The 266938-nt window shown below is 44.8% G+C and overlaps 15 protein-coding genes and 1 pseudogene across 20 annotated transcripts in view; 12 read left to right on the forward strand and 4 right to left on the reverse strand.

Moving 5' to 3' along the window:
- The first annotated feature begins 26649 nt into the window (after positions 1–26649).
- On the forward strand, positions 26650–33932 carry OLFM2 (olfactomedin 2). The gene is made up of 5 exons (XM_036769603.1): positions 26650–26794; positions 28774–28926; positions 29172–29391; positions 29660–29766; positions 32816–33932. The coding sequence occupies exons 1-5, from the start codon at positions 26786–26788 to the stop codon at positions 33491–33493; spliced, it is 1167 nt and encodes a 388-aa protein (XP_036625498.1). The 5' UTR covers positions 26650–26785; the 3' UTR covers positions 33494–33932.
- Positions 33933–52279: 18347 nt separating this feature from the next.
- On the forward strand, positions 52280–73194 carry PIN1 (peptidylprolyl cis/trans isomerase, NIMA-interacting 1). Its single transcript, XM_036742124.1, has 4 exons — positions 52280–52368; positions 54093–54293; positions 70542–70652; positions 72362–73194. The coding sequence occupies exons 1-4, from the start codon at positions 52311–52313 to the stop codon at positions 72469–72471; spliced, it is 480 nt and encodes a 159-aa protein (XP_036598019.1). The 5' UTR covers positions 52280–52310; the 3' UTR covers positions 72472–73194.
- Positions 73195–73270: 76 nt separating this feature from the next.
- LOC118834682 (ubiquitin-like protein 5) lies at positions 73271–74435 on the reverse strand. Its single transcript, XM_036742125.1, has 5 exons — positions 74346–74435; positions 74031–74090; positions 73853–73936; positions 73628–73665; positions 73271–73392 (listed from the first exon to the last, which is right to left on the reverse strand). Exons 2-5 carry the CDS (start codon positions 74084–74086, stop codon positions 73349–73351), a joined length of 222 nt encoding a protein of 73 aa, XP_036598020.1. The 5' UTR covers positions 74087–74090; positions 74346–74435; the 3' UTR covers positions 73271–73348.
- Positions 74085–75011, forward strand: LOC118833461 (annotated as a pseudogene).
- Positions 75012–82765: 7754 nt separating this feature from the next.
- On the reverse strand, positions 82766–83979 carry LOC118838944 (ubiquitin-like protein 5). Of its 2 annotated transcripts, none has more exons than XM_036746359.1 (5): positions 83910–83979; positions 83550–83609; positions 83336–83419; positions 83135–83172; positions 82766–82884 (listed from the first exon to the last, which is right to left on the reverse strand). In XM_036746359.1, the coding sequence occupies exons 2-5, from the start codon at positions 83603–83605 to the stop codon at positions 82841–82843; spliced, it is 222 nt and encodes a 73-aa protein (XP_036602254.1). In that variant the 5' UTR covers positions 83606–83609; positions 83910–83979; the 3' UTR covers positions 82766–82840. The 2 variants fall into 2 exon arrangements, with proteins under 2 accessions (XP_036602254.1, XP_036602331.1); XM_036746436.1 differs by lacking the exon at positions 83910–83979 and adding an exon at positions 83757–83840.
- Positions 83970–88118, forward strand: LOC118838758 (F-box/LRR-repeat protein 12-like). The gene is made up of 3 exons (XM_036746152.1): positions 83970–84097; positions 84259–84331; positions 84447–88118. Exons 1-3 carry the CDS (start codon positions 84012–84014, stop codon positions 85269–85271), a joined length of 984 nt encoding a protein of 327 aa, XP_036602047.1. The 5' UTR covers positions 83970–84011; the 3' UTR covers positions 85272–88118.
- Positions 88119–89217: 1099 nt separating this feature from the next.
- Positions 89218–90757, reverse strand: CHCHD5 (coiled-coil-helix-coiled-coil-helix domain containing 5). Its single transcript, XM_036746253.1, has 4 exons — positions 90288–90757; positions 89883–90023; positions 89615–89765; positions 89218–89493 (listed from the first exon to the last, which is right to left on the reverse strand). Coding segments are annotated over exons 1-4 (318 nt in total). The 5' UTR covers positions 90290–90757; the 3' UTR covers positions 89218–89469.
- Positions 90362–108269, forward strand: ATP13A1 (ATPase 13A1). The gene is made up of 26 exons (XM_036746051.1): positions 90362–90808; positions 91807–91896; positions 92042–92232; positions 93387–93459; positions 93889–94044; positions 94226–94295; positions 94671–94777; positions 94865–94994; positions 95437–95492; positions 95789–95915; positions 96025–96162; positions 96252–96372; positions 96792–96949; positions 97202–97377; positions 97561–97671; positions 97792–97917; positions 98224–98332; positions 105100–105299; positions 105384–105480; positions 105752–105918; positions 106023–106137; positions 106466–106662; positions 106982–107124; positions 107240–107351; positions 107565–107708; positions 107924–108269. Exons 1-26 carry the CDS (start codon positions 90362–90364, stop codon positions 108032–108034), a joined length of 3672 nt encoding a protein of 1223 aa, XP_036601946.1. The 3' UTR covers positions 108035–108269.
- A 1622-nt stretch (positions 108270–109891) lies between these two features.
- On the forward strand, positions 109892–117869 carry LOC118828174 (GEM interacting protein). Its single transcript, XM_036734614.1, has 20 exons — positions 109892–109972; positions 110460–110550; positions 110731–110791; positions 110913–110970; positions 111052–111177; positions 111400–111464; positions 111737–111847; positions 111996–112076; positions 112157–112303; positions 112420–112557; positions 112698–112894; positions 113034–113134; positions 113250–113339; positions 113535–113680; positions 113783–113971; positions 114452–114589; positions 114788–115023; positions 115105–115414; positions 116374–116437; positions 117295–117869. Exons 1-20 carry the CDS (start codon positions 109954–109956, stop codon positions 117747–117749), a joined length of 2823 nt encoding a protein of 940 aa, XP_036590509.1. The 5' UTR covers positions 109892–109953; the 3' UTR covers positions 117750–117869.
- A 3533-nt stretch (positions 117870–121402) lies between these two features.
- Positions 121403–122983, forward strand: LPAR2 (lysophosphatidic acid receptor 2). Its single transcript, XM_036759408.1, has 2 exons — positions 121403–122132; positions 122622–122983. The coding sequence occupies exons 1-2, from the start codon at positions 121403–121405 to the stop codon at positions 122918–122920; spliced, it is 1029 nt and encodes a 342-aa protein (XP_036615303.1). The 3' UTR covers positions 122921–122983.
- A 1613-nt stretch (positions 122984–124596) lies between these two features.
- On the forward strand, positions 124597–191111 carry PBX4 (PBX homeobox 4). Its single transcript, XM_036761166.1, has 9 exons — positions 124597–124853; positions 133109–133182; positions 178052–178293; positions 178686–178876; positions 179807–179942; positions 180812–180968; positions 181523–181626; positions 189201–189287; positions 190308–191111. The coding sequence occupies exons 1-9, from the start codon at positions 124597–124599 to the stop codon at positions 190398–190400; spliced, it is 1341 nt and encodes a 446-aa protein (XP_036617061.1). The 3' UTR covers positions 190401–191111.
- Positions 191112–197073: 5962 nt separating this feature from the next.
- MVB12A (multivesicular body subunit 12A) lies at positions 197074–202554 on the forward strand. Of its 2 annotated transcripts, none has more exons than XM_036761176.1 (9): positions 197074–197356; positions 198823–198942; positions 199755–199851; positions 200049–200175; positions 200438–200554; positions 200699–200796; positions 201147–201208; positions 201879–201935; positions 202092–202554. In XM_036761176.1, exons 1-9 carry the CDS (start codon positions 197267–197269, stop codon positions 202152–202154), a joined length of 831 nt encoding a protein of 276 aa, XP_036617071.1. In that variant the 5' UTR covers positions 197074–197266; the 3' UTR covers positions 202155–202554. The 2 variants fall into 2 exon arrangements, with proteins under 2 accessions (XP_036617071.1, XP_036617076.1); XM_036761181.1 differs by having other exon boundaries at positions 197122–197356; positions 201833–201935.
- Positions 202555–203470: 916 nt separating this feature from the next.
- Positions 203471–204831, reverse strand: NXNL1 (nucleoredoxin like 1). Its single transcript, XM_036740828.1, has 2 exons — positions 204467–204831; positions 203471–203786 (listed from the first exon to the last, which is right to left on the reverse strand). The coding sequence occupies exons 1-2, from the start codon at positions 204790–204792 to the stop codon at positions 203471–203473; spliced, it is 642 nt and encodes a 213-aa protein (XP_036596723.1). The 5' UTR covers positions 204793–204831.
- Positions 204832–211037: 6206 nt separating this feature from the next.
- SLC27A1 (solute carrier family 27 member 1) lies at positions 211038–228581 on the forward strand. Of its 4 annotated transcripts, none has more exons than XM_036765446.1 (13): positions 211038–211761; positions 214757–214924; positions 218253–218647; positions 219209–219370; positions 219533–219602; positions 219948–220039; positions 220151–220260; positions 225632–225841; positions 226103–226229; positions 226354–226491; positions 226747–226911; positions 227041–227187; positions 227320–228581. In XM_036765446.1, exons 2-13 carry the CDS (start codon positions 214758–214760, stop codon positions 227475–227477), a joined length of 1941 nt encoding a protein of 646 aa, XP_036621341.1. In that variant the 5' UTR covers positions 211038–211761; position 214757; the 3' UTR covers positions 227478–228581. The 4 variants fall into 4 exon arrangements, with proteins under 4 accessions (XP_036621341.1, XP_036621337.1, XP_036621350.1 ...); XM_036765442.1 differs by lacking the exon at positions 211038–211761 and adding an exon at positions 212953–213009; XM_036765455.1 differs by lacking the exon at positions 211038–211761 and adding an exon at positions 213409–214282.
- Positions 228582–229100: 519 nt separating this feature from the next.
- Positions 229101–242504, forward strand: PGLS (6-phosphogluconolactonase). The gene is made up of 5 exons (XM_036768611.1): positions 229101–229482; positions 238610–238717; positions 241374–241475; positions 241733–241873; positions 242157–242504. The coding sequence occupies exons 1-5, from the start codon at positions 229180–229182 to the stop codon at positions 242292–242294; spliced, it is 792 nt and encodes a 263-aa protein (XP_036624506.1). The 5' UTR covers positions 229101–229179; the 3' UTR covers positions 242295–242504.
- A 6196-nt stretch (positions 242505–248700) lies between these two features.
- Positions 248701–266938, forward strand: part of NIBAN3 (niban apoptosis regulator 3) — a 35032-nt gene continuing 16794 nt past the window's right edge. Inside the window, exons 1-12 of the mRNA XM_036740840.1 lie at positions 248701–248755; positions 251081–251211; positions 253178–253303; positions 256686–256782; positions 257149–257316; positions 258667–258782; positions 258920–259024; positions 260397–260559; positions 260858–261048; positions 261290–261334; positions 266212–266370; positions 266568–266684. Of these exons, the coding sequence (XP_036596735.1) occupies positions 248701–248755; positions 251081–251211; positions 253178–253303; positions 256686–256782; positions 257149–257316; positions 258667–258782; positions 258920–259024; positions 260397–260559; positions 260858–261048; positions 261290–261334; positions 266212–266370; positions 266568–266684 (1473 nt within the window). The remainder of the gene's footprint in view (positions 248756–251080; positions 251212–253177; positions 253304–256685; positions 256783–257148; positions 257317–258666; positions 258783–258919; positions 259025–260396; positions 260560–260857; positions 261049–261289; positions 261335–266211; positions 266371–266567; positions 266685–266938) is intronic.

Consider the following 266938-nt stretch of genomic DNA (forward strand, 5'->3'; position numbering starts at 1 on the left):
CTCTCCTCTGCCTCTCTTTAACTACCTTCTCCTTCCTGTTTCTGTTCTCTCTCTGCCTCTACATTCTCCCTATTTCCATATCTCCCCTCCACCTTTCTCCCTCTTTGACCCTCTGCTTGTCTCTGTTCTCACTCTAATTCTCTCCCTGCCTCTTTACTTCTCTCTCTCTCTCTCCTCCTACGTCCCTCCTTGTTTTTCCTTTTGTCTTTTTCTCTGCCTGTCTCTAGCTATCCTCATCAGACTCTCATTTGCTTCTCTCTTCTTTCAACTTCTCTATCTTTCTGTGTTTTCTCTGTATATACCTCTCTATTTCTTTTTCTTTCTGTCTCTCCCTTTCTTTTTTTACCCTCTCCCTCTCTGACTCTCTTCTGTGCCTCAGCTTCTATCTTCCTCTCTAAGTCTCTATCTACCTCTCTGGCTCTTCTCCTTCCCTCTCTCTGCCTTTCCCTGTCCTTTCCATTCTCTGCCTCTTCCTCTATCTCTTTCTCTTTCTTTGTCCCCTGCCTCTCTGCTTCTTTCTCACTCCATATATTTCTGCTTTTCTCTCCCTCTCATTCTTTCTCTCTTTGCCTTCCTTTCTGTATCTCTGTCGCTCTATATTTCTCTGTATCTGTGGGTGTTTCACTATTTCTAGGCATTTTTTCTGTGTGTGGTATATGTGCACACATGTGTGTACTTCTGTACGAATCTGCATATTTGTATTGTGTAGTTCTATTTGTGTTGGTATGTATGTCTCGAGGTGTGCATATATCTCTATTTGTGTTATTTATCTTATTCATAAAATATTTATTAAGTGCCTCTTGTGTGCAGAGCACTGTACTAGATATTGGAGAAAATATGAAATTTAGCTAAGACATGGTCACTGCCCTCATGGAGTTTCTACCCCCATGACTAGAATGTTCTTCCTCCTCACCTCCACCTCTGAGATCCCCTGGCTTTCTTCAGGACTGAGCTCAAATGCTACCTTCTGCAGGAAATCTTTCCCAGGTTCTCCCCTCACCCATTGCTAGTGCTTTTCCTCTGAGATTACCTTCTATCTATTCATATATATCCTATACGTACATAGTTATTTACATGTTGCCTCCCTCGTCAGAATATAAGTTCCTTGAGGGCAGGGGCTCTTTCAGAAATTTCTTTGTATCCCTAGCACTAAACCTAGTGCCTGGCACATAATAGATACTTAACCAATTCTTGTTGACTTACTCTGATGCACAGCATTATATGATACTGAATGCTAAGCACATCAGAGATGGTCAAACCAAGTGCCATGTGAGATGTAAGAGGCACATCTTTAGTGACTGGAAAGATCAGAAAAAAGTTTGGAGTAGCTAACATTCAAATTGTATTTTAAAGGATGAATAGGAATTCAATAGGTGAAGAGGGAGAGGGAAAGGAAACTGCCAATATAGGGGACACTCACTCAGTCAATCAATAGGCCTTTATTAAATGCCTGCTATATGCCAGCCACTGTGCTAAGCTCTGGGGATACAGAGAGGCAAAGGCACAGGCAGGAGGGGACATCACATTTTCAGGCAGCAGAAAGTTGGCCAGTTTTTCTGGAGCATAGAGTATGTAGAAAAGAATAATATGAGATAGGACTAGAAAATTAATATGGAACCCTATTGTAGGGGAATGGGAATACCACACAAAAGAGTTTGATCTATGCATAAGAAAGACTATTATGAGAATGTTGTGAAGGACAGATTAGAGGTGCCAGAGTAGAGGCAGGAAGACCTTTTATGAAGCTCTTTTAATAATCTAAGCATGTGGTATACGAGGGCCCGTACTAACATGGTGGCAGTGGGAACTGAGAGGAGGAGAGGGACTCAAGAGATGTGATAGAGATAGGGTCTGGCAATTGATTGGATGAGAGATAAGAGGGAGAAAAGAGTCAAAGATGGTCCAAAGTTTAGTTGTTTGTTTGTTTTTTACAGGGTAGGAGGAATTCAGGATTGGTTTTTAGCATGGGAAATTAGGTGATAGTGATTTCACCATCAAAAATACTAACACCAAAAAGAGCACCAAATTTGGAGGTAAAACCTGTTGAGTTTGAAGTGCCAGTGGGACATTCTGATGGAGTGTACTGAGATGAAGCTCAGAAGGGAGCGAGGAGCCAGAAATATGAGATTGTCCCTCACCATGCTGCCTATACTTCAGCCGTTATCTTCATCTCTTCTCTACCTCTCCTCTTCCCGGCACACCCTATTACTACAGCCATGGGTCTCCTGGTTCTCATAGGCAAGCTTTCACATTATGTTCCTTGGAACTAGGCCTTGATACCGCTTCCCAACCGTTTGCACACCATGCTACTTCACAAGTAACTACTGGCTTTCCAGATTCACTTGATGTGTTTACCTCCATTAGAATATAAGTTCCTTGAGGGCAAGAACTATCTTGCTTACTTGTATTTGTATCCCCAACACTCAACACAGTGCCTGGCACATAGAACTGCTTAAAAATGTTTTATCTCTTTATTAAGGGAAATTATACAGAAGGCCAAGGACCGAACCTTGAGAAATTTGCATTTGTCTATCTCTCTTTCTTTCTCTGAATTTGTCTGTCTTGAACCTTTCTGTTTTTCTTTCTGTCTTTCTGATTCTACCTCTTCTTGCATCTGTAAGTTTTGTGACCCTTTCTTTCTGTGCCTACGTCTAGCTGAGTCTGAGTCCTTGTCTCCATGATTTGATTTTGTCTCTGGGTCTGTCTATCTATCTGTTTCTGTTCCTCTTTGTCATTTGCTTTCCCCCTCTGTCTCTTTATCTCTTTTTCTCCATACCCTCTCTCTCTCTTTTTTCCTAATGCATTTATCAATGGCTTGGATGGAAGTGTAAATGACATGCTAATAACACTTGCAGGCGATCCAAATCCCAGAGAGATTTCTAGCATGTTGAACTATGTAATTGGAATCCAAAAGAACATGGTGGGCTGGATTGAAGAAGACGAAATGCGATAGACATAAATGCAAAATCTCATACTTGGCTTCAGAAAGCCAACTGCACAAGTACAGGGGTGGAGAGACATGGCAAGACACCATTTGGTGTGAAAAAGACCTGGGAATTTTAATAGACTACAAGTTCAGTATGAGCCAACATTGTGGTATGGCAGCAAAAAAGCTATTTCAATCTTAGGCTGTATTCAGTTCTCTGCATTTCTAGATGCCTAGTGTCCTGAATGATGACAGTAAGAGCCTCATTGTCCTCTGCCCTGCTCAGAATGCATCAGGAATGTTGTATTCTGTTCTGGGTACCACATTTTAGTAAGAATATCAATGATTTAGAGAGCATCAAGAGGTGGGCAGCCAAGACGCTAAGGGGACTGGAGCCCGTGCCATAAGAGGTTGAAGGAACTAGAGATGTTTAGCTTAGAAAAGAGAAGACTCAGGGGAGGGCACTATACTTGTCTTCACATGTGGCATTAGTCTTGTTCTGCTTGATCCCCAAGGGCAAAACTAGGAACAATGGATTGAAGTTTCAAGGAGTTAAATTCCTCTTCCACATAGAAAGACACTTCCCATTAGAGCTATTCAGTAATGAAACCAGCCCATGAAGGGAACACCCTGAAGTTGAAGGAAGCATCTAGTCAGAGTCTGGATTATCTCCAGGGACAGGCTGGTTATAGAGGAGATTCCATACTCCTGCCTTGGATGGACCAGCTAACTTCTTTGGTCCCTTCCGTCTTAGAGAATCTAAGTCTTTGGCTCTTTCTCCATGCAGATTGTATTGGGTCAACTTAGTATCCTAGATAGTGTCCTAGATTCTATACTCCTGCTTTAGATGGACCAGCTAACTTCTTGAGTCCCTTCCATCTTAGAGAATCTAGGTCTCTGTCTCTTTCTCCATGAAGGTTGTATTGAGTCAACTTAGTGTCCTAGATAGAGCAGTGGACTTGGAGTTATGAAGAGCTGGGTTCAAATCCCACCTCAGCATTTACTGCTGTATAACCCTAGGCAAGTCACTTGAATTCTCTCAGCCTCAGTTTCCTCAAAAATAAATCATCTACCTTACACAGTTGTTGTAAGGATTAAATGGGATACTGTCTGTAAAACACTTTTTGAACTTTAAAGCACTATATAAATATAGGTTGTTGTTTTAACCCAGGACATGGTCCTGGATTACACAGAGGATAGGAGGGATGTCAGGAGAAAGACTTCGGCCTGTTATAGGTGGTGGGGGTGGAGCTGCAAATGCCTGTAGCTTGGGCAGGATGAGGAGAGGTGGGATGTGCTGCTTCCAGTTCCCACAATCCTGCTTTTTCTTTTCCTGCCCTTTCAGGTGTCCCTCTAGGACCCAGCAGGCCAAGCTCTAGCTCCAAGATGGGAACATCTGGTGAGGCTGCAGCTGGGCAAGCTCATCCTGAATAAGGGAGCTGATTGCAGGGGGAGGGGAGTGCAGCAAGAAAAGAATAGGCTGAGGGAGGCTCAGTCAGGCCACGTGCTGATGCTGCTGACCCTCAGAGTCTAGTTTGGCCTGAGAAAGTAACAGGGAGGGAAATGGCAGAGAGATCTGTATGTCTGCCTGCTCATCCTGCTCCTCTGGGGCCCTAGAGCCCAGTCCATGACTCAGCTTGTATATTCCAATGCATCCCTTTGGGGTCTTTGTCTCTTATCTGTCTGTGACCCTTTCTTGCTATACCTCTCCATACTATGTATCTCCCTGTGGTCCTCTCTCTCTCTCTCTCTATCTCTGTAGCTTTATCACAGTCACAGAATCTGAGTTGGAAGGAACCTCAGAGGCCATCATTAACCTAGCAAAGTACCTCTTCTAATGCAGTTTACTTCTTGGCCAATCTATGTGACTTTAGGGACATGCGATAAATTGATGCTGTGAATTGCCACCAAGCAGATCTTGTTCTCCAATAAAAAGGTACTTATAAAGATATTACAATTAGAATGAATCAATTAAATGGGCTACCCTCCTTCCCCCCTCCCCACCTTGCACTCTGTGATGCCGTTGTTTCCTGCTTGGGACTGGGTTTCCAACTCTTCCAGACCCTGTCTAGATGCTTAACGCCATTGGAGGGCAAGCAGGTGAACAGGTGTGTGAGTATCAAAGTTGGCAAAGAGGGAAGCTGATTGGTGATCCATAGGTATTTGGAACCTAGGGCAAAGGCAAACTGTCTGCCACCTACAGACTGAGGAATTGAGTTCAAGTCCCAAATTACTACTTACTTACTACTATACTAGCACTTCCCTTGTCAGTTTCTTCATTCGTAAAATGTGTCAGGGGTGGGGAACCTGCAGCCTGGAGACCACATGTGGCCCTCTAGATCCTCAAGTATGGCCCTTTGACTAAATCCAAACATCACAGAACAGTTAATCCCCTTAATAAAAGGATTTGTTCTGTGAAGTTTGGATTTACCTAGACTCTACATGACCTCAGACATTCCTAAATTGAGGCCATTCTGACCAACTTGTGTATGATCTTCCACCTTTTGGGTATGAAACCATGGCACATCCTGTACCACTAACAAATGCAGGTGTCATTGCTCAAACCCTGTGTTGAAGTCAAACAATGGGAGCAGGTCCAGAAGGGGCTTTGTGGGATGGATGGCTTAAGGTACACTGAGTTTGGAGTCAGAAGGCCTAAGTCCTGATTTTGACACTTAATAGCAGGGGTACCTTAGGTAAGTAATTTCCTCTCATTCAGTTTTCTTATCTGTGGGGAATATATAAATATATACACATACACATAAATTATCTATAGCTATAAAATACATATTCCTGTATTATATGATTTATATATCTCATGTATAATTTATGTCATATATAATATATTTATATGTGATACATCATTTGTATATAACTCATATGATATAAAGTACATGCTATATATTATGTACATACATTTATACAGAGATATATAATATAGGGGTGTGTATTATATATATGTAGAGACATAATATAGGGATATGTATTATATATGAATTATATGTATGTTATAGACAAATATATAAATTATGTATGAGTTACAGGTAAATCATATAATACAGGGATATGTATTTCATAGATATAGATAATTACATAAATTGATATATATGTGTTTTATATATATAACACAGGGATATGTATTTTATAGATATGCAGTACATAATTTTTAAAAATCGTCTGATTTTTAAATGATCCTATCAGTATGGGAAGCTCCTCATGAGGAAACTTCTCTACCAATGCAGGTCAGTACTTTCTCTGCGACTTTTAGCCTTAAAGAATTGCCTGGAGCCCACAGAGGTGAAGTGACTCACCCACGGTCACACGATCAGTATGTGTCAGAGGAGGGCCTTGAACCAGTCTCCTTGGCCAGATCTCTGTCCAATTTGCCATGAAGGCACTCTAATAATAATTACATGAAATAGTAAGAACAAACAAACAAAAAACCCCTGTAGTGAAGTATTTTTGTAAGTACCTTTGGTAACCTTGGAGAGCTGTGTACATATAAGCTATTATTATTGACCATGATTCTCCCTGTCCTAGGTCCTGAAGCTTCCTGATGGATGAGTAGGGTCCCTAGTAGCTCCTGAGTCTGAGACGAGTCTTCAGCATTGAGCCACACGGTCCCCAAGAGAAAGAGAAATTACTGGTGGAGTCGAGGTCACAATCTGGGAGTGGGATTGGGTGTCAGTCGGGGTGGGGGGTGCGGATCAAGGTTCAGTCTATGACTAGAGTGAGGCTCAGTCTGTGGATGGGGGTTAGGGATTAGAGGGGTGGGGTTAAAGGTTTTACCAGAGTCTGGGAAGCCTTCTGCACTTGTTGCCTCTATTTTTTCATCAACCATTCACCTCTCATCCCCTTGCAACCTGGCTGCAACCCATCACACCACTGAAAATAGTCACCAATAAGCTTTTAACTGCTCAATCCAATTGCCTTCTCTTTTTGACCTTTTGTTGATATTGACCAACACCTCCTCCTGCATACTCTCTTCCCTGGGCTTCTGTGACACATTTTTCTTTTGGTTTTCCTGCTATAAAGCCCCATCAGAGAAGAGTCCCTTCCCTCTCTAGCCACCCACCACCATCAGGAGGGAGATGCATGATATACCTGCCAAATAACTATACTCCCAGGTCTCCTTTTACCTTGCTCTGCTACCTATCCCCACAGACTGTCCAGGTACGTGTTCCTCCCCTTTATTCTAAAGCTAGATAGATTCTTCCCAATCCCTTTGCTTCTTCCCCATAGACCCAGATAGCTCTTCTAGGTCTTTCTCAGGATTTACTCTTACCTAAAGGGAGGAGATTGAGAAAAGATATCTAGTACTGTATCTAATGCAGTGATTAGATGTATCACTATAGGTCTTCTTTGGTCATGTGGAAACTTAGAGCTGTTCTAGGTCTATAATCTGATCATCTCCAAAATTAGTAGTAGGTCCCAGGCCCCAGGTCTGGGTCATGTCCTAAGGTGCTTCTGAGCAGATTGTGGTTTGTCCTTCATTCTCAAAGAGAACCATGATATCAGGAAGATAAGGCACTGACTTGCAAGTAAATTCGATTTATGTGAGGGAGAACTGTGTAAAGTCACCAGCCTCACTTGCTCCTCCAGAGCCATCTGGGTCCAGTGGCCAGATATAGATCAGGACAACTAGAGCTGGCCCAGTTCTCGGCAGAAGCCTCCCTCTGAAGAAATATATACAGGGTGTCAGGAAAGTGCCTAATAAACCACAGTAGCTACTCATGATTAAAAGCAGGAGAAAGTGCCTATTTCAATGTCTCCAGTACCAGCACAGAGCTTTACATGAATAGGCAAATGTTGGAATGGAATTTCAAATGTTCGTTATTTATAAGATCATCTTTTGGTGTGGGCTCAGAGAGTCCTGGGTCCAGTGTAAGGATGTTAGGAGCTTCCATCCCTATCACTGACTGACTATTGACATATCCCCACCATAGTTCAACCAAAGGTTTTCAAAAGGTAAGTCATCTGTGAAATAGGAGAACCTGATATAGTTAAGCCTGTTGGGACCTATGCCTTGGGCTTGGCAAGGCAGGAAGCCTCACCAGTTCTTACACCTTAGAGGGGCAGCTGCAGCAGCCAATGACTATCATCACTCTCTAACTTGGGAGCATCAGGGAGGGATATAGTTAAGTGTAGATGAGTAGGACTGACGTTGCCCTTTCTCAACTAAATGTCCTTGCTGGAATTGGTCATGGTTTCCCCATGTATCCACCCTCCCTGATTCTTATCCTCTCAACTTGTCCTCTGCACTTAGAGCCGCTCATCTCATAAGAAAGGAAAATCTAGAGCTCTGCCGTGTGCCTGGGGTAGGGGTCCTGAGGTTGCCATAGCATTTTAGGGAGATTCATCATGTCTGTTTTCTTCCCCTACTAAAATCTGGGAAGAATAAGCCTGCCAGAGTGGAGAGAAGGGCATGAGGCTGGCAGGGGAGAGTTGGTTCATAAAACCTGTGAAAAATCATGAGGGTCCCCTCAGGCTGAAGCCACCCACATTCACTTCTATGTTTCTGCACTGCCACCACCCCAAGTTAATGAAAAGAAAAGAGGTAAGGCATTGCAAAGATCAGCTAAAAGAACTGGGCCTGATGGGCGAGGAGAAAAGAAGACTTAAGGGGCCATAGCTGTCATTCTGTATTTGAAGGGTTGTCATGTGGAAGAGAGATTTCATTTGTGCTTGCTCAAAGAGGGTAGAACTAAAATTAATGAATAGTTATCAAGAAGAAGAATAATTGAGGAAAGCCAGTCAGACAATAAACATTTATTAAGCACCTATAATTTGCTGGGCACTGTGCTAAGTGCTGGGGATACAAAGTAAGGCAAAGGATAGTGCTTGTCCCCAAGAAGCTCACAATCTAATGGGGGAGACTACATGCCAATAACTATATGTGGACCAGCTATATACAGGACAAATAGGAATAGGATAAATAATCAACCAAGGAAGGGACATTCAGAGTTGGTCTAAGGGAAGACTTCCTAATAATTAGAGGAATCCAAATATGAAATGGGCTACCTTGGACAGGGAGTTTCTGGTCATCCCTAACCACATACATACTGGCAATGTTGTAGAGGACATTCTGGTTGAGGAACTGCCTAAATGGTTCTTAAAGGTCCCTTCCAATTCTGAGATCCTGTGATTTTAGAAAAGGTGCCTGTGGAAGGCTCTCCTTTTTCAGCTGCTGCCTTGGAAGTACAGTCTGGCCCCTCACTTCTCTACCCTCCCTCTCATCAGATGTTTAGGCACAAATACACAAAGTACAGAGAACAAAAAGGCCGATTGGATGTCATAGATATCCCTGAGATTTGGTAGCTTATACTCATGATGGGAACATGACTGTAGAAGGATATGCTTTATTTGAAAGTAATAGAATAAGTCAAAGGCAAGATTGGGGTAGTGGCAGCATGGAATAACTGTAAATGACAAGGATTTACTCATGTGAAGATTGCATCACACAGGGCTTTGGGGTGAAGATCAATGGCAGGAGGAGCAGTGTTGTCATTAGTGTACCTTCCAACTGCCTAGACAGAAATGGGAAACAGAAAAGGAGTTTTGGAAACATATGACAAGCCTGGAATACTGGCGTGGTTTAGCAGTGAGGGGGGATACCTCAATTATCTCAACTTCTGCAGGAACATTCTTTCAGCTCAAGGCAGAAAGTTAATTACTTCTTGACTTGCATCCTTGCATTCCATCCTTGGAAAAAATATGGAGGAGCCAACGAGGGAAACTTGCATTTTGAGTCTAATTCTCACCAATCAAGAGAAACTGGGTAGTGAGCTAGAAATGCTAGAAAACTTGAAAGAAGAGGGCACTCCATCTTGGAATCGATGGTAGAGGAAGTGAAAGCAGGGCACAGTCTGATACTCTAGATTTAGAGAGAATTGATTTCAAAGTCTTCAGGACAAATATAAGTGGAATCCCATTAACTAAAAGTCTGCTGGAGAAGTCAATCCAGGAGGAATGAGTCACTCCCAAGAAAGAAATTCAAAGACACAAAAGGAACAAGCTCTGATAAAAGAAAAGCTATCTAGAACAACTAATAGGGATGCACAGGGAATTCATTGACCAACTTAGATTTTTAAAAGACACATACAGATAATGGAAGAAAGGTAGATAACCGGATAAATTTTAAAAAATGTGGCCTAATATAAAGAGTGTCAAATTCAGAATGAGAAATTGGCAAGAGAATTTAAGGACAACAGCAAGATTTGTTGAGGATTTTTTTTTTTAGTTATATTAGGGGAAAGAGGAGGATCAAATTAAAAATGGGATTGCTTCTCAGGGTGGTTGAGATGATGATAATAGCCTATAAAGAGAAAACAGAACAATTCAACTCTTATTTTGTTTCTGTTTCCTCTGACAAGGAGAATGAGCTCTGATTGCAAAAGGCAGAAAAAAAAAAAAGGACTAAAAGAGGGTTGAAATCCAATATGAGCTGTGAGCTTCTATCTCCCGGGCTTGGAGTCCCACTATCCGCAGAGAAATAGTAAGCATACAGCTATCCTTGATGAGTTCAAGTCACCTGTCTCGAGTGAACGACATTCTAGGGTACTGAAAGAAAAAGCAGGTGTGATTGCTGAACTACTCTGGGATGGCTGAAAGATTCTGGAGAATGTGAGAAGTAAGTATTTCTATCTCTCTGGGGGAGGTGGGGCTTGGTTTTTTTTGTTTTGTTTTTAAGAAGAGAATGAAAACTGCAAACCATCATCTAGTGAGCTTAATATCAATTCCTGGAAAAACTCTAAAATGCCTTGTTAAAGAGCTGTTTAGTGACCATCTGTAAAAGGAAGTGGCAATCATAGAGAACCAGCGTGGTATCATCAAGAGCAAATCATGCCAGACTAACATTGATTCCTTTTTCCTTTTTGGACAAGGTTACTAGACCAGAATATCAAGGGAATGCTATAGATATAATTACCTAACTTTTAGCAGAACATTTTGATGCAGTCTCACATATTCTTCTGTAAACAACATAGAAGGATGTAGACTAGACAATGTTAGGGAAGAGGAAGGAAATAAGCATTTATAAAGCACCTACTGTGTGCCAGCTAGGTAGTTCAGTTGATAGAGTGCCAGGCTTGGAGTCAGTAAGAGTCATCTTCCTGAGTTCAAATCTGGCCTTAGATATTTGGTAGCTATGTGACCCTAGGCAAGTCACTTAACCCTGTTTGCCTCAGTTTCCTCATCTGTAAAATGAGCTGGAGAGGGAAATGGCAAACTACTCCAATGTCTTTGCCAAGAAAACTCCAAATGGGATCATGAAGAATTGGACAAAACTGAATGTGACTAAACACCAACAACTATTGTCAGGCATTGTGTGCTAAGTACTTTACAAACATGATCTCATTAGATCCTTACAACAAGAGTGGGAGGTAAGTGCTGTCAGTATACCCATTTTATAGTTGAGGAAACTGAGGGAGACAGAGGTTAAATAACTTGCCCAGTGTCACACGGCTAGGAAGTATCTGAGGCTGGATTCGAACTCAGGCCTCCCTGACTCTAGGCCCCAGAACTCTATCCACTTCACCACCTAACTGCCTACTTTACTTCACTGGCAATAAGTTTGTGAAATATTATTTATGTCCATTTTACAGATGAGGAAGCTGAGGCTTAGGGAAGTTAGTCCATTATCACACAGCTAATCAGGTGTCAGAGGCAAGATTCACAATTAGGTCTTGAGTCCAAGTATAACATTTTTTCTTCTATTGGATATTACCTAGTGATATGGTTAAGGGCATTCAGAACTGGTTGAATGACTGGAACACAGGACAAGCAGTCATTCATCAGTGATTCAGTGTCATCTTGGAAGGAGGTCTTTGGAATAGCTCAGGAAGATGTTTTTGGACCTGTGCTGTTTAACATTTTTAATCAATGACTTGGCTAGAGTATGATGAGCATGCTTGTCATAATTTCATATGATGCAAATCTGGGAGGGATGCCTCCAAAAAGCCTTTGCCAGGCTAGACTATTGCATTGGATCTATATGAAATCCAAGAGGGATAAATGTGAAACCTTACACTTGGTTTCATCAAATCAACTTCACCAGTATAAAATGAAGAAAATATAGCTGGACAGCAGTTCATCTGAAACGGAACTAGAAGTTTCAATAGACCACAAGCTCAACATAAGTTAAGTGTGGTGTGGTGACCAAGAAAGCTATTGCAATCTTGAGCTGTATTGAGACAAAAACATAGTATCCATGAGGAGGAGATGAAGGTCTCATCATATTCTGCTCTAGTCAGAGCATATCTGGGTTAGTTTACAGCTCTGTGTACCATATTTTAGGAAGGACATTGATAAACTGGAGAATATCCTGAAGAAGATAGTCCAGGGCAAGGGTGGGGAACCTGCGGCCTCAAGGCCACATGTGGCCCTCTGGCCCTTTGCCTGAATCCAAACTTTAGTTCCCCCCGTTCCTCACCCTCCCCATCCCAGTCCAGGATTATGAAGGGCTCTGAATGCCAGCACACATTCTGGAGCCATTATCCTAATTTCCATATGCACTGATGACTCAGGTCCCAAATATGGCAGCTGTATCCCCTCAGAACTCAGTGGACTCTCTTTCTAGTGCTATAATACATAAGCCCCCTTCAGAGTGCTTCTTCCATGAGTCTAGGCAGATACAAATTAGCCAGATTTAATTTAGCTTTTAAAAAGGGGTAAATATTTACTAAGGTAGTATAGTAAAAATAGTTGGTACAAAGCTCCTCCCTAAGAGTCTGTAACACACTCTTTCACCAGTACATGCAGAATCCAGGACAAATTGGGTTCAAGCTTAGAGCACTTGTGGCAAAGGGGAGTAACTCTCAGCTCCTTAGAAGCATCCCTATGCATCTGCCATCACATCAATTCTCCAAAAAGCCTGGCATGTGGGCAGTAAAAGAATGTGGTCCTTAGAAAAGTGGTTTTTCACAAGTAACATACGGTGGCCTCCATTCCTTGGATTCATGCTTAGGGGAGGAGGTGGGGTGGGGAGAAATCTTGAATATGGCAAAAATCTCAGACTTTGATCTCTTTATTGTAAAAAGCTGTAATGAATTGTTCCTATAAAGTCTGTAACTCCTGAAGATTAATGCTGTCTGAAATGGTCCATCAATAGACTCTCCTAATAATCTGTGAGAAAGCCATAAAATCCACTTTCACGAATTTGAGATAATGGCCTTGGAAAAAATCAAACCCCTTCCCCCTTCTCAATTCTGGACTACAAATGGCATTTGCATCAGTTCTGAACCTTGGACACCAGTCAGAGAGAGTTTGGTACAGTTTGGGTGAGAAAGCTATGTAAAGAATTGAGTGCTCAGGAAAGTTGGGAAAGGTGCCCAGGGGACATGGGAGAAGGGGCTGTCTTCTGGGTCATGGCAAGATCTAGGACTTGAGAAGACCTATCTCTTAAATTGGAGGTGAAGGTCTATTCCTGGGATCATTCAAGAGTTGAGGTTTTTGTCCTCTGGAACTTGAAGATTTCAAGGCTGTGACAGGTTTGAGACCAGGTATTCTTAATCCTTTTTATGTCATGGACCCCTTCGGCAGTCTGGTGAAGTCTAGGGACCCCTTTTAGATGCTGAACTAGAATACTTATTATTGGAAACCAATTGTATTTACATAATTATATATGTATGTGAATTTAAAAAAAAGTTTACAGACCCTAGGTTAAGAATTCTTTTTCTTAACCTAGAAGAAGATAAAGAGTTGATCTTTAAGGCCATGAGAGGCTTCTGGGTATGAGGATGGGGCTTTGACAAAAGCTAAGAAATGAGGGAAAAAATGTCATCTGCACCATGCTAGATTCTGGGAGTTGAGAAGGCCAACCCCATATGTCCACTACAGGACAGCCTAGGGAGTGGGGAGGCCATCTTTGAAGCTGTGAAATGTCTTGAAGGTAAAAAGGACATTTTAGAGACTGACAGGGTCAGGGAGGTGAGGAAGCCACCTCTGGAGCCTTCTAAAGAGGAGGATGTCCCTGGGGCTTTGACAGGAACCCTTATAAGGAAGCTGCCTCTGAAGCATGACAGGTTCAAGGAGAAGAGGAGGCAGACCCAAAGCCACTGTGAATAGTCTGACTGGTGAGGACAGGAACCATCCTTGGGATGTTGATGGGTTCCAACAATAATAATTTACATTTATATAGGCCTTAAAGTATGTAAAGTGCTTTTCGTTCATTAGTTTATTGGATCCTCACAATTTCCCTGAGAGGTAGGTGATATGTGATGAGATAACTGAGACTTAGGCCTTGAAAATGAGGTCAAGTGATTTGCCTGGGGTCACATATAGTGAGTAGCTGAGCTGAGATCCAAACCCAGGTCTTCCTGACCCCAAATCCAGAGTTCTATCCATCAAGCTGCATCTCCTAGATGAAGAGTGTGGACTGGGTCCAGGAGGTGAGCAGGTTGTTACTGGGACCATGAGAGGGTCTGAAAGATGGGAGGCAGACACTGGCTATGACAGTGGTCAGGAAACAAAAAAGAAAGCCTTTGTGACCCCCTGTGTTACCCAGAAAGGTTCTAGAATTTAAGGAAGCCCATCTCCTTGAGGCTATGAAAGAGCCTAGGATAGAAGCAGTTCCTGCAGCCTTGAGAGGTCTCTGGGGCTATGCAGTTTCCAGGAAATAAGGGCACAAATAGGATCTGGAAGTTTAACTTGGAAAAGTTAGGTGGACACTGTGCGTTAAACTTGAGAAAGTGAATGGAGAATATATTCCTTGGGGCCAGAATGTGCCGGTAACTTGCCCTGGGAAGCTGGCCAGCATGAACACAAAAGGTGGTACAACCCTGAGCGTGGAGACCGTGACTAAGCTGAGATTAGAGTCATCTGCTGAGCTATAGACACGCTGGCACAGAGATTCACAGACTCCTGGAAACAAACTATCTCTGTCTCTTTGTCTCTTTCTCCCTATCTCTCTCTGTCTCTCCCTCCCTCCCTTTCCTTCCCTTCCTCCCTCCTCTCTCTCTCTCTCTCTCTCTCTCCTTTCCTCTCCATCCCTCTCTGCCTCCCTCCTTCCCTCTCTGTCTCTGTCTCTCTCCTCCTTCCCTCCTCTCTCCCTCACTCCCTCCCTCTCTCTCCTGCCCTTCCCTCTTCTCTCTCTCTCTCACTCACACACACGCACACACGCACACACACACAGAGACCAGACTGAATGTATGTATACTCACACACATCCTTTCTTCCCCTCCAGGCTGACTGAGGCCTGTGACATAGACTCTGCCTCCAGATTCTGGCACTGAGACTGGCTCATCTGGCACTTTGGCTGGGTTTGAGGGGGCCCCCTCCTCCCCCAGGAGCCTAAGGTGTTCTGGAGATGCTGAGTGGGAGCTGGAGCTGAGGTGGGGGGGACCAAGCACTCGCCCTCTCTCTCTCTCTCAGAGTTGAGTATTTTTCCACAGATGACTGGGGGAGAATACTAATGGACGGCCATGTCTCTATTTATTGACTGATTAGCCTCCCTCTCCCAGGAGGAGAACAGCTCTGCTAGGGGCTGGGCAACTGAGATGGTAGCCCTTTCCTCTCCTCTCCCCAAAGCCAACATCCTCAACCTTCCAGGCCAGGCCAGGGGAGTCAGGGCTGGCTTCCCTCCGCTGAGCCTTCTTTCTTGTCTCTCAGCAGCCCTCCCCAGTGCTCCCTCCAACTCCCTAAATATTCCAAGGCAGAAAAATCATGAATATTTATAGGGGTCTTGCAGTGAGGGAGACAAAAAAAAAACCAATTTGGAATTTATGAACCAGGATCTGTCTATAAATAACAGGGATCTGTGGCTGACGTGGTTTCTTCCTTCACACCCGCATCTTCTCAGCCCCAGCCACCCCTGGCTGGGCTGGGACTCCAGCCCAGGCCAGTTATACCAATGATGCTTTTAGTCATTGTCTTGGCTGGTGTCATCCCCTTCCCCCAATCCCCCCACCCCATTTCTGCCTTCTTCAGCCTCCAAAGGAGGTTGTTCGAATTCCACCAGACTGGTAAGCATCTGTATTTCCTTCCATGCTGGGGTGAGGATGAAGGGGCTTCCTTTTACTCACCCAGGAGTGAGTCAGTGCTGGAAACAGGTGGGGGTGCGCACGAATCTGCTGCATTGTTAAGGAAAAACCAGCCAAGGTTCTGACCCACCATGTTTGCTCCAAACTGGTTTTGTGACTATGAGACCAGGCTCAGCAGGGAGAAATAGTGTCAGAAGTATATTTTTTTTTCTGCTGGACTTTCTGTTTTCCCACCTGCCCACTGACCCTTGCCAGAAATGCTCAGGAAAGGCCAGGCTAACAGACATGGCTCTAGCACTGTGGAAATGTCTGACACAAGGAAGCAAGCAGACAAGCAGGCTTTTCCTCCAGTGCCCTGACTGGGGGCAGGGCCAGCCGGCCTGTGTCCTCTGACAGCTGAGATCCCTTTTATCTTAATTGAGGAAGGAATAAAGCCCACAGAGGAGCTCACAGCTCCCTCCCTGCATGCTCAGCTCCTGGACAGACCTTTCCTGGGGATTTACAGATGTGATTGAGTCTTGAGCTACCAGCTAGGCCTGAGGGCCCATGACTTCAGTAGAATTTCAGCTGGGGACTTCAGGCCTCCCTTCACTCCTCCCCAAAGGGAGAGTCAAGAGAGAGAAATGGAGACTAACCAAGCCAAAGATTGTTCTGGGGATCAGGAGGAGAAGAAAAAAGAAATGAAGAATGGCCTGAGGACCAGAATATGCAGGGCCCCAGAAACCAGCCTTAGAGCTAAATTGTTTCTGTCTGACCACACCAGCCTGGCTCCCAGGAGGGAGAGGCGCAGGTGCTGGAGGAGGGTGGGTTCTGGGCCGCACACTCCACTTCCTGTCCTTTTCAGCAACGCAGGTGCCAGCCCGCCCCTGAGGCTCAGCCACAATGCCCGCTGATTGAAGGGCTCTCCAGGCTGCACCTGGACGGTCAATTCCGTTAGGGCCCTCCTGGCTCAATGCCCAGCACTGGTGCGGATGGCGGGAACAAACCACTGTCTCTTTCACTTTGATGAATGCACCAACTAATAGCCTTGGAATGTCCAGCAGGAGCCCAGCTGAGAGTGCATACCAGTGATCAGCTTTTATCGAATCGATTTTCCTTCAATTGGCCAGTACTAATTGACAAATCACTAGTCCTGCTAATGCAACAACACCCCCACTGATCATCCCCGGCCCTGCTAGTTAGAATCCCAGCCCTAGTGCCCTTATCAAATCTGGGAGGGGACAAGAAAGGGCCTTTATGGGATAACACATATTTCTCTGTTCCTTCTTTGTGTCTTTGGAAACTATAGGGAAGAATGAAAGATTTGGGGGCTCTAAAGAGTGTTCTGGTCTGCTGTACATAAGCCAGACGGGTCTATTTACTTCCCCATCTACTGGGCATTGTAGGACCGAATAGAGCCTAGCTGGAGCTGGTGAGAGCAGATGGTGAGGGCTAGGGCTAAGTCCCCCAGGGGACAAGGAGGTGAGATGTGTTATTCATATTAGCTAACAGGTTAGCTCTTGCTGCTTCTTTCCCAGGCATCTGTGGGCAGTGCCCCCATTTGGACCCATTCACCTCCACAGACACATACCTACTCATCTCCAGACCTTTCTCAATGGTGTGGGCAAAGTGCAGAAGGGAAGAATTATGTTGCTTCCCTTCTTCATTACAATTCAACCTCACAGTTCTAGGCATTGCAGAATGCCACCATTTTGTGTACCCTGGACAGAAATGAGTACTTTGGTATAAAATGTCTCAGCCATAGAAGATGAATTCCCCGCATTGTGCCCATTCCACACATCAGATTGATTTCAGGAATCCATCCCCAGCCAATATTCTCTGCCCAGCTATGGCTCTTACTGTTGCAAATTTATGCTCTCTCCAGAAATTGAATTCCTGTGAGTCGGGAGGAAGTGTCTGCAAACCTTGGAACAGCTCATTTTTTCTTCTGACAACTTCAGCAAAGAGATTAAGTGGGCACCCATTCCTGCAGCAGAGATGTGGTCTTTGTGAAACTCCCTTTGGGCTGCCATCGTGCCAGCTTCCCTTCCTTACAGAGGCAAGGCCCTGATCCCCTGGCTCCAGCTTGGGGCTTGGCTCCTGGTGCCAGCACCCAGCCAAGCAAAGAAAAGAAAAACCAAAACTCTGTCCGGGAAGGCACCATTATGACCTGTCTCATTAAGGAGAAACAGGATTCCTATCCATAAAACGTGAGGTGCAGGAGGTAGATGAGTGTGCTCTGTGGGGCTGGGGAAAAAGGAGAATGTAACTCCAGGGCTGCCTACTGGTGAAAGGCTGCTCACATTCCATTCTCTGAAGAAAGGGAGAAATCAAGCTTTTAGTTTTCTCTGTATCAACATGGCTGTTTCCCACTGCTGGCCTGGTTCATCAGGGCAGGCAGGCAGTTAGGCAGACAAGGGGGTGGGGTGTCTTGCTGCAGAATTCCCTGTTGCTAAAGCTTCTTCCTCTTCAGTTTCTGATTCTCTAATTAAGGTGCCTTTCACTGAAGTGAGAAAAAACATTGAAGTGCTGGGGGAAGACCCAGGAAAGCTGACCCACTGGGGCCCAAAGCTCTGGCCAGAAGGAAGCCACTGGGCTTGAGATGAACTGTAAACCCTCTCCCAGAAGGCAGGTCTTTACATTTGTTTAACTTTTAGGCAAAGGGAATGTCTCCCTGCCAGGCTATGGAGGGAAGGGCCAGATGAGCAGCTTACCTGGACAGAACCTTTCTGAGCACAATGATGATATAGGTTTAAAATGCCAGACTTTTCCAAATGCCTTCACATCCATTTTCTTACTTGTTCTTCACAACAACCCTGAGGTGTAAGCCCATTTTACAGATGAGTAAACGGAGGCTCAGGAAAGTGAAGTGATTTTCCTAGGATCACATGAAAGTTAAGGATAGAACCAGGAATGGCACCTAGGTTCCATGACTCTAGACCTGGAATCTTTTTTCTGCTCTTCCTTGAATGAGGATCCAGACTAGAAAGGGTCTTGTGTTATCATTAAAGGGGTGAACAGGAGCAAACCATTCTGTGTGGTTTGGGATGAGGCCTGCCCCCACCCCCCAGGCCTGTCCAATGACCACCCACTTAGGGCCCAGAGTCAGCCCAAAGCTAAATCTGTCCTTTCAGGGTGAAGGACAAGGACGGAAGAGAGAACAGAATGGAAAACAGATGTGGGCAGAGTTTTATAGCCAAGCTGTGTTCTCAGTGCCCTGCTCTTAGGGCCCCCCCCCTCCTGCTTCTCCTCCTGCTGCCCTGCCCCCACTCCAAGGACTCCTGTTTCATGCCAGCCCTGCCTGATGAAGACTGCCTAGCTCCACAACCCCTGCTGCAGTTGGAATGGTCCATGCTCAGAGGCCACATTGGGGGTGCTCCCCAATACTCTTTTCCTGCCCTCCCATGAAGGGCCCCCTCCCAGCTACTCATCCCTTCTTCAGTGTTGTTCTCTGAAAACAGGTCCATTTCCAACCCATTGGGATGCGTGGAGAGGCTAGTCAGTCAGTCAGCAGGCACACATCCTGCCCTGCCTACCCCTCCAAAGTCATCACTGCCAAGGACTCAAAAAGATCTGAAGCTAACAGGAGTCTTAGGGGCTAGATTTCATATTTCCCTCCTGGATAGATGAGAATGACTCTTTTTTTTTAAAGGCTCTTTCAGCTCACCTATCAGGCTGCATTTTCCCTGTAATGGGCAGGGTGGAGCCATTATTCCCCCAGCCTGTGGCAGTTTGGTCTCTTCAGGCAAGCACATCAATTCAACACACACCTGCCAAGACCATCTGTGTGCCCTGTTCTGTGCTGATTGACACACAGTCTGTGGCACCAGGGACCTCATGGTCTAGCGGGAGCCATAGGACAGACATAACTGGTGCAAGACATAATGAGAAGTCATGAAAAGGCAAAGACCCCCCTGAGGCAGGAGGCAGCTTTGGGGGAGGGAGCATAGTGGACAAGGTGAGGATTCGGAATTAGATTTGCGTTTAAAACCCACCCTGGCACTCCCTAACCCTGTGATTTAGGTCACTTTCTCCCTTTTGGCATGAATTTCCACGTTTTTAAAGAGGGGGAGGGGGTTGAACAAGGTGATCTCTGAAGAATTAAAGCCATAAGGGGTAATCCCTTGAGGAGAATTGGGAAAAGGCTTCATTGAAGGAAGTGGCATTGGGATATGTAAGATTTCAGCAGGCAGAGATGAGAATGTGACTGTCCCCATAGGTCGTGCCCAGAGGGTTGGAGGTGAGTGAGGTAGGGCAAAGAAGGGAGCATCAGTGGCCATTGCCTTAGCATGACTCCCAGGAACCCGAAACAGATTGGGGAGGCAGAGAGGAAAATTATCTGTGGCTGCGGGGAGACAGACATGGGTGATATGAGCAGGAAATCATTTCTCCTGAGCTGCCAAGGGGAACCTGTGAGACTCTGAGGGAGGCCAGCTCCTTTGGGGGAGAGACTGGCCTGTGCTCACCATGGAATGCCCAGCCACATTGATTCTGAACACCCTTGGCTAATTAAAAGAAATAAAAGAAAGGTGCTCATTTTCCTGTGAGTTGTCTTAGAGGATGGACCTGTCTGGTACTTTCATGGGCTTGGCTGAACCCCAGGAGTGCTAGGAACAGACAGAGGGATTCCTCTCAGATCCCCTAAAATGTGTAGGTGTATATATGTTTATATATACACAATCATATAATACATGTATGTATATTTATATTCACATATATATGACATATATTGTATTTACTTACTAGGACTTAGATGACTAAGACATCATTAGTATAGTATGGTAAGAAAATAGCTGGACTTGGGGTCAGAGAATGTGGTTTTGAATCCTGGCTGCCACTTACTACCAGGGTGACCTTAGGCAAATCCCTTCCCGTCTCTGGGCCTCAGTTTCTCATCTGTAAAATGATTGGACCTGATGACCTCTGAGGCCCCTTTCAACCCTAATGCTGTATGTCTACATGGTTTTCCTATATTGGAATATAAGCCGCACAACCAGAGGGACTGTTTGTATTTTTGGTTTTGTTTTGTCTCGTTCTAGTCCAGTGCCTGGCTTTTAGGAGGTACTTGGTAAAGGCTTATTGAAATGAAATAGGTTGAATAGAGATAAGCTGTTTTAACCAAAATGGGAGCTGGAAAGAGGCATTACAGAGAGCAGGTTCATCTTTTCTAAGAGAATTAGATGATCCAGAAATTATGAGGGGGATTGGTTAAGCTGGTTAAGTGCTGCTGTCTCTGTAAAAGTCCTTGGAAAATCCTGATGGGAGAAGCATAGCCACTTCAGCAGTTATCTGGGCTCCATGGACCACTTTTGCACCCACCAGAACTAACTACAGAGTTAAGAGCAAGAAGGGACCTCCGACTCATTCAACTCTCATTTTATAGTGGAAAGTGAGGCCAAAAGAAGGAAGTAATTTCTCCCAAGTCACACAGCTAGTAAGTAAGGAGCTAGGATTCAAAATCAGGTCCTCAAGCTTCCTCCCCCCACCCCCCAACACTGGTGGGTTAGCTCTGACCTGAACTGGCCAGCCCTGAGGCTTCCTCAACTTCTCTGATTTCTTCAAACTGCGTTGTTCTCTAGCTGGCTTTGCTTTAGAGAGGAGCCCCAGGCACATACAGGCAGCTAAGAGGGCTCCTCACTTTATTGCTTAGCATGAATGTTTAATAAATCATATTTGCCAATGAGGAAACTGATGGAGGGTCCCTGAGAGATGCAGGGTACAGGGGATGCATGGATCTGTTTAAAGACAAAAGAAAAAGCTTTTCATCTTTGCCATTTAAATTCTGCCTCTATTTTTGCCATTGACTATTTTAGATGTTAATTGGAAAAAGCAATTGTTTGCTTCAAAGGGAACTAAAAAAGTTCAGGCAGGAAAAAAAGTTAATTGTAATTTTTGAGTCCTGAACTTTCCAAAAAGGAAAAAAAGGAGAGAAGGAGAAAGGGTAGAGATTTCCTCTGAAGAGGCTTGCTTGGTGTTTTCCTTAAACAAATGTAAGGCCTCACCTTCTGTACAGTCATTCAGCAAACATTGGTGCCCCTCAGGGTTTAGTGCTGGGCTGTGTGGGAGAGACAAAGATGAGAGAGAGTCCTATTTCCTATTATTACAGAACTCAGTGTCTTTAGGAGATGAGATACAAATTAAAAATTATGAGGAAAGGTTCCTTTTTTTTCCCCAGAGGCTATCTGGGTTAAGTGACTTGCCCAGGGTCACACAGCCAGTGTCTGGGGCTGGATTTGAACTAAGATCCTCCTGACTCCAGGGCACTTTCTACTTCACCGTCTAGCTGCCACAAGAGGTTCTGAAGAGACATGTGAACCAAGTTTCTATGGACATTTGAAGGAAGTAGTGAACTTTGCTGTCTAAAGAAAGACTTCATGGAGGGGGTATCATTTGATTGATGTGGACAAGTTCCTTTCTCTCTCTGGGCTTCAGCTTTTCCATGTGTAAACTGAGGAGGATGGACTAAGATGGCCTTTGGGAGCTGTTGCCCCTCTGCCTTTCTATGGTTCTAAGATTCTAATAAGGAGCTACAGCTTAGACCCAGGCTGGGAGTCAGAGGGGGTTCCTTTTCTGTTCTCCCTTAATTGCCTTTACCTCTCCTACCTCCTCCTCCATCTTTCACTTCTCTCTTCATTTCTCCATCCCTTTCTTACCTTTCTCCTTTCTCTCTTTCCCTTGTCTCCCTCTTCTCTTTCCCTTCTCCCCTCTTCTCTTCTTCCTCCCCTCCCTCACCTTTCTCCCTGCCACCCCCCCTCCCTCACCCTTCTCCCTGCCGCCACCCCCCTTCCCTGGGCAGAGGGAAGCTCAGTGTTAATAGCTCTAGCTCCCCTGGCCCTCTCTGGACTCTAAGGGTGGAGAGAGCGTGGGAGAGAGGCAGCGTGGGAGGGAGTTAGAGGGATCTGCACTGATAGTCGTGAGCAGAATAAATCCTTTGAAAAGGACTTGATTTCCCTGTTCCCCACCCACCCACCCCCACCCCGCCCCCATTGGAGCTTCTGTTTGTACTAGGTCTGAGCCCGGTATAGAACAGCCTTTAAGGGAGTCTCATCCAATGTCTATCACTGGAAGCATTGAGTAGCCCCTGGGGTCTTCCCTGACAAGGGAGCCTGATTTCCTCACCAGACTCGTACCTGCTGCAGATTTGCTGGAAGAAAACTTAGTCTGTGAAAATCCAGCCCCCAGAAAGGATGAGTATTCTCCCTGGAGCCTAAGGAGATGAGAACCCTGCAGTATTTTGCCTGTGTCAGGCCAGATCTGTAGTATTAGTCTAAGCCCCTCATTTTAGGAAAGACACTGATGATAATAAGATAAGCTTCAAGAGCAGGGCACCCAGGATGGTAAGGGGCCTTGAGTTGCTGTCATACTTGGACCAGTTGAAGAAACCAGGAGGGTTTAGCTTGGAGACGAAGGTGTGGAGGGGAAATCTGATAGCTCTCTTCAAGTGTTTGAAGGGCTGTCACGTGTAAGAGGAATTATTCTTTTTCTACTCAGCCCCAGAGGGTAGAACTAGGAACAGTAGATAAAAGATGAAAAAGACACAAATTTAGACTTTCTGTTAAGGGTATTAGAGCCATCCAAAAGCAGAATGAGCTTAGTCCAGAGGTAATGAGCTCCCCACCTCTGGAGGTCTCCAAACAAAGGCTGAGTGATCCCTTGTCAGGTGTCTCTTGGAGAGTATGCTTTTTCAGGTATGAAGTGAATTGGATGGCCTTGGAGGGCCATTTTCAAAAGAGGCTGTGACTTGGAGACCCTTTGCATTGGAGGCACATTTGCCATAGAACCTCTAACACAGTATTTATAGCAAGACCCGGAAATTAGGCTGAGTAAAGTGGGGTCCAACAGACCTCACTAGGCCCACATCTGCACTGGCTGAGAATTGAGAGGCTTAGTCTCTTTGCCTGCCCCATCTGCGATTCTGGGTCTGCCCCTCTGTGGGCCTTGTATGTCCCGGCCTGTCTCTTGCTATATGTTGTCTCCTTCTGTCTTTAACTCTGTCTTCCTCTCTTTCTCCCTCTGTGTCTGTGTGTCTGTTTCCATCTCCCTTTGTGTCTTTCCTTCTTGGGTCTCCACGTCTGTGTCTCTGTGTACTTCCATGTCTGTATCTGTGTCTGCCCCTCTCTGTATGTATGTGCGCCCCTTTCTCTGGATCTGGATGTCTGTTTCTTTCTCTGCCTTTTTCTCTTCCTTCCTCGGTCTACCCTTCTCAAACTCTGATCCACTCTGCCTTGTGGTAGTTTTCTCTCTCCTACTAGAGAGGCCCCCTCCAGGCAGGTCCATGTCCGATCCATCTACCTCCCTACCCACCACCTAATATGGAGCCCACACACATCAGGCATCCATAAATATCTGTTGGATTATTAAGTGAACATAAGGCTGGGCATGATAAGGGGTTCAAAGGATGGAGGGTCAGTGTGAGCTGCAATGACTGGTCAGGGAGGCTTCCAGAAGAAAATGGTCATTGGACAAGGCCTTAAAGGACAGGTAGAATTTGGATCTATAGAGATCAGAGAAAATTTAGGCCTCTTAGGCAATCTGGTAATGCCTAGGAACTCTTTCTCAGAATAAAGTTTTTAAATGCATAAAATAAAATGCAGAAGGTTACAAAGGAAACCAAATTTATTGAAATATAGCTATCACATTAAAAAAAGTTCATAGGACTGAGGTGAAGATCCTGTAGTTAGACCAGTGCATCAAACCTGATGAACTGAAATTGAATAGGGTTACTCACCACTGAAATTAATAATAGTACTTAGTGTTTGCAAAAATGCTTCATACATTCTGTTTTTTGATCCTCCCACCAACCTGTGAAGTGCTACAGACATCATTATTATCATTTTACAAATGAGGAAACTGAGGCAGACAGAAAAGTGACTGACCCAGGGTTATATGGCCAGTAAGTTTTAGAAGTAGCCAGAGGCAGGTAAGTGGCAGGATAGGTAATACTAATGGCTAGCATTTACATAGCACCTACTATGTGTCAGGCACCATGCTAAGTACTTTACAGATTTCTCATTTAATCCTCACAACAACCCTGGGAGGAGGGTCTTATTATTATCCCTTTTTTATGAATGAAGAAACTGAGGCAGAGAGAGGTTATGTGACTTGCCCAGGATCTCACAGCTAGGAAGTATCTGAGGCCACATTTGAATTTGGGTGTTCCTGACTTCAGGCCCAGCACTCTAACCCCTGAACCACCTAGCTGCTTCCTGGTGTCAGGAAGACTTGCATTCAAATCCAGCCTCAGACTCCAGTTGTGTGACCCTGAGCAAGTCATTTAACCTCTGTCAGCCTCAGTTTCCTCATCTGTAAAATAGGGATAGTAATAGCCCCTACCTCCCTGGCTTGTTTTGAGGATCAAATGAGATAATATTTGTGAGGTGTTTTACAAACCCTTAAGCAGTCCCAAGTCCAATGCTCTTTTCAGTTCTGTGCTAGGCTACCAAAGTCACCTGGTCAAGTATGGGGTGAAGGAGGCATCGGGAGACAATAATCTTTTCCAAAAAGGCGGGCAGGGGACTTTGGGAGACTAAAAGGTCAATATTAGAGAACAGTGTGACCTGGCAGTCAAATGCTCTGTCTACCCTGAGGAGGGACAGTATCCCTGCTGGCTTCCTGATCACAGCCGCATGAGTGCTGTGTCCCATTCTAGCCGCCACCTTTTAGGGAAGAAGCTGACAGACTGGAGAAGGAGGTGAACAAGATGGTGATGGGCCTGGGTCCCATGACAGATGAGGATTGGTCAAAAGGCCTACAGATGTTTAGCCTGGTGTAGACCGAGGGGGAACATGACCACTAGTCCAAGGATTTGAAACTGGATTAAACTTGGTTTACTTTGCCCCAGAGGGCAGATTATGAGCAAGGGTCACAAGATGCAGAGAAAGCAGATGGAGGTGCAGTGAAATACTGAACGGCTGAAGAGGTAAGGACAGATTTCCTCACAGTGAGAGCATCTAAAAGGAAAATGGATTGCCTCAGGTGGTGATGGATTCCTCTTCCTGGGAGACTGGGGGTGTTCCCATAAACACTCCCGTGCCACCTGTGAGCAGTGCTATAGAGAGGATTCTTGTTTAAGCAGGAGTTGGACCAGATACTTATGGGACTCTGGAGAACATTCCAGACAGGACCATGTAGTAGCCAGAGAGCCAATGGATTGGGGGCCATGAGTGGCAAGTAGACCTGTATTATAGAGGCTTTGAATGCCAAATTAAGTCTCATCCTTTTACTCTCTGGATGAAGGCTCTGGCCAGGGATGCCGCTTCTCTCTGCTTCTCTCTGCGTCTCTTGCCCCTCTCTCTCTCTCTCTCTCTCTCTCTCTCTCTCTCTCTCTCTCTCTCTCTCTCTATCTCTGTCTCTCTCTCTCTCTCTCTCATACACACACACACACACACCACATCTCTTTCTGAACTTGAGGGCCAGATCTGGGGGATGGGTAACCCTACCTTCTCAGCCCCTAGGGTTGATTCTTCCCTGCTTAAAGCAGGAAAGGCCCAGGACTCAGAAAATGCAGAAAAGCCAAGGGTGGAGTGCTTAATAGCAGAAGCTAATCTGATTGCAGGTCTGACTGAACAAAGGGGATCCCTTAAGTTGGATTCATGCAGAAATGGGGACTAAGAATCAGTTGGCAAGACAGGCATCATGGGGGCCAGTCCCTGAATTTCAGAGCTCTGGATGGCCCCGCTAGAAGATTCTGCCTCCCTCTCTTCTCTCTGTGGTAAAGAGGGGGGTGCTTCTTTATCCTTCAAGTGTCCCTCTTCCTCTGCAGACGCTGTTCCAAAGTCCCGAGGATGGCTGGCAACTCTACACCTCGGCCCAGGCTCCGGACGGGAAGTGTGTGTGCACAGCCGTCATCCCCGTGCAGAACAGCTGTTCCCGTGATGGCCGGAGTAGGGAGCTGAGGCAGCTCATGGAGAAGGTGCATGGAAGGGGGGAGAGGGCAGAAGAAAGGAGACTCCAACTTGACTAATCTGTTTTCTTAGAATCTTCTTTGCTTCTCCCCTATACAGACACATGCACACACGCACGCACGCACGCACGCACGCACACCCAGCCCCAAGGACTCCTCAATAAGCCCTCATGGCATCTTTACTCCTCAGGCTGAGGAACCCAGTTTTATTCAGACTGTATTTAGTCTCTTGAATCCTAAGGAAGTCTCATTACCCGCCCCGCCCCCCGACCCTGGCTCCAAGAATCATAGGCTTAACAAACTTAAGGGGCAGAAAGGAAGATCAGCTAATCCAACCTTCTGATATTACAGATAGAGAAACTGAGGCTCAGTCTCCTAAGGCTGAGGATGAAGACTCCCAGAGAGAGTGTTCAGAGCCCTCAAGACAGAATCACACCCACCCAGACTCTGGAGCCTGAGTTCTCTGGCTCTACTCTGTCAATCTGTCATTGTTGGCTCAGTGGAAAAGGCACTGCTCTACAGTCAGAGGTCCTGGTTCAAATCCCACCTTTGATATTTATTTCTTATATGACCTCAGGCAAGTCACTTAAGTCCAAGCCTCAGTTTCTTCATCTGTAAAATGAAGGGGCTGAACTACATGTCCTTTGGCTATCAATCCAATTCTGGGTCGATGATCATGCCGACCATGATCAGGGGAGACCCTGGTGCTGAGAGGCCCTTAGGGAAACCCTAAAAGGACCATCTTCATTCCCGCTCACTGTAGAGGGGTCATGGAGACAGCAGAGCTGGCCAAGAGGGACTCCCCACCTTCCCAAAGGAGCCATTGTGCTACCCAAACCCTCTCCATCCTGCTGAAGCCAGCTGGAGCCCCCTTCTTCTCCAGGAAGCCTCCCCCACTGCTCTAGCCCCCACCCCTTCCCCTCCTCTCAGCTCTTATGACACAGGATTAAACACTCTTTTAGTTGAACCTCATTACTTTTCTAAATAAGGAAATGGAAACTGGAGAGACATGAGAGAACTTGCCCCAAATCATGTGGCTATTCAGAGCCAGAGCCTAGCCTTGAAGTTAGGTCTTCTGCTTCCCATGACTCCAGACTGATCTGCCTCTAGGCGGATCTACTCTTGGCTCCCAAGGGTCTCACTGGGACCACCTCCTATGGTTTTCTTAATGTTCAGTGATCCCAATGCCTCTCACCTAGGACATCTTTGCCCCAGGAAGGGGTCAGTAGCTAAGAAGCCATGCTTGAGGGTTTCCCTAGCTCCGGGGAAAAGAGACAAATGGAGACTCCAACTGCCTTGAGTGTGTTGAGGTCCTGCGGAGAAGAATCAGCAGGTTCAGTGGTCAGATAAATAATACTTGATCTCTGTATGACCCTTTAAAATTGTCAAAGCATTTTACATACAGTTTTCCATTTGAGACTCCCAATACTGCAAGGTACTCTAAATAATAAAAGTATTCCTTGGAGTCTATCAAATGATAGATGGGGAAGCTGAGGTTTAGAGAGGGGGGTGAATTGCCCATGATTACAAAGTTAATAAGGATCAGGGACTAAACTTGAACCCAGGGCTTCCTGACTTCAAACCCAGCCATCCATGACATCCTGCTGCCTCCCTCAGAAGGGAGGAGCTGGGTGTGTCTGAAGCATCCTGGAGCTCCAAAAAGAGGCCAGAGGAAGGCACTGGGAACCTCAGGGGTGTCCTGATTCTAGGGAGGGTGGGGAGTCATCAGGAAGCCCTGGCCGTCTCAGGGATGGACTGGCCCCAGGGAGAGGAGTCAGCAAGGTCATTGTTAAGGGGAGACATTTACTATCTTGGAGGTGTCCTAGCCCTGGGGAGAGGGGTCAGGAGTTAAAGAGAAATGCCATCCATTTGGGACACATCTGGTCTGTCTAGGTGGCTGGAAAAATTGTTTGGTGGCTAAACAGACCAAGCAAGGGGCGATGATTTTACCTTGGAGTGTCTTTCCATCTACTTGCTCCTGCCTCCAGGTCCAAAATGTCTCCCAGTCCATGGAAGTCCTTGAGCTACGGACATTTCGTGACCTACAGTACGTGAGGAATACAGAGTCCCTCATGCGAAGCTTGGACTCAAGGCTCCGGGCAGCTGATGGGGCTCGCAGCTTGTCAGCGAAGAGTTTCCAGGTGGGAGCCCTAGGGTCAAAGGCAGGGACTTGGGGTTGGGGCTGGCAGCATGGCATGGTTCAGTTTGAGGTCAGAGGTTTGTAAGAGGTCATATCTGGGTAAATCAGTCAATCAGTATTAAGTGCCTACTGTGTGTCAACTTGCTGAGTCAGCTGAGTACTGGGGATACAAAAAGAGGCAAAGGGACTGGGTTCGGGGGAGAGGTTGGATTGGCATGGGGTCAGGTGACAGGGCCCACTCAACAGGAGCTGAAGGACAGGATGACTGAGCTACTACCCCTGAGCTCAGTACTGGAGCAGTACAAGGCAGACACAAGGACAATTGTGCGCTTGCGAGAGGAGGTGAGGAACCTATCGGCAAGCCTAGCAGCCATCCAGGAGGAGATGGGTGCCTTTGACTATGAGGAACTGCAGCAACGCGTGCTGGTGCTTGAGGCCCGGCTCCATGCCTGTGCACAGAAGTTGGGTATGTCTGGACCCCAAACCTTGACCCCTGCTTGACCCACTAGCTCCATGCTGCAAAAGCTGGGTATACTATAGTGACCCCCCCTTCCCCACCTCCAGTTCCATACTACAGAAGTTGGTGTGCCCAGACCTGGTCCAATCCCTTACCTGTGACCCCCCCAACTGTAGCTCCATCCTGATCTCCAGAACATCACCCTTCCCTCCCAAATATGCCCCACATAGAATCTCCCAATCCCTCCATTCTTTATGCCTCCTTCTTCTTCCTCCAGGCTGTGGCAAGCTCACTGGCGTCAGTAACCCCATCACCATCCGTGCCATGGGCTCCCGTTTTGGATCTTGGATGACAGACACCATGGCTCCCAGTGCAGACAGTCGTGTAAGTCCTATTTCCTGCCCTAATCTGCCTTGGAAAGCCCCCAGTGTTATATGGATATATGGCCCAGTATTGGGGAACCGCAGATCTGAGGGGCAGATGTGATCCATCAATTCTCTGGTCTAGGGGAGAGGGTGGAATAAATGACCTCCCTCCTCAGGGAGGCCCTGATTTGATTTGAAGGGGAAGATATAATCCTGTCCTTGGAAATTTCTGTTACCTCTCCCCACCTCCACCTATCATCTCCCACCCCTCTTCCCTAGTTCTCTCTTCTAATTGACTCAGGTGCCCCTGAGGCCATCCTCAGAACCTCTTGGTCTCTCTTCAGTCTCCTGCAAGCTGGCTTCCACTGTCTCCACTCTCCTGCATAGCATTTCTCTCCAACAGTATCAATCACCTCTTAATCACCAAATCTCATGGGCTTTTCTTAGCGTCCTTCTTCTTGACCTCCTTGTAGTGTTTGACACTGCTGGCCGCCCTCTTCTGCCTGATAATCTCTCCTCTGGTTTCCCTGATTCTGCTTTCTGTGTCTCTTCCTTTTCTCTGCTTCCCTCTCTGTCTCTTCATCCTCCTTACATCTCTTAAATATAGGTGTCCCCCAAAGCTGTGCTTGGCCTTTTTCTCTCCTCCCTCTCCATCCTTTCCCTTAGTGATCTCACCCACTCCAGTTCTGCCACTTACTGACTGTGATCTTCAGCAAGTCAGTCATTCAACCTAGCCAGTCCTCAGTTTTCTTAACTGAAAAACAAGGAGATTGAATTTTATTTCTTAACCTGGGGCCCACAAAGTTCTTTTTTTTAATGAGTATTTCCATGTGGTTGGTTTTATATATAATCTTGTGTATTTTATTTTATGTATTTAAAAACACTATTCTTGGAAGGGGTTCATGGGCTCCACCAGACTGATTACCAAAGGGCTCCATCACACACACAGACACACACAGACACACACACACACACACACACACACACTCTCACAAATGTTAAGAACTCCTGGATTCAATGGACTTTGAGGTCTGTGCCAGCTCTAAATTGATATCACTGTGGTATCCATGGCCATGGCTTCAATGATCACCTCCATTTTGATCACTTCCAAAGCTATATCTCTAGGCCGCTAACCTCTCCTGAGGCCTAGTCCAGTTTTTCCAGCTTTCTGCTGGATATCTCCATCTTGATGTTCCTCTGACCTTTCAAATTCAGTATGTCTAAAACCAAACTCATCCTGCTCCTTTCTCCTTAACTTCTCATTCTCTGTTAAAGACATGACCATGCTTAGTCACCTGGGCTTGAAACCATGGAGTCACTTAATGAGTCTTCCATCTTCCTCACCTTTCAGGGCTCCCACTTCGCCTCCCCCCGTTCAATCTGTCACCAAATTCTACTGATTGTTCGGGGGAAGTAGTCCCACGGCGCTCTAGGGTCAAAAGATGTGTGTTCAAATTCTACCTCTGATGTGTAGTACTTGTGAGGCTTTGGGCAAGTCACTTAACCTCCCTAGGCCTAAATTTCTTCATCTATAAAACTGGACCATGTGACTTCTGATGCCCTTTCTAGCTCTAATGCTTTTACCCACTGCTGCGGTCTCATTTATCTGCCTCTTGCCACTCCTGCTGCCACAGCTCTAGTTTAAGGCTGTATCCCTTCTTGCTGACACTATTGTAGTCATCTCTTCATTGTCCTTCCTGTGTCCAGTCCCTTTTCCCTTTTCACCCACCATATGCTTCCTGAGTAATCTTCCTAACACACAGTTATGAATGTCATTTCTCTACTCAAAAATCTTCAGTACCTCCAAGTTACTTACCAAATAAAGTAGAACTCCTGATCCTAGCATTCAAAGTCCTCCAGAGTCTGACTCCAGGCTATCCTTCCATCTTCATTTCACACTGCTCCCCCATACTCTGTGATGCATCAAAACTGGACTACCCTCTGTCCCCCATTCTTGTCCTGCCTTCTCCCCTCTCTCTGCATTTGCTAACAGCATCCTGTTAGGGCCTGGAATGGACGCTTCCACCCACACCTACATTCATACCATTTACCTCTGTTGAAAGAAGTCCAGGCATATATGCCATGGCCTCCAAGAAGTCTTCCTGGTTGTTCCCTCCTTCCAGCTGCAAGTGATCTCACTGTCCTCATCATCTTCCCCTACTTTTAACTTATCTATCTCTGTTGATGGCACCATCATCCTAAGTCACATTGGCCTGCAAACCTCTGAGTCATCTTTGATTCTTTCCTTTTCTTCATCTCTCACATTCTACTTAATACCAAGTGCTCACTCAGATTCCCATCTCCTCTCTCTTGGCCTGGATCTCTCCTTTTCCCCAGGTTTTCACAGTTGTATCAAAGTTATTTATGTACTTGTCTGCCCCCTCCACCATTAGAATTTAAGCTCCTTAAGAGGACACTCTGGGTCAAATCTATCCTAACATCCCCAGGGCTGAACATAGAACCTTATCCACACTAAAACCTTAGAATTGTTTGTTGAATTGAACCCTTTACATAGTTCTAAAATTTCCAAGGACTGGGACAGAGATAAAAGATAGCATTTCCCCACTGACCAGAAGGGCCACACTTGCCTTCACCTGTAGAAACAAACAAATGGGAAGACAGCCAAAGGAGTCAGATGGTTGTAATAAGGAAAAACTTCCTTAGAAATATGAGGTATGCCCTACAATGGGGATGGGCCCGGGCAAAGCCATGGCTAGTTACAACAGGGGTAATGAGAATGTTAAGAGGAAGAGAAATTGAAATTCTTGGAAGATTTACCCAGTGACCATATAGTGACCCTTTTAGTAACTAATTCCTGGCTTCTCTAAGGCCTGATAGATTCCAGGTAACCACTGGACCTCTGGGTGAGTAGTGCTTGATGGTTACCAGTGGTCATTCTAGTAGTGACCGGTGGTCCCACCCAAATGACTATTCTGGTTCATCAGTAGTCATCCCCAACGATTAGTGCCCTGGTGACAGGGCTTGCTGGTTTACCTGAGGTCTTCCCTATGATTTGGGGGAAAGAGGGAGCAGTGGACACCTCAGCTGACTAGTGGCTGCCCCTCCAGGTATGGTACATGGATGGCTACTACAAGGGACGGCGGGTGCTTGAATTCCGCACTTTAGGTGATTTTGTGAAGGGACAGAACTTCATCCAGCATCTGCTGCCACAACCGTGGGCAGGCACAGGCCACGTGGTCTACAATGGCTCTCTCTTCTATAACAAATACCAGAGCAATGTGGTGGTGAAATATCATTTCCGGTCACGCTCAGTGCTGGTCCAGCGCAGCCTGCCTGGGGCTGGCTACAACAACACCTTCCCCTATTCCTGGGGTGGCTTCTCTGACATGGACCTCATGGTGGATGAGAGTGGCCTGTGGGCTGTCTACACCACCAACCAGAATGCAGGCAACATCGTGGTGAGCCGGCTGGACCCCCACACCCTCGAGGTCATGCGGTCGTGGGACACAGGTTACCCCAAGCGCAGCGCAGGTGAGGCCTTCATGATCTGTGGCGTTCTCTATGTGACCAACTCACATCTAGCCGGGGCCAAGGTCTACTTTGCTTACTTCACCAACACATCAAGCTATGAGTACACGGACGTACCCTTCCACAACCAGTACTCCCACATCTCCATGCTGGACTATAACCCTCGTGAACGTGCCCTCTACACCTGGAACAATGGCCACCAAGTGCTCTATAATGTCACTCTCTTCCATGTTATCAGCACAGCTGGAGGCCCCTAGGACCCAGCCTGGGGGGGGGTGCTTGTAGGGGGAGGGGAGCCTCTCTCTGTCGCTGTCTTCCTATTTTGATCTGTCTCTATCTTTTTTCTCTCGATCTGTTTATCTCTGTGTCTCTATTTCAATCTCTCTTTTGGTCTGCCTGTTTCTATTTCAATCTCTTTCTATATGTCTGTGTCTGTCCTTGTCTCTCTATAGCTCTGTCTCTGTTTCTTTCTTGGTAATTCTGGGTGCCTCTCTGCTCTCTCTATATCTATGCAAGGATCTATGGATTTAGATATAGATTAGGGCCTCTGTCTCTCTCTGTCTCTGTCTCCATCTCCCCACCATCCCCTGTTTCCTCCTGCCTAGGGGATCTGCCTAGGGATTGACTGCATGAATCTCCTTCTTTTTTTATTTATTGCTTTTCTTTCTGGCTCAATAAACAGGAACTTTGACATTTTCTGTGTTTGGAGATTTTCGTGTCCATGTGAGGGGTCTGTCTTAATTTTCTCATAGAAGAATGGAGTTCAGGGCCTGCTCTTGAGAGATCACTTTGCCCTCCATTCCCTCCCATGATTGGGGGTGGAGGGAGAAATGACACAAGGCTAGGCTAGGATTGAGGGGACAGATGGATGGGTAGGATCTGTGCGCAGAGCTAGGTGAGACCCACCCTGGAGCTCAGGGCTGTTGGGCTTATTCTTTATCATGCATTTAACAGAAGGAAGGGAGGAAACCTTCTCATACCTCCCACTGAACACAGCCAAATGCATGGAAACTTGTGTCCCTTGTGTGATACTCCCTGCAATGGAAGGAAAGTGTCTGGAAACTATGTCCACAGGTCAGTATAAGCTAAAGGGAAAATGAGGTCAACTGAAACATTCCTGAAGCCCCATCATGGCAACACTGACCCCACTAGCCCTCTGACCGCAGGGCTGCTCATGTTCTCACTGCCCCCTAGAAGTCTGTGCTCTAAAAGTTCAATAGTATAAACTTTCTGGGGAAAAGGCTTTATCATGAGACAGAGGTGACTATGTATTTGGAGAGAAATAGATGTTACCCTCCCCATTACAAAGACAAATGAAAAGTCGGGGGCAGGGGTACAAAAACAAGGGTCTCTCCATAGAAGAGTCAGGGTCTTTGAGACACCCACATTCATATACCCCTTACCATGCCCTGTTGTGACGTTTCTCAGATAGAGTGGAAGAGGAATAGGGGGAAATGAGACTGGCAAAGGAAACTGGGGACAAACATGAAGGGCTTTGAATACCTGGCTGAGAAGTCTGGACTTTATCCTGTGTGCAGTGAGGAGTCAGGGAAAATTCTGGAACATTTAAAGGTAGTTTAAATGTGTGAGGAGGGATAGGCAGGAGTCAGGATTCTGGTGCCACTAGCAAAGAAAGGCCAGGTCATCATGAGTATGAGAACACTGAATGAAAAGAAGTTGTCCAAGAGTTTCTTCCATTGGGGATCTTCAGATAAAAACATGACAACCATTTGTCAAAAAGGAAGTAAGAGAAGGAGGCAGGCAGGAAGGAAGGAAGGAAGGAAGGAAGGAAGGAAGGAAGGAAGGAAGGAAGGAAGGAAGGAGGAATTTATTAAGTGCTGTCAGGCAGATGCAAAAGACAATCCCTGCCCTCAAGGAGTTTACCTTAGTTTACCTTCTGTTAGGAGGAGAGAACATTTACACGGGAGTGGTACATGGGAAGAGAGTATCTGAAGATTCAGGGATTGTAAGGTGTATTGACCCAGAGGGTTGTCAATTGGCATTGCTTTCCAGAAACAATGTTAATTTCATAATATTAATTTGATTATTGAGCTCTGAGGAAGAGGTAGAAAGAAGGGAAGTGTTGTGTGTCATTGGTTTTCTAAGAGGACCAATAACATCACGGGTGAATTGGATTTCAATGAGGCAGAGCTGCCCAAAGTCATCAGCTTCACTTCTCTCTTCCTGAGTCATTGAAGTCCAGTGGCAAGACAAAAGTCAAGATGATTGGTGATGGCCTGAGATGCAGGAGATGACCTTGGTGGTTTCAATATCTGACCAAGCTCTAAGCACTCCACAGCACTGGTTTCAGCTGCCTTCATGGCCATTGGAACACATTGTTATCATCTACCCATTTTGGGGCAGCTAGGTGGTGCAGTGAGTAGAGCACCAGCCCTGAAGTCAGGAGGACCTGAGTTCAAATCTAGCCTCAGACACTTGATGCACTTACTAGCTGTGTGACCTTGGGCAAATCACTTAGCACCAATTGCCCTGCCTTCCCCCCTCCAAAAAAGAAAAAAAAAGAAAATATCATCTACCCATTTTGCCAGAGGAATATTCATATGCTTGAGGTAGATATCCTCCTAACTCACCAAAGGGTTTGAGACCCCTTGGTTACCTTCGTCCTGGTTTAGCCCAGCTGCTGAGAAGGTTTACCAGAGTATGGTTGCTTTACATGCTACAACTTCTTGGAGCCCCACATGAGAGTTGAGTGAAACAGGCAGACACCAAAGGTGGATGAGCAGTCCTGAAAAGGGCTTGGCAGCCTTCACACCAGACATGCTAATCCTCCTGAACATCCCACACACCCCAAGGGAGAAAGTAGGTGCCCAGTGTCATGATAGATGACAATGTGCCCAAGGTAGACAGGTTTCTGGACTGGTAGTTCTAAACTGCCTTTTATACTGCTAAGTTGACTGTGTTGACAATTGGGCAAGTATGAAAACCAAATGGGACCTCTTTGTGACATAGGTATGGATGTATCTATTGCCCTGTACTATATTTTCCTTAGGGGAGAGTCTTAAGCAATAGGTTGAGCTAGAGCTCTCAAAGCATAGCATACACTAAACTTTAGTTCATCAGGTCATGGGTTTGTGCCAGGGGTTATGGGATTTTGACATTCAATCCCATCTTGGACCTTCTTTGGACTCTTCACTCCGGCTTGCCTGAGTCTCCTTACTCCAAGGCCTTGAAGGCCCTCAGTCAGACCAGAATTCAAAGGCTCAGGGTTTGACTCCCCCCTTTCCCAGATAATCCCCACTTCCTACTCCCTCTCCCCATTCCCCCAGCCCTTCCCCATTGTATTCTATGAATTACTAAGGGTAGCAGGAGCATGGAAAATCTCTGGCTGAGAATTGAGTTCATTGGATTTTCAGAGAGAACCCCAGGCTCTCTCAGTTCTAATTAATGTCTCTGATGATGAACCCTCTTTCTGCTCCAAAATCTCCATGAACACTGAGATAGCAGTCGTATTTTGAAATGGAACATGAATAATAAATGTTCTTTCCCAATAAGCTCATTTAAAGCTTAGAAGAATTTTTTTAGTTTTTTAAAAGTTTTTTAAAATTAAAAATATTAAGATATCAAGTTACCTTAGTGGAAATGGGAAGACCGCTTATTGAAGATGTTGTAAGAGGATGTCTGTCTTCCCCTCTTCCCTCAGTGTACACATATTTCTGTTTTCTATTTGAGCTCTCTCAAAGTGGAATGGACTGACTCCCTTTGGATATAATGAGGTCTCCATCACTGTAGAATTTCAGGAATGGAGGTCTTTAGGGAGGGGAACTCCCAACCTGCATACCCAGATCATCCCCTTCCCCCTTTTCGGACTCTATTACATAAATCCAAGCAGGGCTCTTGTAGATGGAATTTGTCATCTTGGCATACAGATTGGACTTCCAATTATATGTGTCTGGAATTCTATTATTTAGTTACATGGCTGTGTCAAACGCAGAGAAATATACTCAATCATGTATACTCATACATACAAAGAGGGAAAGGAAGGAAACAAGAATGTATATAGCACCTACTATGTGCCAGGCACTATGCTACATACTTTATAAATATCTCATTTGATCCTCACAACAACCCTAGCAGATTAGAACAATGCTAAACAGTGTATTCTGTATTTCATCCTGGAGGTAGTAGGGAGCCACTGGAATTTATTGAGTAGGGAGTAACACAATTAGACCTGTGCTTTAGGAAAATCAGTTTTTACTGAATGGAAGATGGATTGAAGGGGAAAGAGACTTGAGGCAGACAGACCTACCATCAGGCTACTGGATAATTCATGCATGAGGTGAGGAGGTCCTGCACCTCAGCAGTGTCAGAGGAGAGAAGGGAGGTATATAGGAGAGATGAAGTTGACAGGCCTTGGCAACAGCTTGGATACGGGGTTTGAGGGAGAATGGGATGTCTAGGATGATTCATAAGTTAAGAATCTAAGGGACTGGTAGAATGGTGTTACTCTCTTTAGTAATAAGGGAGCTTGGAGGGGAGGAAGGTTTAGGAGGAAAGATAATGAATTCTGTTTTGGACATGTTGAGTATAAGATGTCTCCTGGAATCCAGTTTATTCCTCTATATATGTTGTCTTCCCTTATTAGACTGTAAACTCCTTGAGCAAAGAGATTGCCTTTATTTTTATATTTATATTCCCAGTACTTCCTTAGCATACTTCTTGGCACATGGTAAGTCAGTCAGTCAATAAACATCTAATAAGCACCTTCTATGTGCCAGGCATTGTGCTAAGTGATGGGGATATAAAGTGAGGCAAAAGGCAGTCCTTGCCTGTAAGGAGCTCACAATCTAATTGTGCTTAATAAATCAAAGTACCTAATAAATGCTTTTTAAAATTCATTCATTAAAGTATTATTATTAAAAAGAAAAAGAATTGGGAACAATTGGAATCTTTTCAAAGCATAGATATAGCCCTTCCTCTAGGGATGTATTTGGACTGGCTGCTCCTAATAACATACAACCAGGGAGTTATATAGCCATATCCCACTTCCTACCCCTGCCCCAGGATTCCCTAGGCCCCACAATCATTTTATTGTTACTGTTTTTCAGTCATGTCTGATTCTTTGTGAACCATAGCATGCCAATATTGTCTATGAGGTTTTCTTAGCAAAGATACTGGAGTGGTTTGCCATTTCCTTCTCCAATGGATTAAGGCAAACAAGGTTAAGTGACTTGCCCAGGGTCACACAGCTAGTTTCTGAGGCCAGATTTGATTGCAGGTCTTTACCACTTCATTGTTTATGGTTATTATTCTAACCAAAGACTGTGAGAGGTGAGGACTGAGACTGAATCCTGCAGATTTCCATTTCATCAGGCCTCCCATGAACTCCTAAGCCTGATGAGGAACTACAGGGAATAGTACTCCATGAGCACAGACTACACTGTTCAGTCTGTGAAAATCACAGCTTCCCCGCTACACAGACTGTGGCTATGTATGTGTCTGCCACAGAAAATCCATTTGGTAAATAATGGAGGGAGTTGCCCCTCCTGACAGAACTGCTCCCCTGCCCAAGCCACTCTTCATGGGATGAGGTGGGGAAAGCCTCTTTGGGGGATAAACATTGAAGAATGACTAGGTAGAAGCTTAGTAACTGAAAGAGGATTTGTTCAGGGAGGAGAAGGCTGGGATTTATGTTCTCAATTGGGGTGGGGGGAAGGAGGAATATATTAAATAATGAATCATATGGGCACTAATTGGTCTACTGGGGCCTATTTATCCAACCCAAATCTTTTTCTCCTTTATTGATGCTTCAGCTGCCAGCACAGAGAGACACAGAGACAAAACCAGAGACAGGCACAGTTGCGCAGCACACATTCTCTCAGCATTATGAGAGAGCAACAATGCTCTGAGGGGGAGGAGACTCAGGATTCTAGGAAAGGGGGCTCTTCCTCCAGTTTCCTCCTAACTACTTTCTCATTTGGGGTAGCTTTGGAGAAAGAAGCCCAAGTCCTCCATGGACTGGGTCCCAGCATTTTATACTCGGGGCTAATGCAGCTGATGGGGAGGGGCTGGGCATTCCTCATCTCTGCTCCTAGGAATCCCATGCCTCTCTCTCCCAGAAGATAACAATAATAATAGCTCCCATTCCTGTATGGCTTAAAAAATTTTAAAGTCCATTCTTCATGTAGCCCCAGTCCCGAAGCCCAGAGCAACTCATACCAATGGGCTTTAGAACTGGAGTTATACTCAAAACCATCCAATGAAGAAGTATGTTGAACAAGTATAGTTGTCTCTGTTTTATAGAAGAGGAAATTGAAGCACAGAGAGGTTCAACAAATTGACTGTTGTTACATACCTAATAGTGGTTTAGTCTGGAGAACCTAGTTTGAGCCCTAGTTCCAGATCCTGTTAATTTCAATGTAAGGCCACGGGGTAGGGGGCCGGGGGGGGGGGGGTGGTAGTTCTGGCAGGTGGGGGACCTGAACAGGTGGATACATTGTTTCCTGGCCAAGCAGAAACAGAAATTCCTTTTTCTTGCTATCCCAGGAGAGAAAGCAATGTATCCATTACAAGAGAGAACATCAATGTATCACTTCTGCCCGCCTCCGCACCCCTCCTCCCACCATCGGAGGGGAAATTCATTAAAACCCACAGAGGCCCCAGAGTCATTTCTAGAGAAAGCATCATGCAGGAATTACTCAGAGGTTTTGTTTGAGGGGAGAATATCCGTCTGGAGCCAGAGCAGGGGTGGGAAGGAATGAAAACAAACCAGGTTTATTAAAGGGAGATGGGGAGTGGGGAGGGCAGATCTGTGCCAAGCCAGAGGGAATCTCAGGTCTCAGTACTATATTATTCCTGAAACAAGACACAGACACTTGGACAAACCTGAGCCCTCCAATAATACATCCTGCAGGAGGAGCAGCATTCCTCCTCTCCCCAAGTAGGGGCTATTACTTTCAACTTGGTTATTCAGGCCACAGGTTCCCCTCTTCCTTAGGCATATTAGAGCCTAGCTTTGATCCTACTATCCCCCTCATCCTGTCACTGGGGATTTCAACAAACAAGGAACAAGCGAGTGGAGGTGAGGAATAAAACCTACTTTTGGGTGGGTGGGGGGAAACGAAAGGGGAAAGTGTTTAATGCTGCTGAGACAAGTTTAAAGTTCTATCCTGAGAGAGCTCCCAATCCTGAGGAGAAAAAGGATCAGACCTGGGTCCTTATCCTATGGAGCTCACTGTTTGGGGTAGACAAAGGAGGAGCAGATCCAGGCCCTAGGGAGAAAATAAAAGGAGCAGAAGTGTCCTTTACCCTCAGGAATAGCTTGACTAGAATGAACAATTAAGAGAGTTGTTGGAAAGAAAAAGACTGGAAAAGAAAAGCAAATCTGCCTTGAATGCCAGGATGAGGAGTGTGAACCTGACTCCCATTAAGCAGCAAAGCCAGTGAAAGCTTGATGACTAGGGTCTGTGAAAACTCTATGGACAGTGGGACCAGTAAAGGCTCTGAGGAAAATGACTTGTGGGACCAGTGAAGGCCATAAAGAAGGAACCAAGAATTTATTAACCACTATCACATGCCAAGAGTTTTACAAATATTATCTCATTTTATTCTTACAACCACCTGGGCCAAGTAGGGACTATTATTATAGTTGAGGAAACTCAGACAGACAGAAGTTAAGTAAACTGGTGTGGGTCTGAGGCTGGATTTGAACTGAGGTCTTCCTGACTTCAAGCTCAACTTTTTATCTACTGTACCAACCTAGCTGTGGGACCAGTGAAGGAACTGAATCAATCAGAGCAGTAAAGAAATAAGGACTGTCTGAGTGAAAGCCTGAGAACAAAGGTGACAGTGAAGCCTATGAAATAGAGGAATCAATGAATTGTAATTCCATTTAATAAGTATTCATTGAGCATCTACTGTATATAAGGCATTATACTAGGCACTGATGAAACAAAGACAAAGAAATTTACGTTCTAAGATGTAAATAATATGTGTAAAATAATATGTAAACAACCCGTGCAAAAATCTAGAGGAGGAGGATGAGATACCTAGCTTGGGGAACATCCAGTGGGCTAATTTGGTTAGAAGTACATGAAAGAGGAAAAAAGTGGAAGAAGTCTGGAAAGGTAGTCAGTTTACAAAGGGCTTTAAATGCCAAGCTGAGAAGTGTGTCTGCTACTCTAAGAGGTGATAGAGAGTCACTGAAAATTCTTGAGCTGAGGAGTGACATGGTCCAACCTGTGCTTTAGGAATATTTGAGAACAGGGGAGACCAAAAACAGGGACATCAATTAGGAGGCTGTAACAATGGGCCAGAAAAGAGATTATGAGAGCCTGAACTATGGTGATAGCCATGTGAATAGAGACAATGAGATGGACGTAAAAAATATTGTGGAGGTGGAATCTATGAGACTTGGTTACCGACCAGATCTGGGGGCAGGGTGAGGGAGAGAGAACCAATGTGGTTCAATCTGAAGTTGCAAATCTGATTGACTGAGAAGATGGCATCACTCTCAAAAGAAATGGGTAAATTTGGAGGAGTGGAAGTTAGGGGAGGGGGGTCATGAGCTCCATTTTGGACATGTTGAGAAAAAAACTCCTATAGGACAGCTTGGTGGAAATGTCCAGTAGACAGTGATGGTGGACTGGAGCTCAGAAGAGAGATGTGGGCTTGATATATAGATCTGAGAGTCATTTGTATAGAGATGATAATTGAATCTATAGGAGTTGAGGAGATAATTAAGAGAGGGTATAGAAAGAAAGCATCTCAGAACAGAGCCTTGGACAAGGCCCACACTTAGGGCATAGGAGAAAAATGATGACGCTCCAAAGGAGACCGAAACCAGAATTCGGACAGGTGGGACAAGAATCAGGAAAGAACGATGCCAAAAAATAAAAAGAAGGAAGGAGAGAGTATCTAAGAGGAAGGGCATGGTCAACAAGAAGTCAAGGAAGATGAGGATGTAGTAATTAAGAAATTGTTAGTCATCTTAAAAAGAACTATCTCAATTGTTTTCAGGCAATGACTACAGATAGCTCTTTCTAGGAGTTTGGCTGTAAAAGAGGACAAAGATATCTTTGACCAATATCTTGAGAAGACAGCAGTCACCTGAAGGTTTTTTGTTTTGTTTTGTTTTGTTTTGTTTTGTTGTTTAAAGGATGGAGGAGATGTGGGCATATTTGTAGGCAGCAGGGAAGAATCCAGTAGACCCAGAAAAATTAAAGATGAAATAGAAAAGCAGACAGAATAGCAATGTGTATTAATTCAGTCAGCTAGCATTAGTTAAGTGCTGTGCTAGGCACTGTTCAAGAAAGGCAAAAGACAGTCCCTCCTCTCAAGGAGATCTCAGTCTAATGAACAAGACAACATACAAATAACTATGTGCAAACAAGATATGTACAAAATAAGTCCAAGATCATCTCAGAGGGAAGGCATTAAGATTAAGAAAGACCAGGAAAGGCTTCCTGATGATTTTAGTTGAGACTTGAAGGAAGCCAGGGGAAGTTAAGAGCTGGAGATGAAGAAGAAGAGGCATGGGGCACAACCAGTGAAAACATTCAGAATCTGGAGATTGAGTCTCATGTGCAAGGAATAGCAAGACCAATGTCACTGGATCAAAGAGGAAGAAAACTGGAAAAGTCAGAAGGGGTCAAGTTATGAAGGGCACATTAAAAATATTTACTCATACAAGTCAGTCTGGGAAGTAAGGTGGAGAGCAGTTGGGTGAAAATTAATGGAGACAGACACAAGTCATTGCCATCAAAGTATACTATCACCTGGACTAAAAATGGAAATAGACATTCAAGAAATTAATGACAAGTATAACAGACATAATAGTAATGGAAAGCAAATTATCTCCAAGAACTAACTCTCTCTCTCTCTCTCTCTCTCTCTCTCTCTCTCTCTCTCTCTCTTCCCCTCTCTCTCTCTCTCTCTTCCCCTCTCTCTCTCTCTCTCTCTCTCTCTCTTTCTCTCTCTCTCTCTCTCTCTCTCTCTCTTCCCCTCTCTCTCTCTCTCTCTCTCTCTCTCTCTCTCTCTCTCTCTCTCTCTCTCTCTCTCTCTCTCTCTCTCTCTCTCTCTCTCTCTCTCTCTCTCTCTCTCTCTCTCTCTCTCTCTTCCCCTCTCTCTCTCTCTCTCTTTCTCTCTCTCTCTCTTCCCCTCTCTCTCTCTCTCTCTCTCTCTCTCTCTCTCTCTCTCTCTCTCTCTCTTCCCCTCTCTCTCTCTCTCCCCTAAAAGCAGAGAAGCTAGTAATGTATTGGCTTGTCTTAGTGATAATTTCATCCTTCAAAAGGTAGAAGGAGCAACAAGAAGGGAAACAATTGCTCTGTGCCTGATTCTTGCCAATAAGGAGGAACTGGTTACTGAACTAGAAATGATAGGAAACTTGCCAGCATAACTTTGTCTTGGAATTTGTGATAGACATGAATCCAGATTTGAGGAGAGCTGATTTCAAAGGGGTTAGGGAAAGGATAAGTCCTTAAGGATTGCTTAGAGCAGACATTCTTATCCTGAGGATCTTCAACTTGGTTGTTTTTTTTTAATATTTTGATAACTATTTCAGTATAATTTGCTTCTTTTGTGATCCTATGTATTTTATTTTATAAATTTAAAAATATTGTTCTGAGAATGGCTTCATAGATTTCACCAGACTCCCAAAGGGATTTATGAAACAAAAGGATTCAAAATCCATGCCATGAACTAAAATGTAGAGAAGTCAATCTAGGAGGGATAAGAAGCTCTCAAGGATTAATTTGGATGAGACATAAAAAGGGAGTTATCTAAAGAGTTCAATGATGGAATACAAAATGCATCAACCAACTTAGGGTTTGTTTGTTGGGTTTTTTTCTTCTTTTTTATGGCATGTAAAGAAGATAGAATCAAGGGGATATATTGAAGGAAGAATACAAAAGCATCTAATAGTCCTTTAAAAAATAGTACCAAGAACACTAAACTTCAGCATGAGCTGAGGCTGCTGAGAAAAGCCAAGAAAAAGGTTCTTTGTGGATTTGGAGTTTTGAAGGTTTGTTTTGGGGTGTTTTGTTGTTGTTGTTTGGTTGGGTTTTTTGTTTGTTTTTGCTTGTTTGTTTGTTTGGGGTTTTTTGCCATACTGAGCAAAATAAGAGAATCATAAAAGAGACAGAAGCACTGCTTGGGATGGATGATAACATAGTAGAAGCCTAAGCTATGCAAACACTTAAGTTGATGCTGTTTCTTCTTCAGAAGAGAATGAGCTTTGAACTTGAAAGAGCAGAACAAGATAACAGAGAATTGCCACCCAAGAGGCAGCCAGATGGCACAGTGGTTAGGAGCTCCGGAAGACCTGAATTCAGATCTGGCCTCAGACACTTATTGACTATGTGATTCTGAGCAAGTCACTCAATGTCTCTTCTGGCTCAGTTTCTTCATCTATACAATGGGGATAATAATAGCCCCTACCTCCCAGGATTGTTGTGAGGATCACAAGATAAGATTTGTAAAATGCTACACAATGCTTGGCACATAGTAGGCAGTTGATAAATGCTTGTTCCTTTCCTTCCAAGAAAAGTGGACCCTGAGCCCAAATCAACTTTCTCCTATGGTACTGAAAGAATTGTCAGTGGCTCTGAGCCACTGATGGTAATCTCTGAGAAATCACGGAGAACAGGAGATGTGCCAGGAGAAAGACAAATGTCTTCCCAATTTAAAATTTTAAGAAAAGGAAAAGAAAGTTGCCTCCAAACTATAGCCCAAAGAGCTTCACCTTGATTATTGGCAAAATTCTAGGATTTGTTAAAGGGTGATCAGTGAACCCATCTTTTTAATAAGAAAAGGAAGTGATGACCATTAAGAAAAAAATCATGATTTCATCAAGGACAAGTCTTATAAGACTAATCTCATTTTCTTTTTAGGAAAAAAAGGTTATTTAGACTGGAGAATGTTGTAGATAATACAGAATTTGCCTCGATTTTAGCAAAGCATTTGACTTGGTTCCAATCTTGTCTCTACTGTGCACTATCTATATGACCTTAAGTAAGTAACTTAACTTTTCGGGGCCTCAGTTTTCTCATTTGTAAAATGAAAGGTTTGGACTAAGGGACCTCAAAGGTCATTTTCCACTTTCTCTATATCATTATGTTTAGGCCAAAAAACTCTCCTTTCAGTAGTCCCTCCCATACCTCCTAGCACCTCCCTCCCAGGGTTGTTGTGAGGATCAAATGAGATAATCTTTGTAAAATCATTATGTATCTATAGAGAGTCTGGACACTGTACTGTATCTTTAAGATGATAGATGGTCTTGGGGAAGAAACACTTTAACTGTCATAACCAACATGGTTGAAAGGGACTGCACGACACATAGAAAAAAGACTAAGAGAATATATAGTAGGATTTATTAAATGACTACCCCCAAAATTGGAACTCTAATGCATTGTTGGTGGACTGATCCAACCATTCTAGAGAGCAATTTGGAATGATAGCCAAAGGCCTATAAAACTGTGTATATTCTTTGATCCAGCAGTAACACTTCTTGGTCTGTATCCCAAAGAGATCACAAAAAAGGGAAAAGGACCCACACGTACAAAAATATTTATAGCAGCTCTTTTTGTAGTGGCAAAGAATTGAAAATTTTTGGGATGTCCATCAATTGGGGAGTGACTGATTAAGTTATGGTATATGAATGTAATGGAATACTATTGTTCTACGAGAAATGATGAGCAGGCAGATTTCAGAAAAACCTGGACTTACATATTTGTTTGTTTGTTGGTCAGGGCAATTGGGGTTGAGTGACCTGCCCAAGGTCACACAGCTAGTGTCAAGTGTCTGAGGTCAGATTTGAACTCAGGTCCTCCTGACTCCAGGGCCAGTGCTCTACTCACTGCGGCACCTAGCTGCCCCAAAACCTGGACTTATGTGAACTGATGTTGAATGAAGTGAGCAGAACCAGGAGAACATTGTACGATTGTACATTGTACAACAGCAACATTGTACAAGGATTAACTATGATTAGACTTAGCTCTTCTCAGCAATACAATGATCCAAGACAATCCAAAAGACTCATGATGGAAAATGCTAACCACATCCAGAGGAAGGACTATGGAGTGTGAATGCAGATCAAAGCAGACTATTTTCTCTTTTTCCCCCCTTTCTCATGTTTTTTCCCTTCTGTCCTGATTCTTCTTTCACAGCATAACTAATATAGAAATATGTTTAATATGATTGTACATGTATAGCCTGTAGCAGAGTACATGTCATCTTGGAGAAGGGGGTGGGGAGGGAGGGGGAGAAATTTGGAACTTAAAACCTTAATGAAAGTGAATGTTGAAAACTAAAAATAAATTAATTTAAAAAAAATGCCTACTCCCATTGCAGCCCAGGTGGGGTTGGCTGAGCTATCAGTGGGAACATTAGGTGACAACCCTGCCAACCTTCACCTCTCTGTTAAGTGCTACTGGCTCATTTCCTTATTCAGTAAAGTAGGAGAATGGTGCTTCCTACTTTACACCTGCCATTAGATCTGTCTTCTCTCTTGTTCTACACCTTTATATCTTTCAACATCATTTTCCATTCTCTTCTCTACCCCAGGCTCTGCTTCAAAGATGGACCTTGTCCTTAATCATGGTAAATCCTTCTATTTGTACCCATCATCCTATTCCATCATTCACTGTGAGGAGCTAGGTGGCATAGTAGATAGAACACTGGGCCTGAACTCAAGATGAGTTCAAATCCTGCCTCAGACACTAGTGGTGTGACCCTGGGCAAGTCACTTACCCTCAGTTTCCTCATCTGCCAAATGGGGGTGATAATAATAGTAACCACCTCCCAGGATTGTTTTGAGAACCAAATGAGATGATGATTGTAAAGCACTTAGCACATAGTAGGAACTGTATAAACATTAGCTATTATTACTAGCTATATGACCCTATGAAAGTCACTTAACAGCTGTCTGCCTCAGTTTCCTCAACTGTAAACTAGGGGTAACAATAGCACCTATCCCCCAGGGTTGTTGTGAGGATCAAATGAGATAATCTTTGTAAAAGCACTTTGCATACCTTAAAACCCTGTATAAATGGCAGCTATTCATATTCATAAGGTCTTTATTAAGTGCCCATTATATGGGCATGGGGGTATAAGGACAAAAATGAGATAGTCCCTACTTTCAAGGAGTGTACATTCTGAACACAGATGTACCAGCTCTTATAGCTTCTCCCCATCCTTGAAACACTGATGGGAAAAGATAGGGGAAGAAAAGGGAAAGCTGTAGATGAACATACACTTCCCCAAGTCACATAGTTTCATCTTAACCCTGAGAAATCTTCCAGTGCACAATTTTAGGCCATTTTTTAAAATGCTACCAGTGGAGTGGGTGACCACTGCTGGTTGCTTTGTTTACTGCAGCTGTCCCCTGTGGCTGCAACTTGACTTGGTTTTAGGAACAGAGGAACTGGGATTCTAATGAGCTCGGTGGCTTGCAGTGGAAATACAGAGGAGTGATGAGGCCAAGGCATTGGGGATGTAAGGCAAACCAGAAGCAAAGCCAACCTAGACTGAATTGTAAAGTAAGCCTAGACTGGTCCCAGGAACCAATCCCAATATTTGGTGCTTTCCCTTTAGTTTTTTTCAGCTGTTTGCAATCCTATCAGGTTTCTTCAGTGAAACTCCATCCACTAGTCCATTTTCTCATGCCCTAGAGGCAGTATGAGTGGCTGGTATGATTGGACTGAGATGATAGGACAACCCGGTTCCTCTATACTTTGGTTATATGATAGTTTCTTTACCTTTATTAACTTGACTATGTGACTTTTAATAAAACAAGTCATGTCACCACTGAAAAAATCAATCATCTGAGCCTTATGAATAAGGTTGATGGATTGAGAACAGAGGATTTTCCAAATGCAGGTAGAAATGGAGCCGAATTCATATTTTCATAATTCTCATATTTCAGAGCAATATTTCATTCCTTTCCCCTTAGGTTAAATTTTGAATCTTGCCAGTGCTGTGGTTTTCCAATGAATAGCCCCTGAGCCTCTTTTAGAAGGCCTCCAGTAAGGAAGAATCTCCTTCCTCCTGGCAATCCATTCTCCTTTTGGACGGTTCTTATCATTAGGAAATTTTTCCTGACATCAAAAGCCTAAGTCTGACTCTGGGCAACTTCTGCTCATTGCTCCATGTTTTGTCCTCTGGGGCCAAACAGAACAAATCTGCTCCTTGGTAGCCCTTCAGCTACTTGAAGATTCTTATCATATTCCACATAAATCTCCCCTTCTTCAGGCTAAACATCCTTCAACTGATCCTTATATAGCATGATCTCAAGGCCCTTCAAAATCTTTGCTACCTTTCTTTGAACTCCCTTTAGCTTAACAAGATCTTTCCTAAAATGTAGCACCCAGAAATTAACACAATACTCTAGGGGCAGCTAGGTGGCACAGTGGATAGAGTGCTGGGCCTGAAGTCAGGAAGACTTGAGTTCAAATCAAGCTTCAGACACTTACTAACTGGATGATCCTGGACAAACCACTTAACCATTGTCTGCCTCGTTTTTCCTCAAGTATAACAGGAGGTTTGATAATTATAGTACCTACCTCCCAGGGTTGTTGGGAGAAACCAACAAGATAAGATTTGTAAAGTACTTAGCACAGGGCTCCAGCACCTGGTAGGTGCTTAATGAATTCTTGTTTCTTTCTTTTCCTTCCTAGATATAGCAAAGCTAGGGCATTATACAATATGACTATTACATACCAGACACTATTATTGTTGTCTATACTGTTGTCTTCTATTAAGTAAGTTTCAAGTCCCCTAAAACCCCTGACCTTTATCTGATGAAGTTGTTGAGCCCACCCTCTTCCCCACTTAGGAAGTTGATTTTTTTTAACCCAAGCATATTCCTTTAAAATTTTATCTTTATAGAGTCAGTCCAATACTCTAGCCAATCAAGATTTTTTTTGCATCCTGACTGTCATTTATTATGTTAGTCGACCCTCCCATCTTTGTGTCATCTGCAAATTTTATAAGCAGGCCATCTATTCAAGTCATCAATAAAAACAGTACAGGGTAGCAATACCCCTACCAGGCCTATGCCCTAAAAATATCAAAGAAAGAAGAACAGGAGCTATGTGAATAAAAATATTTATAGCAGTTCTTCTTGAAGTGGCAAAGCACTGGAAACTAAGGGGGTGCCCATTGACTGGGGAATGGCTAAACAAACTATGGTATATGAATGTAGTAGAATAGTGCTGTAAGAAATTGGGCTGTAAGAAATGCTGAAAGGGATGACTTCAGAGAAGCCTGGGAAGATTTGTATGAACTGATTCAATGTGAGGTGAGTAGAACCAAAAGAGTAATTAATACAATGACAGCATCACAAAGAAAAAACAACTTTGAAAGACTTCTAAACTTATTTTAAAAATGAAAAACATAAATATAAGTGCAATGACCAACCACAACTCCAGAGGACTAATGAAGAAACATATCACTCCACCTCCTGACAGAGAAGTAAGGAACTCAATGTGCATAAATTTTTAAACATGGCCAAAGTGGGAATTTGTTTTTCTTGGCTATGCATATTTGTTACAAAAGCTGTGGATTTTTTTTTCAGTGGAGGGGGGAAGGTGCAAGGGAGAGAGAAGATGAGGAAAGGATTCCCTCCCTACCCCAAAACAGATGAGAAAATAAGGAAGTTCAGAAGGAATATAAATTAAGCAGGAGAGCTTTGAAAGCTATGTGTCAAATTATATAAAAAGAAAAGAAGAGATTCAATTTCATGTATAATCCTCTGTGTCCTATAATGTGTATGGAAAATTGAAACGATCATTTTATTTGGTGTTTGTTAAGTTCAGAATAAAAAATTTAAAAACCCATAAATTTTAAAAAAGCATGAGGTTAAGCACAAATAAATCACTAGGACATTCCACTGGAGACTTACTTCCGAATTGATACCCAGACATTAACTGTTAGTTCTTTTGGTCTAGCCTTTCAATCACTTTTTAATTCACCTAATTGTATTATTATGTACCCCACATCTTTCCATTTTTCCCACAGAATACCATGAGAGATTTTGTGAGTATATGTATACCATGTATGTATGTATGTATGTGTGTACATACATAATGCACCTTCAGCATCTTGCTGAGAGGACACAGAGAAGGAAACTCCTCTGCTTGGTTCTCAGTGACTGGGGCTGCCTCCAAGATAACTGGTAACTGAGAGGCAGAATAGTTACACTTTCACCATAGTCTATAAAAGTTATCTGTGAAATTGTTCAGCTCCTTCCTTTTCCTATGCTTTCTTCCTTGATCTTCCAAACTAAAATATGAACAATAGGAGAAGAGGATTTTTATCTCCCTATTTCACAGGAGGGTTACTATAAGAGAAGCACTTGGCAAGCCTGAAATTGAAGATTTCTTGGTTTGAAATTTGGACATAAGAGGGAGATTTCCTCAATAGTGCCTTGGAAGGCAGAAGAGGACCCATGACACCAGAGGGTCACCGTGCAAATGAAGTATTAAAGTCATTTGAGGAGCGTGGGAAGAGGTCTGGACCTCTTCAGCTGCACTATTATGAGCTGTGTGATCAGCACAGGTCCAATGTGAAGGAGGACTGTTTGTTCAATAGCACCCCCAAAGTGTGTTCATGAGTCTAATAGGTTATTTGAGTGATTTATGTTTCTTTGTTCATGGACCTCCATGAGTCCTTTGTATCTTATGCATTTTCTGTGGTGAGGGAAATAAAGTCTGTTGCACACCTGGTACTCATATTGTACAATGGGTGTCTGAGTGGGAGTTGGGGACCTTGTTGTCAGTCAATTAGCGTTTATTAAGCACCTGCTACATGCCAGACACTGTGCTAAGTGCTGAGGATACAAAGAAAGGGGGGAAAACAGTGCCTATTCCCAAGAAGCTCACAGTCTAAAGAGGGATATGAGGTATAAATATGTACGAATGAGACATTTGGAGAAACTAAGAGGGAGAACTATGCCTAAGCTTTATTTTAGAGATTTTCCTGGAGAACTCCAAGTAAAGGCATACCAAGACAAAGAGAGAAATTGACTATGTAGAGTCATTTCCATTGAATCAAATCTAGTAGTGTGAGTCCAGAACCCTTGAGAGGGCTTCTCTGCCTCAGGTCATATCTGTAATGTCAGTGTTTAATACTGTCTTGCTCATAAGAAATACTTAACAAATGTTTGATGAATTAAACATGAAGACTGTGAAGAAAATGGAGCCAATAAAGGCAAAGGAGGAGAGCTGGACTAGGGAAAGACAAAGCAGAGCACTGGGCAGAGGCTCAACCAAGGGCTGGGCAAAGGACCGGAGAAGAAAATGGGGACAACCAGATAAATGCTAGGCATGGTCTGAGCGAGGCACAGGCAAAAGGCTGGCCAAGGATTGGGCAAAAACCGTGCAAAAGACAAGGACCAGCAGATAACCGGACAAGAACTGGACAGAGGGCCTGATAAGGACTGGAGAACTGGAGAGAGGACAGGATAACGACCCTGAAGGAGGCTGGTTAAAGTCCAGTAGAGGGCTGAATATGGATAGAGCAGGGAACTGGGCAGAGTGCCGCGCCCCCCACTTCTCCGAGTGCAACTGAGCCCAGGATGCGGGTTCTGAGCCTGAGCAAAACCATGGCAACGAGGTAACATAGCAACGGCGCCCGTAGCATCAGGCCTCCAGTTCCTCTTGAGCTCCAATTTCCCCGCCCTTCTGATACTGCTTCCTTACCTGAAAGCCCAGGGAACAGTTGAGAGGGAGGGAATTACAGGTCCAGTAGCCAATCAGCGAGCTGAATTCTTCCCGGGGAGGAGGGGTTGCCCTGAAGCTAGAGGCGGAAGTGAAGGGGTGGTCTTTCTATTTTTCACCAATGGCCATAATGAGGAACGGCCTCTGTTCCTCATTCCACCACTTACGGAGCTGGGCTTGAAGAGGGGTGGGGTTAGGGAATAAGGAAGCCTGTGGGAGGAGCCTGGGTGACAAGAGGCAACACCTCCGCGCCTTTCTGGCAGCAAGTGAGGAGTCCAGAGGTGGGTCCTTGCCGTGGGAACAGCCAATCAATGACACGGCCAGGGCCCAGTGCGGGAGGCATTAAGCCAATCAGTGGAGGCGGCGGGGCGGAGGCGGAGCGGGTGCTGCGGCAGGAGGGAAGATGGCGGACGAAGAGAAGCTGCCGTCAGGCTGGGAGAAGCGCATGAGCCGCAGCTCAGGTGCCACGGGGGTGGAGGGAGGGCGCGCTGGGGTCCGGGAGGAGAAGAATGAGTGCGGACACCCCAGGCTCGGGCCCTGCACCCCTTCCCCATCATCCCACGGCCTGCGGCCCTGTAAAGATAGCCGCGCGCGACTAGTTCCCCCCCACCCCCCCAGCCCCGCCCCGGGAAATGAGGAGGCCAGGTAACGGGCTGGCCTTGGGCCACCGGCATGGGAATGGGGCTGGGCTCCCCGGGCCCCTTCGTGTTCCTCGCCCTTCCCCGTCGAAGGAGGCCCAGAACCCGTAAAGGCCCAGGGGGGGATCAGCACTCCCTTCCCACATACTGGGGGGGATCAGTGCTCTTCTCCCCCGCATAAGGGAGATCAATCCTCCCCTCCCCAAGACCCAGGATGATGAGTGCTTTCCCGTCTCCCTCTCCACATAAGGCTCAAATGATCTGTGCTCCTTATCCCCCTGCCCCACATAAGGCCCATGGGGATCAGTACTACCCTTCCCTCACATTAGGATTATCCGTGCTCCCCTCCCCAGGACCCAGTGATGAGTGCTCTGCCCCCACATGAGGCGTACGCGATCAGTGCTCTTCACCCTCCCCCCAACTCGCCTCCCCACAGAAGGCCCAGGGGGATCAGTGCTTCCCTCCCCAAGACCCAGGGTGATGAGTGTTCCCTCCCTCGAAAGTCTGAGGACAGGTGATCAGTGCTCTCCCTCGTCCTCCTACCCCCACATAAAGCCCAGGGTTATCAGTGTTCCCCACGCACACATAGGGCCCTGGGTGATCAATGTCGACCCACATAAAACCCAGGGTGATTTGTACTCCCCAACCCCTTAAGTCCTAGGGTGATCAGTGTTTCCTCTTCTCCCCTCCCCCCACATAAGACTCAGGGTAATCAGTGCTCCATCTCTGTCCACCCCCCCATATAAAGCCCAGGGTGATCAGTGCCCCTTATCCCCACCTGCCCCCAGTACTCCCCACATAAATCCCAGGGGGCACAGTGCCTCATCCCCCACGTAAGGACCAGGATGATCAGTGCTTCCCACCCCACATAAAGCCCAAGGTAATCAGTGCTCCCCCACCCCACATAAAACCCAGGATTATCAGTGCTCTCCACCACCCTGTCCCATGTAAGGCCCAGGATGATCTGTACTCCCCTCACATAAGGCCCAGGGTGATCACTGCTTCCCTTTGCCTTAAGGCCTAAGGTGTTTGGTGTTCCCCAAGGCCCAAAGCGGTAGTATTTGCCCCTACCTAAAGCCCAGTGTTATCAGTGCCCCTCCTCCCCCTCCACAGAAAGCCAAAAATGACCCTGTGCTCTCATCCCATTCCCTTCAAGGCCCAGGGTGACTAATGCTTTCTCCCCCTCCCCCACCCCACTCAAGGCCCAGGGTGACTGGTGCTCTCTCCATCCCTCCCTCCTCAGTGTCTAGAGTGACCCAGCCTCTTCTATGGCTCAGGATAACAGGTGCTCACCCTGTTCTGCCTTGCCCGTTTTATGGTTAAGGGTCACCCCACCCTGTACTTCCCAAGGCCCAGGATGACCAGTGGCTTCTGTCACTTCTGTGGCCCAAGGTGACCAGTGCTTTCCTGCCTGCCTGCCCTGTATGACTTAGGGTGATCTGTGTGCCCTCTCTCTCACCTTGGCCTCAGTGCATACCCCACCTCTTCCCAAATGTGTAAAGCCCAGTGTAACTTCTGTGCTATCCATTCCTATTCTATCTCTGTAGGACGAGTCTATTACTTCAACCACATCACCAATGCCAGCCAATGGGAGCGTCCAAGTAGTGTGGGCAAGAATGGTCAAGGTGAACCTACTAAGGTCCGATGCTCACACCTGCTGGTGAAACACAGTCAGTCTCGAAGGCCCTCATCCTGGCGGCAGGAGAAGATCACCCGGAGCAAAGAGGAGGCACTGGAGCTGATCAATGGCAAGTACTGGGTGGGAGGAGCCTGGGAGGCAATGTTTGGAGCTAGTGGGGGAGAAAGGGGAGTTGGGTCCAGAGCCCAAGCCAGCCTTGGATATGGAATGGGTTGCAGTACCTGGAAAGGAACACATGTGCCCAGGGCCTTGGTTTGGATTTACTGGTTGTGGCTTAAGGACAGAACTCTCCCTTTTCCTCTGCTCCCTGACATCTGTAACACCAAGATGGTCTTTTTGTAACTTTTGTTGTAAATGTGTATTAATACCATTTGTTAAAAATAAAACTGATCCAAAAAGTGTCAACCCATGGTCCGTAACTCATCCTCCTTCATACTGTCGTTTAAGTGTTAGCATCTTTATAGCAGATAGCCTGATACCAGTTCCTCCCTCCTTATCTCTTTCCAGAGGACCCTGACCAGGTGCTGATTCCCTTGTGCTTAGCCTACCCTGGGGAAGGAGCTATCTCCAGATGAGGGAATGTCCTTTATAGGCCCCTTTTCTTTCTTCCTGAAACAAACATTTACTGGGTACCTGTTGTGCCCAGCACCAGTGCTATCCTCCTGCCCTGCCCCAGGTTGGGAAGGAGGAAAAGTAGGGTAGGGCACAGTCCTGGCCTCACAGAACTTAAGGGAAGCTAGTAAGGAAAAATAAAATTAAAGCACAGAAAGTAATTTAACATCATGAGGCCACCATTACCTAAAGTTCGGGGCAGACACTGAGTTTCATTGTCCAAGTTTAGGAGAAGAGAGCTTCGTGAACTTGGGGTGGGGTTCATGGAGGAGGGTGGGTAGGATTTTGATGAATTAATGAAGAAGGGCAGTCCAGGTGAGAGGAATGACTTGAGATAAGGTATAGAGGTGGGTGCAGAAGATATGTTTGGGAGACATTGAGGGAACTGGCATGTGTGTTGGGGAATTCTAGGAGAAAGACTAGACAGATTGGGACCAGTTATTGGAAGGCATTGGACGCCAGACTAAAGAGTTAGGACTTTATTGTTTAGACAGTGGGAACCGTTGAAGGTTTTGGAGTAAAGAAGGAATGACTTTACCATATTGATGCCTTAGAATTATTGCCCTGGCAACATGTGCAGGTTGGATCAGAGGTAGGTAGTCTGGAGCCTGTTAGGAGTTAGGAACCTATTAGAGTATTCCATTATTCCACCAAGTGTTTACAGAGTGCTTACTTCCTATGGGTAGGCCTTGTGGTGAATTGAAAGATGTATAAGACCCAATTCTTGTTATCGCAGAGCTTTCAGGCTAGTAGAGAAAGGGGGTGATTGACAGCTCACTATAGTGTAAGGTAAAACACAAGTGGATGATAGGGAACAAACTGTGTGATGTGGAGAGCTCATCACCTCGGTTTTCAGGCAGATGCTGGGGAGTCATTTGGGGATGTTGTGAAGGAACCCTGTCAAGGAATGGTTTGGACTAGGGACTCTGATTTTGGGATCCTGGGATGCCATGATTCTGAGGAGGAGTAGATGGATTAACTTGGGCTTCATGAAACCAATGGAGAAGAGAATCTGAAAGAGGGATAGATCATCCAGCTTAACAAATAGTTTTTTGAGAGCAGAGATGTCACAGAGGATGAAGACTGAGAAAAAGATGCTGCACTTGATTGAGAGATCGTTAGTGGGTCTGCAAAGATCATTTTCAGGCCAGGAGCACAAAGATAAGTTGAATCTTGTCCAGAACAGGGCAGCCAGGGTGGTGAGATGCCTGGAGAACATCCCAGGTGAGGATGAGATGAAGGAACTGCTGGTGTTTAGCCTGGAAAAGCCTTAGAGCAGATATCATAGCTGTTTTCAAGTGTTTGAAAGGCTGCCATGTAGCCTGTTGCTTCTGCTCGGCTTTAGTGGGCAGAATTAAAGCAGTGGGTCGAAGTTAGAAAGAAACACATTTAGGCTTGATATAAGGGAAAACTTCTCATAACTAAAGCTGTCTAAAATGGTAATGGGGTGCCTCAGATGGGTTTCCTGTCACTAGAATCTTTCAAGGCAGTGGATGACTACTTGTGAGAAATAGTTCACTGGGGATTCTTGGTAAGGTGTGGGTTGGATTGAATGGCTTACGTGGTCCCTTCATACTCTTTAAATTCTACATTTCTTAGGGGTGGTTAGAGCAGCTCATGTGCAGAGGGTTGAATGAGCAGAACAAATCTTCATTAGTCATAACTTTTAATACTTCAAAAATTATGTGATTTTAGTGACCCAGTTCTTTCCTCTGCTGCTGCAGGTTATGGCCCCACATTCTCATCTCCCCTCACCTCTTGTAGCCAAGTGGCATGGATATCAAGTCTTGTCAATTCCATCTCTGCAGCACCTCTTACATCTACTCCCTTCTATCTGTACCCAGGGCTTGGGCCCCTCGTATAGGCTGTCATCACCAGACATCTGGATCATTGCAAAAACTTGAAAACACACCTTCTTGCCGCCATTTCTCTCCCCTTTCTAATCTACTGCCAGAATATTCTTATGTAAAAAATCAAGGCTGGTGCCCCACCCCACCCCCTCCAATGGAGGCAATTTAAGAGAGGCAATTTAAAGTAGTCAGTAGAATGTAAACCCATGTTCAGAAAGACCTGGGTTCAAGTCCTGTCTCTGACATATTAACTGTGTGACTATGAGTAAGTCCCTTGACCTGTTAGAACTCCAGGGAACTTTCCAGTAAGCTTCTAAGTTGCAGAGTAGGTACATAACTGCATTGGTAGAAGAAATTTCCAGAAAAATGCATAAATCTGATCTAAGTGCTCGTCGGCTCAAAAATCTGAGGTGGGTCTTTATTGTTCATCCAGCCAAGTTCAAACTTTTGCTTGACATTCAGTGCTCTTTATTTGACAGCCATGTACCACTACCTTTCCAGGCTTATCTCCAAGGCACAGTAGGTCACTGGGAGGGGTTGAAAAATAGCAACAACTGGATTTTTGCCCTTAGGCACTGAAGTTTAGAGGGTTCTGAAATTTTAAAATGGTGATTTTAAAAGATTGTGCAATTTGAAAATTTACATCTCTTAATTGACTGCATGTGTACTTCTTCAGTAGCATAGAGACAATTGAATTTAGTGCCTAGTTCTGAGGATCCACACCTTGTTTGATCTGCACAGCCGTCATGTCAGATAGGTACTAGAGCTGTTATTACTCTCATTTTAAGATGACAAAACTGAGGCTTAGCAACATAAAGTAACTTGCTCAGTGTCATAGCCAAAAATCGACCGAGGTAAAATTTGAACCTGGATCTTCTGTCTCCAATTCTAGCATTCCATCCACTAAGCCATACTGCCTCCTGTGGTTACCAAGAATAATTATTTTAAAAGCGGAAGCTACCAGATGGCATAGATTATTAATAGTAGCTATCTGTGAGCTACTATAGTAGTTAATTCTTGCTCCCACTCAACTGAATGTGCCTTAATTACTTGTCTTTTTTTACATCACAAATTACAAAGTTGATTTGAGGGCACATTTTGTGCTGCTTGTTCCAGGCACCAAGATTGCTAGTTTTGTCTCTGCTGCTCACTCACTATTCCTCTCCTCCACACTTTTGCCACACTAAGCTCCGACTCATCCAGTGCTCTGCCCATGCCCTTGCTCACGTTCCAATGCCTGAGATAGTTTCCGTTTCTCTGTGCCCGTCCACCTACTCTTTTTTTTATTAGTGGTATTGTATTTTTTCTAATTACATGTAAAAATAGTTTTCAACGTATTTTATAAGATTTTGAGTTTCAAATTTTTTCTCCCTCCCCTCCAAGCCACTCCCCCCTGCCAAAATGGCAAGCAATCTAATATAGGTTATATATGTGCAATCACATCCACCCAGTCTTTAAAGCCCAACTCACATGTTATTTCTTTCCTTGTATCCTGCCTTTGCTATTAGTATGAACAAACTTGCCCCTCAGACCACACTTGTTTTGTATCATGGTCATACATTTCATACATTCTCAGAATTAAAAGGGACCTCCACAGCTTTCCATTCCAACCAGTACTTGAACAGGAATCCCCTTTATGACATTTATGACAAAGGATCTTTATGCTTTGCTTGGAGACCTCTGGTAAGGAGGGGGAACCTATTAACTCCTATGGTAGCCCATTCCAGTTTTGTAGAGCTCAGATTATTCAAATTTTTCTTTAAATCAAGCCTAAATCTGTTATTTTGAACTTCCATCTATTGGTCTTAGGTCTGTCCTCTGGAACGAAGCAAAATAAGTTTAATTCTTCTCTGTGGCTGCTCTCCAGATTCTTGAAAATGGCTGTCATATACCCTCAAAATCTTATACTCTCCAGTCTGAACATCATTTTCACTTTGGTCTGGCCATAACTACCATCTCCACCTGACTGTTGCATGATTTGGGGGGGGGGGGGGGCAGCGCCCTTCATCATTCTGGCTGGCTTCCTTTTCATGCTATCCAATTTCTCAATGTCTTTACAAAAATGTTCCAGCCAGATCTTAACACAAGGCTCCAGCGTAGGCTATCCAGATCTAAGGGGAGCAGCACCCTCACAGCTCTTCTAGTCCTGGACACTCACTGCAGGCAAAGATTCTGTTTTTAAAATAAATTTTGATATCTTTTTTTTTTTAACATTGCCTACATTTCCTGATGTTTCCCTCTTAGAAAACCACCCCTTACAGCAGAGCATAAAAAGGAGTAAAGGGGCAGCTAAGTGGTGCAGTGGACAGAGCACCAGCGCTAGAGAAGGAGGACCTGAGTTCACATGCTCAGACATTTACTAGCTATGTGACCCTGGGCAAGTCACTCAACCACGACTGCCTTCCCCAAAAATAAATAAATAAAAAATAAAGGAGCGAAGTTATTAAACACATTGAGAAAGTAATATCTACAGTATTCCACTCCCATTGTCCCTCATCTCTGCAGAGAAAGGAGGAATCTCATAACTCTTGTGGCCAAGCTTGGTTACAGTTTCACTTTTGATTGCTTTGTCCTTTCCAGTTACAGTGTTGTGGTAATTGTATGCATTGTTTTCCTGGCTTGCCTTACTTCACTTTATATCAATCCATACAAATACACTTTACATCGGCCCATTCCAATCTTCCTATGCATCTCTCCATTCAGCCTATTCCTTGTTTCTTACAGCACAGTAATATTGTTACATTCATATACTCTATAACTTGTTTAACCATCTCCCAGTCTTCTGTAGGTATCTACTTTTTTTCAGTTCTTTCCTACTACAAAAAGTGTTGCTACAAATATTTTGGGGTGGTGTGTGTGTGTGTGTGTGTGTGTGTGTGTCCTTTCTTTTTATCACTACTTTCCTCGGATTACATACCTAACAATGGAATCTGTGGGTCAAAGGTATGGAAATTTTAGTGACTTCGCTTAATTCCAAATTGCTTTCCAGAATGGCTGAACTAGTTCACAACTCTACCAGCAGCATGCCCTGTGCCTTTGTGATCATGGCTTTCTTTTTTAGATGGTCATTAGCCATCTTTTTGATAGTAATTAACTAGAATATCAACAGGAACCAAAGTCAGTCTTACTGATCTACAGTGTGCAGGCTACATTCTCTTCCCATTTTTGATAGTATGAACAATTGCCCCCTCTTCCTACAGCACTCCTGTTCTCTATAGTCTTCAGAATGGCTCAGCAATTATTTCTGTCAGTCATCTAGACCCATATAGCCATCTAGGCTTGTAACAGATTTATCAAGGTTACCTAGCCAATCAACAAGCATTACAGAACATCACTTTTTATGTGTCTGGCACTGTGCAAGGTGCTGGGGACACAAAGACAAACAAGTCATGCCTTCAAGGAGCTCATATTCTAGCCAGAGAGGGAAGGAAGAAAGGAGGGAGGAAATAAAGGAATGAATTGCAAAAGGCAGGGAGGGAAGAAGCAAGAGAGAAAGGGAGGAGGAAAGAAAGGAATGAATTGCAGAAGGAAGGGAGGGAAGGAGCAAGAGAGAAAGGGGGGGATAAGAAAGGAGGGAGGAAAGGAAGGAGGAAGAGAGGAAGGAAGGAATCACAGAAGGGAGGGAGGGAGGAAGCAAGAGAAAGGAAGGAAGCAAGGGAAGAGGGCAGGGTGGAAGGAAGAAGGCACAAAGTAATTTTGTGGGGAGTTTCTAAGAGCAGAGGGAGAATTAGGAAAGGCTTAATTTAGAAAGTTACTCTTTAGCTGAGCCTTGAGGAATTCTAAGAGGCAGGGATGAATAGGGAGTGTATTCCAGGCATGGGGGGCAACCATTACAAAGTTATGGAGACAGAAAAATGGAGTGATTTATATGAAGAAAAGTAAAGAAGACAGTTTCTATGAACTGCAGTGTGCATGAAATGGAGTAAGGTGGAATAAGGCTGGAAAGGTAGGCTAAAGGGAGTCACTGGAGTGTATTGAGTAGAGAAGTGATATGGTTAGAGTCCAGCGGTGGGGAACCTGTGGCCTTGAGGCCAAATGTGGCCCTCTAGGTCCTCAAGTGCAGCCCTTTGAGGGATTTGCTCTTGAAGTTTGGATTCAGTCAAAGGGCTGCACTTGACGACCTAGAGGGCCACATGTGGCCTCGAGGCCACACCTTAGCAGTGTAAAGGATGGATTAGAGTGGGGAAAGACTCTAATCCAGGGAGACCAATTAAAAGTCTATTGCAATAGACTAGGCAAGAAGTGATGAGGCTTTGATGTAGGATTGTTGGTGTGTAAGAGATATAGAGACGTTATTGAGAGATATTGGGGAGATGTAAACAAGATTTGACATGGCTATGTGGGATAAAGTGAGGAGTGAAGGATGACAAAAAAGAATGATGCAGAATTCTATGACTGGAACAATAGTGGTGCCTTCAGCAGAAATAGGGAAGTTCAGAAGATGGGTGGACTTTGGAAGGAAAAACAATGAGTACCGTTTTGAACATGTTGAATTTGAAATACCTAGGGGACATACGGCTTGAAATATTTCATAGGCAGTTGACAATGTGGGGCTGGAGCTTAGCGGAGAGACTAGGGCTGAATACAGGGTGTCCCAAAAGTCTTAGTTCAATTTAAAGCTATTTAAAAGCTGTATGAAGACTTATGGGCCACCTTGTATAGAGATCTAGGAATTGTCAGCACAGAGCTGATAATTAAACCATGAAAGCTAATGAGGTCATCAAGAGAGAGAAAAAGTAGAAAGAGAAGAGAATGTCCAGGACAGATTCTCGGGACACACCTACAGTTAAGGGGTATGTATGGATAATATTCCAGCAGAAGAGACTGAGAAGGAGCAAGTCAGATCAGCTAGTCAGTAAACACTTTATTAAGCACCTTATACTGTGCCAAGAGCTAGTCTAATGGGGGAAGACAACATGCAAATAACTATATTCAAACAAACTATGTAAATAGGGAATAATCTGTAGAGGGATGGCACTAGAGTTAAAAGGGGTTAGAAAAGGCTTCCTTTAGAGGGTGAGACTTTAGTTGGAATTGAAGAAAGCTGGGGAAGCCAGGAGTAGGAGATGAGGAGAGAAAGCCTTCCAGGTAAGGGGGACAAACAGTGAAAATGCCTTGAGTGGAGAAAACTGATGGAATCTGAATACAGATCAAAGTGTCTCATTTTTCACTTATTTTTTTCATGGGGTTTTTTTTGGGGGGGAGGAGGGGGTCTGTGTCTTCTTTTACAACATGACTAATAGGAAATATGTTTTACATAATTGTACATGTATGACCTATATCAAGTTGCTTACCGCCTCAAGGAGAGGGGAGGTGAAAAGGGGACAGAAAATTTTTTTAGGTATGTTAAAAATTGTCTTTACATGTAATTGGAAAAAAAAATAAAATATTTTTTAAAATTATTTTTAAATGCCTGGAGTGGAGAGATGGAATGTCTTGTGCAAAGGACAGCAGGGAGGCTGGTGTCACTGGCCTGAAGAATATGTAAGAGGAGATATAAAGGCGTAAAAAGCCTGGAAGGTTGTGGGGGAGGTACAGCAGGTTATGAAGGGCATTGAATACCAAACAGAGGATTTTTTATGGTGGTGATAGGGAGCCACTAGAGTTTATTGGGGGATGGGGAGAGATGACATGATCAGATCTACACTTTAGGAAGATCACTGGCAGTTGAGTGGAGGATGAACAATGGGTAGAGTCTTGAGGCAAGCATACTAACCAACAGATTATTTCTGTAGCCTAGACATAAGGTGATAAAGGCCTGCACTAGAAAGGTGGAAATCAGGAGACAAGAAGGTATATGCAAAAGTTGTGATGAAGGTCATATCTACAGCCCTTTGCAACAGATTGGATATGGGGAGTAAGAGAAAGCAAAGAGTCTAGGAGAACACCTAGGTTGCAAACCTAGGTGACTAGAAGAATGGGTTTTGCCCTCAACAGTACTAGAGAAGTTTGGGAGGGTCAAGGCTGAGGGTAAAGATAATGAGTTTAGTTTTGGATGTTGAGTTGGAAATGTCTACATCTAGTTCAAGATTTCACTTAGAGATGAGAGACTTGGAGGTCAGTAGAGAGGCTAGGGTAGGGTAAATAATTTTGAAAATCCTCGGCATAGCATGATAACCGAATCTGTGGGAGCTGATGAGATCATCCAGTGAAATAATATAAAGGAAGAAGAGAAGAGGGCCAAGAACAGAACCTGTGGAAAACCCATTTAGCAGGTGTGACTTGGATGAAGATCCAGTAAGGGAGATTGGGAATGAGCAGTCAGATAGGAGGAGAACCAAGAGAGAGTGGTGTCTCAAAAACCTAGAGAAAAGAGTATCCAGGAGAAAAGGGTGATCGACAGTGTCAAAGGCTACAGAAAAATCAAGAAAGATAAAGATTAAGAAAAAGCTATGAGCTTTGGTTAGTAACTTTGGAGAGAGCAGTTTCAATCAAATGATGAGGTTGGAAGTCAGATTACAAGGTTTAAGCTGTGACCGAGAAGAGAGGAAGTGGAGTTGATTATTATAGATGGCTTTTTCTAGGACTTTGGGTGAAAAGGGGAAGAGATAGAGAATGCTATCTCTTACTATAGCTTTTACTATATATTTAACAACAACATCAACTCCCCACTAGCCATTTCTGTTTCGTCCTTTCCAGTTCTTGTAATATTGCATTTTACAGCTGTCCATATTCATCTCCTAGTGGACCGTAAGTTCCAGGAGGGCAGGCACTGTTACTTAAGTAAAGTATGTAGTTTGCCAAGCACAGTGCTTTAAACATAGTAGGTCCCTAATGCATATTTGTTGAATGAATGGTAAGGAACTAGAAGCAGTGATCATACAAGTTGGATGGTGAGTACAATCCTTTCATCGGGACATCAGGGCAGAGGGAAAATTATATTGTAACAGAGGAGACTTGAACACATTTTTTAGATGGAGTGGAGAAAGGAAGTGGAGAGGAAATGACTGAAAATGCAAGAAAGAGAGGTAATGACTGATGGAATGAGGTTCTGGAAGGAATGGGAGGATATAGGACCAAGGACATAGGGTTAGCATTGGTTAGGAAGATGACATGCAAATTCTTAAGTGTTCCCTGTTTTTTTCTGACAGCTTTTTATCTTTTCAGAGTCATTTCACAACACTCCCTTTCATATATTACATATTTCTGCTAAACTGGACTCTGTCTTGCTTTCCAAACTCCATATGGTGTCTCCCAGCTTCATGCATTTTTTTCAGAGCATCCTCTGTGGCCAGAATGGACTTCTTCCTCATCTTAGCCTTTCTGAGTTTTTCTCACTATGCAAGAGTTGGCTCAGTTGCTCCCTCCATGAAATCTTCTCTGGTCCCCCCAGCGGAAATTGTTCTTTCTCATCTTCAGTTTCCCTAGAAACCTTTGCTTCTCCTTTGCTCCTATCACATTCCACCTTGCATCATGCCCATTTGTGTACATGTATTTTACACTTGTCCCACCCTAGTGGATACCACCCTGTGACGTTACCATTTTTATATTCATATCCCCAGCATCTAACACAATGCTTTGTTGTACATAGTAGGCACCCAATCAATGTTTGTGAATTTGAATTGATTGAAGAAGGGTTCCTTTGTCCTCTTAGTTGGTAAGGAAGGAGGAGAAGATGGGTGAAGATGGAGAAGTTGCGAGGTAGAGGAGAGAATTGAAGGGCATCCAGCTATGTTACTCTAGTATTTTTGGTAAAGAGATAAAGGTAAGAGTCAAGATTTAAGGTGGAAGCTTAATAATCAAAGAGATTTGAAGCAGTCAGTAAGGTGAGTATGATAAAGAGTTACTAAATGAGAAATAAAAGGATTGCCTAGGGGCATTGAGCTGAATTTGTGGTATGCTTGGCATAATTTGTGGCTTGCTTTAGCAGCATATTGCAGCCCTGGAAGAGCAGAGGAGAATGGTGGGGTTTATCCAGGATTGAGAATCAACAAAGCAGGTATGGTGGATGGACAAGGCAGGGAAAGGATTCTAGGACTCCTGGGTGGGCACATTGTTGCAGTGACTGACTATGGGGTCCAGCCTTCATGGGGAGGCAAATGAAATAACTTGTTTCCCTACTTCCCTACTTCTAGTTCTTTCCCCCTCCAATCCATTCTGCATATCAATGCCAGAGAACTGAGAGAGAGAAAAAAGAGATTTGACTCGACACTGGAGGTCAAGATGAGAACAAAGGGAGGAAGAAAAATAGAGGGATAACAGAAGTTCTCTCCAGAGAATGAAGTTTCAGAATCTTGGAAGAAAAGCAATTCCAAGCCTTGATGAGGTCTTTGATTGTGAGTGAAGTGTAGTAGAGCCAAAGAACACTGGAAAAGAAAAACTAGAAGATGTTCTGCTTTCTCTTTTTTCTCAATTATCATCATCCTGTCCACTCCAGGCACTGAATTAGTGACTGATTATTTGTAGGGTCAAGAGGAAGTCAAAGAAGTGTTTCAAGCCTGGGTGACATTGGAAGAAAAAGCAAAGTCAGGAGGAAGGAAGCTGATGAGTCTGGTTTCAGATATCCTGAGTTTAAGGTGCTTGGGGTCATCTAAGTAGAAACATGCAGCACACACCTGGAAATGAGAGCCTGAAATACAGGAGATTAGTTAAGGCTTAGAAGTAAATATTTGGCTCTGCACTGACTCAAGATGATAGTTGAAATTGTGGGAATGAATGAGGATATCAAAGAGCAGTCACATAAACAGGAAGAGCAAAGGACTATGGATTGAGTCTTTTGGCTTCTTCTTGAGTTCATAGTAGGCACTTAATAAATGCTTGTTGACTGACTTGACCAGTTCTTGGAATAAGTTCATGTTCGATGTGGAAGAGTCCTTAGAGAATGTCTGGTCCAATCTTAATACCGTTTAACAGATAAATATTAACTAAGTGGTTACGAGCAAGACACTTGAGGGAGAGCAGGGATCTGGAAGTGGCATTGGGGAGCAAGGAGTAAACTGATTCTACCTCCAAACTCTGTGAGGTAGGGGAGGAGGGAGAGGAGAAAGGGAACAAGAGGGGTCAACATTGGAAAGATTAGCCAGTTAATGTGAGGAGGTAGAAGAGTATAAAGGGAAGAGCTAAAAGATGAAGAGGAGTTAGACAAAGGAGCAGATTTCATAAGGGCGGTAGTAAGGGAAAGGTCATTGGAACTAGAGGAGGGAGTAGGGGTGGACTGAAGAAGGGTGAGAGTATGGGGGAGATGAAGCTTATAGGTTGGGCACTGCCTCTGGACGACCTGGATTAGGGGAACAAAATGGTAGCAGGTGAGCTGGAAGGCTTTAGAAAAAGGAAACCCTGAGCAAGCAGTGATGTTTAAAGGAGAAGCTTGTAGGGTTACAGAGGTCTAAGGTTCTCTGTAACATGTTGGGGCAACATGTGCTTTCACACACAGTCTTTCACCTCAGAGGTGACATTTTCCTAATTTTAAAGGTGAGCAAACTTATTTTTCCAAAGACGTTTGGCTAATAACAGGCAAAGTTAAGTCTAATCTGTCTTCTAGTCCAGTGCCCTCTTCTCATCGGCTTCCAGGGCTGGGCAGCTTGTATTTTGACTCTTTGCCTTGTGCAGAGTCGTGAGGGGCTACAGCACTACTGTGGGAGCACTCTATTCTTTAAAGGGTAAAGAATAAGAGAATGTCTTGTCATCGGAGGCCACCCCAGAGTGGAGCCCCAAGCACCACCACCTCTCTTTGCCCTCCCATAGAAAGTAGAACCAAAAGCTTCCTGTTAGGACTGTGGGGACACATGGTCAGAGTTTCAAGCATGGAATGTGTGCAATTGTTAAGAAAGAAAAATAACATGAAAATGACAAACCCATTGTCTATAATCCATCCTCTTCCATTCTATAGCTAAGTAGAAGTGCTAGTGTTTCTCATTTGGAAGATCCCAATCAATCAAAATGCATTTAGTAGTCATCTACTGTGTGTACTATCCTTAGTACTGGGGCTACAAAACCAGAGTTGAAACCATCCCTATCTTCAAGGAGCTTATGTTCTATTTGAGGAGACAATATATAGACATTTATTTATACAAAATGGATACAAGGTAACTTAGGGAGAGCACTAGCAACTGGGGGATCCAAAGGCTTCGTATAGAGGAGAGTATGTTTGCCTGACAGAGTGATGGACTTAATAGGTAGAATGAGACATACATTTTTGGCTATGGCCAATGTAGGAATTTGTTTTACTTTACTATGCATATTTGTTACAAAAGTTTTGTTTTTTCTTCTTTACTGGTAGGAGGAGGTAGGTGAAGGGTGAGGAGAGAAAAACAGATGCTTGTTAATTTTTAAAAAATAAAATTTCACTAAAAAAGCATGCAGAATGTAGTGCTTGAACTGAGTCTTAAAGAGTATATGGAGTCTAAGTGGTCAGTTTGAGAAGGGAGCAAATTCCAGGCATGGTGGATAGCAAGGGCAAAGACATGGAGGCAGAAATGGAATGCAGACTATGAGGGGCAGGAAGGCCAGTTTGATTGAATTATAGAGGTTGTAAAGGGGGTCATCGGAATCCTCAGGGACCATCTGGTTTGACTCATTGCTAACTAAGAGACCTTTCTACAACCTTCTCAATATTATCCAACCCCTACATGTAGACTTCCAATGAGGAGGAGCCTAGGTCTTCCAGATTAGGCCCATTCCACTTTGGAAAAACCCTAATTGTTTGGAAGTTTTTAATTACATGGTCCTTAAATCTGCTTCTCTACAACTTTCACCTGTTGCTCCTAGTTCTGTCCACTGCAGCCAAGTAGTCTAATCTCTCTTGCACATGATAGCCTTTCAGATTCTTGAAGATGCCCATCAGGCCCCCTCTGACTCTCCTTTCCTCCAGTTCCTTCCAGTGATCCTGGTATGGCATGTTATCCAGTCCTCTTCTGATCCTGGCTACCCTCTTCTGGTCATGTTGCAGCTTGTCTGTCTTTCCTAAAGTATGGTACCCAGAACTGAACATGGTACTCAAACCAAGGTCAGACTTAGGCAAAATCACTTCCCAGGTTAAATGCTAATTATTCCTGTTGTAGGAAGCTAGCTCTTCAGCTGTGCCTGTTCTGGTGATAAGAGCCAGTCTCCTTCCTTCCTGCTGGTGTGTCTTACCTGTGACTAGTCTGTTGGCCCTTTGGGGTTGCTTTAGGCTTCTTCCCACTGGCTTCTTCCAAGTAGGAGAGGCCCAGTAACAACAGGACTTGGACTGTGAGATTAGGTCCCCTGAAGAAAAAAAGGTCATGGAATCTTGTGGGTTGCTTTAGGTCAGGGGTAGGGAGCCTGTGGCCTTGAGGCCACATGTGGCCCTCTAGGTCCTCAAGTGTGGCCCTTTGACTGAATCCAAACTTCATAGAACAAATTACCTTAATAAAAGAATTTGTTCTGACTCAGTTAAAAGGCTGTACCCAAGGACCTAGAAGGGCACATTTGACCTCAAGGCCACAGGTTCCCCACCCGTGGCTTAGGAGATCTCCCAGGAAGGATCCACAAAGATCTGTGGATTCAGAGCCCTGTGTTAGGAATCAGGAGAGCTGAGTTCTAATCGTGGTTATGGTTCAACCTAGATGTGTAAGTAGAACTAATCACTGAATGTCTCTATCCCTTACTCCCCTAATCTAGGAAATAGAAATAATGCTTGTACTTTGATCTCATTCCATTGTCCTAGAAATAGGATGATAATGGAAAAATTAAAAGCACTGGAGAATGTTGAATATGAGTGTCATTCCATCCTAGTTGGCTCCTGGATTTATTCTCATTTCCTATACAACTGGTGTGCCTTGATTAGACTTGGGGTTAGAGATCCCATTGAATCTTGAGGTTATTAATTTATCCCTGTCCTCCTTTCTCAAGGGAAACAGCCTAGGCCTGGAAAAATTGATGCTACCATTTTCTTTGTGGTTACCCCTTTGACCTCCCAACTGTGGTGTTCTGGACTAAAGCTGCTGGTGATTCATGTCTTGGTTTGAGGGTGCTTTTTATTAACAATGTTGTCTAAGAATGAGCTGCCGTGTTTAGAGTGCCCTTTCCCTTTGGGTAGCAGGGATATGTATTTTCTTGGTTCTGGGAATTGAACAGGTTTGGCTCTAGTTTAGAGCCCCCAACCAGCTTGAAGGTTTCCAAACCCCCCCTTTCCTATCTCAAAGTGATTTCATTCCTCTCTTCTAGCCTAAGAACAACCTTATCCCCTTTGCTTTAATTTTATTGTTGCAAATAAGAGGAGCCTTCGAAGTGTAGTCAAAGGGTGTGGTATTACCCAGTGTCAGGTACTAAGCTACAGCCCATCTGGTGAAGGCTTCTGCTGCCCCTCCCTCCCCAGGAGGAGCCGTAGTTCACATAGGAGTTCAGCAGCAGCATCTAGCACCACTGCATTCTGTAGCACATGTGCTCTTCCCATTCCCCTTCCCAAGCCATAATTTCCTGTTCCTTCCCTCCCATTGATCTTCTACCCACCCCTTACCCTCCCAGAGGGGTCAGGCTCAATGGACAAATTCAGAATATTATTACCAGGATGGGGCGGGGGGGGGGGGGGGGGGGCAGGTACAAACAAATGGGGCAGGAAATAGGCCTGGGTCCTCTAGGCCTACTTATAATGTGAGAGAGATGCATTCTTTCTGTTGAATATAGTTAGGAACTCCTTTCCAGGGCAATGGAAAGGGAGGGTTTCCTGGGGGGCAATATTAGCCTTAAGGTACATACTCATGTTGTATTTTACAAAGGCTTCAGGTACTGTTTTGGCCTCCCAGGGACACAGTGGGGTAGACTAGGCAGAGACTTTTCCCCTCATTTTGCAGATGAAGAAATTAATCCAGCAACTCAGCAAATATTTATTAAGCATTCAGTATGTACAAGGCACTGTGCTCCTGGAGACAGATAAAACTAAAACACTTCCTGTCCTCAAGGAACATATATTCTACTAGATCAAGCCTCAGTGAGATTAGCTCTGCCAATTGCCTAATTGCTGTGTGACCTTGCAAATTACTAACCCTCTCAGAGCTTCAGTTTCCTTTAGCAGGCAGCTAGGGTCCATCGTGGTTACAGTGTTGGACTTAGAGTTAAGAACTAAGTTCAAATCTCACCTCAAATATTTCCTAGCTTTGTGACCCTGGGCTGGTTACTTTGATGGCTTTCTGCCTCAGTTTCCTCATCTGTAAAATGGGGATAATAATAGCACCTACCTTGTAGAGATGTTGTGAGAATCAAATGAGATAATATATGTAAAAGTATTTTGTAAACCCCAAAGCAGAGAGAGATATCAACTCAGTGCAGCCCAAAGAATTCCTCAAGTGAGGCCCAAATCAGATGAAAATAGAATTGAGAAATGTTTAACAAAATAAATAAAAATACAATTCAACATAGATAATGTTAATCCGTGGTTTTCTAAGTCAATATGTGGCTGCAGGGATCTGTTCTCTTTGAGTATGACAGCAATGCCTTAAAGCATTATGTAAATATTAGCTATTATAATAATCTCTGTAAAATGAGGGTTAGGGCTAGATAGATTCTAAGCTCTTATTCAAGTCTAACATTGTATAATTATTATTAGAATTCCTCAAGGTCACAATGTGGGTTAATGATAGAACTATGGCCAAGACTCTGGGCTCCCTCCCCAGGGCTTTATCTTATTGCCACACTTTGGCCCTTCTAGATAATGTCCATTTGACCTATTTAGTATCCACCCTCCTCTACCAAAGACTTGGAGGAACTGGGCTCACTTCTTATCCAGCCCTGTCTTCCCAGCCCCCAGCTGGTATGCCTGGACCCACAGAACAACTGTTATTTTCCAAAAAATCTTCCCCCTGCAAATGCCGTCTTAAAGAGCATCTATTGTCAGTTAGCCTTCTCTTGTGTCAAAGCATGCTTTACCCTGCCCCCACTCACTGCATTCCTGCTTCTCTTTTTTTGGCTCTTGACTGATGTGCCCTCTGTGTCCACAGGATACATCCAGAAGATTAAATCAGGGGAAGAAGATTTTGAGACTCTGGCATCGCAGTTCAGCGACTGCAGTTCAGCCAAAGCCAGGGGGGACCTGGGCACCTTTGGAAGAGGTATGTCATAATCACTTATCAGGACTCCCCAGTCTCTTGACCAGGTTAGGTCTCCAGGGTCCAGCAGGAGGCAAGGGTGAGGTGACACAAAGTCCAGGACTGGCTATAGGTCCAAGAGATCTCAGTTGTCAAAAGCACTTAGATCAAGGTCCAGATTGAGGTATATAGGATAGCCTTCCTTATCAGAGGTAGCAATTTACTGGGTCATTTTTGGTTGACTCTGGAGAGGTGGCTTCTGGCCAGACTTCACAGAAGAATCTAGGCCTGTGAGCCTGGAGTTAAATTGAACTGGGGTAAGGCAGGTGAGAATGACCAACCCTAGCTTCAGGGAGAAGAATCAGTACAGAGACTGCAGCATGACTGAGCAGAGCCAGAGAATTGTACACATTCTGCAGCTGTCCCTGCCATGTGAGGCCCAAGAACAAAGAGAAATTGGACAGGACAGGACTCAGGAATAGAAGTGTGGTAGAATGGAAAGAACACTGAATTTTGAGTCAGAGGTGCTGGCTTCCAGTTCTAGGTGTGGTCTGGGACGAGGCATTTGACTAAACTCTCTGGGCCATGGTTTCCTCATCTGTGAAAGGAAAGGGTTGACATCTCTGAAGTCTTTCCTAGACCTCAAATTTTAAGAGCTCCTTTCTTCCCCCCTCTCAGTGCTATATCTCTCTTACATCCAAAGGCTTCCGTTAGCCTTTGGAAAGAGGTCTTCACAAAGATGCGGCCCGCTAGCTGGCAGCACACCCAGCCCCACCCCGTTTTCCAATAGCATAGTGGTTGAACGGGTAGACGTCCATTCAAGAAACAAGGTATCCTCCCCTTAATGTAGGGGGGCCTGCCTCTCTTGAAAGACAAAGGACTAGCCCCTGGAGACCTGTCTTTTCTGTCCATTTCCATCTGTCTCTATTTGAGAGACAGGGAAGTCTCAAATCCCCACAGATTCTAGGGCATTTTCCCTAGTTTTATAAATAGGTAGTGTTGCACCTATCATAATGCTGTTTCTACATGGCCTGAAACAATCACCTTCAGGAGGAATCCTCCTCCTTGGCCCAGGCCTGGGGTGATTTAAACTCTATGATGTGTCAGGGGCAGGACTAGATAGGGCTAATGAAATTATGGGATGAAGAATGCTGTTGGCCTTGGCTGTGGTGATCCAGAGAAGGTAGGAATGATAAATGACCCAGCAGGTGCTGAGAAGTGAGTCCAGAGAGATGAGTTCTGAAATGTGCCTTCAAAAAAGCCCTGCTGCTAGCTCCTGGAGCTGTCCCTCTTTCTGTCTCCTGGCTTTTCAGACTCTCCTTAATGACACTGCCAACCCAGGCCAGAGTCCCCATCTGCCTGCTGTCTGAGTTCTGTGACAAGGATCATAAACTCTGGCAGATGGATGGGGCATTTAGAGAATAAGGGGGAAGGGGAATCGGTATCTTCTTTAGGATCTAATTGCTATGGTTAACAGTGGTTGGTTCTTCAAATAACTATGTAATAGCAGTATCCAAGCAATACCTATACCCATCCCCACTTCACCTTTTAAAGCCTATCACCCAAGGGAGAGTCAGAGTAATATATGTACCTGTAAAGGCACAGTCATCTCTCTTCCCATCCCACCCTCCCTTCTTCCTAGGCTGTTTACTGTATCTCAAGCCTTCATCTGACTTCCCTCCTAGACATTGTCTATATGACCTAGGTCCTCCACACTCCCTGCCTCTCTCCAGGTCAGATGCAGAAGCCATTTGAAGATGCCTCCTTCGCACTGAGGACGGGTGAGATGAGCGGCCCAGTCTTCACAGACTCAGGGATCCACATCATCCTTCGCACAGAGTAGGAGTGCCTTGGGTTGGGGATCAAGGGCAGGGGAAGACTGACTTCTGTTCTGCCTGTCCCCAGACTCTCCCCATCCAGTCTACAGCTGCCTCTAAGAGCTGAGGTGGCCCCAAGGCATGGGGTGGGGGGACAGGCTAGGGTTGGGGAACCCTTTACTTCCTATTTGGGGGCATCTTTTCCATTTTGTTTCAGCCTTGATGGTTCCTCCCTCTGAAAGGTCAGTGCGGGGACTCCTAGTGTTGCTGGTGTCCCTGCCCCACCTGAAAATACACAATATTTATTGTTCCCATGCTCTCAGAGGCAGGGACTGGGGTGAGGATGAGCCTTGGTTTAGGTCTCCTCACCCCCTTTTCCCCCCCACTTCCTGAGGGCCTCTGTTAAATCACTCCACTGTGGTCAACAATGGCCCCCACCCAGCTCCAGGTAATAGCCACTCTGGCTTCCATTCAGTCTGATCCTGTCTTCTGCATCTTAAGGAATTGTGGGTCAGTAGCTGGAAGGAAACCACTTGGAAATGAGAGGGGAAAGGGCCTGGGTTACCCGAACTCCTGGTGCAGCCAGAGCATCTTGGAGGGAGACTAAATTGCTGTTTCTGCTGCATTGCTTTGTTTAGTTAAAAGAAAATCAAAATCTTCAGCTTTAAGGCCAATGCAAGGCAGTTGTATAGTTCCTATTCTCATCCCCTGGCTGTCCAGATGTCCCCTATTAAACCTTGTAAACAAGATTCTACTGTGTCTCATTACCTCCTCTCCACCCCAGCTTCATAATAACCAGAGTTCATGACCAAAACACACAGCAGCACCAGCATTGAAGTTATTTTATTAGACTTCTAGAAAGGGAAGAGAGGTGCAGATTTGGGGGGTGGGGTGGTGCTACCCCTATTGGTAATAAAGTTCCAGGTTCATTCCATCGTGGATCTCATCTGAGAATATAAGTCAGAGAATCTGAACAGCTGGACTGCTGGCCTTACCAACCACTTCCTCCCTCCACCCTCCCCTAGAGGCTCTTTCCTAAGCAGTCCTCCTAATCCCCCCTAGAGTTAAGCTCTTTGTGTTCCTCAAGGGATAGATCAGCAGTGCTCGGGTGGTAGGGATAGGATCCGCACAGATAACCCCTCAAAAGCTAGAGTCCCTTCACAGTTGTCAAATGAAGGATACAGTCCCCCAGAGTCACATGGTCCTTGAAGATTGTGTACCTGGGATGGAGAGAAGGCTAGTTCAGCAAGAGGCTCCCCACCCTGCTTGGCCACGCCAGGGCAGCCCCATCATCTTCCAGTTTCCAGGAATGGGGATCCTGGCATGGCCTAGCTCCACAGTCCAGGGCAGCCCACCCAGGGAGCAGCTCAGATCCGGCACACCTGAGTCAGCCCTGCCCGCACTCACCATTTCTTCAGAACAATCTTGTTCCAACGGGTGCCTGTCTGGGCCGCGATCAGTTTCTTCAGATCTCCTATTGAGTCGTCAGTGCTGGGGCATATGTTAAGGCAAAAAGAAAGAGGGGAGCAGGCGAACCCTGCCCATGCCCATCCCCACCCCCTCCACCCTCCCACCAATAGGATACTTGCACTTCACACGGACCTTCTTGCCCAGCCGGTCGTTACACACAACCTCGATCATGGTTCTGGGGACCACAAAGGATCTGATCAGTCTGGGGTCGGGTCCTTTCCTCCAGTTCATCCCAGCCCCTGCCCCTCCTCTGTGCCCAGCCACCCGCAGCCTCCTGGTCAGCCTCTGCCCCTAAATCTGCCCATCCCCAACTTCCCCAGGCAGCCGCTGAGCTCGGACATCCCCGGCATCCTCAGTCAGTCCCGGCCTGCCCATCATCCAGGCCCCGCCCCAGGCACCCGCGGCTCCACCCTCAGGTCCCGGCCCTCACCTAGGATGCTCCTAGCCGCAAGCCGCTGTAGCTCCTGCCTCACTGCGCACCCACTACGACACTTCTTGTCTGCGCTTTACGGCCGCCGGAAATCGGAAGCGGAAGCATCTGCTCGGGTTGCGATGGCAACTGCTTCCTGGAGTCTGCCGCAACTCGAGCACCTGGTGCTGGATCGGATCCCGGTCTTCTCAGACCTGCAGCTACGGGCCCTGCCTCGACAGGAGGCGCTGTGCTCCCTGGTGCTCAGGGTCACCTACAGGGTGACCCTTCGGGACGCCCTGCCTGGCCTCAGTAACCTCCATCGGCTCGAGCTGTGTGGATGCTCCGTGCCTGCCGACGGGGCCCTGCAGGCCATAGGAGGCTTCCTGCCCAGGCTTCGGGAGCTCAGGGTGACTGTGGCCGGGCTCACAGCCAGGGGCCTGGCCAGCCTGATGGAGATGCAGGCCCTAGAGATCCTGGGCCTCCTGGGACCACCCCCTAGCCCTGATAGGCTTCCAGCCAAGGATATCCTCACTTTCTGCCTAACCTCAGAGTCCTCAGCCTTCAGTCCTCAGCATGGGACTGGGGTCAGCAGATGAGGCTATTCTTAGGGAGGGGCTGGCCCACTGTATGATCACTGTTGGGGAGCTCCCCTTAGAAGGCTGGGGACTGGGAGGCCTAAGTTGACATCCCCTCACACCTTCAGACCAGAAGAATTCAGGGTCCACTCAAATGCTTGAGGTAGTCAAAAGAATGCTAGATTTGGAGTCGAGACTAGGATTCAAATCCTGACTGCGTGATCTTGAGTTTCCTTCTCAAAACCCAAGATTTTTCTTCTTTAAATTAAAGAGGTCCCTTCTAGCGCTCAATCCCATTTTTGTGATCAAATATCTGACTGAGTTCTAGGGTTCTTTAACATTTATACCTTGGGATAAAAAGGATGAAAAGAGTCTTGGAGGTCTCCTCAGGGACAGTGCATTACTTAAATCTTCACAGAAACTCTCTTACCCTTTCTCCCAAGGAGACCACATCATCTCTTGAGACAGCAGAGGACACAGAGGATTAAGGTTTGTCTTCTCCCTGGATCTTTAATCCACTTGTTGAGCAAATCTTGTACCCCCAACTGCTGATTTGTTCTACTTTCTTTGCTCTCCAGACTGCCTGTGGCTACCATAGTGAATCAATGAACAATTATTAAGTCAAAGCAAGTCAAGAAGCATTTATTAAGATTTTACTCTGTACCAGGCACTATGCTAAGTACTGAGGATACAAAGAAAAATTTTTTAAAAAGTCTCTGCCTTAAAGGAGCTCACAGTCTAAGTAGGGAAACTGCATGCAAACAACTCTACAAACGTATGCAGGATAAATTGTCGATAAGTTCAGAGAGAAGCACTAACATTAAGGGGGATCAGAAATGTTTCTTACAGAAAGTGGGATTTTTGCTGGTCCATGAAGCCAAGAGGTGCAGATGAGGAGAGACAGAATTCCAAGTATGGGGAAATGCATGGAATTAAGAGATGGGGTTGTGCAAGGAACTGCAAGGCCAGTATCACTGTTCATGGAGGGGAGTATGGTATAAAATAATGATAATGTATGTAAAAGCTTTCAAACCTTAAAGCTCCATTATTGTGCGTTAGGCAGTGTTGTTGAGGATTTAGTAACAAAAAAATGAAACAGTCCCCAGTCTTAAGGAATTTACATTCTAGAGAGGAAAGCAACAAATGCATATAGAAAGAGAATAAAAATAAAGTAAGTAGTACAAGAGGAAGCAAGGCAGTAGCATTTGGTGGGATCAGTGCTTGAGTTTTATCTCAAAGAAAGGGATTCTTTGAGTAGGTAGTGCAAAGACAGGTGAGAGATGGGGTGAGAATCAGAAGACCAGTTTGACTGGATTTCAGAGTGCAGGAGAAGGTGATGTACAATGAGTCTGGAAAGATAGGAAAGAAAGATCTGGTCAGACAGGTTATGAAGGGCTTTCAAAGCACCACACAGGAATTTGTTTGAATTAGAGTAAGTAGGGAATCACTGGAATTTATTGAATAGAGGCATGACATGATCAGATTTGAGATTAAAGAAAATTACTTTGGCTGCTGTGTGGAGGATGGATTGGAGTAGGGAAAGACAAAGCAAGGAGATGAATTAGGAGGCTATGGTCCTGAACCAGGGTGGTGGCTAGTTGAGAAGAGAGGAGATAGGTTTCCAGATATGTGGTAGAGGTAGAATTGGCAAAATTTGGCAACTGATTGTATATGTGAGTTGAGTGAGAATGGGAAGTCCCAAATAATGCTGAGTTTATCTATCTCAGAGTTTGGAAGAACAGTGATATCCTTAGACAGAAACAGGAAGTTTGGATGAGGACTGGGTTTTGGGAAAATATCTGCTTTAGACATGAGTTTGAGTTTCTAGGACATTTAGTTTAGAATGTCCAAGAGGTAGCTGGTAATATGAGACTAGAACTCAGGGAAGAGACTTGAGGCTGATATATATGTCTTCAGTTTACCTACATAGAGATAATTAGACTCATTGGATCTAATGAGATCACAAAAAGAGTATATAGAGAAGGGGTTTCCAACTTTCAGCTCCTGTTCCCTTCCTATACCCTTTGGCTTTTCAGTAAACCTTCCTATACCCTTTTTTCCGTATAAAAAGAAATAAATTCTCGAGTTTACCATACATGTGTGCATAGATTAATTTTACTTTTCTAAGGGTCCACCAAAAATGTACTTTCGTTGGTTATAAATCTGGAAACTTCTAAAATACTTCAGGAGGATAATAAGTATTTACCAAATATTGCCTTTTCCCTCTTAATAATTATTTGGGATCCTCTTGTGTAACAAGAAGAGAAGAGGTTCTGAGGACCCTAGGGGATATTCCTAGTCAGGAAGCATGATCAGCAGAGGAGAGAGGAAGAGAACCAGGAGAGGGCAGTTATCATGAAAACCAAGAGAGGAGAGAGTATCCAGAAAGAAATGGTAGTCAGCAGTGTCAATTGCAGTAGAAAAGGATGTAGACTGAGGAAAGACCATCAGATTTGGTAATTAATATTGATAACTTTGGAGAGAGCAGTTTCAGTTGAGTAATTAGGTTTGAAGGTAGATTGCAAAGAGTTTTGGAGTGAGAGGAGAGCAAATGGAGGTAATAGCATAGACAGCTTTTCCAGGAGCTTAGCTGAGAAGGGAAAGAGAAATGTAGGTCAATAGCTTGGGATGGTTGGGTCTGATGGGTTTTTTAAAACATGTACTAGGCAATAACTGCCTGTTGGTTGAGTAGGCAAATTAGGGGAGGAGAAGCTGTGAAAAACATTGTAAATGATGCAATCTAAATGCAGTAGTCAGTTAAAAAGTATTCTACTAGGCAGGTACTTGAGCAGTAGATAGAGCACTGGACCCAGAGTTAGGAAGACCTGTGTTCAAATCCAGTCAGGAAGACTTGAGTTCAAATGCTGCCTCAAACACCCACTGAGTGACCCTGGGCTGTTTGCCTCTTCCTGCCTCAGTTTCCTCATCTGTAAAATTGAGCTAATAATAGCACTTACCTCCTGGGGTTATTGTGAGGGTCAAATGAGATAATAATTATGAAGCACCTTGCAAACCTTAAAAGTGCCATGTAGATGCTAGCTATCATTATCATTATGTGTCAGGTACTATGTGAGTCACTGGAATACAAAGAAAAAAATCTCCCTTTTTGGAGGCAACAATATCTGATATGAGTTTATACAAGACAAATACAAGATAATTTGTGGGAAAGGCACAGCAGCTAGTGGATTATGCAGGGCCTCAGACTATCTGTACAGTGAAATGGGAGGCTTCTCTGTTGACACCGAAAGGATAGACGATAAACATGGAATAGCTTGTTTCTCCCAAAAATAGGGCCTAAGGGGACCCCAAGAGCTTAAAGCCAATGGGGTCAAAGGTGGATATATCAGTAGGTATGGGCAGAGAGGCAAGTCCCTCCGTCCTTTTCAGTGTTTATGTCTGCCTGAAAGACAAATGGGAAATATAAGATTGGGAGAAAGAGAAATTGAACAGTTTGATTCCTGACTCTCTTCTGGCATGATGTTCTGCATGTGAAGCAGGAACATAGGATGGCACACTGGGACTGTTCTTAGAGCTGTGCTTGCACAGTCTTATATTAATGTATCTCTTTGGGAATACCCTAATACCCTAGGGTATACTAGTGTAAGACAGGTAACACACAGGAGGGCTGCTAGCACAGTTTCACTCTTGCTGGTCAGACAGGAATTCAGCTTCGGAGGGGCTAATAATCTTACTTTAGTCCATTCTCAAAAGGAATTGCTGATAATGGGAGCACCAATTACCTAATTACTCTTCTCACAGGGGCTGGTGGGGGGGTGGCAACTACCCCTACTTTTTGATGGGGTCAATTGAGACAGGCATGACTTATGCACTCCCCTAAGTCCCCTCAAGCCTCAATGGGGTCCTGGTTGAGGCAAACACAGATTTCCACACCTCCCCAAGCCCTGATGGGGGCAGATCAAGGTACTCACAGCATTCCAGCTTGTGCATTTAATCCTAAGAGTTCCTCACTCACCGACCAGTGCCTACCTGCTTTATAGGGCAACAAAGAAGGCACATTGCCAGCAAGAGCCTCACAAGTTTACATTATCTCATTATTATATCTCACTGCACAGTCACAGTGAATATTTACAATTTTAAGCACAAATATTTATAATTATGTATCATTATATAATGCTGTGTAAGCTTAGTGGAAATGTTTAGTACAAGTTCTGAACCTGGGAAATAGAGACTGTTATAGCCATGGATCTGGGAAACTAAACTCTAAGAAAGGATAACAAAAATCCACCTTACACACTAAAATCCACCTTACAATTAGGTATACCCTAGTCACGCATTTAGAGTGCTCTTTAGTTCATAATTACCCCATTAGTCCTTTATTCTGCTCTTGTCCTGAGGTTTTCCCATTAAAAACAAGTCTTAAAAAAAAAAACAAAACCTCAGAGCTAGGAGAACTTTGGTCCAGTCCACGGAGGTGGAAAACTAAAGTCCAAAGAGGAAAAGATAATTATCTGAATATTTACAGTCTGTGCAACATCCTAATTAGTACTTTCCCTCTCCTTTAAGGAAGAGGTTGAGGGAAAGGTTTGCCTTTTAATCCTTGCTTGGGTTTCCACACCTGTTCTACCCCATTTGTCTTGCCTCTCTTAGGCCAGGTCATCTAGTTGGTGCCTAACAGCCATGGGGCATTTATCTACCTATTATCTGTTTTCTAAGAATTGGGGAGTGAGGAGCTCAGGGATCCAGGCTCACTCCCCATAAAATAGGTGGTTCTGTCAGGAGTGTACAGTCCCTTCGGGCAGGGTCCAAGAGACCTGACTGCCCCCTATCAGTAAGAAAGCCAAATGATCAGGCTTGGAGCATCTCAAACCACTTTCCTTGGTGGGGTCCATCAATTTGTATTGGAGGGACAGCTTTTTATTTCTCTTTATTAGAGACATAGCACCCAAGATTTTAATACTCTTCTGATTTGGAGGAGTCTAAGGGCACATTCCTAGAAAGGCAATGATTCTTATGTGATCTGGGAACTCGGAGCAGGGGTCCCTCAGGATCCTTTCATGGAGTCTGATTGGCCAATACTAAATACTTATTTATAATAATATTAAGATGTTTCAATTTCTAACGTGATAAATATGCTAGATATAACTCAAATAAAAGCCCTTGGTGGGGGGTGGTTCTCAGTAATTTTTAAGAGTGTAAAAGGGTCCTGATGCCAAAAATTTTGAAAATCAGTGGCCTAGACTATTTTCCCTACTTTGCAAATAGATAGTAGTAGGTCTGAGTCAAAGGTCCTGGGATAGAACAAAGCTGGGTGGTGGTGGTATTAGGCCAGGTTTAAGGGCAGAACTAGATAGGGCTGATGAAATTATGGAAAGAGGAGTCCTGTTGGCCTTGGCAATGGGAAACTAGAGGAGGTGGGAATGATAAATGACCTAGCAGGTGTTGAAGAGTTCAGGGAGATGAGTTCATCACTGAAATTCACCTTCAAAAATGCCCTGCTGCTAGTTCCTAGAGCCATCCCTCATTCTTTCTCTTGGCTCTTCACACCCTCCTTAATGGCACTGCCAACCCATGCCAGAGTTCCCATCTGCTTCCTGTGACAAGGAGCATAAACTGGCAGATGGATGAGACATTTATAGAGGAAGGAGAAACAAAGATGGATAGATATTCCCATTGGTTTATGGTTGTGGCTAGCAGTGGCTGGATCTAGTAATATCTACACCATACCTCCTAATTATGAAGATCCTTCAATGCTCTGTCCTGGGCCCTCTTCTCTTCTTCCCCTAGATTATCTCATTTAGTAATCTCATCAGCCCTCATAGGTTTATCATCTCTGTGCAGATGACTTACCAGATCCATATAGCCCTAATCACTAATTTTGTACATCTCAACCTGTAGGTACTGTAGCCATTTTTTTTTTTGGAGAGGGGAAGGCTGGGCAATTGGGGTTAAGTGACTTGCCCAAGGCCACACAGCTAGTAAGTGTGTCAAGTGTCTGAGGTTGGATTTGAACTCAGGTCCTCCTGACTCCAAGGCCAGTGCTCTACTCACTGAGTCACCTAGCTGCTCCAGTACTGTAGCCTTCTGAAATTCAACATGTCTAAAACAACTGACTACCTTTCCCCCGCAAATTTACCCCTTTTTGACTCCTATTACTATAAGGATACCTACTATTTTCCCTTACCTGGATGCCATCCTAGATTCTCACCCCCATATATCCTCTTGCCAAATCTTGTTCCTACTTTCACAACTCACAATCCCCTTTTCTCCACTCATACAACTGCCACCCTAGTCCAGGCCCTGATGACCTCTCACCTGAACCATTTCAGTAGCCTATTAACTGGTCTCCCTGACTCAAATCTCTCCTTAATCTAATCCATTATCTACTAGGTTGCCAATGTAATTTTTCTGAAGTGTGGATCTGATCACTTTAGAAGTCCAGTGGCTCCCTATTATCGCCAAGGATGAACTATAAACCCCATTGTTGGGCACCTTCCTACTCTTCATCTTCTCATACATGATGCTGTTCTACTTAACGTTCTTGCAGCACTAACCTTGTGGTTAATCCAGCACCACAGCCCACCCCCTTTTTCAAAGCACTTTCCCAGGCCTCAAATATGTAAGGCAAACACTCAAATTTTACTTATTCCAGGAGGTCTTTCCTGGTCTCTTCAACTGCTTAATGCCTTTACTTCTCTGAGTGCTTTCTACCTGTCTTGTGTGTAGCTACTCATTTACATTTTGTCTGCCTCGGTATAAAGCAAGCAAAATTTTGCAGGCAGGGACTATTTTTTTTTGCCTTTGCATCCCCAACACTTAGCAAGCATTTAGTAAATGCTCATTGCTGCCCATGTTAGTGATATAATAAACACCCCATCCATCATCCCACTGCCTAAAATGTCAGGGCTCCAGTAAGGGCTCAGTTCTTCCTCATTCCATACTATTTTTCATTCCTCTTAAACTCTGCACTGTGTCTCAGGACTTCTCTCCTAGATATTTATATGTACACTTCCTAGTCTACCAGGTCAAATGCAGAAGCCATTTTGACCTGTTGGGGCCTTCTTTGCTCTGACAGATAAAAGGAAAGGCCTAGTCTTCACAGACTCAGGGATCCTTCCAAAAGAGTAGAAGTGTCCTGGATTGGAAATCAAGGGTAGAGACTGACCCCTGTTTTGCTTACCCCCAGACTCTTTCCATCCAGTCTTCAGCAGCTTCAAGACAAGAGGTGATGGATAAGTCAAGACCTTACTGGATTTTTCTTTTTCTGAAGGGGTAGGAGTGGTGTATACAATTTTTTACCTTATGTTGAAGCCTTGATGTTTCCTCCTCCTAAAAGGCCAGCACTGGGACTCTTAGTGCTACAGGTGTCCCTCTCCTGCTTTACAGAGCTGGCATTCTGGCTCCCTTCCATTAACTTTTTTTGTGCTTTTTTTTTTTGGCAGGGCAGTTAGGGTTAAGTGACTTGCCCAAGGTCACACAGCTAGTAGTGTCAAGTGTCTGAGACGGATTTGAACTCAGGTCCTCCTGACTCCAGGGCCGGTGCTCTACTGACTGCGCCACCTAGCCGCCCCACCCTTCCATTAACTTTGACCCTACTTTTCTATGTTTTAAAGAAGTGTGGGTCAATAGGGAACTTACCTGAACTATTGCAGCCAATAACATCTTAGAAGAACAAGTTGCTCTTTCTAGTTTTGCTGCATTGCTTTTACATAAAAATATCTCCTCCCCCCATTCCAACCCCCCCCCCCTTCTTACAGGCAACATGAATCAACCGTGTAGTTCCTCTTTTTGTCTATTGGCTGACCAGGTGTCCCTGATTAAGACTTGGTTTCTAACAAGTGTCTCACTTCCAGTCTCCAGCTTTATAATATTCGGAGCGCACACACACAAAATATACACCAACAGCAGTGTTTAAATTATTTTTATTAGCGAGACTTTAAAAATGGGGGGTGGGTTGCAGAACTGGCAGGCCCGCTGCTCCTACTGATAATAAAGCTCCAGGTTCATTCCATCATGGATCTCATCTGACAGTAGGAGTCAAGGAATCTAAAGAGTTGCATCTTTAACTTCCTCAAATCCTTCCCTTCCCCCCACCCCCAAGGCTATGGCCTATACTAGTGGCTGTGATATTTACTCCCCAAGGATAAAGTCCTTTCTGGTTCCCAGCTTATGGACCAGGACTGGGCGGGGGGGGGGGGGGGGGGGGGGGGGGGGGGGGGGGGGGAAGAATGGTCCCTTAAAACCCCCAGGCCTCATAGTCTCTTGAGAGGATACAGTCACCCAGGGAAACATGGTCCTTGAAGATTGTGTACCTGGGATGGAAAGGATAGTTAGCAATGCCAGGGCCATCACACCACCTTCCTTTTCAAAAAGAAGGGGTCTTAAGTCTGGGTACAGAATCCAGGCCCACCCACCCCTGACCCTGTCTGACATCAGCCTCCCAGTTACACCTAACTCAGCCCTGACCACACTCACCATTTCTTCAGAACAATCTTGTTCCAACGGGTGCCCGTCTGAGCCGCAATCAGTTTCTTCAGGTCTCCTATTGTGTCATCCGTGCTGGGCACACGTTAAGGGAAAGCAACAGAGGGCAGACCTGGGGACACCAACTGCCCCCCCCAACCCGCCCAGTTCCCCTAATCCTCCCCCCCCCCCCCCCCCCCCCCCCGCCTTCCCACCAATAGGATACTTGCACTTCACACGGACCTTCTTGCCCAGCCGGTCGTTACACACAACCTCGATCATGGCTCTGGGGACCACAAAGGATCTGATCAGTCTGGGCTCGGGTCCTTTCCTCCAGCGCACCCGGCCTCTTTGCTGGCTCTCACCCCTGTTCTTGCCCCTGCTTTTTGACCCCGGAGACCAACCTCGCTCAGCCCCTGTCCCACGGGCTCACCCCGGATACTTCCTCCCTGGTCGGCCCGTGGCCCTGGCTGTGACTCGGGACCCCTCGGCCTCCTCGTTTGGCCCTTGCCTCTGGACGCGACTTTGAACACCCCCTGCCACCCCGCCCCAGCCCTTGGTCTCGGCCCTAGTCGCAGATTCTCACCCCTCTGCCTCCAGGCGTAGCCCCTTCCTCACTTCGCACGACACGGCCGCCCGCGCTTTACGGCCACCGGAAATCGGAAGCGGAAGCTCGACCCTGGTTGCGATGGCGACGGCTTCGGAGTTGCCGGACTGGCTACTTGTGGACATCCTGTCCTTCGTACCTCTCCGTGACCGACTCCGGAGCTCCAGGTGCGGCTCTGGCCGGCCCCGACCCCCCAGTGATGCCTCCTATCTTCTCTCTTGAGTCCTCCGGGGCGGGGCTGGGGGGCAGGTCCAGTGTCCGGGCCGGGGCTGGGACGGGGGTCCGGGCGGAGCTGGCCTTGACTGCCCCGGCCCCCCCTCCTCCCCAGGGTATGTAAGCGCTGGCGGAGGCTGATTCTGGACAAGACCCTCTGGAGACGCTTGGATCTGAGTCCTTACAGGGTAAGACCGAGACCTGGTGCGTGGGGCCTATCCACCCCTGGGCTGGCGGAAACCGGGGAGCTTGTTTGGGTCTCCATGGGACAGGGCTCGGCCATCCTCCGCCTTCCCCCCACAGGTCGGGCCCAAGGTGCTGTGGCACCTGCTGCGACAGTACTTGGGCTCGGGGCTGAGGACACTCAAGGTACGAGGCCGTCTGCTCTCCGGGCCCCGGGCCCCGCTGCTGTCCCCAGCCCTGCTGCAGGAGCTGGGGAAGCGCTGCCCGAACGTGGCCTGCCTCAGCCTCCTAGAAGAGGACCTCCGCAAAATCCCCTTCTCCTGCCTGCCACGTTCTCTTCGGTGCCTGGAGCTGAAGTCGTGTGAGCTCCCCCAGGCCTGGTTTCCCCCGGGGAATGGCCCCTCGAGTCTGCCCCACCTCGAGCATCTGGTGCTGGATCGGATCCCGGCCTTCTCAGACCTGCAGCTACGGGCCCTGCCTCGGCAGGAGGCGCTGTGCTCCCTGGTGCTCAGAGTCACCTACAGGGTGACCCCCCAGGGCCTTCGGGACGCCCTGCCTGGACTCAGTAACCTCCGGCGGCTCGAGCTGTGTGGATGCTCTGTGCCTGCCGACGGGGCCCTGCAGGCCATAGGAGGCTTCCTGCCCAGGCTTCGGGAGCTCAGGGTGACTGTGGCTGGGCTCACAGCCAGGGGCCTGGCCAGCCTGATGGAGATGCAGGCCCTAGAGATCCTGGGCCTCCTGGGACCACCCCCTAGCCCTGATAGGCTTCCAGCCAAGGATATCCTCACTTTCTGCCTCTTGTTACCTAACCTCAGAGTCCTCAGCCTTCAGGGCATGGGACTGGGGTCAGCAGATGAGGCTATTCTTAGGGAGGGGCTGGCCCACTGTATGATCACTGTTGGGGAGCTCCCCTTAGAAGGCTGGGGACTGGGAGGCCTAAGTTGACAGCCTCTCACACCTTCAGACCAGAAGAATTCAGGGTCCATCCAAACACTTGAGGTAGTGGAGTCAGGGCACTCTACTGCTATGTGACTTTCGGCAATCTGTTTTACCCTTAATGCACCAAAGTTTCTTAACCTGCAAGATAACAGGGTTGGGGTTAAAAATTACTTAAATCCCTCCTAGCTCTGAATCCTATCTTCTTAAACAGAACTCTGAGTTCCAGGATCTTCAAACATTTATAATATGGAGTTCAGAAAGGGCCAAAGCTTGGGACGCTCCTCAGTATCTCCCTCCTATCTTTCTGTTCTACTTCCACTGCCATCCTTTCTCCCAAAGATGCACCCTCATCCCGTGGGATAGAGAGCATTTATGGTCAGGGTTGCCCAAGAATGAGTTTGATAGGGCATGTTTAGAACATTTCGACCTCTCTGAATTTTTTTATAATGGCACTCAAGATTGCTAAGTAAGGGTGAAATGAGGGTGCAATAGTAGAGCTAGCATTTAGGATCTTCTCCGGCTTCCTGGCTAGGGTTGATTGTTACTTTTGTTCTTCTTGGCCATCCTATTCTCATTTCTTGGTTTGGCCTTGAGCAAAGCAGCCCAGCCACAAACCTGGCCAGAAGGTACTAGTACTGTTCTTTCTCATCCTCCTCGTCCTAGGACCTGGGGGAGGAGACATGCCTCAGCTATGCGCTTCACCTCCCATTCCCCAGCCACTTGAATTGGAAAACAGTGCCTTGGAAACTCTCTGCCCTGGAGCCTAAAATAAGTGTGTGTGGGGAGCAAGCGCATGCACACACACACACATCCCTCCCTTCCTGTGGACATCTTTCTGGATTGGCTCATCCATACTCTTGCAGCTCTAAGGAAACCTACTTCATCTGAAACCATAAAATCATCCCTGCTGTAGTTTTTAGCAGCGTCCACCTACTCTATGCCCCCATTCACCACCTCTAACTTTCCACAACAAAGTGCCCTTCTGTATTAGAATGTCACTTCTTGCAGACTGGGGCAGTCTGATTTCATATCCCCAGTGCTTAGCAGTGATACTGTAACAAAGGCTTTTGAACATAATCATTCCTTCAAAAAAGACTGGATCTTTGGCCTAGCTCTTCATACAAAAATGCCTCATGCCTCCAATTCCTGCATTATTCACTAACGGGGTTTTGTTTGTTTGACCTCGGACTGGTATCTTGGTATCCTGAGCCTTTTTTGCGGGGAGGGGGAGGCGCAGGGCAGGCTAGACCTGCTGGTTTGGAGCCAGAGTATTTTCCTGAGCCACTTGAGTTAGGCCAGAATCTCTGAAAGAGTTCCTCAATCTATCCACCAGTAATCATTTATTAAAAGCCTATGTGCTGCTGGCACTAGGGATAGAAGAAATTAATGGGACTGATTTAAAGCCAAAAGTGAGACCCTGCTCTTAAAGAGCTTACACCCTGTATAAAAATACACCACACATACAAGTAAATTAAATCATTGTCATCAGAACTGAAAGAGATCCTAAAATTACCTAAAGTAGATGAGGTATTCAGTCAGGAAACTGACTTTCTAGGCTTACTGACTTATGGAGGAAGGGGCAGGACAGGGAAGAACAGGAGATTGTAAAACCCATTTCCAGTGATTTAATCACATTGATGTGCAGAGTAAAAGGGTGTCAGAAAAGTCTAATGTGATTGTATAGGGAACTCCTCAGTTGAGGCTAAAGAATGCCATCAAAGGATGGAGGTCAGAACACCTGGCAGAAGATAAAGATGGAGTAACTTATTCCTCCCTAGGGGACCCCACCCCCCACCCCAGGGCCTGAAGGTGATAGGGCCACTGGTGGACACCAATGGACGTTAGGAGAGAAGCAATGAGCTGAAAATCAGATCTCTACAGCCCTTTCTGTGTTTCTGTCTACCTGAAAGACAAGTAGGAAATGAGACTGGGAGAAATAGGAATTTGAGCAGTTTGACCTAAGTTTGGGTAGGGACATAAGATTGGTTAGGCTCTTAGGATGGAAAGTGAGGAGTTGTAAGGTTTGAGTGGCAATCACGGACTTAGTCTGTTTTGCTTTGAAGACAGGAATTATCATGAGCTCAGACATGCAAGAGTCCTAGAAAATCATCCCCACCCCCCCAAAAAAAGTGGAGAGGATGGGGGGAAATTGTTGCACTTGATATGACTGCTCGGCTTTCTCTGCTTCTGCTCCAAGGCTTGGCTGTTTAAGTTAACCTTAAAAAAAATCTTCTAAATTAGGATTTTGGTCTGTTTCAGAGAGCAGGAAACTATTCGAGCCAGAAGGCAAAACAGGATTTGCCCAGGGTCACAGTATTGCAAGACTTTAGTGGCCTAGACCACATACTGTGGCCAAATTGTGGAGGGAGCAGAGGGGAAATTTGCCTTTATCTCTGCTAAGACCACATTTGTCTTAAGACCCTCAAAAACCATATTCTGACATCAACAAGCTGGGGGTGGGGGCAAGGATGTAGTTAACTTGGATTAGTAAATCAAAAATCCGTATTAGACTATCACAACCAGAAGGGACCCTAGAATCATTTCTCAGAGAATTTAACTTTGTCCAAGGTTACACATTAAGTTAATAGAAGAGTTGGGGTTTAGTCAGGTCTCTCACATCCTAGCCTATTTCTCTTCTGTATCATGCTGCCTCTGACTCCCTTCAGTGACCTGACAGGTTTGCTGTCCTAAGGATTTTCCTGAACCATCCAAAACCAGCACCATCTCCAAAGAGCCAATTCCTTGAGATCCTCAGTGGGAAGATGATCCAAGTGCCATATGCCTACTAGGAAATTTCTTTGTGTATGCCCTTTTTCAGAATTGTGAATAAAAAACGTTAGAATTTTATGACAATTCCAGTATCAGTCTCCATGTAACTGTAGTCACTTTTCACCTATAGAAATGACGATGACTTCCCTCAGGGCTCTTCTATTCCTGAGCCTTAAGACAGGGAAATAAAGACAACCGTTCACAGGCAGGGAAAATGTTAGATTTAGGCAGCACAGGGTAAGTAGGGCAAAGACAGGTCCTACGGCAGAGTTGGGGGACTAAAGCTATTTGTTGAAATGATAGGAATGACCAGTGGGGAGTCTGGGGAAACTAAGACAGTGGCTTTGTGGTGGGGTGTGGTGTAACGAAAAGAGTGAAATTTGTGAAGTTGCTCACATAAAATTTGGGCTCTGTCACTTATATTACTTGTGTGACTTTAAGCCTAATAATTAGAGGTACCAAAAAGCAAAATGGGCTGCTCTAAGAGAAGGTAGGTTTCTCCTCCTGGTAGATCTTCAAGCAGTAGCAGTATGACCACTTGCTGGGTGGTGATTCTTTAGTATATGGGTTAGTAAGACTACAAGACAGCAAAAATCCCTTCCAACTTAAATTCTATGAAACTGATTAATCTCCCCAGGTTTCAGTCTGTAAAATGAGTTGGGACTAACTGGCCTTTAAGTTTTCTTCTAGATCTAAGTCCATGTCTTCATTCTCTTTCCCTACCCTAGCATGTATTTTAATTTAGAGATTGACTGCCAATAAGATAGTACTCCAAATCTCATTGAGTCCTGAGGTATGAAATATAGATACCCAATTTTCATAAATTCTCACTTTGTCCCTGATACAGCAGTAAATAGCAGAGCATGGAATGAACACAGTTCCTCTAACTCCAAATCCACTTTCAGTGTTGTATTGTTCTACCTCTGAAATTTGCTTTACTTTCTCCATTTTACTTCACCCTGCTATATGCTCTGAGGGGGAGGAAACAGGAGAAGAAGAGCATGAAGATATTCCCAATCCAACTGTTTCCAACATTAGGAACAGGAGGTTGTGTGACCCTGACACTCTTATGCTCTAGATCTGAATGTCCTCTGGCCCAGGTTGTTCCAGGCCAGGTCCAGTAACTCTCTTCATGGTGAGGAATCTTTCCATTTAGATTTTTCCAAAGAAAACAATTCATAAGTTAAAAAACAAAGCTTTTTTGTCCTTTCTTACGCATTTACCCTAGAGAAGTTCACTGCCCTCAGTCCAAGGTAGAGGAGAAGCTTTTGAACCTAGGGTTCTGTACAAATGTGTCTTTATTTGGTTGGCGGAGTGTGGGCTCAGCACTGCCTTCTGATCAGCCATCAGTGACCAAGTCCAGTGCAAGGCTCTCCAGAGAAAATCCCATGTTCACAAATGCTCAATACTCCCATGACCCAAGAAAAGTAAGTGCTCACTGCGCCTGGAGAGGATTTGGCTGTGGAGGGATGAAAACGATGCTGGTCACTTATCCGTCCTTCCCTCCCAAGGCGTATCTCAAGGCCTGGTGGCAGGGCCCGCACCGCAGACCCATCCCTCCCGGAGGTCCCCCTGCCCACCTCAGCGGGGGGCTGCACCCGTTCGGCACACTGCAAGAATCGCCTCACGTGCTCAGCGCAGTTGCCCACGGCAGCTTCATTCTGTCGGAGACACAGCTCAAAGGCCTCAAAAGGTTCAGCACAGTCCTGACGGATCTGACGAATGATAGGGCTGGATAGAGAGCGGGGGAAGGGGAGAGAAGGCTACAAGTCAAGAACCACAGTCCTGGCCCCTTCCTCTGGGCAGCCAAGGCTCCGCTTCCCTCCCGTCCGCCCCGCTCAGACTCACTGGGAGGAGGTGCACTGGGCGATGCTCATCTTGAGGTGGTGGCAGTCCCGCTGCCACGACTGCGGTTTGGCAGCCACGCACTGGCCGTACTGCTCCAGCTCCCGACCACAGTAGCGCGCTGTCACTTCTAAGGCCGCCTGCCTGCACGAGAGAAGTGAAGGGAAGTGGAAATGGCTCCGCCCGCTGGGGGACCGGCACGCCCAGAGGGCGGGGCCTGGGGAGGGTAGGCGGGGCCGGGGTGGGGGGTGGGGGTGAAGAAGGTTAGAACCGGGGTGCTTCCACGAGACCGGCGAGCGCATCTGTGGCTCCTCTGTTCTCTCTAAGCAGAGGGAAAGGAAAGGAGGAGAAGAAGGGTCCAGCTGGGGTCCAGGGCTCGGGAAGCCGGGCGGGACTCCCTCTACTCACATGTCGCTGCCGCTGCAGGTGCTCACGGTGCCTGGGAAGTCCCTGCGTTCCTCCCCTTCCGGTCACAGCCGGGGATGGCGGCTTGCAGGAGTCGCGGAAGGGGAATACCGGAAGTGAGCCGGCGCCTGTCCCCGGAAGCGAGTGCCGAGCTGAGGAAGATGGCGGCGGCGGCGGGCTCGGATGGCGGTAGCGGCCCGAGTCGGGGGCCGCCGGCTGCGCGGCCGCTCCTGCTGCCCGCAGGGCCCGCACTGGTGGCGGGCGGGGACGAGCTGGTGGCCGCAGTGTGGCCGTACCGGCGCCTGGCCCGCCTGCGCCGCCTCACGGTGCTGCCCTTCGTGGGGCTCCTCTACCCGGCCTGGCTGGGTGCCGCGGCCGCCGGCTGCTGGGGCTGGACGGGCGGCTGGACCGAGGTCCCAGAGGCGGCTCTGCTCACCCTAGCAGCCATCGGGCTCGCGCACGCGCTCACCGTCCTCTCCGGCCACTGGTCTGTGCACGCGCACTGCGCGCTTACTTGTGCTCCGGTAAGTGCGCGCGCGTGCGTCCGGGCGGGGAGAGAGGGGCCGTGTAGGGTGGACTTTGGTGAGGAGGAGGGAGGGGGTTGGAAAGGCGAAGCGCCTCCCCCAAGGCCACTTCCTTCCCCGCCTACCCCTGGGCCACGTCGTTCCCCCGCCCGCTTTGCCTCCTGTGCTGCCGGAACTCCGCTCACCGGGCAGCGCCGGTCTCCTTCGAACCTCCACGTGTTGTGTGCAGCCTCCCTTGGCCCGCATCTTCAGGCCCACCTGTCTGGGCCTCTTGGTGATCTTAGCTCGGCCCGTCACCTTAATCTGACTGCCCTACCCTGGGGGCAGGTCCTCCCTTGCATTTCAGATGTGTGGTCAGGGTTGTGGCGCCGGGAGAGCTGGGTGAGGGAGACCTTCCTGGCTCAGAGCCAGGGCTCTGACAATGCTACAACTTCTAATCCCAGTTTAATTAGTCTTAGTTTCCGTGGCAGATCTATTGTGAGGCACGTGTGTGTTTGCATCTGGTCTCCAGTAACTTTACTCTTGGCATCCACGCACCTGTTCTGCCTCTTAGCTGTCTCAGGTGTCTTGGAGCAGGCGTGTGTGGCTTTGGTCATGAATACTCGATGGCCTCTTGGGAGACTTTATTTCTAGTCCTTCAGGCACTAGGAAGAGAAGAGCACATGCTCACTCAGAAACTAGTATAAGTCATTTGATATTCCTTGTTCTCAGACCAAGGGAGTGTGTCCGCAAAGGGGGAAGTCCTAGAGCTGAGAAACAAGGTAAGGCAGAAGGCTTGCTGCCTGAAGAGATGATTTCCTTTCAGTCCTACAGTTGCCTGGGACTATGGAGAAGAATGTGGAGCAGGGATAGAGCTAAAAAGCTAGGACAGGACTTCCATCTTTTTCATTTGGTTTTAATTTGGTATATTTGTTTTCCCAGCACTGGGCAAGATAGGACTCAACATTATTTTTCAGATCTCTTTTATCTGAGCCTTAAGTTTTACTGTTACTTAACAGGAATATGATCCCAGCAAAGCAACGGTGGTGAAGGTGGTCCCAACTCCCAACAATGGATCAGCTGAGCTTGTAGCCTTACATCGGGATGAGGTAAGGAAGCATCACGGACTCAGTAGGGTTTCTGGAGCCAAATCCTGGTTGCCTGACAGCATCCCTGTATAGGACCTTTAGCCTCCAGGTCACTGGGGAGGTTCCCCTCCCTCACACACACAGTAACCCAGGCCCGTTCCTCCAGGGAGAAGGCGGGCAGGAGGTGCTGTCCTTTGAATTTCAGAAGATCAAATACTCCTATGACAGAGGGGAGAAAAAGAAGTTCCTTCCAGTCGCATTTCCTGTGGGAAGCTCCTTTTCCTGCTACCAGAATGCCCGGGGCTTTCAGGAAGATGCAGAAATCCGAGCAGCTGAAAAGAGATATGGTACCAACAAGTGAGTTGTCTGCTCACCTCAGAAGAGTCATCTTTCATGTCAGGAACTTCTTAACTTTCCTACATACTGTTAGCCCCTAGAATTCCTTGGTACCAAACTAATCCCTGCCCTTGAATTGGGGTAGTATTCTCCTCTTTAGAAGTCTATCAAGTCTTTGTCTTAAACTGCTCCAGACTGATTTTTGGCAGGTCTCCCTTATTCCTGATGGTTCCCTTAACCCAGTGTACTAATGTCAGACTAATCTAAGACTAAGACTAAGCACAGAAAGTTAGGGTGACATGTTTGAAGTCATACCATCTGCAGTACTCATCACTGCCATACGTAGGCTCTGGGTTTCTTATATGCTACAGTGCCATCCTTTTGCTCAGAAACTTTTGATGGCTCTCCATAGCCTATGGGACATCTGAACTCCTTGGCCTGGTGTATGAAGCTCCTATAGTCTGACCTTTACCTACTGCTGCTCGCCTATACAAACCTTCATCTTTAGCCAACCTGGTCTCCTTAGTCTCCCTCCACCCACCCCAAATACTGTAAGCATTACTCATTTTTCCTGCCCTTGCTTATAACTATCCCCCATGATTGGAATGTTTTATTTCCCCAGTGTTTCTCTAAATCTTTTCATCCTCCAAGACCCAGCTCAAAAACCACCTTATTCATGGAGATTTTCTGACCACTCTCATTCCTTGATCCCTTTCTCACTCTGAAATCCCCAACATTCTGTACTCTTGGCAATTTGTGCTCTCTGTCTCTTCACCTTTGAAACCTCATCTCAGCAGCCTGACTGAGCTCCTTGAGGGCAGGGCCCCTGTCTTCCACCTCTATCCCCAGTGCCCAACATGGTGCTCTGCAAAAGAGAGGCCTCAATAAGTGTGTGTTGGGAATGATAATAAAATGAACATCAGGATCAGCCCAGAGAGAGACAGCAGTGTTGCCATGTCTGTTCTGCCATAGTGACTCTAGGGGCAGATTGCTACTTTCCTTTCCTATCTCTCAGTCTGGGCTACAAGCTGGAGAGAGACATCCCATGAGATTGTCAGCAGGTGGGGCAGTTGTTGTTGAAGTGGGGATTTCATCTGATTTTGGGGGGCTGCCCTGCCACCCTTCAGAAGCCTGATGTCTCCTGGTGGGGTTGGGGGGACTGGTCTCCTTTTCAGGGCGGAGATGGTGGTGCCTGAGTTCTCGGAGCTGTTTAAAGAGAGAGCCACAGCCCCCTTCTTTGTGTTTCAGGTAAAGGTACCTCTGTTGTCTCTGAGGTTCAGCCCCTGGTGCTAGGGCTGCTGTGCATGCCCTCTCCTCTCCAGCCCAATCCAACAAGCATTTATTAAGCACCTACTATGTACAGGGCACCGTGGTAAGCACTGGGGATCTAAAGACAAAATGAAAAATAGTTTCTGCCCTCAAGGAGCTTACATTCTACTGAAGCTTATATTTTCCCTATTGTTTCACTTGAGGGAAGAAGTGAAACCTTGTTAGTTCACTTCTGGAATATTTAATGACAGGCACCTCAGCTTGAGGAATATGTAGGCCAACTATTCTCCCCATCTACCCACCTCCTGAAACCCTTGCCTTATCTTCCCACGGGTCAAGGTCCCTCCTCCTGCCATAGACAGAATAGGTCTAGCCCTGATTCATCCTGTGTCTCCTGGTCCTCCCCAGGTGTTTTGTGTGGGGCTATGGTGCCTAGATGAGTACTGGTACTACAGTGTCTTCACCCTCTCCATGTTGGTTGCCTTTGAGGCATCCCTGGTACAGCAGCAGATGAGGAATATGTCAGAGATTCGAAAGATGGGCAATAAGCCATACATGATCCAGGTACGGTGTAAGATGGGCTGGACTAGCTTAGCTTTAAAGACAGCTAGCTTGTCCAGGAATTCCTCTGGGCAAAGCTTGGGGGGAGGGGTTGGCAATCTGTTGTCGGCTATGACTAGACTTGGGCCAAGACTGGAACTGTTGGTTGCTGCTTATTCACCACCATCCCACCTCATTCCGGCAGGTTTATCGGAGCCGAAAGTGGAGACCAATTTCCAGTGATGAGATCATACCTGGAGACATCGTCTCCATTGGTAACATTCTGGATGCAAAGGGATCCAAGTTCCCAGACACAGTCTCTTCCCCCTCCCCTCCCTACCCCTGACAATTGTAATTATTTAGAGCTAGAAGGGACCTGAGAAATGACCTAGTCCAGTCACCTCCTTTTCTAGTTGGGGCGAACTAAGTCTTAGAGGTTGGGACTTTTAGATGATTGATTTGGTTGTAGACTCAGAAATAGAACCTAGATGTTCTGACTGCCCTTGACTATTCTGAGATATGGTACCCTCAGCCCTGTCTTAGCGAAAGCTGGGCCCTCTTCATGCTTCTTCCATGTGTGTGGTGGTAGGGGAGTTAGAATCAGACAGGCTCTGTCTCCTAGTGATATCATCCCTCTTCCTCTCCAATAGGTCGCTCCCCCCATGAGAACCTAGTCCCCTGTGATGTACTGCTGCTTCGGGGCCGCTGCATTGTGGATGAGGCCATGCTCACTGGGGAGTCAGTACCCCAGATGAAGGTGAGGCAAGAGAAATGAAAGTCCAGGTGGGATGTGGGGACCTGGCAGATAATTAAATCCTCAAGGTCACTGGTGATCCCATTGCAGGAACCGATTGAGGACTTGGACCCAGACCATGTGCTGGACATACAAGCTGATTCACGCCTCCATGTTATCTTTGGGGGCACCAAGGTCGTGCAGCATATTGCCCCCCAGAAAGCCACCACAGGGCTGAAACGTAGGTTTCTCTCCACCTCCCACGTTGGATGACATACCCCGTCAGGCATTTCTTTCCCTTCCCAATGAAAATGGCTCTTGACTGATGTGGTTTCCCTCATCCCCAGTCTGGGTCTCACTCTCACCAGTTTTGGTCTGTGACTCAAAGTCTGTGAATGAATCATGGATTTAGGTGTGTATACATGAACTATAATGAGGTGGTCTCTGAATTATCCACACTTCTGTTCCTCCACAGGGCTACATGAGGATAATCAAACATTGGTTTTTTTCTACTCCTCATTGTAGCTCATGATTTTCTCACTCTCTAAGTGATAATGTAATGTGTAGAAAGTATGTGACAGTTGGTAAAGGCACTGGGTAAATATAGGCTATGCAGATCAGAGGGGGTTTCTCCTCCCTCTGGAGCTCACCCAACCTTTTAATTACCTGGTTGTCTCCTGCAGCAGTCGACAATGGTTGTGTGGCCTATGTTCTGAGGACTGGCTTCAATACATCACAGGTAACAGCCATTTGGTGGGTTGGGTCAGAGTGTGAAGTAGCAGGAGGGGGAGGGGGAGGGGGAGTCCTTTGTGTCTTCTAGTCATGCTGTCAGATTGGTTGACACATTTGCCCTGCTACTGTTATGAAATATCTTCATTACCTCTGAGCCTCTGCCCTTGGTTTAGGGTTTGGTATCTGGTTGGTCCTTGTGGCCCCAAGCACAGAAAAATGACTGCCCCATCCTGTATCTGAAAAAGAGCAAGGCTCTCCATCTCTGCTACTTCAGTGAAAGAATCTTTATTCTGCCTCTTCCAGGGCAAACTGCTTCGAACAATTCTTTTTGGAGTAAAGAGGGTGACTGCTAACAACCTAGAGACGTTTATCTTCATCCTCTTCCTACTTGTCTTTGCAGTTGCCGCAGCAGCATATGTTTGGATTGAAGGTAAACTGTCCTGTTCCCTGGGCCTCAAGGTTTGGCCAGGCCTTGATCGTATTCTTTGCTTTGGCCTTGACCCTGATTACGCACACCACATTATCTGTCTCCTATCCAGGCACTAAGGACCCCAGCCGGAATCGATACAAATTGTTTCTGGAATGCACTCTGATCCTGACCTCAGTGGTGCCCCCGGAGCTTCCCATTGAGCTGTCTCTGGCTGTCAACACCTCTCTCATTGCCTTGGCCAAACTCTGTGAGTGGCCCGGGTTGGGGTGGGGGGGGGGAAGTTGGCCAGCCATGGAGGCAGCCCCAGGGGCCTTCACCCTGACTTGTTCCCTGCAGACATGTATTGCACAGAGCCATTCCGGATACCCTTTGCTGGGAAAGTCCAAGTGTGCTGCTTTGACAAGACAGGCACCCTGACCAGTGACAGCCTTGTCGTTCGGGGCGTGGCTGGGCTCAAGTGAGTGACCAGGGGAGGCTAATCTGTGCTCTGGGGAGGATAGAAAGCACTCTTAAAGTTTCCTCAGGAATTTTGCCTGACCCAGGAAGCAGGCCTTAATGTTTCAGGTGTAGATGATCACATGGAAGTCAAGGTTAGAGCTAGGGTGATCTAGGGCAGATCCAGTCCCTGGAGGTTTATGGCTGATAGCCCAGTCTCTAGAATGCCATTTCAGCCTCAGTAGGGAGCTTATTCACTTTTTCAACCTTCCTCAGATCCCTCACTTTCCTGTTGTTCAAGGCTTCCCTCAGGACTGAGGAGCCAGACTGGAGTATTGGATGCCTGGCCATCCCTTTTACTCTTTGGGCGGGAGGTTGGGAGAGGCACTCGCAGCCCTGTCTCCACACTGTAACCTGGCTGGCTGTTTCCCATCGTTGCAGAGATGGGAAGGAGGTGACGCCAGTGTCCAATATTCCTGTAGAAACACACCGGGCCCTGGCCACATGCCACTCCCTAGTGCTGCTGGATGATGGCTCCTTGGTAGGAGATCCTCTAGAGAAAGCCATGCTGACAGCTGTGGAGTGGACTCTTACCAAAGGTGAGCAGCCACTCAGGACTGCCTTGGGAGCGAGCTCCAGAGAGTGAGTTCTCCTGTCTGGGTTAGAACTCACGTCCAAGCCATGGGTAAGGGGGTGGAGGTTTAGTTTGGCTCTGAGCTGCCTCATTGGGCACCAGAATAGCAGTGCTGGGAGGCAGTGGGATGTGAGCAGAGTGGATTTGGGGTGGAGGGATGGTATCCTTGCTGCCTAATGAGTGAAACCCCTCAGGACTCCTGCTTATTTGTTTCCAGATGAGAAAGTTTTCCCCAGAAGTATTAAAACTCAGGGACTGAAAATTCACCAGCGCTTTCATTTTGCCAGTGCCCTGAAGCGAATGTCCGTGCTGGCCTCCTACGAGAAGATGGGGTCCACCGACCTGTGTTACATCGCTGCAGTGAAGGGGGCCCCTGAGACCCTGCATCCCATGGTGAGCACCACCCTGGTGCTTTCCCACAAGGCTGACCATGTACCTGAGACAAGAGAGGCTCAGGCACTACTTGGGTTCCTATTGCCTTGGAGCACACCTTGGGGACTACTGGCCACAGGGGTGGCCAGAGACTTCTGTGGCTGGGTTGGTCAGTTTATAATGCAATTTTTCTTTCTTGTATAGTTTTCTCAGTGCCCAAGTGACTATCAAAGCATTCATACTGAGATCTCCAGGGAAGGGGCCCGTATCCTCGCTCTGGGATATAAGGAGCTAGGCCATCTCACTCATCAGCAGGTATCTGCCCTTCCCACTTTCCTGTGGCACAGAGTAGTAGCTCTTGTCAGTGGCCTTGGTGTGTAGCTCAGCCCTCTTTCCAGCATTTCAGCTAACCTACTCTCTGTGACTCCTTCCTAGGTACGAGAGGTTAAACGTGAAACTCTTGAATGCCACCTGAAATTTGTGGGTTTCATTGTAGTCTCCTGCCCACTCAAAGCTGACTCCAAAGCTGTGATTCGGGAGATCCAGAATGCATCGCACAGGGTATAGCTGCTTCCTCCTTTGTTGAGATCCTTACCCCTGCTCCCTGTCTTCCCCTACTTATGCTTCATAGGATCATAGAATTAGAGCTAGAAGGAACACTAAAGGCCATGGAATCCAACTTTCTGGCTTTGCAAGCAGAGGTGAAGGGACTGGCCCAGGATTATCCAGCCAATAAGTGTCTGAGGCTGGATTTCAACTCAGGTCCTCCTGATTCCAGGTCCTGAAACCATTGTACTAAGAGCCATTTGTCTTTCCTCCTTGCTTATCCTGGACATTCCCCTCATAAGACATGACCTGTCCCTCCAGGTGGTCATGATCACAGGTGATAACCCACTCACAGCCTGTCACGTGGCCCAGGAGCTGCACTTCATTGAAAAGGAGCACACATTAATCCTGCAAGCCCCCACCCAGAAAGGTAAGCCTTAGGTTCTGTGCCCATGACAGAAAGCCCCCCTTCGACCCCTGGTGGCAGGAAGCACTGTGGTCAGGGAGGTGGAGCAAGGGCCAAAGCGGGCTTCCGTGTCCTTGGGGGTGAGTTTCTGAGGGCCTCCTGCAAGGTCACACAAACTCTGAGTAGGCCATGCTTGTTTACCAGATGTTGACTGACAATTGACAGGCCAAACTCATCAGTTCTTTCAGTTCACCATGTGGTTATTGAGTCTCTTTTGGGTCATCTGAGTTGTGAAAGAGCCAAGGTCTCTAGCTAGAAAAGTGAGACTCACACATGATTCAATTAGAGTCAATATAGGTGTAGTGTGTGCTGAGATAAGTGTACAGTTCTGGAGTAACTCAGAAAAGGGAGATATCACTGGCCTGAGTTGGTCTCAGAATAATCACGAGCATTTATTTATATATTTTTAAATTTTTTCACCTTTTAATTTTTTTATAAATTAATTTATTTTTAGTTTTCAACATTCACTTCCATAAGTTTTGGATTTTCTCTGCCTCCCCTTCCCCCTCCCCAAGATGGTGTGCAATCCAATATAAGCTGTACATACATGTTCTTATTAAACATATTTTCACATTGGTCATATTGTAGAGAAGAATTAGAATGAATGGGATGAACCATTAGAAAGAAAACTAACTAAACAAAAAGAACAAATAGTCTGCTTTGATCTGCATTCCGACTCCATATTTCTTTCTGTGGATGTGAATGGCATTTTCCATCATGAGTCTTTTGGAGTTGTTTTTGGTCCTTGCATTGCTGAGAAGAGCTAAATCTATCAAAGTCAGTCATTGCACAATGTGGCTGTTACTATGTACAATGTTCTCCTGGTTCTGCTTGCTTCACTGTGCAGCATCAGTGCATATAGGTCTTTCTAAGTTTTTCTGAAGTCCGCCTGCTCATCATTTCTTACAGCACAATAGTATTCCATTACATTCACATACCACAATTATCACAAGTATTTATTAAACCCTTGCCATTTGCTGAGAAGATATGTTGAAACTTGTACTCTAGGAGGAAGGAACGATGCCAACACAAATCAGACAGGATTTGTACTTTAAAAGGGTTTTTTTAAAAAGTGATCTGTGAAGTACAAAGAGGAAGGTTGTTACCAACCTGGCAGGCGCCAGGAAGACTTTTACATCAGAGGTGGCTTTTGAGTGGGTCTGCAAAGGAGAAGTCAGAATTGAACATACAAAGAGCAAGAAGATATTTCAGGCTGAGGGAAGAGCCTGAGCAAACACACTGAGGTGGGAGCACAGCATGTTTCAGGAAGAACAGAGCCACCCTGGTTTGATTTGAAGTTTCCTGCATGAAGAAAAATAATATAAATTATGATTTGAAAGGGACCTCAGAAACCATTGAGTCCAATTTTACCTGAATGAATCCTCTAAGTTCTATGTTCATCCTCTGCTTGAAGACCTCTGGTGAAGGAAAAGCTCACCCAGAAGAGACAACCAGTGACCACAGTGGTCATCTGTTCCACTTAAGAACCACTCTAATTTTGAAGAAACTTTTTCCTTTTATGAAATTGAAATCCGTCTTTGTAGCTTACATCATTGTTGCTAGCTTTGTCATCTATGGCCACATCAAACAAGTGACAATACTTCCCCATGATAGCCCTTCAAATACTTGAATACAGTTTCTCCCCACCCCCACAGTTTTCTCCATGCTTCACCCTCCCTATTTCCTTCCAGTCCTTTAATGGGGTGACTTCCTAGTCCTCTGACTCTCCTTGTTGCCTTCTAGAGGTGTTCCGGCATATGAGTGTCCTTCCTAAATTATGGCACACACAGTTCAATAGTACTCCATGTTTGACTATGACATATTGAAGCTAGATTATTAGCTCACTCACTTCAGATCTATCCCACTAAATAATGAAGCCCAAGGTCACACATCACCTTTTGCTTTTTTGACTGCCAAGTAACACTGATTCATTGTGCTTTCGATCCCCTAAAAATACTCAATTGTTTTCACATATCTAGACATTCTCCCTTATCTCTTACTTATGAAATTAATTTTTTTAATCCATGTGAAGCATTACATTAGTAAATCCTTATTAAATTTTGTTTTATTGAATTTAGCTAATCACCAAGCTGTTTATGTCTTGTCAGTCAGAGCTGTGTTAGCTCTATTATGGCCAAATCATTAATAAAATTTGAATTGCCCAGGGCCATATTCCACCAGAGACCTCTTTTTAGGTTGACATTGGCCCATTAATGGCAAGTGGAACTGTTTGATTTCAGCCATTCAGCCAGTTCTGAATCTCCCTGTGTCTCATCTTTCCCAGACACCTTTTGACTTGCCTAATGGACAAGGCTGAAAAAGTCAGGAGGAAGCAGGTGGTAGAAAACCTAGAGTAACCTTACTTGGGAAACAGTAGGAAACCAGTGCAGGTGTTTTAGCCAAGGAATTACCTGGCCAGGTCTGTGCCTAAGAAAGGTTATTCTGGAAGTTGTTCCAAGACCTGGGTTGGAGAAGAGACTGAATGGAGTTGGGAAGAGCTCTGAAGGTAGTAGCAGCATTGCAGGCAGGTGGAAATGAGGGCTGGTTCTCAGTGAAGGGTGGTAGTACTGGAGAGAGATAAGGGGAAGGGAAGGGATTCAGGACAATTAGCTTGGTTTTAGATGGGTTGTGTTTAAAGTGTCAGTGTAGGATCCAGGTATAAATACCTCAAGGCAATTGAAGAAGACAGTTTTACCCATGGGTCAAGAGTCCTGAAAGTATCTCTGGGTGTGGAGCTCAGAATCAATGTCAGGAAGACCTTTTATCTTGCTGATCTCGTAAGTTTTGGTATCATGTCCTTGCTGGACTTCTCCATTGGAATAGGTATTTCAAACTCAACATGTTTTAAAGCAGAACCCATTTTATTTTCTTCTAGCCTTTCTTGTTTCTATTCTGGGTACTGTCCTGCCAGTTACTTAGGTTTACAACCTTGAAGCACCTTCCCCAATATCTTATCAGTTTCCAGGTCTTGTCAAGTCTCCCACTACAGATAACTGTCGCCCTCTCTGCGTGTTTCAGACCTTCATCACACCTCCTAATGAGCCTTCCTGTTTCCATTCTTTCCCCATTCCAGTTCATCCTCCACACAACTTTTAAATTTCTTATTCCTAAAACATAGACCTGACCATGTCATTCATTGCCCTCCTCACAGATCTACAGTGGCTTCTTGGATTGCCTCTGGGATTAAGTACAAACTCCTCAGTGTGACACTGGAAGCTTGCCACAGCACGGCCCCTCCATTTGCCAGTCTTCATATTGCTTTCCTTCACGCAAGTCTTCTTTCAGGCAGATTGACTTGCTGTGAACTCCTGTGCCATTGGAATCTCTTGCTTCAGAGCAAACTCCCACCCAAGCCTTTTCTTGATTCCCCCTTGCTGTCAGCACTCTCTTCTTAAAATTACTTGATGTAACTTTGTATATGTTTTGTTTTTATTTGTCTCTGTACCTTTTGTAGCTTCCTCTTCCTGTAGACCTAAGCTCCTTGAGATCCAGGAATTTTATCTTTGTCTTTGTATACATGGTGCCTTGCACAAAGTTGGTGCTTTAGTAAATGTTAGAATATTAAGTAGAGCTGAATGGCTGCCAGCAATCGAGTAGTTCACCTTTTTAGGAATAGGTTTACTCAGTTGTAAAATGAAATTAAACAAGGTGGTCTCTGTAGTATGACAGTCTGTGGTTATAAGTTTGATCTGGCAACTTGTGTAGATATATGAGGTGGGGTGACAGGATAGTGCAGTAATCCAGACACAGTGATGAAGACTTGCACTGGCATGGTAGCATCAGGATATAAAGGATAAAGGAAAGGGAGAGCAGTGGGGAGGATAGTGGTGGCATTGGTAGAACTAGGAAAGTCTAAATGGATTAGTTGGGTGGAGTTGGAGAAAAAGATTATGATTCTAAATTTAGACGTGAAGAGTTTTTGAGATGCCTATGGGAGATTTAATCCAAAAACATTTATTAAATTCCTTCTCTCTGCTAGTCACTGGCATTCAAAAACAAAAACCTCCCTGTACTCAAAGAACTTACATTCCACACATAAGTAAATACAAAATAATTCGATGGGGGAGAAAGCCCTAACCTAGTGATGATTAGAAAAGGCTTCACATGAGTGGTACAGACTATGCTGGGTCTCAAAGGAAGCCAAAAATTCCAGGAGGTAGAGGAAAGGAAGGAGGACTTTCTGGACAGCGGCAGAGACGAAGGAAGGGAAGTACTGAGGTAAGGGAATGAGAAGTAGGCCAGTTTGGCTGTAATAGAATTTTATGATAGGGAGATAAAGTAAAATCAGTTTGGAGGCAGGTTGTAAAAGAATGTTATATTTTTTTTATTCTGAATTTAACCAACTCCAAATAAAATGAGCATTCCCATATACAAAGTAACATTTTTTAAAAAGAGAATTGTACATGAAATTGTGACTCTCTGTGCAGCTTGCTTTACATACTACATTACATACTACATGTAATTATTTCAACACGTCAGAGCTGTGCTGCTTGTCTGTGTATCCTTCTGGCCTTCTCTTGGTGCACTTTAAAAAAGCTGACCCTCTTCCTTTATTTCTTTTTCTTTTTCAACCCTTAGTTCTTTCAAAGTATTTTTTCTCCTCTTTGGAATGTTATTATTGTATAAACTGCTCTCCTAATTCTAGTTCTTCTTACCTCACTCCTATTCATATAAATCTTTCTGGGTTTCCCTGAAACTTTCCCTGTGAAAGACTTCAGATGCCAGGGTGACATTGTGTGTATTTTAGCTAAGAGATAATAACCACTGAAGATGTTTTAAGCAGGAGAATAATGTCAACCCTGTGATTTGGGAAACGGATTTTGATGGCTCCGTCAGAAATGGGTTGAAGAGATTAGCGATTGACAGCAGCACAGAGACCATTGAGAGCTATTTGCAGGAGCTCAGACTATTGGAAGGAATTCAGAAGAGAGATTAGAATAGGTAGGCTCAAGTATCTTCTGCATAAAGATGTTCATTGAAGTCCTAGAAGCTGATGAAGTGGCCAGGAGCTGATGAGGTGCGTGGGACCAAGCCTTGGAGTACCCCTACTGTTAAGGGTCAGGCCACAGATGATGATCAAGGAAAGGAGGCTGAGAAGGTGTGGTTGGGTAGGGAAGGAGGAAAACTGGAAATGAAGGGTCCCAAAAGTTGGGAGAGGAGAGAGTAATCCTGTGGAATGATAGTCCAAAGCTACAGAAGATAAGAACTAAGAAAGGGCCAATCAGATAGCAAAGAGAGTAAAACCTCGTGGGGGAGAAGTTTTAGATTGAGGGATGAAGTTAAAAGCCAAATTAGAGGGAAGAGAGAAGTGAGTGGGATGGGAGTTAAGTAGAGGCAATAGGCATAAATAGCTTTTTCTAGGCATTTGGCCGTGTATGTGGGGAAGAAGATATGCCATGATACCTTGAGGGGTAGTTAAGTGAAACCTTTTTTCTAAGAATAAGGAGACCTGAGAATGTTTGTAGGCTGTAGAAAAGACTCTGGTAAATGAGAAAGAAGGGATGAGTGAAAGGGCGAACTCCAGCAGGAAATGGATAGTTGGAGTTGGAATCCAGAGCACAAGTAAATGGCTTGCAGGACTTCAGCCCGAATGGGGGATGGGGAGAAGAATGAGCTCACATCAGGCAGTTTGACTCTTCTCAGTAAAGTGAGAGGGGGTGGAGGTGATGACTAGTAGAGGGCTTGAGGAGAGGTTTCCAGTGATCACTGTCAGTATAATAGTAAAGCAATAAGGGAAAAATGAAAGGCAGTGAAAACCAGTTGAGACTAGTCAACATAAACATGTAGTACACACAGTTCGTGCAGTTGTGTGACTTTGTCCAAAGGTGTTGGTTGGAAATATGAGAACTTACCTATTTATAGCAAACAACTTGAAACTAAGGAGATGCCTATGAATTGGAAATGGCCAAACAAAACACAGTATGTGAATTGCAACATAAGAAATAATGAAAGAGCTGGTTTCAGAGAAACCTACAAGACTTATGTGAACTCAGGCAGTGGGGTGAGTCAAACCAGGTGACAACAACATTGTTAAGAAAGGCAGCTTTGGAAGACCTAAGAATTCTGGTCAAGACAATGGCCAGCCAAAATTCCAGAAGCCTAATGATGAAGCACATCACCTGTAGAATGAGGGATATTTTTTACTAAGGTTATTGAGGGAGTTCGTTCTGCTGGATTTTGCATAATCATTTATAAGGGTTTTTCTTTGGGGGCGGGGGAGTCATTAAGGCATTTTTTTAAGTGCACAGAACAGAACGAAAGCCAAAAGGAAACATAGATGAGCAGGACAGCTTCAAAAGTTATACGGAGAATTAATTATATACTTGAAACACAAGCTACATGTTAATAGAGATTCATTTTCACGTACAGTCTTCTTTTTCTGTTCTTTATTTGCATGTGAAATGCTTGTTTCGTTTAGTTTTTGTTAAATTCAGAATAAAAAAAATCAAAATAAAGGAAATGTGGAAGCTTGGGTCAAGGAAGGAGATAAAAATTTGGGAATCATTTGCATAGTGGTGGAAGTTGAAGGCAGAAAGATTATCTGATCAGTGAGGGAGAGTATAGAGAGAACTGCTTTGTGGGATTCCCATAGTTTGAGGTCAGAAGGAAAAGAAGCCAGTAAAGGGGTAAAGGAGAAATGCTAAAGGGTAGGACAGTCACTGCAATATCTTAGCATCCCAAAGGCCAAGGAATTCACATACATTTACCATGTGGTTCCTGATATTTTACAGGCTCTGAATGGCAGTGGCAGTCCATTGATGGCACCATCATCCTCCCTCTCATCCAGAACTCCACAAAGGAGCTGACTTCAAATTATGCATTGTGCCTCACAGGGGATGGCCTTGCCCACCTCCAGGCCTCTGACCATCAGTACCTGCTCAAGCTCATTCCCCACGTACAGGTGTTTGCCCGAGTCTCCCCCAAACAGAAGGTGATCTTGGAGCCTGGCCAGGGGTGGGGGAGAAGGGACCATTATAGGCTTCCCTCTTGCTGACCACTCCCCCTCCTGTCCTAGGAGTTTGTCATCACTAGCCTAAAGGAGCTTGGCTACGTAACCCTGATGTGTGGGGATGGCACCAATGATGTTGGGGCATTGAAGCATGCGGATGTGGGTAAGGGAAAGGGTGGTGGGCAAGACCCCCCCAGTCTGAATAGGGAGTCATGCATCTGCACACCTATACAGCTTCTGGTGTAAGGGTGTGGGGGAAAGTGGGATATTATTTGAGACAGATGGAAATTCAGGTGGCATGGTGGATTCCTAGGGAGTGTGGCTTTTCTTCCTGTGGCCAAAATACTTCATACTCTTCCCCAGGGTCCCCCAACATCTTCTGTAAGAGGAGGGTGCACATATACTTTCTTCCCAGCCCTCCTTGTACCTTTCAGGAGTTGCTCTATTGGCCAATGCCCCAGAACGAATATTTGAGAGGCGTCGAAGACCCAGGGATGGCCCCAGTGATGGGAGACTCTCTTTGAGCAGCAGCAATGTGAGGATGACCTCAAGGCTGGTTAAGCATCGGCCTGCACGAGAGGAGCAACTGAATCTCCAGCGGGTATGTGAGATTGCCAGGGAGCTGTAGGATGAGGGGGTGGGGGATAGGAAAGGGGCCCTTCTGAGCTATAACTTGGGCATGTTTGTTTCCATTCCTACCTGCAGGAGCGTCTCAACCAGGTGCTAAGGGACCTAGAGGAGGACCATGCCCCTGTTGTGAAGCTGGGAGATGCTAGCATAGCAGCCCCCTTCACCTCTAAGCTTTCATCCATTCAGTGCAGTGAGTATCCAAGCCCCAGGGAACATAGTACTAAAAGATACCCTTCCTGACTTCCCCTTACTAATAGAGATCAGCTCCTTATCCTGTGTCCATTCATTCTCTCTAACCCGTTCTGATACCCAGTTGCATTCCTGCCTGCTCCTGGTGACTGACTCCTAATACTCAATGACCCTTCACTTCCTTCTCCCCACAGGGGACCTGCTGAAGCCCTGTGCTAGTCATCACTCTAATCTCACTCCTTTAAGGACAGGATTTTTTTTAGTGTTGGCTCCTCTCTAGTTCCCAAACCTTGACTGTGAGCTCTCCCCATATTTTTCCTCTCCTGAAGTCTGCCATGTCATCAAACAAGGCCGGTGCACTCTGGTGACCACACTACAGATGTTCAAAATCCTTGCGCTGAATGCACTCATCCTTGCCTACAGCCAGAGTGTCCTCTACCTGGAAGGGGTCAAGTTCAGTGACTTCCAGGCCACACTGCAGGGCCTGCTCCTGGCTGGTTGCTTCCTCTTCATCTCCCGCTCCAAGGTTTGTAGGGGCAGTGCAGGTGAGCAGATAACCATCTTGGGAGACAGAGGGAAGACATCCCCTGGTCTGCAGTCAATACAGAAGGGGTGGGGGTCAAAGACAATCACAAAGGGGTTTGTTTTGGTTTTGTTTTAATCCTGTGAACTCTGATGCATTATGAGGGCTGAGGGACAAGGGTTAATGAGGAAAGACTTCTGAAAGATGTAAGTTTTAACTGAAGGAAATGGGTTACATCCCTTTTTTTCCTTTGGGAGTCTGGGGTTTGTCCTGCTTCATCCTCTCTAGAACAAGGATGAGCAGAAACCTTTGTAACCCCCAGCCCTTGAAGACACTGTCACCAGAGCGGCCACTGCCCAACATCTTCAACCTCTACACCGTCCTCACCGTGCTCCTGCAATTTCTGGTGCACTTTCTGAGTCTCATTTACCTGTACAGGGGGGCTCAGGCCCGAAGCCCTGGCAAGTGAGTAGTTCCTGTGCCTTCCCCTTCTCCCCTCAGGGCTCTGTCAGGGTTTAGAGAGTAATGATTTCCATCCTAATATATGCCTATTGAGTCCTAATCCTCCCTTCTTCTCTAGGAAGGAGGAGTTTGTGGATTTGTACAAAGAATTTGAGCCTAGCCTGGTCAACAGCACTGTGTATATCATGGCCATGGCCATGCAGATGGCCACTTTTGCCATCAACTATAAGGTGAGGCCTCTCCTACCAAACTAACCCCATAAGATCCATCATTCTTACTGACACCCCAGCCCTATATGGCCTCCAATTTCTACCAATGCTTCCAGCCCCATAATACTAGTCCTGGGAAGACCCTAATTCCCACCAATACCTTACCCCACTGACTACACTGAGCCCCAGGAGGAGGTTAGGGCAAGGGGTTTGAGTGACCCTGGCCTCCCCCAGGGTCCCCCATTCATGGAGAGCCTTCGGGAGAACAAGCCCCTTCTGTGGAGCCTCGGTATATCCACTGCTGCTGTTGCTGGTCTCCTGTTGGGCTCTTCCCCTGACTTCAACAGCCAGTTTGGGCTTGTGGACATCCCTGTGGAGGTAAGGAGGACCTCCCTTCAAGATGCTGCTGCCTCTGGTGCCCCATTTCTGTCCTTTGGAGTTTCCCCCAGTGAGCACTGACCTGGGAAAGCCTTCTAGTCCAGACCCTTGGAGATTCCTCCATCCCACTCTGTCCCTGCAGAGGCCCCAGGGAAATTTCTAGTAAAGTTAGCTGGTTTCTCTCTCCCTTCTAACGCTCCCTCTGTTTCCTCTAGTTCAAGCTGGTGATTGCTCAGGTCCTGCTGTTCGACTTCTGCGTGGCCCTTCTGGTAGACCGTCTCCTTCAGTTCTTCTTGGGGAGCCCGAAGATGAAAGTGCCTTCATGAGCCTGAACCTAGAGCCCTCCCTCCTAGGACCATGGACAGGCAACCATGTCAGCCCAGGGTGGGGGCCTGGATGAGCCCAGACTGTGTAGGGAGGAGCAGTGACCACCCCTTCTTCATCGATGTTCTAAGTGATGTTCTAGGACAGACTTAAGTGGGAACCTTTTGTACTGTGGCCCCCTGCTCTATTCCCTCCCCCTTTGGTAAATAAAGCGGCATCGGCGTATTTTAAAATTAACCTAAGCCTCACCTGTCTGTTGTTATAATAGGATGAGAGATTTGGAACTGGAAAAGGCCCGTCTTTTGAGAGGAGTCCCCAGGTTGGGAAGGGGGAGGCAGGCGATGCAGGCAAGAGAAGCTACCTCAGCCTGCTTGGCTGGTTTTTTTAAAGCTTCCTTCCTCACCCAGAGTCCCACCCTCTGTCCGTTCCCAACAACTGGTCTAGCTAGTACCTCTTGGGCTGTTGTTGAACCCTTTGGGCCTCCATTAACCATCCCCTCATTTAATTTTTTTTAATGGAGGGTTGTTTTTCCCATGATCCTATGAGCCAACAAAAGATGGTCCAGACCCTTCCCCTCTTCATGTCAGATGTCAATCCTTCTCCCTACTCCTCAGTGGCTTGGAAACGCCATGGGGTGGCAGTAACAGAACCAGATGAATAGGCTTCAGTCTGGGGCTGTTTTGACTGCCTGTCCCAGATTTCATGCCCCAGGAGTTGTGCCTCCCCTCCTCTTTATAAGGTTCCTCCCCTGCTTGGCTAGTTCCCAGCCTACCCAGTCAGGGAGAGGTTAATACTTAGCTTGTCAGCCAGGAGCTGGAATGTGGCTGAGCCACCCTCACCACGACCTGGCTGGGGCAGCCCCCTGCGTCTGTCCTGACCTGTGTAGGCCAGGAATAGGATCACTGGGTTCCAGTGACCTGGGGTTCTCACAAGGCTGGGGCCAGTACCATTGGGTCCTCAAACTCCCATGGTCCACATCTGCCAGAAAGCTATGAGCCGGGCTGGGGCTGTGGGGGAGCCCCCTAAGCAAGCCAGACACCTGGGCCCCCCAAGGGTGTCTGCTCAGCAGATGCCTGGCTTCAACCCTGGCTGGAACTCACCGGGCCAGCTCCGCCGCGTCTCGGCGCACCTCCGCCTCATCAACGGGAAAATCCTCAACTTTCGGGCGCTGTGCCGGGAGGGCTGTGAGTGGTGGGGGCAGGGTCACCCTTGTCCCGCGAGGGGAAGCAGCCAGCAAACTGGGGGGCAGACCCACACAGCGGGGACGCGGAGAGAACTGTCCGGGCTGGACCTTCACATCGTCTCCCCCGCAGGCGGAGCTGGGTCTGACCCCCTAGAGGCTCACCTTAGTGACCTGCTTCAGGCAGTGGCCGAGCTCCAGACTCAGTACCCGGTGCTGGCGGGACCATGTGTCCAGGGGGCTGCGGCCTTGTTAGTCAACTCGGTGCAAGGTGAGGGGGTGGGGACCCAGGTGAGGGGGCGGGGACCCAGGTGGGGGGCGGAGTCTTGGGCTCCATGGGCGGGGCGGGGTCTAGAAAGGGCGCGTCTCGGAAAAGCTCTTGGGCGGTGTGTATATGTGAGTCTCAAAGTGTCTGTGTCTGGCTGTGAGAAGGAGCCAGGTTCCAGGTCCCTGTCCAGGTTCTGAGATTGGACAGTGACCAAGGCTGGCAATGCCGTCCTGCGAACAGAAATTCACAACCCCAGGCTTGCTTAGCTTGAACTAACATATGGGGGCGGGAGTGAGAAACTGGGGGTGCAGAAAACTTCCCGCCGCCGGGTGTGACCCCGCCCCATGGGGGGGGCGGGTCCCCGTACGGAAGCAGGAAGCCTGGGGGGGCGGGGGGAGGAGAGAGGTTGGCCCCTAACATTGCTGCATCCGGTCGCCTCCACCTAGCAGCCCCCTGGGCCTGCACCTGGAGCCATGGAAGGAGGCCAGATCGGTATGAGGGGGATATAAGGGTGCAAGTTTCCCCTTCCTCCTTTACCCACAACCCCCACTCCCTCACCCTCATGCCTGACCCTCCCCCATCCGGTTGCCAAGGTGGGGGAAGTGGCTGCTTCTGCTTCTGCTGAATATGGGATGGGGTGGGGGAAGGGCCCAGTGACATTCACCGAGCACCTTTCTCCTTCCGTAAGCTAGTCTGTGTGCAGGTATGTGTCTGTGTGTATGTATATGTATATGCATACCTGTAGTCCAGTGTACACACTCCTGTAAATGTCTGTGCATATATGAGTTCCTGGAACCCTAATTGTGATTAAAAACTCAGATCCCGAAGGCAGAGACAGACCTAGGGTCTGAGTCTTGCTAGGATTGAAATTTCATGCAGGCTCAGGAACACCTGCCTCCACCTGGGGCAGGTCCGTGTGCATGAGGCAAGTGTAGCTTGGATGTCTACAACCCTTTTTACACCCATACTCCACCTCCAGGTTCCCCCCAGACTCAAGGCACTGAGAACAGAAATCGTTACAGTGAAATCTTCAGGAGCCTGGACAACCTGGAGATTTCTTTGGGAAATTCGTGAGTGGGGGAGGGAGGGTGGAGGGAGGGAGAAGGGAGGGAGAAAGATAAGTCTTAGTCCCAGAGTCCTCCAAGATGACCCCCTAAGCCCCAGAAATACAAAACCCACTGCTCCTCACCCCAGACAGACTCAACCCTGGGGACACCCTAACCTAGCCCCACCCTTACTCCCACCTCCAGGGCTGTGGAAATGTTGGTTGGAGACTCAGAGCCATTGGATGACCCTGAGCCAGGAGTGGAGGTAAGAGGAGAGGGAAAGGGAAGGATTGGATCTGCTGATACCTCCAAGAATTCCTACCTAGGTCCTAGGGAAGGGTTCAGGGGTCAGTGACCACCAGCCAAACACTGAGCTTTTCCCCTAGATAAATGAGACCCAAAGCTGGAGCAGCCCCTTCCCTGGAGACCCCATCCACCTCACAGGTATAGGCTGGGGTCAAGGGCTGGGGCCTGGGGTCAGGTTAAGAATTGGCTTGGTCCCTTCAGTTGACCCTTTTTCCCAAGGGGAGGAACTGGACACCCGGCTTGTGCGCAGTGAAGGTGGCGTGGAGGCTGCCCTCGATTATGCCAAGATGTGGAGCAGACATCTAAAAGAGATTCTGAGCTGGACTGAAAAGAGAGCGAGCTATGGTGATTCCTGGCCAAACCCCAGCCCTGTCCCCTGACCTCTGGCCTTAGCCTTTGTCTCCACTCTGCCCTTGGACACTAGCCCCAACCTCTGGGCCCCAGTCTTTAATCCAGCCTTTTGACCTGGACACTCTACTCCTCTACTTCCACCTCTGACCCTTTATAATCATCTACTCCCAACCATGACCCCTAACCTCACACTTGGTTTCATTTTTCTCTTTCCAGAGCTAGAATTTTCCAAAAACATCACGAAACTCGCTGAGACAGCAAAAGTATCCATTCAGCAACAGGTATAGCCCTATTAACCCTACTCGGAGTCATTCCCCTCTCCCCCATCCCCATTCTCCATTAGCCCCTGCTCCCTGTCTCTTTTCCTGTGGAGGAAAGAGTCCAGGCCTAGGAGTTAGAAGAGCCAGATGAAATCCGGGCTCTGATGCTGGTCTCCAGTGACCTTGGGCCCGGAGGGTCAGTTGACTTAGGTCTGTAAGGTCATATCCAGTTTTATCAGACTGTGGTCCTTTAACTCTCTAGCTTCTGCTCTTGATTTCTTCCCCTTCCCCAGCATCCTCCAGGACCACTCCGAGATGTCTATGGCCTCTTCCTAGAGCAGGACTTAACCCTTGGAGATCTGACACTGAAGATGCTGGCGCAGCAGAAATATAATTATTACCAGGTGTGTGTGTGTGTGTGTGTGTGTGTGTGAGATGTATGTGGGCATGTGTGTGTGTGTGTGTGTGGGAAGAGTTGAGCTGGTAAGGAGTCCCAAAGCTATGGGCCTTTCTCAAAGAGGTTCTGCTCAACCCTGGTCTCTGTCTCTACAGCCCCTGGTGGCCCAGAGGAATGAAATAGAGAAAAGACGGAAAGAGTTGAAGGCCCAGTGGGCTCGTGAACAAAAGAGGATGGTGAGGGGGAAACCAGGGGAGAGGGAGGTACCTGTTCATCCCTGACCCCTACCACCACTGACCCTGAGCTCTGACCCCAGAATGAAGCAGTGCTGGCCTTACGGCGAGCTCGGGTCCAGTACCTGCAGAGGAGTGAGGATGCACAGGCTCGAATCCTGGGCCTTCCTGAGGTCTCCAGCAAGCAGCAAGAGCGAAGGCGCCGTTCACAGGAGGATGCCCAGGCCAAGGTAGGGGCCCAGCCTCTGATCTTGTTCAGTGTGAACATCTCCCCGCCCATGTCTCTGTTTCCTCTCACTCCCTGTGCCTCAGTTTCCCTTCCCTCTCCATACCTTGGTTTTCCCAGGCACAGGAGGCTGAAGCTCACTATCAGGCCTGCATCCGGGAGGCCAACCTTCGGCAGCGGGATCTGGAAGCTACAAAACAGAGAACTGTGTCCCGTGTCCGGAAGATGTTGCTTCAGGGGGATGTGGAGCTCAAGAAGGTGGGTGTCAGGATGGGGGTGTCTCTTAGATGCCTGTTCCCTTAAGGAGGATTTGGGGGCCTCTGAAGTTTTCAGAATGTGGGGGAGGGGAAATTTCTGGGTTTCTGAGCTCTCTATAGGGGATCTATGTGCTTCCCTAGGTGTCCCTGTACCTCTTCAGCCTTCGAAGGGACCTGGCTCAACGAGGACCCCAGGGTTTCTCAGCACTTAGTGAATGTTGTACGCCCTTTGAGCCTGGCCAGCGGTACCTTGAGTTTGTACAGACAATGTGGCCAGAGCCCCCTCCTCCAGCCCCACCAGATTTCTCCTTCCAGGAGTTTGTGGCCTCTGCACACAGGTGGGGAATGTCTATGGGTCAGTGCTCAGGGGATGGTTAGTATCTGGCAGATTGATAACTGGGTCAGGGCAAGGGGGTTTCAATGTGAGAGGATTCTAGTGCCTGACCGAGCTCCGAACTCATCTTTAATTCCCTTCAGCTCCCCTCTGGATACACGAAAGAAGGTTCCATCCCAGCAATCCTTGCAGTCCAATGAATCCTTATTGGAGCTCAACCTCTGGGAGGAGACTGGGGACCATGGTGAGGGTGAGGGAATGAGGAATAATGTATGGGGGAATGTTTTAGGGAGATGGGAGTGAGGTGATGGGGCCCCCAGAAGGATTTATTCTCACAGCTTGCCTTCCTCTGCATTCAGGGAGCCTGGGCATCTCTCTTGGCAGCGATGTAGACAGTGTAGGTGGAAGCAGTGAGTCTCGATCTTTGGACTCTCCTACATCCAGCCCTGGTGAGGTTTTAACTTTGGACATCATCCTTTCAGCCCCATAGGTTTGGAAAAAGTGAGAGCTTCTCTTCTCCTCATGACTCATCCCCCTAAATGAGCCCCAGACCCTGAATTCTGAGACAGCCTCAAAAAGAGGGGAATCAGGGGCCAGACCTGGGGTGACTCTAACCTGAATATCTCTTCTGTACTGACCCCCAGAGCTCGGGGATGGAGCAGACAATGAGACGTTGAAGAAATGGACACGGTCCATTGCAGCCCAGACCCACCGTTTTCGAAGGCTTCGAGGTCCAGCTAAGTGCCGTGAGTGTGAGACCTTCATGGTCAGCGGGACCGAGTGTGAGGAGGTATTGTGACCCTGACTCCTCTCTGACCTCTTGCCCCTTGATGACCTTCAGCCTTTCCATGATTCCCAGTGACACTCAACCCCTTTGTGATCAATCCTCCAGTGCTCTCTGGCCTGCCACAAGCGTTGCCAGCAGTCTTTACTAATCCTGTGTGGCCACAGGAAGCTCCCAGCCCGAACTCAGCTCTTTGGAGTTGACTTTCTCCAGCTGCCCCGGGACTTCCCAGAGGAGGTGCCCTTCTTGGTCATCAAATGCACTGCTGAAATTGAACACCGTGCCCTCGGCGTACAGGTACCAAGTCAATTCTATTTAATAAGCATTTAAGTGCCTACTGTGTGTCACGCATTTTGCTAGGGTCCTGGGGATATGGTGACAAAAATGACAGTCCCTGCCCTCAAGAAACCAATGTGTAGATTAAAAAATTAAACAAATATATATTAAGTAATTGGGGGGTGGGGTTAGCAATTAAGGAGATCATCACAGGGTTCCTTTAAGATGTAGCACTTGAGTTAAACTTTGAAGGAAGCTGGTGATCTCATTGAGGAAGAGTTGGAGAGGGAATGTATTCTAGGTATGGAATGAGGGAAGAACCAATCCTGATCCCAACCCTGGGTCAGGCCCTGACTCCTAGTATCCCTAGCATGACCTCGATCCCTGAGTCAACCATCTGACCCTTGACTTCCCAATATCTTTTGATGGACCCATGAGCTCTGAATGATTGAGGCCTTTAAGTGGCCCTTTGGCTTCATGGCTTAAAACTCTAATCCTCAGGGTATTTACCGCATCAGCGGGTCCCGGGTTCGAGTGGAGCGGCTATGTCAGGCCTTTGAAAATGGCTGGGCCTTGGTGGAGTTGTCGGGTAACTCTCCCCACGATGTCACTGGAGTACTCAAGCACTTCCTTAAGGAGGTGGGACTCAGGCCAGATGGGAAGGGGGAATCAGGGAACACAGGAGGATGGTGGAGGGCTACGCTTGGGTACTAGGCTTGGGAGACTAAAGGAGGGAAGCCAGGTGGGGAAGATGGGAGCCCATGAGGGATAGGAGGGTGAAGCAGCAAATCGAGATCCGTTCTGGGAGTAAAGCCAGAACATTCTTTGTTCTCCCAGCTCACAGATTCTATCATCCCCTCCCAACAATATGGTGCCTTCATCTCTCTGGCTAAGACCCTGCAACCAGGGGTATCATCAGATGCCTCAGGGAACTCTGAATCTGAACTCAATCTTGACCCCAGCCCCAATGCTGACACCGTGGCTGAAACTGTTAGTGCCTTGAGAAGTCTCTTGAGACAGTTGCCTGGCTCTAACTACAATACTCTCCGGCACCTGGTGGCCCATTTGTTCAGGTAGGGTTGGGACTGGGGCTGGGGCCAGGGGCTAGGCAGAGGTCTCTAGGTGGCCACCTCTGAACCCATGTCTCCCTCCAGGGTGGCCTCAAGGTTTGAGGAAAACAAGATGTCAGCCAACAACTTGGGCATCGTGTTTGGGCCAACGCTGCTTCGGCCACCAAAGGGCCAGGGTGGGATCAGCACCAGCCCGGTGGCCTGCCTCCTGGACTCAGGATACCAGGCCCAGATGGTTGAGTTCCTCATTATACACTATGAGCATATCTTTGGGATGGAAGAACTCCCTCCAACCACTGCAGAAACATCTGACTCTGGAACTCCTGATCCTGCCACACAGACCTCTGCTGAAGAGGGGTCTGGGACTCCAGGGGTCCAAGCATCATCTGATGAGGTAGGGTCCATTTCTAGTCAGTCTCCAGCCCTTTCTACTGTACCATCTCTCTGGAGGTCCTGTACACTGCCAGAGCCTGAGCTGAGTCAAGGGAAGTGGTGAAGCAACAGTTTAAGGGTAATGGGGGAGGGGAATGGGAACATAGGGTAACAGGGAAGAAAGAATAGTGTGCTACAGTTGGTGTTTGTGTGTGTGTGAGACTATGTCTATATAGTGGCTGTGGAGACTATAGTGTCAGAGATGATGGAGAATAGTACAAATAAATTGTAAAGAGGAAATGACATTCTGAGTCCCAGAGGGGATGGTAGGGGTGGGGAGTGGTACCTCCTAGAAATCTGATGATGCATGTGGAAGCATGAACATGCCCAAATTCCAGCACATCAGAGGGATTGTTTTATGTTATCAGGAGACTTCCTCCAAAAGTTGTTAAGGTTCTGGGTGAGTTCTGCTGACTAAAGGGAGAAATCCTTGGCTCTTCAAGAAGCTCACAAAGGATTTCCGAGGAGTAGGGAAAGAGTGAGATTTGTGAGGGGTCCTGAACACTCCCGATACTAGCACTGTGCTGGAGTCTGTTCTAGGTCAGGCTTACTGAATAGGAATCCATCTTTGTGTGTCTGTCCATGGCCAAGGTAAGACTGTATGGGTCTCTCTCAGGTAAACTCTCAGGATTTCTCTCTCTCTGTGTCCCAGTTTAGACACTTTTGGTCTTGCATTTGGCTTTGGGGGTTTCTTTGTCGCCAGGCCAAGTTAAAATCTCTGGGTTGGTCCCAAGTGAGACTCTCAGAATGTCTTTGGGTTAGACTACCTATCTTGGGCTAAACCTTTTGAGCCAGGTCAGCACCTTTGGGTCTCTGTTTCTGTCCCAGGTCTGTAATTCTATCCTGGATCAGAGTTTTGGGTCTCAGAATTGGGACCTCTTGAGTCTCTCTCTTGGGTCATATTGGTGCTTCTCTTCACAGACTTCACTGTCCAAAGGTGACCTCATTGAATGGGTTGTTGGGAACCCCTCAGAAGAGGGAGAAGGTGAGTGTAGTAGTTAAAAAAATGGCTGGGAGTATTTGGAACTTGAGCGTGGGAGGTCTTAAGTAGACATGACTCTGCCTCAAAGATTTGGGGGTTACTCTGGGAGGTAACTGAAGAAGAGCTGACAACATTGATATCTTGAACATCCTTGAGAGGTTTGGTGTATTTATTTTAATTTAATTTGGTGAATTTAATTATTACTAGTAATAGTAGTAGCTAGCATTTACATAGGTTTCCAAAGCATTTTAGAGATATTGTCTTATTTTATCCTTACAAAAACCCTGGGAGATAGAAGCTATTATCCTTATTTTACAGATGAGGAAAATGAGGCATAGAGAGTTTAAGTGACTTGTTCAGAGTCACAGAGCTAGTAAGTATCTATTAGAACTGAGATATTACTGACTCCAGAGGTAGCTAGATGGCTCAGTGGATAAAATACTGAGCCTGGAGTCAGGAAGACCTGAGTTCAGATTTAGCCTCAGAAACTTAACTAGCTGTGTGACCCTGGGCAAATCACTTCACCTCTGTTTGCCTTAATCCACTGGAGAAGGAAATGGCAAACCATTCCAGTATCTTTGCCAAGAAAACCCCACGGACAGTATGGTCCACAGAGTCACGAAGAGTCTGACACGACTGAACAACTGAACAACAATTCCTGACTCCAGGTCCAGTACTCTATCCACTGAGCCACTTAGCTGCCTACAGAACTTAGGGTACTGGTGACCTGGGGATAACTGGGGGGGGGCCTAGAGGTACAATATTCCAGGGAATAATTCTCTAAGGAATGTATATGTAGGAATAATGTTGGAGGAAGATTTAGGGAGGCTAGAACTAATCAGCCCCCTTTCCTCTGTCAGATTCCAATCAAGTTCGTGAGGAAACCCCTCTAGGGACACAATCCCGGGGGCACTTTAGTCGCCAGCCTGTGAAATATCCCCGGGCAGGAGGAGTCAAGCCAGTCATCCACCAGTTGTCCAACCTGGCCCTGGTGGCTTCTAAACTCTGTGAAGAAACCCCTATCAAGGACCGACGTGGAAGCCTTCGGGGCCAGGGGCCTTGGGCCAGTGCCTCCCCAGAAGGCAGCCCCCTTCGCCGAGCCAAACTGCCAAAGCACTTTGAGATTACCCAGGAGACAGCCCGACTCCTCTCCAAACTCCAGAGAGAGGAGTCTCAGGATGGCCGGGAATCTCCCTGCTGGCCTGAGCCAGAGCCTCAGTCCCTACCCCTGCCCTATCAGTCACAGCCACAGCCCCAGCCCCAGCCCCAGCCTGAGCTCCAGCCCCAGTTTGAGGAGGCTGAGGACCATTTGTGACTTATACTCCTTATACTCCTTCCTCCCCATCCTGAAAGCCTCAGAGTCAATGCAGGTCATTTTCTGGTCCCCCAGAGCAGTTGGAGTGACCATATTCCCTTTGCTCTCAGTGGCCATTGCTGTCACTAACTAGCAGTTAATAAATTTCTCTGCCTTCCTGGTTTCTGGCTGTCTGACTTGGGTTATATATGGGGCAGAGGTGACCATCTAATGAGGGATCAAGGAAAGCACAGACTGGTGACCCTACTTAACAGCCCTGGCCAATCTATGAGGTCCAGAGGCTGGTGAGGGAGGTGAGAGTGGGTGGCATGGTAAAGGAGGGTCGGACCAGAGGTGCCAACCTAAGAGGAAACACCTACTCCACCCCACCCCACCCCTAGCTTAGAGGGAGGCCATGGGGCAAATTTCTGAGCCCTTAATTCAACACGCATTTATTAAGCTGCCTAAGTAACAGGCTCTGCGGTTACAAAGACAAAAAAAAAAAGAAAGAAATGGGCTCTGCCTTCAAAGAGCTTACATTCTACATAAAAATAAAATATAAGAGAGGCCTTCCAGGAGCGTTCTTCCGCAGGTAGGCAGTCAAGTTTGCCTCGGGCTCGGGCCAGAGAAGTTAGGCAGGGCCGAGATTCTGCAGAAATCTCAGGGAACCGCCCCCTGCCTTCAGTCCCTCCCGCCCGCCCTGGCACCGCCCACAGGGCCGCACGCGGAGAAACCGGCTCCAGGTGGTCTCAGGTCCCTGGCTCTGGGGAGTAGGGGGTTCCGGGAGAGGAGGTGGCGGGGGCGGGGGTCTGTGACTGGGTGCGGGGCTGTGGGTGGGAAACTTGGGTGACTGGGGCTCCGCGGCAGACCCGGGACGGGAGAGAGTGCTATAGGTGACTTCTGGCGGGCCAGCGATTGGGTGGGGAGGGGGCTCGGTGGCGGGCCCAGGATGGGGGAGAGGGCCGGAAGGGCTTTGTGGCGGCCGGACCTGGGGAGAGGGAGCGGAGGCGGCCCGGCCCTGAACCGAGACTCTGCGCCTGGGAATTGGGGCTTTACTTGCAAACCGGGATTGAACGGGAAGGGGTGGAGGGGGGGCCCTCTTTGCCATCCTAGGGGAGGGAGTTGATGGGAGGAGGGACCAAAAGACTTAGAAGGGTTGGAGGAGGGGGAAGGGACCGCGAGGAGTGTGGGTAAAGTTAGGGTTTAGGAGGCGGGCTCCTCTTTTGGGGCTGCTAGGCGGGAGCTGCATCGGTGAGAGGGGCTGGGATGTTTGCTGGGTCCAAGATAGGAGAGGAGAGAGCGGCAGCCCACGGAGTTGTTAGTGTTGGGAAAGGGGGTGAAGCCGTTGTTAGGGGGCTCTAAAGCAGCTTGCTGACCAAAGTGTGTGTGTGTGTCTGTGTGTGTCTGTGTGTGGAGGGAGGGGGGCAAAAACTCTGCCTGACAAGCCTGCCCTGCCCAAAGATAGACCCCAAGTGCCAGAGCTACCACCAGGCCTTTTCGATGGAGGGGGTGGGTCCTGTTGTTTCAGGTCTGCTTATTGCTTCTAGGGGGTCTTTGGGGAGGCCCTCTCTCTCTGTGTGCATGAGAGCTTCTCACTAGTATGGCCCTCATTCTAAAGAAGCAGCTGGAGATCTCTGTTTTCCTTCTTCCCGCCCCTTCCCTTTTCCTCTTCTCTTCTCCTCACCTCTCCACATATCTCCCTGTTCCCAGCAGAGGCCAGTCACCTTCTCCTGTTGGAAACTCCTTTCTTTCGGTTTTCATGACACTACTCCCTTGTTTTTCCTGCTTCTTTGACTGCTCCTTCTCAGTCTCCTTCCCTGGATCTTCATCGTGGTCCTGCCTTTTATTGTGGGTGTACTCTTTGGCTCTGTCCTGGGCCCTCTCTTTTCTCTGTATACCCTCTTCTTTGGTGATCTCACTAGCTATCCTGGGTTCAGTTCTTTCTATGAAGATGTTTCCCAAATCTAATGTACCCAGCCCTAGTTTTTCTTCTCAGCTGTGGTCTTACATCACCAGCTACATTTTTGGACATTTCTAACTGGTTGTCCTGGACCCTTTTCAAACTCAGTGTGTCCAAAATAGCTCATTATACCTCCTAACCTCCCCCCCTTTCTGTTTTCTTGTTATTGTTAAGGGCACTACCACCCTACAATCTGAATGTCATTCTGGACTCTTCTCATTCCACTTATCCAATCTGCCACCAAGTCCTGCCACTTCTGCTTTTACCAAATCCCTTGTAAATATCGCCTTCTCTCCCCTGACACTGCCACCACCCTGATGCATACCCTCATCACCTCTCATCTGGACTATTGAGATAGCCTGCTGGTTGGTCTTCCTGCCTCAATTTTCCTGCCATTCAAATTCACCTTCCACACAACTATGAGCAATTTTCATAAAGCATGTCACTTCCACACACACTCCCAGTCCAATGCTCTCTTTCACCTCCAAGATCAAATAAGAAATCTTATGTTTGGTAATTAAGACTCTTTACGACCTGGCCCCCTTCCTATTCCTCCAGTGTCACACTTTACTCCTCTCTGGATGTCAGCCTATTTCCACACAACTGAAACTCCTTTTCTCACCTCTGTATTTGTGCTGGATGTCCCCCATGCTTGGAATGCTTTCTTTTCACCTCTGTCTCTTGACATCCATGGGTTCTTTAATGACTCAGCTAGACTGCCACTTTCCACAGAAAGCCTTTCCCAGGAACCTCCCCTCCCCCCTTCCAGCCTTTGCTTCTAAGGTTCTCTGTATTTAACTTGTATATTGTTGTTCAATCAGTCGTGTCCGATTCTTTGTAACCCCATGGACCATAGCATATCAATGCTGTCCATGGAGATTTTCTTGGCAAAGATACTGGAATAGTTTGCCATTTCCTTCTTCAGTGGATTAAGGCAAACAGAGGTTAAATGACTTGTCCAGGGTCACACAGCTAGTGTCTGGGGCCAGGTTTGAACTCAAGTCTTCTTGACTCCAAGTCCAGCAATCTGTCCACTGAACCACTTAGCTGCCTCCATCTTGCATATGCTTATTTATTTATATGTTATCCCCTTCATTAGTATATTAAGCTCTTTGAGCACTGGGACTGTTTTTGCCTTTCTTTGTATAATCCCAGAGACAATTAGTGTATTTAGCACATAGTAAGTACTGAATCAATACTATATTGATTGATTACCTTTTAAGTGCAACGGTACTATGCTGCTCTTTGGGCAGTAATCATCTTTTCTCATAGAAGTGACCACTGACTGATCTTTTCCTTTTCAAATACCAACTACCACATTCTGTGCTCTCACATAATTTCTTTAACTAGTTCTCCTCATTGACTGCCCCTCACTTGTGTCTCCTCATTAATTTTTCCCTTCCCTGGTTACCCAGCCTCCTATCCTGTGTCTCCATAGTGACCACTGCTGCCTCTTCCATGTCTTCTCACTGAGTGAACTGCTATTTCCTCATAACTGACTTCTCCCTCATTGGCTGGCCTTTCTCTCACATTGGTCATCCTGACTACCTTCCATATATGTCCCCTCATCTCCTTCCTGTCCTCTCACTGACTGACCTCTGCCTCTGCCATGTCCCAACTCTGTTAGCCTCTTGTGTCTTCGCAGCGATTACCCCTTCTCTCTTTGTCTTCACTGACCACCAGCTTCTTATGTCCTCAGGCTTTGGCTGCAGTCATGGATCACTGTTATGATAATGAATCTGTGAGCTTCTTCTACAACCACAGTGGGAAGCAGCTGAGTCTGTACTGGCAGCCCAAGGATGTGGTAATGGTGGTCCTGGGTCTTACCGTCAGCGTAGTGGTTCTACTGACCAACCTACTGGTCATCGTGGCCATAATTTCCAACCGGCGGCTACACCTACCCATTTACTATCTGCTAGGGAACCTGGCTGCAGCTGATCTGTTTGCAGGATTGGCCTACCTGTTCCTCATGCTGCACACAGGCCCCCACACAGCCCGGCTCTCAGTGAGGGTCTGGTTTTTGCGGCAGGGTCTGCTGGATGCTAGCCTCAGTGCTTCTGTTGTCAACCTGCTGGCCATTGCGGTGGAACGGCACCGAAGTGTCATGGCGGTGCAGCCACTAAGCCTCCTACCCCGAGGCCGTGTGCTGCTGCTCATGGCAGGCAGTTGGGTAGTTGCACTGGGCCTGGCACTTTTGCCCTCCTACTGGAACTGCTTGTGTGACCTGGACCACTGTGCCCGCCTGGCCCCACTCTACAGCCGCACCTTCCTGACTGCCTGGGCCCTTGGCAACCTGCTGGCCTTCCTGCTTATGGCAGCTGTCTATGCACGTATCTTCTTCTATGTGCGAAGGCGCATGAATCGCATGTCACAACACGCTGGCTTCCACCCACGCTACCGTGAGACCACAGTTGCTCTAGTCAAGACAGTGGTCATCATTTTGGGTGAGGGAACTTTGTCTACAATGTGGACCTCCTCCCTTCAGTGACTAGCTCCCTCCCAATGACTGACCCATTCATTGACTCCCTCACCAATTACCACTGACTGTCCACCCCCCCACCCCCCCAAAAAAGTGACTGACTCACCTGTAATGATCTTGGCTCTCAGAGAAACCAACTTCCTTAGAGTAAGTGTCCCAATTCCTTCTAACTGATCTGATGCTACCTATGACAACATCCTTCTTTAAAGTGGTTGGATTGCCCTCTACCCTTCTAGTGACTTACCCTCTCTGACAGTGATTGACTGACCACCTGGTAGCTGTGATTGATTTTTTCCCCCTCCCCCTGAAAGTGACTGGTTTCTTTGAAAATAACTGATTCTGCCCTCCCCTCCCCTATGAGTGACTAACCCAATGGACCAAATCCCTCAGAATGAGCAACATCTTGACTGAGCCCACACTAACAACTACTAATCACTCTGTTCTCTGTCCCTAGGGGCATTTGTGATCTGCTGGACACCTGGCCAGGTGGTATTGCTTCTGGATGGGCTAGGCTGTGACTCATGCAATGTTTTAGTTGTGGAGAAGTACTTCTTGCTCTTGGCTGAGGCTAACTCACTGGTCAACCCAGTCGTATATTCATGCCGGGATGCTGAGATGCGCAGCACCTTCCGCCGTCTACTCTGTGGCTGCTTGAGGAGCTCTTCTCACCACATGCCCCGAAATGGGCCAAGGCCTGGAATGAGGGTCAATCTTCCTGACAGTGGCCATCCCCTGGTGGATTCTTCCCTTTAGCTGTCTCTACACCAATGGGACAGGACAGATAACTGTGATTGGGATGGGCACTGACTGCTGTGAACTGGGGTAATGAATAGTGAACTGCCTCTAAGGCAGGCGGAGACTTAACCCCTTCAAATGAGATGAAACTGACTGCTGTGGCTATAGACTATCAAGGTCAGGGCCAGTATCCCCCATTGATTTACCTTGATATAATGCTAGGGTTGTCTGTGGTCCCCCACCCCCCACCTAGTGGGGAGAAGAGAGATGCTTTTATTTGACAATTTTACAAACACTTGACTGTTTAACCCTTGGGGGCTGGGATAGGGCTCCTTGGTTTGGACATTGTAGATCTGCTTCCCACATCAAAGGGATTAATAAGGACCATGGATTCATAATCTGGTTGCATCTGATTCTGTGGGGACAATGGGTGGCTGAAGTTTCTGCCTATCCTCCCCCCCAACCCTTCCCCATAGACCAGAGCTGGGAATTTGCCTCCCTTCCCCCTTCCTCCATTGACTGAAGCCTTCCTTGTGATGACCTAAGCTAGGCATTTCTGGCCCTTCAACTGATAAGGGAGTGGGGTTTTGCCTGGAACAGCCCTGCACCAATCCTATCTCTCTTCTGTTCCTGTGGGTGGTCTGTCTCCTGATCCACAATTAAGGGCTATGTCCCTTCATCCATCTGGTCCCCTTGGAAACCTGGGGCCTCCAGTTTCCAAAGGGTGTGACACTTCAAAGCACTCAGCCCAGCAGAGACAGAGATTCTCCATCTTGCTTTGTCTAAAAGCAATCACTATCTGATAGTCTGAGACTGGAGAGTGCTTTGTGAGCAGATGGGGAAGGGGGAGTGGCTTGCAATTCCACTGTCCCTTCCTCTGCCCCCAAGTCAGCCCTATGTCCATGCGTTTGAGGCCAGAGTCTCCTGGAATAGACAAGCTCCTCTAGGGACAGAAATGATGGACTATGCCTTTAAGGGATACCTCAAGAGCCCAGGGACTACTCCCTCCTCCCCAAGATAATAGGAAATAAGACTTTCTGATGGTACCACGTCTGATTCCTCTTTAGAAGAGCCACTCCCTGGAGGGAGCCTTGGTTTACCGGGACAGCCTCAGATTGGGGTTCAGCCAACCCTATGCCAGCCTTCTCTAGTTTAGCCCAGATTGGGGAGTTCAGCCTTCCCCAACCCTTAGGACCCAGCCCTGCCTCAATTAAGGGCTCAGTTTCCTCTAGTCTAGCCCTAGATTAGGGGCTTAACCTCACCTAACCCCGCCTCAGATTAGCATTCAGCCTCTTCCAGCCCAGCGTCAGTTTGGGGCTCAGCCTCCCCCAGCCTCAATATGTGGCCTCTGTTGTGGAAGGGGCGGGTGGAGATGTCTGAGGGAGGGACATGGGGCGGGCATCCCTGAAGCCGAGGCTTGGACCCTCCTAGTGGAGGGCGGGGGCGGGAGGCTGTTGCCCCGGTAACGGAGCCAGCGGCCTCCCTGCGGCGCGGGGCGTGGCCGGGGGCGGACTTGCGCTAGCGCGCGCCGCAGGGGTGAAAAGCGGCCGGCCGGCCGGGGGCGGGGCCAGGCGCGCGCCCCCGCGGCGGGGCCTGTCGGAGCGCGCGAGGCGGTCGCGAGGCGCGGGGCTGTTGGTCGCCGACGACGCTGCCGGAGGCCCCGCGGGCGCCCCCTCCCTCAGCGCCTCCGGGCCATGGACGACCCGTCCCGGCTGCTGGCGGCGGCGGCGGCTGCGGCCACGCACCCCGTGGGGGCGCTCTCCGGGATGCCGCCCCTGCCCTTGCCGCCGCCCGACGCCGAGGAGCTGGAGCCCGCGGCCCCGCACCGCCTCCCGCCGCCTCCGGGGCCCCCGCCACCCGCCCTGGGACCCGGCCCGCACCAGGACACCGGCGACATCCTGCAGCAGATCATGGCCATCACCGACCAGAGCCTGGACGAGGCGCAGGCCCGGTACGGGGGAAGGGGAGGGGTCTGCGTGGAGTGGGGGAGTGGGGGAGGGGGAAACATGGGGCGCGGAGGTCGGAAAGGGTCCCGCCGAGGTGGGGGAGGGGGAGGGTCCGGAGCCTGGGAGCCAAGCTGCCTCTCGGGTCCTGCGGTACCCGGAGGGAGGGGAAGGAATCCTGAATGAATGAGTAGGAGCCCCTTTGCTAGGCCGGGTTCACCGCTGCCCTCCGAGGTGGAAGGTGGACGCGGAATGAGTTTTTCCAAACTTTATTTTCCCCGTCGCCTAGGTGGAAAGTCCGACACCGCGAGTGTTCTCTCCCTAAAGGAGAGTTGGGAAAGCTCAGTGCCTGCCTAGCCCATCATAGTAGGTGGTTAATAAATGCTTCCTAACGCGAGCTCGTTCCTTGAGAGCAAGAACTGCCTTTTGCCTTTCTTTGTATTACCGTCGCTTAACGCGGTATCTGGTACATAATAGGCGCTTAATAAATGCGCCGTAATAAATGACTTCTGGGCAGGACTAAGAGCCCAGAATGCTGGAGTTGTTCTCCAGCACAAGTAACAGGACAACATGTTGAACGTGGACCTACTGCCGACAATGATGACATTACTTATCCTCCTTTAGCGAGTGTCATTGGGTGGGTACCATATGATAGACGTACGGGAAAACAAGAAGGAGAATGTACACAGAAAGAAGAATGGAAGGGACAAATAACGTATTTTTCCAAACATCAAAGTTTGCTGAGCATGTAATAATTCCCTTCAATACTTCAGTGGATCCATGGTTTCATTCATGTGGGTACTCCCTTCAGCAGTAAAGATCAAAACCCAGCCACACCTCCTTCTTGACTTCATGTGGGCTCACAGATGTTCTACCCAGCATTGCTAGGGCATTCCTCTAGGGGTTTTGACACGTAACTGCTAACTGTATGACCTTGGACTAGCTTTAGTGCTCCTAGCAACATTAAGTAATCGGCATCAAAGTGGGAGGGGAATGTCCCACATTTAAAGTTTAAAATGAGGAGGTGAGGGAAAGATTCCTCCCTCCTCTTTCATCTGGATTGACAATTAGGCATTATACCCTTTAGAATTGTTATGGTATTTTTCCCGAATGCTTATGAAACAGTTCTTTTTGGCATGGGAAGTAAACAATTTCAAATGGATTATGCTCATTTCAGGTAATGGATGACCTCTCAGAGATCTAAACATATGTGCACTTCAACTGTGGCCCAGGATGAATTATTCTATTTTACATCCAGTCCACATTAAAGCTGATGTTTCCCTAGTAGGTTAAAGAATTCTATTAAAGAAATATCAACTAAGGAGGGTGACTAGGGAGTTAGTTTTAATAGTTTAGTTAAATTTTGGTGCCCGCTAGGTACTTTTTTTCATAATTTTTTCCTGGCTTGGACTCTTGCTAACTGCTACTAGTAATAACTTCTTTAAGGTTTCCAAAGTGCCTTTCTGTTATAGGACTTTCCCCCTCCTCCCAATTCTTTTTCAGAACTGGAGGCCATTTTATCAGCAAATCAGATAAAACTTATTTTAAACATTCTTTTCTCCAGAAAATTTTTTGCCAAATATGTCTGAATATTCAGTATGTAATACATAGTCTTATTTATAGAAGTACATTTAAAATGAATTAGCCTAATCAATAGGTAATGTTGAATCTGAGTGTTCTAGAGCTATTCAGACTAGATTTAAATCAGACTGATACCAGTGATTTAAACTAACAAATGACTTCAGCTAGGCACTAGTTTGCTGAAGTAGCCTTTTAGAGCTAGAGACTAGCATAATGTTAACATAGTTAAAGAGCAAGGATCCTTAGCAGTGGTGTATGAAATCTCTAGCTGAAGAGTGAGGACTCTAAATGAGAATTGAAGAATACTGGAGAAGCCTAATGGAAAAAGAAGTAGGCAGCAGTAGCGTCATGTTGGAGTTCAGAGACTGTACTTAGGGACTTCTGGAAGCTCTAAATCCTGTCATCTCGGCAGTGTAGTTTTACAGAATCGTTGTGTTTACCCTAGAGTGCCTGCCCACGTAGAATCTGGCTCAGGAGCCTTCTGGCATTTCTAAATTGCCTCTGTTCTTGTATGTGTGGGTGCTTAATTAATAATTATTACAGAGTGCTGCCAGATTTGGGGTTCATTCATTCATTTATACTTTCATGCAGAAAACAGAATTGCAATGGAAAGAAGGCTGACTTGGAACAGGAAGATCTGAGTTTGGATCCCACCTCTAAAACTCACTGCCTGTGAGATTGTGGACAAGTCATTTACAGCCTCTTTGACCCATGGTTTCTTCATCTGTAAAGTGTGGATCATAATACCTGTAGTAACTATCTTACAAGGATGTCAAAAAGTCCAAATGAGAGAATATATTAAGTACTTTACAAACCTTAATGCACTGAGGCAGCTTCGTTGAAGTAGGTGGAGTGCCAGGCCTGGTGTCCGGAAGAGCTGAGTCCAAATACAGCCTCAGACACTTCCTAGCTGTGTAATCCTGGGCAAGTCATTTTGCCTCTGTCTGCTTCAGTTTCCTCAACTGTGAAAAGGGAGATAATAATAGCACCTATCTCCCAGGGTTGTTGTGAGAATTAAAGGAGATAATATTTGTAAAGTGCTTAGCACATAAATGTCAAGCATCAGTCCAATCAAAATGCTATGAGAACTTTAAAAAAGGAAAGATTACTTTCACCTAGGGTGGGGATAGTGATCAGGAAAAGCTTCAGGTAAGAAGTGGCACTTGAATAGAGCATTGTAGTAAAAGAGATATTTGTGCAGACAAAGTTGGGGTGAGGCCAGAGAATGCATTCCAGGCATTGTAGGTAATATGAACCTAGGTACAGAGATGGGAAACTATAGGACAATGGTAGGGATGGAAAGTCAGCCAATGTTTATCCAGTTGAAAAGCTTTGAGTAATGGTACTCATTAGTATTACTGTTTACATAGAATGAATTGCTTAGTTCTTTAATGTGAAAAATGAAAGACTTTGAGAATGTGATGTTCTTGTAGATTTAATGAACATTAAATTAATCACAAGGGTCTGTATTGATATTATTTCGCATTATTTGATAAAGTATTGTGGTTTTCTTTGCTGGTAAATGGAAGAATCATTGAACGCAAATAATAAACAATTTTGGACTTAACTACTGGTGACCCAGACATTGAATTTGTGACCTGTTGTTTAATGTTTTTAGTTGATTTTAAATTCAAGTAAACCAGGCTTCTGTGGGTCTAAGATAAGATAGTTTCTCATACTGGTAGCTTTAACTATTAGTCTGTATAATATCATTCCAGTGGCTAGTATGATCTCAGTGTAATAGAAAATGACCACTGAGCAATTTTAAAGAGAGTTACAGGGTAAAAATTTATGAAGTACGTTTATGTATATGTGTATGTATGTGTTAATGTATACATATAAACATATATAAATAGCTGTGAGCATATATCAAATGATCTTTTTCTGGTGTTATAGGTATTTTTATTTGTATAATATGTATAATTTGTATAATATGTATTTGGAATACAAAATTTGATGGATTTTGTGTTCCTGAAAGTGAAAGACATTTGGTATTCATATGTTTTTTAAAGCAAATTAATCAAACTTGCTGATATCTCTTTGAAGACTTTCATTTTTTTCTTTATAAGTTTGAAGGTAAAGTTTCCCTGAATTTTTCTTTTCTTTTTGAATTGGTCATACAGAGTTCTATTAAGTATTCAGTTGTAGAGATCTGTAGTTTAACTAATAATCATTTACTGGGCTCACCACCATTTTAGGAAGGACATTAATAAACTGGTGTGTATCAAAAGGAGGGTGATAAGGATGACCACAGGACATATAAAGACCTAGGGACAACACTGTCACTTTCTTCAAATATCTGAAAGTTGTCTTGAAGAAAAATTTTATTTAATTATACCTGTCCCAAGAGGATAGAACTAGGACAAGTGAATAGAAGTTACAGGGAGGCAGATTTTGACTCTGTATTAGAAGACGCTTAGAACTGTCTCAAAACAGAATGTGCTTGTGTTGGGAAATAGAAAATTCCTTGTCCATGAAGTTCTTCAAACAGAAACTGTCTGGAATGTCAGGGATTCCAATTTCAGGTGGGAGTTTACTAGATGATTACTAAGTTCTGGCTCTGCTCTGTTGTTTTGCTTGCCCGTGGATTAATTCCTAATCTTTTAAAATCTGGATTCAATTTCAATTAGTAAATTGGAAATATCAAATAAATGTAAAGATACTTTTTAAAAATATTCTTAGAGCCAGTACCCAAATTATTTGTGTGCATTTTTGTATTTATTTGAAGAAGATCATAAGATTTAGAGCTGAAGTGGGCCGTGAAAGTTTGTGGCAGTGTGAAATTAAACAAAAATACAAAAAGTGATTTATAGCAACCAAGAAAAGAATGCAGGACTTAGTACCCAAGTTCACAAGTTCAAATTCCAGCTCTGCTACTTATTATCTGTGTGAGCTTGGGCACATCACTTAACCTCCCTTCTGGGCCTCAGTTTCCTCATTTTTGAAATGAGGAGGTTGCCACTGATAACTTCTGATGCTCTTTCTGGTTCTAAATCTGTGATTCTGTGACAGACTTCTGTTTTGGGTTATTTATACTGATTCTCCCCTTCAAACATTGAATTTGGGAGTAGGGATGGGGAGCTTGATTAGGTGTGGACTCCGGCTTATTTGTGTGTGTGTGTGTGTGTGTGTGTGTGTGTGTGTGTGTACGTTGGCCTGAGCATAGTGCCTTTTTCCTAGTAGGAACATAATAAATATTTGTTGAATTTATCAATTGCCTTAGCTACTAAGGACTCCTTAGGTCCAACCAGCCAGTTAAAGACTTAAGGGAGGACAATAGCAGCCACTAGGCTTTAGCTGTCAGCTGTCTTTGTTCTCAGGCTGTTTGCTGGGTTTAGATATTGATCTTCCGTTTCCGATAAACCATAATGGCCCCATCATAGTTTGGACTATCCTCAGAAGAAACATGGCCGGCAGTGATCCTGGTAATTTTCTTCATTTAAAAACTTTTTTTTTTTTTGCATTTCTAAGTGTTTTGAGGCATTGTTTTAAATCTAGAATCTTAGCAACAACCCTTTTAAAGTAGTGTTGAATTCATTAGGAATATAAGCAAGATTCAGTTTGCTTCTGAAAAGACGTGTAAATGAACAGGTTCATTTATACAGATATATGCAGTCCATGTTTATGTATATGTACAGATATATACATATACATAATGCTTTAAAGAAAATATTAAAATACACACCCTCAAATTGTACTTTTTGTCTTCTCTGAAGACTATGCCCAATATTAGAATGGTGCCATATGATAAGGACCAAGAACAACTTTTCTCTAATTCATTTTCTTGATATAGAGGGGGTTTTATTAAGTGTGTAGCACAGTGACTCTTCTAACTCACCCCTCCTTACATTTCTCTATGAAGTGCTCCTTCAGCAATTACATTTTCTCTACTATTTTCTATTGTTTGGTACCTGTTTGCTTTCCTTTGTAAATGGGATTTTTTGTATCTCTGTGAGTATCCTTCCTCCCCAGATTTAAGCTTCTTGAGATTAGGGGTCATGTTTTCTACTTCTTTTGGCCCCCTCTCCTCCAGTTTAGTGCTTTGTCTATAATAGGTAGTTGTTGAAAGTTGCTGACTACCTCCAGTAAAGGGCCATACATATTTAGAAATGAGGGTTGAACATTTCATTGAGATATTTTGTAAGATTGCCTATCTTCTTGAATGAGTTGTTGGCCATACTATGCAACTGTATATGGAAATGTTTGTCTTCACAAATTAAATTCCCCAAACCTTTTTTATTTGTGCTGTGGGAAAAAATAGAGTCCAGGCTAAAAATTAAAACATAAAACTTGTGGAAGCCAGAATTTGAACTTAATTTTTACATTTGGAGAGTAAAAGATATATTTATGTTTTTGGTAGTATTTCTATACTGCAGATCATGTTAGTGTGTATCTAAAGTGAAATGTGCTGATTGTTTTACCCACTTAGAAGGCCATTGGGGAAGAGTCTGACTGTAATTAGTTGGAACTTTGTCATAAAGGCCTATAGAATATTATTCTAGTGCATGGTTCTTTGCTAAGGGCTTTTCATTATAAAGCTATGAGTGAGTGAGCTTAGAGATTTTCTGACCTAAACTCTTTATTTAAGAAAAGAGGAAACTAAAGAATGCCCAGAGGAATTAAGTGCCTTACCCAAGGTTATAGTTAGTGGCATTTGATTAGACTAGGTCCCAGATGGCCTGACTTCCAGTTTCATCTGTTTTCTATTTCATCAAGTTGTTGACACCAGTGACAAGATTTTTTTCTTATCCTAGTCTTTGATTTCAGTGATATAGGGAAAACCCAGGTAAGGAACTTCCATCTATCCATGCAAATGGGTGCCTGCTTTGCAACTTACAGATGGTCTTAAAGAGTTGCTTGGGAGCATTGAAAGTTTTGTTTCCTTGCATAGGTTCACTGAGCTTGTATATGTTAGAGATTAGGACTTCAACTCAGGTCTTCCAGAATTCAAGGCCAATTCTCCATCCACTATATCATGTTGCCTCTAATACAAGATTTTTATAAGAGGGAAATTTTTAACATACTAATGGACATTTCACATTCTTGTAGCCTCCCTCCTCTTTTCACATCTCTAGTAGTAAGGAGCAGTTTTTTGTTTTGTTTTGAACCAATGATAACTTACCTTCCCTCCACTGGAAATGAACATTGTGGGTCATATTGGGTTATAGAAGGCAATGACAATGCAGCCCAATGTCTTATGGTCCTGAAAAGATAGAAAAGGCTTGAGTAGAAGCTCCATGGAGCCCCTCCCCCCCCAGCCCCCGGCTAAATTTGGAGAGGATTAGCACCAAAAAGTTGGCCACTGGGATTAAGAAATTTTTGACCACAGCAAATCATGAAATGGCCTACTGTGACATGAAGGGAGGTTGCAGTCTGGGTTGCTGAAAGGTGTAACCATACTGATGAAATCATGGAAGATTGGATTTAACTTGCCTTCAAGGTGGGCTGCTGAGGTTGTGAAGAGCAGCAGAAATTCATCTTAAGAGAACTGAACAATTGTTTTCTTTCTTCCATGTTAAAGAGAATACATAATAACTGCTTATGCTACTTCAACAGCAAGTGGTAACAATTTACCCAGTTTCTTCTACCTCTGTTCCTATTTTAGCTGTAAAATATTTAGCTGCCAAAAAGATTAAATTTATGAGTAAGTATGTAGTAAATACTAGCAAAGCTTGAAACAAGCCATTAGGATTTCACCTAATAAAACATTTTAACATTAGAAATGTAAAATAGATTAAAGGTAGACATAGTTTCCATTTTAGTTTTTGTTGAGCGTTACTTGCTATCATGGCATAGCAAAAAGGATACTAGCTTCAGAGCCTTCTGGTGCAGTGACTGCTTGCCACTGGACTTCTCTGGCTTTTCTTGTCTGCAAAATGGTGATAGTAATATTTTGGGTTCCTTCTCAGAGGCATTCAGGAAAAGACTACATTCTACCTGTTGCAGTTGTTGTACAGAGAATCCTTTCTCAGGTGTGATGACGTTAGGTGACCCATCAGGTTCCCTTCTAACTGAGATTCTGAGATACTTGTGCTGCCTACTTCACAGGATTGTTGTGAGGAAAGTCAGTTGTAAACTTTAAAACACAAGAGGAAAATGAATTTTAACACTTTAAGCACTTCAAAAGTGCTTAAAATATAGTTGGATATTTCTGGACATATTGTAATACTGGGCCACAACAGTGCTCTGAATGGAACGCTGATAACAGTGTTCCAGGAAGAAGGGTGAGATCATCCTGAGTAACCTCAATGGTGGTCCCAGAAGGGGAAGCCTGGCCTCTGCATGCATGGCATTTCCATCAGTCTGGGGTAGGAAAAGTGATTAGGACCATTTATATTTAAAGAACATACTTAGTGTTTGAGAAGCAAGGTCCAGACGCTATAAAGCAAGTGAACCAGTTTAGGTTGGTTTTGTCCATGTCCCACCCCCCCCCACCCCCCGACACGCAAGGTTTTGTTTGTTTTCTTCATATGCAGAGCCGAATATGTATTTATTTTGAATACATTTTGTATATACTCATGTGTGTCGTAGCCCTCAGTAGATGTAAGCTTCTTGAAGGCAGTGGCTTTCATTTTTGTGTTTGTATCCCCAATGCCTAGCTGTAGTAGACACTTGATAAATGTTTGATTGATTGATTTTGGACCTGATGTCCATCTTTTCTATTTTTCAACTTTCTTTTCAGAAAACATGCCTTGAATTGCCATCGAATGAAGCCCGCTCTCTTCAGTGTTCTCTGTGAGATCAAGGAAAAGACAGGTAATTTATTCTTTGTGGGGGAAAATTGTCTCCTATTGGGCTTGAAGAACACTACTTTTACTTGATCTTTAGCTTCTGGCCGAGTCTAAAAACTTATTTCTTAACCTATCATACCTTTGGTGGTGAATTATTTTTTATGGCTTATCTAACAGGTTTCATATATGTGCAACCTTGATATAATGGTGATTACTACAACTTTGTTGGGAGGCAAAACAGAAAGAAGTATCATTACTTGAGAAAGAAGGATTATTCTGGTTGTGTTCCAAAGATCAGCTTCAGATCTATGATAGGAGCAGGAAATATTGGGCAATTGGTCGGGGAGAGGCAGCATGTAAAGAACTGAGTACGTACAAGCTAGATACAAAGTATATACACAAAGCAGATGGAGTGGAGGGAGGGCCCTGGAAAGACCTGGAGAGGAGGTGGAACTTGAACCAGATCTTGAGAGAAGTTAAAGAAGCCAAGAAGCAGAGGGGCCCATGGCAGAGGTATGTTGTTAATAAGTAGCAAGATGGCTGTAGTGTTTTGGGAGGGGAATTATTATGGAACTAAAAACTAAAAACAGCTCTGGTTTAATGGAAAGAGTCCTGGAGATGGAATAGTCTTGACTGCATTACTGTGTATGAAACTTTGTCACTACCTCTTTATTTTTCAGTTTCCCCATCTGTAAATTAGGAATAATAGTGCTTACTTGCACAATCTACTGAAAGGGATTGTCATGAGGATGAAGTGATAGGGTGAATGTGGAGCACTGTTTAAACTCTGAAGCCAGTAAGTCAACGGCTGTGTTTAAAATTAGGTTATGTAACTCTGAAGCAAACACTATGATTTCAGTTAGAAAAAGAGAATTTGGAACTCAAAATTAAAAAAAAAAAACAAATGTTAAAAATTGTTTTTACATGTAATTGGGGAAAAAATAAAATGCTAAATAATTTCTTAAAAAACTAAAACAAAAAATAGAATAAGAACAGTTTAGGAGAGAAAACAAGATCAAATCAAGGTACAATGAAAATTGATAGTGAAGATTGTTACTTGATTTCTTAAAGAGAATTGGTCTTGTATGAATTAGCTTGAAAGGATGTAGCTTGTGATTGGAATATGTACCTTGAATAAAATTGTTTTGCTTTTGGAAGGTAGTTGAAATAGCAGGAATAAATTACATATTCTCACTCTTGTTAAAAAGAATACAACTTGGAGCTTGCATTTGAGTTTCACATGGTAATTGAGAAACAGTGTATTTTGATACTTTTTTCATTGAAAAATGAATTGCTGCCTTTTTATTTGTTCCTAAAATAAGACCTTTATCTTCCTCAGGCTGCCATCAGTGGTTTGAAAATTAGCTTACTCTATTAAGCAGATTGCACAAATTATCTTCTTATGTGAGTCCTTGTATGGTTATATTTCACTATATTGGTTATTTAAGGTGACCAAGTGAATCAGGAGAGCATAACATTCACTTTCACCTTTCTTTACTTTCAAAGCACATACATATATAGATGTGTGTGTGCACGTGTGCAAGTGCGTATATGCATGTGTGCTTTGATTATCTTTAGTGTGCTTCTAACCAGTCAACATAGTTGATTTTTAAAGCCTTTGCTTTAAATTTGCTGAATTTCTTTTAGTCTTATAGATTTGTGAATGTCTGATGACCTGTCTATTCCTTATTTAAATTATGGGGAGCAGATGTTACAGCTTCCAGCAAACAAAAGCCTGGACATAATGTAGCAGAAGGGTTAGACTCTCTTTGTGACCTAGTCACACAAGCTTCTTTTTCTACCAGTGAATTGGTTTAAGAAATAATTGTCCTCCAAATCCCTCCCTCATACTTCCTTTGTTGTCCCTTCAACTTTCTGCATAATAGATTGGCTAAGCAATGTTCCTACTTTGAATGGTTAGTTTAAAAAAAAGTGTATGAAATTTCTATTGCCTGAGAATCTGAAAAAGAGAAGACATTTTGCCCAAAGTTGCACACATTGCTCACACACACACTTCTGTGATTTAATACATATCATCCTAAAGCAGTTGCCAAGATTTACTTTTTAACCATTATAAAGTAAAATAATGCAATTGTCATACAGCTTCTTTTTCTTCAGAATCTAATCTAGGAAATGTAGCTTTTGGTCATAGCATTGTCTCTATGAGATTATGTGGACTTATGTTTAAAGGATCTATCTATTCAGCTTTAGTTCATTGGTTCCTCTATCTGGATCCTTGTTTCTCTTAATTTCTAGATTTTTGGTTCCTAGGGGGCAGTGACTATTATGTGTCATTTTAATTTGTTTTGTGTAACTCCAAGTGTAGTGCATGAACTTGTGGCTACTTAAATGCTTTTGATGGTAACTCTTTCTGCAGGGTACTAAATGTAGAGTTCTACATTGTTGTTAAACTTAGGAGATTCAGCAGCAGGAGGATAATTTGTAGAGTATATTGTACAATGTGATGTGGAGATTAGGTGACATCAAATAAAATGATCCTTGTCCATACATAGTTTGTTATGTGAAGAAGCATTTTAATAATTTTTACATTTCTAAAGACAGCATATATAACATAACTATAACTAAAAACTGGTTTCTGATTTCTCACTTTGTTGATTATTCACTTGTTGGAGTAAGTCAGGTTAAGAATAATTTTTTTTTTATTTAAAATAAATTCTTTATTTTTTTTAACTTGAATTCTTTTTTTCTTCTTTTTTAAATTTATTTAACATACTTAGTTTTCAGCATTGATTTTCACAAGACTTTGAATTACAGATTTTCTCCCCATTTCTACCCTCCCCCCACTCCAAGATGGCGTATATTCTGGTTGCCCTGTTCCCCAGTCAGCCCTCCCCTCTGCCACCCCACTCCCCTCCCATCTCCTTTTCCCTTCCTTTCTTGTAGGGCAAGATAAATTTCTACACCCCATTGCCTGTGTATCTTATTTTCTAGTTGCATGTAAAAACATTTTTTTTTGTTTTTGAACATCTGTTTTTAAAACTTTGAGTTCCAAATTCTCTCCCCTCTTCCCTTCCCACCCACCCTCCCTAAGAAGTCAAGCAGTTCAACATAGGCCACATGTGTATCATTATGTATAACCCTTCCACAATACTCATGTTGTGAAAGACTTACTATATTTTGCTCCTTCCCAACCCATCCCCCTTTATTAAATTTTCTCCCTTGACCCTGTCCCCTTTCAAAAATGTTTGTTTTTGACTACCTCCACCCCCATCAGCCCTCCCCTCCATTATCCCCCCCATTTTTTTTTATCTTCTTTCCTGTGGGATAAGATTCCCAATTGGGTATGTATGGTATTCCCTCCTTAGGCCAAATCTGATGAGAGCAATGTTCACTCATTCCCCCCTCACCTGCCCTCTCCCCTCCTCCCACAGAACTGCTTCCTCTTACCACCTTTATGCGAGATAATCCACCCCATTCTATCTCTCCTTATCTCCCTCTCTAAGTATGTTCCTCTCTCATCCCTTAATTTGATTTTATTTCTTTTAGATGTCTTCCCTTCATCTTCAACTTACCCTGTGTCCTCTCCCTCCCTCCCTCTCTCTCTCTCTCTCTCTCTCTCTCTCTCTCTCTCTCTATATATATATATATATATATATATATACACATAGATATATACATACATACACATTCATCCATATATATACATAAACATATATGTATGCATATTCCCTTCAGCTACCCTAAAACTGAGGTCTCATGAATCATACTTGTCATCTTTCCATGTAGGAGTATCAACAAAACAGTTCACCTTTAGTAAGTCCCTTGCAATTTCTTGATTACCTTTTCATGCTTCTCTTGATTCTTGTGTTTGAAAGTCAAATTTTCTATTCAGTTCTGGTCTTTTCACTGAGAAAGCTTGAAAGTCCTCTATTTTATTGAAAATCCATATTTTGCCTTGGAGCATGATACTCAGTTTTGCTGGGTAGGTGATTCTAGGTTTTAATCCTAGCTCCATTGACCTTCGGAATATCGTATTCCAAGCCCTTCGATCTCTTAATGTAGAGGCTGCCAGATCTTGGGTTATTCTGGTTGGGTTTCCACAATACTCAAATTGTTTCTTTCTGGCTGCTTGCAGTATTTTCTTCTTGATCTGGGAGCTCTGGAATTTGGCGACAATATTCCTGTGAGATTTCTTTTTGGGATCTATTTGTGGAGGCGATTGATGGATCCTTTCAATTTCTATTTTGCCCTGTGGCTCTAGAATATCAGGGCAGTTCTCCTTGATAATTTCTTGAAAGATGATATCTAGGCTCCTTTTTTGATCATGGCTTTCAGGCAGTCCAATAATTTTTAAATTATCTCTCCTGGATCTATTTTCCAGGTCAGTGGTTTTTCCAATGAGATATTTCACATTGTCTTCCATTTTTTCATTCCTTTGGTTCTGTTTTATAATATCTTGATTTCTCATAAAGTCACTAGCTTCCACTTGCTCCAATCTAATTTTTAAGGTAGTATTTTCTTCAGTGGTATTTTGGACCTCCTTTTCCATTTGGCTAATTCTGCCTTTCAAGGCATTCTTCTCCTCATTGGCTTTTTGGAGCTCTTTTGCCATTTGAGTTAGTCTGTTTTTTAAGGTGTTGTTTTCTTCAGTGTATTTTTCAGTATTTTTTTGGGTCTCCTTTAGCAAGTCATTGACTTGTTTTTCATGGTTTTCTCACATCCTTCTCATTTCTTTTCCCAATTTTTCCTCTACTTCTCTAACTTGCTTTTCCAAATCCTTTTTGAGCTCTTCCATGGCCTGGGACCAGTTCATGTTTTTCTTGGAAGCTTTTGGTGTAGGCTCTTGCACTTTATTGACTTCTTTAGGCTGTATGTTTTGGTGGTCTTTGTCAGCAAAGAAAGAATCCAAAGTCTGAGACTGAATCTCGGTGCGTTTTCGCTGCCTGGCCATATTCCCAGCCAACTAACTTGACCTTTGAGTTTTTCAGTGGGGTATGACTGCTTGTAGACTAGAGAGTTCTATGTTCCACGTTTGGGGGGGAGGTGTCGGCTCTGCCACACCAGCACTGCTCCTTTCCCAACCTCCAACCCGGACTGGGCTTAGATCTTCAGCAGGCTCTTCACTCCTGCTCTGATCCGCCACTTAATTCCTCCCACCAGGTGGGCCTGGGACCGGAAGCAACAACAGCCTTGGCTGCCCCACTCCTTCCACTCCCGCAGCTTTTCCCACTAACCTTCTCAGCAGTCTTTGGTGTTTGTGGGTTGAGAAGTCTCGTAACTGCCGCAGCTCACTGAATCAGGGCGCTAGGGCATGCTCTGCCCGGTTGCTGGTCCCGCCGGTCCTCGCCGCTCAGGCTGGACTCCGCTCCACTCCGCTCCCAGCTCCGTGTGGGATAGACCTCACCCAGAGACCATCCAGGCCGCCCTGGGCTGGAGCCCCACTTCCCTCTGCTGTTTTGTGGGTTCTGCCGTTCTAGGATTGGTTCGAGCCATTTTTTTATAGGTTTTTGGAGGGACTCGGTATGGAGCTCACGCTAGTCCCTGCTTACCAGCTGCCATCTTGGCTCCGCCCCAGGTTAAGAATAATTTAATCCAAGACATTTCTTTTTATTTTTTAAATTATTACTTATTTTTTTTAGTTTTCGACATTCACTTCCATAAGATTTTGAGTTCCAAATTTTCTCTCCCTCCCTCCTCCCTAAGACAGCATGCACTCTAGTATAGGCTCTACACACACATTCATATTAAACATATTTTCACATTAGTCATGTTGTAAAGAAGAATTAAAACCAATGGGAGGACCTCAAGAAAGAAGAAACAAAAAAAAGAGAAAGCAAATAATATGCTTCGATCTGCATTCAGATGCCATAGTTCTTTTTCTGGATGTGGTTAGTATTTTCCATCTTGAGTCTTTTGGAATTGTCTTAGATTGCTGAGAAGAGATAAGTCTATCAAAGTTAGTCATCGCACATGTTGCTGTTACTGTGTACAATGTTCTCTTGGTTCAGCTCACTTTATTCAGCATCAGTTCATGTAGGTCTTTCCAGGTTTTTCTGAAGTCTGCCTGCTCGTCATTTCTTATGGAACAATAGTATTCCATTTCATTCATACACCACAGCTTGTTCAGCCATTCCACAATTGATGTGTATCTCCTCAATTTCCAATTCTTGGCCACCACAAAAAGAGCTGCTATAAATGTTTTTGTTTATGTAGGTCCTTTCCTCATTTTTATGATCTCTTTGGGATACAGGTCTAGAAGTGGTGTTGCTGTATGCACATTTTTATAGCCCTTTGGGCATAGTTCCAAATCGTTCTCCAGAATGGTTGGATCAGTTTTCACAACTCTACCAACAATGCATTAGTGTTCAGTTTTCCCACATCTTCTCTAGCATTTATCATTTTCCTGTTTTGTCATGTTAGCCAGTCTGATAGGTATGATGTGGTACCTCAGAATTGTTTTGATTTGCATTTCTCTAATTAATAGTTAATCCAGCACATTTCATTATAGTCTTGTATAGGTAATCAGATATTACAGTATTTTTTACTACTGCGTGTGTGTCTGTATGTGTGTGTGTGTGTGTGTGTGTGTGTGTGTGTGTGTGTGAGAGAGAGAGAGAGAGAGAGAGAGAACTAACTTGTAAGTGTTCTAAGGACCAAAGAGAACACTCTAAACTTAAATGTGCCCTTGGTATGAGCAGCCTTTTTTGCTGATATTCATCTACTTCCAGGCGAAACTCTTCCTTTCTCTCTGATAACCCACTTTTTTCTTTTACTTGGTAAGTGCTTATTAAATGACAAATTCTTTTGTAGTAAAGAAGTAGAGGACATTATATATGCCTACAAGAATTTGTGGAGCTTACTTTCTGTTGGGAAGAAATAACACACACTCATCTGAGGAAATGCAAACTGTTTATAAAGTAAATACAAAGTAATGAGGAGGGGGTAGGCCCTGGTAGCTTGAGGTTTCAGGAAAGTTCCTCATATAGAAGCTGGCCTTGAGCTGAGCTTTGAAGGAAGCTAGGAATTAAGGGGAAGGTGAAGAGGGAGTACATTTCAGGTATGGGGGAAAAGCTGTACAAAGACATTAAAAGAGTACATAGAATATTGTTCTGGGAACAGGAAATTGGCCAGTTTAGCTGGAATGTAAAATACAGGAAGGGGTGTAATGTATAATAAGTCTGGACAGGTAGGACTGAGCATAGAACCTCTTCCAAGAAGCCTTTATTGACTAATTCCAGCTCATGCTCTTCTACTTTGTGTTGCTTCAGGCTTAGCTATCTTGCTTGAAATACATTTCAAGTACTTGCTTTTGTCTTCTAGTACAGTGCTGGATTTGCTGTATATGTAATCAATCAGAAGTCATTTTAAGGACTATCCAGCAAGGCTTTACTTTGCCAGGATTGTGCTTGTGCCAAGTATATCCTTAATGTGCTTTGATAGCACAAAACAAACAAAAAAAAACCCACCCTGTTTCAAAGGAATTACTATAAATAATTTATAACATAATGGAACACCTCATTTCTTGCTGACCACAATTCACCGTTTTTCTGTGAGTAGTGTGCTAGCTTAAGTAGGTTGATCTAGATTTGACTACAGAACTTTGGTGGTATAAAATCAATGACCCTCCCCTCCCATCAACTGTGTCATGTTGCTTCAGATACAAAATTGTGATCTTTAGTGCAGTAGCACTAAACAAACTAAACTATCTGATTTGCTTGCATTTTAAGGTGCAAATGGGCCTTTTCCTAGCTTTTTCTCATTCCTTATCTTTCTTGACCTCTCTGTAGCCTTTGACACTCTTGATCATCCTCTTCTCACTCTAGGTTTTCATGACACTTTTCTCTTGGTTCTCCTCTTGTCTGATCAGTCTTCATTTTCTTTTGATGTATCTTCATCTATTCTAGGACACACCTGCTAGGTATTCTCCAAGGCTGTGTGCTGGGCCTTTTTCTTTTTTCCCCTCTGTACTTTTGGTGATCTCATAAGCTTTCATTTCAATTATTCAATTGATCCAAATGACTCAGTTATTATTTCTATACAGATGATTCTCAGATCTGTTTGTTCAGCCCTAACTTCTCTCCTGACTTCCAGTATCCCATCTACACCTGCCTTTTCGACATCTTGAACTGGACATATACCATAGATACCTTAAACTCAGCATGATCGAAATGAAACTTATTGTTCTTTCTTCTAAACCCTCCCCACTTCTGAACTTCCATATTATTATTTTTTCCTTAATAGTGTTTTTTTTCCAATTACATGTAAAGATAGTTTTCAACATTAATTTTTGTAAAATTTTGAGTTCCAAATTTTTCCTTCCCTCCCCCCTCCTCAAGACAGCAAGCAGTCTGATATAAGTTATATATGTACAATCATGTTAAGCATATTTCCACATTAGTCATTGTTGTGAAAGAAAAATCAGAACAAAAGGGAAAAACCATGAGAAAGAAAGAAAACAAAAAAAAGTGAAAATAGTATGCTTCAATCTGGATTCAAACTCCATAGTTCTTTCTCTAGATGTGGTTAGCATTTTCCATCACAAGTCTTTTGGAATTGTCTTGGATCGTTGTATTGCTGAGAAGAGATAAGTCTATCATAGTTGATCATCACACAATGTTGCTGTTGCTGTGTGCAGTGTTCTCCTGGTTCTGCTCACTTCACTCAGCGTCAGTTCATGTAAGTCTTTCCAAATCTGCCTGCTTATCATTTCTTACAGAACAGTGGTATTCTATCATATTTATATACCACCACTTGTTCAGCCATTTCACAATTGATGGGCATCCTCTGAATTTCCAATTCTTTGCCACCACCAAAAGAGGTGCTATAAATATTTTTGTACATGTGGGTGCTTTTCCCTTTTTCATGATCTCTTTGCTTCCCTATTATTTTTGAGGGCATCATCATCTTCCAAATCACACAAGCTCACAGTACATGTTATCCTCTACTCCCCACTGTCTCATATTCCCTATCCAATCTGTTGCCAGTTGATTGATTTTACCTTTGAAATATCTCCTGTATATGACACTGCTACCACCTAGTTTAGGTCTTTATCATCTCAGCCCTTTTGGTTGTCTGCCTGCCTCAAATTTTTCTCCAGGCCAGTTCATCCTCCACTCAACTATGAGTGATCTTCCTTTAAAAAATTTTTTTTTAAATTTTCAATTCTGAAGCAAGTTGGGGGGAGGGCAGGTAGTGCTGGAACCTTATTCTTATTAGAAATGGGTTAAAGCATATCAGACCTTAAACTGTATTAAAGGTAAGAGCATTGTTGAAGTATAAAATGGATAATTTCAATTATTTTAAATTAAAATTTTCTTGTATAAATAAAACCATTGTAGCTAAGAATAGAAGGAATGCAGAAAACTGGGGGAAGACTTTCATAGATAATCTTTCAGACAGGATGTGATTGTGTTGGAATACTGCTGTAGTGTAGGAAATAATGAACTGGTTGATTTGGAAAAACATGGAAAGACTTCAACCTATGAAGGAAGATGCTATACACCTCCAGAGAAAGAGATGACAAGTGGAAATATACATAGTACAGTCTTATATATGTGTGTATGCTTATAGACATCTATTTATATGTATACGTGTGTGTGTGTGTTCATTTAATTGTTGCCTTCTCTAGCTTGGGCGGGGGGGAGAAAAAATAGTGCACAGCAGAGAACAAAAGAAAACCTAGAAGGAAGCAAAGAAAACTGGGGTAGCTTTGAAAACAATATGTGGTATTTATTATGCAGGTTTTCTTGAAATGGAAATTTATTATTTTATATTGAATCCTCTTTTATGTTCTGCTGTGTATATGGAAATGTTCTTTTTTTCTTCTCATTTTGTATTTAAGTTTAAAATTAATAAAAATTTAAAAAAATTAATTTTCAATCTTGAATTATCTTCCTTTCCCCTCCTTCTCCCCCCACCCTTTGAGAAGGCAAAGAAAACAAGCCTCCTTACAAATATATAAAGTCAGGCATAACAAATTCCCACATTAGCCATGTTAAAAAATAGAAAAAGAAATAATGAAAATATGCTTCAGTCTGCACTCTGAGTCCATTCAGCTCTTTCTGGAGATAGGTAGCACACTTCATCATGAGTCCTTTGGAATTGTGGTTGGTTATACTGTTGGTTAAAGTTACTAAGACTTTCAAAGTTGATTATCTTTACAGTATTGCTGTCCAAGGATGTTGTATGTTCCGTGGAATGTGACTTTCTCCTTTCACCCTCCGGCTTTACCCTAGCCTTGCCCATATTTAAAAGCTACTTTTATGGCTCTAGAAACATCTTAAACATCAAGTATAAGTCCACTGTACAAGCCCAGCACTAACCTTGTGCTCCTTGCCCAACTTGCTAAGGTCTCTGCAGGGATTTCCCATGCTGTACATTGTGCCTATAGCTAGCCACAGAAGATATTGAGCTTAATCATAGCTCCACCTTGCTTCAGGTCTAAAGTAACTTCAGTGCTACAATGGGAATAGGTTGAAGACTTATACCTACAAAGAGAAAGGGCTTCAGAATGTTACTTTCCAAGGTGAAGCTCTCCATTCCTAACTTCTGATTTTTGAGTTGATTTTAATTGAACTTTTCTATTTTGATCTTCCACAGAGTATTTGATTAAATCAAGTCTTAGTTTTAACTAACTTCAGTTTCTTTAAAAAGATACACTGTCTGGGTACTCCCAATACAGCACAGCCTAAAGTTTATTATCCTCAACCTTCTCTCTCCTTCATGCCAATGTCATCATTAGTTTAAAACATTTAAAGTGAAGAGTTTGAGTATTGCCTTCTAAACAATTCAAAAGGAAATATATTTGTAACAAATGTAAATAAAATTTAAATGTAATTGCCTTCTTTTATTCTATGCTATTCTTGCTCATGTCCTTAAATTTTTTTCTAATGGGTCCTTCCAGTTATATATTACCATCTCATAATCTTTTCCAGATGTTATTGATGAGATCTTTATGCCATTTGTTGAGTTTAAGTTGTGAAAAATGAGCAGAAAACTGAGTTTGACACCTACACCATAATAATAAACACTCACATAGCATTTTAAAGTTTAAAAAGTACTATATAAATATCTCAGATCCTCACGACAATCCTTTGAGGGAAGCACTACAGGTAAGGTTTTCCCCATTTTGCAGATTGATGTTAAATCAGTCAGTAAACATTTGTTAAGCACCTACTGTGTGTCAAACACTATGCTAAGCTCTGAGGATGGATGCAAAAAGAAGCAATAGTTACTACCCTCAAGGAGATAACAATCTAGTGGGGAGACAACATGCAAACAAATATATACAAAGCAGGCTATATACAGGATAAATAGGAAATAATTGATTTGGGGGTTTTTTGGGAGGGGGGGAAGGCAGGGCAATTAGGGTTAAATGACTTGCCCAAGGTCATACAGATAGTAAGTGGGTTGTGTGTCAGGTATCTGAGCCCAGATTTGAACTGAGGTCCTCCTGACTCTAGGGTTGGTACTCTACTCACTACACCACCTAGCTGCTAGGAAATAATTACCAGAGAGAAAGCACTGGGGTTAAGCAGGGTTAGGGAAGGCTTCCTGTAGGAGGTGGATATTGGTTGGTACTTAAAGGACACTGGGAGGTTGCTAGTTGGAGTAGAGGATAGAGAGCATTTCAGACATGGAAGACAGCCAGACAGAATGTCCAGAGCCAAGAGATGGAGTGTCTTGTTCTTGGAAGAGTACATGTCGGGAGTAAGGTATAAGACTGGAAAGACAAGAAGGGGCTAGGTTATGAAGGCCTTTGAATGCCAAACAAAGCATTTTGCATTTGTTCTTGAAAGCAGTGGGAAGCCACTGGAGTTTATTGATGGGGTGGGAGTGACTTGATCTAGCTTGTGCTTTAGGAAAATCACTTCAGTGGATAATGGATTGGAGTGAGGAGAGACTTGAGGCAGGCAGGACCACCCCAACTCCACCCCTACCTCCCAGGAGGTTATTGCAGTAATCAAGGTATGAGATGATAAGAACCTGAACCAGAGGAGTGGCCATATCAGAGGAAAGAAGGGGGCCTTTTCAAGAGATGTTAGTTTCACAAAAGTGAAATCAGCAGTCTTTAGCAACAGTTTGGACATGGGGAATGAGAGACAGTGAGGAATCTAGGATGATTCCTAGGTTATGAGCCTGAGGGACTGAGGGAGGGTTTAGAGGAAAGATGATGAGTTCTGTTTTGGAGCTGTTGAGTTTAAGATGTCTGCTAGACATGTAGTTCAAGATGTCTGAAAGGTAGTTGGAAATGTGAGAAAACTGGAGGTCAGCAGAGAGACTGGAACGGGAAAGATAGATTTGAGAATCATCAGCATAGAGAGGGTAATTAAAACCATGGGAGCTGATGAAATTAAGTGAAGCAGTATAGAGGGGGAAGAGAAGAGGTCCCAGGTCAAAACCCTGAGGCACACCTATGGTTAGAGGGTGCGATCTGGAAGAGGAACCGGCAAAGAAGACAGAGAAGGAGCAGTCAGGTAGAAAGAGAACCAGGAGAGAGTGGTGTTCCGAAAACCGAGAGAGAAAAGAGTATCAAGGAGGAGAGAGCGATCAAGTGTCAAAGGCTGCAGACAGTCAAGGAGAATTAGAATTGAAAAAAGTCCGTTGGATTTGTCAACTAAGAGATCATAATAACTTTGGAGAGAGCAGTTTCAAGGGAATGATATGGTTGGAAGCCAAATCACTGGTTACATAACTAATAAATACCAGAAAGAGGCAGTATTTGAACTGAGTTTTTCTTGAATCGAAATCCTTCTCTCTCTCCTCTATGCTATTCTGTCAGATTTCAAAAGATACCTGCTGTGGGATACAGAGGTCCCCTTGGCCTAGGAGGGATGAGAAGCTCTCAGGAGTAAAATTCTGAAGCCGCAAACAGAAATTATTAACAGAGGGAAGAAAAGCAGGACCAATATGTATGTATAGGGAAGTCAGTCAGCAACTTAAATTTTTAAAAGGCATGTATAAAAGAGAGATGTAAGGAAAGGACAGGTAATTAAAGCTGAACGTGAAAGCATTCTTTTAAACAGTCTTATAAGAAGAGAATCAGGATCACTAAAGTATTCATTGTGACCTGAGATTGGGGGATGAATGTCAAGGACAATGTTGGGAAAAACAAGAGAATAAAAACGGGGTGGGTAGGACTAATGAATGAAACAATGATTAAAAAAATAACTCCCCTGCTCACAAAGCTCCTCATTTTTACATCAGTTATTTCTGGGTATGTTTCTCCATTAATTAAACACTCCCTTGTAACAGAGGAAAACTAATATAGTTACTGCATTTGAGAATATATGTACCAGTCTTTCTCCATTGGCCCCTACTTCTCTATCAAAAGGAAGTATTTTTCACTATCTGTTCTCCAAGATCAAAATTGGTGGTTATAATTACTCAGCTATCACCTTCTCTTTAATGTTCTTTTCATTTACATTATAGTAGTCACTGTGTTTATTCTTCTGGTTTTGCTTTTTCAGCAATCACTTAAACATAGCTTTGTCAAGACCAGGTAATGCCAAGGACAACCAAACGGTGCATACCCTTTGCTCCAGCAATACCACTACCGGGTCTGTATCCTAAAAAGATTATAAAAAAGGGAAAAGGACCTATATGTGCAAAAATATTTATAGCAGCCTTTTTTGTAGTGGCAAAATATTGGAAATTGAGGGGATACCCATCCATTGGGGAATGGTTGTGGTACAAGTTGTGGTATGTAAATGTAATGGAATACTATTGTGCAATGAGAAATGATGAACAGGCAGATTTCAGAAAAACTTGGAAAGACTTGTATGAACTGATGCAAAGTGAAATGAGCAGAACCAGGAAAATATTGTACACCGTATCAGTAACATTGTGTGATGATCAGCTATGAATGACTCAGCTCTTCTTAGCAACACAATGATACAAGGCAAATACAGAAGACTCAGGAAGGAAAATTCTGTCCATATCCAGATAAAGAACTGATGGACTCTGAATGCAGATTGAAGCATATTTTTTCACTTATTTTGTTCTTTCTTGTGGGTTTTTTTTTTCCTTTTGACCTGTTTCTTCTTTCACAACTATGGCTAATGTGGAAATATTTTTACATAATAGCATATGTATAAGCTATATCAAACTGCCTACCATTTTCAGAAGAGGGGAGGGGAAGGAGGAAGGGAGAAAAATTTGGAATTCAAAATCTTGTAAAAATGAATGCTAAAAATTTTCTTTACATGTAATTGGGGGAAAAATAAAATACTATTAAAAAAAAAAGAATAGGTCATGCCAGACTAACCTCATTTCCTTTTTTGAGAGAGTTACTAAAGACTGGTAGATTACTAAACTGGTAGAACAGAGGAATACCATTGAGATAATCTGCCTGAATTTCCACAAAGCATTTTATATAGTCTCTTATGTAACTTTTATAGACAAGGTGGAGAGATGTGGACTGGATTAGATGGAAATAATTAGGTGGATTGGGAACTATTTAAATGATTGGAACCAGAGTCATCCCTAACAGAAGGTTGTCAACTTGGAAGGACGTCTGTAGTAGAGACAACAATCTATCCTTGGCCCTTGGCCATTCAGCCTTTTTTATTAATTACTTGTATAAAGACATGAGGGGACAACATGACATAGTGGAAAAAGATCTGGCCTTGAAGTCAACAAGATCTGGGTTCAAGTCCTTCTTCTGAAGGGGCAGGTCACTTAACCTGTCAGTGCCCCAAGGAATTCTTCAAGACCCTGTATGTGGCAGAGAAGGTCCCTGATCTGAATTGGCAGAAATTAGTCATTATGAGCTAAAACTCCCACACTAATGAAATCACAGGTTTAGGAAACAAGCAAATAAAAAAATGAAACATACTTATCAAATTTACAGAAGACACAAAGCTGCGTGTATGCAGAGCTGAACAATCATTTGTATGAGAGAGCTACTGGGGAGTTTTAGTGTTCCAGAAAGTGGGAAATAGAGCTATCCTATAGCAGACCAATACACTCATGTGTTTTAACAGAAAGATAATGTTCAGAAAGAAGGATATGATTGCTGACTTTGTATTTTAAAGTCTTTGATATGGAAAGAAGGATTAAACCTGTTCTTGGCTCTGCAAGGCTACTAAGAGCTTTGGGTGAAATAAGCAGAAAAATAGTTTTAGGCTTAATATAAAGAAGGGGAGAGGCAAAAAATTGAAAGGTAGAAGATAATGAGGGAGAGGTCAGCAGTCATAGCTCTAGAACTAGAAGTGATCTCAGAAGCCATCTAATCCAACTCTCTCATTTTACAGATGGAGAAACGGAGGCCCAGCCAAGGTTAAGTGATCTTGCTTACAATCACAGGTAGTAAGCATCAGAGGTAGACTTTTAACTCAGGTCTACTGACTCTTTCCAGGTTACCACATTGTGAAATGGACAAATTATTTGCAAAACAAAAGTCAGGAAAATGCTGTAATTTTGACATTAATCTCCATCAGCTTGGGCATCATTAATATAGTAGTAGAAAATAGAGTTCTGGTGCAAGGTTCTGATTCTTCTGACAAGAAACTTATTTCCTCCAATTTTCCTATGTTGCCTTTTAGTTAAAATTGTAATATTACTAAACTAATCTATAAATTTAGCTGTTCGTATATTTACAAATTCTTATTTTTAAAAGTAAGGATAGTACTTCCTGAAGCTTTGATGTGGCCATTTCTACAAATTTTGGGATCTTTTTCTTTAGCTCTGTTGCCATGTGCAAAAATATCTGGAGAGGAAAACAAGCCTAAACAAAATGACATATCATTTTTATTTTGGCATCAGCAATCTCATACAGTTCATTACAGAATTGCAGATTTTTAATTAATGATATGTAAATATATTGTAATGAATTTAATTTGCATATTGAGTGAGGTTTCAGCACCTTAGGTGGTTATGTATTTTAATTACCGATTAATTAGAAATGATGGGAATTTCATTTGGCTTAGTATAATTATTCTACATTTTGATGAATATTTAGTGAGTGTTATGCTGGAGAATACACAATACCATGTGTTTTGGCAGTGATTTTACAGACTGATGAGTCTTTGTTAAAAGAATATAAAAAAATGTGGATTGAGGAATGAGAAATTTCAGCAAACTTAAAGCAAAAATACATCTACAGTTTTAAGAAACTAATGTTTTACATCTTTGTCTCTAAAAATGTAGGCAGCACTAAAAGCTTATATTTGAAAAGTTCCATTGTGAGTTGGGGTTTGTAACTCAAAATTTACTTTCGCATAGAGTCAGTGTGAGGTGGTGGCTAGGTTTTGAAGCTTCCCCACAAAGACCTATTTAACCCAGAATGTGAGCTTCTCTGTTGAACCAAGCCTTAGTAGGAAGACTCTCAAGAGAAAATATGGTAGAAAGGTTTTGTTTTTGTTTTTACCTCTTCTAAAAGTCCCTCCTCCACCCCAACGCCCAGTTTTCTCACCTCTCCAGAAGTTTATAAGACTTCTAAACCTCTTCAGATATATATGTTGTTTTTTCCTCAATCCAGATGACAGTAAGGTTCCAATATTACTGGTCTCTACCACCACCTGCTTCCTCTATGTTAGTTCTTCCTTTCACACCTTGTTTTTATGAGATAATTTCTCCTTTTTTACCTTTTCCTACCCAATTTTGTTCTTTAGAATCACTTCATGATACAAAACCCAGCCCCAGCCTTTCTTTCAAACTACCTTAGCAATGATAGGAAACCGTTCAATAGTGGTTCGTTTCCATGGTATGCTCTGGGAATTCTTCAGTACCAAAGAGGTAGGAAAGGGCTAGCATGGGGACTCTGTTGCCTGCCTCAGCTAAAGCAAGAATGAGCTTGGAAGATGTCATTAGGACATGAAGGGGAGTACAGTAACTGTGACTCTTATATGTATTGGATTTTGCCAAAGACTTCTCTAGTAAGTCATTTTCACAGAATCACAGACATGTAGAATTAGAAGGGACCTCAGAGCCATCCAATTTGACCTGTACTTCAGTTTTCACCTAACATTTCTTCAACCACAGATCTCATGTTTTCCTGTTTGTAGACTGGATTTTTATAGAAAAAGCACAGAACAGGCCTCTTGAAGATCCTACAGTTTAGTTGGAGAGATAGGATTTAACATGGAACAAGTGGCCCCCTTAAAAAATAAAAGGAAGTCTTATAATGGAGTCCTAAATTGCATAAGATGGACTTTGAATACTTAACCTATGAGATAGTTTCTTCATTTGTAAAATGAGAGGCCTGGGCTCTAGAGACTCTAGGACTAGGATCCCATAATAATAGTTCAGAAAAGGTAGGCAGATGAATGAAGGCTGGAAAAGTCAAAGAAAGCTTCAAGGCGAAGATAGTTCTTGAGCTGGACCTCAATATACCCAGCTCATGTCCTGTCTTCACTGAAGCCTTTTCTGATTCCTTCTCAGTTAAAAGTAATCAGTGTCTCTCTCTCTCTCTCTCTCTCTCTCTCTCTCTCTCTCTCTCTCTCTCTCTCTCCCTCCCTCCCTCCCTCCCTCTCTGTCATCTTTCTCTGTCATCTCTGATCCCTCATGTCTCCTGATTTCTCCTTGGACTTCAAATATTCCAGTTTGTACTGTGGTCACTTGTATACTTGTCTTATCACCCTACTAGAATCTGCCTTCCTTGAGAGTATGAACTGTCTTGTTTCATTTTTGTCTTCCCAGTAAAACCTACTATACAATAGCATATGCTTAATAAATAGTTAATAAATTGTGGTGTTAAATTCTAGGAAAGGAAAATAATGTAAAAGAAGACCTGAGCTCTTGAATAAGCATGTTGTGGTAAGTGTGTTTTAGGTTTCTGAATAGAGGAGTGTCAGAATGAATGTGAAACCTTAAGGAAAATTGGAATGCATCAAAGGGGGAGAGAGTAGAAATAGGGAGAAAAGTAATCCAGATTTGTGGTGATGAGACTAAAACAAGAATGGTAGCAGTGAGAATGAAAAAGAAGGAATGATTAGGAGAGATTATTCCCCAGTTGTCTCAATGTCATTTTGGGAGTTAGAAAAAGACAGGCTACATTTATGCATACCTTAATACTTCAAGGATCTCTGATTTCACCAGTATAGGTATTCCATCCAATAAAGACAGATTGTAACCCCTCTGTTCCTAGGGAGATTGTCTTAGTGAGTTGTGGCCAAAACAATTCATCATCTGGTGACTGGACTGTGATGCACTGATCCTTGGACGATACACATTTTGTTTGGTTTGTCTACAGGCTTGTACCCTAATGTCTGAAACCGTATGTCTCATTCTTTTTTTTTTATGTCTCATTCTCTACCTCTAATCATACTTTGTCAACCTTTTGAAGCCTTTGAAAGTTTTTCTTTCATATTATTGTGATCATTTTGTAAATTATTCTCTTGGTCCTGAATATTTCCCTCTACATCAGTTCATATATGTCTTCCCAATTTTCTTGGAATTCTTTTTGTCATTCTTTGGCACAGTTATCCATTACCTTCATATACCACAATTTGCATACCAACAATTCCTCAATTGATGGGTGTCCATTTTGTTTCCATTTCTTCACTTACAACAAAAAGTGCTGCTCTGCATTATTTTTATATGAATCCTTTTCTTCTGCCATTGACTTCTTTGGGGTATAGTAGCTAAAATATTTATTACTCTAAAGACATGAACTGGTGAACATGTTTAAGTAGAAAGATTACAAGATTTAAAGCACCTAGGATTAGATTGGCTCTACTACTTCCTTCCTATGTGACCTTATGCAAAATACTTTATTGACTTCTCTGGGCCTCAGTTTCCTGAACTGTTAAATAAAGAGGTTGGGCTAAGTATCCTGTTAAGTCCCTTGCGGTTCAAAATTTGTGATACAAATTTAGTCAAGCTGGTCCTTCAACAAGCTCATTTAATCTGGTTTAAAGCTGACCTTAATGAAATAATAATAGTAACACATAATTATATAGCAATTTAAGGTTTAAGAAGCACAGCAATCTTGTGACAAGTGTTATTACAGTTTTTGTTTTAAATTTTGTATTCCAGGATCTTTGAAATTGTTGCCAGTGTGGAAATAGGGAGTATGATTTCAACCCAAAACTCTTTCAGATAGTTTCAGCTTTGAGCCTTTTTTTGTTATAGTACCACTGCATTTTTTTGAGGGTGGACTGACATCACAAAGGATGCTGCTAGTCATTTGAAGTAGAAGATCACAACTCCACTAATGTTATAAGAAATGAACTTTTCTGTGTACCTAAGTACATTGATAGTGATGATATTTTTCCTTTTTTAATTATTATTTATTTAATATTTTTAGTTTTCAGCATTGATTTCCCCAAGATTTTGAATTACAAATTTTCTCCCCATTTTTGCCCTCCCCCCCACTCCAAGATGGCATATATTCTGATTGCCGCATTCCCCTCTCAGCCCTCCCTTCTGTCACCCCACTCCCCCCCATCCTCATTTCCCTTACTTTCTTGTAGGGCAAAATAGATTTCTATTCCCCATTGCCTGTATATCTTCCAAATTCTCTCCCCTCTTCCCTCCCCACCCACCTTCCCTAAGAAGGCAAGCAACTCAACATAGGTCACAAGCATATCATTATGTAAAGCCCTTCCACAATACTCATGTTGTGAAAGACTAACTATATTTTGCTCCCTCCTATCCAGTCCCCCTTTATTCTTTCTCCCTTGACCCTGTCCCTTTTCGAAAGTGTTTGCTTTTGATTACTTCCTCCCCCATCTGCCCTCCCTTCTGTCATACCCCCTTTTTTATCCCTTCCTCCTTTCCTGTGGGGTAAGATACCCAATTGAGTGTGTTAGTCCCTCCTCAAGTCAAATCCGATGAGAGCAAGATTCCCTCACCTGCCCCCTCTTCCCTTCCAAAGAACTGCTTTTTCTTGCCACTTTTATGTGAGATAATTTACCCCATTCTATCTCTCCCTTTCTCCCTCTCTCAATATGTTCCTCTCTCATCCCTTAATTTGGTTTTATTTTTTTAGATATCATCCCTTCATATTCAACTCACCCTGTGCCCTCTGTCTATATATATATATATATATATATATATATATATATATATATATATATATATACACACACATATGTATATTCCCTTCAGCTACCCTAATACTGAGGTCTCATGAATTACATACATCATCTTTCCCTGTAGGAATGTAAACAAAACAGTTCAACTTTAGTCCCTTATGACTTCCCTTTCTCATTTACCTTTTCATGCTTCTCTTGATTCTTGTGTTTGAAAGTCAAATTTTCTACTCAGCTCTGGTCTTTTCACTGAGAAAGCTTGCAAGTCCTCTATTTTATTGAAAATCCATATTTTGCGTTGGCGCATGATACTCAGTTTTGCTGGGTAGGTGATTCTTGGTTTTAATCCTAGCTCCATTGACCTCTGGAATATTGTATTCCAAGCCCTTTGATCCCTTAATGTAGAAGCTGCTAGATCTTGTGTTATCTTGATTGTGTTTCCACAATACTCAAATTGTTTCTTTCTGGCTGCTTGCAGTATTTTCTCCTTGATCTGGGAGCTCTGGAATTTGGCAACCTTTTTCAGGAGGCAATTGGTGGATTCTTTCAATTTCTATTTTACCCTCTGGCTCTAGAATATCAGGGCAGTTCTCCTTGATAATTTCTTGAAAGATGATATCTAGGCTCTTTTTTTGATCATGGCTTTCAGGTAGTCCAATAATTTTTAAATGATCTCTCTTGAATTTATTTTCCAGGTCAGTGGTTTTTCCAGTGAGATATTTCATATTGTCTTCCATTTTTTCATTCCTTTGGTTCTGTTTTATAATATCTTGATTTCTCATAAAGTCACTAGCTTCCACTTGCTCCATTCTAATTTTTAAGGTAGTATTTTCTTCAGTGGTCTTTTGGACCTCCTTTTCCATTTGGCTAATTCTGCCTTTCAAGACATTCTTCTCCTCATTGGCTTTTTGGAGCTCTTTTGCCATTTGGGTTAGTCTATTTTTTATGGTGTTATTTTCTTCAGTATTTTTTTGGGTCTCCTTTAGCCAGTCATTGACTTGTTTTTCATGATTTTCTTGCATCACTCTCATTTCTCTTCCCAATTTTTCTTCTACTTCTCCAACTTGCTTTTCCAAATCCTTTTTGAGCTCTTCCATGGCCTGAGACCAATTCATGTTTTTCTTGGAGGCTTTTGATGTAGGCTCTTTGTTGACTTCTTCTGGCTGTATGTTTTGGTCTTTGTCACCAAAAAAGATTCCAAAGTGTGATTCTGAATATGAGACTATTTTCACTGCCTGCTCATGTTCCCAGCCAACTACTTGACCTTGAGTTTTCCATCGGGGTATGACTGCTTGTAGAATAGAGGGTACTTTGTCCCAAGCTTGAGGGGCTGTGCTGCTATTTTCAGAGCTACTTCTACACATTAAGCTTTGCCACACCAGCGTTCCTCCTCCCCCAAGAACCTCCAACCCTGACTGGACTCAGATCCAAGCAGGCTCTGCACTCCCACTGATCCACGGCTTAATTTCTCCCACCAGGTGGACCTGGGGCAGGAAGTAACTGCAGCTGTAGCTCTAGAAGCAGCCTGAGAGCTGTACCACCTCCGCTGCCCCGGGGGGGGGGGTGGGGGTGGCGGCCTACTGTGAACTCCTTTCATTCTGTCCCAGCAGCTTTTGCTGCTAACCTTCTCTGTTGTCTTTGTGTTTGTGAGCTGAGAAGTCTGGTAACTGCCACAGCTTACTGATTCAGGGCACTACGCCTGTTCTGCCTGGCTCCTGGCTCCTGGTCTGGTTGGTCCTGGTGCAGCCCACGCTGGGCTCTGCTCTGCTCCTCACCCTGCTCCTTGTGATAGACCCTTCCCAGCAACCATCCAGGCTGTCCTGGGCTAGAGCCCTGCTTCCCTTTGCTATTTCGTGAGTTCTGCAGCTCTAGAGTTTGTTCAGAGCCATTTTTATAGGTGTTTGGAGGGACCTGGCAGGGAGCTTAAGCGAGTCCCTGCTTTCCAGCTGCCATCTTTGATAGTGATGATATTTTCATAAAAGACATTTTCAGTTTGAATTCTCTTCCTCTCGCCTCACTCTCACCTACCCATTGAGAAACCACCAAAAATAAAAACTGTTACCCATACATATGCAAATATATATAATCATCATCAGGCATGCTATAGAGGGAATTTTTACTGAGGTACAAGTTGAATTAGGAGATTTCCTTGTCCTTTTCTGATGTTGAGAGTATTTTTAGTAACATGTTTCAACAGTGTGAAAAGAGTGTCAGATTGAATTGTATTGGATTTCCCTTTATATTTGACATTCAAATGTAATATTTTTTTACCTGTTAAAAAAATTACAGGCCGTGCCAAATGAAGGTTCTAGAAAAATAATTTCTTTCTAGAATCTTTGCAGGTCACCTTTTTGTCAGTATTGATTTCCTTCTCACTACAAGAGAAAATTGGGGAAAGTACAATGGTTTATGTTCAACAGAACATGTTTTTGCAACTAGCTATGTATTTTGCTTTTAAGAATAATGTGAAAAGGAGAAAGAATACCTGATATTTTAAAAAGGCATGCCTGAGATCATATAAGTTTAATTGTATGTGGAATTGACAGTTAATATAGGGAGAAAATACTGTATTTTAAGTCAGAAAACTTGTATTTGAATCCTGGTTCTGTTATTTACCACCTTTGTGATGTTGGGCAAATCACTTACTCTCTCTGGGTTTCAGTTTGCCAAACTCTCTGCGTGATCTTGGAGTCATTTTCTGTTCTAAATCCTATATTCAATTCTCACCTCCATTCATATGTGTATAACTTACAGATTTCTATCTTTAATCCTGATCTCATTCCCAAGCTATGGCATTGGTGGCTCTCTGCTTCTAGGATACTCTGAAATCCATAGGGAGTCAGAACTTCCAAGGGCTGGCCAACTAGAGCTTTAGAAGCTTCCTCAGTGTGTCTGTAGCAGCCAGGGAGTCTTAATTGTTTTGAAAAATAGGCAGCTAGCTTGGGGTCAGGTCCTAAGGATTGGATTAGGTCTCCCAAAGCCTCTCCTCTCCTTTCATCAACGTAGAGAGTGAAAGATTTTTCTAGATTGGATAGACCTAATGCTGGAGTGGTGGTCAGTTTAGTTTTCAAAGTCTCAAAAGTTTTAGCCTGGTCGGGGCCCAACTCTAGAGGGAGTGAGTCAGCCAAGCTATGGACCTGCATGTCCCACCAGCATCTCAAATCCAGAATGTCCTAAATGGACATGCTTTTCTGCCTGAATTCCTTGTGTACCACTAGCAACCTGTATCCCACATGTGGGTATTATTTTTGGAAGGAAAAAGATGTCAGTGAGTTGCCATATCCTGTTATGTATTCAGAATCTGAACAGCAGAAAAGGCCTTAGATCTTGTAATTCAACTTTAACTTCACTGAGAATTCCCTCTGATGATGACTATATGCATATGTAATGGATTCTGGTTTTGGTGCTTTCTTAGTGGGTGGGTGAGGGTGAGGTAGGAGGGAGAGAATTCAGAACTAAAAATAAAATAAAATAGAATTTTTAAAAAACATGCCTGATGAGTGGTCAGCCAGCTTTCTCTTGAAGATCTCTTGTGAGAGAGATTTGTTCCAAGTCAGTTTACTCTATTTTTGGATCACTTTGTTAGGAAGGCTTTCCCTATATCATACCTAAATCTGCTTCTGCACTTACTTCTAGATATACTTTCTTGGGACAAGTGAAACAAGTTTAATACCTCTTAAACATTATGACCCTTCAGATAACTGAGGACAGATTCCTAAGTCTTCTCTTCTTCAGGTTAAATATCCCCAGGTCTTTTCCATCAATCCTCAAATGACATGACCCCAAGACCCTTCATATTGATTGCCTTCCTTTGAACATACTTCAGTTTTTCAGTGACTCAGGACTTGAACATAATACTCTAAATGTGGTATGATCAGGGCATAGTACTGTGGGACTATCAGCTTCCTAATCGTGGGCACCGCCCTCCTGGGCATACTACCAAAGATTGCTTTAGCTTTCTTTGGCTGCTGTCTCACTGGTTGAATCACACTGTTGGCTCATTTTGGACTTACAGTCTACTAAAACCTTCAGATCTTTTTCATATGAACTGCTAATATCTAGGTATGCTTCCTACATCTTGCAAAACTGATTTTTGAAGAATTGCTGAAGTGCAATACCTTACATTTATCCATATTAAATTTTGTCTTATTAGATTGATCATAATATTGAAGCTTTTGAGGTCTTTTTGGATTCTGTCGTCCAATATGTTAGCCGTCTCTCCTACTTTTATGTCATTTGCAAATTTGATAAGTGTGACATCTATGTCTTCATCCAAATCATTGATTAAAGATGTTTTTAAAACAGCAACAATACAGAGCCAAGTACAACCCAGAGACGTTCTATTAGATACCTTCCAAGATAATCTAACCATTAATGACTATTCCAACCACCTCGCCATTCCACAAATTTCAAATGCACTTAACTGTACTATCATCTAATCTACATCTGTCCAAATTACATACAAGAATAGCTTGAGGGACTTTGTGAAATGCTTTGTTAAATCCTAAGAAAACTATATCTAAAACATTCCCCATCCACCAGGCTAGTAATTGTCAAAAAAGGAAATGAGGTTAGTCTGACATGACCTATTCTTGATGAAACTTTTGACTCTTAGTGATCACTACTTCCTTTTCTAGGTGCTTACTTAGCATACCATATGTTCCAGAGTTTTGCCTTCGAGGCAAACTCCCTGACTTTTAATTTGCAAACCCTACTCCTCCCTATTTTGCAAATTGGGACATTATTTTCCCTTCTCCATTTCTGTGCTCTCTCTCCTGTTCTTCCCATCCCACTTTCCATAATTTTTCAGAAATTCCTCACAATGGCCATAGCAGTCACATCAATCATTTCTGAAAAGACTAAGATGTAATTTGTCTAGGCCTAGTAGCTTGAACTTATGACGTGCAGCTAGATACTGTCTTAATATCTCCCTTTCGATCTTTGGTTTCTTGCTGGGAACCAATCCTCTTACATTTTTGGACCATTTCCAAACCAGGGTGCTACTCTTAGGCCCACCTAAACTTTCCTTCTATCTCCCTATAGGTAATCTTTTTTCCATTAGAATGTAAGATCTCTGAAGGCAGGAATTGCCTGTATATCCCCAGTGCTTAGATACACACTGGCACATAGGAAATTCTTAATAAATGCCTTATCATTCATCATTCATTCACTCTGTTTTTAGTCTTTTCTAGGCCAAAGATTATTCTTCTTAGCAGAAAAAACAAATTTTGAATAGTTTTGCTATCATTGCTCTATCTGTTGTAGTCAGCAATCCCACCTCTTCTTAGATTTTCTTTTCTTTTTTTGTAGCTAAAAACAAAACAAACCAACCAAAAAACTTCATCCTTGACATTCTTTGCCAGCTTCATCTCATTCTGAGCATTAGTATTCCTGACACTGTTCTTTCAAGAGCCTTCTATATTTTGGTTATTTGTCCTTAGCTATTTGTCTTTCCTTCAGTCTTCTGAATATGCTTTTTAAAAAGATGCCTACATACTTATAATGAAACATGCTGTCTACGTCCAGATAAAGAAATGATGGACTCAGTGCAGATTGAAGCATATTTTTTTCTTTCTTTTTGTATATGTGTACATGGCTAATGTGGAAACTTGTTTTGCATAACTATACATACTGGTTATTAGTTTTGTTTTTCTTGTCTTCTATTTGGGTGAGGAAGGGGAAGGGGAAGAATTTGGAGGATTAAGAAAGTTTCTGTGCTTTAAAAATAAATAAAAGTTGCTTATATCAGGCTTCTTTGTCAATTACCACTTTTTCCCACCTTCATCACAATTGTTTCCTTTTGCATCATCAGTCTTGCTTCTTGAGTTTCCCATTCCTCCAAGCCTAACTTCCCGTATAGAATTTTAGATTTTATTAAGTCATCTCACTTGTCCCACCTCTCCTTAGTTTTCTTGACTCGATCATCATCCATGTCATGCCCTCAAACTGTGGATGGTCCCCCAGGGCCCTACCTTGGTCCCTCTCCTCTTATGTCTATATAGCTGCTCACTTGATAATCTCATCAACCCCCTGTACAAATAGAACCCAAATTTCTCAATAAATTCAGCCTTAATCTCTTTTCCATGCTTCAGTCCCCCATGTCACTAACTAATTATTAGCCATTTTGAGGTGAATATCTTCATCTTAATGTCCAAAACAGAACTTATGTTCATGTTCCCCTCTTCTGATCTTTCCTGTTTCTCCAGGTTCACAGTCTTGGAGTCATCTTCAGCTTCTCACTCTTTCTCATGATATATGTTGCAAAATCTCATCATTTCTACCTCTACAAAATCTCTTGTATGTATCTACTTCTCTTCATCCACACACCTACCACCATAATTCAGGATCTCATCACCTCTCATCTGGATTATTGCAGTTAATTGCTCATAACTGTTCTTCCTGACTTCAGACTCTCCGTTTCAATCTGTCCTCCATGCAATTGCCAAAATATTTTTCCTGTAGCATAGCTTTGACCATAGCAGCTCTTCCCTCTTAAGATAACTTTTTTTTTAACCTCTTTAATCACCTATAACCTCATCTATTAAACATTTAAAGCTCTTTACATCCTGGCCCAAACTTGTCTTTTCCAGGCCATTTTTTCTTTTCTTTTTCTTTTTTTCTTTTTGGTCAAATGTTCATTTATTATAGTTGTCTCCTTTGTGACTCTTAAATAGCTGAGCATTCTACAGCACCACTATTGATGTTGTAGTCCACAGACTAAGCAGTCCCCATGGTCTCTTTAATGACTCCAGAGAAGTTTTGTGCCAGGGATCAATGCCTCATCTGTTGAGCAATGTTGATAATCTCATCAAGGCTGATGTTTCCACTGTGTTTAATATTTTTGTGCTTTTTTCTGTCTTGGAGAAATTCTTTCAAAGCTTTGATGATCAAGGCTGAGGCAGAAGGTACAACCTCAATCTTAGCCTGTCTGCTCTGAATGATGAGTTTCACTGTGATCCTTAGCCCTTTCTAGTCACCGGTTGCTGTGGCAATATCACCAACCTTTCTGGCTTGGATGATCGTCAATCATCATAAACCCAGGGGACCATTTGAGGGGCTAGAGTAGATGTTGCACCAACTTCATGTACTCAAAAACATAACTTTAATTTCATTAGGATCGAACCTAGGTGGCATGGTGGTAACAAGGATAGAAGTACTCACTGGGTATTGTGGGGTGGCTGCCAATGTCTGATGAACTTGGATTCAGAGCAACCGAAAGAAATTACACCTTGACTACTCAAAAGCTGGGAACAAAGAACCTTTCTCTCTTTCTTGCTATCCTTCACATATGGTGCTTCCCTTCTGTTCCCCTCATTCCCACCATTACTTTGTAGTGTGTATGTGTGTATGCATATATGTGAATGCTGACTCTTATAATATAAGCTCCTTGAAAGAAAGGCAAAAAACAGACCGTATTTTCAAGGAGCTTACAGTCTAATAAGGGAGATAACATGAAAACAGCTATGTGCAAACAAGATATGTGTAGGATAAATGGGAAATGATAGAGGGAGCAGGCACAAGCATTAAGGGGAATCAAGAAAGGCTTCCTAGAGAATATGGAGTTTCAGCTGGGATTTGGAGCGTGTCAGGGAAGCCAGGAGGTAGCGATGAGGAAGAGAATTTTCCAGGCATAGGGGATGGCCAGAGACAATGCTCAAATCTGGGAGATGAATATCTTCTTCAAGGAAAAGCAAGACCAGTATCACTGGATCCCAGAGTTAGTAGAAGGGAGTAAGGTGTAAGAAGATTGGAAAGATGTGGGGGTTGGAGACAAATGATGAAATGCTTTAAAAGCTAAACGGATGATTTCACATTTGTTTCTGGAAATAATGGGAGCCATTGTTGTTTATCGAATAGAAGGGTGATGCGGTCAGACCTGAGTTTTTAGGAAGGTCACTTTTATAACTAAGTGGAGAATGGACTCGGTAGGGAGAGACCTGAGGCAGGGAGACTGACCTGAAGGGCAGTAGTCTAGGTGGCAGTGTGAAAGGAGAGAGGATAAAAAGGTAGAATCAGCAGGACTTGACAACTGACTGATATGGGGGATGAGAAAGAGCGAGGAGTTGACACTTAATGTTGCCAGCCTGGATGACCGGGAGGACGGCGGTACCCTCAGCAATACGAGGAAATGAGTTCAATTTTGGAGATGTCTATGGATCGTGAAGTCCAGCATGTCTAATGGGCAGTTGGAGATGTGAATCTGGAGATTAGGAGGGATGTTAAGGACTATTCCATTTTCGCCTTCATTTCCCCAACACCTCCTTCAGTGTTTGTCACGTAGTAAGCATTTAATAAATGTTTATTGATTGATTGCCTATATTTCCTTGGACCTTTTGAAATCTGCTCTCCAGAGATCTAGAATCTTTGTCAAATCCTAGACTTATATCATACTATTCTTTTTTTTTCCTTTTTTTTCCCAAGGGGGGAAGGCAAGGCAATTGGGGTTAAGTGACTTGCCCAAGGTCACGGCTAGTTAAGTGTCAAGTGTTTGAGGCCAGATTTGAACTCAGGTCCTACTGACTCTAGGGCCAGTGCTCTATTCACTGTGCCACCTAGCTGCCCCTTATATCATACTATTTTTGGCTTTTCTTTTCTATCAAAGGAAAGGTTCCCATTATTTCTACTTTAAAGACCATTTCTTTCATCTTTAGAAGGAAGAAACTATCCTTAAAGCAAACCAACAAATTAGTAGTTCTGTTTTGATGAGAAAAAGAGAGAAATTCCAGCAGATGTCTGCATAATTGAAGTCCACATCACTACTAAGTCATATACCTCTTCATCCTAGGGTTGTGAATTGTTTCCAGAGTTTATCTGCTTTTTTTCTTTTCAGGTGGTCTGTAGCATACTTTGATAACAAACTACCTTATTTTTTTTGTCTCTATTGATGGTCACCCAAATGATTTCTCCACATGAGAATGTCTGTTAATATTCAAAGCAATTCTGTCTCTACCTTCTTTTCTATATCATTCTATATCTATTTCTATATCAGAACCATATTGCAGTCATGGATCCCAACCATGAAGTCTCAATATCTGTGAGCTCAAATGTGCTTCCTTTTGTTAGGAGCTCTACTTTACCTTGCTTGTTAGTCATACTTTGTGCATTTTTTAAAATAGATATCTAAGGCAGTGAAATTTGATTACTGGCTTCTTTCTTATGTTTTGTTTTCTGTGAATTTCTAGAAATCTCCCACTGAGGAATTGTACCACTTTTACCTCTACAATAAATCTCACATCTTCACCTCCTTCCTATTTCTACTGCCATTTATCTCTCTCCTGAACTATTGCAGTACCTTCCTAGATGATCTTATAGCTAACTTCTTCTCTTTCTAACCCATCTTTGTGCTACTACCTGATTAATTTTCCTTATGTACCCACCTAGACATGTCATTCCTCTGCTTAAAACCTTTGAGGAATATCCATTTGGTATATGCAGGATGGATTGGAAAATGGAAACTAGAAGCAGGGAGACTAGTTCAGAAGTTGTTGCTGTAGTCTATCTAGATGGGAGGTAATTAGGACCTGAGGCTGTATCAGTGCAGAGAAGAGGACAGACAGAAGAGGACATTGTACTTGTGGAAGTAGAATGGATGAGATTTGGCAACTGAGTGGATATAGAGGGAGGTGAGAGTCAAATATCACTCTAGGATTACAAACCTAGATGTCTGCAAGGATAATGGTAGAGTTAATGAAAATCAAGATGTTTAGAATAGGAATGGTTTTTAGGGGAAATATAATGAAATCTATTTTGTATATGTTGAGTTGAAATAGCTGATGGGACAACCAGATGAATATGTCTAGCAGGCAATCGGTAATGCTTAACTGGAGTCCGGGAGTGAGATAAAGGCTGGATATAGACAGATAGCTAGATTCCTTCATTTTTTCATAGTCATATGCATAGAGAAAATTGAACCTATAGCAGCTGATAAACTCACCAAGAGAGTTTCGTTGTAAAAGGGAAAAGAGATATAAGATATTAGCTCGAGGGAACAAGGCAAGTAAAAGTGTTTTTAAGGGTGGGAGAGACTTGGACATGTTTGGAGTGGCAACTTTGGGGTGAACAAGGAGAAAAACTAGTGGATTAGGAATGATTGAAGATGAAAGGAAGATAGGAAGTAATATAGAAGACAAGATAGTCCGTAGAGTAAACATCTGGGGAATGGAATCCAGAGCACAAAGGGAAGGGTTGTACTTGGAAAGGATAAGAGCCCCCTTGTCATCAGACACTGGAGAAAAGGAGATGAGAATGGGAGGAGATATCAAGAAGAAGGGGTTGGAGATGTGAAAAAGATGGGGAAGGAGGAGATATAGTAGGTTTGAGGAAAGGCAAAAGGTTTGTAATAGCTTCTTTGGAGAAAGATTTAGAGTCAGAGAAAAAGAAAAAGGATTGCTGTGCAGCAGCAAAGGCCTAATAAGTATTAAATAACAAATTTGTAGTTAATTTTGGCAGCATGGTTGATTTTTTTTTCCAGCCACACTTGAGTAGGAGATGAGACAAGTGATAGAATAAGCTAGGTTGGGATCTGGCAATGAGACATAGAGGGCAAAGATTACCTGATATATATGGTTGAACCTCTGTTTAAGACTGAAGGGTGGGAAATAAAACCAGAGAAATGATAAACTGGGAGAACAGGGAGGGGTGCACAGACCAGTGGTCATGGTACTGTCAAAGGGTAGCTTTAGGAGGGGTAAGGCAGAAGAAGAGATTGAAGAATAGGAAAGAAGATTATCAAAGTTCTGGGTCACAGAAATAGAACAACTATAAGTGATAGATCAATGGTTCTGCTGTTCCTGTGTGTAGCTAAGATGGCATGAAAGTAGAACTCATGGGAATTTAGGAGGTGGGTGGATTTGGGGGACTTTCATGTGTGTATTGAAGTCCCAAGATTGAGGAAAAGGGGTGGAGAGGAAGCCTATGAGCTAGTAATTCAACATTTTGGTGTGTAGCTATGGTCAAGGTACTTGGCTGGTCACTGGGGATCCAAAGACAAATTGACAGCAGTCTTTTACCTCCTGGAGTTTAAATTCTGCTTTGAAGATATAGTATGAGCAAAAAAAAAATAAGGTTATTTATGAAATAATATCAAGAAGGAAAATGCTTAAGAATCAGGAAGGGACTCATAGAGGATGTAGGTAGCACCTGAGTTATGCTTTAAGAGAGCTAGGGATTCTGAAAAGCTGAGTAGAGGAGGGAGGGCACTCCAGATACAGATAACCATTTGTGCAAAAAGACAAATATTGAAAATGTAATGTGGAATTGGACAGCTGGCAAGTCCTCTTCGATTGGAATTAAGAATATATGAAGGGAGGGGGCAGCTAGGTGGCACAGTGAGTATTGCACCAGCCTTGGAGTCAGGAGGACCTGAGTTCAAATCTGGCCTCAGACACTTGACACACTAGCTGTGTGACCTTGGGCAAGTCACTTAACCCCAATTGCCCTGCCTTCCCCCTGCAAAAAAAAAAAGAAAAAAAGAAAAGAGAATACATGAAGGGAACTAGTATGACATAAAACCTCAAAGGTTAAGTGGGAACCAGATTAGGACCTTATAATTTAAAGCTGAAAGTGACCACAGTAAGTGTCTTACTCCCACATTTTTGACAATTTAAGCATGGTGAACCATATCAAGGTCCAGAAATTCAGTTAAAGGAACTTCTTAGTAACTTATAATCAGGAAACACCCTCAAAATTTACCTAAAAGTTTCACTTTAGGGCACCTTTATTTTGCACTAAGTTTTCTAGTTTTTCAAGTAGGATTTAAATCTGTAAGGCAACTATGTACATGGTCTTTTGTTGAATAGAATACATAAGATATAAAATTAGCTATTTACAATATATATGCTGTTTTATATATATATGCTATGTTATTTTATATGTATATATATATGTGTGTGTGTGTGTGTGTGTGTGTGTGTGTGTGTGTGTGTATCATGGCAAACTGATGGCTTTGTTATGTAGAAAACCAGACAGCTTGAGCCAGGTAGGTGACTGAGATGGTGATTTACAAATTTATTACATATCTACTGTACTATGTATGAGGCTTTGTACTAGATGTTGGAGATATGAAGAAAATGAGAAATTTTACCTGCCCTCAAGGGCATTTTATTGCAGAGTGTCAACATGTACAAAGCTAAATAAATATAAAGTAGTTTGAGGAGGGAGCAAGCACTACACTAGCAAGGTGGGGGAATGGAAACGAACAGGTATAAAAAAAAAAATCCCCCCCATGAGGAACAGCATGTCAGCTTTAGGGAACAGCAGTGCCAGGCAATAGTGATAGCATTTCATAGATGGTGAAATAGAATCATAATTTAGTGGAGAATATAGAAGGTATATAAGTTTTGGAATGATTTGCAGCCTTCTTTGAAGGAGTTAGAGTGCCTATACACATGGCTGTTTACCTTGATTGTCTCTGTTTTATATATCATGAAACAGATAAGATATTTTGGGAGGAAGCTACCCTGAGAAAAAATGAAAGTGGTGTCTTAGTAGAATTCCTTATTGATTCTTGTCTTGGGTGACACATAACTTGGTTGGGTTGTGGGCATAGTAGCTCTCCATGAAATTATTATATCACATTCAATCCCTTTACAAATGGGGAACTCATAGGTTAATTGAAGTTCCAGAGATTCCTCAACTATGGCTTAAGCAGTGTGAGTGGAGAAGAGGGAATGAATGAATGTAAGAGACATTGTAGAGATAGACTTAACAGCACTTCAGTCCAGTCCATATATTAAGCATTTATCAAGTGCCTACTATACACAAGTCACTGAGCTAGATGCCACTTTCCTCAAGGAGTTTATATTCTATTGGGAGGAGGGGGGAGAGGAGACACAATATTTAACTTGGCAACTGTTTCAATAGGAGAGGTTAGCAAAAAAGAGACAAATGTGACTCCAGGGTTTTGAATAGTGTTGCCTAGGATTTCTAACAATAATAATAATAATAATAATAATACCTCATATTTATAGTGTTTTAAGATATATGCAAAGTAAATCATCTTGTTTGATTCTCATTGATTCTAAGGCAAGTACAGATAGGTAGTATTATCCACTATTATGCCCATTTGGGGCAGCTAGGTGGCCCAGTGGATAGAGCATTGGGCCTGAAGTCAGGAAGACCTGATTTCAAATTTGGCCTCAGACATTTACTAGCTGTGTTACCCTGGGCAAGTCACTTAGCCTGGTTGTCAGTTTTCTTATCTGTAAAATGAACTGAAAAAGAAATGGCAAACTACCCGGGTATCTTTGCCAAGAAAACCCCCAATGGGATTAGGAAGAATCAGGCACAACTCAAACAACTGAACAACAACATCCCCATTTTACAAGTGAGGAAACTGAAGTAGAGATGTGCCATGACTTGCTTTGTTCAGATTCAGACCCAGCTCTTTACTGGCTCTAAACCTATGCTATACCTCAGTGCCTCTCATTCTAACAGATCTGCAGTAAGCATTGGAAAAGAAAAGGTTTTTGCTGAAGAACTTCTGAGTTAGGTGGATGTAATGGAAAGACCTGTAGGTTTTTAATTATAAGACTTGCATTCAAGTTCGGTCTTTTACTACCTGTTTGACCTTGGACAGATCAGTTAAACTCCCTGAGCCTCCAGTTCCTTGTTGATAAAATGGGGATAATAATAACACTTGCATAACCGACTGCTTTGTGAACTTTGCAGCATTTTATGAATATTCAAGATTAAATTTCCTTATTTGAACACCTAATAAAAAGTCCATTTCTCATCTGCCAGTGGATAGATGGAAAGACTGTATTCCTGAATTGAACTCCTCTGTGGTTACTTGTGTCTTGCCAGTGCCAGCTAATCAGAATGTCCCTGTGGGATTTGAAGAGCATGTTTGAGATGCTTTTCAGCAGTCAACTTAAAATGAGCTCCTGTGTAATTGATGATAACTAATGTCTAATTACCATAATTAGACAAGTGACAGAAAATTAAGCCGCAGCTGGGAGACTGGTACTGAGGCAGAATTTGTAGGCAGAGCTGTGTATGTGGAATGGCTTTGACAAAATTAATTTTCAAATGGTAAAAGAAAGATGCAAATATGTATGTCTCTCAGTCATATTCATCACAGAAGCTATTTCTGATATTTTAGTGTTCAGTTCTTATATGATTGATGACTGTGAGAGGCCTGTGATTTGAATTGTGCTTGGGAGTGTATGGGCCATAAACCACTTTTATACTGTCACTCCATGTTTACATAGCCACATTTTCTTTGTGATTTGCCTAAGTTTTTGAGCCCTTGGGCTGATCACTTTACTTCAATAAGGCCTCACTTTCTCTGAATCTATAAAATGAGGGATTTGGATTAGATGATCTCTCTATATCCTTCCAGCTCTGATCTATGAGTGGCATTCTTTCTGAATTACCTGAAGGCAAGGTTGTTTAAGGAACAATTTCCACACAATTTTCTTTTAAAAATAAGGGTAGTCCCACCAAACCATTTAATCATAGAGATCACTATGGCTGGTTCCATCTATGTTAATCCTCCATAAGTAACTGGAAACTAATCTGGCCTTTCTCAGGCCTAATCTTTCTTGACCTCTTGACACTGTTCTAACACCATGGCTTTCATGATATTCCTTCTTGGTTTGCCTCCTTCCTACCTGACTGCTCTTTCTCTGTGTCATTTGCTAGATCAACATCCATTTCCTGCCATCTAACTATGTTTTATGCCCTTTTTTTCTTCATTTTCTTTATCTACCTTTTTTTTTAACCTAATCAGCTTCCATGGATTGTTAGTATATATACTAACATATACTCACCATATTCTCTAATAGTTTCTTAGATAAGGTGTAGTCAGAGTGAATTTTCAGTTTTCTATTACATATGCTATTTCTTCACTAAAAATCATCCTCAGGCCATGGCACCCTGAGTTCCTGAAGGTTATGCCAGGGAAGCATATGCTCAGGCAGTTTCTACCAAAGTGGCAAGGATTTGGGTCTAGGCCCAGCAATGGACTGACTGAGGACTGACCCATTAGCTTAGCTTAGTTTTGAGAGGTTCATTACCAGAGAGCTGGCTACCAAGTAATAATTTTTATTATTTATTTTTGCCTGTGGCAAATCATGAAGACCACCTACTATGAGTCTTAGTCTGCGTTGGCAGAGGGAATACACCACCAGTGAAATCATAGATCTTTTGAAGTATTGAAGTTAAGTGAAAGCTGGCAGCCTTTCCTGCCTCAATAACTAAATCTGAAATGTCATCATTCTTGGCCCCCACTTCGAGGCCTACAAGGCCATGAAACTTTTTTGATTGTTCTCAATCAGAAATTAGCATTCCTTTTATCTTACAGGATGCTTTATACCTTTCCTGTTTTTCCCTTGCTTTTTTTTTGTACTATAGTTATTTGTGTATGTATTTCATTTCCTTTACTGAGTTTAGAGACCATGCCTTTATTAATTTTTGTTTTGTCTAGGTCCTAGCATAATAATAAATAACTTAATAGATTTAATTAATAAATGTAACTCTTCTAACAAGCAATAAATGTTTGCTGAGTAGTTGAACATTTTTGTTCTTGTTTCTAAAATATTTTTAAATACATGCTTAAATTCACCATAGTTACTGACTTCCATTCTATGTGTGCTGTTGTTGTTAACCATCGCCTAAGAAGGTTGAACATCTCTTCTATATTTTAAAACTTACCTCATCACACTTCGTGAAGTTCCCTCTGGAATCATATATCACTTAACTGTCTGTACTCCTAACTTGTCATCTAGAGAATTTGACAATTACTGGAGGGAGGATGGTAGTTTCTTCTACTTTTTTGGTTTGAAAGAGTTAGAAAGGACCATAATGGTCCAGCTTCCTTATTTTAAGGTTCAAGAAATTGAAGATGAGAAGTTAAATGATTCAATGTCACACAAGTGAATGGCGGAGCTGAGACTAAAACCCAGGTCTTTTGATTTTCTGTTATTTTGTTAATTGTTTGTCCTTAAGGCTAGAGGCAACTCTGTCTTACTCTCAAGTACCTGGCAAAGTACTATGTATAGAGTAAGTACTAGATAAGTATTTATGAATTTTTTTATTCTTTAGTCGTCACAGAGTTAATAGAAGTTTACTTACCCAAATTTAAGGATTTCCTCAAGTCACAAGAATCTATATCAAAGAGTCAGTCAAGAATCAGTAAACATTTATTAAGTGCCTGTTATGTGCCTGTGCCCTCAAGGAGATGGCGGTCTTACAAGGGAAGAAAACTTAGGAAAAGAAACTGTAAAACAGCCATAGGGGATGGGACATGATGAAGTCCTGCAACCTGAAAGTAGGAAATGATCTGAGGAGGTGTGAGTTACAGAACTGATTTCATCTTTTAGGATGATGAGTTTCTGGAGATCGTGAAGCCCAGGAGAGCACCTGGATGGGAAATGATGAAGGAAGGAATATGTATCTGAAAATAAAATTTAATTAAAAAAAAAAGATAAAGTGGGTCATGAGAGGCACTCACCAGTAAAGACACTGACCCATAGGGTAGAAAGGGTTGAGATCTGAACTAGTATGGTCATGGCCCCATGAATGAAGGGAAGAGAACTAATATGAGTAATATTGGGGAGACATCTTCATAGAAATACTGATTAAACCCAGGGGAGCTAATCACATCACTGAGAAAGAGCATAGAGAGAGGTGAGAGCCCAGGACAAAGCCATACATTCGTAGTTAAGGGTTGGGAGATAGAGAAGTCATCAGACAGGCAGGAAAAGAGCGAAGAGAGCAGCATCAATGAAAAGTCATAAAAGAGAGAGTATCCAGGAGGAGAAGGTGGTCAGCAGTGTCAGGTGCTACAAAGAGGTCAAGAAAGGTGAATATTGAGTAAAGGTTTGCCAATTTGGCGATTAGGAATTCTGTGACTTTGGAGAACATTTTCAGTTGAGTGATGAGGTCCAAAGTCAGATTGAGAAGTGAATGAGAGGGAAAGAAATGGAGGCAGAAGCAATATGAGTGCACAGCTTTTTCTAAGAGTTTGCCCATGAAACAGGGGCTTAAGCAAATGGTGTGGTCAATTAAGGTTTGGGTTTTTTTTTAAGTATGTGGGAGACTTAAGCAATTTGTAGTGGTAGGAGAGATTGAAGATTAGTGAGAAAGGTGGAGATTATAGGGTCAGTCTCTGGGAGGAGACAGAATCAAAGATACAAGAAATATGGTTGGCCTAGGAAAGGAGAGATAAATGGGCAGTTCCTTAATATGTTAAATAGTAAGTTTCTAAAACCAAGAGCTATTATTATCTATAATGGAGAAACATTAGAGACCATTACAATAAGATCTTGGGGAGCCACGTTTTCCACTGTCATCACTGTCATTTGATGTGCTTTTAGAAATAAATTGCAATAAGACAAGAAAAAGAAAATGAGGAACTAAGCAAAGATGGGGGGGGTGGAAATGATCAATTTTGCAAATCATATGATGATTTACTCTATATATGATATAGACCCATCTAAAGATTACTTGAAATAGTAAATTCAGGCAAAGTAGCAGGGCATAAAATGAATCCACACAAAAGATTGGCTGTTCTGTATATCCACTAAACCCACCAGGAAGACAGTACTACCTAAGTTAGTTTAAAGATTCAATGCCATACCAATCAAACTTACAAAGGGTTATGTTATAGAGCTAGAAAAAAAAATCATGAAATTCATCTGGAAGAAAAGAAAGTAAAGAAACTAAGGGATGTACTGAAATAGGGGAAGAAAAAATAGAAGGAGAATTAGCAGAACTAGATCCCAAATTATAATGCAAAGCGTCAACATAATAATCAGGCATCGAAACTACCTGATTTTTTTAAAACAGAAAACCGGTCAGTGGAACAGATTTGGTACACAGCAAAACCAGTTGAACATAGTAGCATAGTATTTGATAAAGCCAAGGACTCCCAATTGCTGGCATAAGAACTCATTATTTGGTTAAAAAAATTACTGGGATAACTGGAAAGCAATATGGCAAAGATTAGGTTTTGACCAGCAGTTTACCCCATATACCACAATAAGCCCTAAACAGATATATGACCTAGATATAAAAGGCCATGTTATAAATGAATTAGTGCAGCAGGAAAGAAGATACCTTTTGCAACTATGGAAAGAAAAGAGTTCTTGACCAAACTTAACCAAACAAGAGACAAGATCACAGGAGATAAAATGGACGATTTTGATTATGCAAAACTGAAAAAGTTTTGCATAATAATAATAAAAATATCTAACTTTTATATAGCACTTTAAAGATTACTTCATGCTTCATGTATGTATTTCATTTAATCCACATAATGACCCTGTAAAGTAATTGCCATTCCCCCCTTCATTATTATCCTCAATTTATAGATGAGCAAACCAAGGCAGAGAAGAGTTAAATGACTTGGCCAGGGTCACACAGTTAATAAATATCTGAGGCAGGATTCAAACTCAGGTTTTCCTGCATCCCAGTCCAACACTCTACTCATTTCTACAACATAGTTTTGCAAAGACAGAAGGGACACAGTTGGGTGGGGTGGGGGTGTCTTTGCATCAGATAGCTCTGATAAAAGTCTGATATCTAAGCTATATAGAAAATTGATTCAAATATATAAGAACAAGACTATTTCTCTAGTAGATCAAAACATATGAATAGGTAATTCTCAAAAGGAGCAAGGTACACTGCCATATGAAAGCAACAACTGTAAGAAAAAAGAAATCTGCTAATCACTCCAAATAAGGAAATGCAAGCTAAAACTATGGAATTCTACCTCATACCTATTAGATTTAAAAAAAAAAAAAAGGTGGTGCACTGAGTAGAGCACTGGCCCTGGAGTCAGGAGGACCTGAGTTCAATTTGGCCTCAGACACTTGACACATGTACTAGCTGTGTGACCTTGGGCAAGTCACTTAACCCCAATTGCCCTGCCAAAAAGCAAAAAAAAAAAAAAAAAAGATGACAGATGGAACATGAAAACTGTTGGAGGACGGGTACAATAATGTAGTGTTGGTGGAGCTGTGAATTGATCCAGAATATTCTGGAAAGTAATCTGGAACTGAGCTCAAAATAGAGCTTAAATAGAGAAAGAGCCCATATACTTATAATTAGTTATAGTAGCACTTTATGTTGTAGCAAAAAAAATTGGAAACAAAGTGAGTACATGGTTAGGCATCTGTTCTGAAAGTGATCTGAAAGTTTTAGTGGAATGCAAGGTCAATATGAATCAACAATATAATGGTGCAAAACGCCACTGCAACCTTAGTCCGCACTAACTGAGCAGTGCTTCTAGGAATAGAAAAGTGAGAGCCCTATTTACTCTGCCCTCATTGGACCTTACCTGGGGTGTTGTGTTCGGTTCTGAGTGCTACTGTTTAAGATATGATGCTGGAGGTTGTCCAGAGGAGAGCTACTAGGATAGCGAAAGAGGCCTTGGGTCTATATCATATAAAGAGCAAGGAGGCCATGATAGCTGTCTTCAGCCATTTCAAGGTTTGCCATATGGAGGAAGGATTAGAGTGTGAGTTGAAATTTTTAGAGAGGCTTGATGTCAAGGAAAAAAACTTCTTAACAATTAGAACTGCCCCAGAGTGGGATAGGCTGCAGAGAGAAGCAAGTGGTGGATCCCCCTCCCTGGAGGTTTTCATGCAGAGACGGGATCCCCATTGTCAGATATGCTGTAGTGAGTAGGCCTTTCAGGTAGAGTTTGGGCTAGGTGGCTGCTGTGATCCCTTCCAATTTAAAAATTATGAGTGTGGGCAATAGTTAAGCAAATTAGAATATGAGAATAATGGAATAGTACTACATTTTAAGAAATGATGAAAGGGATGGATTCAGAAAAAACCAGGGACTTGGTGATCTAATACAGAATGAAATGAGCAGAACCAGGAGAAGAGTTTATACAGTGGCTACAGCATTAGTTTTTTTTGTAGATTTTTTTTATTTGATACTTTTTAGTTTTCAGCATTGATTTCCACAAGATTTTGAGTTACAAATTTTCTCCCCATTTCTACCCGCCCCTGCTCCAAGATGGTGTATATTCTGATTGCCCCTTCCCCAGTCAGCCCTCCCTTCTATCACCCCTCTTCCCCTCCCCCATCCCTTTTCCCCTTACTTTCTTGTAGGACAAGATAGATTTCTATGCCCCATTGCCTTTATATCTTACTTTCCCATTGCATGCAAAAACAACCTTTTTTTTTTTTTTTTTTTTTTTTAGCATTTGCTATTAAAACTTTGAGTTCCAAATTCTCTCCCCTCCACTCTCCCTAAGAAGGCAAGCAATTCAACACAGGCCACACATGTATCATTATGCAAAACACTCCCACAAATAGTCATGTTGTGAAAGGCTGTATTTCCCTCCCTCCTATCCTGTCCTCCTTTATTCAATTTTCTCCCTTGATCCTGCCCCTATATACATATATGTATATATGTATATGTATGTATGCATATTCCCTTCAGCTACCCTAATACTGAGGTCTCATGAATTACATACATCATCTTTCCCTGTAGGAATGTGAACAAAACAGTTCAACTTTAGTAAGTCCCTTATGATTTCTGTTTCTTGTTTACCTTTTCATGCTTCTCTTGATTCTTGTGTTTGAAAGTCAGATTTTCTATTCAGCTCTGGTGTTTTCACTGAGAAAGCTTGCAAGTCCTCTATTTTATTGAAAATCCATATTTTGCGTTGGAGCATGATACTCAGTTTTGCTGGGTAGGTGATTCTTGGTTTTAATCCTAGCTCCATTGACCTCTGGAATATTGTATTCCAAGCCCTTTGATCCCTTAATGTTGAAAGCTGCTAGATCTTGTGTTATCCTGATTGTGTTTCCACAATACTCAAATTGTTTCTTTCTGGCTGCTTGCATCTGGGAGTTCTGGAATTTGGTGACAATGTTCCTAGGAGTTTTCCTTTTGGGATCTTTTTCAGGAGGCGATTGGTGGGTTCTTTCAATTTCTATTTTACCCTCTGGCTCTAGAATATCAGGGCAGTTCTCCTTGATAATTTCTTGAAAGATGATATCTAGGCTCTTTTTTTGATCATGGCTTTCAGGTAGTCCAATAATTTTTAAATGATCTCTCTTGAATTTATTTTCCAGGTCAGTGGTTTTTCCAGTGAGATATTTCACATTGTCTTCCATTTTTTCATTCCTTTGGTTCTGTTTTATAATATCTTGATTTCTCATAAAGTCACTAGCTTCCACTTGCTCCATTCTAATTTTTAAGGTAGTATTTTCTTCAGTGGTCTTTTGGACCTCCTTTTCCATTTGGCTAATTCTGCCTTTCAAGACATTCTTCTCCTCATTGGCTTTTTGGAGCTCTTTTGCCATTTGAGTTAGTCTATTTTTTATGGTGTTATTTTCTTCAGTAATTTTTTGGGTCTCCTTTAGCAAGTCATTGACTTGTTTTTCATGATTTTCTTGCATCACTCTCATTTCTCTTCCCAATTTTTCTTCTACTTCTCTAACTTGCTTTTCCAAATCCTTTTTGAGCTCTTCCATGGCCTGAGACCAATTCATATTTTTCTTGGAGGCTTTTGATGTAGGCTCTTTGTTGACTTCTTCTGGCTGTATGTTTTGGTCTTCTTTGTCACCGAAAATGATTCCAAAGTGTGATTCTGAATATGAGACTATTTTCACTGCCTGCTCATGTTCCCAGCCAACTACTTGACCTTGAGTTTTTCGTCAGGGTATGACTGCTTGTAGAGGAGAGAGTACTTTGTCCCAACCTTGAGGGGCTGCACTGTTGTTTTCAGAAGTACTTCTACACGTTAAGCTCTGCCACACCAGCGCTCCTCCTCCCCCAAGAACCTCCAACCCTGACTGGACTCAGATCCAAGCAGGCTCTGCACTCCCACTGATCCACAGCTTAATTCCCCCCACCTGGTGGGCCTGAGGCTGGAAGCAGCCCCAGAGCTGCACCACTTCCGTGACCCCAGGTCTGGGGCTGACCACACGCTCCTTTCACTTTGTTCTAGCAGTTCTACCCACTAACCTTCTCTGTTGTCTTTGGCATTTGTGGGTTGAGAAGTCTGGTAACTGCCACAGCTCAATGATTCAGGGCCCTGTGGCCTGTTCCACCTGGCTCCTGGTCTGGTTGGTCCTGGCACGGCTCACGCTGGGCTGTGCTCTGCTCCGCTCCCAATTCCGTGCAACAGACCCTTCCCAACGACCATCCGGGCTTTCCTGGGCTGGAGCCCTGCTTCCCTCTGTTATTTCGTGGGTTCTACAGCTCTAGAATTTGTTTAGAGCCATTTTTATAGGTTTGGAGGGACCTGGGGGAGAGCTCATGCAAGTCCCTGCTTTCCAGCTGCCATTTTGGGTACACATACACACACACACACACACACACACACCCATGGCTACAGCATTGTAAAAGAAAACAACTGTTGAATTCTTAACAACTCTGATGAATCATGACTCCAAAAGACTAATAATGAATTGTACTTCCCACCTTTTGGTAGAGGTAGGTACAGAATGAAAGACAAATTCTCAGACAGCCAGTGGGCAGATTTGTTTTGTCAGCATATATTTGTTACAAGGGAGGGCTTTTATTAGGGATAGAGTACAGTTTTGGGGGGTAGAGAGGAAGAAGTGATATAAAAACTATAGGAAACTACCCCAATATGAGGTAATTAAATATTTTTAAATACACAGAAGAGAACAGAAGGAAGTTCAGAAGAGGACATGATATCGTCTGCCGACCTTTCTGTTCTTTCTATAAGGAAATATTCTTCTTAGTGTTTATAAAGTTCATAATAATAAAGACATTTTTAAAAAAGAAGAAATAGAGGAAGAGAGTTGTGGCAACTTCTCTCAAGCTCAGTCTCATCAAGACTTCTTCCAGACTCAGCTTAAGTTCCACCTTCTGTAGGAGGTCTTTCCCAGTTTCCCCTACCTGCTAGAGTCTTTCCCTCTAGGTTTATCTTTTGTATTTACATGTTGTCTCGTAAGTTCCTTGAAGGCAGGGAAAGCTTAATAAATGCTTGTTGACTGACCAACTTACTGATTGAGTGAACTAGGAGGCTGTCATCTTGCTTTAAGTGGAAGGGGTGGATGGAGGTGGAGTTTAGGAATTTCAGAGTGAAGTTTGTCAGATGCTATTAGTATTCCTTTCCCACAGTCACCCTGGTTCAGGTCCTTATTACCTCATACCTAAAGTATTATAGGAACCTCCTCCCATCTCTTCTTCTTTTACTCTATCCTGCATACCATTATTAAATGGTATTCTTCAAAAATGCCAGTATTCCTAAAGAATTACCCTTATTATATATCATGTCACTCCCTTGATGATTAGAATATTGTAGATGAGAAGGAGGGTTAGATCCTTTACAGAATCTAAATTAATTTTTAAAAATTTCTAAGTGACTTATCTGGGAGAAGGATCATGCTCCTTTAGAAATAGAGCAGTCAGGAAAAAGTGCTGCTTTGGGTGTGTAGGGTTTAATGTAATTTTGGACATGTTGAAATAGTCATACCATTTTGTGAATATTCTAAAACAACTGATGGTTCATAATGAATTTCTAGAACTTTGGAAATTTTTATAATTGAATATGAGCATGCTTGATGTGATAATTCACAGTTCTTCAAACAAATTGATGAAGATATGTAGTAACAGAAGTTGAAAAAATTTTGATTGGTCGAGTCTTAGAGTCCATAATTTTAATTGAGGTTTGTCTGGATTAAAAGTGAAGCTTCCAGAAGGGACGACACAAACTAATTTTGTGCTCTTCAAGAAGGGGACCTCCCATTTTCTACAGTATTTATAAGACTCTCGTTCTACATGCACCAAACAAAAGCGTAAGCAATTTGTTACTGCCCTGTGCCATTGGAAAAGTGCTGCAGAGGTCATAAGGCCTGGCTTGCAACAAATGGCGATGAATGCTCTAAATTTAGGAAGAAGCTTTGTTCAGGTCCAAAGAAAAACCAAGCTTGCAAACGTATCTAATAATTAACAGATTAAAATTTTAAAGTAGTGTGCAATGTAGGAAAAAAATACATGCTAGCTAGACTTAACTCTCATTCCAGGATGGGTCAGCCATGCACATTTACATAGGACAGAGAAGCAGACAGAAGAACTAGGACAAAAACTGAGTGGTATTTGAAGAGGCAGCCTTGAAATTACCTCAGAAAGTACATTGAATGTTTCTGAAGTCTCATAACATTTATTTTTTATTTTTTCAAACTATTTTTAAATGAACAAAAATATTAGGTGTATGCTATTCCCTGAAGTTATGCTTAATTCACTAGATTAGTGTTCTGTATACTATGCTGTTCTGTTTCAGGGTATCAGGTTTTTGGTCAGGCCTAGAAGTATTTAGTTTTCATCAAGTCAAACTACTGGGTCAGAAAACTTGTTGCATATTTAGATTATTTGGTAAATTAACTAAAGGATGTTCTTTGAGTTAAGCTTAATTCTCTTAGCCCATTCCCACCCAAGATGGGATTCAGGGTGGTTATGATGGTATCAAATGGTATAAATGGTATCAAATAAAAAACTAACAAAAAGGGTAACAAAATTGAATAAAAATGTTGCATTACACAACACCCTAAGGAATGTTCCTTTCATCATGTCCCTGGTTAGAAATCTGAAACCTCTCATTTCTGACTAAGAGAAGATTGATTTGTAAGAGAATAAGGAGAAAATATTGATTGATTAATGACTTTGTATTTTAAAAGTGTTTAAACAGATTTGGGGGAGGGGCATTTAAATCATTCTGTGGATAATCTTGTACCTGTTTTCTCTCTTCTCCACCAAGTAAGCACCTTTTAGCTTTGCTTCCTGAAAACTTGGCTTTCTTCTGAAGAACAATTCTATGCTCACTTTAGGTCTCTGGAATTTAAGGGTTAAGTTAAGGGTTTACAGAGAGCATTACTGAGAGAACCAAATTTGGTGCTTAAATAAAATAATTTTTCCTCTAAATGACTCAATGAAAAAAATAGAGAACTCTCCTGATGTCAATTTTGTTTTCCCTTCAGAAAATGAGTAATGATTTGCTCTACCTTTCTGTTCATCTAGTGTTAAGTATTCGTGGTATTCAGGAAGAGGACCCCCCAGATGCTCAGCTAATGAGACTAGATAACATGTTGCTGGCAGAGGGTGTCTCCGGGCCTGAGAAAAGAGGAAGAGGAGGACCGTCGGCTGTAGCAGCAACATCAGGTGGCTGTCCAAATGACAATAGCATTGAACACTCTGACTACAGGGCCAAGCTGTCACAGATCCGACAGATATACCACTCTGAGCTAGAGAAATATGAACAGGTGATCTTTCTGCATGGAAGAGTTTTTATCATGTGAATGCGCATTTGTAAAAACCAAAACCAAAACCAGATAACTTTGTTTCTTTTGTGGCACAGAATAGGGAAAACACTTAATTGGTACAGCTTTACAGAGATGCCGAATTTGATTGAAAACGCTTTCATCTGCTGCTCCGAATATAGCTAAGATAAAAAGCACTTGACGCTGGTTACATTCAGCAGGCCAGTGCTTGAAAACATTAGGGGTCTGGTGGTTGCCATATGATAGAAGAGGAAGCTGAGACCTGGGGGCATGTCTAGTGTTGGGAAGTCATTCCCATATGTTGAGATTAGATTTAGCTGTGAGCTGTTAATCTCTGGGAGTTATATTGTTATTTGTTTGTGTGTTTCCTCCAGGCCTGCAGTGAGTTTACTACTCATGTCATGAACCTTCTTAGGGAGCAGAGCAGAACAAGACCAATTTCGCCCAAAGAAATTGAACGCATGGTCAACATTATCCATGGGAAATTCAGTACCATCCAGATGCAGCTGAAGCAAAGCACATGTGAAGCAGTGATGATCCTGCGTTCCCGGTTTCTAGATGCTCGGTAAGGAGGACAGGACAGAAGCAGGCATTTGACCCCTATTTCTGCCAGATTCTCTCCCAGTCACATTTATGCACTCTTCTCTGAATGCCTCATGTGTTATTGGGTATGAGAACTTAGGGAAGGTACAGATTTTTGGTACTGAGTGACCATCAAACTTCATAGGCATTTTCTAGACTGACTCCCCACTCAGTCAGGCAGTAAACATATTCAGCACCTACTATGTGCCAGGTGTTGTGCTAAGTGCTGAATGAAGTACAAGATCTCTTAGGAAAATTAACTTAATTGATATAAAATAAGGATTTTTTTTAAGAATCTCAAGTTTTAGTAATAATAATTAGTAATAACTCGGACAAAAACTGGTCTTTGGACCCTGGTCAAGTCACTTAACCTCTCATTGCCTCAGACAGCTCTCTAAGCCTATAAGTTGCAGAGAAGGTACTAACCTGAATTGATAGATTGATTTTCTTCTTCTGGGAGTTCGCTATGTTAATGAAATTGTAGTTTTACTCCCTAAACTCAGTAATAACTCAAATATATATAGTACCTTATATTTTAAGGACCTTTTCCTTCCATAACAGTCATGTGAAGGCTAGAGTAAAAGTGTCATTAATACAGATGAGGAAATAGTTTCCCAAAAGTTGTGTAACTTGCCTAGGATCACATGGCTGATAAGTAGCCAAGCTGAGACTGGAACACAGATCTTCTGCTTCTCAAGTTCAGTGTTCTCTCTACTATGTCATATTTGCTACATGTAGAACACACTCCTTTTCACTTGATAACACCACTGAACATTGGGAGAGACTCAGAATTATTCACTCCAGTGTGCATCCTTTTTGGGAATTGTGACTGTAAAGCACTGCTGGGCTGGCAAAGTACTATGAATGTAAACCGAGGGGTCAGGGAGTCTTTTTGATCGGTCTGTCTTTCCAGGCGAAAGCGGCGTAATTTCAGCAAGCAGGCAACAGAAGTCCTGAATGAGTATTTTTATTCCCACCTGAGCAACCCTTACCCCAGTGAAGAAGCCAAAGAAGAGTTAGCCAAGAAGGGTGGCATCACCGTCTCCCAGGTGACTGGCCTCCCTGGGGCCTGGATGGGATGGAAATGGGAGGAGCTAGACAGGAGGCCCAGCTGTGGCCATTTTACCACTAAGTCTGCTCAAAGACATTATCAAGCACATGGGAAGCTTTTAGAATATAGGAGAATTCAAGAACCAGAAGAGACCTCAGAGACCAACTAATCCAGGCCTCTTTACATTTGTTGTAGAAACAGATCCAGAAATGTCCAGTGTTTCATGAAGATTTAGTGATATTTTTTTTTTACAAATTTGTAATAGAATACTCATTATAGCCATGTAGGTGATATTGATGATAATAATCATAACTGACATTTATATAGCACCTTAAATTTTGGGATGTGTGAGATAACCTGTAAAATGTTTCACCACTCTTAGAAGTGTTATATAAATGCTGGCTGTCACTATTATTACATACCTCATCTCATTAGATCATCACAGCTTTCTGTAAGGTAAGCATTATGGATATTTTTGTTTCCAATTTCCCGAAACCGAAGCTCAGAGATATCATATGACTTGTCCACAGTCACACACCCTATTAAGTGTCAGAGGTGGGATTGAAACCCAGGCCTTCCTGATTTCAAGTCAAGCACTTGATTTAGCCACTCTGTCAGTTCATGCCACAGGCTCTTTTGCTCTTTTGACATGTAATAAACAGTCCTTATATATATAGGGAAGTTGGCACAATGGCATGTGATATTGTCCAGGGTAGGAGAGGCAGCTGACCTGGACAACACGTCTCTCTCATGAACACTCAAAGGAAGCCTTGCCCTTCAGTTAAATCCACACAGTATAGACTTTCTGGATATAAGTGGGGCAGAAAACCCAGGGACAGCCTTTAATAGCCTTGTGTCTGTCCACAGGTGTCTAACTGGTTTGGCAACAAGAGAATCCGGTACAAAAAAAACATGGGGAAATTTCAAGAAGAAGCTAATATTTATGCAGCAAAGACAGCAGTGGATGCAACTACTGTGGTGGCCCAAGGAAACCAGGCAAATTCCCCATCCACACCTTCCTCTGGTAAGTAAGGGCCATCCCACCAGAGCTGGCCTGGCTTGGCTAGCAGGTGCCTTCAAGTACGCTCTGGTACTGTAAGATAGCATGTTTTTGCTTCTGGTCATTCGATATGACCTGGAATGAGAGATGCTTGTTTATATAAAGATGAGTGATCTAGTGGTGTAACACCAAAGCTCTGGTCTGTGTGGAAATGATGCTGCTCCCTCTGTTAGAACAAGTGGGTGAAAGAATTGAGATGCTTCTTGTAAAGAGGCCCAAAGCCCCTCTTATCCACATGAGTCTGTCAGTGACTGTTGACATGCTCCTTATTTGGAGCCTTTATCTGAGCTGTGAGGTTTCTGCTGTGATTTGATGGTAAAAATAAAACACTTGATTAACTTGGGTCCAGCTCTTCCACCTGACCTGCCCATTTAGAGCTGGTACATTTAAACTAATAGCTCTAAACAGAAGTGAAGGCTGGATTCCAGCCCAGAACTGCCTACTAACTTCCTGCCAAACTCTACTGAACAACTAGGCAGATGTATTGTCTCTGTCCTCACTCTTTCTGCCTTTTTCAGGCTCCTCTGGCTCTTTCAAGATGACAAATTCTGGGGACTCCTTTATTAATCTACAGTCACTAACCTACCAGAGCTCCCCAGTGGGAGCCAGTGTGCAGTCACAGGTGAGTCTGGAGACTACAGTCATCCCCACTTGTCATAATGACCTCAGGAAGAACTTTTCTCTAGAGATTTAATCTTTGGAACATGGAATAGTGAAGAAAGTCCTAGATTTCTAAGCTTTTGATTTATTTCAGACATTTTTCTGATGGCTAGAAATTGTATCTTTCTTAATTCCATGACATTTCCCACTCCAGGGATTTGTGTTTACAAAGCTAATCTTCTAGAAACTGGTTATTTCTTCCTAGGTTAACATGCCTGTAGTTTGGGTAAGTTACCTCCAGGTGCAAAGCAGTGTTTGGATTATGTCTTTATGGTCTAGGGGTTTGGATCAATCAACCAATGTTCTCTTCACCTCCATCTCTCACTTTCATGAAGCCTTCCTCATCCCCATAACTGTGAGTTCCTTTCCTGCCAAAAATTACCTTGTACAGCTAGTTCTGCTATTACGCAACATTCCTAAATATCACCATGCTATGCAAAATTGCACGGTGGGGTTAGGACCAAAAACTTTGTCAACGACACATTAAAAAAAAAGATAGGAACCTAATCAAAATGGTAGCACAGTTTTACATGTGTCAGACGGTTATAAAACACATAAATACTACATTAAATAATGGTGGCATCTGTGGCCTACCACTGCTGCTTGGCTTACAACCCTGTTCCCAAGGTGCCCACACTGACAAAGTCTCAAACAAGTTGGGCAAGCTGAAACTCCGGTTCTTTGGAGGCCATGTTGGAAAGTGGGAGTTAGGAGATGGTACAGACCAGCCCTCCCCCACCCACTGCCCCTCCCGCAGAAGATAGACAGTAAATGTGGAGCTTTCCCTTGAGAAAGACCTGAAGTTGGCTCATGGGAGTGGACATCAGAAGGGTTGCAACTTACGAGGTATTGTGAAGCAGTACAGTTTTCTGCATTCTCATTTTTTCTTTCAGATGAAATCATGCATAAACACAAAATTCACATTCTGCTTAAATTATTCCCTTTTATATCAGACACATTGGAACAAATTTGTGTTTTCAAAACAAGTTCTTATAACAGAATCTTATAATCTATAGAATCTATAACAGACTCTTAAAAAAATATTTTGTGTAGGCACATATTGGTACATGTCATCTACCCTGATACAGTACAGGTTCCTTGAGGGCAAGGATGATTTTGCATTGTCATTGTATCACCAGAGCTTAACATCGTGCCTAACATAGATACTTAATAAATGCTTGTCAATTGATTGGTTGATTGAGTTTTAATTATTTTCAAGTCATAGTTTTTAGCATTTTGGACTGTAAGAATAAACAGGACATAGAATGTGTCTTTTCTTCTCAAATAGCTCAAAACTTGTTTGAGAAAATGACATATCTGGAAAGGTAATACTGATGATACAAGACAATAAGCAAAAAACCAGGTGTGGCCCTCTGAATTCAGAGGAGGAAGTTCCCTCTTTAGCTAGGGAAATTGGAGAAAGCTTCATAGAGGAGGTAGCCTTTGAGGATGTGCATAATTCTACTTGGGGTCAGGGCGAGAATGTTTGGGGTAGGAAAATACAAGGTATGGGTAAGAGTAGGTAGACAAGTTTGGTGTGAACAAAAAAAAGATTCTTGAAGATGGACTAAGTGAAAGGGCTGGGGAAAATGGGGCCCCAGCAAAGAATTTTGAACTCAGCTTGTAGGCAATAGGAAGGTGTTAGGGGCTGTTGAGTAGTGCCAAATGTTTTTTAATCCTAGGTGTCTCCATGTCACTTCCTCCTCATAAATCTTTAACCCTAACCTTAATCCTAGGTGTCCACAGAGAACTACAAACTCCTCGCTCAGCACTTACAATATTTCCACACTTGCCCCATTCAAATCAAACTGCACTGGTTACCTCTTCCCAAACCTGATATCCTGCTTTCATGACTTTGAACAGGCCGTCTGCCATTCTTCCCTTCCGCTTTCCTCAAGGTTCAGCTCATCAATGCTCTCTCCCTCTTCCTCCTCATGTATTTAGATATATAGATATATAGAACATCAGCTCCTTGAGCCCAGGGACTGTTTGATTTTTGTTATTCTGTCCCCAGTGCAAAGTACAGGACCTGGCACATAGAAGCACTTAATATCTGATTATTTTGTGGAATGAAAACATTATGACTAGAACATCACCATAGCAAGGATATCCAGGAGAACTAGGATAGGTCTAGAGATGGACTGACTAGACAAATACTAAAGGGTCTAAGCATGGTCAGAGCTGGGAGTAGGGGGTGGTAGGGTAAGAGGGGAAGTATCGATAGAAATAAAAAGGAAGGGATGGCTTTAAAGACAATGTAAAGGACAGCAGTTAGCTGATTATCTACATAGTGCAGTAGAGCAAGGAGAGGAGCTCAGAATTTAGAGGTAGATGGGCTGCATGTGCCTCAACACATCTTTGGACCATTGGAGCAGTTCTCTGTAGAGCATGGGTGACTGATGGATCACAGCCCCAGGAGTCTCTGTGATTGGAGGGAGTAGGGAGGAAGAGAGACCTCTTTCCTCTCAGAAGTAAAGAAGGAAAATAAATGTTAAATATTAATATGTAGAAGGAGGAAAGATAGGGGAAGGTCATGCCAGAAAACTGAGAGTTTGATGTAATTCAAGGCAATCAACTCATGCTGAGCACAGGGAAAATAAAAATTAAAAAAGCGAACTGTTCTTACTTTCAGAGGGCTTACATCTTCTTGTGTATAGATAAATACAAAATCTGTGCAGACCAAAGCAATTTCTCAAGCTTGGGGGAGGGCACCAACAACTAGCACTTGAACTAAACACAGAGTGGAGCTGGGAAGTTTAAGAAGCAGAAGTGAAGGAAGAGCTTCCTGGGCATAGGCTCACAGGCAGGACATGGAAGCTGTCCTGCCTGAGAAGGACGAATAGCAGGTAGGCCAGTTTGCCTGAAACAGAGATTGCATGAGGAGACTTAATGTGAAATTAGTTTGGAAAGAAAATTTGGAGCCAGATTATGAAGAGCTTAAATGTCAAACAAGGGAGTGTATATTTTATCCTCGGGACAATTGACAGCAGCTTCTGTATTGGGGGGCAGGGGGAGGAGTAGGAATGTGACATGGTCAGACCCGTAGATATGGCCCTTTGGTAGCTGTGTGAGGTCAGTCAGGAAGCTGTAGAAGTAGTCTAGGTAAGAAGTGATGACAGTCTAAATTAGTGTGATGGGAGCATGATTGGAGAAGGGTATGGATGTGTTTGTGGAGGTAGGTTGTTGTTGTTGTTGTGTTTGTCCTTCATTTTTGAAGAGGACCATGACTTACAGTTGACTTTGAGTTGAGTGAGGGAGGACTGTGCAAGGTCACCAGCCTCATTTTTTCCTCCAGAGGCATCTGGGTCCAGTGGCCTGATACTCACCAGGACAACTGGAGATAGCCCAGGATGCATTGGGAGACCCTGGCCCTTTTAGGCTAAGACTTTTTCAAGTTCTCACTTGTAAGTAAAGCCCATTCAGTGAATAGGCCTCTTTAAGAAGTGAATCAAGGGGTGGCCCCTTTAATTAGAAAAAAAGAAATCAAGCTGGGAGGGAAAGGTCCTCAGGGTTGCTGTTCCAGAGAGTTACTATTGACATTCACTCTATACCTGGAGGGCCATTAAGTGGAGCTTGGGCAGGGAGGTAGATGAGGTCACTGAAAAAGTGTGAAGAAAGAAGGCTCACCACCAGAGCCCTGAATGATACCAGTGCAAAGGAGAGGATCCAGTAAAGGGACGCTAAAGAAGAATGGTTAGATGGATAAGAGGAGAGATGTTATGGAAAACCAGGGGGAGCAAATATTCAGAAAGTGGTAGTGGTTAGCAGGGTCACACACTACTGAAAGAAAGATCAGTAAGGATGAGGATTGAGAAGAAGGCATTAGTTTTAGCAGTTAATAGATCCTTGGTTATCTTGGAGAGCAGTTTCCTTTGGGTGGTTGGTTGGTTGGAAGTTACATTATAAAAGGCTGAGAATGAGTGGGGTGTGAGAAGTGTGAGAAAGTAGAGGAAATGAGTATAGACAGCTTTTTCTAGGGGTTTGGCAGTGAAGGGAGGAGAGACAGAAGTGAAACAGACTTTTGCATGTTTGACCTATAAAAACAGGAACTTGAAGAAATCAGATATTTGAAGGATTATCATTTAGTAGAGGGATTGGAGCTGTTCTGTTTGGCTCCAAAGGGCAGAAGGGGGAGAAGTGGTTGGAAGTTTCAAAAAAGACACATTTAGGCTTTATGTCATCAGTCAACAACACATCCATGGGCTGAGCAGTGGAGATACAAACGCAAAATGGAGACAGTCCCTTCCCTTAAAGGGCTTACTTTCTGTCTATTTGGGAGACAATATGCATGCATCTAAATATATGCAAAGTGAATAAAAGGGGATTTTTTTGAGAGAATGAGGTTGTAGTGACCAGTAGGGTAAGAAAAGGCCTCATGGAGGAGGTGGTACTTGACCTGGTCTTTGGAGGAACTCAGAAATCTAAGCTGTTAAGAAGGAAGTACATCCCAGACCTGGGGTACAGCCTGGGCAAAGGGATGGATTGTAGAGTACGTGAAAGATAGAAATGTAAGATAATGCTGGAAAGATCAATTGGAGCCATTTTTGAACCTGAGGTGATAGAGAGGTTTATTGAGCAGAGGAATATGAAAGAAAACCTCTCTACTTTGCATTTTAAGCCAAAATCTGTCAGGGATCATTTGAATGAACACATGAAAAAAGCATTTATTATTTATTCTGTATGAAGTACTGTGTCAAGCACTGGGGATACAAATCTGAAAAGTCCTTGCTGCCAAGGTGCTTACATTCTAATAAGGGAAAACAACACATAAAGCACAGTGTTGACCGGAGTGGGGGGCAGAGAGGTTAGACTGAGAAATCAGTGATGGTGAGTGGAGTCCTAGGTCTCCAGAAATGGCCATGTTACTTATTAACATCAAAGCACCTTCTCTCTTCTGTTATTGCCACAACCCTCATGCAAACCCTTATCACCTCAAGCCTGAACTATTGCAATAGCCTGATGGTTGGTCTCCTCACCTCAAGCCTCGCCCCACTCCAGTCCATTCTCCATTCACCTGTCAAATTAATCTTTCTAAAACACAGATCTGACCATGTCATCCTCTCCTCCCTACCTTTAGAAAACTCCAGGGGCTGCCTATTACCTCAAGGATCAAATATAAAATCCTGTTTGGCATCCAAGCCCTTCACAATCTGGCCCACTCCTACCTTTCTAGTTTTCTTACACCTTACACCTCTCCCACTGCCTCCCCAAAATCCAGTGGCGTCTTTGTTGTTCCCCGCACAAGACACTCCATCTCCAATTTTTGGACATTTTTACTGGTTGTTCCCTTGTCTGAAATATTCTCATTTCTGCCTCCAGGCTTCCCAGGCTTCCCGGGCTTCCTTCAGATCTCAGCTAAAGTCTCACTTCCTCCAAAAAGCCTTTCCCATTCCCCCTTAATGCTAGTGCCTTTCCTCTGTTGATTATCTCCAGTTTATCCTCTGTATATCTTGTTTGTATATAGTTGTTAGCATGGAGTCTTCCCTGTTATTATTGGACTGTGTGCTCTTCAAGAACAGAGATTGTCTTTTGCTTTTTTTTTTTTATCCCCAGTGCTTAGCACAGTGCTTGACACATAGTAGGCACTTCCTAAGTGCTTATTGAGTGACTGAGAGGTCCAGACAGACTGAGCTCCTTCTGCTAATTGCCGTTCCCTCTGACCCGAGACATTTCTGTTTTCATTCTTATAGTGTACGTGAAACAAAAGACAAAATTCCACAGCAGAGTAAAACAAAGGAGCGTACTTTTAAGTTCAGGGTTTTTGATTTACGGAACAGTAGTAATATTACCTATTACACCCTCTTAAAATCTTTCAATCTGGTCAAAGGTGAACAAAGAAAAACCCCACCATTGAATTAGACAAAAAAAGACATTACCACCCCTAGTTGGATTACCAAGGCCGAAAAGACATTCCCACCACACCTGGCTTTGGTTACAGACTAACTCTCTAAATTTAAAGGAATCAAGATCCAGAAATTGAAATATGACGTGGCCTTAGGATAGTGAATAAATGTTTTTGGAATCAGGGAGACCTGTGTTCAAGTCCAGCTTCTGATACACATCAGTTCTGTGTGACATTGAGCAACTCACTTAATCTCTCAGTGAGTGAGGCAAGGTACAAACTGCATTGGAAGAGGGATTCCTCGAACCTTTGAAATCCTAGATCCAGGCCCTATCCCTATTCCATTCAAGGAAGATTAATTAGGTGTTTGATTCAAGCGAGACCAAGGGCCTTAAGACATTATCGTCATAGCATAGCTGAGGCCTTAGTGCTATATACTTCCACAGGAATGATGTGACCAGACCTATATTTAGAAATCTCACCGGCACCTGTTTGACTTGAGGCTTGGACAAGAATTAGGAGATTTTTGTAAGCTTTAATAGTCCAGGTGAGAGATGATACCTGAACTAGCTGTCCATAAGTAGAATAGTCTGTCTCTGGAGAAAAGGGATTCCTCCTCATTGCAGGGCTGGGTGAGCACTTATCAGGGGTACTGTGGAGAGCTTAGGCTGGACTAGATAACAACGGAGATCTCTTTCAACTGACGTTTTGGCCTGAATTTTGGGGAAGCATTTCAACAAAGTATTAATTTAAATACAGCCCCCCACCACCACCACCATGTACAGCTTCAGAATCACAGAATCTTGTCAATGAAAGGGAACTCCCATTTCACCTGGTTCAACATACCTGAACTGGAGTCCTCCGTACAACAGGGCTTGAGTGAAAAAAGTCTGATATCTTTCCCAGAGACAATGAATTGCTTTCCCTTAATCAAATCCTGCCCTTCCCTTAGGCCACAAAAGAAAACACTTTACCCTGAATCTGTCAGTAAAGAAATATTTGTACCTTCCCCTTGGAAATAAGGGGAAGTAAAGTAAAGGTGGACATAGAAAGCCAGGCCCTCTGCAGCTTTCTTCTGCTTGTGTTGTGGCCCCCTGTGGGGTGTGGAAGCTATAGCTGTTCCCAGGGTCTTGGAATTACCCATCCAGCCATCACTCGGACAGGAACACCTTTCTACAAAGGTTACATGGCCTCTAAGGGCCCTCCCATTTCAGGGCCTATTATCCTAAGAACTTACAGTTTTAGGGGGCTCTGGAGGCTTATCAGTTTTGAGAATAATAGCTGACTTTTATGCAATGCTTTAAGGTGATAGATCTCATTTGATCCTCACAGTCTGTGAAGTAAGTGCTCTTATTACCCACATTTTATAGATGAGAAAAGAGACTGAGAGGTTAGCCCACAGCTACACAGCTCAGTAAATGCCGGTGGCAGTGTCTGTATTCAGTCAGCTTTTCCCGATTCCAAGTCCTGCACTCTGTCCACTGCGCCACCTAGCTGTCACTCTCCTTGTTACACAGCTACTTCTTACCCACCCAGTCAGCATTTTATGACTAAATGCAGGGGTGATTGGGATGTGATGCTTGGGTTGTGGGCATTACTGAAAGATGATGATTTCATTGTGGATTTTTCCCCTTTGAAATTAGCCAATGATGAACCAATGAAGCGATGGGTGGTAATGTTGGGTGTTGTTGCAGATGGATTCTTTACATCATGTTATACACCAGACGGGCAGATACGACTCCCTTGTTGGAAACCCTTTGTATACAACGCAGCGAATCGATGTAAGTTACCAGAGTTTCAGCATCGTTAATTAAAGTTTACGACAAGGATTGCACCCTCTCTGTCTGAGGCTGTATGTGAAGATCAAAAATCCTCTTTGGCTCCCAAGTACTCATTCTCAAACACAACCCTCTCTCTTCCTTTCTTCATGAGAGCCATTGGCATATGTAGCTCGGGAATTGGTCTTCTCTAGCCTAAGGTGCCTCCAGAATGTGGTTCTGGTTGCTAACCTATCCCCCTACTAATCATTAAGCAAGTGTGACATACTTACATTTCCTAAGGATTATTTCTGCTAAAGTATAGTGTTGCAGACACAATGAATCATATAGAGAAGACCCAGAGATGTAAATTGGAAGTTCAGAAGCTCATAAAGTAAAGGTACCTGGTTTTTGAATGGTCTGCAAATAATTCTGTAATATCTCTTGATATCCTGCATGGTCTCCTTTCTCTAGCAAAAACTCTGGACTCCTACTTTGCTGTTCATCGGAGTTTTCTCCCTCTTTATTTAGCATTTGCTCTCATTTCTCTAGGGAAGACTTGATCCCTTACTCTCTTTTTTAGTTATTGGGGTTTGTGAACCTTTTTTTACTGGGTGCCCAGTTTAAAAAGTCAAAGCTAAATGTGTATCAGTGGCTTAACGTTAGGGTTATTGGCATTGCAAAGACAGGCAGCTGGCTGAAAAGTCCAGCCTCTCTGGGTGTCATGTTGGTCTTCTGTCACAAAAAGCTGATTTTAGGAGCTCCTTTCTCATTTTCTAAGCCTCACAGTTTATAGCTGGCCACCAGACCATCAGTCCAGTCACAGGACTGAGGAGCTCAATGCTGGAGGTGTTTATCTGAAGGGAAAGGAGAAAAAGTGTTAATGTGCACATAGCAGAATAGTCTTGTGACAAAACTGAGCCTTCCCCATCCCAGCTGTGGTACCTAGGCAGGAAGGTTCTACATTGCTGATCCATGATCAACCTGCTGCCCAAGACTCCTCTTCTGCTTTCCCTCCTTCATTAATCTTCTGTTTATTTCCAGACAAATGGCGGCTGGCAGGATGCTACCACCCCGTCATCTATCACTTCACCTGCTGGGGACCCAGGCAGTGTTAATTCAGATGCATCTAATTAAGTTTGGGACCTATCGATGAGAGGAAAGAGGTCATTAGTGAAATTTGTCATGTTTGCCAATATTCTTATTTTTACAACTTGACACACAGCTAATTACCTCAGAAAACCTGGAACCAATAGAAGATTGTGATTACAGTGACACCTCTCTACCTCTCAACCTGACACGTTGGAGTTATCTTTTTACTTAGATCCATTGGGATTTAAAATGATTTGAAAACCTGTTTCCTCTTCCTAACCAAATTCATTTTTTAAATAGCAATTTTATGGTAAGAATTTGAAGTGTCTCTTCTAGGACTTGTCACAAATTTTTCAATTAAAAATTTTGACTTATTTTAATTTCCATGTCGTTTTTTACTATGAGATTTTTGTTCTAGGTGATAGTTACTAACAATTTAAACCTGTATTGTACTTGTACACGTTCTGTGTATTGTAATTTTGTATAGGGAAATAAATTTTTCTGTTGACCAAGATTCATTCTATAAATTCTGAGCTAATTGACCTGAAACAAACGTAACTTTACCAAAACTTTTATTGGGATTTACTCTAAGTAGAAAGTTACATCTTGTATTATTTCATGTAGTTCTAATTTCATGTCTTTGTAAATTCAGACTTCCCTGTGAATAGGTTTGTGCATTTCTGGAAATATTGATACAAAATCTACCATTTTCAGTTGAAAGTTTATCAAAGAGAATAAAGTTCCAAAGCCTTTTTCCTTTCTGCCTTTGCTGAGTCTTCTCTTATGATTGTTGGGTGTCTCTGATCCCCTCCCTTCACCCAGCTTCCCTGGCTTCTCTTACAAAGAGAGCAGTGGGCAGGCTGGTTGACAGTGGTGCCCTTTGGCATGTTAGTACCAGTGGCCAAATTGAAATGTCAGTGCCTGTCAGAATTACTCTGAACCTGAGTCAGGTTGTATAGGCTTACAGCACAACTGGAGGGGGCAGAGATGTAGAACAGTTGTCAGGACAACTGTGTGAGTCTGTGGCTGATTGGAGAGGGGTTAGGAACCTGAGTTGGCCCTTTCCCCTGCCTCTTATACTTGGGGCTGGTGGCATTTGTAGAAAGGTTAGAAAAATTAATTTATTCAGTCAAATCAAGCATTTATTAAAATGTGCGAGGTGATGTGAATACAGAAATGAAACAGTCCAAGCCCTCAAGGAACTTATAATCTGTGTACTTATACTGTATTTGGGGGAAGACAGTACATAGGAGGGTTCTGCTGCATGATGGGTGATATAGAGGATGTAGGAGGAGAATAAATGATAAGGTCTGATGATCTTCACCTCATTCAGTCAGCAAGCATTTATTAGACTATGTGCCACACACTGTAAGTGCTAGGGCTACAAAGGCAAAAATATGGTCCATGCTCTCAAGGAGCTCACATTTTACCTGGGGAAGCAACGTAAAAATAACTACGTACAAGATACAGTGTAAACAGGAGATGATCACAAAGGGAAGGCGATAGCAGTGGGGAAGACTGGAAAGAGGCTGTATCTTTAAGGAAGCCAATTGGCAAAGGTGAGGAGGAAGAGCACTCCAGGTATAGAGGTCAGCCAGTGAAAAGGCTCAGAGTTGGGAGAATGGAGTGTCACCTTTGAGGAGCAGTGGAAAGCCTAGGGCCCCTAGATCACAGAATTTGTACAGGGAAGAAAAGTATAAGAAGACTGCAAAGATAGGAAGGAGCCAGGTTGTGAAGGGCTTAGAAAGTCAGAGGATTTTATATTTGATCTTGGAGGTAATGGAGCCATTGGGGTTTTCTGAGTAGGAGGTGTGCTGTGGTCAGATCTGCACTTTAAGAGCATCATTTTGACAGCTGAGTGGAAGAAGAACCAGAGTGGAGAAAGACTAGGCAGGGAGACCAACCAGAAGGCTATTGCAATGGTTAAGATATGGGGTGATGAATCTGTACCAGAGCGGCAGTCATGTCAGGAGATAGATGGCATGACTTGGTAACAGATCAGATATATAGAGTGAATGTACCAGAAGAGTCAAGGATGATGCCTAGGTTTGGAGCCTGGGTGACTGGGAGGATGGCAGTGCTCTGAACAGTAATAGGGAAATGCCGATAAAAGGAGAGTTTGGGGAGAAAGAAAGAATTCCATTTTAGACATGTTCAATTGGAGATGCCTAGGAAGAAGCCAGTGAACAGGAAGAGACCAAAGATTGAAAGGAAGTGGGGAGGGGGGCAATCTGCAGAGAACAGGGAGGGGTGGAATCAAGGATGCAAGTAAAGGGACTTGCCTTGACAAGAAGAAAAGCTACTTCTTCATGACAGATGGGGGAAGCCAGAGATAGTGGCAGAAAATGTCTGCCTGATGTAAGATAAGGGAATGGGAGCCTTTGGTGAGTGGCTTCAATTTTTTCAGTGAAGTATGAGTCAAGGTCCTAGGCTGTAAGTACATAGAGTACTCATTGTGAGGAGTGGGAAGGTGAATGTATTAGATGTGCAAGGATTGCCTTGCTGTAGTAAAAGACCAGTTAAGATTATTGTGTGTAACAAATCTGTAGTAGAACCAGTCAGCAATTTGGGGACTTTCTCTAGCTCTGTTCAGCAGCATGTGAATAGGATTGAAGGAGTCAGATGGCCCAAGTAATCTAAGACTGGGGTTTGGCAAGGCGTGATCAACAACAGAACAAGGTGGCAAGTGGTTCCAGTGTACAGTTGAAGTGATTCACCAAGGTTCAGGATAGTGTAGCCAGTGAATGGAGTGATGGCCTGGCAAAGAACTGAGGGGCATAAAAGTTGGAGATGATGGTGAGGAAGAACAGGGTTGGGGGTCATAAGGCACAGGGAAAGATGGAGTGATAGAAGGTTATGGCCAGATAAAGGAAGTTCAGAGTTCCTAAATATGAGCAAGGAACTCCTGAGTGATGGTAGGTTCAAAGGTATGATCATCTCAGTGTAGAGGTGGTTTGTAGGAGTAGGTCCTATGAATTGAATAGATTGAGGAACTGAGAAATTAAAGTCTTTGAGAGAGTATGTTAAAGTCTTCACATATGAAGGCAGGAGTTGGGGGAAGAGAAAGATGATGAGCCAGACCCTGAACTCATTGGAAAAGGAAGAAGAGCATCCTGGGGGTTGATAAATAATGACTCCCAGGGTAAGGATTAGATGATAAATTTGAATAGTGCAAAACTCAAAAGGAGGAGAAGTTGCTGAGTGATGATGGTAGGAGTTTGGAAGTGGCAAGAGTGGCAAGGAATATCTTGATTTTTTCTACCACAACCAGTGAGTAAATCAAGGAGTATGAGTGAAAGTACAACCAGTTCTGGAAAAGGTGACCAGAATACATACAGTGTCACCAGGAGGGGGCCCAGTCTTGGTGAGCTTCCTCAGAAGTGAGAAAAGAAAAGGATTAAGATGAAAGTATTGAGCAGGCATTTCAGAGAGTACAGTGGAAGGGATGGGTAAGTTTGGAGTGGGACATTTGAGGGATAGGGTTGAGAAGAATGGGAATGAAAGACCCGGGAGTTGGGCTTGAGAATGGAGTTGGTGATTCAGAATCACTGAATGGGGGGAGAGTATGAGAAGTCAGAGTCAATAAACATTAATCTAACATCTTTTGTGTGCCTGGGGCTGTGCTAAGCCCTGGGGATACAAAGAAAGGCATAAGACAGTCCCTTCCCTTGAGGAGTTCACAATCTAACAGGGGAGATACATAAAAAGCTAAAAAGGGAGGATGGAAGTTATGTGTGATAGGGAGGGCGGGTAATGAAGTCATAGAGCCAGGGAATTTCTGAAGATGATGAAGTCCAGGAAAGTAGCCAGATGGAATGAGAATTCTTGGGGTGCCATCATTAAATAGTGGAGGATCTAGTTGGAGCTCTCCAATGTTTATCTGCCACCCTCCAATCAGAGGTAGGGAGGGGCCCCTTGTGGACCAGGGCTGCTGAGGTGTTATAAGTTAATGAGCTGATTTCATCTTGCATAATGATGAGTTTCTGGAGATGATGAAGCCCAGGAATGTAGCATGTATAGGAGTATGCTTACCATTGAGAAATGAGTCCAGTGGCTGGAGAGATGTCTTTTGCAAGAAGTGAGTGATAAGATTGTTCAGGGACCTCTCTCAAAGTCCATCCTAGTGGCAAGTAGTGTTATGTGTCCCTTAAGGGCCAGGAGGCCCATCTTAACAGTAGTCAGGAATTGGCAGCTTAAGCCAGGTCAGGTCTAGAAACTACATCTCTAGACAATCAGTAAATAAACATTAAATGCCTACTGTGTGCCAGGCACTATGCTAAATGCTGGGGATACAAAAAGAAGGAAAGGACAAACCCTGCCCTCAAGGAGCTTGTGACCTAATGGAGAGATAACATGCAAACACATATATACAAAGCAAGCTAAATGCAAAATAAATAGAAAATAATTAACAGAGGAAAGGCACCAGAATTAAGAGGGGATGGGGAAGGCTTCCAGTAAAAAAGAGAATATTAGTTGGGAAGTCAGCAGGGTGAGTGGAGGAGGAAGGGTATTCCAAGCTGAGAGATGAAATGTCTTGGTCCTATGTGAAGTCACAAGACTTCATCTTCCTGAGTTCAAATCTGGCCTCAGACACTTACTAGCAGTATGACTCAGGGCAAGTCACTTAACCCTGTTTGCCTCGGTTCCTCATCTGTAAAAATGAGCTGGAGAAGAATATGGCAAACCACTCCAGTATTGCCCAGAAAACCCCAAATGGGGTCATGAAGCATAGGACACAACTGAGGTCAACAACAGGAAAGGTAGAATTAGGAGCCTGAGGGACTGGGAGGATATTATTGCTCTCTACCAATAATAAAGAGGGCAGGAGAGAGGGAGAGTTTAGGGGGAAAGATAATGAGTCCACTTGGGGCATATTAAGTTTAAATGTGTACTGGACATCCAGTTAGAGATATCTGAAAGGCAGTTGTAGATACAAGATAGGAAGACAGCAGAGTTTGGGGCAGGATAGGTAGATTTTGGAATCATCAGCACAGAGATGATAATTAAATTCATGAAAGATTGTAAGATCAGCAAATGAAGACTACTTCTTGGAGAAGAGAACAGGGCTCAAGGCAGAACCCTGTGAAATTCTATAGTTGAAGGGCATGATCTGGAAAAGGAGCCAGAGAAAGAACAGGCAGGTAAGAGGAGAAGCAGGAGAGAGGATCGAGGAGAAGACAGTGATGAACAATGTGAAAGCCTGCAGAGGGGTCTAGGAGAATGAGGACTGAGAAAAGGTCACTGGACTTGGCAACTAAGAAATCATGGCTGCCTTTGGAGACAGCAGTTTTGGTGGAAGGATGAGGTAAAGGATTTAAGAAGGGAGAGAAAAAGAAAGTGGAGGTATCTGTTTTAGGCAGTCTTTTTAAGGAGTTTAGTTACAGAGGGCAGAAGAGATATTGGACAATTGTTAGTGGAACATGGAAGGATCATATAAAGAAGTGGCTGAAGCAAAGAGGTCCTATGGTGATGGCTTAGATCCAGGTGGACACGGCAAGAGACTGGTGTCTGGAGGTGGGTTGCCTGGATCAGGTCTGCTGTGGGGTTCCCTGTACAGAAGGGGAGGAGCAGTTTAGATTGGGACCTAAGTGGGGTTCCCTGGGAAGGCTTCCTGGAAGGATTACAATTGTTGACTCCCAATTTAATATCCAGATAGTGTGAACAGTCATGCCCCAAATGTTCACATGGGTTATTTGTGCCCAACCTGTGGTAGAACATTTCGGGCTCCTATTGGTCAGACACATTGTGACCTGATTCTTAACATAGTTATGTCATTTTGGTCCTCTTCGAGAAATAAGGACAACAACCCACCCACCAACCAACCAACCAAAGTGTCATGTCAACCCAGTAGAGTATAGGAGAAGGCTTGGAGAGGCCTTGCCCACCTCCAGTGAAGAACAGGGAGGGTGCCTGGCCTAAGGGTCTCAGTAAAGCAGAGATTCTGGGTAATTGCTCATTGGGGTGGAGATGGACTCGATGGAAAGGGGAAGGGAGCATTAGTAAGAAAGTTGGGAAAGATTCCATTGGTGGCTGCTCCTCTGGGCACCAGGTGGTGTCTGATGAGGGAAGGGCAGCATGATTATGGAATCTGTAGGTGAGTCCTTTGTAATAAGCCTGGAAAGGTGGACTGAACCTTGACTGTCAGAGAAGTTTGTATCTTGTCCTATGCGCAACAGGGAGCCACGGAAGCTTCTCGAGCAGTAGTGCTTTAGAACTATCTCTCTGGCAGCTGTGCAGGATTGACGGGAGAACAGCAGGATTGGAGGCAGAGATCCACAGGCAAGCAGCTGGAGCTGTGCTGCAGGCAAGGGGTGATAAGTACCTGATAACCAGTTGGAACAAACTCAAAGACCACCTAAACTTTTGATCCCTTGGGCCGGAACTGCTCTGACTTGCTCCCACTTACTCTCCTTCCTCCCACAAAGCTACTCCACTCCGTGAGCCAGGGATGCCCGGGAGGGCTGAGAGATCTGTGGTTAAGGGGCCGGTTTCCTGCTGCAAGTATCTCTGGGTAATGTAGTCCTTTTCGTAAACGTCATTAACACATCAACGCTCCCCAGGAATTTGCCCATGCGCAGGACGCTTTATGTCCGAATTGTGCGTTCTGAACCAGTGTTTCGCGGAGTGATATCAACTGTTTGGCTCGGGTTGTGCGCTGCGAAACTTCGCAGGCTTTGCACCAAAGACTTATGGGAAGAATGTTTGCGCATGCGCACCCAGTTCACCGAATTGCCTTCTGGTTCCTGTAGTTTCTGTAGGCAGCCCCGGCGGGTCCAAAGTCCGGCGAGTTGTGGGCGACTGCCGGGGACGGAATTCCAGGCTTGGTCAACTTGGCGGCCCTAGCCCCTCGCTTCGGCAGCCCTAACACCCTTTCATTACGCTTCCGTTCGCCTCGATCCGCAGCTCCTAGGATGGATCCTGGGCCCGCCCCTGACGGGCCCCCGATAGCCGGCCTGGCCTGGGCTTTGGCTTCGGCGGTCCCGCCCCGGGGCTACAGCGCGGTAAGTGAGCGAGTGGAGCCCGACCTGGCTTCCTTCCCATCCCTTCGGCCTCAGTTTCCCTGTGCCTCCCCTCAACGTCCCTGTGGGCCCCGCCCCCGTGTCCCTGTGCCTGCCCCGCCCCCACCCCACTCCTGGGTCCCTGTGCCTCCCCCCACCTCAGTGTCCGACGCCGCGTCGCTGTGTCCTGGTTCCCCCCTTGTTCCTGATCTTCCCTTGCTTCCCCCAGTCCTCCTGTGCCCCGCCACCTCAGTGTCCCTCTGGTTCCCCCCTCTTCCCCCACCCCAGCCCCCGTGCCTCCTCTGACTTCAGTTTTCCTGTGCCTTCTCGTTTCCTTCTCAGTGTCCCTGTGCGCCCCACCCCCAGCCTTAGTTTCCCTGCGTCTTCCCTTCTCCCTGCCCCTCTGTCCCGTGTCCCTGTGCCTGCCCACCCCCCTCAGCCTCCCTGTGGCTCGCCCCACCTTGTCCATGCTCTTCCCCTGGCCACCCTCAGCGTTCCTGTGCCTCCTCCCCACCTCAGTGTCCCTGTGGCCTGCCACTCCTTGTCACTGCCCTTCCTCTGTCCCCCTCCCCACCTCTGTGGCCAGCCCCCCACCTTGTCCCTGCTCTTCCCCTGCCCCCCCTCAGTGTCCCTGTGTGCCCTTCCTCCAGCCTTAGTTTCCCTGCCTTCCCTTCTCCCTGCCCTGTGTGTGCCCCTGAGCCTCCTCCAGGGTCCTCCCACCCCTGTTCCTCCCAGCCTTAGAGTTCTTGTCCTTTCCTGTCCCCACCCCAGCACCCACCCCCATGTACACACCTGCCTTGTATCTTCATCCTCTCCTGGCCCCTGTGCCCCTCTGCCCCATAGCCCAGTTCTCTCCCAATCCCCTCACGTCCTCCTCTTTTTCAGATCCCATCCCTCCAGGTGGGGCTGTCCCACCCCCATCCCCGCCCCCACTTCACCTCTTTTTCCTCACTTGGTATTCCCCCCTTCTCCCTCCTCCTAGTATTCCTATCTTTGCCTGGACCTCTCTCTCAGTGTCCTCAGGTCCCTTTTCCTCACTCATCCCACCTCCCCCACCCTCAGTGCCTGTGCCTGGCTTCTCCCAAGCCCTCTGAGTTCCATCCTCCCCCTGCCCCATGCTCCACCCCTCCCATCACTGATCTCCCATCCCAGCCCCTCCAGCTTCAGTGTCCCTGATCTCACCCTGACCCTCTGGCCCCAATGTAACTATCTTTGCCCTGCCCTCTGGTCTCATGGGCTTGTCCAAGTCTGACTCCACAGCTTCCAGGTCTCAGTATTCTTGTCCAAGGCAGGAAGTGGGGGATGGTGATGTCTGGAGCCTGTGGCATTGGAAGGCAAGATTCCTTTGGCTGGAGGTGAGGGTGGGGTGAGGGGGAAATGCCAAGAGAAGAGCTAGGGCCAGGTCTTGGTCCACTGGTGCCCCTCCTCCCCATGCTCCATGGCAGTGACCTGCTTTCTCTGACCCCTAGATCACAAGCACAGTGGAGGGGGCACCTGCCAACTTTGGAAAGGGATTTGCACAAAAGTCTGGCTACTTCCTGTGCCTCAGTCCTGGGGAAACTGGGCCTGGCAGTGGTGACAGCAGTGAGGTAAGGAATAATAATAATGAGAGCTCCTGTTCCCTTCCCATCACCCTTCAGAGTTTCCAGTCTGCTTTTCCCACAGCAGTCACGGGTGGGTAATACAGCTATAATCCTGATTTTTACAGATGAGGAAACTAGAGAGGTGAAGTGATTTGTCTAAGCCAGGGGTGGGGAAGTTTCGCTCTCAAGGCCACATGTGACCCTCTAGGTCTTTTGATTAAGTCCAAGTTTTACAGAATAAATCCTTTATTAAGGGGATTTCTTCTGTGAAGTTTGGATTCAAAGGGCTGAACTTGAGGACCTAGAGGGCCTTACGTGGCCTCAAGGCCAAAGGTTTCCCTACTGCTGGCCTAAGGTTACTGAATAGTAAATATCAGAGCTGGGACTTAAACACACATCTAGGTGTCCTAACTCTCCTACGCCAGTGCTCTCGGCATAGCTCCAAAGCTGTAACTAGCATGGGGGATGCAAGGACATGCCTCCTCATCCCTGTGGCTTCTGTCCTTTCAGTCTCATCCTGTGCACGGTCTTTTGTAGGTCCAAGTTGCCAGAGTCCCGTTGCTGTAGCACCTCTCTCCTGAGATGACCTTTCTTTGCTCACACTGCCCTTTGTCCTGTGCCTCTTTTGTCTCCCTCCTTTCTCCACCTAAATTTGCCCTGAGTGCCAGTAATTTTGAGTTACAGCTCTCCAGGGCCCTCTGCTGCCCCCACAGGAAGTGTTCCCCCAACAAAGCAGTTGTGGGTACTCCCCTGCCTGTGCTGGCTGATCCTGACTCTCCTTTCAGCAGCTACAGTGACCGTTGTTCCTTTCCTCACAGACTCTCCAGGAAAATGTGGTTACAGATATCCAGATCCTAAATGAGAAAACACCTCTTGCTATGGGCTTCACCTATATCAGCGAGTTCCTAGATACCAGTAAGGTCATTCTCTTTACTGGGTTTTGTGTGTGTATGTGTGCACACGCATACTTGTAGTGTGTTTAGTGATAACTTTATTGTGAATCCTGAGTCCTAGTCGCATACGTGGATGGGAGGGTAGGTACATTAGTCAGGGATTCAGCTGACCTAGTCCAATGCCATATAGACATTTATTCTCCTTCCCCTCCTGCCCAGAGGCATCAGTATCAAAAAAGAAACGGGTCTGCATGAAGCTGGTCCCCCTTGGAGTGGCTGATACGGCTGTGTTTGATGTCCGGCTGAGTGGCAAGAGCAAAGTGGTGCCAGGATACATGCGTGTTGGGTAGAGAGCTGCCCCTGAAGCCCCTGTCCACTCTAGCTTCCCCTGGCTAACATCATCCCATATACACAACCCTCTCACCCCACTAGCCTTCCTCACACATCTAGATGCCTGATCTTTTAACCATCTCCATATGTATGCACACACACACCCCCTCACCCACATGTCCTAGGAGGCAGTGAGCCCTCACCCCAAGGTCCCCAAGGAGTGATCTTCCTTGGGTACAAATGACAGATTTCCTTCTAAAACATGTCTTACTCTCTAGGGAAATAGGCGGCTTTGCAGTTTGGTGTAAGAAAGGTAAAGTCTCCAAACCCAAGCCCCTTCCTAAGCCTCGGAGCATCAGCTTGGGGATGAGTGGCCTCTCCCTAGATAAATCCAGGTGAGACTGGCAGGATGTTGGGGGTGGGGGGCACCCAAGACTTGGACTGGAGGGGAGGAGGGATCAAGAAGCAACATTTTACTGGAGGTTGAGGGGTGACCACCCCTGCTACTCTACATGGTCATTGATTGTGGCACTCCACAGTGACAGCTCAGAGAAGCTATCTACATTGAGCTCAAGACAAGGGACAGTCAGGAGGAGTGATTCCATCTACGAGGCTTCTAGTCTATATGGCATCTCAGGTAAACTGAACTCTGCATTCTTACTCAACTATAAAGGATCAGAGGAAAGACGGGGACAGTGAGGCACTGGGAAGAGAAGGGTCTGGATAGTGGCAGAGTTGACAAGGTATAGAAGAAAAAATGCTTAGGCTAAGAAAAACCTGAGTTCTAGTCTTGGCTCTGCTGCTTGCCAACTTTGCAACCCTCCCCTCCCTGACATGAAGGGTTTAGACTAGAGAATATCTTGGGTCCTTTCCAACTCTAGCATCCTCTGGTTCCCAGGCCAGCCCTTAGTTTCTTCAGGGGGATGGGAGGGCAGCTCTGGTTTTCATCCCATTACCTTTTCACTCATTGGTAATCTTTCTTCTCAGCCATGGATGGGGTTCCCTTCATCCTGCACCCCAAGTTTGAAGGCAAAGACAATGGTCCAACGGTGAGTGGTCCCCCAGGAGTGAAGCAAGCTACATGATTGCATTTATTATTCAGTAATAAGTGCTAATGATACCTCACATGAACAGATAGCATTTGACAATTTTAAAAGTACTTTCCTCACAACAATATATACTGATGGGCACTCATGCTGAGACATTTTCCTTGCCCCAATTTTACATTAAACTCCTCTGCCCCATGAAGCAGACCCCATTGTCAGACTCTGGATTCTCCCTGTGCCAGAGGTACTTCATCAGACCCACCCCCATGCCTGTCCCTTTCCCCTGCTCCTATAAAACAGCACTTCCCATAGGCCCTTGGACAGCCTTAGGAGTGGGAGATGGGTAAAGAAGGTTGAGACAGGGTGGGTGCAGAGGGTATCAGGGAGCCTGTGAGAGGCATGGAAGAGAGTTGGGGATTCTGGGGATGGTTGGGGGCTTTGAAGGATGGGCCTGAGCCTGAGTACTGGGAGATGGGGTGAGGCATCTTGTGGTGTGGTCACTGGAGGCATGGGCAGCCAGACTCCTAAATCAGGGTTTGCTATTGAATTTATGTGGTGTGTAACTCACATACCAAAGAGCCTGGTGATGGCTTTGGGTTTTCTTGTGTCCTCCGGAATTTCCAAAAGGTGGAGACCTGCCCTGGGGTTGACCCTCCTCTGACCCTTCCTGCAGGGCTTCTCTACTTTTGCAGACCTGACTATCAAATCACTGGCTGACATCGAAGAGGAGGTAGGTCCTTTGGCCCTCTGTCCCATAGTCATGTCTCCCTGAAACCCCCCAGCCCCTACAGGTGAGGTCTTCTGTGGGAGGTGGGAGCTGAGATTAAAGTTCTCATGTCCGTTGCCCATGAAGCTGCCCTATCTCTCATTCTGTATGTCATTCCAGTACAACTACGGCTTTGTGGTGGAGAGGACAGCGGCAGCCCGCCTGCCTCCCAGTGTCTGTTAGCTCCCAGTGGAGAAAGGATCAGCCTTCAAGATTCTGGAATGGCACCGCTGGTGCATTGCTGACCAGAGTGCCTCTCTTCTTCTTCCTCTTGCCCTCTCTGCCCCTTGGGCGACACTACATTCCATGGTCCCTTCTGATGTCTGGAAGCCTACAGCCTGTCACAGCATCTCTGGGACAGGCAACTCAGCCCCTAACAAGAGTCTGAGAGTTTGCCACTGGTGGTGCCTGGTGAAGGTGTGGGGAGAGGTGGGGTCCTGAAGCTATTCTGCTCTGGCACAGGCATCTCAGAGGGTTGATATGGCTCTGGGCAGGCAGGGAACAAAATTGTGTGCCTTGGACTTTTTTTTCCTGGTGATAAGCCTGCAGGACTGGCTCAATTAAAGACTTCTTCTTGATCCCATTGCTTCCTATCTTTCATAGCCTGCTGTGCCCTCCCCCCTCACACCCCTCAGGATGGAGAGAGCAGAACTCCTCTTTCTGGCCCATACTGAGTGCAGTAAGGAGAGATGAGAACCTTTCACGTGTATAAAGGGCAATTCATAGACATCCGGTCTGCTTGTCCACAGAGGGCCAAATGAGGAGCAAAGGGTAGAAGCCAGAAAGAGGCATCAGCTTTAGGCTTGATATAGAGAAAGGCTTTCCGAAAATTCTAGCTTTCCCCAAGTGAGACGGGCTGCCTTGGGAGGTGGTGGGCGCCTTCTTGGAGGAGGTCCTCAAGGAAAATTACTTAGCAGGTATGTTGTCCGAGAGATTCTGGTTCAGGTAAGGGGTTGAATTAGACTGCCACCCACAACCTCATGTGCTTCCCACAACCTCATGCTCCTCACTTTCCTAGTGTCTTAGCTCGTCTTGGAATGGCTGATTGGGGTGATTGCTAGAGGAAATGGAATATAGAGTGGTCTGGGCAATTCTTGCAGATGTTGCCATGTATGGAGTTGTTAAAGGTTGGTGTTGCAGTGTCAGCCCTCGTTGGAGCTGAGGCTCCAGCGGTATCTTCTGTGGTATATCCTAGGTATCTCCCTAAGAATAGTCTTGTCTCTCCTGGGGCCAGAGGAAGTTCCCCAGTCCTAAGGAGAGCAGGCGGGACATCAGGTAGAAAGGAGAGGCTGTCCTACAGGAAAAAGGGAGCAGGCCCCTGAGATTTCAGGGTTCATCCACAAGATGAATCCACTACTTGGATCTCAGTTCAGTGTCTTTCCTGCCTCTCTGCTTTTGCAAGTTTTTGTAGGGACCCAAACATCTAGAAGTCAGTGGATAGCTTCCTATAGGGTTGGCAGCTTCCACCCAGGGCCCATTTCTGAGTCCACTCAGCAGGTTCAGAACATCACCCCATCTCCAGTCTCCTCCTCTCCCTCACCATCTTGTGAGGTGCGGCTTCTTGAAGTCTCCTTCTCAATCTTATATTTGAGTCGTCGGATGGGGTCAGTGAGGCTCCTGGGTGCCAAATCATCAAAGTCTTCAGCAGCTAGGAAGTTTCGGTCTATAATCTCAGAGGCCTCTTGCCAGTTCCAGAAGCAGGCAGGCCCAAGTCGGCCAATTTCCTCCACAGCATCCCTGGTGACCATCTCACCACTAGGCTTCAGGACAACTACCATGGGGATGTGGTCTACAGAAAACATCTGCTCAAGGTCCCTGTGAGCAAGTTAGTGTGAGGCCTCAGTATCCAGGGGTTGAGATAGGATGGGACTAGAAGACTGGATTACAACAGAAGCCCTTCCCCTACTTCTTAGAACAGGTCCTGGGGCTGGGGGGGGGGGTCCCTTTTTCCTCTTCTCAAAGAAGAGAGCTGTTACTTTGAAAGGAGAGGGCAGGAATTCTGGTTCCTATTCCTCCTCACGTAAGGGGATTGGGAAGGGAGCATAGTCCCTGTAGGATGTGTCTTGGGAGATGGTAGATAGGGCAGTGTAGGGAAGAGGCTGGACTGGCCTCGGGTTACTAGGCCATAAATACAGAAGCCTCTGTGCCCAAGTATGGGCCATGATCGGGACAGTAGGGGAGAGACCAATACCCCTCCCTTGGCCCCATGGTATAAATTGTTAAATATTGGTTTGTTTTCTGTTCTCCACGCCTTGTTCTGGTAGAACAGGCCTAATTCTAAAGGCCTAATTCTTGCAGCGTCACTTCAGGGAGCTTCTGTTTCCTTGGGCCTTCTGCTGGGGGTCCTGGGGCTCTAATATTGGGCGGTGAAGGGACATAGGGCAGGCAGCACTGGTGGGGGGAGGGGCCACTCTGGAGAATCTCTACCACCTGCCCAAGCTTGGAGTCCTTACCTGGCTCTCCCTCCCCTAGCAAGGGCCCCCAGCTAGGCTTACCTTTTCAACTCATCCTGGAATGGCAGGAACAACCACTTCCTGGGCATATCTCTGAGGAATGTGTCCTGTTGCTCTTCAGTCTGGTCCTGGGAGATATATACCAGCGCAATCTGTGAGGACCTGTTCACATAGAACTCATCTGTGAGCTTCACAAAGAAGTCTTTGAGGATGGGGGCAAAGGCCTGGCATTGAGGGCACTCCCCAGCCCCAAAATACAGCAGCAGCACTCTGTTGTCCAGCCTGAGACTCAGCTCCTGCTCTGTGTCCACCTCATCTCCCTCACTGTTATTCCTTATCAGGACTTTTCCCATGAAGAGAGAGGACATGCCTGTCCTTCCTGGCTCCCACGGGTCAGCTCTGAGACAGGCCCGATTGAATTTTTGCTGAAGGAGCTTGTGGGTGAAAGCAATATGTCATCTGAGGTAATTTTTCAAGAGCTTGGTAGGGGCCCTTCTATGAATAGAATGGCTTTGGGAGGTCAAGTCCTCTGTAAGGTTAATCTTCCTAAACCTCTAACCTCTTTCTCACTGTTTCTGAGTCCTAGCTAAGTGAGGGCAGAAAAGGCAGGCTGCCCTCTAGAGGGCTATGAGCTAGAGGGAAGAGGGACTCATGGTAAGGCATGGTCCCCAGCAGTGAACTGGGTTTCTACCCCTGTGCACCAGTGAGTACCTTAGCTTGGGCTCTTCATTTTCCTTCAGTGAACCCTTTTTCCTCAGGTCAGCCTCTGACGGTCTCCTTTTGGGCTCCACAGACCTGGGTCAACCTTGCTAAGCCACTGTTAAAGTCCTTGTCCTTTCGAAAACAGTGATTCAGTGGTAGAAAAGGGTAGAACAGCCATCCAACCCTGCAGAACCACAAAACTCTGATCATTGAAATGTTAACTTTTCAATTCATTCCCACATGATTCATCAAACATTTACTGAGCCCTTACTATGGGCAAGGCATTGAAGGAACTAGGCCTCTAAGAGTGAAAATGACACACTCTGCCTTCAATAGCTTACTGTCTAGTTGAGGGCATTCTCCTTGGACCCAAGTAAGTACGGTCCAGGGTAGTATGTAGTGGGGTAAAGGAGGGTGAGGTAAGACACTATGACAATTGGAGGAGGGAGCAATGCGGGTGCCTGGCAGCTGGCTCCCAAAGGAGAGAGGAGAGAAATTTAACAGAAACAGATAAAGGGGTGGGGTTCTGTTTCAAGCATGGGGGATGCCATGAGCAAAGTCATATAGACATAAACCGGACACAAAGACAGTCTAGTTTGGCTACAATAAAGTGTGTGAACTGGATGTTTAGGTTGGAGCCAGATTGTGGAAGGCCTTGAATGCCAGGACTGGGAATTTAAAATTTGGAGAGTCCCTGCAGGTCTTTGAGCAGATGTCTCATCATCATGAGGTACACTAGGAATATTAATGGGTGTCAGAGTAGAGGATGAATTGGAGAAAGAAATGAAGCAGGAAGTTGAGTTTAATAAGCTATTGTGCTAGGTTAGGTAAGAGACAAAGGCCTACAGGGCCGGGGCCAGGGGAGCGTAGTAGAAAGGACTGGATGCCCGAGATATAGAGGCAACAATGCCAAGACTTGGCAGCACATTAGCTGTGCAGAGTGTATGACAAGAGAAGCTTCATTGATAATTCCAAGGCTGGGAACCCGGGAGACTGAGGAAATGGTGGTGCCATCAGTATCAATGCAGAAGTTGGAAGGAAGGACAGATTTGGGGCTGAACAGTCCAGAATCACAGGATTTGAGAGTTGGAATGGGCATCGCTGACCATCTAGTCCAAGCCAGGCATGAAAGCAATCCCTCCTAGAACATACCTGATAAGCCTGTGCTTGAAGACCTCCAAGGAGTGGGGATGAACCACTCTAAAAGCAGCCCACTCCACTTTGGGATGGTTCTAATTATTAGAAAGTTTTGCCTGACATTGTCTCTTTGCAGCCTTTACACATTGCTCCTTGTTCAGCCCTCTGGCACCAAATAGAATAAATCTAATGACAGCCTTCAGTAGCTTCTATGTGTCTGGAGTCTTCTCTAAGCCAAACATGTCCAGTGACTTCAACTTTTCTTCAAAATACATGGACTCAAGGCCTTTTGTCCCATCAACTTATCAGTGACCTTATTAAACTGTGGCGCCTAGAATGGAACATAATGCTCCAGATGAGGCATCTGGGTGGCACAATGGATTGAGCACTGGGCCTCATGTCAGGAAAGACCTGAGTTCAAATCCAACCTCTGACACTTCCTAGTGTGATCCTGGGCAAGTCAATCTGTTTCCTCGTCTGTAAAATGGGGATCACAGTAGTACCTATCTCCCAGGGTTGATTTGTAAAGCACAGTGCCTGGCACATGGTTGGCACTGCAGAAATGCTAGCTATTCTTATCACTGTGACTGTTTTCATTATTAATGACTTGCGGTCTGACAAGTACCTCTTGGAAGCTGTATCTTTCTTAACGCAGCCCAAGGTGCTGCCACATCACACTGGTGACTCGCTGAGCTTGCAATGCACCAACACCCCTAGGTCTTTTTCAGATAAACTGCTACCTAACCATGCATTCTCATCTCATAGTGGAAATGTCACTATTCTGTTTCCAAGTGCTGGACTTGACCCTTATCCCCATTGAATTTCCTCTTATTAGATTCAACCCAATCTTACCTATCAAGATATTTCTAGATCCTGATTCTGTCGTCTGGTATTTGCCTCCCTCCTAACACCGATTCAAACACAAATTTGGTAAACATTCCATCTAAGCTTTTAGCATTGATTGAAATATTAAACAGCCCAGGGCCAGTCACTGATCCCTGGAGGATTCTACCAGAGCCCTCCAGACACCTTAACGCTAAACTGCTACTCTTTGAGTATAGTCATCCAGTCAGCTCCAAACCCATCTAACTATTCTCATCCAGTGCACATCCTTCCATAAGAATAAAGATATTTATCAAAACCTTTACTAAAATCCACACGAACCATGTCCCTAGCTTTCCCCAAACCTATCTGTTTAGTAATCTGGTTAAAAAAGGAAATGAGATCAGTCTGGCATGACCTGCTTGCTCTTGAAAAAGTTGTGCAGGTTGGCTGAATGTAATCGTGGCTTCCCTTTGTAGATAGTCATCAATTACCTTCTTGCTGATCTAGAAATTTCCCAGGAGTCGAAACCAAGCTCTCAGGCCTCTGGTTGGCAGACAGCTCTCCTTTGTTTTTTGAAAGTAAGGGCAGTAGCCTTTCTCCCGCCATGATGAGCTTCTCCCATTTTCCACAGTCTTTCAAATATTCCTGGCCATAGCATTATAATTTGAGGGGCTCATGGACTCTTCAAGATGGAGAAGTAACTCATGTAGTTGGGAATAGGGGACTGGATATCTAGGGAGAGGTTGATAGAGAAACAATCAGCAGCATGTATGTGATGACTGAAGTTATGAGGTCACCACAGGAATAGGAAAGGATCTAGGGTCTTTGATATCCTCTAAGGCTGTGTCCTTGTACACAGTGAGGGATGCCCAGCTTATCACCTCCTTAGGGCTAAATGTTGTCTGTCATAGTTATTAGTAAAAGCAGGGGAGGAGGTCAGCAGAACAATTTCTGGGGCTGAAGTCTGGAACCAAATTGTTTCATTCTGTTCCTTTGGGAAATCTGTGAGGAACCAGCCTGGCTGTGCTGGGAGCATGGAGAGTGGGGAAACAGGAGAATCTAAAAATATAGAATTCAAGGTAGAAGGAAACTTAGAGGTTATCCAGTCCAACTTCCTTATTTTATAGGTGAAGTACCTGAGACCCAGAGAGGTGAATGACTTGTCCAAGGTCACATAGGCAGTAAGTACCAGATCTGGGAATCAAAATCTGATTCCAAATCCAGCATCCAGTCTACTGCTCCTTACTGCCTCTCAAAAAGAGCAGAGTCAATCAATCAACAGGCATCCTTATAAAGTACCTACTATGTGCCATGCACTCTGTTAGGTGCAAGGATTACAAAGACAAAAAAAAACCCAACAATCTTTACTCTTAACTATGAAAACCTTTGTTTGATTCTCATCTATGCCATGCCCACTAACTCTGAATGTCCCCCAAAGCTCTGTCCTGGGCCCTCTTTTTTCCCTACACTCTTATTTGGTGATCTCATCTCCCATGCATTCAATTATTATCTCTATGTTGATGATTCTTAGATTGGTATGCCTCATCCTACTGAACTGTCCTTTGCTTTAGTCTCATATCACTTGCCTATTGGAACTTTTGAACTGGATGTCCCATAGGACACCTCAAATTCAACATGTCCAAAACTAAACTCATCTTTCTCCCGAAACCTCCAATGCAACATGTCTAAAACAAGGCTTATATTCCCCCAAGCCCACCTCTCTTCCCTAACACATTCAGACCCTATTCTTGTAGTCACTTCCCCAACCTTGGTGTGATTTTTTTCGCTTCTTAGTCTCACTCTATACATCCAATCATTTGCCAAATTTTGTCATTTTTACCTCCACAACATCTTTTACATACTGCAAGTCTCTCTACTCACACAGCCACCACTCACAGTCATTATCTGTCATCTATAGTATTATAATAATATTTTAATTGGTCTGTCTGCCTCAAGTCTCTTACCACTGCAATTTATCCTTCACACAGCTACCAAAATGATTTCCTAGACTCACCTCTTCCCCTCCACACACACACCCTCAAACTTCAGTGTCTCCCTATTATCTCTAGGATCAAGTATAAACTCATTCGTTTGGCATTTAAAGCTCTTCATGACCTGGACCTATATAATTTGTCCAGTCTTCATATCCATTACTTCTATTCAAGCTCTTGATGTTCTGGCCATGCTTGTTTACTTGCTCTTCCTCACCCATGGTATTCCATCTGCTGTTGGAGAAAGAGAGTTCCATCTGGAGAAAGGAAGACTTGGGTTCAAATCCTACCATATACACTTGCTGGGTTCCTGGGCAAATTAATTTAACTTTAAACCTGTTTTCTCAACTGTAAAATAAAGGGGTTGTATCTGATGACCTCTAAGCCCTCTTCTAGCTCTAAATCCATGCCTTTTCTTTATCTGCTTACCATGCTGTAACAACAATGTTGCTAAGCATCTGCTGTAGGGGTGAAAGACCAACAGCACCAGCACACAGAAGAATTGCCAGCACAGGTTCTTTGATCTGCTTGTGTAAGGAAAGCAACTTTAAGGGGTTAACAATCTCACTTTAATCAAACATACATATATCATTCACTTAGTTCAGGTGGGAAAGTCAGCATCCTGAACTTCAGTCCAAATACAAACAGAAATTACAAACAGAGATGATATAGAGCAAATAACACAATTCGACAGACAGGTTTTGTCTGATCAAGACATCACATACATAGTTACCAAAAAGAGAAACACCAACCTCTGGGTTTTTTCAAAGCTGAGGTGGGGGATGGGGGGTGGTCTTAACAATGGCTACCCAGAGTCTTGTCTGGTCAAATCACACAACACTCTTCCAGTGAGTGAGAGCCCCAGTCAAAATGCTAACCTCTGAGTTTATATACCCTGTTCAGGGTCAATCATGTGACTCAAAACCATGTGAACTAGGCTTTCTTGTTTCTTAAGCAGGTCATCAAAAACCCCTGATTTAATCAAAGAAACAAAGGCACTTGATTACTTTAGTGCTCCAAAAAGGAAAACAATTTTTAAAAAAAGTTGCACCTTAATTACACATGCCCACAAGGCTTTCCATCTCTTGGAATCCCTGGCTTCCTTCAAGACAGCCTAAACATCTCCTTTTGCAGGATGCCTTTCCTGGTCCCCCTAAATGCTAGTTAGCCTTCTGCTTTAAGGCTACCTTCCACCTAGTCCATGTCTTATATGACCCCATTAATACACATGTTGGTCTGCCCATTAGAATGTAAGCACTTTGAGGATAAGAACAGTTTTTTTGTTTGTTTGTTTTTGGTCTTTGTATTACCACCAGTACTTAGCATAGCACCTGGCACAGAGTAAGGGCTTAATAAGGGCTTGTGGGTTGGTTGATTGATAAGTATATAAAGAAAAATGCATGCAGAATAAATACAAGATAAATAAAATGGTGGTGAGGACTGGTGCTACAGCTGGGGGGCATCAGGAAGGGGATGCCTGTAGGGATTCTTTGAAGGGCATTAAGAATGCTGGATTCATAGTCATAAGACCTGGGTTCAAATCCTAATGTGTCACTTACTGCTTGTGTGGTCTTGGACATATCACCTGGATATAAATTGAGAGTCTTTTGGACTAGGTCTTTTCTGGCTCTAAATCTATAATGAGATCAATGAAAGAGCACTACAATTTCAAGACAGCAGGAGGGGCTGTTGGGCGAGCCATTTGCCAGGCTTGGTTCCACATTGTGTGTAGTGTGGGGGAAGAAGGGGGAACGCAGTACAACAGTTTCCATCTATTTTCCCCACCCCACCCTCCCTCAAGCTGAGCTGCCCACACTCAAGGGACCAATAGGAGGCTATAGAGTGTATGCCTGTCAGCCCCCTTCTCCAAAGGGCACTGGAGCAAGGCCAAGGCTGCCTCCCCCCACGGAAGAGAAACTGGGGGAAAGGTCATAGAGCTTGTTTGAAAACAAGCATCCAAAGGATCGGGGTGGAGCGGGGGCGGGGGAAGGGGTAGGGGCAGGTTGGGGGAGAGGAAAGTGGGGATCTGAGCTAAGAACTTGAAGTTGTGGAGTGAGAGCTGGGAAGGGACCTCCCCAGAGCTTCTGTGGCACTTCCGGACCAGGCAGCACCCAGAGTTGGGGTCGGTGCTACAGCCCGCCATAGGTGCACTGCCTCCTCCCCCCCTCCCATCCTAAATAGAGCATCAGAGGAGCTGCTTTAGGGGGCTTCATATAGCCAGGCTATAGAAAGAGCAGCATCTGAGTAGTAACTTGGAGAATACAGCTGCCTTCTGGGGACATCTGCTTGTGATACCATTGAAATCCTGTTTGGAAAAGCTGCAGTCGGAGGAAGCTGTGATTCTGCCCCCTCTTCAGCAGGCTGGACATCCTCAGAAACCAGAGATGAAGCTTTTTATGTGCCCTCGGCGGAAACCAAGGCTTCCTATGTGGAGGCTGTGAGATCCCCAGCTGCCTCTTCTGCCCACATTGCTTATCCACGGAGGCCTTGTGGAGCAAGAGAGCCCTAGGGGGCTTAAGCTAGTGTACCTTGGAAGACAGCATTGGAGAGCTCTAGTACTAAGGATTTAGTTGATAATCAGAGCAGAAGCCCTGGACTTAAAGCTGCTGTGGTTGCCTTCTGGACTGAGGGCCTCTGATCACCCGACCTTCCATGAAAGCTGTTGAGGAGAACTCTTAGGAGGTGAGTGATCAAGGACCAGAAAGAGCATTAACCCCGGGACCACTGAACCCAATGGGAGCTGCCAACAACTCCTGGGGAAGAGAATTTGCCTAAGGGTTCCCCTGAGAGTGGCAGAAGGGCCAGAGAGTACAAGAACCCAGTCTTAACCAGGCTAGGGCTCTTCTCTCCTTTCAAATCATAAAACACTAGATAAACAAGAGCTATGATTGTCATTATCATATTAATACACTGTGATTAACGCCAGGGTGGAGATAGCAAATCTCCAAGGGTCATCAGCGATGCTTCACTCTTCCCGGAGCTCCTCAAGCAGGTACTGGATGACTTCTCGTTGGGTATGTTCTAGAGCATTTAGAGAGATTTTCTTCACCTTGTGCCGTGGACCCTTCTGGCACTCTGGTGAAGCCTATGGAACCCTCCTCAGTATAATGTTTTTAAATAGTTTAAGGAAATGCTTAATTTCAATTAGAAAGTAATGAAAATAGAGGTGTAATTTTTTTGTCCCATCCAAGTTCGCAGATCCCCTGAAATCCTGTTTTAGAGGGGAGCCTTGTGCAGGCTGAGCTGGATGGTCTCTGGGCTCCCGCTTTGGGAATCGTGAATCTAGACCTCAGGAGTTGCAAAGAGGGGGGTGGCTGGTGTCGGTTTTGGCACATTCAAAGGTCAAAGAGGACGAGGAGTCGGTATAGACATACGGACTTATCCAAAGCCCCTGGCAGAGTGCTGGGCATGGAGCGGGAGCCCAATATCTCGGTGCTGTCCTTGCGGCACGAGCGAACGGACAAAAATACCGGGGTGGACAGAGCTCCGCAAACACGGGTTCATTCATTCTACAAGCATTAGGGGGCGGCCGCCCGCGGTGCGCCTGGGACTAGTAGTTAGGCCCAGCACGTTCAGACCCAGGATCGGATCCGGCAGCTTGAGTCCGGGGACGCCCGGCAAGCGTCCATTCTGGGCCTCAGTTTCCATACCTGCCCTGGTGGGCGTTGGGGGAGGAGGCTGGAGAGAAGCCCGGCTCTCAGCTCACGTGGGAGGCACCTTCCTTTACCCTCCCCCGCTCGGCGCCTGCCCGGCGGCGGGTTGCCATGGAAACGAAGGGTAGCTGGAGGGTGGCTGCTCTAGCTGCCGGATCTCGGAACCGGCCTCTCTGGCCCCCCAGGTGCTCTATGGTCCGGACCTCCGGAAGCCGGAGAGGGGGAAGGGAAAGGGTGGGGAGGCCCTGGGGGGCGGACCAGGGAGTGAGGGAGTGAGGTACGTGTGCGCGCGCGTGTGTGTGTGTGTGTGACCGTGTGACACTGTTCTACAGCTCTCGTTCCCTCATTGACGCCCCTTCCTGTCCTCCCCTTGCCCCCCATCCCCTCACTGATCCTCCCCACCGTTGTCCTTCCGTGTCCTCGCAGCGCCCCCCTGCAGACCTCTCCCCAGTCACAGCGGTCACCACATAGCCTGGAAGGGACCCTAGAGGTCACCGAGTCCAATGTGTACCTGACCCAGACGCTCCTGTTCCCTTACTGCCCTTCTTACTGTCCCCTTTCAGTCTCCATCCTCACGGTGCCCCTCACTGTCTCCTTAACTGTCCCTTCACAGTTCCTTTTCACTGTTCTCCCTTGCTGTTCCCCCCCCCCCCGCCCCCCCCGTCCTCCCTCACTCTCCCTCCTCAAAGCCCCTCCCACTGCCCTCTCAGTGTCCCTCTTGCTGTTCTCCCTCAATGTCCTTTCATTGTCTGTCCTCACTGTTCCCTTTTGGTCTCCCTCTTCCCTGTCTCTCTTACTGTCCCTTCACTCTCATCCTTCACTGTCCCTCCACCGTCCCTCCACAGTCCCTTTTCACTGTTCCCTCACAGTTCTCATTCATGGTCTCCCTCACCGTCCCCCTCACTGCCTCTTCACGGTCCCTTTTCATCCTCTCTCCCCACCGTCCCCTCACTGTCCTCCCTTAGTAGTCCCTAAATCAATTTGGCGAGACCAGAGAAGCCATCTATTCCAACCTGTACCAATATAAGAAACCCTCTAATGAGCCCTGTTAGCCTGTCCCTGGCCCCGGCCCTTCTCTCCTCCCACAGTGCTCCCAGAAGTCACCAAGTCAGCTGAGACGGATCTTGGAGGCCTCTTCTGAGTCACCCCCGTCTTCTCTCACCGTCCTTTTCCTCGTCCTTACCTGTCTCCTTCGTTAGAATTTGCACCATTTTCCCCATTTTCTCTGTCTCCACTCACTCTCTCTGCCCACAGTCTCCACTACTCTCACCTCTCCCTGTCCTTCCCTTACTGCCAGTGCCCCTTCCTCCTTCACATTGTCCATCCTCCACTGTCCCCCATTATTGTTTTCTTCACTACTTCTCCATTATCCCCTTTTCCTCTTTCCCTGTCTCCTTCCTCATTACCTCTCCCTTCAGTGTTCCTCATTCCTGTTCTCCCCCTCCCCCATCCCCATCTCTTACTCTCCCTTTTTGCTCCCCCCTTCCCACTCTCTCTTTACTCTGACACTTTGACTCTTCCTGCCCTCCTTCCTCACCCTTCCCCTCAAGGTGATGCAGCCCCCTCTCCTAACCCTGTGACTCTCCCCTCTCTCTCCCCGAGCTGTCCCCTTACTCTTCCCCTCCCCTCTCATTTTTTCCTCTTCCTCCTTTCTTTCACACTCTCCCTGCCCTCTCTTCTCCTCTCTCTTTCCCAACTCCTCTTTCTCAGTACCCCTCTACTCTCTAGGACCCCTCCATCTCTCTGACCCCTCCTCACTTCAGTCCTTGTTCTGTTACTCTTGTTCACCTCTTCCCCCATTTTCTCCTGCCTCAGCCCTCCCATGATTCTCCTACCTCTTTAGTTTTCTCCTTTACTTTTCTTTTTTCACTTCACCCTCTACTCCACTGCCCCTCTGGTCTCTTCTAAGTCCTATGATCCAGTGATTCCTATTCCCTGCTCTTAGTCTGTCTGCCTCTCCCCTCCCCCACTTCCTGCAAATATGGCCTTAGGGTAAGAATGATTTTTCCCCTTCTCTCTCCTAGAATGCGTGCTGCCGGCCTTTGCACGGCTTCAGTGGCCTCAGTGGGCTTCCTCCGATTCCTGGGACTGCCTTGGTCTTGGGGTCTGGCAGCTGCTCTGACTCTCTACGTGGGCACTGGCGGTTGGCGTTTCCTGCGCATTATTTTCAAGACAGCACTAAGGGATCTTTTGTAAGTGAGGGAGATATGGGCTACCAAAGGGCTTTGTGAGGAGGAATGGGGACACTGAGGCAGAGTTATAAGGGAAGCTGATGGTAGCACTGGGTGTTTTGGTAGTGATGGCTACAGGAGGGGGCTGGAGTTGTGATAGCTTTTGATGTAAACTTGGCTCCATGACCTTGGCATAGTGAGAACAGTTTGTACAGCTTGTTCTGTCAGAGTCTATCCCTCGCCCCCTACACAGTACAGGGGCTTGCTCTGACTCAGCAAAGAGTTGATGGCATTGGGTGAAGTTATGCAGGGTTTGCTTTGTCTCTCATATCTTCTGGGGGCTCTGTGGCTTTTTCAAAATAGAGTCTGACCTTGGAAGAAGAGATTAGGAGGGTGAAACATGTCTGGGGCTGAGCCAGGAAGCAAGAGAAAGGTCCCTTTATCCACTACAAAGCAGTGTAGGCAGACCCTGGGAGTCTGATGCTAGCAGATGGTTCACTTCCGATTGGGAGTGAAGTTTGAGGGCTTTTAAGGTCTGAAGAGAGTCTTGTTCCCTCTGGAGTGAGGTGAAAGGGCAGTCCGAAATGGGAACAAGAAGGCCTGGTAAATTGGACTCTAAAGCGTAACATGCCCTAACTCTGCTGCTGCATCCATTGTCCACAGTTAGAACTCACCCCCAGGCTCCCACTGGCAGTTCTACTCTCTGGTCAGTCTCCTGAGCTGCAAGGGAAATTCTGGGGGAGTGGGAGGAGGAGAGGGACAAAAGGTATGAGCAATGAAGATGGAGAAGGCAGGAGAAAGAAATATCTTAGCCTGAAGAGCAAGGTGCCCCATTCCAAAGTCATGACTATGTCTGCGAGTCACCCCTGATGAACCAGTGATCTCTCTGCTGTGTGTCCCCACCCATCACCCTCCTGTGCCCTCTACTTCCTCTCTCCATTCAGGGATGCTTGGCCTGCAGGTAGAATGTAATAGAGCTGGGAATGAAGGAAGGCAGAGGATCAGGGTAGAGCTCTGGGGAGAGAGGGGAAGTGGTGTCAGGACAGAGCTGGATAGAGGGAGGAGGAGAGGTGATGGCAGGGCAGGGCTTGAGAGGGGAAGGTGGTGATAGGGCAGAGGGCAAGGATCAGAAGAGAGTGAATGGAGGGAGAGGGGAGCTAGTTCCAGAGGAGAGCTGAAGCTGGGGTAGGGGGTGGCCATGTGGGGGAGATTCCTTAGGTCTCCCAAAATAGCTGAGCCCTCAGAGTACTCAGGTTACAGCCAAGAGTATCTTTATTCTTTCAGGGCCTTTAAAACTTGATTCTCCCTCATCAAATATTTAACCAGTTTTCTTTTTTGTTTCCCCATGGCCCACCCCCACTCCACCCTGTACATGGCCTTTGGCCCTTCTACCATCTTTTTTTCCAGTTCTTATTTTTCCCAGGCCCTCCTTGGCATAATCTCCCAGATTCCCCTTTCAGCCCCTCCTGTAGTTAGTTCTCCTTTGCCCTTCCCCTCATCCTCAGTAGTCGGCAGTATTACTTAGTTCAACCACTCAGCAGGAAACCTTGATCTAGTGTTTTCTACTCATGTTGAGGTAAGTGGGAATGTATGGTCTTCATGACTCAAAGAGAAAGAAAGAGGATACGCAATGACCATTTAAAATAGGAACTTCAAATCTTATCAAAGGGAATGTTGAAAACTGCCTTTACATGCAATTGGAAAAAACAAAATACTATTAAGTGGAAAAAAAAAGAAAAGAAAAAAATAAAATAGGAATTTACCAACATACCTTTGCAGATTATCTTCAAACTGTCTCAGAAAACTGAGTGATGATTTGGAAGTTGTATTTATTGAAGCTCAATAACATGGATTCCGCTGTTGAACAGGTTAATCCTGTATTTGGGGATGTGTCTAACAGGATAGTGCATATCCCAAACACAACAAGCATTTATGTTCTTTGGTTTAACTCGACACACCTTTATTCAGTCCCCAGAAATCTGTCCCTGAAGTCTTCTAGAATATTTGGGTCAAAAAGTTCCTCTCTCCTATTCCTTCTCCTTCGTTCTTGCGTTTATCTCTATATTCCTTCTCCCCCTGCTTCATCCCTATCATTTAAGTCATGACTTTTTTCTTGAAAGAGTTGAGGGCCCTAGCACTGGGGGGAGAAGCACCAGTAGGGCTTGGCTTGCTGCCATAATATTTTTCTGTAACCTCCTGGTCACCATTGTGAGATGGGCATATTGGTCTTGGAAGGTTCTTGCCAGGATATCGAATTGGGGACACTGGTCCATGGGTCTGCTGCTTTGGAGCTTGATAAATGCTTTAACTCCTCTGCTTTATACTTAGAGAATTCCTTATATCCTGCGATTCTGGACCATTCAGGCATATTCATGATTTTCTTTGAAATCATGAATTCTGCCTTAATGTTATAGGACTTGACAGTATACACATCCTTACAGACAGTCAGGAGAGGTAAATGATCTGTCACCTTTCATTTTTCCTATACTGTAGCTAATAAGCATGTTTTCTCTGGAGATCCAATGTATGACAATCAGAGCTAAGTATCTCTTAGTTTAATTGGATCTTCTGGACTGACTGGGTTCTGACTCTAACAAGAGAAGACATCTTTAATCATACTAAGTAAACTATAAAGGAGCCTCTGAGTCCCAGTAGATTAGTTCTCAAGGCCTGGGGTGGCCTCTTTGTAAGACTCTTCTATGAGATTTACATGAGCATGCTCCTTTGAGTTGTATGTAAATAGAAATTATATTATGAAACTTTCTTTGAGCTAAAAGATCTCCCTATGGAATTGGGAATATAATTGCTAATTAGGTACTATTTAATTACACAGCTAATTATATATCTTATATAATTGTATTTTTTATATCAAAACATTTTAATCAAAACATGAACTATGACATAAAATTTTTAATTGGATTTATCTGCCAAAAACTTGTTTAATAGGTCAATCAATATCTAATTTTTAAGTACCATCTATATGAGTACTATGTTAGGTACTGGGGATACCATGACAAAATTGAGAAAATCTCCGTCTCCAAGTAATTTGCATTCTACTGGATTATTATTATTCTTTATCCTTTTTACTTGCCTCATTGCTCCCACAAGATAGGTCACTGCCCACTTCATTGCCCAGAGAGAGAAACTGAGGAAGAGATTGCTCCAAAGTCACATGGTAAATGCAGTAGCCCTGTGACTATTAACCTTCCTTGCCTTGCTCCTCCAAAAAAGTATTTGTGTGTTTATTTTTGGGTGAAGCAATGCTGTAGGGCTATGTGGAACATAGAAGTGGCAGCTGCTACAGTTTCTGTCACAGGATCTACCTGATCTCTTTTCTTTCCTGCTGCAGTGGCCTCTCCGTGTTATGCAGTGTCCGCTACGAGCTCCGACGGCACCAGCAGGCCAGGCACACCATTCCCTACATCTTCCAGGAGGTGGCCAACCGACAGCCCCAAAAGGTGGCCCTAGTAGATGTTGTCAGCGGAAAGCAGTGGACGTTCCAGCAACTGGATGAGTACTCCAATGCAGTGGCCAACCTGTTCCTGCAGCTTGGCTATGGGTCTGGCGATGTGGTTGCCATGTTCCTGGAAGGCCGGCCTGAGTTTGTGGGACTGTGGCTTGGCCTTGCCAAGGCAGGAGTGGAAGCTGCCTTGCTCAATGTGAACCTGCGGTTGGAACCCCTTACGTTCTGCCTCAGCACTTCAGGGGCCAAGGCCCTGATCTTTGGGGGGGAGCTAGCAGCTGGTGAGGCTGGGAGTGGTACAGGGGGTTAGGCCCCTCAATTTCAAGGCAAAGGTTACTTTTTTAGTCAGGGGGAGGACTTTTGGAGGTAGGAGGGAGAGCATGGCTCAAAATGGTGAGTGACTGGTGGGATCTGGGGGGCCAGTATGATCTTGGGGGAGGGAAGCTAGCTAGACTGGACCGATCAACTCTGGCTTTTGAAAAGCATTCCCTGGCTGTTTAGGCAAGGGAAAGGTATGGCCTTGTGCTTAGGAGGCCTTGTGCATGTCCAGGTATGTCTGTAGCCTGGGGCTGACAATCATGTTGGTAATCTAGCACTTGTAGGTATGTCTGTGGGCTGGGTCTGACAAGCATGTTTGTGGATTGGAGCTGAAACATGTCTGTTGACTGAGGTTAACAGGCATATTGGTAGACTGAAGAGTATGTCTATGAACTAGTGATTTTGGGTGCCCTGAGGCCCAGAGGCATGACTTCAGGCTAAGGTTAATAGACATGGTTATGGATCAGAGGTGGCCATGTTGTCTTTAGGTTGAGGCTAACAGACATACCTTTCATGTGTTCCAGCTATTTCAGAAGTGAGTGTACAGCTGGGGAAAAACCTAGTGAAGTTCTGCTCAGGGGACTTTGGGCCAGAAGGTGTCACTCCTGATACTCACCTTCTTGATCCTATGCTGAGTGAGGCCTCTACAGCACCCCCTATGCAAGTGCCTCCTAAAGGGATGGATGGTGAGTCTGATTTTGGGATTCCCCCTGCCAGTACCTCTAATTTTGGTGTAGTCCTGTTTTGCCCTTTCTTCTCCTTCCTCCATCCCCATAACCCCATCTCCACCAACAAAGCCCACAGAGCTCTTTGCTCCTCCCACCCCTGATGCTTCCCTTTCCTTCCAGATCGTCTCTTCTACATCTACACTTCTGGCACTACTGGGATGCCCAAAGCCGCGATTGTAGTACACAGCAGGTGGGACCAAAAGCTGAGTAAGGGTCTGGATGCTGAGGATACTTGTTTCCTCAACTGCGGTTTTCCCCTTGTGCTTTCCAGCCTTAACACCTTTCCACCCTCCTAATTCATCAGCTCTGCTTCCTTGCCCCAGTCTCAACTTGGCCCCTTCTGCACAATCTTTATCCTCAGTCATGCCCTCTCCCTATATCCTCCAGCCCCAGCTCTTTATATCCATCTTGGCTTCAGCCCTGCCACCACCTCATGTGTCTCAAGCATGAATCTCACCCCTTCCCCACACCTCTCCTTGCCAAGGTCTTCTTTCCCACAGACCCTCTCCAGCCTCACTTCTCCTCTCTTATCCAGATACTATCGAATTGCAGCCTTCGGACACCATGCCTACAGAATGAAACCCTCAGATATAATTTACAATTGTCTCCCTCTGTATCACTCTGCAGGTACTGAAGGGAGTGGGGGGTTCAGCAACTAATGATGCAGAATGGACCCTGGGAAGGAAGGGAGTGGGTGGGTCTGATGAGGCTTTTAAGGCTAATCTAGTCTCTCTGCAGGGAACATCATGGGGGTGGGGCAGTGCCTTCTCTATGGGCTCACAGTCGTCATCAGGAAGAAGTTCTCTGCCAGCCGCTTCTGGGATGACTGCATCAAGCACAACTGCACGGTCAGGGTTCCTTCCCCCCCAAAGATGCTGAATGCCCTCACTGTATTCATGTCCGTGTCAGTTTTCCCCCCTCAGCATTTCGTTTGGCTATTTCCTTCCATGTCTCTTCCTTCTCTCTTCTCCCCACACGGCTGCTACCATCTCGTCCCTTCCCTGCTTTATCTGTGCTTTCTTATAAGCATTTGGGGCTACGTACTGGTACCGACACCTAGGGACGCAGTGCGGTCCTGGGTTGGACTTTTTCATTTGACCCAGGGATTGGTCTGAATGCTCCTCTCTCTGTTACCTCCCCTGATACCGCTGACCAGTCAGGATTTCTTTCCTGAATAGCAATGAAGCTTCTCAGCTTTTCCCCTCCTCTCCCCCAAAGCAAGTCGTCAACTCCTTTGAGGATTTTTACGGGTTTTCATTTGTAGTGCCTACAGGAAAACAGACAGTGGAGAAAAATAACAAGCATAAGGAAGCCCCCTCTAATAAAGCTCTCCTCCAGTGTCTCACCATAGCATGGAGATGCCCCTAAGTTTCTGAAGGCTTTGCCAGTGGAACACAAGCTGTAGCTTTTTCTTTCAGTCATATTTAGTCTTGTCCAACTCTTTGTAACCCTATTTGGGGGTTTTCTTGGCAAAGATACTGGAGTGGTTTGTCATTTCTTTCCCCAGCTCATTTTACAGATGAGGAAATTGAGATAAATAGGGTTAAGTGACTTGTCCAGGGTCACACAGCTAGTCAGTGTCTGAGGCCAGACTGGAACCCAGGAAGAGGAATCTTCCTGACTCCAGGCTCAGTGTTCTATCCACTGTGCCACCTAGCTGCCTTTAAGTTCTGGCAGGTATTACTAATCTGGAAAGGCACTGAGGCCTGCTGACCTGGTGTTTCTGCTTTCTAGCCAAAAAGCTGGCCACCAGGTTATGAATGGTTTTAGCCACAGAAAGTCAAAGATTATCTGCTAAGGTACAGAGAGAGGGGTCTTAACCTATGCTGGCAGAGGGAGTGCTCACAGGAAGTCACAGATTCTAGAAGCATTGAAGCAGGTGTGGAAAGTTAAGAGAAATCTTCAAGATCTCCCAATAAATGTCCCCAGTATTGGTATTGGCTCCTCTCTTGGCTTTTTCACCAACTATTCCTTTGTTTCCCCAGGCTAGTGGAGATCTTAGCAGATCATTAACTCAGTGTGATAATTCAGTGGAATAATCTTGCAACCAAAAAGGATAATATCATAGTATACTATGTTAAAAGAAGGACAGTGTACAGGACTGTAGAGGTGGTGATCCTAAGATGCTATTTGTAGAGCTCTTAGTATAGTACCTAGCACACAGCAGGTGCTCAATCAATGCTTGTTCCTTTCCTCTTCACCTTCCTGTTCTGCTCTGCCCTGATCAGATTATAGCCAGAAGCTTGAGTTCAGTGCTGCATTTTAGGAAGTACATTTGTGAGCAATAGGACAACCAGGATGGTGAAGGGCCATGAGATCATGCCAAATAAGGATAGGCTGCCTGATGAAATTGGAGATGTTTGGCTCAGACAAGAGATGATTTGGGCAGGGCCTCAATAGCTGTCTTCAGACATTTCAAAGGCTGTTCTATGGCAGAGGTATCAGATTAGTTCTGCTTGGCCCCAGAGGGCAAAATTAGGAAAACAGGCAGAAGCTGCAGAGAAGAAAAAAAGTTCCTAACAATTAGAGATGCCCCAAAGTGGAATGGCCTGCCTCTCACTAGAGGACTCTAGGTAAAGGTTGGTGGATCATGTGTCATGTTCTTGGTCAGGTATGGATGGTTGTATTAGATGGGCCTCTGGGGTCTCTTCTAACTCCTAGGCTCTGTGACTACTCTTCTGGGTCACCCTTCCTTTAATCAATATGACCTCCTCATTTTATAGATAACAAACTGAGGTCCAGAGGTATGAAGTCATTTGTGTGCTTAACTAACAAAGTGGCAGACCCCAGGCTTGAACCAGGCTTCCTGATACCAAATCTAGAACCCTTTCTACTCTACTCTACGTCTCAGAAGGAATAGAAGCTAGGAGACCACAGAGATAGGGTGGACAGTTAGGACGAGACCTGACTAACCCATTCTTCAAACACTCGCAAGTCATCTCAAAATCTAGCTGAAAAGTAGTAGTTCACTCCGTTCTAAGAGTAGGAAGGTTGAGATTATGTTCTTTGAAAGTCAATTAAAATGTTCCTACAAACATTGTATATACATACTCATGACCTTCTCCTAAGTATGTTGTTGAGTATGACTCTGTAAGGAATCACTTCCTAATGAGCAAAAGTCAAAAGGTCCCTCACAGAGCACGTTGTAAACAGGATTCATGTTTTGGGTAAGAGTTGGACCTCTGGGGTCCTTTTCAGCTCTGAGATTCTATAGGTCCCCATTTTGTCTTTCCTCCTACCTTCTGTCTTATCATTAACCCTGGTAGCATAAAATAGAGGTGTCAGTGCTGGACCTTTGCATTCATAGATAATGAAGTGGGATAGAGCAAATGTCATACTGTTTCTGCCCCCACATCTTCTTACCAGGAAAGTCAAGTTAGATTAGTTCCCTGATACCACACCACCACATGTATCTCCCACGTCCTCATGTTGTACTGAATTAATGTAATTTGCAGATAGATTTGTTAGGTTGGTAGATAATGGTGTTTCTTTATGTCATTAATGCATTTGAAGGGATTGCTGATGGGAGGCTAAATTAAAGGATTTCTAGGGTCTCTTCCAATACTAAGACTATGAAAAAGTCTCATATTCTTGCGGATGTAATCATGATACATGGGCTGGATGATAGGATAATTAAGTGGATTCACAGCTAGCTGTACAACTATCCCAGTAGAAGACGTTCCTTGTCAACAGTGAGGTATCTTGTACCATGCCATGTCCTTTTCACTATTTTGTATCTGTCAAAAACTATTCCTTTTCTATAATTATAGAAAAAACTTAGATGAAGACACAGAAGGCATGCTTATCAGATTTATATAAGACATAAAACTAGGAGGGATAACTAACTTAATAGATGACAATTAAAATTTAAAGTTATCTCAACAAGTGAGAAAGTGAGGCCAAATCCATTAAGAAGTTTCACAGGGATAAATGTCCTGAATTTAGATTAAAAAATTCTATATATCTGCATATGTACAGGATTTGGAAGGTATGATTTGGCAGCAGTTCAGATTTTTTTTAAATGGGAGTTTCAGTTTATCACAAACTTATTTTCAGCCAACAATGTGACCTGACTAGCAAAAAAGTGGCTTCAGTCTTGGGCTGGATTAATAGATATAGAGTCTCTACACTAGGGGCTCTTAACCTGGGGTCAGTGAACTTTTAAAAAATATTTTTAATAACTATATTTCAATATAATTGGTTTTCTTTGTAAGTATTTTATGTATTAAATATTATTTTGAGAATGGGTCCATATGCTTCACTTGACTACCAAGACATCAAGAACCCCTGTTCTAAACCAGGGGAGATGATATTGTTTTCTTCAAAGGTCACACCACACCTGAAGTACGTGTTCAATTCTGGACACCACGTTTTCAGATGAATTTTGACAAATTGTTCCACAAAAATCATCTTAGGTTCTCAAGCTCTGGCATGTTTTACCAGTCCGTCTGTCAGTCAGCCTCCATGTTTAATCCCAGCAAGAGCTTGTGTCTGCTATGCAAGGACCAGGCTAGCCCAGATACAGAGAGGCTCATTACCAGATGGTTGGCTACCAGCTGCGAATTTTTTTGGCCCTAACAACTCATGAAAGAAATACAAATACAAAATGTCCTTCAGTCCTAGATAACCCTCTTCTGCTTTGTCAGTCAGCAATGGAAAAGGGGCAAAGGATGCTAAGAATCCTGGTTCTTGGACTGTTTACAAACAGTTTACTTACTGGATCTTTTCACTGGAATTCTACATTCCAGTGACCAAGCTGGCATACTACTTGAGCAACTGAACCATAAATGACGGACATTTGATAGATGTGTGATCTCTTTGTTTTTGAGTACTTCCTCTCCAGTGATGCACGGCTAAAACCAATCCAATCCAATATGCATTAAACCTACAAAATACAACCTTCCCATCCTGTGTATCTCTTGTAAGCCCACCACAGGGCTTAACATGCTGAAGGCTTCTGTCTGTAGTTCTTGACATTGCCTGGCTATCCATGAAGCACACAGGCTGCCCACCAGACTTCCCTTGCTCTCATTCTGACTGGCCCATCTCTTTTTTGGTCGTTTTCCCGTGATGACATCCTTTGCTCCCCAGTCCCTTGAGCTGAAGCCTACTCACATCTACTATGTACCTCTCAGTTGCCCTTTGGGTGAGTTTTAATTTCAAGTCTTTAGACACTGTGGTATTCGATGATTCACAGCCACATCACTGGCACATTGGTATTTTAAAAATGCTAGAAAATCATAGCAGAAGACATCATGATGCAGCTAAATGGAAAGATGGTTCAGAAGTTCTACTTGGAGAGGGAAATGAAGGACTTGAATTCAACATGCACCTAAAATCAACAAAGAACATAACTTCTTGGGATAGGTTGGAGTTCTTACAGTGAATTAAGAAAGCATCCCCATGAAGATATTATAGCTTATGCTTTATTGTAGATGATAAAGTAATACAGAAATTTATGAAGAACATGACAGTATTCTCCAAATTAAGTGTACATGTACTTTGATGTAATATACTGGATGACTTCAATGCAAAGGTAGACAAGGAAGAGAATGGCAAATTTTTGAAAATATACTCGAGAAATGAAATAGGACAAAGGCTTTAGGATACTGAGAAGCCTTATACCTCAGATTCATGCATTCTTTTTTTAGATGAGTTGGACATAATGGCTCTGGACATAATGAACATTGAAGAACATCATAGTATTTAGGTAAAGAATGATTGAATTGATGGTCTTTTGAAATAAGAGATGACTGGTTCCTGAATATGGGCATCATTTCAGCAGTAGCTGTCTTTGGGCAGTCAGATCAGCCGGTTAGAAAAAAGATCAAAAATCAGTCCTGACTCTGCTACTTACTTGTGTGATCTTTCAGCTCAGTATGAGGAAGAACTGCTGCTTAACAACTCAAGTGTAGACAAAGGAACAGGATGCATTTTAGATATGAACTCCCAGGCATTAGAAATAGTCAAATGGAAGCTTAATGGCCCTCTTTAGTTGGACTGAAAGATCTCTAAAGATCCTACCAACCCTGATCTTCTCTGAGGGTGTCTGTTTCCCCTTGTGTTTATTCCTCCCTCCGTATTTAATGCCTCTAACACATTTATTCCTGACATCTCAAGTACCACCTCATCCATGCCCTCTGCTATGTGTCCCCCAGTGACATCTCTCTCCTGCTACAATAATTTTACTCATGTCCTTTCTTCCCTCACTCCTACCAGGTGGTTCAGTACATTGGCGAAATCTGCCGTTACCTTCTGAAGCAGCCTGTGCGGCCCACAGAGAACCAGCACCATGTGCGCCTAGCTGTGGGCAATGGACTCAGGCCTGCCATCTGGGAGGAGTTCACTGGCCGTTTTGGGGTCCAGCAGATTGGAGAATTCTATGGTGCAACTGAATGCAACTGTAGCATCGCCAACCTAGATGGAAAGGTGGGGAGGGCAAGTAGGAGCTAGGGAAGGCAGGTAAAAGCCAGAGTGGGGAGGTGGGGGGGGGGGGTTGGGTTGCTAGGCATGACCATGGAGGATGTGGAGGATCAGAGAGAGCTGGAGATAAGAACTTCCAAACTCTATAAGGTGATCAAATCTAACTATGGCATGAAAGATGAGTGGCAATGCCTGGGAGGCAACCCCTCCCAGGTTCCTCACTCAGCTTGAGACCTTACATTTTCTCTCCCCTTCCACCTGGCCTAGGTGGGGGCATGTGGTTTCAATAGCCGGATCCTGCCCAATGTGTACCCAATCCGCTTAGTAAAGGTGAATGAGGATACAATGGAGTTGCTGAGGGATGCCCAGGGGCTTTGCATTTCCTGCCAGCCTGGTAAGGGAGAAGGGGGGTAGTATCCACTCTAGCACCCAATTAACCCCTCAAGTACTAGATCATCTCCACTTGCCAGAAACCCCAGATCTATCCTATGGCTGACATATATACTTCTGATCCCTAGGGGAGCCTGGCCTTCTGGTTGGGCAGATCAATCAGCAAGACCCACTTCGCCGGTTTGATGGGTATGTCAATGAGAATGCAACCAACAAGAAGATAGCATATAATGTGTTCCGGAAAGGGGACAGTGCCTACCTCTCAGGTACTGCTAAACCTCATCTTATCACTGAGGTACCCCTTAAACCCCATTTACTTCTCAAGTACACCCTAAGCCCTATCTCAAAGGAACTGTTTATCTCTCCTTACCTCTCAGGTATCTTGCTTCCTTACATACCCGACATACTACCTCACCTACTTCTTTGATACCTTCTGAGAATGGCAACCTGGGTAGGAATTTGGGCATAAGGTCCCCTAGTAGTATTCCACAGTAGCTCACCTTAACATCTCTATCCAACAGGAGATGTACTGATGATGGATGAACTTGGCTACATGTATTTTCGGGACCGGAGTGGAGACACATTTCGTTGGCGTGGGGAGAATGTCTCTACAACTGAGGTGGAAGGCGTCCTAAGCCGTGTTCTGAGCCAGACGGATGTGGCAGTTTATGGGGTGGATGTGCCAGGCAAGGAGCCCAGGGGGGAGTTGGCAGAATGTGATGGGATGGGAAATGGTTTGGGGGAACCTTGGGGACTGAAAGGCCTGGAGACGTCCAGGGGCCTGGTAACGTTCTCAGCATATAACCCCCTTGTAGGAGTGGAGGGCAAGGCTGGAATGGCTGCCATTGCCGACCCTCATGCTATGGTGGACCCCAATGCCCTGTACCAGGAGCTACAGAGAGTACTTCCACCATATGCTCGGCCCATCTTCCTTCGCCTCCTGCCTCAGGTGGACACAACAGGTATATTCACATCTTTTACTTCATTTCATACCATTTTGATTTCTCTAGCGCTAGGGTCTTGTCCTGCCCTGGGGGCCTCACTCCACCTCACCCTTTTGCTGGCTGGGTAGTTTTTTCCTACTTATTCCACAGGGACCTTCAAGATCCAGAAAACACGGCTTCAGCGAGAAGGCTTTGACTTGCACCAGACATCAGACCGACTCTTCTTCCTAGACCTGAAGCAAGGGAGATATATTCCCATGGATGAAAATGTCTACGCTGGCATCTGCACAGGAGCCTTCTCCCTTTAATGGAGCTTGCTGCCCCATCCCTTACCCTCTACTTCTCTGGCAGTGATGGATGGGACTGAGGACAGAAACCATAGCCCTGCCCTGTCCTGGACCCAGCCAGTCTCCTTTTTCCCAAAGAATGGGTGTGGTTGGGGGGGAGGGCATAAAAGTTGGCCTAATGTGATTTGTCAGAATTGCTTCCTAAGCCCCTCCCTGACCCTTCCCCCAGGTCCAGGGCTCTGGACCTCAGCAGGAGCTGAAGCTGGACAGGACTTGAAGAGGATCCTCAGGGTAGCTGGAGTATTTGAGGGTTGGGGTGCAGCCAAGAGGCCCACAAGGTTCTGAGCATTTCAGCCCATGTAGATCCTTGGATGGCTCCCAAATGAGGGTTTGATTCCCAGTCACAAGGTGCTGAGTGTGGGTCTGCCTGGGTCCTTTCCCAGGGCTAGAGGGGACTCCTGACAAACAGGCTGTCTCCGAGTTGGTGGGGCAAGGTGTGGGGAGCTGCCACAAAGCCCTGTCTTGTCTGGCCTGCTTCAGCCAGAATTGGTCAGCAAGAGTCATTTCTCTGCTTTTCTTAGCTCCTTAACTACGAACTGTCCCAGATAGGAGGGCTACAATGTAGTCAATGCCTCTTTTGCACAGAGAGGGCCATTCCTGCCTGTTTTATTGGTTGTGCCTTAAGGAACCCTCAGTCATTAAGTCACTGTGTTCCAGTACTTACTTTTAACTCAGTTTAAGCTTCAGGAGTGGACTTACCTTCATTCCCTTACTCAGTGTTGTGAGTGGTGGGGACAGTGCTCTTGTGGATAAGAGTGGACTGGTCTGTGTGCTTAATCCAAGTTAACTGGAAATCTCATGTATTTGATCTCTGACCTCCAGTGGAAGCCCCCAACCCAGTCCTGCTGACAGTTACCATTCAGAAGTCCTTGCTTGTCCCTTCTGGTAGTGACTATGCAGATATTCCGGTAACATCTTGCTGGTAGTGACCCAACTGATGATCCAAGAGCTTCTGAGGCTGGTGATGAGTACATGCTATTTCTTGCAGGTGTTTTCAGGCATGGCAATTTTATTTTTTAGTTTGAGTTTTAAAAAATAAACTTGAAAACAAGCTCTGATGAAAAAGTTCAGGCCCGGTATTGTGACACTAGAGTACTCTTGGTTCTGTCACCGGTGTGGACACTGAGGATCTGACTCGCTTTTCGAACTTTATCCAGAGAGAGCCCACACTACAAGGAGGGGGCAGGGAAGGGGAGTGGGTGTGGGGGAGCGGGGCAGGGGATTGCGGGTGGGCGAGTTAGGAGATGAGCCTCGGGCCATGTGTGACGGTGGACGAGGGTCCCCGAGGGGGTGAGCCGCTCCCGCCCGTCTCTTGAGAAGCGCCCCCGGGGCCCCTGTTCAGTGAGGGTCAGGAGAGGTGATTTCTGAGGCCTTTTCACGAGCAGCGGAGGCCGGTGCCCAACAGCTTTGCAGGCGGTGACCGCGGTGCTCGCCCCAGAAGCGGGTCAGTGCCTCCCCGACACAGGTACGAGCACCGAGGCTGCTCCCTAGGAGGAGCTGTGCTGGCTGCCCGCCCGCGGGTCGGCTACTAGCGGAAGCGTTTGTGCAGCCCCTTCCGCCCGGCCCGGCGCCACTTCCGCCCGGGCGCCGAGGCCGCGCCCCACGCCCCACGCCGCGCGCCGCCGGCTCTCCAGCCCGCACCCGCGCCGCCGTCACCGCCGCGATGCCGGGGTCAGGCTCTCGCCTCATCTCGGTGTTCCCGAGCCCGCAGGAGCTGGGCGTGTCGCTGGCGCAACTGGTGGTGCAGCGGGCGGCGCAGAGCCGGGCCGGGGCCGGGGGTGCCGGGGATGGGGCTCGCTTCTCACTCGGGCTCTCGGGCGGGAGCCTGGTACAGTTGCTGGCTCAAGAACTGCCCGCGGCCGCCGCCCCCTCCGGGCCCGCCGCCCCCGCGCACTGGACGCTGGGATTCTGCGATGAGCGCCTCGTGCCCTTCGACCACGCGGACAGCACGTTCGGCCTGTACCGGGTGCGGGGCGGAAGGAGGGCGGCGGGGGGGAGGGGCCTGGCTGGAAAGGGAGGGTGACCTCATTACAAAGGGGGGGGGGCCGGGGGCTCGCGCCTCTGGGCTCTGTGCAGATCTGGGAGGGGGGTGTGGCATGTCCCGAGCCCCGGTGGTAGAAAGGGGGCTTTGATGGCCGCGTGGGGTCTAAAGGGCCCCGGTCTCATGAAACCCAGGGTGCAGTTAGGGTAGTCTGGTCCTAAGGCATGAATAAAAAGGTATTTTTTAAATGCTTCATGTGTGTCAAGCACTTTGCCGATACAAATACCAGAGTGAGAGAGCCCCTGACCTCAAGGAGCTTACATTCCCATCTCGGGAGACTACACACGTGGAGGAGCGGTGGCCAGGCATAGGAGTATCTGGGGCATCAGTCAGTCAGTCAACACGTTGTTAATTAAGCACGGAATCACTGGGACGGTGACATGATCTTTAGGACAGTCATTCGACACGCCCTTTCCGGGCACTGGGGTAGTATGGTGGCCTGATTTGATCACTGAATTCCGAGCTAGAGGCAGGGAGTAGGCCACGGCCATGCACCAAGGGTGATGACAAGATGCCTGGATGCAGTGTGGAGCGCAGATGGTCCTGGCCATCTAGATATGGTGCATTAATTCCATTTGCCAAACAAGACAACTCCACCCAGAGGAAGAGTTCCAAAGCTGAGCAGGTTTTCTCAGGACCTGGGTTTTTGTTTTTTTTTTTTAACTGCCTGATCCAGAGGTCCTGTTCCTGGTCATAAGGTGCTCTGGGTTATAAAAAGGAGGCTTAGGCTCTCTAGTGTGTCCTGGTCATAAGGAACAGGATGTGGGATCTGGGAGTGGCTTTATTAAAACAGGGGTGCGGGATCTGGATTTTTACTGGACACGAGGAGTTATGGTGACTTGCTTATAATGAAGAAAATCATTCTTAGAGCGTGACCTCCTTATAAGGGTGATATTCTCTATATAACTAGCCATACCTGAAATCTTAACCAGTACAGCTGAACAGGAGTGGATGTATCCTGTGACCATATCAACACTTCAACAGGGAGGGGAACACTTGTAATTATTATAAGAAGCCCAAGTTTTGGGGAGCCAGGTTCAATCAAACAGCTCCCCAGTATTCCCTGTATCTTGCCACCCAGTCTGGTACTCTTGTAGTCTGAATCTATTCCTGCAGTGGGTTTCATACTTCTGTCTCAGTACTTTGGATTTTACTTTTAATGTTTGTTCATTGGGATCCTGATTCATTGAGAGACCAACACTCTATACAACCTGACTTGTACTTGTTGACCATGGCCTGGCAGGATATGAAGCTGTTGCCAGGCTCCCAAGATGACAGCCTGCTGCTGACTACGGGAAAATTATCTGACCATATTGCAAAAGTCTCACGGGGCTTTTAGGGACTGGGCAATGTTGACAGTTGACCCAGACTTGTGATGGAAGTCATGTTTATGATTCTAAAGGCTTCAACCTTCCAATTTATGTTATAATCAGTTGGTAACCTTGGTCCCGAATAGTACTTAGAGCTTCAGTTCTTTTGCTGGGTAGATAGAGCACCTCCTAAGGTTAGTGCTCCAGCGTTAATTAGACATCTACAATTTAGGATTACACATGGTGGAAGGTAGCCTCTTTGATATCCCATCTTGTGGGACAGATTGTCTATTGAGCTACCCCTTCCCCCACCAAAAATAGCCCCATATTGGATGTATAAGACTTCTTTTGGGAGCTCAAGAAGACTTTTGACACTCTGATTAGCAGAAGTTTTTACCAGTAGAGTTGTTGGCTCCAGAATGAACTAGAAACTGTGTTAGACATAATACATGTCAGGACCTGATTTGTAATATCCCTACCCAAGTGGATCACTTTTAAGAGTTTGGCTGACTTGCCTGTGGTGAATTAGCCTGGATGGGCAAGACTACCAACCTACCTGGGGTTATCTAGGGAGGAAGGGTGTGCACATCAGGTCCTGCCTTTGGATGTATCCAAAATGCTGCTGGACCCTCAAACTTTCTTCCAGCCTGCTGGCTAAGAGTACATTGTGTGTGTGATGGTATGAGAGCATGGAGCTGCTGTTGAATTCACTAGTGTTGAATCCAACCTACCCTGACCACTTGAGCACATAGATCCATCCTGGCAGGAGGTCACCTATGAATTGGGCTGCCTGTCACCCATGGTAATTGTATTTCTAGAAGCCTCCTCCCCCACCCCTTCTCATCCCAGAGTAACTACTTTTCACACCCTACCTCATGGTCCACCCATTTCTGACTCTTAATTTTAAACTGGTTATTTCTTATTTATGGGAGACTCTGGAGGGCCTTTGTGAATTTCACTGAGAGTGCCAGTATCCAGAGAGCCTGTGTTGTCTCACTGGTAGTCAGAATAATTGATGGATGCTCACTTTGGTCACCAAACAATATTGTTGTGCTGATGTGGAGCTTGGTCATCTTCTCTTTCCAGTACTTCCCCATGCATTACCTAAGACAGCCAGATCTTGGCACCTCCTAACATTCCTGCGTTTTGTTCCCAGAAAATGAGATAATGAGAAAATGGAAGTGAGATAGAGCAATCATTCTTTCACCCCCCTCCCCTCAATAGAAGTTGTTTGATCAGCCTGCTCCCAGGCACTCTACTCTTAACATCCTGGATTTGTCAGGAAGCCCTTATTCTCCCTTCTTCCTCATCTAACAACCCCTCCTCCTCATTTTACAACCCCTCGACATCATCTCCAACCATTTTCTCCTTTAGTCCAGCCTCTGGTGCAGTGGCCACCCCCCCCCCTTGGCCAAGGTCACACAGCTAGTAAGTGTGTCAAGTGTCTGAGGCCAGATTTGAACTCAGGTCCTCCTGACTCCAGGGCCAGTGCTCTGCTCACTGTGCCACCAGCTGCCCCCACCCCTCTTATCTTCCACAGATTGCCTTCACTATTATCTCCTCACTCTGATCTTGAGTTTCTTCTGATTCCTTCTCTGCTCCCTGCAGACATGCCCAAATCTCAACCATCCTTAAAACCTCACTCAATCTTCCCATTCTCACCATCTGCATCTCTCCTCCCTTTCTCAGCCAGACTTCTTCCACAGACCAGCTATATTCATTGCCTCCACTTCCTCTCCACTCACTCTCTTTGGAACCCCTCCCTTCGTAGTCTGGCTGCTTGTCTTGTCACTCTACTGAAACTGCCCTTGTCAAAGCATCCAACAATACTTTAACTGTCAAATCTAATAGCTTTTCCTCAGTCTTCATCCTTTCCGATCTCTCTGCAGCATTTGACAGTATTGTTGAGTGAATGTTTCAGTTGTGTCCGATTCTTTGTGACCTCATTTGGGGTTTTCTTGGCAGAGATACTGGAACGTTTTGCCATTTCTTTCTCCAGCTCATTTTACAGATGAGGAAACTGAGGCAAAGAGGGTTAAGTGACATGCCCAGGGTCACACAGTGTCTGAGGCAAGATTTGAACTCAGGTCCTCCTGATGCTAGGGCCAGTGCTCTCTCTACTGCACCACCTTGCTGCACATGATTTCTCTTATGTTTGTATGCCATTGTGATTCCTTTACACTACTGACCATCTTGTAGATCAGAAAAGTCCTTAACTTTTCTTGTGCCGTGCACCTCTTTGGCAGTCTGGTAAAGACCATTCCTAGTCCGGAGCATCACCAACTAACTGCCTGTTGGACATTTCCAGCTGGATGCCACATGGGAATCCCAAACTCAGTGAGTCCAAAACAGAACTCATTGTCTTTCCACACAAAACCCATCCCTCTTCTGACCTTTCCTATGACTGTCAGGATACCACCGTCCTTGTAGTTAGCCAGATTTGAAACCTTGACATTATCCATGACGCCCTGCTTTTATGCATTCTGTAGAGCCAGTCAGCCACCAAATCTTTTCATTTCTACCTGTAGTACATCTCTCTTGTACATCCCCTCTTCTCCACTCACAATTGCCACCCTGGTTCAGCCCTCACTGCTTCTCCCCAGGACTGTTATAACAGCGTCCTTCCCATATGGTCTCCCCACTGCAATTCTTCCACACCAAAAGCTGCCAAGGTGATTTTCCTAAAGCATAGGTCTGATTACATTACTGCCTTGCTCGGGTAAACTACAGCAGTGCCCTGCAGCCTGTAGGATAGAGTACAGACAGCTGATGATGTTTAAGTCTCTTTTCTCCTTAGCTCTCTCTCCTATCTTTCCAGTCTTCTTGCATATCACTCCTCCCTTCACACTATAATCCGGGTGTACTGGACTACTTACTGTGCCACAGAGGATGCTCCATCTCCTTTCTTTGCACTGGTGTCCCCTGTAAGGACCTGGAGTGGTCCTCCCTTCTCACCTCTGCCTCTTGGAATCCCTGGTTTCCTTCAGGACTCAGGTCATGTATTGGCAGCCTTCCCCCCTGCCCCCCAGCTGTAAGTGTACTCCCTCTCATTTCCCAGACTAATTGTATTAATTTTTATATTTAATGTAAATACATACATACATACATATATATATGTATATGTGTGTGTATGTATATGTGTATATATGTGTGTGTGTGTGTGTGTGTATATATGATATGTGTTCATATGGCTTCCCCCTAAGCTCTTTGTGAGCAGGTACCACATATGCATGTTTGTCTTTATGTGACCAGTGCTCATTCCACTTCCTGGCACGTTGTATGTGCTTAAGAAACACTTTTTGACTGATTGATCTGCTCACTGACCAAGCTGGGGATAGCCCCTGTAAAGAGGGGTTCATCTTCCAGTGGGGAATCCTGGTGCTGCTCATTAAAAAGACAAATGGGGAATTGTGACTACCAGAGCTGAGAAGCCCAGATATCACCAGGTTCTATTGGCCTTCACCTGATGCACCCATCAAAACGGGTGGTGACCAGGGTCTTTGTGAAGGGGTGTGGCTTTCAAGGCTCTGTAGTACCTGTACCAACAACAACAACAATGGCCTGTATGAATGTTAAGATTCATTTGGTTATTGTCGGGTCTTTTTTGAAGAGGATATACCTGACCAACACTTGCCTAAATATTATCATCTGATTTGGATAATTGAAACTGGGTTGTAAATCAGCAATAAATAGCCTAAATGCTAACTAGTGGTATATGCAAACTTATTTTAATGACTGTTGATGCCTATTTTATTTTTATTAACTTTTTTAATTGGTTGCATAGTGGATGGAGCACTGGGCCCACAATCAGGAAGACCTGAGATGAAATCCACCCTCAGACACCCACTAGCTGCATGACCCGGGGCAGGTCACTTAACGTCTGTCTGCCTTAGCTTTCTCCACTGTAAAATGGAGATGACTGGAACAGCTCCTGCCCAGGGTTCTTGTGAGGATCAAATGAGAAAATAGTTATAACGTGCTTAAGGCACAGTACATGATGCATAGTAGATGCTATAGAAATGCTTGTTCTCCCCTTCCTTTCCCCCTTCCCAATGGATACCTTTCCTGTATCCTAGTCATTCCTTATAACAAAGAATAAATTTGAAAAAAAAAAAAAAAAAAGAAGTTCAGTAAAACTGGCCAGTGCATCAACCAAGTTTGACTTTGTCTTCGGTGTCCCACACCCATAGTAACTCCGATTTTACCAAAAAGGGAGGAATGCCTTTTGTTTAAGTCAGCAATCACTTCCCAGTAATCTCTACCCTACTACCCGCAGGCCTATCCTTTATAACAAAGAATAAAAGTTAAGCACAACCAGCTAACACATTGATTGTATCTGGCGGCATGTACAGTGCTCTCGGCCCAGAGCAGGAAGGGACAGTGGAGGCCAGCCCCTCCTTTTACAGGTGAAGAAATTGAGGCCCAAGACCTCGCTACTAGGTGAGCCTGAGCCAGGTGTCTTCTCACTGTGTCAATTGTCTTACATATTTGGCCTCTGGCACCACCACTGGGCATTGCTACATTCATTCTGTAGTTTAGGGTTGATTCCATCCATACCATTTTTGTGAAGCTTACATGAGATTTGCACACTTTCTTAAATCGATCTGAAACATTGGCAGCTTTTATCGTGATACACTTTCTCTGTTCTTTTTTTTTTTTTTGTTATATTATTTTTTAATGTGTAAAACATTTTTTTTTCTTTATTTATTTTTAGTTTACCGCACACGGTTCTACATAGTTTTGAGTTCCAGTTTTTCTCCCCTCCCTCCCCCCTCCCTCCCCAAGACGGCATGAAGTCTCATATAACTGTCATGTATAACTTCGCATTGAATTAATTTATGCTCTAGTCAAGTCATGGAGAAGAATTTTGACCAATGGAATGAATCATGAGAAAGAAGAAACAGAACCAAAAAAAAAAAACCAAAAAAAAAACCCCAAAAACAAAAACAAAAGAGAAGCAGAAAAGGCGAGCATGTAGTGTGCCTCAGTCTGTATTCAAACTTCGCAGTTCTTTCTCTGAATGAAGATAGCATTCTCCATCGTGAGTCCCCTGGAGTTGTCCTTGCCCCTTTAGGTTGCTGAGAGAAGCGCAGTGTGTCAGGGTTGGTCCTCACGGAATCCACATATCTGTGGCTGTGCACAACGTTCTCCTGGCTCTGCTCCGCTCACTCAGCATTATGTCATGTAGGTTTTTCCAGGTTGTTATGAAGTCTGCATCATCCCCATTTCTTATGGCACAATAGTATTCCATCACCTTCATATACCACAGCTTGTTCAGCCATTCCCCAATTGATGGGCATCCCTTTGCTTTCCAATTCTTGGCTACCACAAAGAGAGCTGCTATAAATATTCTTGTACATATGGGTCCTTTTCCGGCTTGCGTGATTTCTTTGGGATACAACCCTAGAAGTGGTATTACTGGGTCAAAGGGTATGAACATTTCTATAGCCCTTTGGGCATAGTTCCACACCGCCCTCCAAAATGGCTGGATCAGCTCACAACTCCACCAGCAATGCAACAATGTTCCAATTTCCCCACATCCTTTCCAGCATTTATCATTCTCCTGATTTGTTATATTAGCCAATCTGACAGGAGAGATGTGGTATCTAAGAGTTGTTTTGATTTGCATTTCTCTAATCAGCAGCGATCCAGAGCATTTTTCCATATGCCTGTAGATAGCTTTAATTTCTTCCTCTGAAAACTGCCTGTTCATATCCTTTGACCATTTCTCAATTGGGGAATGGCTTGTATTCCTATATATTTGGCTTAGCTCCCTGTATATTTTAGAGATGAGGCCTTTATCAGAGATACTAGTTGCAAAGATTTTCTCCCAATTTTCTGCTTCCCTCCTAATTCTTGTTGCATTGGCTTTTTTTGTACAAAAACATTTCAATTTGACATAATCAAAATTATCCATTTTGCATTTTGTAATGCTCTCTATCTCTTGTTGGGTCATGAATTCTTTACTTTTCCACAAATCTGATAAATAAACTATTCCTTGCTTTCCCAAATTACTTAGAGTATCACTTTCTCTGTTCTGCATCACTTCGTACAAGCCTTCTTTGACCTCCCCACTTGTCAGTTTGTAGCCTTCTCACACCTCCCTTCCTGCCACCTTCTCTTTGATCCAGTGACACAAAAGTCCTTTCTGTTCCACCATCAAGATGCTCCATTTCTCAGCCTCGGGAGTTTTCTGTGGCTGCCCCCCATGCCTGCAAGGTTCTCCTTTATCTCGGGATCCTGGCCTTCTTCACTTCCCAGCTAAGCTCTCATCTTCTATAGGAAGCCTTTCCCAGCCCCTTTCGGTTTTACTGCCTTCCCTCTCAATTATTTCCTGTTTCTCTTGTATATAGCTTGCTTGCACACATTTCTGTACTTGTCTCTCCCGTTAGATTGTGAGCTCCTTGAGGGCAGGGACTGTATTTCCTCTTTTTGTATCTCCCTTGCTTAGTACATAGTAGGTGCTTAATAAATGCTTATTGACTGCCCTTGAATATCCCAATTCTTGCCATCAGTAACAACTCAGGGGATTTGTAGACCAACCAGCCTGCCTTTCTGTGCGCCCTAGCAGAAGTAGTATACCAAGAGGTCTGACTGCCATCCCATGCCCAGGGAGCCCTAGCGCATAGAGGATTAAGTCTGGTGATCTGCCTGTGGGCTCCGTACCAGTGCCAGTAGACATCCTGGGAACTGGTGGTAAGGATTCTACCAGCTGTGATTATCCTCACTTTGTATCCAACTGCAGAATATACATGCCCTGGAATTGGTAGTTTTTCCATCAATGTCAACCCACCAGACTTTTACCTCAAGTTTTGTTGGTTTGGTTTTGTGGGGGATAGGGGTGGGGGGGGGGTGGGAAGGAGAAGGAGAAGGAGTTTTAAGAGAAGAGAATAATCTTTAAGTCTATGACCTTGCCAGCACAACTGAGTTGGAGAGTGAGGGTGGGCCGGGAAGGAACTATGGGGAAAGGCCGTAGATGGCATAAAAAGACCAAAGTGAGAAATAAGTGGAATCTTTTGACTTTTCTTTGCCCTTTCCCCCATATGTGGGCTTCTCAGGCCCCAGGAAGAGGCCAGCCTCTCCCTGGGAGGAAGGGGATTAGAACCCTTCCCCCTCCCCTGACTCTGGGCAGCCCAGAACCCACCAACTCAAATCCTCCTGATGAGATGGAGGACCTCCAGGCCTTACCGTCTTCCTGCCTCTATGCCCTCTAGACTTGACATTCTCTCCCCCTTCCCCGATGTTACTGGCCAGCTGATGCAGCCTAAGGACCCTAGACCTTGCCTCTTGTTCCTTCCTTATTCTTTTAGGACTTCCAGAACATGCCATGAGACTTGCTGCTGAACTCCCTTTTATCCGTTGTCTTCCCTAGTTATTATGAGCTCCCTGAGAGTAGGGATTGTCTTGTTTTTTCTACCTTTATCTCCAGTGCTTTAGCACAGTGCTTGGCACCAAGCACTTAATGAATGCCTTTTAATTTATTCATTCAGTGATGACCGGATTATAGAGCCTGTGGAAGTTACCCCCACAGTAAGTTTCTCTTCTTAAAGCAAGATGAGTACAGTCAAATCTCTGGTACATCAGGGCCTGGGAAGTAGGTTCTTGAGGGTTAGCAGAAATGGAGGAGGGATAGACTGTTCCTGCCTTAGAGAGGCAGGGAATTAGAGACTGGACATAAGTGGTTGGCTCTTGTGCCCTGGATGTGGGGGTAAGGTTGAATTTTCTTCCTTTATCTGCTACAGACTCATCTTCTTCCCAACCTGCCCATCCCAGAGAGCCAGGTAATCACCATTAACCCTGCACTTCCAGTGCAAGAGGCTGCCGCAGACTACGCAGAGAAGCTTCGAGAAGTGAGTAGTGGGGCTTAGGGCAGGGGGAGCCCAGGGATGGCCTTTGTATACTGCTCATTCCTTCACTTAGGCTTCCTTTCCCTAGGGGGCTCTACATGGGGACACGGGTATGAATGGAGAAGTGACTTCTTGAAGTATGGAATTCAGTAATAGTGAGGCAGGTAGTGAACAAAGTCATGGCTAACAGTTATCAAAAGAAAGAAAATAATGAACCAAATCTGGAATAATTAGTATAGAATCCACAAAATAATAAGGAAAAAACCCATCTTAAAACTTTGATGAAATAACCTTAGATGACTGAAGTACTTAAGGATATCACTCAGTATTTGCAGCCCGTCTGGCCTGACCTGTGCACCTAGCATCATCATAAAGCTTGTGCTTCAAGGTTTTGAGGAAACAAGTTGAATCAAATAGTTGCCTCCCTCGTACTCCCTATACTCATTTCCCTAGAAAAGCTCTCCATTCCTGCAACCCACCTCCTGCTTCCATTCCAGCCCTTTGGATTTGGGCCCTGCAGAGAAACCCTAGGACCTCTGTGGTCTGATTTGTTTGTTTCTTTAGTGTTACTCAGATCCATATTAGACCTTGCCCCTTTTCCCCAGTGGGGGATTGCCCCATAGAAAATATCATGGTGAATCTCTCTAAGAAGAATAGAGGTTCTCAGGGGCAGCTAGGTGGCGCATTGAGTAGAGCACCGGCCCTGGAGTCAGGAGGACCTGAGTTCAAATCCAGCCTCAGAAACTTGACACATGTACTAGCTGTGTGACTTTGGGCAAGTCATTTAACCCCAACTGCTCAGCTAAAAAAAATAGAGGTTCTCAAATGGAAAATGACAGATTTGGAATTTTTTAAAAAGCAGAAATGGAAGAAAATTTGGCAAAAGAGAAACAAAAGACAATTGAAGGTACACATAAAGTCAAAGTATCTGACCTTTAATGAGCAAACATCAATTAAATACTTGCTTTGTGCTGGCTGTTGGGAAATAGTCCCTGCTCTCCAGGAGTTTACATTAAAGAGAGAGATACAAGTACTGAGTACTTAAAATACAGAGATAGCTTAAAAATCATAGCTCTTCCAGGAGAAGAGGATAAATTAAAAATCCAGAATCTCACACTGTAGGAAAATAGGCTAAGAAGACTGCCCAGAACTTTTGAATGGAGAAAATTAAGTACAGTTTGATTAAATTCACAGATTACCTCCAGAGGAAAAGCCCCGTATTTGAAACTCCAAAGCACATAGCAGCTAAATTTCATGGTTTTTATGCCAAACAATAATCTTTGAAGATAGCCGGGAAAAAGATCTTCCATCGTAATGAAGATTTAATAGTGGCATCCTGAAGGATGATTGGGTTAAAGAACATATCATCATAATAATTAATGGCTATGTGGAAGAGAATGGTATCAGTAAGACAAAGTTTGGGGGAATGTAGCTAAAACAGGCCTCAGAGAAAAAAAAATAAATGTATGATAATATACATTAACAAAATAGAAATGGGAGATTAATGAACTGAGTATGCAGTTTTTAAAAAAAACTAGAGGGTGTCCCTAAAGTCTGAACACATAGGCAAAAATGCATATTTTAAAATATTTAGACTATTAACAGACATTAGCCCCCTTGACTTCTTTTTCTGGGGTATGCCAAAGGAGAAGGTGTACTCAATGAAAATCACAGATGTAACACACTTGATTGAACGTATAAAGAGTGAATGTGCTAAAATTGGCGGCAACATGGAGTTATTGCATTGAGTTCATGTGAATCTTGCAAAGCGCATCAACCTTTGCATCACAAATGATGGAAATCATATTGGAGAGGTTATTTGTTAATACTCCAGTTAAATAAAATGTTGAAATTTTCATTCATTTCATTTCTTGAAAATATGCATTTTTGCCTGTGTATCCAGACTTTAAGAATACCCTGTAGAGAATCAATAACTTTAAAAAAGGAGAAGTAGATGAAATGGAGAAAAGGGAACCATAGAGATGATAAATAGAACTAAGAGCTGGTTCTTTGAGAAGGACTAACCACATGGCTGTGTCCCGAGCATACCTGGCTGTGTGACAGAAGCAGCAGCAGCAGCAGCAGCACATCTTGCATGGGCCCCACGTGAGGACCCCCCTACATGGAAGGAGAGAAACTTCCTCACTTCCAAAAGCCCCCTGCCTGAGGAGGAGGCCCAGCCCAACATGCACAGTGACCTAGCCCTGCAAGGACAGAAGTGGCGATGGATCCGCTCTGCTGTGGCCATGCTGTGGTGGCTAAAGTATTGGACATAGGGGGCTGGCAGAAGCAAAGGCATTGCCCTTGTCATGTCTTAGCCCCATGACCAGTTATTTTGCCTCCTTTGAGTCTTTGTTTTCTTCTCTCTAGAGCAGGCATCATAATAATGCCACAGTCCCAATTTTAGAGTTGTAAGTCTCATATGAGAGGTCTAAAAAGTGCTCTAAGGCCCCTTGAAGAAAAGGGGATTCAGGAAAAGCCTGCGTTCAGGCTCCGAAGTGTCTCAGCCTCTTGTCTCTCCTCCCACTCTGTTCCTGGGACACCACAGGCCTTTAGTCAGAGTCTGTGGACACAAAAGCAAAGGCCTTTCACATGGCAGAGGCCAGGCTGGGCATCTGACTGAGGCGGGGGTGGCCTTTCTTATCTTCCTCTCCTTCAGGCCTTTCAAGGTGATACAATCCCAGTTTTTGACCTTCTGATTTTGGGTATTGGACCTGATGGGCACACGTGTTCCCTTTTCCCTGATCACCCCCTCCTGCAGGTAAGCCAGCTTTGGTAGTGGTGCTGAGCTGGGCTATACCGGCTACTGCTGAGCTAAGCCTAGGGCTGGGTGGTGGTCTCCAGGATAGCAAGATTTATGGGGTCGGAGCTAATCAGCCCCATTTCAGGCTCTGTGCCTGCTGGGGTTTGGGAGGGAGGGCCAAGAGCATTCCAAGCTCAGAGTTGGTTTGAGGGCCATGAATTGCTTCCTCTCCTACTATCTGATTTCTTCTTGCTGTTTGGACTCATTTCCCCTAGGAGAAGGAAAAAATTGTGGCCCCCATCAGTGATTCCCCAAAGCCACCCCCTGAGAGGGTGACCCTCACTCTGCCTGTACTGAATGCAGCACGAATGGTTGTGTTTGTGGCTACTGGAGAAAGCAAAGCGGCTGTTTTGAAGGTAACAGCCACAGTTTTGTGTTCTGTGATGGTAATGAGGAATGGGTTTGGGAGGACATCTGACTGTGGGCTGTCCCTAGAAGGGGATGGGAACGGGTACTTCCAGGGTAAGTTGTGGGAAGATTTCAAAGTGGCAACGTCAGGGATCTCCTATGTCTGAATGGCCCAGGTTAAGGGGAAGGACCCTGTGGTGCCCTAATGTTCCCTCTCTTGGCCTTGGGAAATGTCTGGGAGTTGGGGGTGGGGTTGGCCCTCATGCACTTTCTCTTGGGATGGAGAAACAGCGGATCCTGGAAGGTGATGAAGAGAATCCACTTCCTGCTGCGCTTGTGCAGCCCCACACGGGGCGTCTGTGCTGGTTCCTGGATGAGGCCGCAGCAAAAGAGCTGACCATTCCATTTGAGAAGCATTCCATTTTGTAGCCAGATGGGCCCAGATGTGCCAGACCCAGAGTTGACCTCTGCACACTGCTTTCTTGTCTTTCTCTTGATATTTTTACAAAGACCAGTGGGTGTGGGGCAGCAGTCCTCTCTCCTGGGGAGGGAGGGAGTGAGCCTGAGAGCAGGCTCATAAACTGGGTACGGTCTCTCGTGTGACCACCCAATATTAAAATGTGAATTTAAGCCCTGAAACTGTCTCTTAGACTCTTGACTGTCTGTGACAAGGGATGGGGGGGATGACTCTGTGGTGGGTGACTTTCCTGGCTGGCCAGTGGCACAGGTTCTCATGGGCGCTACTTAGCCATTTCCCAGAGAAGGTCCTCAAGGTTCTATTCCATCGGATGACACCCGGTCACTGCTTTGTTCATGCAGCCATATTGGGTTAGTTCTTAGAGTCAAGTCAGCAAACCCCAATTAGGTGCCCCCTCTGAGTCGGGGATTGTTCTAGAAGAGATTGAAATAACATGAAAAACCACATAGTTTTGGCCTTCATTGAGCTCCCTATCCAATAAGGGGTCTGCAGCTTCTAAATAAATACTTAATGGTGCAAGAAAGAGGATGAGGAGAGAGCTAGGCATTCAGACAAGAGAGCAAAAAAAAAAAAATGTGAATGAGACCAAGATCACTCTTAGCTGTTGGGGAGGACGAAGGAAGCCCCATAAAGGACGGGAACCTCAGCTGGGCCTTAAAGGACATGAATAGAGAGAGATGGTGGGGAGGGGTTACGTAGCGTTGAGAGAGGACAGGTAAGATTGGGGAACATTTAGTAGTTCAGTTTGGCTGAAACTGAGAGTGCATAGAGAAGACCAGTGTGAAATCAGGCTAGGAGGTTAAATTGGAGCCACAGTCTGGAGAGCCTTGAATACCAGGATAAGAAGTTTGTATTTGATGGTAAAGGCAATAGGGAGCTACAGCAAGTCTGATCAGGGAAGTGGCATGGTCAGAGCAGCAGGAAGATTAATAACTTATGAAGGATGAATTGGAGAGACAGCCAGTGGGAACACTAATTAAGATGCTATTACAGTAATCCAGGAGAGAGATAAAGACCAAAATTTCCAGTGGTGTAGACTGTCCTCTGCCTCGACCTACCCTCCACCTCCTCACTCCCTTTTCTAATCCATTTCACAGCTCCATCATCTCAGTCACCCACCCATGCTCTCGAACTTGGAGTCATTTCTGTCTCCTCCCTGCCACCTCCCACACCTCATCAAGGGACAGTTTTTTTTTTCTCAAAACACTTTACTCATTTGATCCGTACAATTTACTCCTTGAGGTAGGTAATATCACCATTTTATAGATAAAAAAATGAAATTCAGAAGTTAAATGATTTGCTCAAGATCATAGTTAGTAATTGGCCAGATGGTATTAGAAGTCCTGTTTCCTGACACCCAATACAGTATTTTCTTTGCTTCACCCTCCACAGTCTCTTTTTAAAAACCATTTTTGTTAAATATTTCCCGATTACATGTAAAAAAATTAATCATTTTTAAAATTTTGACTTCTAAATTCTCTCTTTCCCTCCTTGAGAAGGCAAGCAATTTGATTTCAGTTATGTGGGTGAGATGATACCAAACATATTTCCATATTTCCATACAAAAGAAACCACAAAGAAAAAAACAATAAAAATAAAGGAAGTAAAAAAAAGTATGCTTCAATCTGCATTCATAATTCATCAGTTCTCCCTCTGGAGATGGATAGCATTCTTCATCGTGAGTGCTTTGTGATTGTCTTGGATCATTGTGTTGATCAGGCAGGCAAAGCCTTTGCCAGTTGATTATTGTACAATGTTGTAGTTACTGTGCACAACGTTCTCCTGCTTGTGCTTGCTTCACTTTGTATGAGTTCATAACATGTCTTCCCAGGTTTCTCTGAAACTGTCCTGCTTGTAATTTCTTATAGCACAATAGTATTCTATCACAGCCATATGCCACAACTGTTCAACCATTCCCCAGTTAATGGGCATCCATCAGGAGACAGTCGTGGTGAGATTAGGAGCATGAGTGACTGAGAAGATGGAGTTGTCAACTGGTGTGGGAAGAAGGAGGGGGACAAACGTAGGAGCACGTAGGGAATGGTGTATACCGCTGGGACATCCAGATGGACATGTCTAGCCGGCAGTTGGGGGCATAGGGTTGTAGCTTTTGGAAGAATGGGATGGGAGATAAAGAATCATTAACTACCCCCTGCATACAGATAGTTGTATATATTGTCATAGGAGTAGGTGAGATCTCCTTGCCTACACTTTCTTTGGTGAAGAAGGCCTAGGACAGAGACTTAAGGGTGGGAATAGGTACATGCAAGAAAAGAAGGATGAACCAACATAGAGGCAGAGCCAGGAAAAAGCATGTGTCCTGGAAGCTAGGAGCAGAGATGGTACCCATAATGAAGGGGACAAATGTGAACAGGGTCAGATGAAGCAGAAAGACAGAGGAGATTGAGGTGAGAGAGCAGTTTCAAATGAATGGTAGGAACAAAAGCTGAATGGTAAGGGCTTGAGGAATCCCGTAAGGGAATTCACATGTGGCAGTCACTCAAATTTTCATGAGTTCATACAAATCTTCACAGGTTTCTCAGAAACCATCCTCCTTGTCACCTCTTGTATATAGCACGGTAGCATTTCATCACAATCACATACCATAATGGTCTTCCCAAGTATGAAAGAGGCTTGAAGCAGATAAGCCTGGGAGGACAAGAGGAACAGGTGCCCTGAGAGTTGAGGCTGAAGGTGGGAATCTCTAATTCTGTGATTGAGCTGACTGATAGGCATAGGGTATGTGATGAGGGCAGATCTGTTGCAGAAGGTTGAGACTAAGAGTGGCTTGATGCTGGAGGAGAGTCTCTTAGCATGATGTAAGTAGAAAAAGCAGTAGACTTGAAGTTGGTCCCAGCTCTGTGGCCTGGGGTAAGTCATTTTCCTTTCTCTGGTTTTCTGTTTCCTCATCTGTAAAATAAGGGAATTGGCCTAGACTGGATGTTCTTTTACATTTAATTTTTTTTCTCGATTTAAACAAAAATTTTTAACATTTATTTTAAAAATTTTGAGTTTTGTATTCTTTCCCTCTCCCTCTGCCTTCCCCCTTCAAGAATGGAAGCAATTTGATATAGATTGTATATATGCAGTCATGCAAAACATTTCCGTATTAGCCATGTTGCAAAAGAAAAGGTACACCAAAAAAACCCCAAGAAAAATAAAATAAAAAACATATGCTTCAATCTGCATTCAGACTCCATCAGTTCTTTCTCTGGAGGTGGATAGCATTTTTCATCATAAGTCCTTTGGAATTGTCTTGGATCATTGTATTGCTGAGAAGAGCTGAGTCTGTCATAGTTAATCATCACACAATGTTGCTGTTGCTGTGTACAATGCTGTGGTTTTGCTCATTTCACTTTGCATCAGTTCATGTAAGTCTTCCCAGGTTTTTCTGAAAGCATCCTGCTCATCCTTTCTTATAGCACAGTAGTATTCCATCACAATCATATACCAGAACTTGTTCAGCCGTTCCCCAGTTGATGGGGCACTCCCTCAATTTCCAATTCTTTGACACCATAAAAAAAAAAACTGCTCTAAGTATGTACATATAGTTCCTTTTCCTTTTTTTTTTATTTCATTAGGATACAAACCTTATAGTGATACTGATGGATCAAAGGGTACACACAGTTTTATAGTCCTTTGGGCATATTTTCAAATTGCTCTCCAGAATGGTTGGATCAGTCTGCAACTCCACCAACAGTGCATTTGTGTGTTTTTCCACATTCCCTCCAACATTTGTCATTTTTCTTTTCTATCACATCAGCCAATCTGATAGGTGTAAGGTGGTACCTCAGAGCTGTTTTGTTTTACATTTATGTAATAAATGCCTCTAGATTGTTTTGATTTTCTGTTCTGAAGATTGTCCGTTCATATCCTTTCACCATTTATCAATTAGAGGATGACTCATTTTTATAAATTTGACTCAGTTCCCTATATACTTGAGAAATAAGGCCTTTATCAGAGACTTTTGCTGTAAATTTTTTCCAGTTTCCTGATTTTCTTATAATCTTGCCTGTATTGGTTATGTTTGTGCAAAAATTTTCAGTGTGATGTAATCAGAATTATCCATTTTACATCCCATAATACTATCTCTTCTTTGGTTGTAAATTTTGCCCTTATCCATAAATCTGATAGGTAAAATATTCTGTTCCTCCAATTTGTATATGATATTTACCCTTTATGTCCAAATCATGTACCCATTTTGAGCTTATCTTGGTACATGGTATGAGATGTTGTAGACCAGATGTTCTTAGTTTTTTTTTTTCATGTGATGGACACCTTTGACATTTTGGTGAAGCACAAGGACCTCTTCTTAGAATAACGTTTTAAGTGCATAAAATAAAATTCAGAGCATTACAAAGGAAGTCAGAGGTTAATGCAAATAATGTAATTTTTTTCCCACCCAGGTTGGTAGACCCCAGGGTAAGAAATCCTGAGTTATATGATTCCTGAGACCACTTCTAATTCTCTATGATTAATTAGATAAGAGGTCATCAGAGCCTAGACCAGGACTGGCCAGAGGGGTGCATATGAAGGGGGAAGATTTGGTAGATATTATGCAGGCAAGACTTGCCAAGGGACCAAGGGACAAGGGTTGTGGAGTGAGGAACAGATGGGGAAAATCCAGAGGCTGAAGTCCTTTTCCACTGTTATGGGGAAGCCAGACCCAGGAGAGCTTCATGGTACATGGAAGGGTAACGTAGCCTTGGTCAGTGCTGGAACATCCATCCAGCTTCAAATATCCTGATAACAGTACCCAACAGAGGGATCCAAGGGGAGAGGCTCGGAGATAGGCTCTCCTGCTAGGGAGGAGGGGAGGTCACAAAACAGAGGGGACATTGTCCTGGTTGTTATCACATGGAGGGGGAGGGAAGAGCATCATTCAGGGTGGGTCACAAAACATGGCAGGGGGTGAGGTGGGGAGGGTGAGGACAAGTCACAAAGCAGAGGGGATACTGTCCTGGTAGATAAGGCAGTAAGCCCAGACCCCATGTGCTGCACTAAGCTGCTTGATCCTGCTGGCATCCTCAGTGCTATGTTTGCATGTGGCCCATCAGCAGATTCCCTGAGTTGTTTGAAGGGTTGAGTTGGGTGATCAGTACAACTTTAGTTCTGCTCACTTTCCTGGGCATACCCACAGTAAGGGAAGCATTTTGGTCTTAGTCCCTGCTTGGATCCAGGTTTGCCCCCTAAGTATGGGCTAGAGTCTGTGGCCAGGTTGCTGGTTGGTTCTGGTTCCACACACACACACACACCCCCTTTGGTCTTTTCCCTGGAACCATGGTAGCCTGGGCCTGGGTTTTGTCCCTGCGCTTTGGACTGCCCCTCCCCAACTCCTAGGCCTATTTGACCCCCATCTCTAAGGGCCTTAGCCCAGGACCAACAGGACACTTGGTGATAGACTGGTCATTTGGCACCTGAAGATGGACATGTGGTCACTACTATTTGTGCACCCGTAAAAGACTTCATCTTAACCCTGGAGGAAATAACCGACTTTGGAAAATCTCTAACTGAAACAGAACAGAAAACAGGTGCAGGGTGGGGCTAGAGGCATTTCCCCAGGGAGCTGATGATACTGAAACATAGCTTCAGCTTCACAAAGTTTAGGCTAAAGCTTGCCCTTTCGCCCATCCCATGTTCCCTTGTCTCTGGCCAGTTTGAAGATATTGCATCTTCTGTAGATGGGTAGAGACAGCCACAGACACAGAGAAGAGGGTCAGGAAGGTGGCTGAGGAGCCAGAAGAAGGCTTTGACTCATTCTCTTTTATCAACCTCTTTTAAACCTTTAATACAAATTCTTTTGCTAAGCTGGTGGGTGCTTTCAGCAGGGTTATTACCCTGGCGTTCCTGTGGTTGGCAGGTGTGGCCATAACATCCCCTGATGAGAGCCAGTTACCCCCATACACACACCTACACACCCTTCTCCGACATGTCTCTGGAGAATTAACAATTTTTGAAATTTCCCACCCACAACACAAGGTTCACTTCTCTCATGGAGTGACGGGGATCATTTTTTTTTGTGCAGTCAAAGAGGGGTTCAGTTTCCCCCAAAGTCTTTCTTGTTGCAGAGTTGGCTCTGCTAGGGTGGCATGTCAGGACCTAATGGCTTAGAATACCAGGACTTTACTAAAAGATTGCTAGGATCGAATTAGAGGAAGCCTGCTCTAAGGGCTTTATGTCAATAGAACTTAGACTGAAGGAGCCATTCTATCCCAGAGAAATTACCTAGACTTTTAACTTATCTGAGTTGCCCATCAGGAGGTGCCCTCAGGGCTGAGTGGGATTCTCTAAGCAGTTATTCTGTTTAACCAACCAGTGGAGGAACCTTCCTGCAGGACCTTCAGTGGAAAGAACAAGATGGGGGCACAGAACTCGAGCCACCTGGGGGAGAGACATTGCCAGTACCTGAGAGGTAAGGACAGGAGAGAACGTGTTTGGAGAATGAATTGTCAAGTATTATTTCCAGAGCCTTTCTGAGAACCTGGGTAGGGTATTTGGCAGCAACTCAAACCAGTGAAAATGTGTTGTGTCCCTCCTCTCCTCTCTTCTCTTCCCCTGCTCTCTGTTTCTCTTTCCTTCCCCCTCCCCGCCCCCCGCGTCTCTGTTTCTCTGTCTCTCTCTCTCTCTCTCTCTCTCTCTCTCTCTCTCTGTCTCTCTCTCTCTCTCTCTCTCTCTCTCTCTCTCTCTCTCTGTCTCTCTCTCTCTCTCTCTATCCCTCTCTCACCCCCACCCCCCTCCCTCCCTCTTCTCTCTCCTTCCCTGTTATTTTCTCAGTCTCTCTTTCCTCCTCCTTCCTTCCTTCCCCCCCACCCCTTCTCTCTTCCCCTGACATTTGGACTGTGACTCAGAGCTGCCACTCAGCACTGCTCTGGACCCCATTATCTGCAAGGAGACAGGGATATGTTCTTGGCTCCAACATGAGAAATTCCTTCAAGTACCAAACCCTGGGTGTGACTACAGTTTATATGCCATCCACATGTGGACTGCAGGATCCTGTCTAAACTAGTCCCTACTAGCACATGCATGGGAGGAGGGCTTTTGGAGTTTTGGGGGAGAAAAAGCACTTGGAATCATGATTCTTTGCTGAGGGTCATTTGAGCAGAAGAAAAGGTGGATTAGATGGGTGAAGGGGTGTCAGCCATCACCCAGCCAGTCAACAAGCATTTATTAAATGGTTACTATATGCCGGGCATTGTGCCAAGTGTTGGAGATGAAGTTACCCACAAAAAGAAAGACCCTGGAAGCCTCCTTGCCAACATCCTTGACAAATCACTCGGCTGAGGCTATTAGACAGTGCAGGGCAGGCATGCGTCACAGGTGGGGGGCTATTGCTAAAGCAACATTGGCTGATTGGTCTTTCTCCAAGCCCACCCTGGTTTTCAGGGATTGGTGGCTCTAAGTATGCAGCTCACTCACCCCGTTAGGAGTAAACATCCAGCAAATGAACACGTATGCTGCTGATTTCTTGGAGTCTTTGTGGGCCCTGATGGTCTCTTCTTGGAAGGAAAGGATATATAGATAAAGGGAGAACTAGGCATGGAACTGATGGCCCAGAAACCAACTGAGCCTGACCTCGGAGCCAAATCTGGTTATTCTATATATTAAAGATGTACAACAATGATACAATATACAATTAAAATATACAAAAATATACAATTAAAAATAGTAGTCATTGCTGACATTTATAAAATGCTTTAAGCTTACCAAGCCCTTACTTCCATATTTCATTTGATCCTTGCAACAAACCTGTGAGGGAATAAGTATGTTGTTACCCATAAGAAGGAGATGATGAGGAAACAGAAATGGAGGGGGTGTGCCTTGTCCTACAGTGAATAAGTGGTGGAGCTGAGATTCAGACCCAGGTCCTCTATCTCCAAATCAACTAGGTGGTGCAGTGGCCAGAGTGCTGGACCAGGAGTCAGAAAGGCATGAGTTCAAATCTGTCAATGTCTCTGTCTGTCTCCCTCAATCTCTCTCTCTCTCTCTCTCTCTCTCTCTCTCTCTCTCTCTCTCTCCCCCCCTCGATCTCTCTCTCTCTCTCTCTCTCTCTCTCTCTCTCTCTCTCTCTCTCTCTCTCTCTCTCCCCCCCCCCTCGATCTCTCTCCCTCTCTCTCTCTCTCTCTCTCTCTCTCTCTCTCTTACAGTATTGGAATCCCCAACCACGAGCTCCTTTCCCAGGCTCTCATTCCTGCATTATCTGCCGGCTGGTGCTTCTCATGGATGTTAAGAAGAAAGACTTGGACTCAAGTCACCTGCATCCAGCCTCTCTGATCTTTGGGGGAATAGGACAATTGGGGATGAGAGCTTCATGGGAGCAGTTATGTCTCATGTGCATCCAGTCACCAAGATTCCAGGTGGAAGGTGTTCTGCCCATCACTAGCCTCCCTAACTCAGACTTGGTATAAAGAAGATCATGGGGGCAGCTAGGTGGTGCGGTGAATAGAGCACGGGCCCTGGAGTCAGGAAAACCTGAGTTCAAATATGGCCTCAGATACTTGACACTTACTAGCTGTGTGACCTTGGGCAAGTCACTTAACTATGATTGCCTCCCCAAAAAAGAAAAAAAAAAGATCATGCCTTGGGTAGGTTTTAAAGACCTGTCAAAAGCGAGAGGGATCACAGGGCATAGTCCCTGGGGTCTGTGAAGGGGCTTCCAACTATCTCAAAATAAAGTGAGATCAGCTTGGGGGGAAAGGAGATCAGCTAACGTTTGTATCTGTCCTTTGTCCCTTCCCAGGACGGACAGGTGCTTTCCTGAATTCCTTCATGCCACATTACCAAAGACAACTCGCTATGGCCCTCCTGAGGCAAATCTCAAGAGAGCTGACACCCCAAGGACAGATGGGATTCCAGCTATTGAAGAGTGAAGTAGGTGCTGATGCTGGGGAGGTTCTAGGTTGGCACGAAGTGGGCATTGATCCTGAGAGCACTACGGATTGTGATAAAGTGGTTATGGCTCCTTTGAGTGGGGTGGTTTTCCACCAGAGGCTTCTTCTCTGGGTCCAGGGTTCTTCAAGTGTACAAAAGTTGGAGATCACATAGAATCCCAGCGCAATCTCCTTGAGTGGAGAGGAAAAAAGGACATTGAGGACAGGAGCTCATCAGCCCTCCAATGTCAGAGGCTTTAGAGAATGAGAGAATGCCTTCTTTTATGCTGAACTCTCTCTTGTTTTGTGTCCAGGTACACTCCTGGTTATTCCATTCCTTTTTCTTTTAGCTTCAAAAAACTTATTTTTTAACACATATTTTTTATCTGTGCCTTTCCACTTCCCTTCACCCACTGAATCATGAAAAGTAAAAACGAGATCCTCATAACAAATAGGCATGGTCCAGCAAAGCAAATTCCCACCTTGGCCATGTCCAAAAACATCGGTCTCATTCTGCATTTTAAGCCCATCACTTTTCTCTGGCAGGTGAGTAGTGTGTTCAGTCCTGTGGACTGTAGTTTTATCAGCCCGTTGGCCCGATGTTCTCAAGTCATTCAAAGATGTTTTCTTCGATGATGTGGTTGTATTGTGAATTGTTATATTCTGCTCATTTCTCTCTGTTCACGGAGGTTTCCCCAAAACTGTCATCATTGCTTACAGTACAACGACATTCCAATCTTCTGACACATTTCTATACTCCAGCTTGTTTAGCCATTCCCCCTTAGCTTCTAGGTTACTGCAGAATTGCTATAAATTGTTTTTGTTCATATGATTCCTTTGAATCTTTGGGTAGATGCCTAGTAGCGTATCACTGACACTATTCCTTTCCAGGATTGGGGCAGGGAAGATGTTGGAGATGGTATTTGTGTAGCTTGTAGTGCAATTGGGGTCCCCTGGTGCATTTTTCCTGCTTCCAAATGGAAAGAATAGCACAAGATGGCCCCAAATGGCTGTTCTTTGAGACCCAATGCCTTGGTGGGAGAGGGAACCAGGACCTTCATTTCTCTCCCCTTCCAGGGTATTCCAAAAAAGCATCTAAACCAACCATTAACTCACAAAAGGTTGTCCTTTCATTGTGGGGATGTATTTTTTTAATTAAGATTTTTTATTTTTAGTTTACAACACTCAGTTCTGCATGATTTTGAATTGCAGATTTTCTTCCTCCCCTCCCCTCCCCTCCCCTCCCCAAGACAGCATGGCATCCGATATATCTTCTACATACAACTTTGCATTAAACTTACTTACACAATAGTCAAGTTGTAAAGAAGAATTATGACCAATGGAATGAATCATGAGAAAGAAGAAACAAAACAAAACAAAAAAAAGAAAAAAAAAGAAGGAAAAAAAGGAGAGTAAATATTTTGCCTCAATCTGTATTCAGACTCCATAGTTCTTTCTCTGGGTGTAGACAGCTCTCTCCATCATGAGTCCTTTGGAGTTGTCTTTGAACCTTGTATTGCTGAGAAGAGCCAAGTCTATCAAGGTTAGTTATCACAGAATCAATATATCTGTGGTTGTGTGCAATGTTCTCCCGGTTTGGCTCCTCTCACTCAGCATCATATCCATCATATCATGTAGGTTTTTCCAGGTTATTATGAAGTCCGTATCTTCGTGGGGATGTATGTTTAAAGCATCTGGTGAAGGTCTGCAGGTTCATGCTCTGCTACTTCTGCTTCAGATCCCTGGAGAGATGGCAGATGCACTGTCCTTAGCTCAGCTGTCTTTAAGTACAGACATTAATAGGTACCATGTGTTTGGAAAACCACTGGTGTGCAGCTGTGGCAGCCTCAGGGAGTCTGTTGAATGTGGGGGAGCAGAATAGAAAGCTCTCACTTTATTGTCCTGGGTTTTTTCTAAAGAGATGTCACTTGGTATGATGCCACTTTTGACCAAGTTTCTCTTCTCAGAAGCCTCCCCCAGCTGTGATGCATGAGGGGATCCTGACTCACTTGCAAGGGAACTCCCCGAAGTGGAAGGAGAGTTACTGTGTGCTACGTGGAGACTCCTCTCTAGAGTGGTTTGGCAGTAAAGAGGTAAAAGTGTCCATTTTATTCTCATTTGGGTCTGCCAGTGCCAATGTCAATGCCAACACCAATGCCCATGCCAAGCTGAACACTTGGTTCTAGACCCCTTGCAGTCAGTTCTTTGCAGAGGCAGTGGTGGGAAGAATGTTAGGCCGGGATCTAGTAGTATCTCTGCTCCTTGGTACAGGTATGACCTTGGGGAATCCATATCAGAGTTGGAGTCAGAGTGAATATGCATTTATTATGCACCTACTACGTACTGGGCACTGTGCTAAGCTCTGGAGATACAAAGAAAGGTGTAAGATAGTGCCTGCCCTCTGAGAGCTCACAATCTAATAAGGGAAGAAGCTGGAAGGGGGAGGGCCATGAAGTCATGCAGTCATGGTAGAAAATAATTTAAAAAGATATAGGTTTCCAAGTTGATTTCACCTTGCAGAATGATGCGTCTGTGGAGATGATGGCATTCAGGAAAGTAGCCTGCTGGGAAATGCTGAAGAGAATTCCCTGTGTGTCACCCTTAAATAGTGGAGAATCTGGGATAAGCTTTCCAGTGTCCATCCTCCACCCTCTTCAATCAGAGGGTGGGACCTCTGGGACCTCTCTGGGTCTCAATGATCTCATCTGCAGAATGAGGTTGGACTAGATGACCTCAGTTTTGACTTAAGATCCTGTGCACTGAGTTCCAATGTTGGCTCTGATACTTGCCCAATGTGTGGCCCTGAGCAAGTCACTTAACCTCTGGGAGCCTCAGTTTCCTCATCAATAAAGTGGGAAAACGATACTTCTACCATCTATCTCATGCAGTTTTGTGAGACAAACACTTTGTAAACCTTAAAATACTGGGGTTCTCCTCTATTTCTATGAATCATTACTTTCATTACTATTACTATTCATATGGATATACCCTTCTCCTTGTCTCAGGTACCATGTTCCCAGGTTCCCTTTATCCAGTGGCCATAGAAAGCCAGAGCTGGGAGCCCCTTTATAACTCATTAACCAAACCCCTTGATTTACAGAGAGGAAATTTGAACACTCCTTGTCATTGGTTGTATTTTCTATTTTGAAAGGTTGCTTTGGTTTTTCTAGAAGCCTCTCTGCCATTTAAAATCATTTCTGAAGGATCTGGAACTTTGCAGTCCCAATCAATCAATCAATAAACATTTATTAAACGCTTACTGTATGCCAGGAATATACAAAGACAGGAGGAAATTGTCCCTGCCTTCAAGGGGTTTATATTCTAATCAGTACATATATTCCATATACAAATCAAATACTGAATAACCTTGGAAAGGAATGTACCAGCAGCTGGGCGGGCTGGGAATGGCCTCATTCAGAAGGTCAGTTAATACTGACTAAGCTTTCCATGGGGCTGTGTTGAGCTAGGTATTCAATAACTCAAACCAACACAGCATTTGGAGCCCATGGACCATGTAGCTCCCCTGCGCTAATACCTCTAGTAGCTGTCCATTGCCCCTAGGATGACATGCGTATCCCTGAGCCTGGTGATTAAGGCCCTCTAACACTCTATTTCTACCCTACTCTTCTAGCTTCATTTTACCCTATTTCTTTCACAAATTCTCCATTCCAGCCAAACTCGAATCCTAGCTGTTCCCTGAACTGTACACACTATCTGTCGCATTTGTAAAATCCATCCCCTATCCTACGATGCCTCCCCTCATCTTCCTCCTAGAATCTTTGTCTGCCTTCAAGACTCAATGGAAGGACCACCTACTCCATGAAGCCTTCCTTTATCTTCCCTCCCTTCCAGTAGTTTGCACTCCTTCCTTCTTTATACGACCTTGTATTATACTTAATGTACGTACATGGTATGTCTCTACCACCACATCTAATGGAATGTAAGGTCTTTGAGGACAGAGAATGTTTCTCTTTTTTTTATTATTCCCAGGACCTAGTAGAGTGCCATACCCATGATAGCTACTTAATAGATTTTTGCTTGGATTGAATCAAATTGAATTGGAATTTAAATAAGATATAGATGCCTAAAGTCCATCATTAAGTCAAAGGCAGAGATCAGATACATGCTCTCAGTGGTACCCTCATGGCTATGGGCACTTCAGGGTAGGAATGAAAGGCTCATGGAGTGGAATTAGTGCCGAATACCTGTGAGTGGGACAGCCAGGTAAGAAGCTTTCTTCTCCCACCATCTTTGTAGCTGCCATTCTTCCCCAGACATGAGCTGGCTCCCCATCCCCCCACCTCCATTCCCAAGTCACCTTGTCTCCACAGAACTTTAGGTGAACCAAGCACCAAATCTTGTATTTAAATTCAGCAAATGTTTAATCAGTAAAAAGTGGATTTGGAGGTAGAGGACCTGTGTTCAAATATCGACTCTTCCACTTACCAACTGTGCAACCTTAGGCAGAACATCTGCCATCTCTGGTTTTAGTCCTAGACTCAAGTTCTAGTCCTGGACCCATAACTAACTTGCTAAGTAGCCTTGGGCAAGTCACTCCCCAATCTCTGGATCTCAGTCTCCTCTTCTCTAAAATGAGAGGGCAGCACCTTTCAGATCCCATTCGTCTCTAACTCTATGATCTTGGCATCTTGATAAACAGAGGTGGTGGAAATTTCAATAAGGGATGGTCTCGGCCTTCATGGTGGCTGGAGTCTAGCAAAAGGATAGTTATCATACAAAATAGTAAGCGATGAAGGCATTGGAGAGAGATGTAAATCAACACTGACTTCTTGATGCCAGAGTGCGGTATAAGGACTGAAATAATTTCCAGCTGGGAAGAATCCCTGAAAACTTCCTCCAGGAGGTGTCATCTGAGTTTTAAAAGATCGATAGGAATTTGAAGAGGTGTCCTAGGAGCAAAAGTCCAGAGGTGGGGAACTTTAGGGTGTGTGCAGAGACAGGAAGTAGTCCAGCTAGGCACGGGGTGGGGGATTATTGTTGTCGTCGGTCTTGTTTCTCCATTTTCAAAGAGGACCAATGACGTCAGGAAGGTGATGTCATGAACTGCAAGTGAATTGGATTTAAGTGAGGCAGAGCTGTGCAGTCACCAGCCTCATTCTGTCTTCCAGAGCCATCTGGGTCCAGTGGCAAAAAAATGCTAGAGCTGGCAAGGCTTAGGCCTTTTAATCCAACTCCTTCATTTTACAAACGAGGAAACTGAGGCCCAGATATTAGAGAGTGACTTGCTTAAGGTGACATAGAAAATTATAATCCTGCAGATCTGGGACTAGAACCTGTGTTTTCTGACTTCCAAGATTCTTGCTGAGGCACCATGCTACTTCCATGATGCTTCATTGAAAGTGTCCCGTGAGTGAATATTTGGGGGAGTTCTTGCCTCGCTAGCTGCTCATCTTCCCAAGAGAGCAACTTGTAGTTGAGAAAATTTCTGAAAAGTCCCTTTGGGTGTCTTTCTAGGAGCAGAGATGTGGTGATGAGCCACAGGGGTCTGTTGCTTTGACTGGTTACACACTAGTGGCCTCATGGAGGGAATGTCTCTATCAGAGCTCAACAGGTAAGACTTTGTGACTAGAGAATAATCACAACTGCTCACATTCCCGTGGTGCCCCTAAGGTTCACAGAGCCCTTTCCAACAGCAGTCCTTAGATGTGGGTAGGGCTAGGATTAGGCAAAGACAGTTGTTTCTAGGTTCCCTCACCAGCCTCAGAAGGAGAGTGCTCAAAGGCTTGGAGAGCCCTTGTCATGGAAAGATTGATGTGGGGCCAATTTTAAAAGCAAGATGGCCCTCCATTCCCCACACCTTATATATAAGGGCATTCTTGATTTGTCCTGGATTGGCTGTGTAGCTCAAGAGATTGAAGCCAAGCTTTCTTCTTGACTCTAAGACAAGAATGAAGCCTAGAGTCTTTCTCTTTCACAGGGAGCCATTCCATTCAGGATCCAGATCCAATCACTGAGCCCCCTCTGGGATTTCCCATCTATCTCAGCCACCCTTTCCGACAGCCTCTCTGCTTGTGCACGGACACGGTAGAATCCCAGGGCAGCTGGAAATCTATCCTGAGATATGGGATTCGGCTCCGGGGGACAGGTAGGCTTGGGTCCAGCCCAATGTGATTTCTCTGAGGGGCTGCAGTCAGAATTATATCTGTGTCCTGTGAGTAGGTCCCTGGTGTCACAGACAAGGTCTGGATAAGTTCCTGAGTTCTCTCCTCCTGCATAGACCTGATAGATGGGTCAGTCTCTCAGGAAAGTCCCTGTCACTATGGAAAAGACCCTTCTTGACTGGTTCATTCAACAGCAGACAATGTAGTAGTAAGCACCTACTTCATCTAATGTCAGGGAAACCACAAGATCATGGACTGAATGACTAAAAGGGCCCTCAGAGGCTATCTAGGACCACCACTCTCATTTTACATATGAGGAAATTGAGGCCCAGGCAGGTTAAGTGATACAAAGTCATATACATAATGACAAATCTGGGAATCCCTGCTCTCATATGCTGGACAAGTGAGCAGCCAGCCCCTTCTTGGAGGTCTCCAATCAGAGGTAGGGATTCCTTTCAGAAATGGGTCAGACCTGATGGCCCTTGAAGTCACCTCCAACACACATCCTGTGATCTAGACTTTTGGCTTCCCAGCTCTGCCACTTACTACCTACCTGTGTCTCAGTTTCCTTATCTGTAAAAGGGGGGAGAGGTTGCACTCAGTGACCAAATGTCTTTATTTTTTTTTAAAGGGGTGTGCGTGTGTGTGAGTGTGTGTGTGAGAGAGAGAGAGAGAGAGAGAGAGAGAGAGAGAGAGTAGTATCTTCAAGCAACAGAATCTTTAAACAATTGAACTTGATTTTGATTGCTTGGAAAATTCTAGATTAGATTATGTACAACTTGAGGCAATCCATTCTATTTTCAGCACAGCTCTTGTGGTTAGAAAGTTTTTCCTGACATCACACCTAAATTGCCTCATTGTGACTTCCACCTCTGGGGCCAAAAGGAACAAGTCTAATGATCCACGGAGCAGCCCTTCAAATACTTGGACACCCCCACCCCAGCCCCCAGTCTTCTCCTCCAGGCTAAACATTCCTAGTTTTTTTCAATTGTTCTTCCTGTGATGAAGACTCAAGACCCTTTGCCATCCTCTTTGCCTCCTCTTGGCAATGCCCCTCACAGGCTGTAGTGGCTGATATGCTGTCCTCATGGAGCTCACAGTCTAGGGAGATAAGACACAAGCAGAAAATTAATGCTGATGATACATTTCCAGTTGATTAGAGTGGGGTATGCAAGGCTCTTTGAGGTCAAAGGAGGTTGGTTGTGACTGGCCAGGAGGAACAGGGAAGGCGTCCTTGACTGCTGGGTAGGATTTCAGGGCCAATACCAACCTCCTTGAGCTCACTGCCACATGTGGGCCCAAGCATGGAGGAATGAAGGTAAAATTGGCTTCAGTTTTACAGAGAAGAAAATCCCCCGATGTGGAAGCATTTCTGGATGCAGTGAAGTCTTTCAGGCAGGAGAAAGGCATTTATGGAGTCGACAACCTTCTTTTGGGCACAGACGCAGAGGTTTGTAAAACAAGTATAGCTGGGGGTCACCCTCCTCTGCCTACAGGGGCTGTGACCTAGGGAAGGACAGACTGCTGGAGAGGGAGCCCATCTCCTTCTGCCATAGAGTGGTCAGCTCTGCCTTCCTTTGGCCTTAGATCCTCACCAATCTGCTGATGCGGGATCTGTTGCCAAAGCTTCGGGCCCAGAAGCCAGCCATGCTCAGGGGTATGGAAAGCCGGAGGAAATGGGCCTGGAGGAAGGTAAATTCTCCACTCTAACTTTTCCTATCCACAGGTTTATCATTGCTTGAGCCACACTGGGTTTTTGCCTCTGGCTCAGGTCCAGTGTCTCGGGGTTGGTGGGCAGAGGGTATAGAACAGGACTTCTCAACCCTTAAGATTTTAACCATGGACTGACTCCATGGATATTTTCTAGGGGTCCGTGAACTTGGATAGGAAAAAAAAAACCTTTATGTCTTCATTTTTACTGACCTCTAACTGAAATTGAACACTTCCTTCAATTATTTAAAAACATTATTCTGAAAGGGATCCATAGACTTTACCCCCAAAGAGGTCCATGGTGTTGTGGTTTAGGGGTGCTAGGGACCCTGAAATGCAAGGGTACAGGGCACAGGTCTGCCTTGAAAGACTTTTGACAACTCAAGCCTTCCAATTAAAGTAGCCAGTTTAGTTGTGACACCAATATAAGCAGGTCACACTCTTAAGGAATCTAAGCGTTTGATGAGGATAAAATTGGTACTTTTACACAGAAAGTCTGTGGGAAGATCTGGATGGGATTAAGAAGTGGCAAGTAATCTGGGATGGGCCAGGTACAGACAATGAGGGCCTCAAAGAAAGGGCAGTTAAAAGGATTATTGACTGGGATGGCCTGGGTGCCTCAGGAAGAGGCCAGGGATCTGGGTTCAGGGGCTGGGTTCCTAATGGAACTATGGGAAAGTTTAAGAGCTTTTCCTTTTAGGGGTCCAGCATGAATCCCACCCCCCATCACATGCCACAAGAAAGGTTAACAACCCCAGGTATACTGGGTGATTCTATCAGTTGTTTGGGATACCATACCCAGAAACCCCACAGCCCTCAGAGCCCCTCCTGTGGGGCAGGCACTTGGTGTCAGTCAGCAATCAGGATTGTGAGAATGGGTGCTATGACACCACCCCCTCCTTCCCCTTCTAGAAGAAAAGAAAAACCAACAAGACAAAATACAACCAACATTATTGCTGTGTGTTGGCACTGTGTTTGTTTGGTTGGCGCTCGGGGACTTTGGGGGCAAGAACACTGACTCCCTTCAAATATTTCTGCTGTGACCTATATAAATGTCTTTGATATAAGGATATATGCTTTCCTAATTCTCTCTTTCTCTCTCTCTTTTTCTCATATCTTCCCCCTCCTTTCCTTCTTCTCTCCCTTTCTGTCTCTTCTTTTCTTCCTCTCCCTCACCCTCCTTCCTTCCTTTCTTTTGCCCCTTACCTCTCTCCCCTTCTCTCTTTTTCCTCTTCATCTCTGTCTCTTTCTGCCTCGCTTCCCATCTTCTACCTCTTCCCCACCCCCACCCCCTTCTCCTCTCTTTCCCTTTCCTTTTCTGTCTGTCTCTGTCTGGGTCCTGCTGTTTGAACAGTTCTTGGATGAAGTCTATGTTCTGGTATTAAAGCTGGTCTCCTCTGAGCTCCAAATTTTTCATCAAGAAAAAGAAGAACGGCAGAAAGAGTTGGAGAAGAAAATTCGTCCTGAGGCGGATCAGATGCTTGCATTAAGCAATCAGATTGCTCAAAGACTTCAAAGTGAGAATTGGTTGGGTGAGGAAGGCGCTGTTTCTGCCTGGGGCAGGCTTGTAGAGAAACCAGATTCAGCTCCAAAGTGTCTCTGCCACCCCCTCACCCCCACCCCAAGCCTCCCACTCCCCCCCCCCTTTGTGCTGCTCACATTCCAGTGACTGAGCCAGGGCCTTTTGGATGAGTCAGAGAACTGTCCTGGGACCCTCTTGTTTCCCCCCAGATCCCAGATGCCTCTTCCTTCGTGCTACAGCCCAGGCTTTCTGCCAGGCCTAGGGCCTCATGAAACACTCTGCTCTTTCTCTAGAAATGGTGTGTGGCCCTGCTGAGTCCTCCCTCTGCCAGGAAGTGGAGCCTCAGCTGACCTGGGTGATGGAGGAGCTTCTGGGCCCTGTTCACCAAGGGTTTGGCATGATTGGCATGGTCCTTGTCCACCGAATGGACGGTCTGCTCAGAAACGTGCAGAGAAGCCGGGTCGTGGCTGTGCTGAAAGAGGAGGTGAGACCTCTCCATGTGGTTCCAGCTTATATCCTGCAACACCACTCCCCCCCACCCTGCCTTTTTAATTAAAATTTTTAAAAAATTATTAAAGCATTAATTTTTTCTCCCTCTTTAAAAAAAGGAAAACAAAACCCTTTTAACAAATACTTATAATCAGGAAAAGAAAATTCCCCCATTGGCTATGTCCAAAAATGTGTTTGTCAGTCTATATATTTTTAGTCCATCACCTCTCTGTCAGGAGGAGGCAGGTAGCATTCTTCATCGTGAACCCTCTGGAATCAGGGTGAGTCACTGCATTGATCAGATCTCCTTAAGTCTTTCAAAATTATTCATTTTCGCAGTTTTGTTGTAGTTTAATTTGTTCTCCTGGTTCACTCTGCATCAGTTCATATAAGTCTTTTCAGGTTTCTCTGAAACTGTCTCTGTTCATTTCTTATAGCACAGTATTGTTCTATTACATTCCTTTACTGTCATTTGTTCAGCCATTCCTCAATTGATTCAATTAATGGGTACCATTTTATTCCATTTGCCACTACTAAAAAAAAGTGTTATATCTTTCTTTGCTCTCTTTGGTTTTAATTATTTATTTTCTAAATTAAATTTTATTTTTCAATCAATGAAAACATGTATTTCCTTCTCCCTAATAAGAGAGAAAAATAAAACCTTTGTTACGAATATACCTAGTTGAGCAAAAATAAATTTCCTTATTGGCCATGCCCCCTCCAATAGATGTCTCAGTCTATACTCTGAGTTCATCACCACTCTCAGGAAGTGGGTAGCATGTTTCATCATGAGTCCTCTGGAATGGCGGTTGGTCATTGTGTTGACGAAAGTTCCCAATTCTTTCAAAGTTGTATGTCTTCACAATATTGTTGCCCTTCCAGTATTCGTGGTTTTCTTTTTCTGTCTGTTTTTGCCAATTTGATAGGTGTGAGGCATAACCTCAGAGTTGCTTTAATTCATGTTTTTCTAATTATTTGTGATCTGGAGCATTTTTTTTTCATTTGATTATAGATAGCTTAGATTTCTTCCCTTGAGAACTACCTGTTTATGTCATTTCACTTTATCAGCCAATTTAACTTTGTGAATGTCAGTGTTAGGCCTGGAGTCAGGAAGACCCAAGTTCAAATCTGGCCTCAGGTTAGAAGCTATGTAACCTTTGCCTGCCTTGGTTTCTCCAAGTGTAAACTGGGGATAATAATAGCACCTCCCTTGTAGAATTGTTGTTGAGATAGTTTAAAAAGACTTAGGACAGTGCCTGGCACATAGTAGGTACTTAATCACTGCTTGTCCCCTCCCTCCCTCTAGCCTCTTTTCCAGGAAGCAACTTTCTTTACACTGGAAATTGTCCTGGTGGATGCCAAAGGAGTTATAGAGGCTTAGGGCCAACAGCCTTTGATTCCGGCAACTAAATCAGGCAAGAGTTCAGGCTCCAGTTACTCTGTCTGGTTCTCCCTTAGTGTATCCTGGCTCAATCCACACTTCCTTCAGTGGTCCTGTAGGCCACAGTCATACATCTTGTGCTTATCTTGTGGGGAGCTCACATTTCCTAAAGGCTAATAAAACACCAGAAAGAGTGCTGACCATGAAGGCTGTTTGGGGCACTTCCTTGGCATAGAGGGGAAGTGAGTTATAATAGGAAACATGTGGAAATCTCCTTCTTCGATATGAAGACTCCTAGACCCTCAGGGCTAGAAAGGAACTTAGAGGGCATTTGTTGCTTAAGCAAGACTCTCCTGTGGCTCCTACGATTGACATTCAGCCTGCACTGAAAACCTTCAGTGATTGGGGATTAAACACTCCTGGAGGCAACCCAGGTCACTTAGAAAGTTTGTTTTGACCTCAAGCCCAAAGTTGCCCCTTTGTAACTGATGAGATCAGGGTTCACCCAAGAACGTTGGGGTGCCATATGAAATGATGGAATGTAGACAAGTGGGTTTTAGTACCTTGAAAGAATTCACATTCACTAGGACAGTCTTCAACTTAAAGAAAGTCATTTATTGGGGTAACACACTCAGGCAGGCCTGCTCGCTGTGAGGCTGAGCCTCAGCCGGCTCTTCTCCCCTACAGCTGGGCAGAGCCGTCCACCTTCCCATAGGAGGCAGAAGCCATTGGCCAGGTTAAAGGTCTGGTTTAAATACAATTTTATGGAATAGGGGGAAGGGGCACAAGAGCATGGGAGGAGGGGCAGGCACAGCTCTAGAATGCCTGGGATATCAGGTATTCCAGAGGTGCCTTTGTCATACAGATAAGCAAAGAGAACAGGAAAGGGGGAGGGGGAGAGCTGTTCTGGCATGTCAGGTAAGGGGGTGCTTTGTGAAAGCACACAGGTAAGTCCATGCTGGGGGCTTCGATGCACAGTCTTCTTCGATCACTTTTCTGGCTGGTCACATCCTGGCTCTTATCTCACATCTCACATCTTGCATCCTGCTTGCTCCATCTGCCTCCAGCACTCCTTTCTACTTCATCAGTAACTACTATCCATTTGCCCCCTGGGGTCACACAGAACAAGTCTAATCTTCCACTCGAAAGATTCCTGGAGACAGATATCATAGCCCACCCCCAACCCCCCAGTCTCGTCTTCTCTGGGCTAAAGACTCCTAGTTGCTTCAATCAATGGTGGCACCTCTTAGATGAACTCTAGCTTCTCATCGCTCTTCCTAGAATGCAGGGCATCTAGGACTAGGCAGACCATTCCAAATGTGTTCTGAAAACTACAGTACTGTATCACTTTCTGCTCTGGCTGCTGTGCCTTCTGTAGCCTAGAACCCCACTCTCTTTTATGTATTGTCTTCCCTCACTATTATTGTTTCAGCTGGCTTTTGTATCCTTAGTGCTTAGCATGCACAATGCCCCACTTATGTTGTTGTTGAGTCTTTTCAGGATGGTCTGACCCCATTCCATGACCCCATTTGGGGTTCTCTTGGTAAAGAAACTGGAATGGTTTGCCATTTTCTTCTCTGACTCATTTTACAGATGTGGAAACTGAGTCAAACAAATTTAAGTGACTTGCCCAGGCATCTGAGGCCTGATTTGAACTCAGGAAGATGAGTCTTTCTGACTCCAGGCCTGGTGCTCTATCCACTACAGCGCCACCTAGCTGGCTTTCTTGGTTCCCTGTAAGTCCCAGCTAAAATTACACCTTCTACAAAAATCTCTCTTAATGGTAATGACTTCCCTCTATTGATTATCCCCAATTTAATATGTCTGTATCTCCTTTGTACATAGCAGTTGTGTCCCACATTAGAATATGAATTCCCTAAGAGCAAGGATCTCTTTCTTTCTTTCTCTTTCTTTCTTCCTTCCTTCCTTCCTTCCTTCCTTCCTTCCTTCCTTCCTTCCTTCCTTCCTTCCTTCCTTTCTTTCTTCCTTCCTTCCTTCCTTCCTTCCTTCCTTTCCTTTCCTTTCCTTTCCTTCGTTCCTTCCTTCTTTCCTTCCTTCCTTCCTTCTTTCTTTCTATCTTTCTTTCTTCTCTCCCTCCCCCTCCCTCCCTTCCTCCTCTTTTTCTTCTTCTCCTGATTTTCTTCTCTTCTTTTTCTTCTGCTTCTTCCAATTCTTCTTCTTCTTCCTTCCTTTCTTTCTTCCTTCCTTCCTTCCTTCCTTTCTTTCCTTCCTTCTTTCTTTCTTTCTCTCTTTGTTTCTTTCTTCTCTCCCTCCCTCCCTTCCTCCTCCTTTCTTCTTCTTCTCTTCTCTTATTTTTCTTCTTCTGCTTCTTCTAATTCTTCTTCTTTCTTCCTTCCTTTCTTCCTTCCTTTCTTTCTTTCTTTCTTTCTTTCTTTCTTTCTTTCTTCCTTCCTTCCTTCCTTCCTTCCTTCCTTCCTTCCTTCCTTCCTTTCTTTCTTTCTTTCTCTTTCTTTCTTTCTCTCTTTCTTTCTTTCTTCCTTCATTCCTTCCTTCCTTCCTTTCTTTCTTTCTATTCCCAGCACTTAGCACAGTGCCTGGTACATAATAGGCATCTAACAAATGCTTATTGACTGACTGAGTTGCTCACAAGACTTTTGCCAGGAATTTAGCAGGATATCTAGTATATGAGGATAGAATTCATCCTGGTTTGCCCATTTGAATTCATTGGGAGATGCTGGTTACCCTTACCATTTCCACACTTAATCTTGACCGTCAATTTCCTAGCATCCATTTTTGTTCCATATTTCCCATTCTGAGACTCATTCTTCTTGGTGAAGAAACAGAAGTAAGTACTCATTAATTTGCTCTTCTTTTTGTCATCCAATATCACCATGCCAGTTATCCTGAGCAGTGGTTCTTCTTCTGGTCTTCCTCTAAAAAAGCTATCTTCCTTGATGTCAGGTAGCATTAGTCATCAGCATTTGTCACCAGCCTTCTTCACCCTATTCTGGAACTCAGTGTTCCTAATGATGGGAGAGATCTGGACCCCTAAAAGGAAAAACCCTTGAACTTTCCCACAAATTTCAGGAACCCAGATGCCTGAGGCATCTGGCCTATCCCAGACAACCTTGATTACTTAATTAACTTACTTGCCACTTCTCAATCCCATCCAGATCTTCCCACAGTCCTTCTGTATAAAAATATCAGTCTTACCCCCATTAAATTACACATATTCTTAGAATCTCGCACTTGCTTGTGCTGGTGTCACAAATACTGCAGACTCACTAGGAATCTTGCCCACCCAGCTGGTGTCTTAATAAACTTGCTACTTGGACTGAAAGAAGGCTTGAGTGGTTGAATTCTTTGGAGACAGACCCCCGCCCTGTACCCTTGCATCTTGGGTTCCTAGCACCCTAGACTGCAACACTAGCACAGTTCTTACAGGAGTGTGCCATGATATTTCCCCCCACCTACCTGCCTTTCCTTCCATTGTCTTTTTATGTTGTCTTTATAAAACCAAGATGGTTGAAAAGTGCCCTAATGCAGTTCTCTTTAGACAGCTTTCTCTTTTCTTCCTTGTTGGAATCATTTGCATTGTTAGGATGTTGCTCCCAAGATTTTTCCATCCCTCCAAGGCCAACTTCCTTGTAGCATCTGGGGCCATGGGATCCTTCCTATCCTTTCTCTGAACTCTAAAAGTAGCTCTGCTGAATCTAGGGAATGACTCCTACCAGGGGGCAGACTGAGGAAGCTCCCCTGCTGTTCTTTTTTTGAGAGACCGGGCCCAGCTCCTTTTCACGTGCTGCACTTTCACAGGTTTGCTCCCTGGGAGATATGCCCTGGGACTTAGAGCTGATGCAGCCATGCTACCAGAAGGCAGAGCTCTATTGGGACAGTCTTCAGGGTTTGAAGGAAAGATTTGGTTTTCGCGGCACTAAAAACCTTGTCTTCAGCGCTCAGGATCTCATGCAACAGGTACCATGAAGGATCAGCAAGGAAAGCCAAGGTGAAACTCTGGTGCTGTCTGGGGGTGGGGGAGAAGGAAGCATGGAGTGCATCATGGTGACTTTCCCCACCTGTGAGTGTATCTGGGGGCTAGAAAAAGGCAGCTAGAGGTGAATCCACACATCTTTTCCATATCAAGTGCCTTTTTTTAACATTTCTATTCTTAGGTGATGGAGAATGCCGTGTACACCTTCCAACAGCTTTCAGAGCAACATGTGTCCTCAGCCACTCGCCGAAGAAAAGTTATCTGCATGCTGGAGAAGGTTAAGGGTCGTGTGTTAAAAGTAAGACACCCCTCCCCCCAGTTACCCTTGTTCTTGCTGTGACTGCCCTGCCACAGGCTTGCACTGGCTGTTCCCATGACTAAAATGCATTCCCTCCTGACCGCTAGCTCTGAAAATCTCTGCTTCCCAACAAGACTCCAACTTCTCAGCCTTCTACATGAAGCCTTTCTGGATCCTCTCAGCTGCTAGTGCCTTCCCTCCTAAATCACCTTATATCTGTTTTGAATATCCCCCTATACATATACACATATATA

The sequence above is a fragment of the Trichosurus vulpecula genome, chromosome 1, assembly GCF_011100635.1.
Source record: "Trichosurus vulpecula isolate mTriVul1 chromosome 1, mTriVul1.pri, whole genome shotgun sequence".
NCBI classification, from domain to species: Eukaryota; Metazoa; Chordata; class Mammalia; order Diprotodontia; family Phalangeridae; genus Trichosurus; species Trichosurus vulpecula.

Coding starts and splice junctions, on each gene's coding strand:
- PIN1 (XM_036742124.1), top strand. CDS start 52,311: ATGGCGGACGAAGAGAAGCTGCCGTCAGGCTGGGAGAAGCGCATGAGC. Junction 52,369..54,092: donor GCGCATGAGCCGCAGCTCAG/GTGCCACGGGGG, acceptor CTATCTCTGTAG/GACGAGTCTATTACTTCAAC. Junction 54,294..70,541: donor GGCACTGGAGCTGATCAATG/GCAAGTACTGGG, acceptor CTGTGTCCACAG/GATACATCCAGAAGATTAAA.
- LPAR2 (XM_036759408.1), top strand. CDS start 121,403: ATGGATCACTGTTATGATAATGAATCTGTGAGCTTCTTCTACAACCAC. Junction 122,133..122,621: donor GACAGTGGTCATCATTTTGG/GTGAGGGAACTT, acceptor CTCTGTCCCTAG/GGGCATTTGTGATCTGCTGG.
- LOC118828174 (XM_036734614.1), top strand. Junction 113,135..113,249: donor GGAGGAGACTGGGGACCATG/GTGAGGGTGAGG, acceptor CTCTGCATTCAG/GGAGCCTGGGCATCTCTCTT. Junction 113,972..114,451: donor ACCGTGCCCTCGGCGTACAG/GTACCAAGTCAA, acceptor TCTAATCCTCAG/GGTATTTACCGCATCAGCGG.
- NXNL1 (XM_036740828.1), bottom strand. CDS start 204,792: ATGTCCTCTCTCTTCATGGGAAAAGTCCTGATAAGGAATAACAGTGAG. Junction 203,787..204,466: donor TTCCAGGATGAGTTGAAAAG/GTAAGCCTAGCT, acceptor ACTTGCTCACAG/GGACCTTGAGCAGATGTTTT.
- LOC118838944 (XM_036746359.1), bottom strand. CDS start 83,605: ATGATCGAGGTTGTGTGTAACGACCGGCTGGGCAAGAAGGTCCGTGTG. Junction 83,420..83,549: donor AAGGTCCGTGTGAAGTGCAA/GTATCCTATTGG, acceptor ACGTGTGCCCAG/CACGGATGACACAATAGGAG. Junction 82,885..83,134: donor CCATGTTTCCCTGGGTGACT/GTATCCTCTCAA, acceptor TCCTACTGTCAG/ATGAGATCCATGATGGAATG.
- MVB12A (XM_036761176.1), top strand. CDS start 197,267: ATGGATCCTGGGCCCGCCCCTGACGGGCCCCCGATAGCCGGCCTGGCC. Junction 198,943..199,754: donor GCAGTGGTGACAGCAGTGAG/GTAAGGAATAAT, acceptor CTTTCCTCACAG/ACTCTCCAGGAAAATGTGGT. Junction 200,555..200,698: donor CTCTCCCTAGATAAATCCAG/GTGAGACTGGCA, acceptor GGCACTCCACAG/TGACAGCTCAGAGAAGCTAT.
- PGLS (XM_036768611.1), top strand. CDS start 229,180: ATGCCGGGGTCAGGCTCTCGCCTCATCTCGGTGTTCCCGAGCCCGCAG. Junction 238,718..241,373: donor ACGCAGAGAAGCTTCGAGAA/GTGAGTAGTGGG, acceptor CCTCTCCTTCAG/GCCTTTCAAGGTGATACAAT. Junction 241,476..241,732: donor CTGATCACCCCCTCCTGCAG/GTAAGCCAGCTT, acceptor CATTTCCCCTAG/GAGAAGGAAAAAATTGTGGC.
- CHCHD5 (XM_036746253.1), bottom strand. Junction 89,766..89,882: donor GCCCAGTGCACCTCCTCCCA/GTGAGTCTGAGC, acceptor CTCTCTATCCAG/CCCTATCATTCGTCAGATCC. Junction 89,494..89,614: donor GGGTGCAGCCCCCCGCTGAG/GTGGGCAGGGGG, acceptor ATCCCTCCACAG/CCAAATCCTCTCCAGGCGCA.
- LOC118838758 (XM_036746152.1), top strand. CDS start 84,012: ATGGCGACGGCTTCGGAGTTGCCGGACTGGCTACTTGTGGACATCCTG. Junction 84,098..84,258: donor GACCGACTCCGGAGCTCCAG/GTGCGGCTCTGG, acceptor CCTCCTCCCCAG/GGTATGTAAGCGCTGGCGGA. Junction 84,332..84,446: donor TGGATCTGAGTCCTTACAGG/GTAAGACCGAGA, acceptor TTCCCCCCACAG/GTCGGGCCCAAGGTGCTGTG.
- SLC27A1 (XM_036765432.1), top strand. CDS start 214,731: ATGATTTTTCCCCTTCTCTCTCCTAGAATGCGTGCTGCCGGCCTTTGC. Junction 219,603..219,947: donor GCGATTGTAGTACACAGCAG/GTGGGACCAAAA, acceptor TCTCTTATCCAG/ATACTATCGAATTGCAGCCT. Junction 220,040..220,150: donor CCCTCTGTATCACTCTGCAG/GTACTGAAGGGA, acceptor GTCTCTCTGCAG/GGAACATCATGGGGGTGGGG.
- PBX4 (XM_036761166.1), top strand. CDS start 124,597: ATGGACGACCCGTCCCGGCTGCTGGCGGCGGCGGCGGCTGCGGCCACG. Junction 178,877..179,806: donor TCCCGGTTTCTAGATGCTCG/GTAAGGAGGACA, acceptor CTGTCTTTCCAG/GCGAAAGCGGCGTAATTTCA. Junction 180,969..181,522: donor CCCATCCACACCTTCCTCTG/GTAAGTAAGGGC, acceptor TGCCTTTTTCAG/GCTCCTCTGGCTCTTTCAAG.
- LOC118834682 (XM_036742125.1), bottom strand. CDS start 74,086: ATGATCGAGGTTGTGTGTAACGACCGGCTGGGCAAGAAGGTCCGTGTG. Junction 73,937..74,030: donor AAGGTCCGTGTGAAGTGCAA/GTATCCTATTGG, acceptor CATATGCCCCAG/CACTGACGACTCAATAGGAG. Junction 73,666..73,852: donor AAGATTGTTCTGAAGAAATG/GTGAGTGCGGGC, acceptor TCTCCATCCCAG/GTACACAATCTTCAAGGACC.
- ATP13A1 (XM_036746051.1), top strand. CDS start 90,362: ATGGCGGCTTGCAGGAGTCGCGGAAGGGGAATACCGGAAGTGAGCCGG. Junction 106,663..106,981: donor TCTTCATCTCCCGCTCCAAG/GTTTGTAGGGGC, acceptor TGTAACCCCCAG/CCCTTGAAGACACTGTCACC. Junction 107,352..107,564: donor CTTTTGCCATCAACTATAAG/GTGAGGCCTCTC, acceptor GGCCTCCCCCAG/GGTCCCCCATTCATGGAGAG.
- OLFM2 (XM_036769603.1), top strand. Junction 28,927..29,171: donor TGTCAGCGAAGAGTTTCCAG/GTGGGAGCCCTA, acceptor CCCACTCAACAG/GAGCTGAAGGACAGGATGAC. Junction 29,392..29,659: donor TGCCTGTGCACAGAAGTTGG/GTATGTCTGGAC, acceptor TTCTTCCTCCAG/GCTGTGGCAAGCTCACTGGC.